This window comes from Pecten maximus, chromosome 10 (genome assembly GCF_902652985.1).
Source record: "Pecten maximus chromosome 10, xPecMax1.1, whole genome shotgun sequence".
Taxonomy (NCBI): Eukaryota; Metazoa; Mollusca; class Bivalvia; order Pectinida; family Pectinidae; genus Pecten; species Pecten maximus.
In genome coordinates, this window is record NC_047024.1 from 17,675,264 (window position 1) to 17,963,621 (window position 288,358).

At 35.4% G+C, this 288,358-nt stretch overlaps 18 protein-coding genes and 1 long non-coding RNA gene across 30 annotated transcripts; 9 read left to right on the forward strand and 10 right to left on the reverse strand.

Annotated features, from left to right (window-relative positions):
* Positions 1–18,605: 18,605 nt before the first annotated feature.
* On the reverse strand, positions 18,606–19,605 carry LOC117336551. The gene is made up of 3 exons (XM_033897163.1): positions 19,463–19,605; positions 19,055–19,298; positions 18,606–18,696 (listed from the first exon to the last, which is right to left on the reverse strand). The coding sequence occupies exons 1-3, from the start codon at positions 19,557–19,559 to the stop codon at positions 18,606–18,608; spliced, it is 432 nt and encodes a 143-aa protein (XP_033753054.1). The 5' UTR covers positions 19,560–19,605.
* Positions 19,606–24,189: 4,584 nt separating this feature from the next.
* LOC117335406 lies at positions 24,190–25,910 on the reverse strand. Its single transcript, XM_033895373.1, has 5 exons — positions 25,744–25,910; positions 25,518–25,614; positions 25,164–25,311; positions 24,710–24,999; positions 24,190–24,398 (listed from the first exon to the last, which is right to left on the reverse strand). The coding sequence occupies exons 1-4, from the start codon at positions 25,824–25,826 to the stop codon at positions 24,710–24,712; spliced, it is 618 nt and encodes a 205-aa protein (XP_033751264.1). The 5' UTR covers positions 25,827–25,910; the 3' UTR covers positions 24,190–24,398.
* Positions 25,911–29,793: 3,883 nt separating this feature from the next.
* LOC117335407 lies at positions 29,794–31,635 on the reverse strand. Its single transcript, XM_033895374.1, has 5 exons — positions 31,454–31,635; positions 31,228–31,324; positions 30,874–31,021; positions 30,421–30,710; positions 29,794–30,109 (listed from the first exon to the last, which is right to left on the reverse strand). Exons 1-4 carry the CDS (start codon positions 31,534–31,536, stop codon positions 30,421–30,423), a joined length of 618 nt encoding a protein of 205 aa, XP_033751265.1. The 5' UTR covers positions 31,537–31,635; the 3' UTR covers positions 29,794–30,109.
* Positions 31,636–35,728: 4,093 nt separating this feature from the next.
* Positions 35,729–37,562, reverse strand: LOC117335408. The gene is made up of 5 exons (XM_033895376.1): positions 37,408–37,562; positions 37,182–37,278; positions 36,828–36,975; positions 36,377–36,666; positions 35,729–36,065 (listed from the first exon to the last, which is right to left on the reverse strand). Exons 1-4 carry the CDS (start codon positions 37,488–37,490, stop codon positions 36,377–36,379), a joined length of 618 nt encoding a protein of 205 aa, XP_033751267.1. The 5' UTR covers positions 37,491–37,562; the 3' UTR covers positions 35,729–36,065.
* An 8,333-nt stretch (positions 37,563–45,895) lies between these two features.
* On the forward strand, positions 45,896–65,224 carry LOC117335409 (protein saal1-like). Its single transcript, XM_033895377.1, has 12 exons — positions 45,896–46,053; positions 47,290–47,442; positions 48,807–48,917; positions 49,288–49,371; positions 51,403–51,482; positions 51,892–51,951; positions 52,610–52,725; positions 53,610–53,733; positions 55,072–55,154; positions 56,265–56,432; positions 62,334–62,683; positions 63,322–65,224. Exons 1-12 carry the CDS (start codon positions 45,994–45,996, stop codon positions 63,592–63,594), a joined length of 1,662 nt encoding a protein of 553 aa, XP_033751268.1. The 5' UTR covers positions 45,896–45,993; the 3' UTR covers positions 63,595–65,224.
* A 2,493-nt stretch (positions 65,225–67,717) lies between these two features.
* Positions 67,718–103,007, reverse strand: LOC117335410 (transgelin-2-like). 3 transcript variants are annotated; one of them, XM_033895380.1, is made up of 6 exons: positions 102,763–102,989; positions 85,231–85,339; positions 81,426–81,521; positions 75,045–75,109; positions 71,960–72,182; positions 67,718–68,599 (listed from the first exon to the last, which is right to left on the reverse strand). In XM_033895380.1, the coding sequence occupies exons 2-6, from the start codon at positions 85,288–85,290 to the stop codon at positions 68,534–68,536; spliced, it is 510 nt and encodes a 169-aa protein (XP_033751271.1). In that variant the 5' UTR covers positions 85,291–85,339; positions 102,763–102,989; the 3' UTR covers positions 67,718–68,533. The 3 variants fall into 3 exon arrangements, with proteins under 3 accessions (XP_033751271.1, XP_033751270.1, XP_033751269.1); XM_033895379.1 differs by lacking the exon at positions 85,231–85,339 and adding an exon at positions 85,863–85,947 and having other exon boundaries at positions 67,720–68,599; positions 102,763–103,007; XM_033895378.1 differs by lacking the exon at positions 85,231–85,339 and adding an exon at positions 85,994–86,118 and having other exon boundaries at positions 67,720–68,599; positions 102,763–102,979.
* A 9,553-nt stretch (positions 103,008–112,560) lies between these two features.
* Positions 112,561–129,498, reverse strand: LOC117335411 (transcription factor TFIIIB component B'' homolog). Of its 2 annotated transcripts, none has more exons than XM_033895382.1 (12): positions 129,420–129,498; positions 126,676–127,219; positions 126,293–126,373; positions 125,641–125,917; positions 123,087–123,208; positions 121,828–122,025; positions 120,521–120,645; positions 119,927–120,021; positions 119,558–119,612; positions 118,798–118,947; positions 118,424–118,538; positions 112,561–116,087 (listed from the first exon to the last, which is right to left on the reverse strand). In XM_033895382.1, the coding sequence occupies exons 2-12, from the start codon at positions 127,200–127,202 to the stop codon at positions 115,184–115,186; spliced, it is 2,649 nt and encodes an 882-aa protein (XP_033751273.1). In that variant the 5' UTR covers positions 127,203–127,219; positions 129,420–129,498; the 3' UTR covers positions 112,561–115,183. The 2 variants fall into 2 exon arrangements, with proteins under 2 accessions (XP_033751273.1, XP_033751272.1); XM_033895381.1 differs by having other exon boundaries at positions 129,323–129,494.
* On the forward strand, positions 124,079–125,021 carry LOC117335412. Its single transcript, XM_033895383.1, has 2 exons — positions 124,079–124,298; positions 124,452–125,021. The coding sequence occupies exons 1-2, from the start codon at positions 124,118–124,120 to the stop codon at positions 124,694–124,696; spliced, it is 426 nt and encodes a 141-aa protein (XP_033751274.1). The 5' UTR covers positions 124,079–124,117; the 3' UTR covers positions 124,697–125,021.
* A 297-nt stretch (positions 129,499–129,795) lies between the features above and the next one.
* LOC117335413 lies at positions 129,796–132,907 on the forward strand. Its single transcript, XR_004534400.1, has 2 exons — positions 129,796–129,910; positions 131,523–132,907. It is a non-coding gene; the product is annotated as an uncharacterized LOC117335413 (long non-coding RNA).
* A 6,841-nt stretch (positions 132,908–139,748) lies between these two features.
* Positions 139,749–147,797, forward strand: LOC117335414. The gene is made up of 4 exons (XM_033895385.1): positions 139,749–139,904; positions 142,710–142,866; positions 144,110–144,274; positions 145,145–147,797. The coding sequence occupies exons 1-4, from the start codon at positions 139,844–139,846 to the stop codon at positions 145,290–145,292; spliced, it is 531 nt and encodes a 176-aa protein (XP_033751276.1). The 5' UTR covers positions 139,749–139,843; the 3' UTR covers positions 145,293–147,797.
* A 102-nt stretch (positions 147,798–147,899) lies between these two features.
* Positions 147,900–157,989, reverse strand: LOC117336553 (major facilitator superfamily domain-containing protein 1-like). Its single transcript, XM_033897164.1, has 13 exons — positions 157,968–157,989; positions 157,157–157,263; positions 156,183–156,286; positions 155,807–155,862; positions 155,051–155,200; positions 154,292–154,447; positions 153,535–153,656; positions 152,343–152,455; positions 151,480–151,588; positions 150,644–150,784; positions 149,856–149,995; positions 149,175–149,289; positions 147,900–148,675 (listed from the first exon to the last, which is right to left on the reverse strand). The coding sequence occupies exons 1-13, from the start codon at positions 157,987–157,989 to the stop codon at positions 148,562–148,564; spliced, it is 1,449 nt and encodes a 482-aa protein (XP_033753055.1). The 3' UTR covers positions 147,900–148,561.
* Positions 157,990–161,396: 3,407 nt separating this feature from the next.
* Positions 161,397–164,066, forward strand: LOC117335415. The gene is made up of 5 exons (XM_033895386.1): positions 161,397–161,518; positions 161,951–162,420; positions 162,553–162,723; positions 162,876–163,115; positions 163,314–164,066. Exons 2-5 carry the CDS (start codon positions 161,962–161,964, stop codon positions 163,857–163,859), a joined length of 1,416 nt encoding a protein of 471 aa, XP_033751277.1. The 5' UTR covers positions 161,397–161,518; positions 161,951–161,961; the 3' UTR covers positions 163,860–164,066.
* A 2,338-nt stretch (positions 164,067–166,404) lies between these two features.
* LOC117335416 lies at positions 166,405–168,943 on the forward strand. The gene is made up of 5 exons (XM_033895387.1): positions 166,405–166,545; positions 166,836–167,305; positions 167,438–167,608; positions 167,758–167,997; positions 168,196–168,943. Exons 2-5 carry the CDS (start codon positions 166,847–166,849, stop codon positions 168,739–168,741), a joined length of 1,416 nt encoding a protein of 471 aa, XP_033751278.1. The 5' UTR covers positions 166,405–166,545; positions 166,836–166,846; the 3' UTR covers positions 168,742–168,943.
* Positions 168,944–174,689: 5,746 nt separating this feature from the next.
* LOC117335417 lies at positions 174,690–177,449 on the reverse strand. Of its 2 annotated transcripts, none has more exons than XM_033895389.1 (5): positions 177,122–177,449; positions 176,271–176,740; positions 175,964–176,134; positions 175,574–175,813; positions 174,690–175,375 (listed from the first exon to the last, which is right to left on the reverse strand). In XM_033895389.1, exons 2-5 carry the CDS (start codon positions 176,727–176,729, stop codon positions 174,830–174,832), a joined length of 1,416 nt encoding a protein of 471 aa, XP_033751280.1. In that variant the 5' UTR covers positions 176,730–176,740; positions 177,122–177,449; the 3' UTR covers positions 174,690–174,829. The 2 variants fall into 2 exon arrangements, with proteins under 2 accessions (XP_033751280.1, XP_033751279.1); XM_033895388.1 differs by having other exon boundaries at positions 177,073–177,449.
* Positions 177,450–179,717: 2,268 nt separating this feature from the next.
* On the reverse strand, positions 179,718–182,452 carry LOC117335418. Of its 2 annotated transcripts, XM_033895390.1 has the most exons (5): positions 182,279–182,452; positions 181,375–181,844; positions 181,068–181,238; positions 180,678–180,917; positions 179,718–180,473 (listed from the first exon to the last, which is right to left on the reverse strand). In XM_033895390.1, exons 2-5 carry the CDS (start codon positions 181,831–181,833, stop codon positions 179,928–179,930), a joined length of 1,416 nt encoding a protein of 471 aa, XP_033751281.1. In that variant the 5' UTR covers positions 181,834–181,844; positions 182,279–182,452; the 3' UTR covers positions 179,718–179,927. The 2 variants fall into 2 exon arrangements, with proteins under 2 accessions (XP_033751281.1, XP_033751282.1); XM_033895391.1 differs by lacking the exon at positions 182,279–182,452 and having other exon boundaries at positions 181,375–182,256.
* A 6,914-nt stretch (positions 182,453–189,366) lies between these two features.
* On the reverse strand, positions 189,367–219,583 carry LOC117335420 (TBC1 domain family member 9-like). Its single transcript, XM_033895392.1, has 30 exons — positions 219,429–219,583; positions 218,801–218,912; positions 217,608–217,659; positions 216,939–217,016; positions 216,306–216,392; positions 214,801–214,884; positions 213,069–213,202; positions 212,040–212,105; positions 211,730–211,806; positions 211,375–211,428; positions 210,892–210,963; positions 209,833–209,965; positions 209,203–209,322; positions 208,602–208,693; positions 208,053–208,241; positions 207,307–207,415; positions 206,826–206,920; positions 205,846–205,940; positions 205,194–205,340; positions 204,528–204,639; positions 204,030–204,090; positions 202,714–202,896; positions 200,229–200,339; positions 199,810–199,908; positions 199,338–199,529; positions 198,610–198,790; positions 198,184–198,246; positions 196,115–196,468; positions 195,605–195,708; positions 189,367–194,395 (listed from the first exon to the last, which is right to left on the reverse strand). The coding sequence occupies exons 1-30, from the start codon at positions 219,470–219,472 to the stop codon at positions 193,811–193,813; spliced, it is 3,885 nt and encodes a 1,294-aa protein (XP_033751283.1). The 5' UTR covers positions 219,473–219,583; the 3' UTR covers positions 189,367–193,810.
* A 12,419-nt stretch (positions 219,584–232,002) lies between these two features.
* Positions 232,003–242,322, forward strand: LOC117336079 (protein FAM221A-like). The gene is made up of 8 exons (XM_033896448.1): positions 232,003–232,156; positions 235,156–235,234; positions 235,725–235,819; positions 236,613–236,809; positions 238,933–239,145; positions 239,623–239,733; positions 239,996–240,108; positions 240,503–242,322. Exons 1-8 carry the CDS (start codon positions 232,077–232,079, stop codon positions 240,617–240,619), a joined length of 1,005 nt encoding a protein of 334 aa, XP_033752339.1. The 5' UTR covers positions 232,003–232,076; the 3' UTR covers positions 240,620–242,322.
* A 10,279-nt stretch (positions 242,323–252,601) lies between these two features.
* Positions 252,602–286,985, forward strand: LOC117335476 (serine-rich adhesin for platelets-like). 7 transcript variants are annotated; one of them, XM_033895494.1, is made up of 21 exons: positions 252,602–253,058; positions 268,804–269,837; positions 270,129–270,313; positions 270,833–271,004; positions 271,565–271,794; positions 272,666–272,874; positions 273,380–273,489; positions 273,853–273,965; positions 274,522–274,612; positions 274,869–274,992; positions 275,657–275,684; positions 276,073–276,206; positions 276,457–276,513; positions 277,388–277,435; positions 277,832–277,861; positions 278,862–278,909; positions 279,868–279,909; positions 280,760–280,801; positions 282,430–282,452; positions 282,833–282,951; positions 283,637–286,985. In XM_033895494.1, exons 2-21 carry the CDS (start codon positions 269,129–269,131, stop codon positions 284,273–284,275), a joined length of 3,153 nt encoding a protein of 1,050 aa, XP_033751385.1. In that variant the 5' UTR covers positions 252,602–253,058; positions 268,804–269,128; the 3' UTR covers positions 284,276–286,985. The 7 variants fall into 7 exon arrangements, with proteins under 7 accessions (XP_033751385.1, XP_033751386.1, XP_033751387.1 ...); XM_033895495.1 differs by lacking the exon at positions 280,760–280,801; XM_033895496.1 differs by lacking the exon at positions 276,457–276,513.
* On the forward strand, positions 252,974–268,912 carry LOC117336554 (serine-rich adhesin for platelets-like). Its single transcript, XM_033897165.1, has 4 exons — positions 252,974–253,058; positions 255,838–256,230; positions 266,316–268,656; positions 268,804–268,912. The coding sequence occupies exons 1-4, from the start codon at positions 252,974–252,976 to the stop codon at positions 268,910–268,912; spliced, it is 2,928 nt and encodes a 975-aa protein (XP_033753056.1).
* Positions 286,986–288,358: the final 1,373 nt, after the last annotated feature.

Genomic DNA, 288,358 nt, shown 5'->3' on the forward strand with positions numbered 1-288,358 from the left:
CGGAGATTAGTTACCGAAAATTCGTTAAAATAGGTATGTTCATCAATGAATTAACCATACCCACACGCCCAATAATGATGGACGAAGGGAACAACAGAAATTACGTCACGCCATTCGTCAATTTATTTGAAGTTGCAGAAAAATGGACAGACGATGCAGTTCTCACTATCATCCTGTTAAGACAGGACAGCGTCAGACTGGCGTAAGATATGTGACCAACACCACGGATACCGTCAATTGTGTAGCAAATGCGGAATATCCGGCTTTCATCGAGAACGAGAATACCAATAACATAGATTAAACACAAGTATGAACACTTAAGGCTGCCCTCGGGGAAATAAAACTCGCAATAAACACAAAGTATTTGACACCTTGTAAAGTCACTTTCCCAAGCATTATCGTGTGCAATGCTTTCTCTTATCTATTCACATACAACTGGGTACTGTTTAGGCTTCGGATTGACATACATGCGGAATTTTATGAATGTCTAGGACAATTTCATAGGTACAGTGGACCCGCGATAATCCGGACGCCGATAGTCCGGAAAACTCGCAGTCCGGACGGAATAGCACGGGAACGGATTTCCGTAACGTTATTTGTACTCACCAGTCCGGAAATTCGGTTTCCGATTCCGGAAGCCCAGTTCTACGTCTTGTTGTACAATGACGTACGAGTTCAAATAAAAGGATCATTCAATTGTGGATATCACGCTTTGTATCTATTCCTGATGAAATGCTAATTTTGTTTGATATTGTATTTGTGTAGAAATATTGCAGTTCATCAGATAAATATGTAAAGAAATATATTTTATTCTGCGTGTGACTTATCTGTATGTGGTTAGTAAACCAAGTAGTATTATATGATACGGTATACTACAGTTTTATGATTATTCGGTCAGTGTAAGAATAGGAACAATATGAGTAGGAGGTCGAAAGGCGTCCCGGGTGGCTGATGGTCCCTTTCGGTTTCAATATAAGGACAATTTTTCAGCCTGTAGTTATATAGGCCGGCAAGATTTGGATCTAATTATAACCAATGTGTTAAAAAGAGTGAAGTCAATTTGTATATTGTCAATATGAGGTGGCAATGTAAAGTATATAATCCCAGTTTGAGTCTGACGTCAGAAACACATTCCCGGTTTACTACTTCTTCTAATATTTGTTTAGCAGTGTTTGCGTACGGAGAGCATTAGCCCATTCAGATGTAACAGGATACACCTGGACATATTAGCCAAAAGCTGTAACACACGCTTATTTTTTCGACTACTATGCCAGGCAGACGTTGAATGGGAAAGGCCTTGATACAGACGATAACGAATGAGCATTGACATGCAATGTTTGAAATTTAATCACTGTACATCCGTCATTCGATCAATGATAAGCTATCGTCCAGGACAAAGGTAGTACAAAAGCAATAATTTTAAGACGTGAAGGTTTGTTACATCATTTATAGACATGTTGATTCTCCTTATCACTAAGGAATTTAAGAATTTATTAGGCCTGATTGATTTCCTGACAAGACATCAAAACCATTTTAAAGAGCAACACTTGATATATAACTTTGGGAGATAACCTTTTAAACTTTGTACACGTGTAGTATGCTCTATATGCCAATCACAGTGCTTGTTAAAGTTAATTTTTATCTTTTTTTTTTTTTTGAATGTTATTTTATTCTTTTCCGCTACCTACCCGGCAGTGTTCTATACAACACAAAGTAGTTCACTGAATACATTATTCAACACTTTCATTATGTGGGTTATTATGCCTTATATGAATCATGTGTCTTATTTTGACACAGACGTCATCATTTTTTCTGACGGTGCTACGACCTTTCTTGATGTCTCCTTTGATCTGGAGGGTTGCTTTTCTTCGAGTTGCGAGTTGCGAGTTACAAAGTGCGAGTTACAAAGTGCGAGTTGCAAAATGCGAGTTGTGAGTTACAAAATGCGAGTTGCGAGTTGCAAATGCGAGTTGCGAGTTGCAAAATGCGAGTTGCGTGTTAGAAAATGCGAGTTGCGAGTTGCAAAATGCCAATATTTATGTCTTTTCTTTAAAAAAATGTCGGTCTTTAAAACATACAGCCCCTAAAAGCCTGTGATTTTCATGGTATGCTTCATTTTATCGCTAAAACCTTGGAAATAGATATCAAAACAAATGGGAGGATCCAGGCGGGGGATCAGATTAAAAAAAATTGAATTAAAAAAAACCACACACACACTGATAATGTAGATCACATATACTATAGATCACTTTCTCATGATTTTGCACCATTTCTTGGATAGCTAAACTATTTTTGTATATATATCGTCTCAAGAATAATTGTTTTTTTTCTTTCGGTCCTTTGCTGCTTGGCGCGAAATTGTTTGCTGCTGTCCGTGAAACATATACAGTTTTCGATTTGATTTTGGTAAATCATAATCAGTTCGCCAAGTTCAATAAATCTGGTAAAGTAATATTTTCTCAAAACAAAATGACAGTTAATTTATTATTTGTTGTTATATGTCGGTCCAGATTTGTCTTGACACTGAGAAAATACGCGAAAGCATTCTAAATAGGTTATATATTCTGTAGCGGCTGTGAATATAATTTACATGGCAGTGTTAAACATTTTATTTGCTTTACAGCATGTTACAGATGTATATACATTTTAAATTTCTACAGTTCTATTGAAATAGTCTCTGTGCGTCGTATTATTCTATGTCTATGAGGCTTACACCTAAACCTGTAATCAGACAATCATATTGTATTATTTCTGCAAACAAATGGGATTTATATTGTGATAGATGGGTGACTAACCGCCCAGCGCGTCCTTAAATGACCATGGCAATAGGACGTGAAACAAAAGCAAACAAAACAAACAAAGTATGATGGTTAAGCACCATATCACTAAACAATCCCTCAGAAAAGTTGCGTCTTTCTGACGTGTTTATGTTCTTGGGTGACGTGTTTATGTTCTTGGGTCAGACACTTAACCCGTATTTCTTTGCATAACACAGTGAAAAAAACGATCTTGCAGTCCCCCATTATTTCACGGAAATAAAACAAAAAACAGTGGTTTAAGCATGTAAAAAACATCTCACTGTTATTTATTTGTACAGTCAGAAAATGTGTAACAACACTTATACGTACGCTGTAGTATACATGTACGTTATAGATGACCGAGTTTAATTGAGACAATATTCATTTTACAAATGTATAGTTTCCTTTTGTTGCATAGATTTGAGATATGAATAACTGCTGGGGATGTTTATTTACACCTGATGATAATTTCAAATGGCATTATAGGGACCACAGAACCAAATCAAAAATAGAATGTGGGTTTTCCCCGTTTGGGCAGAAGATTTAATAGGAAGGTGAATACATCGGGGCCTACTGATTGGATATTAAGGTGAGAGAAGTTTCCAAAGTTTTAATATGTGGGTCGGGCAATACATATAGATGTAAAATATATAGAAAAACAGTTATTTTTTTGCTAGCCTGTTTTGTCAGGGGGAGGTAAGTAAGTGTGTATTTTGTAGTTAATTTAGATGAATTTTTGGTGCTGATTTCAATACAAGATGGCGGCCCCCATATAAAAAAAGTTCAAATTGGTAGAATTTTTTATAATTCCATTTAGATGTTTCCGAGATGACATACTTCAAAATTATTGCTACTGGACCAGTGTTGAAAACTCCATTTAAGCAGTACAGTGATAAACGTTAACATTACCGTCTATGGGAAATCATTTGGTTCCGTGGTCCCTATACTGTATTCATATCATTTTTCAGTCCCGTATCAGGTCTTTGAGCTAAGCAATCATGTGACGGGGTTCAAAACACCCAAAAGTGTCTACAATATTTACAGTCCCCATCAAACTGGCTAATCTAGATTAACTATTGAAATCAACTGACAGATTGGGGGGGGGGGGGGGGGGGGGGGGGGGGGGGGAATGAATGGTAGAGTTGTGAATGGTAGAGTAGTGAATGGTAGAGTAGTGAATGGTAGAGTAGTGAATGGTAGAGTTGTGAATGGTAGAGTAGTGAATGGTAGAGTTGTGAATGGTAGAGTAGTGAATGGTAAGAGTAGTGAATGGTAGAGTTGTGAATGGTAGAGTAGTGAATGGTAAGAGTAGTGAATGGTAGAGTTGTGAATGGTAGAGTAGTGAATGGTAAGAGTAGTGAATGGTAGAGTAGTGAATGGTAGGCTAGTGAATGGTAGAGTAGTGAATGGTAGAGTAGCGAATGGTAGGCTAGTGAATGGTAGAATAGCGAATGGTAGAGTAGCGAACGGTAGAGTAGCGAATGGTTCAGAAGCGAATGGTTCAGTAGCGAATGGTAGAGTCGAACGGGAAAGTCAAATGTAAAAACCTACGTAGAATGACGCTAGTTTGATCGATTACCTGTTATTGTCATCTTATTTTTTTTTTTTTTTTTTACAAATTATTACTTATTGTGATATCAATCTATTATTTTCTGATGTATACTATAGACCTGCTTTTTCAAAGCTGTAACAATAATGTTCATATCTAAAAAGAAGATGGTAATTTTAACAAACCTAACAGTAAAACTCCCGTTAAATGGAGACGTAAATTCTAACAAGTCTAGTGGTAATGCTCACGTTAAATGTAGCCCTAAATTCCAACAAGTCTCGTGGTAATGCTCACGTTAAGTGGAGAGGTTAATTCCAACAACCCTAGCTGTAGTGCTTACGGTAATTGGAGAGGATAATTCTAACAAGTCTTAAAGTGATTCGCTTGTTAAATGGAGAGAGGTTAATTCGAACAGGTTTAGCGTTAATGCTCACTAAATGGAGACGTTAATTCCTACAGTCTAGTGGTACTGCTCATGTTAAATCGAGGTTTATTCAAACACCCTAGCGGTAATGCTCACGTTAAATGGAGAACGTAACTTTAATAAGTCTGTCGGTAGTGCTCACTTCGAATGGAGACGTTAATTATAACAGCGTAACAGTTATGATCACATTAATTGGAGAGGTAAATTTTAACAGCCTAACGGTAATGCCCACGTTAAATTGTGAGGTTGGTTCTAAAAAAAACCTAATGGTAATGCCCATGTTAAATGGAGAGGTTGATTCTAGAAAAGCCTAGTGATAATGCCCATGTTAAATTGTGAGGTTGATTCTAAAAATCCTAGTGGTAATGCCCACGTTAAATTGTGAGGTTGATTCTAGAAAAGCCTAGTGGTAATGCCCATGTTAAATGGAGAGGTTGATTCTAGAAAAGCCTAGTGATAATGCCCACGTTAAATTGTGAGGTTGATTCTAGAAAAGCCTAGTGATAATGCCCACGTTAAATTGTGAGGTTGATTCTAGAAAAGCCTAGTGATAATGCCCATGTTAAATTGTGAGGTTGATTCTAAAAAACCTAGCGGTAATGCTCACGTGAAACGGAGAAGATAATTCTTACTGCTTAGCGGTTATTCTCACGTTAAATAGAGAGGACGATTTTAACAAGCCTAGCGGCAATTCTCAAATCAAATGGAGTGGTTGATTCTAACAAGTCTAGCGGCAAGTTAAATGTTAATTGGGGAAGTTTATTATAAAAAGCCTATTGGTAATGCTCATGTTAAATGAGTAGTGATCACGAGCAATATTTTCATCATTATATGCAAGAAGTTATAAGTGGACAATTAAAACGATAATGCATTGTTAGAATAGTGTAATGAATAGCAATAACATGGATAAAGACGTTGTAAATAAGGGAAGGTGATCTTTTTCAAACGCATTTAATCAAAGTAATAATAAACATTGGTTTGAGAAAGGTCATTAGAAGAGAAAGATTGCCATGATGTAAAATTCAAAGATGACAATTTTTATCATTTAGAAAATAAATAAATCCCCAAACATGCAAGCAAAATACATAGACACACGTTAAAAACGTTCAACAGTTTATTATTTACAAAGAAAAGAAGAGTGAAATAAGACGAACTTCGAAGGCTAATCTGAAAACATTCTGAAACAAAAAAGTCCCATTTTGTAATATGTTTTGTTTATATTCTCTTATATCTATGTATAATTTGCTTGGGGAACAACTGCATTGTACTTTCGTATCGAGAAAATTTTAAAGTTAAAATTAATTTGTATACTGACACAAAAGACTGCGTACAAAAGAAAATCAACAAGCAAGGCAGTTCAATTGTAATGTTGGGCTACTCTATTAGAAAATTCATCCCCATTTTTATTTACAATTTATCTCATTGATTTAGATGTTTTCAAACGATTCAAAGTTTGGTTTTGTTTGTTTTTGTTTAACGTCCTATTAACAGCCAGGGTCATTTAAGGACGTGCCAGGTTTTGATTCAAAGTCTGTGTGATAATATTGTTATATATACAGTTATTTCTTACATTGTATTTATTATGTCAAAATCAGGGACTACGTGTACATATTGCAATGAATGGAACTTGTAGACTTGAGTATCATTGTAGTGTCAGAAACAGAATAATAATAAAGATTTGTTATTTAGAGGCAAAGCATACTCAATGTTTAGTCTAATTTTCAAAGTACACTTGTAGATTATCTATTCATATTAAGCGAAAGAAAGAAAAAATGTAAAATTTGAAATATGCATATGCTCATATAAACTCGACGATAGGCTAATATATTACATCATGAAATGATGTGTCCGCTGTAATTGAACTCCGTGCACCTGAAATCTTGATGTATATATGAGAAGCTATATACACATCGCAATACAAATATGCATATGCACAAAGACATGGACAATAAACAGGACAAATGCAGACCGGTCGGTTACCTATCAGTCTATTGTTCTCTACTGTTCCTACCTATAGTTTTTCAATAGAATATGTTGGCTGAGTGGTACGACACCATTCAGAGATACGCCGAGCGCAGGGCCTTACCGTGGGAAAAACTGAAATGACCGGACAATCGACTGATTGTGTTAGGACTCTGAATATAATGTATTTGACATCCTATGAAAACCATTATTGAAATTCATTCAAGTTATTCACTTCCCCGTGCAGATTTAAACATTTCTTTAGAACGTTACTAGTTTCCTTATGATTATCAACACTGTCGAACTCTATAGCATTACTGAGGAATCATATGAGGATGAAACAGAAGTTTGATGCAGGTTAATTCTTTTTTTTTCTCAATCTCTTAATTTCTTATGTGATGTGCTAATATTTCGTGTGTCTTCTGTACAACAGTTGAAATAATGACTTACCTTCGATGAATGGTGACATAGAGGTCCGATGTGGCTGGATGTCGGGCCTTCGTGAAGATAAAGTTAACCAGACAAGATACGATAAATATACAAATGTCACGCCAGTTGCTAGTCGAAATAAAAAACGTTTGATCATTTTGAAAAGTATCGACCTTTCATATACTGGAACGTAACGGTTGTTTTCTTTTTTAGAAATTCTCTGATTTCTTCCTCCACTTTGCTCAATCCTCACTCAAAGACAACCACCTATTTCGCTGTTTCACGGCTCAGAGAATTCATTTTGTATGGAAGTAAACACACAATGAAAACCTGAACCCACAATGCAAATTTACGATCCGACCAATCATATGAATAAAGTTGAGGCACGTGACATTTTTTTACTGCACAGAAATACGTGTTTTGTACCATTTCGGTGAAGTCCTCCACGGGACGTTGTTTTACTACAAATATCGGAAAACAGGTTAAAATTTGTTAATAGAGGTATGCAACTGTCTTCATCGAGATCTTTTGTTTCAAGGAGAAATGGCTTTCTTTATTTATATGTAACACTACGTGTGTTGAACAAGTTAAGAGGCATGTAATGAAATAATCAGACCCCGAGTTTCAGTATATGCAGTATACATGACTGAATGAGAAAAACAGGGTACAAATTAAATTATTAAAATTGAAATAATTCAAATTGTTTTAAATGTCATCTCTTAGTAAAAATATAAAAATTAAATTCAATCACAGTGATAATGTTACATATTTAAAATTCTTTAAAAATTTCGATTGCATTGACTCAGCAGTACCGTAATGGTTATATTCATCATATCTTAACTGGTACATTTCTAAACGTCATCCATTAACATATTCATAATCACTAAACATAAAAATCTACACCATCCCTAAGCTTATACATCGTCTTTAAACATATACATCATCCTCTAACATTCACATCACCTATAAACATATACATCATCTCTAAACATATACATCACCTATAAACATATACATCATCTCTAAACATATTCATCACCTATAAACATATACATCATCTCTAAACATATACATCATCTCTAAACATATACATCATCTCTAAACATATTCATCACATATAAACATATACATCATCTCTAAACAAATTCATCACCTATAAACATATACATCATCTCTAAACATATACATCACCTATAAACATATTCATCACCTATAAACATATACATCATCTCTAAACATATAAATCATTGTTAAACATATACATCATCTCTAAACATATACACCATACCTAAACATATACATCATCTCTAAACATATAAATAGAGGTTACACAACGAGTGGTTGTTGGATATGGAATTTATTTCACACGAGTAAGTTATTTTTTAAAAGTTACAAAAGACACGAGCTTTAGCGAGTGTTTTTTGCAACTTTTAAAAAATAACTTACGAGTGTGAAATAAATTCCATATCCAACAATCACGAGTCGTGTAACCTGTTTCTACCACAATAATATCGGCTTGAATCAAAGGGAAACGTGGCCAAGTATAATATTCGCGTATGCTAATAAAGTGTACCGGTGACGTCCGGGACCCGGTGATGTGACGTCATTAGATTATTGATGACGTCAATAACAATTGCAGCTTGGGTCAAAGTTCACCGTGTTAGCCAATCAAAATGCGTACAGAGTTTATACCACGTGTGGTATAAACAGATTGTTAATCAACAGCTGTAATGATTAACTGATGGTCTGAGAGTTGAATAACACGGGGTATTGTGGTAGAAATCATTGTTAAACATATAAATCATTGTTAAACATATACATCATCTCTAAACATATACATCATCTCTAAACATATAAATCATTGTTAAACATATACATCGTCTTTAAACATATACATCATCCTCTAACATTCACATCATCTCTAAACATATACATCATCTCTAAACATATACATCATCTCTAAACATATACATAATCACTTATTATATACACCATACCTAAGTTTATACATCATCTCTAAATATTTACATCAACTCAAAACATCAACATCCTCCCATTACTTATACATCTTTTAACACATACATCATCTCTAAACATATACATAAGCCCTGACATACACATAATCCCTGAATATACCATCCTCCGTAAACATAAGAAACATCCCTTAACATACGCATCATCCCTTAATATATACATCATTTCCAAGCATATAGATCTCTCAGGATATACATTAGATCTAAGTATATACAGGTTAGACATCATTTTAAAACAAATACATCTCCAAGTAGACGCATTAGCTCTTAGTAAATACATCATATCTAAACAAACACACCATGCCTTAATATACAGAGGTACACCTCTTCCATATACATATATACACCATTCCTAAACATCATCCATAAACAACTACGTCATCTTGAGGCAAATACATCATTCCTAAATCATATATCACCTCCCTTAAGATATACATATTATCCCTAAACACATGCATGACCCTTAAACATATGCATAAATATATCCATTATCTCTAAACATGTACATCATCTTCAAGCATATATTTCATACCTAAACATATATACCATCCTTAAACATATACATAATCATTAAACATATACATCATCCTTAAACATATACATCATTGTTAAACATATACATAATAATTAAACATATACATTATTGTTAAACATATACATAATAATTAAACATATACAATTGTACATCATTATTAAACATATACATCATTGTTAAACATATACATCATTATTAAACATATACATCATTGTTAAACATATACATCATTGTTAAACATATACATCATTGTTAAACATATACATTATTGTTAAACATATACATCATTGTTAAACATATACATAATCATTAAACATATACATAATCATTAAACATATACATAATCATTAAACATATACATCATTGTTAAACATATACATCATTGTTAAACATATACATTATTGTTAAACATATACATCATTGTTAAACATATACATAATCATTAAACATATACATAATCATTAAACATATACATCATTGTTAAACATATACATCATCTTTAAACATATACATCATTGGTAAACATATACATAATCATTAAACATATACATCATTATTAAACATATACATCATTGTTAAACATATACATTATCCTTAAACATATACATCATTATTAAACATATACATCATTATTAAACATATACATCATCCTTAAACATATACATCATCCTTAAACATATACATCATTATTAAACATATACATCATCCTTAAACATATACATCATCCTTAAACATATACATCATTGTTAAACATATACATCATTGTTAAACATATACATCATTATTAAACATATACATCATTGTTAAACATATACATCATTGTTAAACATATACATCATCTTTAAACATATACATCATTATTAAACATATACATCATTGTTAAACATATACATCATCTCTAAACATATTCATCATCTCTAAACATATACATCATTGTTAAACATATACATCATTATTAAACATATACATCATCCTTAAACATATACATCATTGTTAACATATACATCATCTTTAAACATATACATCATCCTTAAACATATACATCATTGTTAACATATACATCATTGTTAACATATATATAATCATTAAACATATACATCATTGTTAACATATACATCATTGTTAACATATATATAATCATTAAACATATACATCATCCTTAAACATATACATCATTGTTAACATATACATCATTGTTAACATATACATCATTGTTAACATATATATAATCATTAAACATATACATCATTGTTAACATATACATCATTGTTAACATATATATAATCATTAAACATATACATCATCCTTAAACATATACATCATTGTTAACATATACATCATTGTTAACATATACATCATTATTAAACATATACATCATTGTTAACATATACATCATTGTTAAACATATACATCATTGTTAACATATACATCATCTTTAAACATATACATCATTATTAAACATATACATCATTATTAAACATATACATCATTATTAAACATATACATCATTGTTAAACATATACATCATTGTTAAACATAAACATCATCTTTAAACATATACATCATTATTAAACATATACATCATTGTTTACATATCCATCATTGTTAAACATATACATCATTGTTAAACATATACATCATTATTAAACATATACATCATTATTAACATATACATCATTATTAAACATATACATCATTGTTAACATATACATCATTGTTAACATATACATCATTATTAAACATATACATCATTATTAAACATATACATCATTGTTAAACATATACATCATCCTCAAACATATACATCATCTTTAAACATATACATAATAATTAAACATATACATCATCCTTAAACATATACATCATCTTTAAACATATACATAATAATTAAACATATACATCATCTTTAAACATATACATAATAATTAAACATAAACATCATCTTTAAACATATACATCATTATTAAACATATACATCATTATTAAACATATACATCATTATTAAACATATACATCATTGTTAAACATAAACATCATCTTTAAACATATACATCATCCTTAAACATATACATCATTTTTAAACATATACATAATAATTAAACATGAACATCATCTTTAAACATATACATCATTATTAAACATATACATCATTATTAAACATATTCATCATTATTAAACATATACATCATTATTAAACATAAACATCATCTTTAAACATATACATAATAATTAAACATAAACATCATCTTTAAACATATACATAATAATTAAACATAAACATCATCTTTAAACATATACATTATTATTAAACATATACATCATTGTTAAACATATACATCATCTTTAAGAGTATACATCATTCCTCACTATAATATACATTATCTCAAAGCATCTTTGTTGTCCGTGATCTTTTGAACTAGCGTTTTACGTACATTGATAAACATCTCCCAACACATATCTCTGTGTTACATAGCCCACCCATCATACCGAAGTGTAGTGTCTTGTTGTACCTGAGAGTATTAATGACAAATGTTCGATTAACTTTTCCAAGTTGTCCTGACATCCAATTCGTCGAACCTGTTATTTGCCATTTTGAAATTCTCAGTCTTCATTTAGTAAACAAGGCAGACGATAATGAGATCCCCTCTTACATCAAATATAAACTGAGCACATGTGGATGTATTGTATGTGTAGATGTGTAATACAAAGATAGCGATTATGGAATACTGGATAAGCCAGTATAGCATATACATCACCCCTAAAATTATGCATAATCTCTAAACATTTATCCCCAAGCACATCTAAACGTATACATCATCTCTAAACACATGCATAAGCTCTAACCTTGTACACCATCCCTAAACATACACATCATCCCTTAACATGTACAATGTATATCATCTTCAAACATATAGTGCATCTCTTAGCATACGGGTACTGTGATTTGTTTGTTAAGGTATCTTAAAATGTCCATCCAGCTTTTGTACTTATACAAAAATAATTCGGATTTGTATAAGGTGAAACATTTTTTATCACCCTGCTTTCTGAGTTCTGTCATATGATAACAGCTAGGCTGTAGTCACCACTTTTATTAATGGTCAGTTGATGGACCCAAGCGGTGGCCGAGTGGTTAAGGTGTTCCGACACTTTATCACTAGGTCTCTACATCTGGGTTACGAGTTCGAAACCTACGCGGGGCAGTTGCCAGGTACTGACCGCAGACCGGTGTTTTTTTTCTACGGGTACTACGGCTTTCCTCCACCTCCTAAACCTGGCACGTCCTTAAATGACCATGGCTGTTAATAGGACATTAAACAAAAAGCCATCAGATGATAATTACTTATGCTAATAAATATCAAAAGAAATACCAGCGATACCAAGCCATGTTGATAGGGTTACATGATAAAACACGTGACATTAATCAATCAAATTAAATTAAAGATATACGTAGAACAATATTGATAATTCAGTAGTTATGATTTGATCATATCTTAATAAAATAGTTCTTCCAAATTGCCTTATGTTATTTTGTTTCACAGTAATGAATCTATTATCACCGTGAAAATACTTAGAAATATACTTTTTTGTACCATTACTGTTTACAGCAGATCTAGGTGTGAAAATGGTATATGGTATGTACAAATTGGTTTAATATTGATGAAATGAGATGAATTCAAAAATTATGTAAAATATGGGTAAAAACCAGGTAATATTGGAGAACACAATTAATATCCAGGTTATGTGGGAGAATACAGGTACAATCCAGGTAACATATACAAATTTATTACATTTTTACCAGTGAAATATCAAAAATTATTCATTCTATAAAAGTGATATTTTTCACTAGTGAAAAATATCATATTTATCACTAGTGAGAAATATCACTTTTGCTGATTTGACCAATCAAATTAATGATTAGAAAATACCAAAATAATTGACCAATCAGAAAGCCCGACATATATCTCAGCACCTGGACAGGGGGAACTACATTTTTTGTTTACAAATGATCGCTGTAGGCCTAATTAGCATACGGGGTAGGTTTTTCGTTGATAAAAAATGTAATAAACAGAATATCTAACAGTGTCTTCAGTAATACCAAATATATTTCACTCGTGGGGCTAATATTTAGATATTTTTCACTCGTGCTGCGCACTCGTGAAAAATATCAAAATATTAGCCCCACGAGTGAAATATATTTGGTATTACTGAAAACACTGTTAGATATCCTCTATGTATATGAAGCAGACTATTATGACTGTAACAATATATCTACCCCTTTGTTATTTTAAAAATGTGGGAGGAAGGAGAACTAACCATTTATATAGCTATGTATGTGTTTAACTCATTTCAGCGCTTTCCTTGTGAAAAAAAAAAGTTCCAAAGTATGTGAAGAATGAAAAACATAATCAGGACAATACGTGAAGAATGTATAAAATAAAGAGGAAGATATGTGAAGAATACATAACGTAATGGGGACAAAATGTGAGAAATATGTATCGGCAAGTCCTGTAATATTCAAATTATCGTGTATGTGTAGATATTACTCATTGATTTCGTTAAAGTGCAAATATCCGTATATATACATCAATGTGATGCACCACTTTGATCATGTCAGGATATCTGGCCGACCATCATTGCGCCATTGAAACATGATATACTTGTTTCATTACATTATCACTAAAACACAGCTAAAAGGCCTAGAAGTCACAGTGACCGTCGGCAGTGATGACATCTGAGTTACTTCGACACTTGAAAAGGTGGGACAAAATTTCGAAACGTCACAGGTCTTCAATAGTTCGCACGTGACCAAATTCCAAAGCGTCACAGGTGTTCGATGGTTCGCACGTGACCGTGCAATAGTCATTTTAGCCGTGCACTAGTTCAACATAATAGCTTATGTGTATAGTTAAGGAAAATCAAACGTATTATATAATGTATATTACTATATTATCAGTAAAGAGACAATCAAGGGATGGGTGCGCGCCAGGCACTTCAGGCTCTGAGACATAACACCGAGAGCGTCATCAAACCAGCTGATATAGGCTCTACAGTAGTTGTCATGAACAGAGAGGACGACATCCAGGAGGTCAATCGCCAATTGTCGAATGAGACGTTCTATCACAAAGTTGTTAAGGATTTAACGGCGGAGCATGCTCAAAAGGTCAATACCGCCATCAGAAGGATACAACTCAAAGGAGATATTGACAAGAATACAGCTGAATTCTTGCGCTACAATTCCTCACGAGCAGGGAATTTCTATCTTCTTCCAAAATCCACAAGGCTTGTAACTCCGGTCGACCCATCATCAATTCGATTGGCCACCCTAAAGAAAAAATCTTCAAGTTCATCGACTTCCACTTGAGACCTCATGTCGAGAGCTTAACATCTTACTTGAAAGACACCACGGACTATCTTAAAAAGACACCATGTAGTCATCTACCTGATTATAACTCCTGGTCACCATGGATGTGATTTTCCTCTACACCAACATCCCACATGAGGACGGAATCATAGCCTGCCGTTCGACATGGGAACACTCGGGGGAATAAGCATCCTTCAAAATGATAGCTTAGTGCAACTTCTTAAGCTAGTACTCACGCTGAACAACTTCACATTCAACGGAGAGCACTATCTTCAAGTTAGTGGTACGGCAATGGACACCAAAATGGAACCATCTTACGCGAATGTGTTTATGGGCCATCTCGAGTCAAGGCTACTTATAGCAGCCCCATCGAAACAACTCAGCTGGTTCATGTTCATTGACGACATCGTGTTGTGTACAAATAAAGACTGAAGAGAATTTCGATTTAAAGCAATTTAAAATTCCCTGGTAAATGATTTAAAGCAATTAGAAACTGTTGGTGTCACAGTTCTTGGTTTAGAAAGTCCTTTATTTGGTAGTTTAGCTTACAACAGTGTTGACAATTTAGGAAGTCACCAAATTGGAGGTTTGGTAGATTGTTTCAACTTCAATGTGAAAAAACATGTGGAGATTTTGCTTACCAGACACAGAGGAAACCCAATCAGAATTTGATAGAAATAAATTTGAGAGAAGGAATGTTAAAAATTACAGTTATCATGTTCACCAAATGGACATAAACTCTGGTAAGAGTAGTTCTGTGTGTGGTGTCAAAAGAGAGTCTCCTTTCAATATATTGCAATATTTCCACATATCACACATGGGCTTCCACCTGATTTCATGCATGCCATCCTGGAAGGCTGTGCAAGGTATGAAGTCCATCAGGTCTTACAATTCTTGAAAAAAGATGGTACAATAAAAAGTAGATATTTTGAGCTCTTTACAAACATGGAAATATGGTATGCATGATTTAACAAATAAGCCAACAGGTCCAACTAGTATATCATCTTTTACACAGAGCGCCTCGCAAATGTGGACCCTACTACGTTTGATGCCATTAATCATTGGCAAGTACATACGGAAGGAAAACAAAGCTTGGAAAGTACTTCTGTTGCTCAAAGATATACCAGAACTAACCACTTCGCCAATAAGTATCCTTACATGTATGCATATCTGAAGGTTTTGATCGTCATTAACTTTTCAAGCAGATGTTTCTGTCGGACTTTGTTACGGTTGACTGACTCTTGTAATTGACCATAGCTAACATACACATTGGTGAGTCTGTATATTGGACAACACACAAGACTTACATGCAGCAGCTAGTGTTAGTCAAAATTTGTAGCGTCAAATTGACGAGCGGCATGCAAAAATCATGCGTGAATTTTGTTTTCTGCGTCAATGCACTGGATTTAAGATATTGAAATAATTATAAGCTCATATTTGCAAATGAGTCACGAAAAGATAATACTAAATGTCGTTAGCCTACTGTAGCCTTACTGATGCTTGTGTTTAAAGACCATTTACATTCCGAGCAAATATGAATTATAACTATAAACGCATATGTGAATATATATACCCATTCTAAAAATATAGATAGTAGATAACGGAGGAAGGCTTTTGCTTAACCTACTGCGCTAACTGGGACATTATCAAATAGGGATATTTAAAAATAAGACGCTATTTCGTACACCTATCACAATATTTGCATGCTAATAAAAGTCCGCTGTCCAGCTGTTTAGACAACAAGTGTTACGTCCCTTTGATTGTACGATCAGTATCCGAGACTATATACAATGTGTTCAATTACTTTGGTTCGACAATAATGCCGTATATTGAAAACGGGCAAGTTATAAGTGTATAACGATACATGTATGTGAAGGATACGTCCAATAAAAGTATCACCGTTGATTTAATTGATCGATTATTGATTTTACACATATTTCAAACGCCCGATTCGTACACGTCTTACTGATCTATGACGTCATAATTGCATTACCATAACTACGTAAGCTACAGGATATTTCAATTGTCCACGCATTCTGGTAACATAAATAGTGTACACTGTGTGATGTGCACGGACCGAGTCCAAGTAACGGTAATCGGATGTCTATACAAGGACCGGGTAGGTCGCCTTTCACTTAATAAACATAATGCCACAACACAATACAAAAAAAAAAAAAAAAAAAAAATAGACCTTAACTCATTTGATTATTGCATTTGCTGAAAGTAGTCAGGACATGTTTCCAAACGAGGCCAAGTGTGACGTTCCTGGCTATTCTGGGTTGTCACATGACTCACAAAAGCTCCCTAATAACTCTGACCCCTCTCTGAATAATGTGATAATTATTAGGCCAAGACGGGAAAACTCGACTTTTTGCCTAAGCTCAACAACGCATGTAAAGTTGAGATCATCATTCTATTCAACATTAGGAGCACTTTTATGGTAACAAAAGTAATTTGATTTCTAACGATACATGTATAAATAAATTATCTCACCATGCCACTAGCGGGTCCAGGAGGGGAGGATGGGGTTTCAGGGGGTCAGGACCCCCCCCCCCCCCCCCCCCTTTTTCGGACGAGGACATTTTTTTTATAGACTTAAAAAAACGCCGATGCCTATTCCTTTTTATACATGTATTTTCATACTGGTTAGGAACTATAAACATGATTTTTGAGATGGTAATTTTGAACTGTAAACCACTCAAGATATTTATTTGAAGTTATTGTCTATTGTCACAACGTTACCAAGTGTCATTAGAATGTTTCCACCAGTAGACTTCAGTCGAGTTTTCCTTAATATTTCTAACAAGTTTCTAAATACCCGCTCTAGTGATGTTTTGTTTAAGATTGTGTATGATATTCTACTCGTTAATTACTTGATGCATAAATTTAAAGTTGATTCATCTAAAAAATGTACGTTTTGTGATGGTATTGAAGCCATTCCACACCTGTTTTATGAATGTTCTTTCATTCAACCTTTAGTATCTTTAGTGAACACTTGTATACACAATATCTCGGATCAAAAAGTCCCTACTGATTCGGAACTTTGGCGTTTCCGTGCTCCTGTTAGTCTTACTCTAAAAGTAAAGTCCCTTGTCTTGTATTTGGTGGCAGAATCCCTTATAACCTAGTATAGGTGTACTGCAGGTATTTTATGCTCTACCCTTGGAAAATATACTGGTATCTAAACTTCCCTTTTGTATTGTCTTGTGTAATCTTGCAATATTGTACTTCCTCAAAAAATATAACTGAAACAGTCGAGTGAAGTTAGGACATTTTATTATACCACGTGTGAATGGTTACCATAGAAACGTTACAGAACATATATACATAGTAGCTGACCAATACAGAACAGTTTTAATCGGCTGGTCATCAGCGTACAATGTTCCTCTGTACAAAGTACCAATTTTACAAAGTAAAACTGACCAAAATTACGAAAACAACATAAATATCACACGGTCAAGAAAAGTATCAGCTGCTCTCATTGATAAAAAATAAAGCACGGTTGCGACCATATTAGGGCGTTATCACACAAATCGATGAAGTCACCACGACCACCTCTGTTCCAACATCGACATTCTTCTCATCGTCAAATACTGCAAGGAATCTGCAAGAAAATGGTTTACAAATTGAAATAACAGATTGAACGTAATACTGACGTACATGTACAGTAGTTCTGCCCTCTTGAACAGACTAAGTTTGTCACGTGATATAGTTTTCATATTGTTGAAAGTTAATTTTAGATCGGTTTTTCAATTACTAATTGAAATTGAACGTACTTTTAAATCACCTATCTAGTACTGGGCACGTTATAATTTTGCGAGTAACATATTACTTAGTCGGGTGACGGGGTACGTAAGGGGACTCCCTATCGGACGAGGGACAAAGCAGTGTACTTGTTAGCGACAGGGTACATACCTAGTGAGGCAATGGGTACCAGTCATTGATTTGACGCTGGACTGCACAGCGGGAATAGAACCATATGGTCCTCCTCGAACTGATCGCAGTATTTCCTAGCCCAGTACAGCTCATCCCGGGGAAGTTCTTTTGTCAGGTCGACGGACAGCTCCAGTCCGAGGCTGAACAACTTCATAGCATTGGATCGCTCCTCGAAATCGGTCACATTCTTGATACGGGGTCTGAAGCGCTTCCATGATGTTCGCTTGGCCTGACATGGAGAAGTTCCGCAGAAACGGCAGAGGGAACGGCCTGTAGAAACAGATAATGTGTGTTATAACACATCTTTAAATGTACAAAGGTGACAACAAGTAATCTATCGTAAAGTATTACACGCCGAATGAATCTTACCGTTATTGTATTATGAACGAAAGGAACCACCGGGGAAAGTGGTGAGGAATATCAATATTACTTACGAGTTCTCCATGCTTGGAACATGGAAACCATGGCTGCCCATCTCCCCTTGGCGCGGTTTCCAATCGACGGTGCATACACATACGTGTAAGCCAACATCAGCGATACAATCCCACACAGAAGGGTACAGAATACCTCATTTCCGATTCCCTGAAACAAGTAAAGTTACAATAAACCTCGAGGATTTTACTAAGCTAGCCGATGTTCCTGGCATTAGGAATTCTTAAAACTTCGATAAGGAAATACGTCTTTAAGTTTAACACGAATCGCATATACGTAATTACAAGCCATATATTTTATTCAAGTTGCAATGCGCTTTAGCATCAATCTTTACCTTAACTGAATGCAATACTTACCCACATCAAGTCGACTTGCGTTGGGCATGTTTTCTCAATTTCTCTTGCGGTGAAATAATACAACAATCTTTTGGTATATCCTGGCTCGGGCTCCACGCTACACAAATAAAGTGACAAAGGTGAAATGTTGCGACACAACTAAGGGTGCCATAGATGTATCTAGGTACCGTGATGTACATGTATAATCAAGGTAGAAACAAAAATCACAGAAAATGTCCAAACTTACCACGTAAGGTCCCGATAAGCAGCAGGGCCTTGCTGCATGGCGTTCAGAATCACCACAAATATCAAGAAAATCTTGATATCCATTTGTGATAATCCAAAACTTAAGAAAAGAAGTAGAGGAGAGGAGTTGGGGAGAGACTAATCATCTCCGCCTTTGCCTATATTGCTAAGCAGCTAAGCAACAAGAACGTGACGTCACAACTGACCTTTCGTCATCACTATCATGACGTCATACAATTGTCTCCGTCGAGAGTCGAGACTAGCCTACGGACGCATGCATATTTTTGATGATTTCTTTGTTATCTTTAATTGGCTTTCTTTTTAATGTAAAAGGTCGCTTCATTACATGTTGATAGTGTAAAAGTAGAGAGTAAACGACCACCTAACTAGCTGAGGCTAGCCGGAATTTCCCTTTAGCCTAATGACTCCTAGACACTGAGAGGTCGCTAGTTCGAGCACCAGCGCCGGCAGGATACTAAATCAAAGTTTTTATTCGATATTTTACTTCAGTTACAGCATCCATCCATACGACATGTAACGATGGATATAATGGGTTTGATTTGCATATCAAACTAAATATGTTTACGACAGAAACCACGTTACTATCATCGTACACATTCAGTGGGCGTTTGCCTAGCGGTCCGCTGAAAATGATGACGTAATGCACAAAGTTAAAACGGCATTCGCCTTTAACAGGCACATTAAACAAACACCATAATGAAGTATTATACAAATTATAATGTCGGCGGCACAGGGGCTTGACATACGAATCTATCCTCTCCTACATGCATATATATCTTTTTATGAAGTCTGATTCAAATTATAATGACGGCGGCGCAGGGGCTGGGCACTGGAATCGATTTCTTCCAAGTATTTGATTACACTTTTTGAATGAAGTCTGATACCAATTATAATGTTGCCGGCACAGGGGCTTGGCACTAGAATAGATTCCTCCCATGTATTTGATTACACTTCTTTAACGAAGTATGATAAAAATTATAGTGTCTGCGCACAGGCGCTGGACACGCGAATCGGTCATCTGCCGTATGTATATATACATGTACTTGCTTTACGTCATCTGATACAAACTTTAATGTTGGCGGCACAGGGGCTTGACACACGAATCGATGCTCTCCTTCACATATTTACACTTGTTTTACGAAGTCTAAGATAAATTATATTGTCGACGGCACAGGGGCTTGGCACACGAATAGATGCTCTCCTTCATATTTATATACTTGTTTTACGAAGTCTAATATAAATTATATTGTCGACGGCACAGGGGCTTGGCACACGAATCGATGCTCTCCTTCACGCATATATAATACTTGTTTTATGAAGTCTGATGAAATTATAGAATCGGCGCACAGGGGATTGACACACGCACCTTTACACTCCCACATTTATATATACATGTTAAACGAAGTCTGATACCAATTAGAATGTCGGCGAACAGGCGATGGATACACGCATCGATTTTCCCCGCATATATATAATTGTTTTACGAAGTATATACAGATTATAATGTCGGCGGCACAGGGGCTTGGCACACGATTCAATCCTCCCCCTCATATATATTTACTTGTTTTACGAAGTCTGAAACAAATTATAATATCGGAGGCACAGGCGCTGGACACACGAATCGATCCTCTGCTACATGTATATATAATTGTTCTATTATGTCTAATACAAATTATAGTGTCGGCGCACAGGCGCTGGACACCCGCATCTTTACTCTTCCACAAGTATATTTACTTGATTCACGAAGTCCGATACCAATTTTAATGTCGGCGATACAGGGTATGAACACACGCATCCATTCCCTCCCTCATGTATATATATATTTGTTTTACGAATTACGATACAAAATATGATGTTGTCGGCGACACAGGGGCTGGACACATGCATCGATCCCCTCCCACATACATGTATATATGTATAATGAAATCTGATTCAAAATATCATGCCACGTAGCACAGGGGCTGGACTCACACACCGATTCTCTTAATTATGTATACATATATTATATGTGGGATAGAATCGATGCGTGTTTCCAGACCCTGTGCTGCCGACATAAGGCAATCTATCAGACATCATTAAGCAAATATATATGTGTGGTGGAGGATCGATTCGCGTGTCCAGCCCCTGTGCTGCCGACATCATAATTTGTATCAGACTTCAGGAAACAAGTATATATGTGTGGGGGAGGTCAATGCGCGTGTCCAGCCACTGTGTCGCCGACATCATAATTTGTATCAGACTTCCGGAAACAAGTATAGATGCGGGGGTGGGGGGTGGGGGATGATATATATACGCGTGTCCAGCCTCTGTGCCATCATGATTTTGATCTATTTTTATTAAACAAGTGTACATGTATGAAATAAGATACATGCTGGTGACCAGCCCCTGTGTTACCGACATCATAATTTGTATCAGGCTTCATTTGTACATGTATTGAAAGAGATCCATGCGCGTGTCCAACCCCTGTGCCACCGGCATTTTAGTTTGTAACAGACTCCATTAAACAAGAATTTACTTTTGGGGAGTGTTCCATGCGCCTGTCAACCCCCATGTGTCGCCGAAATCATAATTTATATCGGGCTTCATTACGCAAGTGCATATGTATGGAAAAAGATCCATGCGCCTGTCAGGCCCCTGTGTCGCCGACATCATGATGACATGTGTATCAAGCTTCATTAAACAAGTGTATATGTATGTGAGAAAATCCATACACGTGTCCAGCCCCTGTGTCGCCGACGTCATAATTTGTATCAATCTTCATTAAACAATAGTATTTGTGTGGGAGGAGATCGATGCATGTGTAAAGCGCATTTTTACCGACATAATATCGTGTACCCGATTTCATTTAACAAGTAAAAACATACATATACACATGCATGTATTATGTTAAACTTAAAATTTCTGTTTGTATCGGTAAAATATTTTAATAAAAAGAATCAACACGGGAAAATGAGGCCTAAAAACGTTAGCGAAATACTTGTATATGTATATATTTATATTTATGGGAAGGGATCAATGCGTGTATCCAGTCCCTGTGCCGCCGACATCATATATTGTATCGGATGCCTGATGTTTCTTAAGGGACTTAAATTGTTTCAAACTTGAAACAGCAACTCATTGGCTGAAAATGGCGTCATAAGGATATTCATACACCATATCAGACAAGTATATAGACTTGGAAGCGTCATTTCCGGTGAAGCAGCCACTCCTTCCGTTCAATACCGCGTGTTCAGGTCTCACACAACTAATTATTTCACTATATGTTATTACAAATGACTCCGTCCCCTCAATCGCTCATTTGAAGTTCAAATGTTGTGAAACTTATATCAAATTGAAGTTTGAAGATCTGCCTATCAGAGAAATGATGTTATTGGATAGGTTTAATAGCATATTTGAGCAGACCAGTACTTGGAAGACAGTGACCCTGACATTAACAGTGGACAGGGGAACCCCACCTGGGGAATTCCCGCCTGTTTACACCTGAATTACTACACCTTTCTATTTATACCAGGAGTGTGAATTTTTAATTATTAAAATCTCAAGACCCTACTCTTTGTTCTCGTATATAAAAAGTACCCATTGCATGTGTTAGTTACTCAGGAAATAGCTACAAACCCAAGAAACACATTTTCTTCGGGGACTTGGTTCAGGTGAAACACCAGCTGATTGGCTGAATTAGTTCCGTGAGACCTTCACACAGTAACTGATCCATCAATTTACCTGACGAGATTGTAGTACCCGTGTTATCAGTCGTCCCTGGGGTTCTGGGTAGATCCACATGTATGACATTGAAGGGTCCGGGTTATTACTAATACTCTCGTGCCCGGGGATACAGGGAGGACCCAAAGACATTCCATGAATGTTATAAGGCTGTAGGACGGGACGGAATCTCAGTAATTTTCGTTTGATGACCGAAGGGTAAAGTAGACATCAAAGCATCTGTCCTGGTGTTTCAGACGAGGTAATATCAATTAAAAACGACATAGACGTTTACGAAAATATAACTGAAACAGTCGAGTCAGGTTAGGACATTTTATTATACCACGTGTGAATGGTCACCATAGAAACGTTACAGAACATATATACATAGTAGCCGACCAATACAGAACAGTTTTGTTCCTCTCTGTAAAGTACCAATTTTACAGAGTAAAACTGACCAAAATTACGAAAACAACATAAACATCACACGGTCAAGAAAAGCATCAGCTGCTCTCATTGATCAGAAATAAAGCACGGTTGCGACCATTAGGGCGTTATCACACAAATCGATGACGTCACCACGACCACCTCTGTTCCATCATCGACATTCTTCTCATCGTCAAATACTGCAAGGAATCTGCAAGAAAATGGTTTACAAATTGAAATAACAGATTGAACGTAATACTGACGTACATGTACAGTAGTTCTGCCCTCTTGAACAGACTAAGTTTGTCACGTGATATAGTTTTCATATTGTTGAAAGTTAATTTTAGATCGGTTTTTCAATTACTAATTGAAATTGAACGTACTTTTAAATCACCTATCTAGTACTGGGCACGTTATAATTTTGCGAGTAACATATTACTTAGTCGGGTGACGGGGTACGTAAGGGGACTCCCTATCGGACGAGGGACAAAGCAGTGTACTTGTTAGCGACAGGGTACATACCTAGTGAGGCAATGGGTACCAGTCATTGATTTGACGCTGGACGCACAGCGGGAATAGAACCATATGGTCCTCCTCGAACTGATCGCAGTATTTCCTAGCCCAGTACAGCTCATCCCGGGGAAGTTCTTTTGTCAGGTCGACGGACAGCTCCAGTCCGAGGCTGAACAACTTCATAGCATTGGATCGCTCCTCGAAATCGGTCACATTCTTGATACGGGGTCTGAAGCGCTTCCATGATGTTCGCTTGGCCTGACATGGAGAAGTTCCGCAGAAACGGCAGAGGGAACGGCCTGTAGAAACAGATAATGTGTGTTATAACACATCTTTAAATGTACAAAGGTGACAACAAGTAATCTATCGTAAAGTATTACACGCCGAATGAATCTTACCGTTATTGTATTATGAACGAAAGGAACCACCGGGGAAAGTGGTGAGGAATATCAATATTACTTACGAGTTCTCCATGCTTGGAACATGGAAACCATGGCTGGCCATCTCCCCTTGGCGCGGTTTCCAATCGACGGTGCATACACATACGTGTAAGCCAACATCAGCGATACAATCCCACACAGAAGGGTACAGAATACCTCATTTCCGATTCTCTGAAACAAGTAAAGTTACAATAAACCTCGAGGATTCTACTAAGCTAGCCGATGTTCCTGGCATTAGGAATTCTTAAAACTTCGATAAGGAAATACGTCTTTAAGTTTAACACGAATCGCATATACGTAATTACAAGCCATATATTTTATTCAAGTTGCAATGCGCTTTAACATCAATCTTTACCTTAACTGAATGCAATACTTACCCACATCAAGTCGACTTGCGTTGGGCATGTTTTCTCAATTTCTCTTGCGGTGAAATAATACAACAATCTTTTGGTATATCCTGGCTCGGGCTCCACGCTACACAAATAAAGTGACAAATGTGAAATGTTGCGACACAACTAAGGGTGCCATAGATGTATCTAGGTACCGTGATGTACATGTATAATCAAGGTAGAAACAAAAATCACAGAAAATGTCCAAACTTACCACGTAAGGTCCCGATAAGCAGCAGGGCCTTGCTGCATGGCGTTCAGAATCACCACAAATATCAAGAAAATCTTGATATCCATTTGTGATAATCCAAAACTTAAGAAAAGAAGTAGAGGAGAGGAGTTGGGGAGAGACTAATCATCTCCGCCTTTGCCTATATTGCTAAGCAGCTAAGCAACAAGAACGTGACGTCACAACTGACCTTTCGTCATCACTATCATGACGTCATACAATTGTCTCCGTCGAGAGTCGAGACTAGCCTACGGACGCATGCATATTTTTGATGATTTCTTTGTTATCTTTAATTGGCTTTCTTTTTAATGTAAAAGGTCGCTTCATTACATGTTGATAGTGTAAAAGTAGAGAGTAAACGACCACCTAACTAGCTGAGGCTAGCCGGAATTTCCCTTTAGCCTAATGACTCCTAGACACTGAGAGGTCGCTAGTTCGAGCACCAGCGCCGGCAGGATACTAAATCAAAGTTTTTATTCGATATTTTACTTCAGTTACAGCATCCATCCATACGACATGTAACGATGGATATAATGGGTTTGATTTGCATATCAAACTAAATATGTTTACGACAGAAACCACGTTACTATCATCGTACACATTCAGTGGGCGTTTGCCTAGAGGTCCGCTGAAAATGATGACGTAATGCACAAAGTTAAAACGGCATTCGCCTTTAACAGGCACATTAAACAAACACCATAATGAAGTATTATACAAATTATAATGTCGGCGGTACAGGGGCTTGACATACGAATCTATCCTCTCCTACATGCATATATATCTTTTTATGAAGTCTGATTCAAATTATAATGACGGCGGCGCAGGGGCTGGGCACTGGAATCGATTTCTTCCAAGTATTTGATTACACTTTTTGAATGAAGTCTGATACCAATTATAATGTTGCCGGCACAGGGGCTTGGCACTAGAATAGATTCCTCCCATGTATTTGATTACACTTCTTTAACGAAGTATGATAAAAATTATAGTGTCTGCGCACAGGCGCTGGACACGCGAATCGGTCATCTGCCGTATGTATATATACATGTACTTGCTTTACGTCATCTGATACAAACTTTAATGTTGGCGGCACAGGGGCTTGACACACGAATCGATGCTCTCCTTCACATATTTACACTTGTTTTACGAAGTCTAAGATAAATTATATTGTCGACGGCACAGGGGCTTGGCACACGAATAGATGCTCTCCTTCATATTTATATACTTGTTTTACGAAGTCTAATATAAATTATATTGTCGACGGCACAGGGGCTTGGCACACGAATCGATGCTCTCCTTCACGCATATATAATACTTGTTTTATGAAGTCTGATGAAATTATAGAATCGGCGCACAGGGGATTGACACACGCACCTTTACACTCCCACATTTATATATACATGTTAAACGAAGTCTGATACCAATTAGAATGTCGGCGAACAGGCGATGGATACACGCATCGATTTTCCCCGCATATATATAATTGTTTTACGAAGTATATACAGATTATAATGTCGGCGGCACAGGGGCTTGGCACACGATTCAATCCTCCCCCTCATATATATTTACTTGTTTTACGAAGTCTGAAACAAATTATAATATCGGAGGCACAGGCGCTGGACACACGAATCGATCCTCTGCTACATGTATATATAATTGTTCTATTATGTCTAATACAAATTATAGTGTCGGCGCACAGGCGCTGGACACCCGCATCTTTACTCTTCCACAAGTATATTTACTTGATTCACGAAGTCCGATACCAATTTTAATGTCGGCGATACAGGGTATGAACACACGCATCCATTCCCTCCCTCATGTATATATATATTTGTTTTACGAATTACGATACAAAATATGATGTTGTCGGCGACACAGGGGCTGGACACATGCATCGATCCCCTCCCACATACATGTATATATGTATAATGAAATCTGATTCAAAATATCATGCCACGTAGCACAGGGGCTGGACTCACACACCGATTCTCTTAATTATGTATACATATATTATATGTGGGATAGAATCGATGCGTGTTTCCAGACCCTGTGCTGCCGACATAAGGCAATCTATCAGACATCATTAAGCAAATATATATGTGTGGTGGAGGATCGATTCGCGTGTCCAGCCCCTGTGCTGCCGACATCATAATTTGTATCAGACTTCAGGAAACAAGTATATATGTGTGGGGGAGGTCAATGCGCGTGTCCAGCCACTGTGTCGCCGACATCATAATTTGTATCAGACTTCCGGAAACAAGTATAGATGCGGGGGTGGGGGGTGGGGGATGATATATATACGCGTGTCCAGCCTCTGTGCCATCATGATTTTGATCTATTTTTATTAAACAAGTGTACATGTATGAAATAAGATACATGCTGGTGACCAGCCCCTGTGTTACCGACATCATAATTTGTATCAGGCTTCATTTGTACATGTATTGAAAGAGATCCATGCGCGTGTCCAACCCCTGTGCCACCGGCATTTTAGTTTGTAACAGACTCCATTAAACAAGAATTTACTTTTGGGGAGTGTTCCATGCGCCTGTCAACCCCCATGTGTCGCCGAAATCATAATTTATATCGGGCTTCATTACGCAAGTGCATATGTATGGAAAAAGATCCATGCGCCTGTCAGGCCCCTGTGTCGCCGACATCATGATGACATGTGTATCAAGCTTCATTAAACAAGTGTATATGTATGTGAGAAAATCCATACACGTGTCCAGCCCCTGTGTCGCCGACGTCATAATTTGTATCAATCTTCATTAAACAATAGTATTTGTGTGGGAGGAGATCGATGCATGTGTAAAGCGCATTTTTACCGACATAATATCGTGTACCCGATTTCATTTAACAAGTAAAAACATACATATACACATGCATGTATTATGTTAAACTTAAAATTTCTGTTTGTATCGGTAAAATATTTTAATAAAAAGAATCAACACGGGAAAATGAGGCCTAAAAACGTTAGCGAAATACTTGTATATGTATATATTTATATTTATGGGAAGGGATCAATGCGTGTATCCAGTCCCTGTGCCGCCGACATCATATATTGTATCGGATGCCTGATGTTTCTTAAGGGACTTAAATTGTTTCAAACTTGAAACAGCAACTCATTGGCTGAAAATGGCGTCATAAGGATATTCATACACCATATCAGACAAGTATATAGACTTGGAAGCGTCATTTCCGGTGAAGCAGCCACTCCTTCCGTTCAATACCGCGTGTTCAGGTCTCACACAACTAATTATTTCACTATATGTTATTACAAATGACTCCGTCCCCTCAATCGCTCATTTGAAGTTCAAATGTTGTGAAACTTATATCAAATTGAAGTTTGAAGATCTGCCTATCAGAGAAATGATGTTATTGGATAGGTTTAAAAGCATATACAGTGTAGGAGCACACCAGTTCTTGAAAGACAGTAACCCTGACATTAACAGTGGACAGGGGAACCCCACCTGGGGAATTCCCGCCTGTTTACACCTGAATTACTACACCTTTCTATTTATACCAGGAGTGTGTAATTTTTAATTATTAAAATCTCAAGACCCTACTCTTTATTCTCGGTATATAGAAAGTACCCATTGCATGTGTTATTTACTCAGGAAATAGCTACAAACCCAAGAAACACATTTTCTTCGGGGACTTGGTTCAGGTGAAACACCAGCTGATTGGCTGAATTAGTTCCGTGAGACCTTCACACAGTAACTGATCCATCAATTTACCTGACGAGATTGTAGTACCCGTGTTATCAGTCGTCCCTGGGGTTCTGGGTAGATCTACATGTATGACATTGAAGGGTCCGGGTTATTACTAATACTCTCGTGCCCGGGGATACAGGGAGGACCCAAAGACAGATCCTTGTATGTTATAAGGCTGTAGGACGGGACGGAATCTCAGTAATTTCCGTTTGATGACCGAAGGGTAAAGAAGACATCAAATCATCTGTCCTGGTGTTTCAGACGAGGTAATATCAATTAAAAACGACATAGACGTTTACGAAAATATAACTGAAACAGTCGAGTCAGGTTAGGACATTTTATTATACCACGTGTGAATGGTTACCATAGAAACGTTACAGCACATATATACATAGTAGCTGACCAATACAGAACAGTTTTGTTCCTCTCTGTAAAGTACCAATTTTACAAAGTAAAACTGACCAAAACTACGAAAACAACATAAATATCACACGGTCAAGAAAAGCATCAGCTGCTCTCATTGATCAGAAATAAAGCACGGTTGCGACCATTAGGGCGTTATCACACAAATCGATGACGTCACCACGACCACCTCTGTTCCATCATCGACATTCTTCTCATCGTCAAATACTGCAAGGAATCTGCAAGAAAATGGTTTACAAATTGAAATAACAGATTGAACGTAATACTGACGTACATGTACAGTAGTTCTGCCCTCTTGAACAGACTAAGTTTGTCACGTGATATAGTTTTCATATTGTTGAAAGTTAATTTTAGATCGGTTTTTCAATTACTAATTGAAATTGAACGTACTTTTAAATCACCTATCTAGTACTGGGCACGTTATAATTTTGCGAGTAACATATTACTTAGTCGGGTGACGGGGTACGTAAGGGGACTCCCTATCGGACGAGGGACAAAGCAGTGTACTTGTTAGCGACAGGGTACATACCTAGTGAGGCAATGGGTACCAGTCATTGATTTGACGCTGGACGCACAGCGGGAATAGAACCATATGGTCCTCCTCGAACTGATCGCAGTATTTCCTAGCCCAGTACAGCTCATCCCGGGGAAGTTCTTTTGTCAGGTCGACGGACAGCTCCAGTCCGAGGCTGAACAACTTCATAGCATTGGATCGCTCCTCGAAATCGGTCACATTCTTGATACGGGGTCTGAAGCGCTTCCATGATGTTCGCTTGGCCTGACATGGAGAAGTTCCGCAGAAACGGCAGAGGGAACGGCCTGTAGAAACAGATAATGTGTGTTATAACACATCTTTAAATGTACAAAGGTGACAACAAGTAATCTATCGTAAAGTATTACACGCCGAATGAATCTTACCGTTATTGTATTATGAACGAAAGGAACCACCTGGGAAGTGGTGAGGAATATCAATATTACTTACGAGTTCTCCATGCTTGGAACATGGAAACCATGGCTGCCCATCTCCCCTTGGCGCGGTTTCCAATCGACGGTGCATACACATACGTGTAAGCCAACATCAGCGATACAATCCCACACAGAAGGGTACAGAATACCTCATTTCCGATTCTCTGAAACAAGTAAAGTTACAATAAACCTCGAGGATTCTACTAAGCTAGCCGATGTTCCTGGCATTAGGAATTCTTAAAACTTCGATAAGGAAATACGTCTTTAAGTTTCACACGAATCGCATATACGTAATTATAATCCATATATCTTATTCACGTTGCAATGCGCTTTAACATCAATCTTTACCTTAACTGAATGCAATACTTACCCACATCAAGTCGACTTGCGTTGGGCATGTTTTCTCAATTTCTCTTGCGGTGAAATAATACAACAATCTTTTGGTATATCCTGGCTCGGGCTCCACGCTACACAAATAAAGTGACAAAGGTGAAATGTTGCGACACAACTAAGGGTGCCATAGATGTATCTAGGTACCGTGATGTACATGTATAATCAAGGTAGAAACAAAAATCACAGAAAATGTCCAAACTTACCACGTAAGGTCCCGATAAGCAGCAGGGCCTTGCTGCATGGCGTTCAGAATCACCACAAATATCAAGAAAATCTTGATATCCATTTGTGATAATCCAAAACTTAAGAAAAGAAGTAGAGGAGAGGAGTTGGGGAGAGACTAATCATCTCCGCCTTTGCCTATATTGCTAAGCAGCTAAGCAACAAGAACGTGACGTCACAACTGACCTTTCGTCATCACTATCATGACGTCATACAATTGTCTCCGTCGAGAGTCGAGACTAGCCTACGGACGCGTGCATATTTTTGATGATTTCTTTGTTATCTTTAATTGGCTTTCTTTTTAATGTAAAAGGTCGCCGCTTCATTACATGTTGATAGTGTAAAAGTAGAGAGTAAACGACCACCTAACTAGCTGAGGCTAGCCGGAATTTCCCTTTAGCCTAATGACTCCTAGACACTGAGAGGTCGCTAGTTCGAGCACCAGCGCCGGCAGGATACTAAATCAAAGTTTTTATTCGATATTTTACTTCAGTTACAGCATCCATGGATACGGCATGTAACGATGGATATAATGGGTTTGATTTGCATATCAAACTAATTATGTTTACGACAGAAACCACGTTACTATCGTCGTACACATTCAGTGGGCGTTTGCCTAGAGGTCCGCTGAAAATGATGACGTAATGCACAAAGTTAAAACGGCATTCGCCTTTAACAGGCACATTAAACAAACACCATAATGAAGTATTATACAAATTATAATGTCGGCGGCACAGGGGCTTGACACACGAATCTATCCTCTCCTACATGCATATATATCTTTTTATGAAGTCTGATTCAAATTATAATGACGGCGGCGCAGGGGCTGGGCACTGGAATCGATTTCTTCCAAGTATTTGATTACACTTTTTGAATGAAGTCTGATACCAATTATAGTGTCGGCGCACAGGCGCCGGACACACGAATCGATCGTTTCGTACATGTATCTATACTTGTTTAATGAAGTCCGATTCAAATCATTATAATGTTGCCGGCACAGGGGCTTGGCACTAGAATAGATTCCTCCCATGTATTTGATTACACTTCTTTAACGAAGTATGATAACAATTATAGTGTCTGCGCACAGGCGCTGGACACGCGAATCGGTCATCTGCCGTATGTATATATACTTGCTTTACGTCATCTGATACAAACTTTAATGTTGGCGGCACAGGGGCTTGACACACGAATCGATGCTCTCCTTCACATATTTACACTTGTTTTACGAAGTCTAAGATAAATTATATTGTCGACGGCACAGGGGCTTGGCACACGAATAGATGCTCTCCTTCATATTTATATACTTGTTTTACGAAGTCTAATATAAATTATATTGTCGACGGCACAGGGGCTTGGCACACGAATCGATGCTCTCCTTCACGCATATATAATACTTGTTTTACGAAGCCTTATGAAATTATAGACTCGGCGCACAGGGGCTTGACACACGCACCTTTACACTCCCACATTTATATATACATGTTAAACGAAGTCTGATACCAATTAGAATGTCGGCGAACAGGCGATGGATACACGCATCGATTTTCCCCGCATATATATAATTGTTTTACGAAGTATATACAGATTATAATGTCGGCGGCCCAGGGGCTTGGCACACGATTCAATCCTCCCCCGCATATATATTTACTTGTTTTACGAAGTCTGAAACAAATTATAATATCGGAGGCACAGGCGCTGGACACACGAATCGATCCTCTGCTACATGTATATATAATTGTTCTATTATGTCCAATACAAATTATAGTGTCGGCGCACAGGCGCTGGACACCCGCATCTTTACTCTTCCACAAGTATATTTACTTGATTCACGAAGTCCGATACCAATTTTAATGTCGGCGATACAGGGTATGAACACACGCATCCATTCCCTCCCTCATGTATATATATATTTGTTTTACGAATTACGATACAAAATATGATGTTGTCGGCGACACAGGGGCTGGACACATGCATCGATCCCCTCCCACATACATGTATATATGTATAATGAAATCTGATTCAAAATATCATGCCACGTGGCACAGGGGCTGGACTCACACACCGATTCTCTTAATTATGTATACATATAGTATATGTGGGATAGAATCGATGCGTGTTCCCAGACCCTGTGCTGCCGACATAAGGCAATCTATCAGACATCATTAAGCAAATATATATGTGTGGTGGAGGATCGATTCGCGTGTCCAGCCCCTGTGCTGCCGACATCATAATTTGTATCAGACTTCAGGAAACAAGTATATATGTGTGGGGGAGATCAATGCACGTGTCAAGCCCCTGTGTCGCCGACATCATAATTTGTATCAGACTTCAGGAAACAAGTATATATGTGTGGGGGAGGTCAATGCGCGTGTCCAGCCCCTGTGTCGCCGACATCATAATTTGTATCAGACTTCAGGAAACAAGTATATATGTGTGGGGGAGGTCAATGCGCGTGTCCAGCCACTGTGTCGCCGACATCATAGTCTGTATCAGACTTCAGGAAACAAGTATAGATGCGGGGGTGGGGGTAGGGGATGATATATATACGCGTGTCCAGCCCCTGTGCCATCATGATTTTGATCTATTTTTATTAAACAAGTGTACATGTATGAAATAAGATACATGCTGGTGACCAGCCCCTGTGTTGCCGACATCATAATTTGTATCAGGCTTCATTTGTACATGTATTGAAGGAGATCCATGCGCGTGTCCAACCCCTGTGCCACCGGCATTTCAGTTTGTAACAGACTCCATTAAACAAGAATTTACTTTTGGGGAGTGTTCCATGCGCCTGTCAAGCCCCTGTGTCGCCGAAATCATAATTCATATCGGGCTTCATTACGCAAGTGCATATGTATGGAAAAAGATCCATGCGCCTGTCAGGCCCCTGTGTCGCCGACATCATGATGACATGTGTATCAAGCTTCATTAAACAAGTGTATATGTATGTGAGAAAAACCATACACGTGTCCAGCCCCTGTGTCGCCGACGTCATAATTTGTATCAATCTTCATTAAACAATAGTATTTGTGTGGGAGGAGATCGATGCATGTGTAAAGCGCCTTTTTACCGACATAATATCGTGTACCCGATTTCATTTAACAAGTAAAAACATACATATACACATGCATGTATTATGTTAAACTTAAAATTTCTGTTTGTATCGGTAAAATATTTTAATAAAAAGAATCAACACGGGAAAATGAGGCCTAAAAACGTTAGCGAAATACTTGTATATGTATATATTTATATTTATGGGAAGGGATCAATGCGTGTATCCAGTCCCTGTGCCGCCGACATCATTTATTGTATCGGATGCCTGATGTTTCTTAAGGGACTTAAATTGTTTCAAACTTGAAACAGCAACTCATTGGCTGAAAATGGCGTCATAAGGATATTCATACACCATATCAGACAAGTATACAGACTTGGAAACGTCATTTCCGGTGAAGCAGCCACTCCTTCCGTTCAATACCGCGTGTTTCAGGTCTCACACAACTAATTAGTTCACTATATGTTATTACCAATGACTCCGTCCCCTCAATCGCTCATTTGAAGTTCAAATGTTGTGAAACTTGTATCAAATTGAAGTTTGAAGATTTGCCTATAAGAGAAATGATGTTATTGGATAGGTTTAATTGCATATATGAGCACACCAGTACTTGTAAGACAGTGACCCTGATATTAACAGTGGACAGGGGAACCCCCAACTGGGGAATTCCCGCCTGTTTACACCTGAAATACTACACCTTTCTATTTATACCAGGAGTGTGTATTTTTAATTATTAAAATCTCAAGACCCTACTCTTTATTCTGGTATATAGAAAGTAACCATTGCATGTGTTATTTACTCAGGAAATAGCTACAAACCCAAGAAACACATTTTCTTCGGGGACTTGGTTCAGGTGAAACACCAGCTGATTGGCTGAATTAGTTCCGTGAGACCTTCACACAGTAACTGATCCATCAATTTACCTGACGAGATTGTAGTACCCGTGTTATCAGTCGTCCCTGGGGTTCTGGGTAGATCTACATGTATGACATTGCAGGGTCCGGGTTATTATTAATACTCTCGTGCCCGGGGATACAGGGAGGACCCAAAGACAGATCCTTGTATGTTATAAGGCTGTAAGGACGGGACGGAATCTCAGTAATTTCCGTTTGATGACCGAGTGATAATGTAGACATCAAATCATCTGTCCTGGTGTTTCAGACGAGGTAATATCAATTAAAAACGTCATAGACGTTTACGAAAATACAACTGAAACAGTCGAGTCAGGTTAGGACATTTTATTATACCACGTGTGAATGGTTACCATAGAAACGTTACAGCACATATATACATAGTAGCCGACCAATACAGAACAGTTTTGTTCCTCTCTGTAAAGTACCAATTTTACAAAGTAAAACTGACCAAAATTACCAAAACAACATAAATATCACACGGTCAAGAAAAGCATCAGCTGCTCTCATTGATCAGAAATAAAGCACGGTTGCGACCATTAGGGCGTTATCACACAAATCGATGACGTCACCACGACCACCTCTGTTCCATCATCGACATTCTTATCATCGTCAAATACTGCAAGGAATCTGCAAGAAAATGGTTTACAAATTGAAATAACAGATTGAACGTAATACTGACGTACATGTACAGTAGTTCTGCCCTCTTGAACAGACTAAGTTTGTCACGTGATATAGTTTTCATATTGTTGAAAGTTAATTTTAGATCGGTTTTTCAATTACTAATTGAAATTGAACGTACTTTTAAATCACCTATCTAGTACTGGGCACGTTATGATTTTGCGAGTAACATATTACTTAGTCGGGTGACGGGGTACGTAAGGGGACTCCCTATCGGACGAGGGACAAAGCAGTGTATTTGTTAGCGACAGGGTACATACCTAGTGAGGCAATGGGTACCAGTCATTGATTTGACGCTGGACGCACAGCGGGAATAGAACCATATGGTCCTCCTCGAACTGATCGCAGTATTTCCTAGCCCAGTATAGCTCATCACGGGGAAGTTCTTTTGTCAGGTCGACGGACAGCTCCAGTCCGAGGCTGAACAACTTCATAGCATTGGATCGCTCCTCGAAATCGGTCACATTCTTGATACGGGGTCTGAAGCGCTTCCATGATGTTCGCTTGGCCTGACATGGAGAAGCTCCGCAGAAACGGCAGAGGGAACGGCCTGTAGAAACAGATAATGTGTGTTATAACACATCTTTAAATGTACAAAGGTGACAACAAGTAACCTATCGTAAAGTATTACACGCCGAATGAATCTTACCGTTATTGTATTATGAACGAAAATAACCGGGTAAAGCGGTGAGGAATATCAATATTACTTACGAGTTCTCCATGCTTGGAACATGAAAACCATGGCTGACCATCTCCCCTTGGCGCGGTTTCCAATCGACGGTGCATACACATACGTGTAAGCCAACATCAGCGATACAATCCCACACAGAAGGGTACAGAATACCTCATTTCCGATTCTCTGAAACAAGTAAAGTTACAATAAACCTCGAGGATTCTACTAAGCTAGCCGATGTTCCTGGCATTAGGAATTCTTAAAACTTCGATAAGGAAATACGTCTTTAAGTTTAACACGAATCGTATATACGTAATTACAAGCCATATATTTTATTCAAGTTGCAATGCGCTTTAGCATCAATCTTTACCTTAACTGAATGCAATACTTACCCACATCAAGTCGACTTGCGTTGGGCATGTTTTCTCAATTTCTCTTGCGGTGAAATAATACAACAATCTTTTGGTATATCCTGGCTCGGGCTCCACGCTACACAAATAAAGTGACAAAGGTGAAATGTTATGACACAACTAAGGGTGTCATAGATGTATCTAGGTACCGTGATGTACATGTATAATCAAGGTAGAAACAAAAATCACAGAAAATGTCCAAACTTACCACGTAAGGTCCCGATAAGCAGCAGGGCCTTGCTGCATGGCGTTCAGAATCACCACAAATATCAAGAAAATCTTGATATCCATTTGTGATAATCCAAAACTTAAGATAAGAAGTAAATACTTGGGGAGAGACTAATCATCTCCGCCTTTGCCTATATTGCTAAGCAGCTAAGCAACAAGAACGTGACGTCACAACTGACCTTTCGTCATCACTATCATGACGTCATACTATTGTCTCCGTCCAGAGTGGAGAAGAACGTCTACGCTAGCGTACGGATGCATATTTTTGATGATTTCTTTGTTATCTTTAATCGGCTTTATTTTTAACTTAAATGGTCCCTATGCTAAGTTCATTAAATATTGATTGTGTAAAAGTAGAGAGTAAAAGGCCAATCTGATTAAAATACAGATCATCACCCTATACTATCGTGTTGATGTGTGTTGATATTGTTCCTGATATTTGCCTCTCTTTGCAGATATATACCTATATGTATATGTTGTAAAAACTGGCATTTTTATGGTTAACAAAAAAAGAAAAAAAAAACCCACACAATTTCATTCGAATTTCGCATATTGTACTTTAGAATATATTTGTGTGCGTCTGTATGTCTGCGTGCCACCTATCAAACATTTCATGTCAAAATTTTGTCAAAAATATATATGCTTTTTGTAAAATATCTACACTGAATAGTGATAAAACAAGTCCTCCAATCGGGAACCGATTGCAAGTCCTCGTCACCCCACACCTTTGAACACTTCGAGCCAAAATAGATAATCCATATTATACGGGGTAAGTGCGGAACTTGGAATGTATTTTTTTTTTACTTTCTTTTTACTTTCACTCTATATACAAAAATCTCGCAAGAGAACATCAATAGACAAATGAAATGTACAGATTTAAAACTTTTCATGCAAACAGAAGTCCGTATCGTAATAGAATACTGAACTACATGTATGTGTAATGTCCGGTACGAGTTGTTGTTGAGAAAAAGTGTCAAAAACAAAGCCAGCATTTAATATTAAGAAATAGATATTACCTAGAGAATAGAGAAATATATTTTAACCTGAAATGATTAACTTTTGAAATATAAAATGCATGCATGTTTGTTCCGTAAGAGAACACAGGGGCTTTACACGATTTTCCGAATGATGATCCATATATATATGTATTATAGTGACATTTGGAAAATCGTGCCAAGCCCCTGTGTCAGAGAATACACGTCTCCACGTGTCGTCATCACAGTAAGGTAATGATTGGCGTGACGAGTCGTGCACACGCACGATTTTTTATTTTTCACGTGTAATCACAGTCATAGTTGGGAAAGATGATATATATCTTCGGGTTGTTAAACCTTCATAGATTATCTCCCCTCAACATAAATGCCTTACACTATGCACGGTACAAGAACTTTTAAGAAATATCCGTTTTGTCAGAAAACAGCTCTGGATGCAAATGTTGTCTGTTTTAACATAACTTCAACAGGAACCACATAAAAGCGATTACTGTGTTAAAAAGTGAAATAATAAATACAGGATTGCATGGATAATGAATCCATCATGACGGTCTTGGAAGGATGCATGAGGAGAATCCTGGCGGTGATTCTTCTTCAATTCAAGGAGATATTTCTGCATCTACTGATTGCTATTCAATATTGAGACCTGAATGATTTGATTCAAAGTTAAACAGCTAATTTTATTCAACTTAAAGCCTCACAGCTCATACGTATGTACATAGAAACATCTATTTCAACAAAATATACAAAATGTATGTTAGAAGACGGACAAAACTATTGACGTGACTGGTGATAGGAATATAGAAATATTAATTCAACAGCATATATACAATTTATAAGAGTAGTCATTTGATGAACCAAACAAAAGGTTTGTAAGAATAGTGAGGGGAAGGGCCTAACAATAGTTATAACTGGAGATAAACAAATATAAATATGAAATTGATTTATACAAAAGGTTGGAATCTCGGCTGTGCTAACCAGCTTGATGCAAATACTTTTCAAGCTTACATATAGCTCTATTTTCTTACGTACAGATAGCAGTTGGATAAGTTTGATTGAAAAATGTCGATCCAGTAATATTTTTAAATGTGCCTTTTACGAATGTCAATATATAGTGGACAAATAAAAACAAAATGGATCTCGCCTTCTACTTGGCTTTGGTTACAATAACGTCATAACCTACTCGCCCTTGTGATATTACGATACCGGTCTTCTTCTACATGCGATGAAAGTCGTAATTTCGAAATAAGTTTGCGATACACATCAGGAATAGACTTTGATAGGTAAAATAGCAATGTAAAGCTGTCGACAATGAATTTATATCAATAAAATTTGGAAGACCTTTCGATAAATTAATATACTATCCATCCACATTTATCTGTTGTCAACTCTGCAGTCCATTAACATTTTACTTTTGAATGATATGGCATAATTCGGTTATTTTAATATTTGTTTTTATCCAAATGAAAATTTTTTATCCCAACATTTCTTTCTTTATACAAAATGCTTGATATAAAATATGAATTAATGTTGAAAATATCTTACAAATACGACCAAGAGAAATTAAATGGTGAAAAATAGCACAATATGAAAAGAAACATCATGGTGATTCGAACTCAGAACCTTCGGGTTTATGTTATCAGTTATTGTTATAAAAGTTCCAGTAAAGTCGAATTGAATTTAACATAGATGAATGTTTCAACTGTACAGGTGGTCATAGCATAGCACGACATGTGTTCTAGAGTTAGTTAAAAGTTGGAATTATAACGATTATCATTATACTCAGATAGGGGTTGATTGACAAGGATTAATGTCCTTGTTTGGTTATAGCCGATCCCAGGACACTCTCTCAGATACAGGTCAGAGTTCAGAAGCTTAACTAGAACGGAACTGTGTTCATGTGACAACCCAGGAAAACCAGGAAAACCACACTTGGTCTCGTTTGGAGACGTTAATCCCACTATTTAGCAGGCTAGATATATACGGCAAAACATTTGTGACAGCGTTGGTGTGCAGACCTAATGATTTAAAATACATTAATTTACTTATTTCGTTGAAGATCAGACAAAGGGTACATATATAATATCAAAATCTGTACATTTGAAAATTAGATTTCTGTGTCTATCTGCGTTCAGAAAGTTGTGTTTCATTATATTCAATAACATTCCTAAGCATACGTATAGTAACGTTCACCTAACGTTTGAAAGCAAACGATTTCCTTAAAAGTATTGATTCATTTCTGCATCTTACCAACTGTCATGTAGTGAGGAAAGTTCCAATAGTGAATTTTGTACTCTATGCGCATATATAACTCCGGACCTGTTCTTTTGGTTAATGTTTTATAATTCATTTAAGATTAACAGTAACAAATATGTAAATCAGACTTCACCCTGGTTTCCGGTTGTAAGTAGTCCTTTATAGGAATGGCACCAAAGGGAGGATGGTGGGCTAGATCAAATCCCAGAAAAAAAATTAATGTTACTATGCCAAAATTTTAAATCATATTTAAATGAGCAATTTAAATATGTAAATGAGATATTATCTCCAATATTCACTATATGTACGTTTAACAATAGATTATATAGGCGCTTATTTTACTCTTCTTGATTGAGAAATTATCAGATTATTTTTTCTACAAGTTTCATGCAATTTGTGCCGAAATACACAGACACATATTTGAGAAAAAAAAAAGTAAAAAAAAATCTCGTTGTGTATAATTGTTATAATGGAATGAGTTAAATTATAATTTTATGTTGTATTGTGTTTCGGCATATTATCGTGATAACATATCTTATATAAGATAATACATTTTAAGGGATAGGAGATCTAACAATGCTATATACTTTACATTCAGCACGTATCTGAATATAGCTGTTAGATTGTCTGACATTTGTAAAAGAGCTTTCAGATACCCCTTTTCCTCGTGGAATCAATTGAAATCTACTTTTACCCGAAGTGGTTTTATATGTACGTCTAACTGCAAAAAAGCAAATACGTGTAATTGAGACATATTAAAAAAGATAAGTTGTTTCGTATAAAAAAAATAATCTGAATTGCATAAAAAAAATCTGTATTGTAAAAGGGAAATGGTAGTAGAGATAAACAGAAGAAAATTAGGAGAATTTAGAAAATAATTTGCTCTATTTTGAAGATACAATACCAAATAGACTGATTGATCAAGACAAGAGAGGTGGAGGACGCCGAACCGGAACCAAGTTAATACTCATTTAGTAGATTAAAGTTACAAAAAAATAATATTGAATTATTCTATTTTTTCTTTTAATTTAAGTTTCCTATGTTTAGGTCTTAACGTTTTTGTATCAAAGCTCATTTTAAACTTATTGAAACACTTTCAAGTCTATATTAAGTTTTTAAATCTATATTAGTATATATATCTGGCATCTTTTTTATTTGACAACTAATTTTGAAATTATTTGGATTTATTTTCATTTTTCCCATATTTTGTGTAAACCGTTAAACATCAAAACTAAGTTTTGTGTGCTATTTAGTATTTGCTTCAACCTCTCATACAGTATATACATATATCTTGCAAATTTTGTATATAAAATGCATAAATTTGGCATTGATCTTTTATATCCTGAATGCTCTGAAATGTTAGCGTAAGCATTTTGCAATTCTGACAACCACCAGGGAGCTTTGTTACATCAGGTGTACCATTTTGACTTGTTTTTGAAGCTGATGGTTCCTGCTGGGCGAGCTGAAATTTTCAAAGAAACAGGTCTTCGGAGTTTTCTTTGTCCCACTTTAACCGACCGATTGCGTTCCCTGCCACGTAATGACTAGTTATATCAATTAGTGGTTTTGACTAGAACCATCACCTAGGGACAGCATTCATAGTTTGTGTATAGCTAAGCTCATATAGATAACAAGGTTTTTTCTTACTTTGTTTTGTTTGATTTTTGTTTTGTTTTTGTTTTTGTTTTTTTGTTTGTTTTGTTTTGTTTTTGTTTTTTGTTGAAAACTGATGTGTACGCAATTGCGTATTTGCGTATAGGCAGCTAAGCGCCTGAATACCACTGCATTTCAATCAGGAATATAATTTCATTAATGTGTCATTTGAAAAGATGCATCCACTTATTCAGCTTGCATACCGCTATATTGACCAATCACATGCTTCATCTTGACCAGTAACGCCACCTGTCGCGTCATTTCCGGGGACAAAAGAATATTATACAGCTATGCCGAAAAAATTGTTTCAGCGTTGGAACACAACTGTATTTGATACATATATCAATAGCATTCTAAGTACATTTTTTTTTTTTTTGTAAAAAACTACTTGGTGTACGTAAGTGTAGAAGTAACGACGTAGTTTATCTTGAAGTAGGTAGGTATCCATTAAGAGTGCTACGAAAAATTAGAATTATGAAATATTGGATGAAACTGAGAAACTCCCGAAATTATATTTCACAGTCTTGCTATGACGACATGTTAGAAAATAATGATAGATGGATGTTGAATATCAAGGAAGAATTATATAGAATAGGTTTCGGATATAAATGGGAATCACAAAAGGTTGACATTAATGATTTCCAAATGATAAAGGAAAGAAGTTTTGATTTATATGAAAGAGTGTGTAGAAAAAAAATATTGTCCTCTAAAGGAATTTTATATCAACATATGTACAACAGTTATAGTTTACAGAATTATCTGAAAAACCCCATATCAGATGAATACTTGAGAGAAATAACTAAAATTCGACTATCGTCACACACTCTAAATATTGAAAAGAGTAGATATCATATCATTGAGCGACACCAAAGAGTTTGTCATATATATGTGACATGAATGATATTGAAGACGAGTTCCATTTTGTATTAGTGTGGCTTTGTTTTGCAAATTTAAGAAATACATTCTCCACAAGTTATTTTGTAACAAATCCAAGTGTGTGTACAAATTAGTGGAATTACTTTATACAAATAGCCCTAAAGAATTGACAAGTTTTGGTAAATATATAAAGCTTAAATATATAAACCTTTGACCTTCCAGTTACGCTGATACTGATTACATACCATATAGATAATCACTTAATTAACCTGGCAGTTTTAAGTTTTATACAAAACATTTAAACGAATGCGGTTTAATGTATATGTATATATGGAATTCACAGTTTCAAGGCAATTTGAATCCTAAATGGGTAAAAGTTCAAGTAAAGCAAACGGAGGTTGGAGATGTCGTCCATTTTCCGCACCAGGATCTTGCTGGACTGGATATGCAGTATTTTTATAGAAAATCCTTCCGTTATTTGTAGGTATGATTATGCCTTGTTTAATATGGTGATAATTATGTCATGCTGCTTCTGTATGCTATGACTATATTGTCTGAGATATCAAATTATTTAGAAGGTTTTGGCGTCATTTATATTGTATATAGTACCTCTTGTTACACGAGTTGAAAATGATAAATCTTACAAAACGAACAGCGACTGTTTCACACTCTTATCCTTTCAGGACATCTCCAATGAATGAAAACACCTACTTAATAGGAATTCCAATGGCTGCCTTCATTCAATGGAGGATATGCAAATGTAGATTGCAGATGATACGGTGTACTAACACTGTGATAAAGTGTACTAATACTGCATCACAGTGTTAGTACACTGTATCACCTTTCATTTCCATCATGTCAAGCATAGGAAAGGCCAATTGGGGCTTAGGGGACCTTTGATTACACAGTGGTACATATTCGCACCTGTGCTTGAAAATAAAAGTGCAGTTGTTCTTGCAAAAACCTACACATTTATACCAAAGGAAATCGATTTTCCTATATGTACAAATATTTTCGGTATATTTCTATATCGCTGCAGCCGTTTCATGTTCAATAAATTTGTTTAAATACGTTTCAGAGTATTCTAAACATTCACATATTAATTTTGTCTCAAAAAATTAAAGTGAAGTACTGGGATAATTGAATTTTACTTCATTTCCTGACAAAAATGTAGGAGGTAACTCTTGTTTTGTCCCCTCAGGTAGACTAAGTACAGTTCACCCCTCCCCAGTACTGATACTAATCCCTACCCAAGTCAGTACCTCTATATACTAATCCCGACAATTATCTCCGCCGGACACTCCAACCGCCCCGGTAAACGGTGACGAACTACAGTCAGCACTCAATGTACTATTGATTATTTCTATTATTTTTACATTTCATTTGAATTTTCACGTTAACTGCAACTAGTCAAAAAAGAAAAACAGGGCATCATCTTAAAATCACCGAAACCATATTCAAAACAATACCTTGATGTACATCGTACAAACCCTTCACCGACACAATATCTCTCATTTTGCAGAATTATTCTTTGACAATTCCTATTGATATAAGTATCAGGCAGGTTTCCGATCAGGGAATATTATTGTTAATCTGTAACAGAATGTGGAAAACCGCTACTGTCTAAATTTTCTGTGACATTTGCAAGACATTCAACAGAGTGTCAACTCTGGCATAGGGCATTGGAAGTGAAAATGTCTATATTTGTATCCCATTGTCTTTGCTACCTCCCGTAGCTACGACTTTTTCAGAGCAAGTAAATTTATTCTCCCTAGTATAAAGTCTCTTGCCTTTCACCTAGGCGGCCGGGGTTCGATTCCCCGATCGGACGTGAAAAGGTATGGGGTCACCTGCCCGACCACGTGGGTTTTCCCCGGGTACTCCGGTTTCCTTCCACAGTAAGACCCCTTGTGCGCTTCCATCCGGGCCAACAAGCGTGATTAATATAAGGTAGTATAACTTGTTTCGCAATTGTTGTAAAATAAATAAAGTTTACAAAGTCTCTTAAAATTTTCTCTGTGTATGTCCCTTATAAGATAGTTACATCATTTTCTCTATACATGTATGTTCCTGTTATAAGATAGTTACATCATTGTATCTGTGTATGTACCTTATAAGATAGTTACATCATTGTATCTATGTACATTTGTATGTCCCTTATAAGATAGTTACATCATTGTATCTATGTACATTTGTATGTCCCTTATAAGATAGTTACATCATTTTCTCTGTGTATGTCCCTTATAAGATAGTTACATCATTGTATCTATGTATGTCCCTTATAAGATAGTTACATCATTTTCTCTGTGTATATCCCTGTTATAAGATAGTTACATCGTTGTATCTGTGTATGTCCCTTATAAGATAGTTACATCATTTCCCCCATAGATCTATGTCCCGTTATAAGATAGTTACATCATTTTCCCGTTATAAGATAGTTACATCATTTATATACTTTTACATCATACATACTTATGTTCAAAAATATGAGAAATGGAACGAAATATTTCAATCGTTATATATTTTACATTCCCTTTGTTTTCACAAAAAACTACTGCGCGCCACCGTCTTTTTATCCCTACCTCCCGAGTACAAAATGATGCCCCTCCGCGCAGAATCCATGAACCCAGAGACCTCTGCTAAATTGAGACGTCATTATCAACATCCGGAATCCCCGTTTTTAAAGGGATATCCCACAGGTATTGACTAGCGGGAAGTGTCGATCCTAGCACAGTGGAAAGCTTCTGTTATTCGAGGCTCGTCAATATCCTTCAGAATGTAATGTCTGCATGCGTAAATCAGTGCACAGCTTATATGGAATATTAACGTTAACGCAAAAATGGCTGACGGTAGGTTGCAATTATACGGTAGCAATGTTTTATCGCCTCGTGCTTGTTATTGAGACAACTCGGTACAGCATTACTTGTATTGAATCCGAGTCCGAGTTGTCTTTATTTTGATGAAGAAATAATAAGTTATATTTAGCCTACATAACGTTGCGATTTCTGATGTTATGCCACTGAATGGTCGACATCTACACTGGGATGTTGTAAAGATTTTACCCATATGGTATCTTAACATGTTATAGTTATAGACATTTATTAGTTAGTAATTTAGTTCATTTTGTACTGTCATTTCGTACCATAAGCAATATGGTCCATATTTGCAAGTTTGTACCAAAATAAATTTATCCGATTCCACGTTTTCACCATTTGGTACCGTAGCTAGAAACAAAACAATGTACCATATGTAACCATTTCGTATCATATACAGATACACATTATTAGATCCTTCCAATTGTGTACCATAAAAAGAAAAACAAATGTTGTTTTTTCAGTCTTCTGTTCAAACTTGAAAAGTTTACATTCCGAAACTATATAAAATACAGAAATGTTGATGTATATGACGTGTCAAACGTTGCAATATTCAATAATTGTAAATATATGTGCAACAATATTTATATATATGCAATAAAAAATATTTATGTGCAATAATTGTAAATATATGTGCAACAATATATATATGTATATGCAATAAAATCATCCTGGCGCTTTAACATGCAGTCAATTTTATTAGCTGGGAAGTTGCGGCGATGAAACGTTTGTAATGAATATTTGTGAAGGTGGAAGAGTGTATGAAGGTTAGAAATGACAAGTTGTATGTAGTGTCTTATAAATGCTGCAACTTCCCTCACTGCAGGGAAATGTGAAAGCGCCAGGATGATTTCCTCAATCAAAAAAGCTGTTACATCAACCTCACATGAGGTCACAGACGCTATATCCTACAATGCAAATATGGTAGGAAATGGTATTTGTAATGGTACAGACTAGATAGTAGAAAAAGGTTATATATGCACAAAATGACTGGTTATCCAGGCCATGTAAGTAAAATTGATAAATTCAATAAGTCCATGACAAATGTGTCACATTGTGTGTCATTAATGTGACTGAAAAATAACAGTTGTTTCTATTATAGATTTATATAAAATTTATAAATGAGAACTGACATGATATCCGACATATTGCCCCATGCGCAGTAAATGATCCCTTATGATGAATATAGGATGATGTCATTTGATCTTTCAGATGTCGGCCATGTTGATTCTCCGGAGCGTACCCGTAATCCGTCTCCGCCTCCAGAACTGCGCAGCAACACTGATCTGTTGGAGGCGGACTCCATCAGTAACACAACCTTTCAGTAAACACTGGCTTTTCTCTACACTCATGAAGCTTATAGAGGTAGGCAGTAGTGGTCAAGGCAGCTGAGGAATTATGGGATATACCCTATAGGGGAAAAGGCCAGAATTCCAAGGCCACAAGCCTCCTGGTAGGTCTAGGGTGACACCATAGTTGCGAACCAGGCGGGTGTTATTCCCCGCCAGCAGACAATTATTTACGGTTTTTCAAGCTAGGGTTCACCCTGGACCCAAAAATCATGGGCCATTTTGACAAGATTTCAGAAATCGTATGGGCCAAAACATAGAAAATTGAAGAAATTTGTAAGTTTTGGCGGGCCATTTTAGAATATATGGAGCAAATGGCCCCATGGCCCCCTCCAGAGTTATCCTTGCAAGCTAATTTTTTTGTCATATACCAGTCACAGCTAATTATAAGATGTACATATTAAATTTGAGGGTTTGGCATTGTTGTGACACCTAGTAAGTATTTCAGATTATAAGTAACATATATAGTTGATAAACAAGAGCTGTCAGAATACGACATAGCTGACCAAGTGGGTTGAAATGTAGAGATTTTTGGAAAGTAGGTCAAAGGTCACAGTCAGGGTCAGCAGGTCTGCTCATGTAGTTCCAATAAAAAAGTCTTGTCACAAGTTCAGTGCATACCTAACTTTCCAATCTTTTACAGGCCATTTGGTCTGGTGAAATAGAAATGTTTACCAGACCGGACAAAATTTTACAAGACCAAAAAATATCCAGAGATGAAAATTCAAATTTCACTTCTATAAGGTTTTGATTGAATGATGTTATATTCAGCAATGAACAATGCAATGAAATTTCCAAGTTTTAAATGGTATCCAAAGTTTTGTATAGGAAACATCAGAACTAAACACAGAAATTGAGATTGGCATTCTTTATTTCCAGGGCTTTTTTGTGCCCCGCTTTTTTCTCACGGTCCTGAATTGCCGAATTCTTCAAATTGGTAAACCCAGTCCAGAATGTATTTTGTCCTTTTAAGTGATTATGAATTGAGTTTGATTATATACCTTTAGTGATAGCAGTCTGATCGATGCATAGGACACATGTCATCACGGCACCCTCGAACCACAGCCATTCCTCACGCCCATCACACCCCTTACTTAGAAACTTTTGCTTTTCCTCGTACGGTTGTTTTGAGCGTGAATTGGAACTATCAGAACTTTTACCCTTTAAAACCTTGCCCGGCACTGCACGGGGAACGTATTTCAATGGCGGAAACATCGCCCGGAAGTTATGATAGAAACTATAATAAACGGCCCATATGAATTCCAGACCGAACATTCGGTGTGGCGAAAAAAAGAAATTTGGCTAGATTCAACTTGCGTGAGAAATCATGTTAAATGAAGAACATTTTTGCGATCAATAAACATTCTATATTGTTGACAGGAGGTAGAGAAAGATCCTGAGCAGGGAGATGAGGATGCAGAGTTTGGACTTGATGTGGATGAAGAACTACAGAATGAACTTTGCAAGCTTTGGGACATCTCCATGAATATGGTATTGAATAGCGATATTATATAGGGAAATAGCGATATTATATAGGGAAATAGCGATATTATATAGGGAAATCCAATTTTTGACTATCATTTGTTTGATTTCTATTGGAATTCATTCTAATTTTGTTTCATTATCAGCATTGGATGACAGCTTGATGTTATGCACATGTTAGACTGACCCTGGGGTTGATGGGCGGGGTCAGAAAGAGTCAAATTGGCTGAAATGTTTCAAAACCCATGTGACTGTTAATGCCCACAGCCTCTTGTGTTGTGGGCCTCTTGTTCATTTTCAGACTACAGTGCAGTGTTAAGAAGAACGATGCTCATACGTATATGTAATTCATATGTTTTTTTTTCTTTGTGTTTTGTAGGATGTTGCAAGGTTCTTGCAAGAATTCAAAGCCATAGATATACTGATCAGTGTCATTGGGAAGTCGAAGGCACCAAGAGTCACGGTAATGCATATACAAATGTATATTTATGACATTGAACTCAGAAATCTTTACCAATTTCAACAAAATTGTACCATTTGACATGCTGTTTTACTGTGAAGTACAATCTGTAAAGAAATTTGATTATATGATAAATGTACTTTGATTTTACAAGAAACAATGTACTAAGTCAATAAAAACAATGTAATTGTCCTTGATTACCTTATATTGTTGACAGTGATTTTCTTACCCTAATTATACAGGGGCCTGTACCTTTTCCCATTGGGAAAATATAGCCATATCTTTTTAATTTCGGCAAAAATGTACTTTCTTCCAAGCTCAAAAATAATCATCAAGTCAATGGTTTAATATTATTTTGAGTAAGCATAATATAGCTATGATCAATCAATTATAGCATTGGCTTGTGAAAACATTATGTGAAATGTTATATGATCAACATTTCTTCATATTTATTAACAAACGAGGGAAAATATGAACAAAAAATTGGGAAAATACAGCAAATATTCTTTAGGGGAAGGGGCCTGTATTCGGCCCCAAATCCATGCCAAAAAAATCACTGAGTTGATACTAGATATCATACTCACTTTTCACTTAGGACCAGGATTCAATTCCCAACTTAGACGTGAAAGTATATGAGGTCAGTTGGGTGTTCAGGTTACCTCCCCTGATCAATTCCCAACTTAGACGTGAAAGGGTACGAGGTCAATTCAGTGCTCGGGTTACCTCCCCTGTTCAGACTTTACCTGATGTATTGTTCTGGACCAGCATGAGTGATTATGTTTCCCTTTATTTTGGGACTGACTGGTTTAACTCGGTTTCTTATTATCATTATTCCTACTACTTATTCATTTTCTTATTTAGCCGCTACAGTTTTTGGAGTTTTTCTTAGAAACTACTTGAGGAGGATTCTAGTTGTTCATATGTAGTTTGTTGGTTTCCCATGATATCAAATGATTAAGAGGAAGAGGGGGGAAAGAAGAGAAAAATAGAGAAAAGATCGTTTGTCATTTGGCCAATAAAAATCCTTCAATGGGAGGGGGGAGGGGGGATGTAGGTGTCTATATGTAGTATGTAGGTTTCCCATGATATCAAATGATTAAGAGGAAGAGGGGGGAAAGAAGAGAAAAATAGAGAAAAGATTGTTTGTCATTTGGCCAATAAAAATCCTTCAATGGGAGATGTAGGTGTCCATATGTAGTATGTAGGTTTCCCATGATATCAAATGATTTAGAGGAAGAGAAAAGTAGAGAAAAGATTGTATGTCATAGGGCCAATAAAGATCTTTCAATGGTGGGTGCCAGAGGCTCTTCTTTATATATAGGATCTTGTGTGGATATATCTCCTCCCACATTTCTCAACTAGCTGATTCCTTTGAAACCTAATTGGTAGGCTTTATAATCCTGATATAAAGTTGTGTTTCCCTTAAAGGCATTTTGAATTGACTATTTTTCAGATGTTGTTGTGGGAATGTTGCCCTTTGTTTATTTCTAGGACTTGAATCTGGTCCGGAGGTCTCATACAGGGGGGGGGGGGGGGGGGGGGCGCGGTGGCCGAGTGGTTAAGGTGTCCCGACACTTTATATCACTAGCCCTCCACCTCTGGGTTGCGAGTTAGAAACCTACGTGGGGCAGTTGCCAGGTATTGACCGTAGGCCGGTGGTTTTTCTCCGAGTACTCCGGCTTTCCTCCACCTCCAAAACCTGACACGTCCTTAAATGACCCTAGCTGTTAATAGGACGTTAAACAAACCAAACCAAACCAAACTCCTAATACAACTGTTACTTTCATTGATTTGTGGCAGAATCACTTCCTTGCTTTTACATGCTGTCCTAAAATGACCGTAACTGTTGATAGGACGTTACACAAATACGAAAACTATAACTTTCTTTAACTTACAAATTCTGAGGCTGGGTTAATACGAAAACTAAAACTTTCTTTAACTTACAAATTCTGAGGCTGGGTCAATACGAAAACTATAACTTTCTTTAACTTACAAATTATGAGGCTGGGTTAAGGCTGCGGTTTGATGTTACAGGAAATATGTGTTGGTATCCTTGGCAACATGGCATGTGATGAAGAAATCAGCCAAGTGATGTCTGAAAATACACAGCTCATGTAAGTCCTACTTACGATATACATTGTAGTTGATGATGTAAATTTTGTCATCTTTATGAAAACTTTCATATTTTTATATCGTATTTAGCTTTTGTTTTTTCTAGTGACGAAAACTTGCAAATATGAGACTATAGTGGAACTTTTATGGACAGTGGTGTCAATGTTTCAATTTAAAGTTTTGTTTATTCATAAGCAAAACATGTCATTTCTGCTAAGGTTATTAGGTACAGTATTTATAACACAAGAAATCTGTTTCAATCTCATTTGTATAAGGTAAAATTGTTGTATCATGGGGGATTTTAAACCAAACAAAAATTAGTCTTATTTTAAAGACTTGGTTTTTCACAGCATACCATGTTCAGCATTCAAACTTAAATGATAATAATTCTTTTTTTTTTACCTTTCTCAGAAATTTGATACTCATGTTGTTTGAAAACAGAGATCCACCAACTTTAGTTGAGACAACTAGGTAAGTGGCATGATTAAACATTTTTCTGATGGTGAATGTGTTTGTCTTTATGTACACATTTCCTTCTATGTACACGATAATTTTGATCTTGAAGAAATAGGGTATGCATACCGTATTTGACCTAATAAGGGCGCCCCTGCCTTTTTTCCCCTAAGAGAAAAATCTTTGACTGAGTGTCAAAATGGTGTTCAAAAGTAATAACCCATGTGAAATGTTTTGCGACTTTATAGCTCTTCGTAGCACATTGTACAAAATACAACCGAAGGGCAAGATCGATCTGGTTTGATCCCCTCCTAAGACAGTTTGTATTATTATATTTCTTAGGAAGCTGTGATAATCAGATAGTTCTGTGTTGTCATGGTTATGTCAATATAAACAGGACAGTTTTCCTCAATTGCCCTAGATACTATAACATGTAACAGGCCTCCTTATGTTCAGTGATGTATCCACCAGCTACTACATGTACTACATGTAGACCTCTTCTAGAAATGACCCTCGATGTTTATAGGGAGATAAACCCAGCTAACAAAAAAAATTATACAGTAACATTAAGTGGAATTCTAGCATATATATCTGTATTTACATTGTACATATTTACTTATTATATATATATCTATGTATTTACATTATACTTATTTACTGGTTGTGATTTTTACAGACTGCTGTACACAAGTCTATCCAAGTCCTCCACAAGTGGTCCCTGGATTACAGCTGTTTCAGAGTCAGAGGAAATCCTCAACAATCTCATTTTTATCCTCAACAGCTCAACAAATTGTAAGTTTTAAGGTCTGGCACCAGTTGTTCAAGTTTCTTTACTCTTTTAGGCCATGGAGAATGTATTAGCATGAAAAATTGATCATTATTTGTTGGAGAATAGGGAAATTATCTGAAAGCATTTCATGATTTTTCATTTCAAGATACAAGTAATTGAAATAATTTTTCATATCTGATTAGTGCCAACATTAGTTAGGACTTCATATCAGAGATATGGTGCCCTATATTAGTCTGCCTGTCTACTGGTATATGTGTGTTTCAGATCAAGGTTAAATGTCAAATTCACTGGGTCAAAGGTCAACATAAAATTTTCAACATTCTTACTTATGAACACTTTATGACATTATGAAGCAGTGTTGGTTGAAATTAAAAAGAGACTCAACTGGCAAAAGGCCAAGGTCACTTGGTCAAAGGTCCAGGTCATTTTGGTCCGAATGTCAAGGTCATTTCAGTTCAATGGTCAAGGACAAAGTGAATCCCTAACTATGACCTTTGGTCTTAGTTTGGGAGATATTCAAGGTTTAAATCAGATAAATCAAAGTTAACAAATGAATGTTATAGTATTTTTATTTCCATAATACAAACAAGTATGGAGGTGGAAATTAACAAGAGTTACATCATGGTAAATGTATACAAATGTCTGACAGCTATTCTTTTGCTTGTGTAAATATTTCATCATTTATTTTTGTTGCGAAGAGAAGTTCTTTCGTGTTGTGCTTAGCCTTGACTTACAAGGATGATCTGTTGTTAATTTGTGCTATATTAAATAAATTTAGAATGACCTTTAGTGACCTTGACTTGTACAGGTGATCTGTTGTTGACTTATGCTATATAAACTATTAAATAAGCTTAGAACGACCTTTTGTGACCTTGACTTGTAACAGGTGACCTTCTGAAGAATGCCGGAGAGGTGATCGACATCCTGTTGGACCAAAGAGAAGACTTGTGTGATGCCTGGGCCACCTCTCAGTTTGTCACGGCGCTGATGGAGGCTATCAAACAGATAGGGTAAGGCATGAGGTCTCCCATGGGTTGTTACCTCCCTTGGATTAGTCTGACTGTAGGGGAAGACATGAGGTCTCCCATGGGTTATTACCTCCCTTGGATTAGTCTGGCTGTAGGGTAAGACATGAGGTCCCCCATGGGTTATTACCTCCCTTGGATTAGTCTGACTGTAGGGTAAGACATGAGGTCTCCCATGGGTTATTACCTCCCCTGGATTAGTCTGACTGTAGGGTAAGACATGAGGTCCCCCATGGGTTATTACCTCCCTTGGATTAGTCTGACTGTAGGATAAGACATGAGGTCTCCCATGGGTTATTACCTCCCTTGGATTAGTCTGGCTGTAGGGTAAGACATGAGGTCCCCCATGGGTTATTACCTCCCTTAGATTAGTCTGGCTGTAGGGTAAGACATGAGGTCGCCCATGGGTTATTACCTCCCTTGGATTAGTCTGACTGTAGTATACTAGGGTAAGACATGAGGTCGCCCATAGGTTCCTTGGATTAGTCTGACTGTAGTATACTAGGGTAAGACATGAGGTCGCCCATAGGTTATTACCTCCCTTGGATTAGTCTGGCTATAGGGGAAGACATGGAAACAAATGGCTAAAAACCTAAATATTACTCATTCTGAAGCATAACTCCAAAATTGTGTTAACCCTTTCACCCTTATACTTACTGACCATACTGGACTTCAAATGATGAATGCATGGCAGAATCCATTTAAGGTTCTTAGGGTTGAAAGGGTTGAGATAATTTCATGAAGCCTGGTATATACATTGTTCTAGGTGTTCCTTTTTTGGATTGAGTGGTTTGTACTTTTAATAATTGTCCTGTAACCATGGAAACATATTGTTAAATACACCTAAATATTACCGTTTCTGAAGCAGAAATGCAAAGCTGTTTATTATCACTTAATGTAACATGGATTGGTATAGTGGTCAAGCGATGACTTTTGCTATCAAGAGGTTTTCATTTCAGATAATATTTCTGTAACCACTGAAACAAATAGTCAATATATATTTTCTTGTATTACTTTATTTCTACATTTATGCTTTAAATACAAACAACCAAATTCATACATGTATGGGTAGTTTCAAAATCTATAGGAAGGCACCGGGGATATTGATAACTATATCTTATTTTTATGTTTTAACAAAGTGAAATTAAATGAATTTTTTTTTTTTTTGTCTTGATATTGTCAACTACTTTGATGTTCTCATGTTTGCTCCTGTATGCAGTATTTATTTGTTTAGAAGCCTGTGACCTCTGCACTGAGCCTTTCAATTCAGAATTCAAAAACTTATTCCCCAAACTCTAGATAATATCTGTGAAATGTTGACAGGTGTCACCACAGTGAAGCCCTGGAGATCTACTTCCACATATTCCAGATGTTTTCCACGATGGAGAAAGGAGTGGAGACTTTGGGTATGTAATAGCATCACACCTTTACGAACAGGAAGTAGATAAAACATCGGTGATCACGTGCTACAGTGGTAACACACATGTCTTTCATCCAGGCACTCCGGGATCAATTCCCCGATCGGATGTTAAAAGATATGGGGTCACCCAGCAGACCACATGGGTTCCACTGCATCCCCCTTGTTTTGAAATTTTTGAATAATAAATAAAATTTGCATTTTTTTTTTTGAGAAAGATCATTGATAGTATATCTATGTATCACATGTCCAGCCTCTAAATGATTCACTAGACTTTTTATTAGATAAATTTAGAAATAGCCTGCATACAATTTTTCATAATTCAGAATACATTACAGATAATAAAGCATAATAAAACAATGTACGGTATCTGTATTTGATACAGTTTTGATGTCCTATCTGGTCTAGTAACTTTGGGTGACTAACATTTTCCTTCAAAGTAAGTTAGATATTGTATGGCTGGACAACTTTGCCTTGTCCTGAGTCCAATTGTCTCCCTTTGTTACCAAAAGGTCAAACAACAAAGAGTTCTAACATTTATCTGGCAGGAGCTGTGGGCCTTTTTTGTTTGCTAGTACAGTCAAACCTGCCATAGCGACCACGTGAATTAATTAAGGAACTCCCTCTCATATGTGACCCTATCCCCCAAAGGTTATCTATGAACTAGTTACTTGAACCTGGATTAAGAGACCACCTGTCATATTTGACAATTTTATGACGTCCCTTGAAAGGTCAGGTATGACAGGTTTGACTATATTTGGCTAAAGAATCTTTTTTAAATTTAGCATTAGAAACAGGTCTAAACCATGCAACACTGAACTATAATAGATCACATGCATTGTAAAATTATACAAACCATCAGGATTTCTTTACTTTACAATATTTACCAAAAATTTAGATATAATTTGCATCGCAGTTCTTTAGAAGAATTGACAGAGATGTGTTATCATAGCTAAGAGTAAACAATAGTTACAGTCATTATTGATTAACCCGTTCAACCCTATGGAATTTTAGTGGACTCTGCCATTCATTAATCATTTGAAGTCCAATATGGTCAGTAGGGATGAAAGGGTTATAAGAATGAATAATTTTATTTCAGTGGCATGTAGCTCCGACCTTGAGGTGCCGCTGATGAAATACCTAGGTGTGCTTTGTGAGGACGAAATCGTCGGCCTAGATGGACGAGAAGCTTGCCTTGCCTCCACCCTCTCCGTACTCAACATTCTTTTCCTATCAGACAATTCTGTCCATGACAAGCTCACCTCAAGTAAGGCTGCTGACCTTCTCAAATTATTTCTTTTGTTGATAGCCAAAGGGTAAAGATGACCATCACAACGTCATACTGGGTGGATCAGATTTAATCATGTAGTTGACTAGTTTCGACACTTAGGCGTATCATCATCAGAACAAATTTAAAATGAAATACCAACACACTACATTTTGTATTCTTCAAATTTAATTATGCATGTATCTACAGTGGAACTTCGTTAACTCGAACTCGGATAACTCGAATACCCCGCTTAACTCGAAGTACCTCGCCGGTCCCGGCCGAATTCTCTCTTTATCTTAGTAAAAAAAACTCGGAAAATTCGAATTCGGATAACTCGAAAAACTCGGATAATACGAAGTAAAAATTTGGTCCTAACAATAAAAATCCTACTTGACATGTTCGAATAACTCGAAGTATAATTTTCGTCGATCGGTGGCAAACGCCGACATTTTTAGCTCACCTGGACCGAATGTTCCGGTGAGCTTATGTCATGGCGCAGCGTCCGTCGTCCGTCCGTCCGTCGTCCGTCAACATTTGCTTCAAATCGCTACTAGTCAAAAAGTTCTAATTGGATTTTGACCAAATTTGGCCAGAAACATCCTTGGCAGAAGGGGAACAGAATTTGCATAAATGGTGACTCTGACCCCCAAGGGGCCAAAGGGGCAGGGCCCAATAGGGGAAATAGAGGTAATTCCTTTAAATCGCTACTTGTCATAAAGTTATGAATGGATTTGAACCCAATTTGGTCAGAAACATCCTTGGGGGAAGGGGAACAGATTTTGCATAAATGGTGACTCTGACCCCTGAGGGGCCAAAGGGGCGAGGCCCAATAGGGGAAATAGAGGTAATTCCTTTAAATCGCTACTAGTCATAAAGTTATGAATGGATTTGAACCCAATTTAGTCAGAAACATCCTTGGGGGAAGGGGAACAGATTTTGCATAAATGGTGACTCTGACCCCGGAGGGGCCAAAGGGGCGGGCCCAATAGGGGAAATAGAGGTAATTCCTTTAAATCGCTACTAGTCATAAAGTTATGAATGGATTTGAACCCAATTTAGTCAGAAACATCCTTGGGGGAAGGGGAACAGATTTTGCATAAATGGTGGCTCTGACCCCGGAGGGGCCAAAGGGGCGGGGCCCAATAGGGGAAATAGAGGTAATTCCTTTAAATCGCTACTTGTCATAAATTTATGAATGGATTTGAACCCAATTTAGTCAGAAACATCCTTGGGGGAAGGGGAACAGAATTTGCATAAATGGTGGCTCTGACCCCAAAGGGGCCAAAGGGACGGGGCCCAATAGGGGAAATAGAGTTAATTCCTTTAAATCGCTACTTGTCATAAAGTTATGAATGGATTTGAACCCAATTTGGTCAGACACATCCTTGGGGGAAGGGGAACAGATTTTGCATAAATGGTGACTCTGACCCTCGAGGGGCCAAAGGGGCGGGGCCCAATAGGGGAAATAGAGGTAATTCCTTTAAATCACTACCAGTCATAAAGTTATGAATGGATTTGAACCCAATTTGGTCAGAAACATCCTTGGGGGAAGGGGAACAGATTTTGCATAAATGGTGGCTCTGACCCCGGAGGGGCCAAAGGGCGGGGCCCAATAGGGGAAATAGATGTAATTCCTTTAAATCGCTACTAGTCATAAAGTTATGAATGGATTTGAACCCAATTTGGTCAGAAACATCCTTGGGGGAAGGGGAACAGAATTTGCATAAATGGTGGCTCTGACCCCAAAGGGGCCAAAGGGACGGGGCCCAATAGGGGAAATAGAGTTAATTCCTTTAAATCGCTACTTGTCATAAAGTTATGAATGGATTTGAACCCAATTTGGTCAGACACATCCTTGGGGGAAGGGGAACAGATTTTGCATAAATGGTGACTCTGACCCTCGAGGGGCCAAAGGGGCGGGGCCCAATAGGGGAAATAGAGGTAATTCCTTTAAATCACTACCAGTCATAAAGTTATGAATGGATTTGAACCCAATTTGGTCAGAAACATCCTTGGGGGAAGGGGAACAGATTTTGCATAAATGGTGGCTCTGACCCCGGAGGGGCCAAAGGGCGGGGCCCAATAGGGGAAATAGATGTAATTCCTTTAAATCGCTACTAGTCATAAAGTTATGAATGGATTTGAACCCAATTTGGTCAGAAACATCCTTGGGGGAAGGGGAACAGATTTTGCATAAATGGTGACTCTGACACCTGAGGGGCCAAAGGGGCGGGGCCCAATAGGGGAAATAGAGGTAATTCCTTTAAATCGCTACTAGTTATTAAGTTATGAATGGATTTGAACCTAATTTGGTCAGAAACATCCTTGGGGGAAGGGGAACAGATTTTGTATAAATGGTGGCTCTGACCCCGGAGGGGCCAAAGGGGCGGGGCCCAATAGGGGAAATAGAGGTAATTCCTTTAAATCGCTACTTGTCATCAAGTTATGAATGGATTTGAACCCAATTTGGTCAGAAACATCCTTGGGGGAAGGGGAACAGATTTTGCATAAATGGTGGCTCTGACCCCGGAGGGGCCAAAGGGGCGGGCCCAATAGGGGAAATAGTGGTAATTCCTTTAAATCACTACTTGTCATCAAGTTATGAATGGATTTGAACCCAATTTAGTCAGAAACATCCTTGGGGGAAGGGGAACAGATTTTGCATAAATGGTGGCTCTGACCCCAAAGGGGCCAAAGGGACGGGGCCCAATAGGGGAAATAGAGGTAATTCCTTTAAATCACTACCAGTCATAAAGTTATGAATGGATTTTAACCCAATTTGGTCAGAAACATCCTTGGGGGAAGGGGAACAGATTTTGTATAAATGGTGGCTCTGACCCCGGAGGGGCCAAAGGGCGGGCCCAATAGGGGAAATAGAGGTAATTCCTTTAAATCGCTACTTAGTACTAGTCATATAGTTATGAATGGATTTGAACCCAATTTGGTCAGAAACATCCTTAGGGAAAGGGGAACAGATTTTGCATGAATGGTGACTCTGACCCCTGAGGGGCCAAAGGGGCGGGGCCCAATAGGGGAAATAGAGGTAATTCCTTTAAATCGCTACTAGTCATAAAGTTATGAATGGATTTGAACCCAATTTAGTCAGAAACATCCTTGGGTTAGTGGAACAGATTTTGCATAAATGGTGACTCTGACCCCAAAGGGGCCAAAGGGGCGGGGCCCAATAGGGGAAATAGAGGTAATTCCTTTAAATCGCTACTTGTCATAAAGTTATGAATGGATTTGAACCCAATTTAGTCAGAAACATCCTTGGGGGAAGGGGAACATATTTTGTATAAATGGTGGCTCTGACCCCAAAGGGGCCAAAGGGACGGGGCCCAATAGGGGAAATAGAGTTAATTCCTTTAAATCACTACTAGTCATAAAGTTATGAATGGATTTGAACCCAATTTGGTCAGACACATCCTTGGGGGAAGGGGAACAGATTTTGCATAAATGGTAGCTCTGACCCCGGAGGGGCCAAAGGGGCGGGGCCCAATAGGGGAAATAGAGGTAATTCCTTTAAATCGTTACTAGTTATTAAGTTATGAATGGATTTGAACCCAATTTGGTCAGAAACATCCTTGGGGGAAGGGGAGCAGATTTTACATAAATGGTGACTCTGACCCCAAAGGGGCCAAAGGGGCGGGGCCCAATAGGGGAAAAAGAGGTAATTCCTTTAAATCGCTACTAGTCATAAAGTGATGAATGCATGTTCTAAAAACAATTCTTGAGGTCTTTCAGACCTTAGAGAGTCTGGACTTCATTAATCTTTAAAGCAGTTCGGATTCCCACACTATAACCATATATAGCATTGTTTGAGATTTACAAATAAAACAAATTGAATATGAACAATATTTTGACATTTGGTCTAATCCAACCAGGTGAGCGATACAGGCCCCATGGGCCTCTTGTTTAAGAGCTAAATTCCGTTTGTAATACTGAACATATCGGCACTACTAACCTACATGCTATTATAAGTGTTTCATAAATTCATAAAAGAAATTGTCGGTTGAATCTTATAACAACAAGTCTTGGTGATAAAAAGTACTGCTTTACTTACATCAGGTAATTTCCCAAGGCTGTCGCCGATATCAGTACACACGATAGTCAACAACTCATCTACCCGTTCGCTCAAGCGGAACTAATCTCTGACACACCGGTAGATCTACCCAGCTGATGTTTTTACAGGTGTAGAAATGACACAGTCACCGGCGCCTATTAAATCTTTAAACTGCTGAAACAATAGCGTAATTACTGCCGAGGTGTTCAGAGTACAACTGTAACGGTCAGTGCTGTCTATTAAATCGGATAAAACGCCAACTCAGTTACAGTAACATTTTATACGCACATGCGCAGCCCAACTTCCGGTGCTAATACACATGGAAATGGCGTGGTTATCAAGAAAAAGTAAGTAGGCCGATCAAACAGTATTTTATATATGTCCAATAAAAGGTAATGGTTCTGTTACGTTTTGTATGCAATCTGTGTTAAACTTAAACGGTTATTTGTTTTGACATTAATAACTTGTTATTTTGTCGAATTTCGTTTTATCGTTTATCTTTTGCAAACATGACTTGCACATCAGATCGTTATTGAAGTGACTAAGTGAAAGAAACTTTATCGTGACTGTATATCGGCAAAACTACACCAAATTACAAGTGACATAACGAAACATTACATATATATTTACATGTATTGACCAGTCTTCACACTAAACTGATGAGCGACAGAGCGAAGTTATAATGATTATATAATGTTGACAAATATTGACCAAACTTTTCACCAAAAACGATAACTCGCTTAATTCGAACACTCGGATAACTCGAAGTTTTTTCGTGGTCCCGTCGACTTCGAGTTAACGAAGTTCCACTGTACTTTTATAAATACAAATGTAGGACGTTTAATTCTCTCGATAGACATTATATTCTATGGATTGTATGAAGCTATACAGTTTTATGTATTGGTAGTAATGCATGTGAGATCAGAATTTATTTTCCGTATTTTAAAGCGAGATACAGATCGTACAGACTATGTGTTACACATACGAAACATCTTGATATAATTTTCCAACTACCAGCTCTCACTGTTAGTTATTGCATGATGACGTCATTTTATTGTGTACTATGCATTAGTCTTTCATAAAACTTGTCACTAAGTAAGGCACCGCACTTTTAGAATAGGTCACCTGAGAGTCTCAAATGACCTATTCTAATCGCTTTTGTCTGACGTGGTGCATCTGTAAACAATTTACATTTTCACCTTCTCCAAAACCGCTGAACAAAATTAAATGAAATTTGGCAGGAAGCTTCTATGGCTAAAGGTCACCTACATTGTGAATTATATGGTCCCCACTCCCCAGAGGCCTGAGGGGCAGGGCCAAAAAGGTTCAAATTGACTAAAACTTCAAAAATCATTTTCTTTATTCTCAGATATGGTGGAATCAAACACTCAGATAGATTAAAGGGTCTTAAGGTGCTTTACCAAAATTACGAATTTTATGACCCCTGGGGAGGGGGTAAACTTTTTATATAGGGAAGTCACATTTTTGACTATTATTTGTTGAATTTCTATTGGAATTCACTCTCACTTAGTTAACATTATTAGCAAGGGATTATAGTTTGATGGTATTCACATGTTGGCCCTGACTGACCCCCAGGGGCTGATGGGCAGGGCAAAAAATGTCAAATTAGCTTAAATTTGAAAAACATCTTCTCAACCCCCAAATAAGGTAGAATCAAATACATATAATGTACTCTTTATAGATGAAAGCCTGGGTCTTATGTGTTTTACCAAAATTGAGAATTTCATGACCCTGGAGATCATTTAAATTCTTTTAATGAAAGCCAATTGTACATTTAAAAGATCAGTATTAATGTTTCTGTTTTTTCATTCCAGATGAAAATTTGATCAGAATATTCATAAAGATACTTGAACCATTGTCACCATTGGTACACATGTCAAGGTCATCTTCTTCCTCTGACGACTCTCAGGAAAGTTCTCAAGCAAGTTCATCCTCATCACAGACAGAAACAGGAGAAGATATCTCTCAAAGCGTACGCCAGAATGGTGAACACACCATGAGAGGTGGTGGGGATTCCAATAGTGACGTAGGGGGGTCCCAAGAAAGTGACCAGAATCCCCAATCTGCATCATACAGTGTCGAATCTGACACAAAGGACAGTGAGGCATTGACTACAAAACTTTCTGTGCTTTACAACATCATCAAGGGGTTCCTCTATGATCTGGTAGGTTTGAATTGATTCAGGTTAGGTTTTTTGCTCATTATAAGATACGTTCATTCATGTTGATATTAAAATCATTACGATCAGGTAGCTCATAATGTCCACGATTCAGTACTTTCAGAGTAAGATGTTGCGGAATTATTCATTTTATCCCCTAATTTCTGCCTTTGTTTTTAATATAAATAACATAAAAAAATAATGATATGAAGTTTCTTCTGTTACATAATAGTGAATCTATAGGATGGTCTTCATATCTGTCAAAATCTAAATTGCTTGCATTGTTTCAAAATTGACAAAGTATAATATTTTCTTGCAGTTAATTAATAAATGAAAATATTAAGGGCAGCTGATAATAGAAATTTGATGTGGCACATATGATATACAATCAAACCTGTCGTAGTGACCACCTGAATTAAACGACTCCCTTTTGTATGCGACCATATTTTTTCCTCCCAGCATTATTTACTATACTAATGACCTGAATTAAACGACCACCTGTCGGACACGACTAACGACCATCATTTCTGTGTCCTAAATACTGAATACTGTTTGAACTAACATGTCATTTAAGATGGACTGGTTTGGAAAGCTGTTGTAAGGTTGATTTTAAAAATGACAAATTTATCTCTTATTCTTTTCAGCTCTGCTCCCTGGCAGAACAAGAATATCATACAGTGGAGAAAACCTTGGTATATCTCAATTCCTCGTGTAGCAGAGTGCGACTTAAATATCTTATATTTATCGTGAAAGAGATGTCGGCCTCACCCGTGTGTGCTTTAGACTGGTTGACCGATGCGGCCAACATTCACAAGCAAGAGAGACTGACTCGTATTATTGACGATGTCTTATCTGGAAGAAACTTGAATAGAACTAGAAGTGATTCCTGTTCTGTTCAAGGATCATTGGGCCAGTAATAGTTCATAGTCATAATAAACAATGGGGGCCAAAATAAGGTAACAGTCATTACGGAAAAAACTTTGCTACACTTCGTTATGGATCAGGGATTTTCCTACAATAGAAACAGGGTCCGTTAAAAGGACTGATTCCCCTAAAAAAAAAAACTTGTGAAAATTCCCAGTTTGCAAATGAAAAATTCCCAATTTTGAAGTCGCTTTTGAATGATTATATAAGTAGGTTTTATCTACAAAGACCTATACTAATTTAAGGTACTTTTGAAAAATAAATAACAGCTGTTGATAACAAAATGAAATCAAAAATAATATAAAGCCAATATTCATCGAAGAAAAACTGAAATTTGTATGAATTTTTATGATGTTTTATTTTTCCCAATGTCACATTTTGTCGCTTAGAAATTCCAAATTCAATTGACCCTGGACCCAGTTGAAAAATTATAGGAAAATCCTTGTGGATGAAAGGCATTCAGGATGCATGAATGTTTTCAATTTCAGCAAATTTTTATTGACTTTCAATATGTCAAATGGATTGGACATCAGGTGAATCCTATCTAAGTCCTTTCCAAATGATTATACCATCAAAATATATATTTGCAAGTATTATTCCGCAGTGGCATCCACTGTTTCCAGTAAAGGGAGAAAACTCCGATTTTATTTTAGAATGTAAAAGAAATTCATAATATCAATTATCATCATACCATTGATGCAGACTTACTGATGAGCTGCCATGCGTGGATTCTGTGGAGAACAGATCATAAAGTCCCTGTGTGTAAACACATCGACCATGTACCCAACTGATATGCTTCTCCTTAAAACATTAGGTTTAAGAATATTTTTATAGAAAACTACCCTGTTCTTCTGTCTGTTGTGTCAATACTACTGAAGATATAGCTTAGGTGTTCGACATGTGTGACAAAACTTTTCTATTTGTACTACATTTGTGAACATTGACCTTGACCATGACCTTTGACCTACTTTTAAAACTAATTCTGGATTTCAACCCACTCAGCATGCCAGGTTGTTTTCAGACAACTCCTGTTAATTGTAAAATATTAATAAAAATTGGAGAGCACTCATTTTGATTGAAATTCCTGGCCCTATTTATATATCACAAACTGAAGGATTTGATTTTGTAATGCAGTTGGTCTAGTCAACTGAAATTGCTTGTGTTGAATTTCGCCCCATCATATCAACCAACACAATCATTCGTGTTGAATTTCACCCCATCTAATCGACCAACACTGTCAACACAATCATTCATATTAATATTGATTATGTTTTTCTTTTCTGTCACTATATGCACTAGATCATGGAACTTGTGCAAGTCTACTTGTAATATATGTCGTAAGATAGTTTGGTTGGATTTGAATGTATCATAAGTAAGAATTTGTCAATTATGTAAAAGATTCAACACACCAACCAACTAATTTTTACTATTGTATATATAATAGATATATTTGTATTTGGTGTGAAGTAAAAAAAAATCATACCACTAGCAGATTATCAATTGCAGCATGGAAAATGAAACAGGTGTTTCGACTGTTATAAATTGAATTATTTGTTGATGATGTATATGCTTTAATATGAAGACCTATATAGAGAAATTAAAAAAAAAGAAAGAAACAAAAAATATGTTTGTTTTATTTTTGTTAAAATTTATTGTAGCAATATGCAAGATAGTTTGGTCCAGAGTCTGGTTTCATCAACTTCAGTGCGCATTACAGAATTAAAGTGAAGTTCCTTAACTAGGAATTTCTGCAATATTGCTTTCATATGAACATTTTCAGTTAATTAATGAACATTGATGAAAATAGGGCCAGGCAGGTATGATGTTAGTTTGGTATCACAAATCATATGGTGGCCATTCAAATCAAATTTCACTGTGAGTGTAAACTTTATTTATTTTACAACAATTGCGAAACAAGTTATATCAACTTATATTAATCATACTAATTTTGGCCCGGATTGAAGCACACAAGGGGTCTTACTGTGGGAGGAAACTGGAGCACCAAGAGAAAACCCATGTGGTTTTGAAGGTGACCCCATACCTTTTCACGTACGATCGGGGAATCGAACCCCAGACGCCTGGGTGAAAGGCAAGACTAGTGTGTTACCACTGTGCCTCATGACCACCCAGATTTCACTGGTCAGTCTTTTTCATAGAAATACTAGCGACTATTTCTAAAGAAACTTTACAGACATGTTCAGTTTGGGGATAAGTCGGTTATGTTAAATATATAAGCCTGGTCAAGATAGAATATTCAAGATGGTCCCCTGTGTCCATTTTGAATTGCACACACAAGTATCTTAATGACACACATTACTATTTCTACGTGTTTCAAGTGTTTCAATTTCAATACAGACAAATAAGTTATAGAACACGTTTATATATACTTTCTTCATTAATGTAAACAATAATAAAAGATTTGAAAACTACGGAACAAATCAAACTAATAATTAATGTTATATAAAGGTGGGCTCCAAAATCTTGGCTGGGCCCGATTTGTTTATCCAACCGTGTTTGTAGCCTTTTTTAATCAAATATCAAGCTGATTATTTTGAAGATTATACCATTTTATTATTCCTTCAACTTTTAATTTTGTAAAAAAGGAACTATTTACAACTGCGTACTAATACAATGTATATGCCTAGGAGGAGGCTGAGATACATTGTAAGTTTCCTCACATGAGTACTCAGGCTTCCTCCGCCTCTGGGTTGCTAGTTCGAAAACTACGTGGGGCTGTTGCCAGGTACTGACAGTAGGCCGGTGGTTTTTCTCTGGGTACTCCGGCTTTCCTCCAAAACCAGGCACGTCCTTAAATGACCCTGCATGGTTGTTCATAGGACATTAAACAAAATAAACCAAACATCACATGAGTGAAGTCGACGTAGGCCAAGGAATCAATTATACGAAAAACCGTTTAAACTGAACACAAAAACACTAGCAGGTGGCCATATTGAATTTTGCTACTAGGTTTTCAATTACCGTTTCTTTTTAAAACTTCATTTGCAAATCGTAGGTTTTCCTTAATTGATGTCAAGTTATTTATGCTTGTATTTTTTGAAACTTGTCAAAACAATTAAATTGCTGGTCTGTGGTTGTGATCATCTTTAAACTTTAATCGCTGAAGTTAGTTTTTTGTGAAAGCAAAAGGTTGTTTCTGAGTTCTTTGATATGCATCAGGCTTCAACAACACATTCCAATAAAATATATAAGTAACATCACTGGTATGTTGTATACACTGCATGTACATATCTCGATTTTAGGTAGTATATGGTTGTATAGGGTATATGGTAGTAAAGGTAGTATATGGTTATATAGGGTATATGGTAGCAGAGACAGATACCTATATAGTATATAGGTCTCTGATGGTAGTAAAGGTAGTATATGGTTCATGTAATAAGTACGGATATATATTTTGAACGCGAGTGTATGTGGATTTAGTTAATTTTTTTATGTCCCTAATATATATAGCCTAAATTATGTAAGGCAACACTTTTCCTAATGCATTACAGAGTGGCATCAACTCGTTTGTATGACAATGATCATTAACGTTACCTTACAGAACTTTATAAAAGTTTGGATTGCGTCCCCTTGCAAGGTAAAACCACAATCTACTGATGTATAAAATTTGCTCTTTATGTTTGACCTCTTGTAACACATGTGTGTCTGAGCGATAAATAAATCCGAAATCTAAAATACTCGTTAGCATAAAGAATTATGTAAGGACTTTTAATAATGTCACCTTTCAAATATACATAATTTTATTGTAGTTTGGTCATCATACTCGCGACGCATTAGGCCTAGGCCTCTGTCTGTAGCCAATGTTAAATCGGAAGCTGTGATCTTGTTTGTATATTTATATATGTACATTAGATACGAATGAAATCTTTGTAATGTTACACCTTCTCCCATTGGTCAATTCTCCTTAATATAGAACACAAAATTTAATTGGTCAATGCACCGTAAAAGTGACAAAACCTAAAACTGCCTGATCTGTGCAGAGAATTAGATTTTTCACTGGTCAATTTTTACCATATTAAGGACCACCAAGACACAAAAGTATTATTTACTTAACAATAATGCCACCATGTTCTTAAAAATAAAATAAAAACGCTGACGAACAGTAATGATATATTTATTTTCATAAGCAAATTTCATTGTATAAATAATGATATAGACGATTTCTTTTGTATATTCTATTATGATGTATTTGATAATTGTACCGAGCTAATATCCTCTAGAACGATATTCTGGTGAAGAAGTCATTGGAATTACGAGTTACGAAATATCCTTAACATTAATTTCACTTATGTTCCAGATCAAAAGATCTTTTACTCTGCATCGGGATTCTAATCTGTTAATGTCGATAGTTGTCCGAATAAATATGAATAATCCCAAAAGTCAAACCGACTGAGATCCTGTAGAAACGAGTTTCCCTTCCAGGAAAATGTTCCATCTATCAAGACCAGTTTGTATAGAACACACGATCCTATTCTCTGGCATTCTTTCACAATTCCAAGCTGACCCTCGCGCAAATGTTCCTGGATTAAGACCAATTACTATAACGTTTTAACAGTGCTTTGTTTCCAATCGAAGAGACTTGTTTCCCCGACAATAATTTACAACAACAAACGTTTATATCCTTCTGCCCTACATCGACACAGACAAAAAGCCAAGTAAACAGAAAATAAACAAATAAACAGAAGTAAACATAGCATTAGATGGACATTGTTCCATGACGTTAACCTAGATGTGCCATCTCTGATCGTTTCTCATAGTTACCCGATGTAGTTTTCACAAAATGGTCTTGTTTATATCAAAAGTCAGAACTGGTACGTTTTGATTTGTTTTGTTTTTTAAACTTGTATGAGTGAAATTAAAGATTTTCTAAAGGTATGGCAGTAATTGGTGACGTCATGATGCCGATCCTTCCATTTAATCCCTGTCCATATACTTGGTGACTTCCCCTGCGTATGCTGGAATAAAGGCTTTGGAATTGGCCTGGAATATAAAAACAAGAAAGGTGAGGAATGTAAAACAGTATTATGAAAAAATTATATTTTTGTTGAAAAGCGCAAAATGTCGAAGTCTTTAAAAATTTTATTGAGTGTCATATGAAATTTTTCATGAACACGAACGGTAGATTCTACATGATTTCTACGTAATCATACGATTCGGAAGGGAGAGAGAGAGAGAAATAAAAGTATATTGTTTTCCCGTGACTCCTAACTTACTGTGAGTCCTAACTTACCACGAATCCTAACTTTCCGTGAACCTACCTTACTGTAAATCCTGACTTCCCGTGCCTCCTACCTTACTGAAAATCCTAACTTCCCGTGCCTCCTACCTTAGTGTAAATCCTAACTTCCCGTGCCTCCTACCTTAGTGTAAATCCTAACTTCCCGTGCCTCCTACCTTACTGTAAATCCTAACTTCCCGTGCCTCCTACCTTACTGTAAATCCTAACTTCCCGTGCCTCCTACCGTACTGTAAATCCTAACTTCCCGTGCCTCCTACCTTAGTGTAAATCCTAACTTCCCGTGCCTCCTACCTTAGTGTAGAAGCCTAACTTCCCGTGTCTCCTACCTTACGTAAATCCTAAACGTCCGGTGGCGCCTATCCTTACTGTAAATCCTAACTTCCCGTTGCCTCCTACCTTAGTGTAAATCCTAACTTCCCGGGCCTCCTATCGACCTTACTGTAAATCCTCCTAACTTCCCGGGCCTCCTACCTTAGTGTAAATCCGACTCCGTGCCTTCCCCTATCCTTAGTGTCAATCCTAACTTCCTGTGGCCTTCCTAACCTTAGTGTAAATCCTAACCTTCCCGTGCCTCCTACCTTAGTGTAAATCCTAACTTGCCGTGTCTCCTACCTTAGTGTAAATCCTAACTGTCCCGTGCCTCCTACCTTAGTGTAATCCTAACTTCCCGTGCATCCTACCTTAGTGTAAATCCTAACTTCCCGGGCATCCTACCTTAGTGTAAATCCTAACTTCCCGTGCCTCTACCTTAGTGTAAAATCCTAACTTCCCGTGCCTCCTACCTTAGTGGTAATCCTAAACTTCCCGTGCCTCCTACCCTAGTGTAAATCCTAACTTCCCGTGGCTCCTACCTTAGTGTAAATCCTAACTTCCCGTGTCTCCTACCTTACGTGTAAATCCTAACTTCCCGTGCCTCCTACCTTAGTGTAAATCCTAACTTCCCGTGCCTACCTACCTTAGTGTAATCCTAACTTCCCGTGCCTCCTACCTTAGCTGTAAATCCTAACTTCCCGTGCCTCCTACCTTACGTGTAAATCCTAACTTCCCGTGCCTCCTACCTTAGTGTAAATCCTAACTTCCCGTGCCTCCTTACCTTAAGTGTAAATTCCTAACTTCCCGTGCTCTCCTACCTTAGTGTAAATCCTAACTTCCCGTGCCTCCTACCTTAGTGTAAATCCTAACTTCCCGTGCCTCTACCTTAGTGTAAATTCCTAACTTCCCGTGCCTCCTACCTTAGTGTAAATCCTAACTTCCCGTGTCCTCCTACCTTAGTGTAAATCCTAACTTCCCGTGCCTCCTACCTTAGTGTAAATCCTAACTTCCCGTGCCTCCTACCTTAGTGTAAATCCTAACTTCCCGTGCCTCCTACCTTAGTGTAAATCCTAACTTCCCGTGCCTCCTACCTTAGTGTAAATCCTAACTTCCCGTGCCTCCTACCTTAGTGTAAATCCTAACTTCCCGTGCCTCCTACCTTAGTGTAAATCCTAACTTCCCGTGTCTCCTACCTTAGTGTAAATCCTAACTTCCCGTGCCTCCTACCTTAGTGTAAATCCTAACTTCCCGTGCCTCCTACCTTAGTGTAAATCCTAACTTCCCGTGCATCCTACCTTAGTGTAAATCCTAACTTCCCGTGCCTCTTACCTTAGTGTAAATCCTAACTTCCCGTGCCTCTTACCTTAGTGTAAATCCTAACTTCCCGTGCCTCCTACCTTAGTGTAAATCCTAACTTCCCGTGCCTCTTACCTTAGTGTAAATCCTAACTTCCCGTGCCTCCTACCTTAGTGTAAATCCTAACTTCCCGTGCCTCCTACCTTAGTGTAAATCCTAACTTCCCGTGCCTCCTACCTTAGTGTAAATCCTAACTTCCCGTGCCTCCTACCTTAGTGTAAATCCTAACTTCCCGTGCCTCTTACCTTAGTGTAAATTCTAACTTCCCGTGCCTCCTACCTTAGTGTAAATCCTAACTTCCCGTGTCTCCTACCTTAGTGTAAATCCTAACTTCCCGTGCCTCCTACCTTAGTGTAAATCCTAACTTCCCGTGCCTCCTACCTTAGTGTAAATCCTAACTTCCCGTGCCTCCTACCTTACTGTAAATCCTAACTTCCCGTGCCTCCTACCTTAGTGTAAATCCTAACTTCCCGTGCCTCCTACCTTAGTGTAAATCCTAACTTCCCGTGTCTCCTACCTTAGTGTAAATCCTAACTTCCTGTGCCTCCTACCTTAGTGTAAATCCTAACTTCCCGTGCATCCTACCTTAGTGTAAATCCTAACTTCCCGTGCCTCCTACCTTAGTGTAAATCCTAACTTCCCGTGCATCCTACCTTAGTGTAAATCCTAACTTCCCGTGCATCCTACCTTAGTGTAAATCCTAACTTCCCGTGCCTCCTACCTTAGTGTAAATCCTAACTTCCCGTGCCTCTTACCTTAGTGTAAATCCTAACTTCCCGTGCCTCTTACCTTAGTGTAAATCCTAACTTCCCGTGCCTCCTACCTTAGTGTAAATCCTAACTTCCCGTGCCTCCTACCTTAGTGTAAATCCTAACTTCCCGTGCCTCCTACCTTAGTGTAAATTCTAACTTCCCGTGCCTCTTACCTTAGTGTAAATCCTAACTTCCCGTGCCTCCTACCTTAGTGTAAATCCTAACTTCCCGTGCCTCCTACCTTAGTGTAAATCCTAACTTCCCGTGCCTCCTACCTTAGTGTAAATTCTAACTTCCCGTGCCTCTTACCTTAGTGTAAATCCTAACTTCCCGTGCCTCCTACCTTAGTGTAAATCCTAACTTCCCGTGCCTCCTACCTTAGTGTAAATTCTAACTTCCCGTGCCTCTTACCTTAGTGTAAATCCTAACTTCCCGTGCCTCCTACCTTAGTGTAAATCCTAACTTCCCGTGCCTCCTACCTTAGTGTAAATCCTAACTTCCCGTGCCTCCTACCTTAGTGTAAATTCTAACTTCCCATGTCTCCTACCTTAGTGTAAATCCTAACTTCCCGTGTCTCCTACCTTAGTGTAAATCCTAACTTCCTGTGCCTCCTACCTTAGTGTAACTTCCCTTGACTCCTTACTTACTATGTATCTTAACTGACTGTGAGTCTTAACTTACCACGAATCCTAAGCTGTGTAAGCAGTTTATGACGTTGTAGAATGGGCCTTTACGGACTTCCCATAAGTCTCCACTCTGGAAGGAGAACTCCCTGGCCAGACCGTATGCTTCGCATCCTTTGTTGAAGTTTTCGATGTTTGTCATGGCGGCGAAACTGTTGGAGACTTTCTTACTGAACGTTACTTTGCTCTTGTTGTCTTTTAACAATAAAATGTTGAGGAATCTAAAACCAGCATAAACTTTTCAACATTAGAATAAAGCCGTCAAGTTTGATAACGTATCCTTAATACTATTAAAATATGATATATATGAATTATGATATATATAAAATATATATATAATGTAATCTGTTTTATCTGTGTTTCACAATGATCAGTGACTTTACCAAGTATGGAATTTTTTTCCATATTTCTCAACTTTGAAAGGAGTGTTTGAACACCAGTTATAGTTAGTTTCGAGACATGAAAATAAGCATGGGTCGAAAACAGTTTGACAGAAGGTAAGTTGTAAATGCAGACATCTAGTATATAAGGCTCTTCTATAATTATAAGGAAAATCCATTACTTTATCATAGGACGATTGAAGCTCAAATACATAATGCAAATAGCATGTCAAGCAAACTCCTGATTTATTTTACACTGCGCAAGCAACATTTAACAAACAGACAATGCTAACGACATATGATGACTCGCGATAGTTATAACTCCATATCCGTTTAATATGTTGCCATTATTAAGAGTATAGAAATATCAAAAATATGTGACATCATTTCCAACATGTGCCTAAAGAAGCTAAGAAGCTTACGAGGACGTCAACATTTCAGATAAAAGCAATGATCTTCCTCAAAGTTGTGTACCAATTAAGCATTCATTTGGTTTTCAGACATTTCTACAATTTACCCCCTTGCTTTTTAAAATGCTGAAGAATCAAACTAATATGGTAAGTGGTAAACAAATGGTCCATTGTTTGCTTTTAAGCTAATATTTAAAGCTTTTGTGGTAGATAAAGCCTTTCGCATGAATCATTTCACATCAAGCATTAATCATTTCACATCAAGCATTAATCATTTCTCCTTTAGCCAAAGTGCTTTATACTTATTGCAAAGGCGTATCGAATTGCGAAGTCATTTCAATACGTCCGTTAAATTTGACGGAAGTATTCTGGTATATGGCGCCGTCTGTTTGTCCGCAGATATCCTTCTGCATTATTGACCGATCTCTTAGAAACTTGGTATGTATTAAATCATAATTTTCACAAAATGAATATTAGTGTTACAAGCATTGCATTTGTGTGCTTTATAAATAGAACTTTCAAAGATGACATCACGAGATCGAACGTCACAGCTGAATATTAGATTAACCGCTGTCTGTTCCGGATTCATTACATCGCTCCTTTCCTGGGCAAGGTAAGTATGCTATTAAAGGTTATGATGTGTGTGTTAAAGGTTCATCCTATGATTTCTTCATTCACGACATCACAAGACATGCGTTTCAACAAATATTCCGAAAACTGCATCTGAATGCTAATTGTCATTACATTGTTTTCACGTGCGGCGGTGTACCTCTTGTTTGCATAAAATCTAATTATCAGTGTTTAAAAAATGGGTTTTTGTATTGTTTTGTTTCGAATAAAAATTTACATGAAATATAAGTGGAATGACTAGAAAATATTTGTCTGTCTTTTGTTTGATCGATTTAAATTGTTTCCATTCCATACAACTCGAGCACCAGATTATCATATATTTCCTTGACGACATTCATCTCACCGAGTATCGCCAATGTCGACCCCTTCCAAATCCAGAAATCATGTTGATGATTTTGATTGACAGACAACACCACAAAGAGCACGCGATGATATGAGGATAGCCAATAAAAAGTTTAGGAGGTCAGAGGATAGCCAATAAAAAGTTTAGGAGGTCAGAGGATAGCCAATAAAAAGTTTAGGAGGTCAGAGGATAGCCAATAAAAGTTTAGGAGGTTAGAGGATAGCCAATAAGAGAAGTAAGAGGTCAGAGGATAGCCAATAAAAAGTTTAGGAGGTCAGAGGATAGCCAATGAAAAGTTTAGGAGGTCAGAGGATAGCCAATAAGAGAAGTAAGAGGTCAGCGGATAGCCAATAAAAAGTGTAGGAGGGCAACGGATAGCAAATAAGAAGTGTAGGAGGTCAGAGGATAGCCAATATGAAGTGTAAGAGGGCAAAGGATAGCCAATTGGAGGCTTTGAAAGTGTTACAAACTGCTACAAAGCTTATATTTCATGTCATATCATTTCTAGAACAGACGTTTTGTTTGTTTTGTCTGTTTTTAGGGACTTAACTTCCTCGCATCATCCAGGGTCATTTGAGAAGTGGTGCCAAGGAGACACACAGGAAAAAAAGATCAGTGGGGAAAGGAGGAAAGATTTCAAATAATATTGACATAGTAATGGGATAAAAATCATTTAGCATGTCGTACCAACTTTCTATACTTATCAGTTAACTTCTTGATTCTGCTCCTGTGTGGTTTTAAACACGAGTTATGGCTCGTTTTACTTGTCCAATGATTGTACTGAAGTGTAATAAAACTCGTGTGGAAGTGTGTGGTGATTTCGTGTTCTTGGTGAACAGCGATGTTAGTCATTAAGAAAACGACTCTAAAGATAAGCTAGACTTTTGAAAAAAATGCACCTGCACAATAACCAAGATTATGATCTTGCGCATACACATAATGGTAAGCAGTGTAAGTTTTAGTGTTTATATCTTCCACTCCACTATGCAATATGATTTGATGGAGTGCATAAGCAAATAAGCATTATCTTAACGACGAGAAATAAGCGGCGATATTTTAGATGAAAAAAAGCGGACATTTCAGCCCAGTAGAATTATCACTTGGATAACGAGATCAGATAGGCGTAATATACACGTAACACATGACATCCACGATAAGTAATGCGGGTATGGAATGACTCGCTTAAAAACACAGCTATACCTTATACCCAGCATTTGTATGAGTGATTAAGAATGGAGAAGCGTTAGTTGGGATTGCAATGTTGAAGAAGACATGACTAAAGACTCGGCACTATATACTTATAGATGATGGCAGACTTACTTGCATAGTACAACACCATCTCTTAAATAGGTACACAAGCTTTTCCAGTCTAATAGTTCCTCTGTCTAAAATAAAAAGATCAAAGGATATCAGGTTAGGAGGGATGGGATTCTCCAAGCTGTTAATAACTCCGGATGGTATGTACACGGATTTATACGGGGAGGAGGTTACACATTGTAAACAAATTTGAGGAAGACAAGATGAGCCCAAGGAGGAAGGAATGTGCCTGGTTTGATAGTTTCGTATTTTTGTCATGTAGAATGGGCCTTCAGGGAATTTCTGGTTAAGCATAAAAGGAAATTTAATGAATATGATATTGACGGTAATAAAAAACAAGAGGCCCATGGGGCCTGTATCGCTCACCTGGTTGAATTAGACCAAATGTAAAAATAATGTTCATATTCAATTTGTTTTATTTGTAAATCTCGAACAATGCTATATATGGTTATAGTGTGGGAATCCGAAATGCTTTAAAGATTAATGAAGTCCAGACAATCTAAGGTCTGAAAGTCCTCAAGAATTAATTTTAGAACATGCATTCATCACTTTATTACTAGTAGCAATTTAAAGGAATTACCTCTTTTTTCCCCTATTGTGCCCCATCCCTTTGGCCCCTTTGGGGTCAGAGTCACCATTTATGCAAAATCTGTCCCCCTTCCTCCAAGGATGTTTCTGACCAAATAGGGTTCAAATCCATTCATAACTTAATAACTAGTAGCGATTTAAAGGAATTACCTCTATTTCCCATATTGGGCCCCGCCCCTTTGGCCCTTTGGAGGTCAGAGTCACCATTTATGCAAAATCTGTTCCCCTTCCCCCAAGGATGTTTCTGACCAAATTGGGTTCAAATCCATTCATAACTTAATAACTAGTAGCGATTTAAAGGAATTACCTCTATTTCCCATATTGGGCCCTGCCCCTTTGGCCCCTTTGGAGGTCAGAGTCACCATTTATGCAAAATCTGTTCCCCTTCCCCCAAGGATGTTTCTGACCAAATTGGGTTCAAATCCATTCATAACTTAATAACTAGTAGTGATTTAAAGGAATTACCTCTGTTTCCCATATTGGGCCCCTCGGGGGTCAGAGTCACCATTGATGCAAAATCTGTTCCCCTTCCCCCAAGGATGTTTCTGACCAAATTGGGTTCAAATCCATTCATAACTTAATAACTAGTAGTGATTTAAAGGAATTACCTCTGTTTCCCATATTGGGCCCCTCGGGGGTCAGAGTCACCATTTATGCAAAATCTGTTCCCCTTCCCCCAAGGATGTTTCTGACCAAATTGGGTTCAAATCCATTCATAACTTAATAACTAGTAGTGATTTAAAGGAATTACCTCTATTTCCCATATTGGGCTCCTCGGGGGTCAGAGTCACCATTTATGCAAAATCTGTTCCCCTTCCCCCAAGGATGTTTCTGACCAAATTGGGTTCAAATCCATTCATAACTATATGACTAGTGGCGATTTAAAGGAATTACATCTATTTCCCCTACTGGGCCCCACCCTTTTGGCCCCTTTGGGGTCAGAGTCACCATTTATGCAAAATCTGTTCCCCTTCCTCCAAGGATGTTTCTGACGAAATTGGGTTCAAATCCATTCATAACTTAATAACTAGCAGCGATTTAAAGGAATTACCTCTATTTCCCATATTGGGCCCCGCCCCTTTGGCCCCTCGGGGGTCAGAGTCACCATTTATGCAAAATCTGTTCCCCTCCCCCCAAGGATGTTTCTGACCAAATTGGGTTCAAATCCATTCATAACTATATGACTAGTAGCGATTCAAAGGAATTACCTCTATTTCCTGTATTGGGCCCCGCCCCTTTGGCCCCTCGGGGGTCAGAGTCACCATTTATGCAAAATCTGTTCCCCTTCCCCCAAGGATATTTCTGACCAAATTGGGTTCAAATCCATTCATAACTTTATGACTAGTAGCGATTTAAAGGAATTACCTCTATTTCCTCATTGGGCCCAGCCCCTTTTGCCCCTCGGGGGTCAGAGTCACCATTTATGCAAAATCTGTTCCCCTTCCCCTAAGGATGTTTCAGACCAAATTGGGTTCAAATCCATTCATAACTTTATGACTAGTAGCGATTTAAAGGAATTACCTCTATTTCCCCTATTGGGCCCCGCCCCTTTGGCCCCTCGGAAGTCAGAGTCACCATTTATGCAAAATCTGTTCCCCTTCTGCCAAGGATGTTTCTGGCCAAATTTGGTCAAAAACCAATAAGAACTTTTTGACTAGTAGCGATTTGAAGCAAATGTTGACGGAGGACGGACGGACGACGGACGGACAGACGACGGACGCTGCGCCATGACATAAGCTCACCGGACCCTCGGTCCAGGTGAGCTAATAACACGTACAATGAAATGCATTTTGATTTTCCTCAGATTCTGATAAATACTTTCAAGAAGATAAACTGCGTTGGTACATTTTATCAAGTAAATATATCACAAAGAATTGTAACAGGCATTTTACTTCCAATTCTTGTAAGAGTGTAGAATTATCATATGCATAATCTGGATCACATCGGGTAATAGGGGTTCACTGAAAAAAAATTCACAATTCACTCAAAACGAAAAGTTCAAACGTATGTGAATGGTATGATGATCAATTGGGTAGGTGAGGCCAGTGATATATATATACACACACACACACACACATATTCGATATTAGGTTTCGTAAATTACCTTTTACATATCTCAAAGTTAAAGCTTTTTTCTTATTTTAACGTGAAATTTTTGAAGAATGAGGCAAACGTGATTTTTTTTAATTACTAAATAATTTACAATAATTCGTCATTCACATGTTAGGCAGAGGAAAAGTAGGTTTCTCTCCTACTGTCAACGTAAGGATTTGGATGCTGTTTCTGGAAGGAAAATGGAATGTAATGGTACGCCGTTGTGTTTTGGAACATTACTTAACCTTGAATAAAGACGAAATACAACACTGAACGTCATGACATTCAAATAAGCATCTATTCTTATACCGTAGTGGAAAGGGAACCGAATGTTATAAAAACGCTTACGTTTGAGTATAAAAATTTTTGTCAAGAACGATAGAGACTTCATTCATTAGATCATCAACGGCGTATCATTTGGTCCTGCAAGCATCTACGTTAGGTATTTGGACTGGACTGAGATTTCAGGGTATAAAATGGAGATAAGATACTGGATAATAATGGTGTTCGAAAATGCACTCTGGTGACGGTCGGATCAAATCAAGTATACCTGTATATCGGCACTACTGGCGCTCAAGTTGCCCCATAATAAAAAAGCGCCTGTGGAGAAATTGTCATACAGATAAGCAAAACGAATATAACATTAGCTTCTTAATGGAAATTCATTTCGGAATTTTCTCTTATGAATATTTTAAAGCCAACATGCACTTTCTATACAGCTCGATATGAAATTAAAGTTTGGAGAGTGTAATACCGTATAGCGGGAAATTTTAGCGGTCATAAAATTTGGCGATTTGGTCATGAAAACTGAAAGTTAAATTTTGGCGGGTTAAAATTTAGCGATTTCCTTAAATCTAGGGGTTTAATTTGGCGTTGAGCATATATATTACCTACCGATATATATAGATAATTATGTTATGTCCATACATCCAATCCATGTTGATTAAGTGTGTTGTGTATTATCGATCCTCTGCCTCGAAACAGGAATTTATTACCAAAAAAATTCAGACGAACACATACATGTAGATTTGTCAAATTAGTGTTTATATGAGTATGTGTACAGGCAACAGACAAAGAGAATTTAATCAACCGTAAGATATCGCCATGGTCATCTATTGTATGATGTGTATACGTACAGGTGAGTTAAACAATTAGTCTACAAGTAGTATTCACATCAGTTCATTGAATGGTATGGGTAGATGGCTTTGTTTTCACAAAAATTAATTATGATGCGATATATATCATACTTGTGCTGCTACAGACTACAGACAAGAAGAAATCATCACAAACTCATACTAATGTATAAAATTATAAATGACCATGTACCAAAATATCTTCACAATATCATCAATCCTTTCTTTAACACAAATAACAACTATACATTTAGAAATGAAAGAATATTTAATATACCACAAACTAGGACTAACAACTATACTAACAGTTTTTTCCCTTCTACGATGAGACAATGGAACAATATTGATAACTCATTAAGAAACTCTGTCTCTATTTCAAGTTTTAAATCAAAAATAAAAACATTATTTCCAACAATAATTTCTGAAATTTTTATTAACTGTAACCCTAGGAATCTTAATATATTACTATGCCAATTAAGAAATAATGCAAGTGACTTACAACATGATAAATTTATTGATCACTTGACTGATGCTTGTTCCTGTGAATGTGGTGCACCATTAGAAAATGTTGAACATTTTTTTCTAGAATGTCCTTTATATAATGAATTTAGGTTACATATATACACAGTATTTAATATTATTGGTTTGGTAAATGTGAATATTTTATTAAGTGGCTCTCTTGAGAAGTCAAATGAAATTAATGAAATTATTTTATTCCATACAAGTTCATATTTAAAAAAAAACAAAAAGATTTACAACTTATAAGTAATTTATAGTATATAAACACACCGTGTTATATAACACAATATAATTATATGTGGCAGTATGTATGTGAATGTATAAATATATGTATAAATTTAAATGTATGTGTGTGTGAACGAGTATAGGGATATCGATGACATTGGTATGCATGCATGCATGCATGTATGTATGTATGTAAGTATGTAAGTATGAATCTATGTATGTATGTATGTATGTATGTATGTATGTATGTAAAGTAAGTATGTATGTATGTATGTATGAAGATAGGTGATGGTTTTCTCTTCTTTTTTCTTTTTGTTTACTCATCATCTCCATTAACTACTGTTATATCTATTTTTCATTTTTCTACTTATTTATATATTTTATTTTATTTTTTTTTATTTGTTGATAATCATTTCTCTTCTCTGTTAGACATTCTCTTCAATAACTTATTATCTATTATAAAGCAAAATTCTCCTCTCAGTTATGATCTTTCCTTTCCATAAATTGATAATAAGCATTCCATTTTACTTTTTCTCAACATAATTATATTTACAACTATACCATTAAAATTATTAATAATATTTATGTTAACGGAAGTATGGAAAGTACCTGTATAGGCTAAGCCTGTTGTCCAATCCAATTTGTATATTTATCTCTATTATGTAATATTGTATTTAAATTAATTCAAATGATTTATTGAATAAAATATTTTGAAATAAAAAAAATACTTGTGCTGCTATACATATATCGTGAGTAGTTGTTCACTAGCTATTCGCATGTACCTATCGGCATTTTGGCCGACAATTGCCAGGCAACATCCAACGTTACTACCAGTCGTTACTCTCTTGAGTTATCAAAGGTAAATGGCGGCCGGAACGGAAACTATTGGGTACATTGAAATTCTCGCGTCTTTTTATTTGGCGGTGTTAAAATTTGACGGGTTAAATTTTGGCTATCTTTATACGGACCCGCCAAATCGCCAAATTAAAGCCCCGCTAAAATTTCCCGCTATACGGTATAAGGAATTGTACCCTATATTAATTAAACAAAAGCCTTGCAGCAAATTATCAAACATAGGGTCGTTTTTGAATGCTTTTGCGGAGATAAGTTTCTTGGGGATATTTTTTTCTGCTATTGACGATATTTATCATTGATCCAAAGCTTATTTTTGATATATTGTAAAGCTAGCAAATTTCAACACATAAGCAATGCAACAAATTTCATACAACTGACGACACATTTGTATGGATGAACAAACTCTTGCCTACGCAATCGATAAGTGGCCTCTGCGACTTAATTCAATAAATACAGACCATTTATTATAGATATTATTTTAAAAATAAATTTAATACTACATTTCAATTTTCTTTGAAAAAAACCCCCCAAAAAACAACAACAACAACTGCAATACAAGACGAAGTCAAGGATGAACAATGATGATAATTCACAATTGCTTCGAATGACGTCTAAATATTAAAGTTCAATTTGACATAAAATATTAAGGAAAAAAATCGCAAAACATTGATTTCAGTTTCTATATTACAAATACCAGTATATCATTTATGAGAAATGACTTTTGTAGTGCTGAACGGCCAGTCGATAATTGTAGTTATTCAGGACGAAGAGTATTGACATATACACTAACATAAGCATGAATACAAGTACTGTACATGAATTATTCCATGTCCAAGTTCAATACTTAAAGGCACATTGTGCTAGGCCAGAACATAGACATACAGTGTATATCGAAAAAGATTAGTGAGAAAATAGAAAAATCTATGCAGGAAATTCCTATCCCGCATAAATACGACGTCTGAATACTTACAGGTTTTTCAAACTTTCCATCATCGCTCGCCATAACCTCAATGATCCAGGTGATAATTTGTCTCGGGGTTCCTTGCGCCTCTTCTCTGTCATAGTTCTGTACAAGAAAATTACACATACATCCTGTTCTTCTCAACACAGAAGTACAATGTAAGTGCTGTATATATTCATCCAGAAATAGCAAAGGAATTATAAATATATATATATATATATTATCAGATCTATTAAGTAATAACGACGGTAGGTCCAATATTGGTATTGTATCCTAACAAACAGAAATTTCTGGATGCGTTTTCAAGAAATAGGATATAGGCCGTATAGTAATAACGACAGTACAGACAAGTAAATTGTCGAGTTTTCGAGGCAATCCGTCCCTTTATTATAACCAAATCGAGACAATCCGTCCCTTTATCGAGACCAATTCGGGGCAATTCGTCAATGTGCATAATGTCTTGATAAAGGGGCAGATTGTCTCGAACATTCGACATTTTACTTGTTTGTACTATCGTTATTACTACAAGATCAATTATATAAAAATCTCATATGTGTATATAATATATATTACCATATCATTCCAAATCATAGAAATCAATAGATGCTCATCTGATCCTTGATTCAATTGTACCGTCGTTCTATAATTAATACCCACCGGTCTATATTATATGACATTCTTGTATTTAATTGTGTATTCAAAAACAAATGATGATGAATGGTGATTTTTTCTTCACGTACTTGTACAAACCATAATGATCACAAAAATCCAATAAAATGTTTCGCATTTGTAAAATAAAGTAAATTGGTATAATTACACATTCAGGACATACGATTTAGTATGAAAGCCTGTTGGGCTCATTTTCGTAAGATATTTGTTTGTAAGAGAATACCGCACCGACGCGAAATTGTATGTACATTAACTGATGTTTTTTGCGCTAGTTGTTTAGTTTTAAAACGCGGTTGATTATCGTTATTTCAAAAAAAAAAAAAAAAAAAATGAATAGATAAAATAAATATTTTTTTCTTCTGCTAGGAAAATGAACCCAATAGACTATTAAGTACAACATATGAATGCCTTGCATTGAATATTACAACAATTCTAATAATTCTACTTTAATAGTACCTTAATATGTATGAAATGATAAAAATCAAAACGATGAATGATGCATATATAACATATACAACATACATAACATTTATATCATATAATGTATATAACATTTATAATATATAGTATTCATAATTCACTAGGTAATGAAAGTCATAAAAACATGAAGATGTAAAAAATGATATTATAATGAAATCTTGATATGAACTTAATTATGTTACACTACAAATCAAGTTGAAACTCACATTTAGAATTCTAGTTAGAGAGTTATGATATAAATGAAAATAATCCAAACCATGTTTACATAGTCAAACATTACAGCAATCTGAACACGAATAGTAAAACTAACTTGGGTATTTTTATATCAAAATCACTAACTGCAAATAATTATTTTCTCATCATGTAAACACTTTGAAAATCATACAAAGTAATGGCTCATTGAAATGACATTATATATAACGATGATATCCTATCAGATGTTCATTTCAAGTTAAGTTTCACTTCAATTGGCAGAATTCTATTGGCTTCGTTATATATCTATCAGAAAGTGATTTTAAACATGTCTGAAAATAAATTATTTGCAGTGTACTAAATACCCCGATTATACCAAACTATGATATATTTTTATGTAAATAAAGGAAAAGTGATATATTAGTAATGCTAGACTGTTATATATGATTACAGGACACACGGGTGATTATGAGGAACTACGTATGGTATACACGACAAGAATATGTCTCTGTTGTCAACTTTCACTGAGGACAGATGTTTTCTTTAACACATGAAGATGTCAAAGGAAAATATATACTGAACTAAATCTCTCTCTCTCTCTCTCTCTCTCTCTCTCTCTCTCTCTCTCTCTCTCTCACCTGTATCAAATTTCAAAACTCAAGCACTTCTTGAAAGACACATTTCACACTTTCATGCAGATGCGCCTCATCATCTGTTTCTACCACAAACATAATCAAGTGGGATAATCTAATACACGTTTATGATTAGTAGTTTTTGAATTGAAGTTTCAATTAACTATGGGAAAATTATATAATCACATCTAATCAAAATTAGTCGAAATTAGTTACTGATGGTTTTAGACAAGTTCGTTGTGATTGGACAATGCAGAGGTGAGTGACGTTGTGATACATGGACAGTGAACAGAGTGGTGCATACGTAGAAGGCGAAAGGTGAAAGGTGAAAGGTGAACGCGCTAGCATGGCTTTTGAAATGCGTCTCATAAAATGCAAGAAAAAGAGCATCTAGAAATGTGTATCATAAATGGCATAGAGGCATATATTTCGAATAGATCATAATAACAACTGAATATTTTTTATCACAATAGATGCTCGCACGCAAAAGGTCATGGTAATATTCGAGGTAAAAGCGATCGCTTTCTGCATGACATCCCGCAGATGCGCATGCAGCATGAACAAGAAAATGGAAAATGATAGGAACAGAAATGGCTGGCAAAAGATGTCTATTGATTTAGTGAATAATACCGGTAGAAAAAATGATCTATATCAAAAAAAAAAAAAAAAAAAAAATTGAGAAAAGAAGAATGCTTACTTTGTGTCATATCAGTTGAAACTACGGTTAAATCAAAGACTACAACAATGATATACAGTTTAGGATAACTAGAATGTTTATATTATAAACGGATCTAATAATAGCGTCTGGTATATTCTACAGTAACAGATACGCCAGAGTGCTGATTCTAGTATCTATCTATCTATCTATCTATCATGCATATCACTCTACTTATTTATTACAACTCTCGTAAGATAAAGTCTTGCGATACCATCTCTTCTTCTACTTATAGTCCGACCTAAACGACCTGTCGTGTCATCCATGCTAGCAACATGGATGACTCAACTCTTTACATATCCGAAAACGTTCACGATGCAAAATACCAAGATACCGAAAAATTCAGCATTTGGCTTTATAAATGTTTTAACCGATATATATATATGTGTATATGTAGATATGATGTTTATTTATCTATTATTTATTGTAGTCACATTGAGCGTATGACACATACTAGATCAAGCTAAGTAAGCTTAATATATATTTTATAAAATAACAAAATTATAACACTACATGGTATCTTATATCGGTCATCTAACACTACATGGTATATAATATCGGCTATATAACCCTATATTACATTTGTATATATAATATCGGTCATATAACACTACATAATTACTTATATCGGCCATATATCACCATATTATATATAATATCGGTCATATAACACTACATGGTATCGGTCATGTAACACTATATTACATTTGTATATATAATATCGGTCATATAACACTACATGATTACTTATATCGGCCATATAACACTATATTATATATAATATCAGTCATATAACACTACATGATTACTTATATCGGCCATATAACACTATATTACATTTGTATATATAATATCGGTCATATAACACTACATGGTATCTAATATCGGTCATATAACACTACATGGTATCGGTCATATAACACTACATGATTACTTATATCGGCCATATAACACTATATTATATTTAATATCGGTCATATAACACTACATGGTATCTTATATCTGGCATATAGCACTACATATAAAATGGTTATATTTTCATGCTAGTCTACTATAATTTACTCTAGTGGTTTTATTTGTTAAATGCATGTCTTAGAAACAACTTCATTGTACTTGTTTTCCTTACAGCCTCCATTTTTCTTTGAACTTCATAACCAAAGCCCGCCTTATTTGATCTTAAAGACATCTTGACGCTGATGACGATGAGTGGAAGATGAAACAGTAGGGGTAGGGTACTGTGAACAAAGACACGTGACACGTTACGCATGAGTGATTAAGGGAGACAAAACACGTGCATCTCTAGAGGGTGGCAGTCATCCGAGATCGAGGTCGAGCAGTCACTACAAAAGAATCGGGTTATACTGATAGTGAACGCTTAGTGATATTGAATATGACGATTTCCCCAAGATAGAAATTTACATTTTTCAAATTCGTGTTACAAAATTGATACCCATTTTAATAAAGAATAAACCTGTCATATACTGCAGCATTATATTACCTCTTTTAACACCATTTTTGACCAGATCCTAGAAAGCCTCCATCAAATATCAAAAAGCATTCATTATGTTATAACCGATGTCGTGACACAGTTTTAGTGTTCTTCTAGAAAAGTAGCGTTTGCTCCACATGATACAAACGATTAAACCAAAGTACTTATTTCATATGATAGAGAATTCTCGTTTTGATCCTTTTACTTTTGAAGAGAAGAACACTAAATTTGTGTTTTCAAGCGCTTCATAAATACAAGTCTTCTCTTACTTCCTCCATCTTCCGTTCGATGTCATACGCTACACCGGATTTTTTGGCTCGTGTGCTCATCTTGACGATTCACTTTGTTCTTATCCTGTGTAAAGAAAATAAAACACCACAATGATAACGATTAAGCTTACTTCCTCCATTTTCTTTTCAATGCCCCAAGCGGCTCCAGACTTTGACGCTCTTGTACTCATGTTGAAGGATTGAAGTAATCAGTTGCTGATGCAGAAAACCGAAAATTTGACAGAACGTCCAAGGCCTGTAAATATGTTGGTTGTATGTAAAAGATAATATATGTTTAAGTAATGCGTCGTATTGACTACTACATGGACCAACCAACCAATTGTTTTCCCATAGACTTTAGTGTTAACGTTTTAGAGTATTTCATTCAAATTCTTAAATTCAATATGACAATTATGGTTTATAACAAAAGTTTAGGTTCTGATATAACACATAATCAAAAAAAAAAGTTGGGTCCTTCAGCTCAAATTTTCCCCAGGGTAGCCATTTTGAAAATAGGTGAATTTCGCAGTAAAAATTCTCAAAAATCTTAAATGTTTAGCTGTTTATTATTATTACCTGAACTTTTGGAGAAAAAATCAATCGGACTTACGAAATTTATATCAACATTTCTTATTGATAGTTACCTATCAGGCTACATATCTATTTTCTCCCTTCATAACATACTGGCCAATCAGTGCCTGCCAGACATTTTATCCTTGGCTCAACTTTCTATACACAGGGGTTGTTTCAAAAATATATTTTTTCAATTGGTTGGTTGTTCCCTACAGTACAAACTATATTGTTACAATAGATCATACTTGTGTTTAATTGTCATTATCGTCTAGACCCTACATTCTACTATATATTTAAATGAATTTCCATGTAAGAAATGCATATTTTAATTTTTATTTCATGAGATATATTGTCATTTCTACATTTCACCGATCTTAAAATGTTCTTTATAAATTTATTACAACACATGCTTTGTTCATGCAGCTATGTTTTCGTATAGAACAGTTACTGACTTTAAAAGCCAATAGTTAGAAAATACTGAAGGTTTAAACTAATTAATTACAGAAAGAAATAATTGATAATTCGAGGATAAAAATAAGTCAGACGCATTACAAATAGTATCTTCATAAATAACATGAATATATAATACTAAGGTTTAAGGATAAGTAATAACAAAATCGTATTAGTACTTGAAGTACTGTAGTGTATTGCAATCATACATTTATGGCAGCCAGGTAAGATGTTCAGAGTCTGAAGCCTGTTTTGTCGTGCAGCATTGGAAAACAATAAGGGATTGTTAACGGATTTATGGCAAATGCATTTACAATCCTACATGTTATATCTGAATCGGTTGTGATTTGTTTGGTCTTAATCATGCAGCATCTATCTAAATAAATACGATGGGGATATCAACTCCAGTTTGCACCCTATATAAATAAGACTGCATTATATTAAACATTTATCAAGGTGAATTCCTCAAGGGTTATGGTTTAGAAATGATGAAACATTTAACCAGATATAGTCAGAAACTAATGTTCTAGAAACATACATTGTGCATATGTTTCATCTGAAGTGTACTCTAACATATATTTACGTGACTCAACGAGAAAATAAAAACAGTAAAAGCATGTACGTGCATATCTAAAAATAGATCAGACATGTTAACATGTTTACAAAACAGAGCTGAATTGTCCACGACCCTGTTTCTTAGTGTTATAGCCTCGAGTGTGAGTCATCATGTAGGTATACAGATTCTGCTGACGGGATCGACATAGAGAGTTCTAAAATAGATACATACTTACACAGAAACGTCTGTTCCCCATCTGAATCATATGATAGATGGTTGTGATGGAAGGTGTTAGAGGAAGGAAGTTGTCCGATAAACACAACAATATTTTGTGAGTTTGTTCGTGATGGACGTGTTTATAGTTTTGTTTTTAAGGTTTAATCTAAGATTATATTTTTATGTCTTGTTTAAAAAGATTTGTGAGTTGGAACATCAGCCATAACAACATTAACCTAGTCAAGCCACCACCAGCCCTTAAGTTGTTTTTTTTGGTAAGAATTTCTCAGCTAGATTCTAATACTAGGTTATCTCCCCGTAGTTTGAAACTTAGGATCAGACATATCCTAGAGATATAAATCATAAAGCTCAATTTTATTTATAATCTTAACATTCTTGAGACAGGGAGTCTGTCTAGCTGAAATCATTACCAGCGTTATAACCCAAGCATTGGTGAATACTTAATGAAATACTTATAATACACTTTTGTAGGTTAAGACCTACCTTATGAAAGCTTAAGAGAAACGTACTTATCATGTATCTATCAGTTTCAAATAATGCAATCGTCTAGTTTTGTGTAGTTGTGTGCTTTTATCTGTAGGCTGTGCCACTTAGTTGGCGAAAATACATCGATTTTGGTCGGAAGTTTAATTTTTATACTACCGAGATGTGAACAAAGAAAGTAAATTCCTGTTCAGCATAACTGGCATGTATTTTTTGTTTTACGTATATTTTAGATGTTGTCACTCACATCAGATGTGATCCTTTTTTATTTATTTGATATGATGATATTGCATTAATTACCGTCATAAAATTCAAAGATTATATTATATTTTTTGTTTTTGTTGTTGTTGTTGTTGTTGTTGTTGTTGTCGTTGTTGTTGTAGTGTTTTTAAACTGCTAATAAAGACCAGCACAATAAGTCTTTCATGGAAGGCGATTTTGACATCCAAAACGAGAAGTTAACACAATGTAAATCCCTCATTAGATTTGAGCTTTGCAGTAATTTCAATAGAGATATGACAGATGCCAGTTTAATTTGGTCTATTGCACAATAGGAAATTCAACGAGTTGTAATTGTACATTCCTCATTTCGAGGAAGTACTTTAAAGTATTCTCATATCGCAGGAAATATAGAAATAGCTGAAACAAGACTTTATCAAAATTAACATTGCCATATCAGAAAATACAGTTGCCAACGTTCAAGGTCGAGTAAGTAAAAGCCTCTGATCGCAATTAGCTCCTTGAGAAACTATCCCGACGGTCTTTCGCAAATTTGCTTCTGAGCATGACGTGCTCAGCAGTGAAGCTGTATAAGTATATATGTATTCATTTTGGCACAAAGGTAGTATGTAAAATATGTTAACAAGCACGAGAGCCTCCACATGACTAATAAATATACATAGTAGATATAGTGTGGTCGTGTGCTGTGAAGCTCCACAGGAAAATAGAATGTTTGATAAAACATGGTAGTGTATTTCTTATAAAATGAGAGCCTTCGCATCATTGCTATTATCAGTCATCGTATGCGAGAAGGATGAAACCGACTGCATAGAATAGCGATACTCGTCCTGGTGGTAAAGCTGCCAACAAGAAACACAAGCAGCTCAAAGAAATTATCTCTCAGTTTATGCACGCGTAAATGATACGTCCACGATAAGGAGCGTGTACGTGCAGATAAGGATATAAACTGTATCGTTTGTTGTGGATAAAGTGCGCACGGTTTTATTCGCGCGGATGAATGTCATACTATCTGTATACGCGTGCCATGCTTTTGAGTCACTTTCTTTTCTTCAATGCTCACAGAAATTCAGTAAATATAAATTGCTTTCAACTTTTGTTTCAAATGAAATGATTATTTAACACTATCCATATGTTTACACTACCCCGCTTACTTTGTATCAATGAGTTGAGCACGTGCGCCTCTAATCAAACAGGCCCCTGTCTTACTAAACAGTACGTACAGACATGAAAGTCTTAACTCAGTTGTGTTATGGCCTTCCTATATACAGTCAAACGCACGTCACTTCTAGAAGAGGTTATAGGACCTATCTACGCAGCAAACACATACGTCATAACTAGAACAGGTTTCGACCAATCTACAGAGTGAACACATACGTCATAACTAGAACAGGTTTCGACCAATCTACAGAGTGAACACATACGTCATAACTAGAACAGGTTTCGACCAATCTACAGAGTGAACACATACGTCATAACTAGAACAGGTTTCGACCAATCTACAGAGTGAACACATACGTCATAACTAGAACAGGTTTCGACCAATCTACAGAGTGAACACATACGTCATAACTAGAACAGGTTTCGACCAATCTACAGAGTGAACACATACGTCATTACTAGAACAGGTTTCGACCAATCTACAGAGTGAACACATACGTCATAACTAGAACAGGTTACGACCTATCTTCACAGTAAAGATAAACGTCTTGACTAGAACAGGTTTCGACACGCCTACACAGTAAACACACACGTCATTACTAGAGCAAGTTTCGACCTATCTACACATTAAACGCATACGTCATTACTAGAACAGGTTTCGGCACGCCTACACAATAAACACACACGTCATTACTAGAGCAAGTTTTGGCCTATATACACTGCAAAAATGAGTCATTACCAGAACAGATTTCGACCTCTTTACACATGAAAAACAAACGTCATTACCAGAACAGGTTTCGACCTATCTACACACCAAACATGTACGTCATTGCTAGAACTAGTTAAAAAAAAGTTTTTAAAAAATCCTTATGTATCGACCAGGTTGAATCCTACCTCCTTAAAACTTCGCTATGGATGAGTATTCCATTTGATAACATGTCAGGTGGGTTATAGAAACTCTCATGTTTAAATATTTATGCAAGACGTTTCCTCTGGTAGTTTGTCGTTTCGTGTTGAATGTGAAGAATTTACTGTTTCTCCATAATATCGTTTTGAAGTTTCCAGGGTAGGAGTGTCTGTTTCAGGACATCTTAAATATTAATCAATTAGTATTTCAATTTGAAAGAACGCAATACCCTGTTTCAACGAATTACTTCCAATTTAAAGCGATACAATCTTTGGGATTAATTTTTGTTATCCGTCTAGAAATTTCATCAGATCACAGACTGTGTTTTATAGTTCCCCACGAGAGCTTGAAGTAAAAACCTATTTGACGTTATTCTTATTTCGATGAGTTTAATTGACGTTCATAATGGGACATGGAGATGCATGGTTTTAAGGCAAAAGGGTTAATAAGTCAAGAATGAAAAAACAACATAAGATCTTGATTTTGATATACAATATTAATTCTCGATTTAAAACAACATTAAAACAAAATGATAAAAGGCTGCTTTTTAAGTTTTATCGTGGATTCTAAATTTAACGTAATAATAGTAAGTCGACGATTAAGGAATTATGATAAAAAAGTGATAAAACGATTTCCCCCTAAATGATGACGTCATACTTCTAATTACTTTTAAGCAAAGACATACTTCAGCAAATTAACCTAGTACCGTTCGTAAGAAGAACGAGGGACGGACTCGCACCCAGGTGACCATATTCGGCTTTTTCCGTGTATCATCAACCGAAGTAAACAATGTTTTAAAACCCGTTAGCATATATTTATAGAACAGTATTTTACGGTATAGGTACAAAATAATGTACGAGTATCGCTATATCTTGAATTTTTTCGACTATTTATAAGAAGAAATCACCGTTAGATGATAATGAAATAAACATTTTGAGTTAATATTTTCTTTGAGATATCAACCGAATCTTAATGAAAATGGCAACACTGTATCAGTCAAAATTTGAGAATGAAACTTTTATGACTTTAAAATTGTTTTCCCGAAATAAGTATCTTTTTCTTTCTTTTTTATTCAACTATGTACTTTTTGAATTTTTTGTTGTGTTGAAATTTTAACTTTGTGATATCTCAAGCTATGGTTTCGGTGGTACATTTTATAGAAAATCAAATATTCAGTGATATGTTACATATCTGAGGATAATAGTACATGCGGCCTTGGCGTAATGAACATGAAATTGATATTCCAAAGCGGTAACCCTTACAAACTTCCTAAAATACATTTTCTTCATGCAGTATTTATAAATATTCGTTTGTTTCCGATATTTTTTTTTTACATAAAATGTCAGTAATAGACAAAATGTCAAGATAGATAAAATTTAATTTACTATAAAAATGTCTAAGCATTACACTTTCGAATGTGATAATGTAACATGTGTTTTCTGATAACGGGAAGATAAAATGAATCCTACAGCGCCAGAGGAAACTCATATCTCTCTCCCACAAAGGCGCCTAATATTTCAGACTGAAGAACTTGTTGATTTAAGACATATTTCCTGGATGAATTCCAAAAGTTAGACTAGGGACAGTTATTTCTGTATCCGTCAATTACTGACCATAAAATGATGCTGGCATTGCCAAACACCACTCGCAACTTCTCATCAAGGTTCTTCCCTTTGAAGCTTGTTTTGTCCATATGAAAAAGTTACGTATACTTAATTATACTTATTTCAGATCAAATTCGCACGGACAAGAAACTAAATGAAAGATAAGTATTGAACATATGACCTATCTTAAAACATTTGCTGGAAGCTGAAAATCGGACCCCAACAGAAGAAGACATCATCGTGTACCAAAGACGTACACATACAATTGAAATGATTCCATATGAAATTAACGAAGAAAAACCAGTAATCCAGTAATTAATCAAAATCCATCCATATTCATTTCTAGCCAACTAATATCAGGTAGATAATGAATAAGATATAGCTCTGTAGATATGGGGAGAGTGTCATCTTTATTCTAGAAATATTTTGCTAGTCTTTCTCCGATCATTTATTTTCAGGGTTAAAAAGGGCAATAACTCTGTATATGTTACATTTTACATTTTATTATTCATCATGTACCTTATTTTGACCGGAAATTCGCCACAGTTGATTTTAATTCATCAGTTGGTTGATTAAATAGGGAAAGCGAATTTCTTACTGGATTACCTGTGGTTTTTTATCTTTTTTTTTATTCAGTGATATTGATTCTCAATTGATATAGTATCATTATGCATTCAAAATCAATATAACGACTTTATTGACAACTGCATATAAATGAACAAGTATTTACACTTATGAAAAATAGAGGTTTTCGTAAACATCGTTGAATATTCATAATTAGAGTTTGATTACTAGTCCGTCCTTGGGTAATCACTGATTGATCAGGTAAATACTACAGCTAACATTATCGACTAACGAATACTATCAACAGCCCGTTGATTTTGGTATTTTATCGGTATAATGCTGTATGTTTATCGCTCCATGCTGTTTATTATCCCCTTTAATATGTAAACCAAGGAACCAACATACATTCTACCGTATGTTGTTTTGTGTGAATCTTGTAAAAATGTTTTTACCCTAATTATTGACAACAGCTAATTTAGTTAATGGATTCCAAGATACCAACAGACAAACATTTCTTTGATTTCTTTCTTATCTGTAGGAATGTTCGCCCAGTGTTCCGTTGCATATTGCTGTTAGATCTCTTGCCAGATTTTACTATTGTTGGTAAAATAAGCATGCTAGTTATCTCAAGGCTTTATGCTTCATAGTAAGATACCAATCTCCATTCCAAAAGAATTCCAAACTAAAGTGCTGCGTTGTATATTAGTGTTATTTCGGACTTCGCTATTAAAATACAGATCATCACTAAAAACTTTGTATAATGGTGATCTCTTTTTTGACAAGATCGCCATTTATCTAACGTATTTGAAAGAAATGGATAAGTTTTATAGCATTTATAACCTATACTCATGTTATTATTGTCTGAACAGAGACAATAATCAATACAAAGTATTCGTACCATTTGTAAGGTGGAATAAAACCTTAATTAATGATTACATCATTCACATCAATATTTTATTATTTAAAAAAAAAAAGGAATTATTATTTAAACTCATGACTAGTCTCTTTATAATCAATTGGAAATTTTAACTTGTGCGTTTCAGTTAAAAAATAAAGTGAATGAGAGGTTGGCGACTATGTTTGCAAGGATGCAAGTATATCTTCTGTTGCTATCCTGGTGTCACGTGATATAGCTGGCAAGCAGACACCTACTTTACCATAACACCTAATGTATATTCTGTTTCATTGAGTTACGGTTTGAATGGTGGTTATGTTGCCCTCTCCCCCATCACCTTTGTTAAATGTTTGCATTGGTTATGTACTTTTGTTTGAAAATTTAATGCAAGTATGTACACCTCATGCAAATAAATTATTTACAATTCTGTATCCATGTGTTTCATCCTGCATTCTAATACAGGAAGGAGTGAGATTTTTTCTATAGAGTGATATTGGGAAGCGTGCATCCTGTCGATATTCCTCCCTAACATGTGTTTCCTATCGGTAAACATTACTGTTACCACTGCGCTTTATCACTCATTCTATACACTAAGGATGTGGCATCACCAACTCATCTACGATTTTAATGATTCAGCTGTGCAAATCATATCGAACGTGTGTGGTAACATGGAGAGAGAGAAACCGAATGGAGAATCTAATTTCAAATTTACAAAGTAATGTTAAGCTTCATAAAGTAAACACGGAATTTTAATGTTTTCGTTTTGTGTTTTGTTTTCTTGATCTACTCAATTATAAGTATCAAGTGAGAAAAATACATTAAACATGAACATGAAAACAACAACACGAATATAAAAAATATCGATAAATCAACAATAGTTTTAGATTAATCAAATTTATATTGAATTTTATTTTCTCTTATTTTCTGATCAAACCAATAACAGCTATAGCTAAAATACCCGTTATTTGTTGTTTTGAAGCAAAGTGTTATCTAAACAGGATGTAAGAATACTCTGCAAAATTCATAACACTTTCTTCTTGATCTAGATCAAGGATCCGACAAAATTGATTCGTAGCAAATATAAATGGTTTTGCCATTCACATTAATGCTCCTGAGCTAATTCGGAGTACAAAACATTCCGAACTACCTCAAGGTTCCTTTAATTAAGAACCAGACATAATTACAGCCCTAGTCTTAGTTTGGTCGTATGCCATTTTCTATCCAGCGAGTACCGAATAGCGAAACGAAAATATGCCTGGTATGTAGGTAAGCAACTGCAAGGATATTTCAAATTAGTTTTTTATAGTCTTAACATAGCAGCTTATCATTGGAAAAGAAATTGGCTACCGCTAAAACAATGAATGCTAAACGGGGAATGGATTAAGAGTTACAATTTATTGTTTAAAACAATCTAGTTATTTTAATGAGAACAAAACACAATTTCATAATCATGATAATGAAGGGAGAGGTGTCTGACTTGTATAGAAATACTTTTTTTTCAATGGAATGTGTGAAACACCATGAATGGAATCTTATTATGGAATCTTAGGTTGCTTCTTCTTATGCTAAAAATAAATGATATGTCTGAAAAAATTAATGAACCCAGGAATGAACATAAATATATAATATAAATTTATACCATACGTGTATAACTAAAAAAATAGTGAAAGCCAAATTCATAGTTAGAAATGATAAAAACGAAAATGATATCATCAACGTCCTAAAGACTGTTCTACTGATTTTTTTTCATCAAGGTCTTCAGATCGTTGTATATGTTATGTCTCAGATTTATTTTGTGCTAAGACAAGCTAAGTATGAGGGTTTCGGCCCAATGGAAAATATTAACCACACTTGTTAGTTTTGTAACCGTAGACGATTGGCCCACAGTTGTTTGTATTGACAGAAGGTATGTATAATTTCAAGCTCTCGAAGACGTTTTGCTCGCAGATATTTATGCTACCAGAAGTTCCATGGATGTTTCATGTCCTTTAGGATTTCGCTACCAGTTTATTCTGTGTGGGGTATTTGTTAGATCTACGTAGGTGCCTACTCAGCAGATATGAACACATAGCAGGTACAAAGTAAGGTAAAGTGATTACATAAAGATACTGACATCTGATCTGTGGTAGCAAGGGAGAAATTATCTGATATAAGATTAAAGAGATAGAGATCTGAAAATGACCAGTTGCATTAGGCGTACCAAGACTGATACAGCAAACCGTCCACATAAATCTCCTCAATCTTCCGGATCCTACCGCGCTAACTTGTTCTCACATAGGTAATGGACTCTCAGAAGCAATTACCTTCTCGAGCCAAACAGCAGTACCATCTTCGATATGCTAATAATAGATAGCGCGGAACATGACAGAACGGGGAAGGGAAGAGAGTGGAAGAGGCAATACATATACTCATTCTCTTCAGCACTTCTGCTTTGCCATATTTACATACGAACTTGGCATACATACGTGTTTTCGCTTGCATTGCGCGAGGTATGAGTCATACATACACCATACATCATAAAATGAAAAGATATACATGTATTCATGCTGGTAATTCGAATTCCAATCTTTAAAATTTTAAAGGTTTGCCAAAACTGAAAATTTAACACAACCTTATGATTCAATTCACTGTTTTTAAAATGTGCCATAGATTGTTTTCCTTTAAAATTTTAAAATGCATTTTGACATTCTTTACAATTCATATCATGTTACTGAACCACTTAAATTACCCTGTAGACTGTTATTAAATATCTTAATTACCCATCGTGTTGTTACTAAACTTTCTCAATTACTCGGTACACTGTTACATAACTATCTTACCGTTATCGAACTAGCACCCTATCATTGAACTATCTTAATCACTTAGTATACAGTTACCGAACTATCCTTATTACCTAGCACCCTATCATTGCACTATCTTAATCACTTAATATACCTGTAACCCTGGTAAATACTAACCGCAATATACCGCTCGGCTAGAGAGATCTACTCTTTAGCTCGATCGGTTGAGCGTAAGACTAGTAAGCCAGGTCCCGGGTTCGATCCCTAGCGGAGGCAGTGATTTAATTTACATTAATCATGCGCTCTGTTACATACCGTTACCGAACTATCTTAATGACCTAGTATATCGTTACCGACCTATCTTAATGACCTAGTATACCGTTACCGAACTATCTTAATTACCTAGTATACCGTTACCGAACTATCTTAATTACCTATCAACCTATTACTGAACTATCTGAATTACCTAGTATACCGTAACCGAACTATCTTAATGACCTAGTATACCGTAACCGACATATCTTAATGACCTAGTATACCGTTACCGACCTATCTTAATGACCTAGTATACCGTTACCGACCTATCTTAATGACCTAGTATACCGTAACCGACCTATCTTAATGACCTAGTATACCGTTACCGACCTATCTTAATGACATGGTATACCGTTATCGACCTATCTTAATGACCTAGTATACCGATCTATCTTAACATGACCTAGAATACCGACCTATCTTAATTACCTAGTATACCGTTACCGACCTATCTTAATGACCTAGTATACCGTAACCGAACTATCTTAATTATCTAGTATACCGTAACCGAACTATCTTAATTACCTAGTATACTGTTACCGAACTATCTTAATTACCTAGTATACCGTTACCGAACTATCTTAATTATCTAGTATACCGTAACCGAACTATCTTAATTACCTAGTATACCGTTACCGAACTATCTTAATTATCTAGTATACCGTAACCGAAATATCTTAATGACCTAGTATACCGTTACCGAACTATCTTAATGACCTAGTATACCGTAACCGACCTATCTTAATGACCTAGTATACCGTTACCGAACTATCTTAATTACCTAGTATACCGTTACCGAACTATCTTAATTACCTAGTATACCGTAACCGAACTATCTTAATGACCTAGTATACCGTTACCGAACTATCTTAATCACCTAGTATACCGTTACCGTACTATCTTAATGACCTATTATACCGTTACCGACCTATCTTAATGACCTAGTATACCGATCTATCTTAACATGACCTAGAATACCGACCTATCTTAATTACCCAGTATACCGTTACCGACCTATCTTAATGACATGGTATACCGTTATCGACCTATCTTAATGACATAGTATACCGTTACCGAACTATCTTAATTACCTAGTATACCGTTACCGAACTATCTTAATTACCTATCACCCTATTACTGAGCTATCTTAATGACCCGGAACACTATGACTGTATTATATCAATTATCTAAATTATCTTGTATTCTGTCATTTAGTTATCTTAACTTTACAATATAAATATATCTTATAATTGTCCTTCTTATTTCGTATTCATCTTAACTATCCAGTATACTGCTTCTGCCACGATTTTATTATCCAATGTATCAACCATCACGTCTTTATTACAAAATGTGTCTTTAACCTCTTAATCACCCATTTTGTTATATTTAACTTCTTAATTACACAGTGTATTATCTATAGCCTCTTAATTACCCAATGTGTTATCTCTAACCTCTTAAGTACCCTGTGTGTTATCTATAATCTCTTAATTACCGAAAGTGTTATCTATAACCTCTTAATTACCCAGTGTGTTATATATAACATATTAATTACCCAGTGTGTTATATATAACATATTAATTACCTAGTGTGTTATATATAACCTATTAATTACTCAGTGTGTTATCTATTACCTCATAATTACCCAGTGTGTTATCATATACAACCTATTAACTACCTATTATGTAATCTATAACGTCTTAATCGTCTAATGTGTTATCTATAACCTCTTAACTACCCAGTATATTATCTATAACCTCTTAACTACCCAGTATATTATCTATAGCCTCTTAACTACCCAGTATATTATCTATAACCTCTTAACTACCCAGTATATTATCTATAACATTTTAATTACCCATTATATTATATATAGTATCTATAGCCTCTTAATTATCCAGTGTGTTATATATAACGTATTAATTACCCATTGTTTTCCTGTCGAAACATTGTTATTTGTTTTAAATGTCTTCCATTGGTACATACACTAATTGACAAGGCATATCATATCATGCAATACTCCGTCATATGAAACGAGACATCGATGTTCGTCCGGAAACTTGTTTCGAAAAACACATCCTTGAACACTGCATAATAAGTTTTAGGTCTGCTTAATTAAATTTGCTGTTGTATAACACACTAAAGAGGTGTAGTCAATGAGTCATGCTTTATTTTTGAAATTATCCGTAATGTCAATTTTGCATTCCTATCTTCAAAGAATCAGGTCATTGGGTTCTTACATTAGACAACAGGTTTTCAATACAAACAATATATATTTGTGTATCATCTTGATATTGCTATCAGGTATGTGTGTAATATAACTTTATCATCACTTCATTATTTGAGGGGGTGTCTAAAACCAGATTTACTTTATCGTCAATGCTTGATTATGTTTAAGTAATAACATAAGTCGGGGATTTTTGTCCGCTGTATCTTCTTTACATCAAACAATTCCACAGACATGACATTCAGGGAGCTAGGCGTGTGATATCATTAGATACATATGCCAGAAACCCGAGATGATTTAAAATCGTTTGAAAAATCTACGAACAGATACTTTGGGTGCAAATGTTATGTTGTTGCGTAACATCATGAAAACACACTTAAAAATCTATTTTAAACGTATGAGTCATTAAAAAGGTTCGGGCACTAAGTATCGTTGTACCATAGGTATCGTCGTGTTTCGTGAGGTTTGGTTAATAATTCGGAAATTGAATGTATATTTGATATGTTAAATATTAAAATAGTGATGTATCAATGTATTACTATTAAAAAATACTTATATTAAAAATAAAATGCACAATATTAAAACAACAGTGAAGAATACCGAAATGATAATTAAACCATAATGCATCCCAAAGCGTTACAACAAGGGCAAAATTGAGACTTCTGAAAACAGCACAAGGAAATAATTTTGACCAAGTTCCTATGATTAAACGTTTTTGATGATAATGCTATAATGGTTTTGAAGAATATTATAGATCTTAAAACGATTGTCTAATGGTATTAATTAGCCAATAAAGTATCTCTAAAACACTTGTTTATGTAGACGTATGTAATACATATATATATATGAACCACCAAGATTTAGCTGGTGAAAACACTTCATACGTTTTATCTCGAAATAAAGGCTATCTTCACAAGGCATCTGCCGTATTGGATGAAGATGACTGTATGGTATGTGTTTTATGTTTATAGGGTTGGAAAGGTTAACATTACAATACCTTTATAGACTATTTATAGACTATAGTCAGCTCAATGTATCGCATGTTTATAAATGATATTTAGGAAATGTTCCACTTTAACTATAATGGTATTGATTTGTAATCAAGTTTACGAGATGTTCATATTAGTATTTTTTTAATCTTTTATTTATTCATTTATATTTTTTTTTTTTTTTTTTTTGAGAATCAGTGTAAAGAATGTTCAGTGTTGAGATTTGAGAGCTGGTAAATGAGTGCAATTTACAGAAGCGTTTCTATGGATTTTTTGTGTCATTTGGTAATTTTTAACTTAATTAACATATAATTCCAAAAAACTATACTTCAGATGTTCTCTTGTGCAACTCTTTTGTAATTGAAGTGCATGTAACTGCAAAACAATTCCTATACATCCTTAAGTTGTACGACACTTAAACATTAGTGTAAAGAAGATGTCAGGGAAAGTTATATCTCCAGAAATAACTTCCTAGTGTTGAAATAAGTGATAAGGAGGCATAATCACGATAAGCTGACAATGCTCGAGTGTGTCAAACCACTAGAACAGCATGTATACATAACGCTATTTGACAGCTATGGGGTACTTAGTAAATAACATGGATTCCGTCTGAACTGGAAGGGATGAACATCGCCAAGTGCACACTGCAGCATCAGCAGGTAGGTAAGCACACACACATCACCATACGTGGAACAGGTATATGTGTATACATTTATGACAGTATAACCTCGAAATACTGCCAACTAGTATAAGTAACCTCCTTATTCATCGTCAGCAATTTTTCTCATTTCATTCAATTGTTTTCTTAGGAACATTTCTAATTTCATTAATCTATTTTCGTCAGATTTTTTTCCCCATTTAATTGTAACAATAAAACCAAATTTTATATCTCGATATATCATTTAACTCTTTATAGTGACAAAATAAAGCTAGATATTGGCAATATATCGAAGTTTTACTGGTTTAGTTACATGTAGCTCATGGTCAAGCTAAAGCTCAGTAGATAGAAAGCTGAAATGACTTGTAATCTTTCACTGGGGAACCTGTCTATTACGGAAACAATCTTAGTGATATTTTTGTTTTTTAGAAAATACTCCAAAAAAAATCTGTTTAAGCTCTAGATTCACGTCTTGTGACTTCAACAGTTAAGTAAAACAGACAATCTAGATTATATCTCATTCTTGTGAAATATATGCGCTCTCATTACAAGATATATCATATTATCTTATTATATGCTTCCGTCGTAAACAGGTTCAATTCTAGGAAAGAATAGACTTTATGGAATTATTATACCTGAAATCAGATACCGAAAATGCCTTATGATAAGACCGATTGACTTAATCTTCACGATAGCTCCTTTCAAACAGAATTCAAGATTACTAAATTGATAATGTTAATTATCAAATAATTTCAAAACCATAACAGGCGTCATAAATTAACCCAACGATGTCTCGTTCGCTATTATGAAGATAGGTTCACCTTCTCACATAAGGTATTAACGGTATAAAAATGTTTGCTTTATATATGACAATTCTTATTTATGATGTTAGAATTATATAACACAAAATTTTAGCTGAAATTACAAAATTAATTCACATATTTACGACATGCAGTAAGCAGCTTGGCATGGCACAAACAGGATTGGTCAAATGGCGCTGCTTCACCAGCATTCCACAGTAATTCCACATTGTAACAATAGTTCTGTGTTAATGTATCATAAATAGACGTTTAGCGACTCCATAACTGACATGATAGTTATTAATAATAAATATATATGATCAATCTTAATTATAAACACTCCAACAGATTAGGAAAATCAGTCATAAGTTGATGCCGTTCCCAAGAACTAAGTATATTACAACTTCCGTATTATGTTCCAAAGTCATTTATAACATGGTCATATTACTATTATATCGTAAAGTTATGTTATATTTTTATTACATAGCCAAATTTTGTCTAGAATATTATCATATAAATTAAATAATTCCTATTATATTGTCTTATTTCTAAGGTACGATCTACAAGTTCCTGTATCAACTACGTATACATAACGACTAGCGGAGGAGGTAGGTTTGTGATGATTAAGCATAATAAATACTAAGTCGATATAAGTACTAGCAATATACAACTGAGGCACTATGACTAGACTCAAAGAGGCGATAATCACACAGCATGGTGATTTTCTGGCTTTGTTTGCTTATAGACAAGTGTCCATTAACCGCAACACGGATCACCTACATAGGCTAACCTTCACCTCAGACCGACTTCCGCATTCCAAAGTAACTTACCAATATACAGTAACTGTTTGTTCAGGGTTAAATCAACATAGACATTCTTACAATGATTTAATAGATCAGTAATCCGTACAATTGTATAATATCTCATTTAAAGTTAACTACTCTTGAAAATACCATATACGTTCATAAAACAATGTTATGTATTTCTGAAATGGTTTAAACAAACGATTTAGTTATAGCGAGTATTGTAAGGAATTGATGATTTAAGTATATATGTCAGTAAGTGGTACGTGAATTGACGTAATAGAAAAAAATAATAATCAACTTTGGCATTGTGTAACGTTTTCCCGCATATCGGAGCCATTACCATCAAATAAATGATATAAAACCAGTCAACTTTCCGTCGCTCATAAGCGAAACGTCAACATTAAATGCACATTATGCCTCTTTCATTAGACATTGAATGTTAAAATGCGGCTCCGGAACGAGAAATATGTTCCACTTATAAAAAATCTTATTACATTTATCATATACATATGAAAATAATATTTCATTAAAAATATGTTAAAATATAACTTTTGAATAAACATCAACGAAAACATGTATCACAATAAGCAAAGCGAAAAAAAGCAATTTAAAGAGGAAACATTAAAAGTAAACGCCAAAAAGCCGGCAGTACTATACATACCACTGCGAAGAGGAAATCCTTACTCTCTTGCTGCGCTAACCTCGGAGCCTAGTATTCACAGAAGCAGTGGACGAGACATACACAAATCCCGAAAGTTCTCGCTTTTCGTGAGCGACCTTAACATCGCTTACCTTTTATAGACAACCGCGGTAGGCTCAACCGTAGTGGCGAGAAAGCGGGAAGTGTACCGAAACCTGAGACTCAGCCAGTTAGGCTTTCGAAACTTTACAAACTGTTTCCCTCTCTTCTCCCCTATGTTTAGCGATGATGGAATGAACCGTTATATTGATGATAGGGCGAATGCCGAGCGGTGTGTACAATCTTAATATCTCACCGGAAACAACCGAGTTATTTTATTGGCCTGAGTTTCGATTCTTCGTTCTATTCTACATTATCATGTATGACTCGAGTTTCTGAAATATACTGCTATGGTTGATGCCGAATACCTGGTATAAGGAAACTGTTTTTGTGTGTGACTCCGTGATTACGAACTACTATTGGTATAGACACCAAGGTGCATGGGGTATGCAGTTTTAAGAAAGTGCTTGAAGAGGCAAAAAGTGGTGTTTATTTTTAAAGCTTAAAACATTACGGATTTGTACAAAGTATCTGTACAGGAAACAGAACATGAATATTCTTCAACAGGAATGTGATGTTCTGTGAATCAGAGGTCTCATCTATTTAGAAAACATTCCTGAATGGTTAAAACTTTCTATAAAATGCAACTGGCATAACATGCATATTTCAACTGCCTCCTTGTAATAGTAAAAGCACAAGAAAGTACAAAACAGGATTTCAACGACATAGTTTGGATTTGAAATATAATTACGGATTTATTATGAAATTTAAATAGCAATATCGTATTTGATGAAATGACCAGAACAAAAAACTCATAATAAGACTTTGAAAACAAAATTTATCTTAAAACAGCTTCAATACAAAATGATGTATTACACAATCAAATCGTAATTAGTTCATGGAATGAGTTGAATAATTTAATCAAATCTCACAAATCATATCGGCGTGAAACATTAAAAAATATTCACAAAATATGTCGAAAGAAAAGTCATGCTTAATTTGGCCAAGTATAGATACCAAAACTCCCTCGTAATGCCGCTGTGTCAAAATAGGTTTAAACCAGATCGATTTGATATATATAATTAGCGACTTTTGCGACATTTCGAATGCAAACGAAATCACGAAGTTTAGTTATCCCCATGTCTGGTCCTTCTAATCAGTGAATATGCTTTTGTACACAAACAACCTTGGGCTTATGGCTTTCATATTATTCCAAATGGAAACCAACAGGGTATGAAGACCCTCTCAAAATTTTTCTTCTGTTCCATTCCTTTAAATTAAACATGGAACCATCCGAATTACTAACTAAACCCTGTTTTATCAAAAACAAATCCAGTAAATTAGCGAAAGCTCAACACGACGACAATATGGAGGGGGGATTTTCAAAGAAAATTAACTGTTGGCAATGAAGGGAAGTAAATATTTCGAAAAAATTACTTTGGCCAGTTTTATCACAGTAAGATATTGATGAAAAATGGTTGCTGACAATAAAAAAAATGATATGTTGTCCTTGGTATTAAATGAAAATAAATTGAATGATTATTGCCGTTTTTGCGTTGACTCGAGCAAATAAACTCATGCAAAAGATTACGTTCTGACGTAATGCCAATTTATTGTAATATGTGGGTTAGTAAACGTCAGGGCAATTTACAGTTCGTAAAGTCCTCTGTTGTTTTACTACACAATCCTCCAGAGAAATATGTTAAGTAACAAACTCGCGAAACATCCTAAAATAAGGTCATGGCCATAAAATTGTTTATCACCAGCTGAAGATTGTCAATAAATTGTAATATTTTAGAGTCTTTATAAACAAATTCATTGTGCCCTGATTGTGTCTTAGTTTCAAACGCAGTCACAAGAAATACACATTTTAAAATACAAAATTTGGATTCCAACTTACCGTAGGCGTTGCTTGGCTAAATGATGTATCGAATCGTAATTTTGTTTTCGAGATAAACAACTTGAACAAATCTCAAATAACATTCATGACACCCATTCATCTGACCGTCAAAAAGGCTTGTAAGCAGTGATTTGTTCACTTGTCAATTGCTGAGAAAAATATGCGCGCTATACGCGTAAATTAACTATATAGATTTTCAATTACTGAATGACAAACAATAAAGACGGCAAGTTATATAGAGTTTCTGTGGATTCCGCGATATTCACGTACAATTATATTGGTTTCAAAGTATTTATATCATGCCATAGAAGGGTTTTATGGAAGTAAATTAGCGATAAACATGCGTCTTGAAGATATGAAATAAAATTAAATCGTGAATCAGTTCTAGATGGGGCTTACCAAATCCAGTATATGTAATTATCGATGTTTACTGGTGATAAGGCTTACGCAAGAATACTAGAGATAAATGTAAACAGAACAACTTGTCTAAAAATCACCAGCGGTTAAAAATTATTATAAGATACATCGTTTAAAAAATGTAAAGGGGTATCCATATTTAAGAAAATAGTAATAAACAGTTTTGGCAGTAATGAAAATAAACTTAACATTAAAATTGACCTTGTTCCAAGCAGATGCAAAATAGGAATTTTGTCGTCAGAAAACGATATTGGCATACTTATCCCAATGTAATCACACTTCGATGTCGGTACAGAAGATACAACGATACATAAATAAGTAAATAAATCAATAAATAAATAAATAAAAGAAAAACAAACAAAAACGTAAAATGCTTCAATGAAAACGAAACAAATTGTCACAATTTTATGAAGTTTATTACCTGTGTAGAGACATTTACGTTGTCCCTAGTTTTAACCGACAGGTAAGTCATCATTTCCTGAATATGAAACAAATATTTCAATCAATAAATATAGAAATTAATCAATATAAATCCATTTTGAGTCCCTGTTACAAGTTTTCATATTTTTTTTTGACAAGCTGTCGCTTCTCGTCTGCACGGTTACGTGTAAACTCGGCGCTTATATGCAGGAGCACTGATTGAGAGCTGTTCTATTTATAGATCAACATGGAACTGAAGTATCTGTCTGGAATTTTCGTCATTACGGAGACTAGTACCATACGTTTGTACGAACAGTGTTTTTATCGAGAAAGTTGCTGTGTGTGCTGAGCGTATTGTTAGATACAGACGGGGAGCGGGCCAGTAATTGTTTCTGCAGATTGATAGTGAAGCTCAATTATAAGGCAAGTTCGTCAGTTCAACGCCCAGCTACTACATTTCATATCGATACATGTTGATATTAGAAAATAATAATAAAAAAGTGTGTCAGATACTGAAAAGGTCTGATGACCCGGAATATATTACTGTGATGTCCAACATTCCCTAGTTAACAATGTTCAATGCAATAATCTCGATCATTCTCTCCCTTTCAAGGCACGGTGTTCAAGGACTTTTGCTATCAAAGTTGTTTGATCCATGGAATAAAGTCTACAAGTTTTGTTGAAATTTTTCACATATAACACTACTGTAAAACAGCACATTGGGTTAATAAATCGTAGTTTAGTCAGGAATACTTAAAAAAAAACTGCTATCGTAAACCCTATCGTAAACCACGTGTTGCGCTACTGGCATCGAAAAGGGGTTGTCTAGGCGATATTTCGTTCGGTAATGTTTTCTGTGATCGGAATATTACGAATACCAAACCAGATCCAACATATGGTCCGTTTTAAACCATCCGCTATAACAGTAGCATTAATTATTCCATTGAGTATTTATTAAAAAGAAGTAAAATGTATTGACAAGTGTCAGTTTTTGTCTTTTTTTAAAGTTATGTAAATTTCCATATTGTGGGAACTTAAACTATAAGTCTGAATTCGATCTTTGTTCAGCATAATTCAATTCCGATATATGAGGTCTAGCCGGAGGATAAACCACAGACGGTCCGGGTTAAACCGCAGACACCGACCACGCTCTATACAGACAAACAACGTGTTGTCCCGCAGATGAGACAGGTACATATAGGTCTTTCATTGTTCACCACGTGATGTGGGAATGGAGCGATAGAGAGGAGAAATTAAGTGACAAATAAATAAAACATCGGTGCCGGGTACTTTACACTAGGACAGTATGTGCAGACATCGCAAAATAGATAGTACGTCATCGGGTTAATCGCCCACGTGGTGCTCCATGACTGTACCACGATATAGGACGAAGTTGGCAAATGTATACATATTTTTGGATTAAGAGAAGTTCGTCATATTTAGTTATTCACCGTAGTGTCTTGCCTTTGGCTTTTTCATCTATTTTCCCTTTCTGTCCATTTTCGTCCGCATGTCTCCCCATGCATTAGTTGCCTGACCACAGAGGAACATTTAGCGATGCGCGTTTCGACATTTGGCATTAATAGCTAATATAAGTAATCCTTATTGACGTCACTGACTAAGTAATGCTCATCTCTCTTTACAAGTTCATTAAGAGAAGACACGATATATTATTGTATATAGGACATGATTTTAATGTTACAATGTGTATATGCGGTGCCCACTAAAACGTCAGGGCATTGCCAGCCCGAGTTTCCTCTGGCCCTGACACCATGTTTAACATGGTGTCAGGGCCAGAGGAAACTCGGGCTAGGATATTGCTAGCAATCAGACGCCCAGCGTCGTCCGTCCGTCTGTTGGTGGAATATTTATAGACAAACAGAGAAACGGCCGGCTGTTAGGTTTACTAATTTTCGGATGTATGTGTTACCTTTTACGCGAATTATTATAATGTGTATATGTAATTAACCTGCTAGGTCCGATCGGGTACATTTGATAGGTGAGAATTAACATTTTCCTTATTCGGAAACCAGCTCGAAAAAAAAATGTTTCTCGAGAAAAAAAAAGTAATTTAGACCTTTACGACCTACAACTTCAAAATCAATCAGATGAGAAACACCTGAAAAAAAAAACGAATTTAAGACAACACTTATTACAAAAGCGGTTAGGAATTCGGTGAGGGCTAAAAACAGAAGTGTGCGTTTTTCACTTATCATAGCTTTGGAATGAGTCTGAACAAAACCGGTGTAACTCTGAAGCTAAATCATCTTCCCAATTGACTGGTACAACAACAAACAGATACAGCGGCATTCGTCTCGGAGCCACAGAAACAGATGCTATCGCCTTGTTACAGCGGCTGGAAGCAGGAAGGGGAACAACAACACACGTTCATCAGTACAGGAGCTACCGTACTGCATACTGTGTTCGCAAACTTAGCCAGACCTAGCATTTATCTCTAAGTCCGTCTGGGAACACGGCATTACGTCATGCCTGGCTAAACTGGACAATGTTATGTATTAGTACATATAAATATAAAACCTTCCTTGGACGTGCATATTTATATATATATATATCTGTATTTGGTAGGCCCTGACTCAGTATTTGGTAGACACTACCTCGATCAGTATTGTTATAGGCCCTACAACAGTACATATACTTTTTGTACACTGTATATGGGCTCTATGTCAGCTATCTTCGCTAACCAAGGGTTACTCTACACTAAGCTCTCTGAAATGGAGCTTAGCGTAGAGTAACCCTTGGTTAGCGAAGATTATGTCAGCATGTCTGTTGGATAGACCGTTAATCCACACACACATAATATATAACACAATTAACATCCGTAATGAATATCATGTAACGGACAACCTTGGCTTTTTCAATGAAGTAGCCACCAACTACTACAAGGACAGCAAGCAAACCAGCCGATACCCAGAAAACCTAACAACAACAGTCCCTGACAGATTTGCGCTGGTGCAGTGCTACTTATGATTGTTCGCGACTAAAGCCTTCGTGATGATAATGGATGGGACACCAGTAGTTTTCTCCTCGATGCATACTTGACCCTCTGACCTCGCTGATTCCCTTTGGCGTACAGAGGATGGATTAGAAATGACAAATGGGAAGGGGTGGGCTGGAGAATCTGACGTATGTGTAACACAGCGTTGAGTGGGAGGTAGGCACTTGATAACTCGCTACTCCAAACAGGTTTGTAAAACGGCACATCGCTTAATTATAATATACAAACATGTCGGCATGGAGAAACAAATAAAATGATGCTTAAAATTGGAAAAAAAATATCCATCAAATATATTTCAAAAATGGATTCCTAGCTAAGATTACTACAGTAATCATCGCTTGCCCACCACAGGTTAACAGAACTGATTACCGGTATGGGAATATACAGGTTGTAGTCTCTATGCAATAGTATTTCTTTAAAATTTGAAAGAGGTGAGTACATTCCATTTTTTCGGCCTAGCAATTACTTATGGTTCATAAAGTGTTGCAGGAGTATTCCTCTCAGAACCATTATTACATTCTTCTGTGATATAACAGGTACTCTCTATAAATTCCGCAAATCGGAAACAACCTGTATCAATTTGTTCGTTGCGTCCTCCTGTTTTTGTTTTGTTTTTTGTTTGTTTTTGTTTGTTTTTGTTTTTGCCTTACATCGATCGCGATATTTTAATTGATGATTTAATAGAAATGGTGTTCTCTTGGTTACCATGCTGCAAATGTCATGTGGTGACGTGTGATGTAAATGTCATGTGGTGACGTGTGATGTAAATGTCATGTGGTGACGTGTGATGTAAATGTCATGTGGTGACGTGTGATGTAAATATCATGTGGTGACGTGTGATATAAATGTCATGTGGTGACGTGTGATGTAAATGTCATGTGGTGACGTGTGATGTAAATGTAATGTGGTGACGTGTGATGTAAATGTCATGTGGTGACGTGTGATGTAAATGTCATGTGGTGACGTGTGATGTAAATGTCATGTGGTGACGTGTGATGTAAATGTCATGTGGTTACGTGTGATGTAAATGTCATGTGGTGACGTGTGATGTAAATGTCATGTGGTGACGTGTGATGTAAATGTCATGTTATAACACATACTGTAAATGTGTCCTGAGGTGACACATACTGTAAATGTGTCCTGTGGTGACACATGCTGTAAATGTGTCCTGAGGTGACACATAATGTAAATGTGTCCTGAGGTGACACTTGCTGTAAATGTGTCCTGTGGTGACACATACTGTAAATGTGTCCTGTGGTGACACATACTGTAAATGTGTCCTGTGGTGACACATACTGTAAATGTGTCCTGAGGTGACACATGCTGTAAATGTCCCGTGGTGAAACATGCTGTAATTGTCATGTGACGACACGTGTTGTAAATATGTGCGGTGATAACACATGCTCTAAATGTCACGTGATTACGTGTGCTAACCGATGCACGATGCAATTTAATTTATCAAAGCTGCACAATTTATATAAATTTGTAATTAGGTCTTTACAGCATATTTTCTCAAAGGTAAACGAATAGCCAACATAAGATTTCAAAGTCTACAAATATTTTTTTCTGATTATATTTTAATTGAATAAAATGTGAGAAATTTGAAACCTTTCAAAATCTGGAAAAATAAAACGAACATGAAAATGTTTCAGCTATTACATCAATTACGTAATGTCTTTTTTGAGTTTGTCTTCTCGCAAAAACATTTCAAAGTGTTATGACATCATACCTTGGAGTGAAATGCACCGTGAACGAAGGAAACGTATCAAAAGTCCAACAGAAAAACCTGAGGGTTTCCGATTGTAACTGGGTATAGACTTAGCGGGACTGAGAGCAGAAAAGCTGTCAACTAGTTGAATGCACTTAAAATACTTAAGAGATGTCTCTGAATTTAATGTTGTATTTTGCAATACTTTTTGTTATTCTGCGAAAGAAACCCTTATCAATTTTCTTTTGGAATTTAAATTAGTGAAAATGTTTCACTCATTGAATCAGGTAATTTAAACGCACTGGTCATAACTCAAGTTTGAAGATATACAGGACGACACACATGTAACGATGACAGAGATAATTGAGTATTTTATAACAAGAGGCCCATGGGGCTTAACGGTCACCTGAGTTCTAATATATAAATAGAGATAACTGCTTTTTGTTTTGTTTTAAAACAAGGAAGTTGTAGAAATTTTAGCACATACATGTACTTTGAACCCTGAACCACAGTCAGCCAGGGCCAATATGATGTGCTGATAATTCCAATCAAGTTCAAATTAACTTCAATGGAAGTTAAACAGATAATGATAAAACATGTGATTTCCTTATATAAACTATAGTTAAGTTTACTCTTTCACCGAGGGCAAACGTGCGATCCCAGGTTCCGAGAAAATGAAATTCACAATTTTAGAAAAGCACCTTATTTCTACCTTATCTATCCCTTTCCTTTTAATTATCAAAAAACAATGGGAACTTCAGAGGAGTCCAATATAATTTCCTGTGAACAAGTAATAGCGATGACAAACTTCAACCGTCTAAATCAAAGATGGTCATCTAAGCTCAAAATTGATTGGGCACAAGTAGGGAAATCTACAGATGCAATTTTAGAACGATACATGACGTAATTTCTGAGAGATAGCGGCAACAAACTTCATCTTGTCAAATTCAAAATGGCGCCTGTCGGCCATTTTGTTTTCCCATCAGAGTCTCAAATTTCGATATCTACAACTGGGGACAAGGGGGAAGCATGCACATGAAATTTGAGAAATGTCCATGAAATAATGGCAACAACGATTGCTTACTACCGGACGTAGAACCTGCACGGCCGATTTGAAGAGACCACCATTTTGATTATGGTATGCTACTAGTCCGACGTGTTATATATCGACCTTTTCGTAGATTGGTATAAAATGTTGATAAAATGTCAGAGAAACTCGAACTAGTATGTTATATATACACTAAAAGGATTAATTCACAACATTTGTATCAAAATATATTAATCATGTTAATGATATTGAAATTAAACAAATAAATTTTATTCACGACTCTCAGAACATTAGAAATACGGGTGGACGTCCCAAAACTGGAAAAAGGAGCTACATGTCTCTAACAAAGGGGCCAAGAAATGTGTTATGAAGCAGAAAAACCTTTCATTCTATATTTTACTACTGCTTTCTCAAATTTCGTGTAGGTGTCCTCACCTAGGTGAACCCATGTCCTAGTATGAAGTGCCTGTGTCAAGTATCAGATAGATCACATAAACGTTATTTTTGATACAGAATGGCAGATGAAAAATTTAGTATTAGTGAGCAGGGCTCACATGAATATAATCCTCCCACCACCCCTCATCAATACAATATTTGTCAATACAGATGACCAAAAATGATGATTAAACAAAAACAAACCAAACCACCCACATCAAATCAGGTGTAGAATGTCATGCTGTGATGTTATGGTGTGAATATGAACTAAATCTGTACCGTGGTTCAAGAGATGTCTTTACACATAACTATGTGCTAATGGTCTAATGTGACAAGAATGTTGAAAAAAAAACAAAAAAACAACAACTTAAAGTCCTGTTCGAAGATCATTATTTTGAAAATGTCACAAAGCGAGGCACAAATAGCTCATCATCACAATATATTTGTTTCTGTCTTTCAGTACAATCTGTATGTCATCATGAAGGATTTTCCTCAATGTCAAACCATAACGACCAAATTACGTTTACCACAATCACAGTATAGGCATGCTATGTTAGGCAAATCTTGTATTTTGTATTTGAATGTTTGGGAGCCTCTTACATTGTTGTTTATAATTTTTACATATACACTGTATATGCTATTTGTCTGCCATTAATCAACTCGTTATGGTACGAGTCCGTGTGATTTACTGCCTTGTTTTAAATTGTTCATAATAAGGGACAAACAGAGAGTTAAAGGACATAAATGGAGTGAGAAAATATACAAGTAAAACAAAATTAATGCAATATTTAGTTTATTTTTTCAATACTTAATACTTTTCCAGACAATTATGCATCCAAATTGCTGTCATTACATTTCAAACTCATAGAAATCAAATAAAGTTGGTATTTCATTAAATCTTAAATATCTCAACAAATAAATTATTAATACCCATTTTTTTCCAAAACATATTTTTTTCTGAAAGTGTGAACCCACAATAAATCAAGTGGTACAGTTAACTAAGATTTGCTGTAGTGTATACATACATCGGCCACACTTGGGATTTTGATCATTCTTGGTCTGCAGTATAATCTGATATACAATATTGACTTTTAAATTGTAACTCATTTTCATGTACACTGTGCATGTGCTGTAAGATGAAACTTCATACAAAATGAGTTGGTCTGCAGTCGATCTTGAGCATCAAAGTTTACATGATTAATGCATTTTATAAGATGCATTTGATTGTTGCAATTTTGTTTTGTTTACATATTTAGATTTTCAATATCTTTAAACCAAACACTCTCCTTTACAATATCAACATTAATTTGTGTATCAATTAATTAGCAGATGTAATTAAATCTGCTCTTTCCAGTATCCCTATGGTGGCTTCAACACTACATTATACAATGAAACTAAGTTGGTTAAGATGTTCAATACTTATTTCCATGATAAATCCCGATATTGCAAGTTTAGAATTTGCTGTTTAATTAATTAATATCAAATAAACATTTCATAAAGGATAAAATTCCATATCTAGGAGTTGAATACATATACCTTTTCTATTTTGCAAAATTCCTAAAAAAAAAAAAAAAAATTGTGATTCATTACTGTTTAACTCTATGTCAAAATCCAAAGAAATACTTCTGTATAACTATCAGTAGCTATAGGTTATGTACATCAATCATTCTGCCCACAAACCAAATTACGACACAAGTACTGTATATACATTTGTACAACACAGGCCCTGACTAGACATGTACATATATATACACTGTATACATTACTTATAAAGACATGTATTTCAAATAGTCTTAAGTGCGTCACCCCATAAAAGTCCCACTTTTTCCATGCGATATGAATGTTTTTATAAATGAGACTAGCTTTTTGTGGACTGTTTCCGTCGATTCTTCTCTTGTTTTGAACAATTTTACCTATATTTCCATATATGTCAAACAAAATCATTGGATTAACAAAGAATTTGACAACTTTGTCAAATTATCATAGGGTCATTTGTACTACATGTTTTTTCATTTTGTTTTTATATATAAAAAACAACAATTTTTAACATGTAAATTCTATTCTTGAAACCAAAATCAGAATGGTTTTGAATTTAATCTTTGGCATGAAACAATAGCTATATACATGTAGGTGAGCATTGTTATAATTCTGATTGTTAAACCTAGGCCTCATCTCTTTCGATGATTGTTTTCTTGACTAGAGTTGCTTTCTATCAGAGATGATATTTTGAACATGATGAACATGCATATTTTATTCCATAGAACAAAAATCAACAGAAATATATTCTAAACCACAATAAATAAGGGGTATAACTTCAGCTAAAACATTATCATAAATCTGACATTGGAAACAGAAATATCTCAAGGTTGGAAACTCAGAAATAAATATCTTTAAGATGGGAAGTCGGAAACAATTATCTTTAGGATTGGAATTCCGAAACAGTTAAAACATCATTATAAATTTGACGTTGGAAACAGAAATATCTCGAGGGTGGGAACTCGAAAAAAACAATTATCTTGAGGGTGGGAACTCTGAAACACAAATATCTTGAGGATGGGAATTCAGAAACACAATATTATCTTTAGGATGGGAACTCGGAAACACAAATATCTTTAGGATTGGAACTCGGAACATAAATATCTTTAGAATGGAACTCAGAAACACAATTATCTTTAGGATGGAACTCAGAAACATAAATATCTTTAGGATGGAACTCGGAAACATAAATATCTTTAGGATGGGAACTCAGAAACACAATTGTCTTTAGGATGGAACTTGGAAACAATTATCTTCAGTATGGGAACTCAGAAATTAAGCAATTATTTCGAATATCAGTAGTTTACGTACAAAAGATTTTCTATACTAAACTCATTATCGATTTAAATTGTTCATATTTAATATTTCTTAAAAGATGACCATGACCATGAAGAGGAACACTTTCAAACATGGTAAAACCCTGAGTTACACTGGATGTTTACACAAGATGTCATAGTTGGATGCCCATGGTTGACTGCACTATAAATTATCCTACATTTATAATATCAGTGATACCTGTAGCATAGTGAAGTGTTATCAACCATGGGTATCCGACAATGAATAAATGCATATGAAGTTGGATCCGCAATATATACACACACCTATACACGAGGTACATTAAACACTCAAGTTTATATCTTCATACTTGACAGCAATTTGTTTGGACACTGGACCACGTACTGAATGGAAAATGTATAAATGGCCAAATTTATACATTTATTTTGATGAAACATTCACCCCTCTTATTTGGTAATAATTATCATTTGTGTAACTGATTACCCTATAAACCTATTGAAGTAATATGGAACTTTGGTCCAATATCCAATAAAGAAGTGAAGAAATCACCTGAGCTTCATGTATACGCTATAGGTTGGGGACAACACTAGTGACATCATCTATATACTGTTCACCAAGTTCTGAGATGGATTCAACACTACTGACACTTCCCTGCGATTCATTCTTTTCACCATCTTTCTGTTCAGCACTACAAAACAAAGAATTATCGCCACCATTCTGATCCTGCGCAGGTTCGCCAGGGTTTTGTATGGCACTTGTTTTGGGTACCTCAATCTGTGTCACTGACTGATCTCGACTCACTATGGATTCTCCGATGGGCACAGTTTCAGAATAATTATGTAAATTATAGTCAATATGTCCTGTTGACTCGCACTCACCAATTACCTCCCCTTGATTTTTAACACACAGAACAGGCGCCGGTTGTCCTTCTATATTTCGCGTTGTTTCTGTAGAACTTGTTGAATTAATGTCCACTTGATTCCGTACCTGTGTTGAGAGGTCTGATGTACTAATATTCGTGTTGTCAGTATTGCCAGGATTATCTGAGCGTGTTAAGCTAATATCTATATAATCAGTAGTATTATCATTCGTAACATTACTAGACCTTTCTGTCTGTTGAGGGGGAGTACTAGTGTTAACACCGGCCGAGCTATTGTTCTCAGGCTGAATCTTGTACACATGGATGACGGTCTCGCCACCCGGCGTGGTTGGTCGGTTGTAGACCAGGATAAGAGGTTCGTTAACATTATCCCCTATGAGTGCAGCCTGTCCTGATGTCTGTAGAAGCTGTACTAACTGTTCTGTATTTGTTCCGATATCAACAACGGGCATTCCTGACTGCATCACCATGACGTTTTCTACGTGTGGCGTGTCGGTGGCTGGAGGAGCGGGATTATTTCCTTTACTCATGTTCATCAGAATCTCTACAATTTCATTGGATTCCTCGACTCCTTGAGGATTGTTTTGGGAACTGAAAAAAAAAAAAAAAAATTTTTTTTGACAATTCAATATGAGTACAGCATTTAAGATCATGGAAATAAAGACAACTCCAGTTATTTAATTCAAAATTAAAGAAAAAATTCGATATAAGTAAAATTATGTTGTAAAACACTTACTGGTGCACTCTAGGTTACTACAGAAAGATAACGAGGGGCAACGACTACTGGTAGCTTGATATTAGACCTTGAAGCTTATTTACTGAATATATATACATGTAATGGCCTTAAAACTATCCCCCAGCTAATATTTGTACGGTTGTAAAACATGCCAAACATTTATTCACACAATCAATAATTGATCAACAATTTAATAATGGTGGAGTCATTTAATGACATTCTGGCCATGATAATTATTTCTCTGAAAAGAAAAATGATTAATGTTTTAATATTTGACAGGTGACAAAACAGTTCATTCTGTGCAATATGTGTAACTTTAAAGGTCGCTAAAATTGACATGTTTTCATATTAACTGCAGGTTAGCGTAAAACAGCATGCCAGATTTGTCAGAGTTTCCATGCATCACACTAGCTTAATGGACGGATATGAATCCGACCATTTCAAGAATTTTTATTAAATGTATGTAACTGCGGCAGTGTCAATGATAATTGACTTGTCTGTACAGAAAAGAAATTTTCCAAAGTATGCCCCAAACCGGTTTGTTTGAACAACATATTTACCTAAAGGCAGCATTCTTAATCATCCTGCCTATATTTCCATGAAAGTTATAAGAAGTGTTGTTTCAGTGTGAATATGAATTGTTATACATGTTTGTACTGATGAACTGTAAAGCTCAAGGTTAATAAACAAATTGAAATTAAAATAATCTTTATCAGATACAGACATATTTCTCCATTTTGACCGCTGAAGTAAAGGGTACCATCAAAATTAAGATAACCACCAGAACTATTATTATTGATCAATTATTGGGTTCAACTAGTTTCCTTTAATACATTTTACATAATTGCAGCAGGGTACATACAGATCTGGTCAAACCAAATTCACAGACATTTCAAATTTAACACCTTCAAGGCCTTAATTAAATTTTACAAAGAATATTTCACATAAAATAAAAAACATTAATTTTAACATCAACATTTTCTGCCTAATGCTTCACAAATCTCCTGTTTGATTGTAGCACTGATGATTGTAGCACTGATTAGCATACTTTCCTGTGGTCTATCATTTTGAGTCACAATGAAATTTGACCTTTGAATTTACAGACTAAGCAAAGATATTCAAAGATCACCCATCAGGATTCAAGACCTTGTATAGGTATTTGGAAGTTGGGTATATGGAAATGTAGATATACATCAAAGAAGAAAATTGATCGCTACAGTATAAAGATGGAACATAGAACCTACACAATGTCAGTTAAAAACTTCTCCATTGGTTTTGCTACCAAGGAATTTTGTCAGATTGAGGCTTGCTGCTTCAGCTTCTTAATGTAAGGGAGATAACCACAACACAAACACCAGATACTAGTAACCATATGTTATCACCATGGAATTCTATTGGAAAAATATATACCGTATTTGACCTAATAAGGGCGCCCCTACCTTTTTTCAAGGAAATAAATCTTTGACTGAGTGTCAAAATGGTGTCAAAATGGTGTTCAAAAGTAATAATTCATGTGAAATATTTTGCTACTTTGTGTTCAATTTTCTTCAACAAATTAAGTAACTGAAACACATGTTTTCGCCACATTTTGTGAATTCCTACAGGCTACAGATGACATGTCAGTGCAAAGAGCACCCAAAACTAAACACACATACAAATAATAACTTACCATCTTTATTTGAAGATAAAGTAAAGACTTCATTCTTGTTGTTAAATAACTTTTGTTCAGAACAGAAAGCTAGTAAAAGACATTGTAAATCAATTATTAGGTCAAAGAAAACGATGTCTGATATGATCTGGGAAATCACCTGTTTCTATAAATAGAACACAAAAGAGTTCCATTTGAACATAAATGGTGGAACACACGTTCTCTGGTCTAAAGATCAGCTGGCATGGTTAACAAGTTTACAGGAGTATTCAAGTGATGTTTAAGCTTAATATATGATAATGAATAGATATCTTCATCTGGAATATTTTTATGACTGAATATTTTACCGTTTCCACAACCTTGGGTATTCTGCTATAAGGTATAGTCTGTTTCATAAAACTTCAGAATAACTAATCTTAATAAGGGCGCCCCCACTGTCAATTACCCGCGCCCTGCGCCCTTATTAGGTCAAATACGGTATATGCCAATCCATAAACTTTGGTGTAAAAGTTTAAAAGTATCACTTATTAAGAGTTGGATTACCTGTTGCGTGTGGCTAACAAACGCCTTCGCGCTTCTTCCACTTGCTGTCGTTTCACAGCAGATTTCTTGGCTTCAACTTCTTCTGAATCTTCGTTTTCATTGTAGTAATATTTCCCTAAAAGTGCAGAATCAAGTAATAACTTAACATATCTACTTTAACTAAATTTTGATGAAATAAATGGTTTTCAGATCTACAAAGAAAATAACAAGCTCTGAAATCTTTTAAACTGAAGACAACAAGGTTGTCGGTAACAAATATATGACAATGTATACCATAACATCATGGTCACTAAGGAGCTTATAAAAAGTGATATAAATTACTTATAAAACACAGTATGTATTGCATAATGTGGAAAGGTTGTTTAAAAACTTACATTCTTTTCTTGGTTTTGGCCTTGTAGATTTTTCTGCAGTTTTATTTTCCTTTTTAGCCCTCTTTCCTGATTTGCGTGCTGGTTTAGTCACCTCAATATCCATTTCTTCGTCCTCTTCAAACACAGCCAAATTGAAGGGCTTTTTGTTGCCTGAACAGAAATTGACAGATTGTCACTATATTCCCAATATGTAAAAATCATTTAACTCTTTTTGTACCATTACCTAGACTTGTGTTATGTTTGTATAATTTAAACATCAGTTTCAATACTTCACTTCAGATTACTTATAAAACGAGACAGCAAGTCCAGTAAAAACCATTAATAACAAATTGTGGAGTTCTTTCAATAACCAGTATATTATGCTTTGATTACTTTCATGTGACCTAGAACATTCATGAACTCAAACATTTTCCTTTTTTATCTGTGATTTGCTCTCACAGCAATCTAATGTCAATTAAATTCATCAATTATAATGATTTTTTTATATACTGATTCAAAAATCTCTGTTAATTTACACACTGATATCAGAGCGAGGATTTAATTGTCAACATTACTATCAGGAAATAGTATTTATATCTTGTAAACATTTGAAACTCCTTTAAATCAATTCTACATGGTAATCTAACAATAAAATTAAAACTACAATAAATGCATTCTTCATATATACCTAATTTTAGCCTATTGTGTATCTTGAATTGTTATTTACGATAATTTCATATCTTTTCAAGTCTTGATAAACAATGTGATGTATCTGACTTACGCAAAGCCGCTTCCACTTTGTCTCTGTTTTTCTTATCTTCAATTGCAAACTTTTTCTGAATAATAAAAAATGTAAATCTGTTAAAAAAAGGAACGTATAATCATCAGTCATATCACCTGGTAATATATTAACATAGACAAATATTAAACGCATATCAGAACTTGAGTGCCGACTTGATTATCTACAAGACATAATGTTTAAGTATTGTTAATCTTCAAATAAATCATGAATACTTTTGGAGAAGACTTATATAGGCTTGCCTGTTGTCCAATCCATTTGTTTTAGTATAACAATAAAACTTGTTGAAATGAAATGAAATCAATATTGCAAAAATGATGAATATGTCTGTATACCAAAAAGACAACTTACTTTGATGTCATTGCGAGACCTCTTTGGAAACACACTATGAATCAGAGAGAAATCTGTGCCAATGTAACTCAATGCTTTGTAGAACTTTTCAGTCTCTGAAAACAATACAGAAAATATCTATATAGATCAAACCAGTCTTGGAGTTGGACGCTGAAACCAATTTAAGGGAACATCACTCTAAAACATGTTGATATATTATTTTCAGTAATAAGTTGTGTAAATAGGTTGCCTGGACTTAATAAATTTCTTTTACACAAAATTGCTTACAACAGAAAGCCGATGACAGGGTCCATTGAATTGGGAATTTCTACACGACAAAATGTGACAGTGGGAAAAACGAAAATAGTAAAATCCATACTTTCAGTTTTTCTTTGTTTTTTATTTCATTTTGTTATCTGTAGCTGTTTTTTATTTTTCACTATTGCCTTAAAGGTCTTTGTATATAAAACATACTTAATCATTCAAAAGTGATTTCAAAATTCGGAATCTTTTTATGACAAATTGGGAATTTTCACAAGATTTTTTTTAGGGGAATGGGTCCTTTTAACGGACCCTTTTTCTATTGTAGGAAAATCCCTGATGATGAACTTGTACCTTTCTCCGACCATGACAGCTTTTGTCTCTGCTTTCTGAAGCTGGTGTACGTAACGTTAATGTCAGTTTCATCGATCACATCTCCATCCTCCTCTATTACACTGTCGTTATTCTTTATCACAAGACTGGAAGATAAATTAAATCATTATAGACCTGATTAATTAGAAATCTATCAAAACGAGTAGATAATACGGAATATCATGAAACGCTCAAGAATTTCTTAAATAATGTCACACATTGGTTTGAAAACTCTACAAATAATATCAAGAAAATATTCTTCTAAAATAGCATGTTTGCTAAAATAGCACATTTGCTAAAATAGCACGTTTGCTAAAATAGCATGTTTGTTCAACATCTAAAGTGATGACATATAATAATGACTTGTATCTCAGATGTGTGGTATTCATCAGGATTTCAGTATTCTTCAAAAATCCATCAACCTAATGCTCAATCTATGATCAAAGAATCAGAACAGCAACATACAAACTGAGATGTCGAGCCAATATGAATGACATTCACATCCAAGTGTTACAGGGCGACAAAAACATTCAGTGGCAGGTTTTTATTATTTCAAAATATTTTAATTGTCAACACAACAGGTATAATCTCAAGGTATTTTTACATAGAATATCATCAAGATTTGGTGTTGGCAAAAGGGATTGGACAACAGGCTCAGCCTATATTAGTCCTTTCCTATAGATTTCCAGTTTAATGAACATATGAGTATTGCAAAATTAGTATGTAGTTAGAAAATATTAGAAGTTAATAATTGATATGTATAAACAAAGAAAACACATTCTCACTCACTCTCATACTACTATGTACTCATGATGTATTTTCAATTGATAGAACTTTTATATAAACAAATGAGTATATAAACATAATTATTACTTATAATTTTGAAAGCGTTTAATTTTTTTTAGATAAGAACTAGTGTTGGAGAGTATGATTATATTTAAATCAGTTGACAAGTCAATGACACCATATAATAGAACTTGAAGATTGACATATCAAGCAGGGCAGTGGCAGGGTTAGGTCATCACTACAATCTAACATCAACAGGATACATTCGGTTGGACACATGGCAGTTTGGTTTGGTTTATTTTGTTTAACGTCCTATTAACAGCTAAGGTCATTTAAGGACGGCCTCCCGTGCGTGCGACATGTATGCGTGTGGTAAGTGTGTATGTGTGTTTTGGGAGGCTGCGGTATGTTCGTGTTAAGTCTCCTTGTGATAGGCCGGAACTTTTGCCGATTTATAGTGCTACCTCACTGAAGCATACTGCCGAAGACACCCAGCATCATACCTTTCCTCGTTGATAATAATGTTGCCATCAGGTCCAATCTTGACCTGTGGTACCGGCATAACTTCATCCTCTGTGGCTTCTGGGTCATCCACCTTTTCTTCCTCCGCTGTTGGCGCAGTCAGACTGACCACACCTTCTTCCTCATCATCACTTGGAGAGACCGATTTCTTCTTCTTTTTATCTTGTCCAGGTTTCTTCCTGTTACAAAATGTCTTAGTTACATTAAGGTGATTACAAGATGAATAATTAACATTATTATACCTTATGTAAGATTCTCGCCTTATTATTGGTCAATTCCTAATCACATGACCTGAAACAATATGCAGTGTCAGAAACAGCGGTCAACATTGCCGTGGGATATTGCAATGTTCCCCGCTCCGCCCGAAAACGCACGATTGTTTCTTACGGAAAATCCCGAACATTGAAAAGGGAGACAATTCTTACAAACGCAACAGTGTAGTTTTACATGAAGAGAACTGTACCAGATAAAACAGATTTTTTCACTAGAAAATTTTTCTATTCGGTATAATAAAATAAATAGTGCCCTTGTCTGAGGGGAATATGGAGGATTGCTTCCCCTCGAGAACATTATCTTCCCTCGCCTATTGGCTCGGGAAGATAATGTTCCCTCGGGGAAACAATCCTCCATATTCCCCTCAGACAAGGGCACTATTTATATAGTGTCTTTCTCACTAACATAACTCCAAAGTTAAAGCTTGTTCAACTACTCTTTAAAGGACTTGCACAACTAAATAATTTACTATATGTTATTACTAGTGACCCCATCCCTTCATTTGCTGGTTTGAAGTTCAAATAATGTAAAATTTATATCAAATTAAAGTTTGAAGTTTTTTCTATTGGATAAAAGTTGTAATTATATAGGTTTAATGGCATATAAGAGCTCACGGATACTAGAAAGACAGTAACCCTGACATTTACAGTGAACTGGGGAACCCCCACCTGGAGAATTCCTGCCTTATCCTTCATTATTCTATTTTCAGTATCTCAAATCTCAAGACCCTACTCTTCATTCTCGTATATAGAAAGTAACCATTTATTTGCTCAAGAAAATCAGCTACAAACATAAGAAACACATTTTCTTCAGGGATTTGGTTCAGGTGAAACACCAGCTGATTGGCTGATTTAGTTGTGCGAGTCCTTTAAGCCAGAACAAACCAGAAAGATAACGTCAAATATATTTCTTCAAAAGTAATTCAGATTGCTACCACAACCAAATTTGACATAAACTTAAATATTACTTCATTGGGTTTGAAGATGGATTCCAGTAAATCAGGTCTCCCATCTTTATCTTGGTTCGGTCAACCGGAACATCAGTTGGTGCATCAACCTTGGTAGGCTTCTTTCGTTTGGGGGCAGAAGTCTGAAAAGAATCACAATATTTTTGGGTCAAGTACATTCTTGTTAGAATAATGCAATGTTACTTTACATAGAATCCAAACATCTATCTCACCAGGTCTATCATCAGAACTGATTACATAAAACTATGTCTGAAACTTTACCTACAAGACTGGAAAATGATGTCAAATGACGTAGTTTCACTTTGGATATGGCATATTAATCCCAATGTAATATTGATACTTCAAGTTGAAAACTGAGTATCGTATTGCCACCAATTTTTGTGGGCCGAAAATTCCATGATTTTCATGTTAAACAAAAGAATTTTAACGGATTAAATTTTGCAACCTTGCTTTAAAAGGATAGCTAATTTTCTTTATTGTTGGTCCTGATGTTGAATTACAAACTGTTCAGTGGTTCTTGGTCAAAAATTCTGTCACCTTTGTAGAAACATTCACCTATTCAGGTTGTCTGTATCCTTTTCAGTAGACATTTGTTTTAAATGTTTTATTGGTATATTTAGCAGTCAAACACTAGTATAGTTCAACAAAATTAAGCAACAATTAATGCTTATCAACATATTGTGTATTACTTTTGTTATAACATAAACAAAACATAATTATACAGCATATATTGTGTTCTGAACAATTATAATTATTGAAATAACCTTGGATGATTGGAGGCGGCTAAGGTGGTTAAACATGGTGCAATACAATGACAGTATTAATCGCAGTTTAACTATAAATTATTTTGCCGGTAGTGTTGGGACGATGATCGGTAAAGATCGATTAGCGATCGTTTATAGCATCTCGATGCCGATGATCGATGGCAAACATCAACAATCGATCATCGGCAAATATAAAAAGGTACCGAAACGAACGAACCTCATGATCAGTATATGTAATCGAACGCGCCCGTCAAACAATGTACAAAGATGGCGGCCGCTGAAGAAAATCTAAGGGAAATATACCCAAACCCAGGCTCCATAACGAAATCAGATGTTTGGAAATTCTTCGGATTTTATAAAATTAATGATAATGAACCACCATCAAAAAAGAATTTGGATACAACGCAAGCTGTTTGCCGTCTATGCCGCAAGATTTACAGAAATACAGGTAAGTTCTACCAAGCTAACAAACTCGTACGGCAGACGTAACGTGTTTCATTTGTAAACTCAAAATTGTATCAGCCGTTTAGAACGCTTGTCAGTTGTATATTTATTATCTTTGAACAAGTATCAACTTAATGTTTTCTTCCGTCGTTTTCAGGAAATACTACGAATTTCAGAGCCCATATTGACGGGGAACACAAATTACCGTCGGGAAATTCCACACAATCGCGATCAGACAAAGTTGAAACAAAATTAGTTCAACCAACAATATCGGCTGCATTTGTCAAAAGATGTGATGTTGTATCAGGATCAAATACTGTATTGAGTCAAGAACGGAGAGGACGGGTCGATGATGCAATATATCAACAGACATTAAAAACAATAATTTCCAGGGAGATCTGAGTGCATGTATTGTATTTGCATTTGTGAGTTTTTCACCCTTGTTCGTATACATGTTCAATAAATGTTTACTATTATTTTCTAGTCAAAAAAATGGTGTGTCAAAAATGTCAAAAACTGTCAATTGTCTAGTCAAGAATGTTTAGTTATTGTTTACTATTATTTTCTAGTCAAAAAAATGGTGTGTCAAAAATGTCAAAAACTGTCAATTGTCTAGTCAAGAATGTTTAGTTATTGCTCTGTTATAAATACTAAATTGTTATTGTTTATCAGTTTAATAGCTCAATTAAGCTGTTTTCATTGTTAATAAAAATATTGTTTTTCTTGATTGTAGCTTTTTGTGATTGATGTGTCCTCATGATCTAGTAATTAAAATTATTTTGAGAAATCCTCAAATCCCAAAAACATATCAAGTTGGAACACCCCTTTTCTATAGTGCTTAAAGGAACTGGTTAAGTGATTCATAAAGTGGCATTAACATATTAGAGACTTTATTATGTTTCACATACTACAGAGGGGGGTGAAGCATACAGTACACATACAACACAAAATAAAGTAAACAAAGGCAGATAACTGAAAACAGTTTATTTCCATGCTAAGTTACTAATATTCAATGGAATTTTAAAGATATTAAAGTTATAAATGCATTGGAAAAGTAAACCGATTATTTCACCGATTATCGGATCGAATAGGGTATCCGATTCCAACCGATGATCGATTATTATTTTCAACCGATTTCCCAACACTATTTGCCGGTAATATTTACCCAAGTATCATAATTTTACTGTCCTAATTTTCACCCCTAGGTCAATTGCCAGCGAAAAGGTGAAAATATCCCCATAAAAATAATCGGCTATACGGTATGTCCTTATTTTGAAATATACCGTAACTCTTTTAGAAAACTGTTAAAAGCATAACAATAATTGTTGATAAGAGTCGCACCCTACCTCTGCTACACTGGTATGCCGATGCCTTTTCTCTCCAGCCACCGTCTCACTTGTACTCATCTGTCTTTGCCTTCGTTCTATGACAGGCAGTACATCTACACCACTCAGATTGCGATGACGACGCTCTGCTACAGTTGTCTCCCCTGGTATTCTTGTATCTGACCTGGAAGCTTGACCGCTTGTGTCCATTGCCTCTGTGGTTGGATAGTGGACCTGGAGCTCTCTTGCCACAACCACAGACTTCTCAGGTGAGGAGAGTGCTTTATCGGGGGACTGACTACAAAACCAATATTTTAAGCATGTTCATCTACGGTCAGAGACAGTTAAGAATTGGGCGAAATAATCTTATGAAAGGTTTATTTTACCAGCTACTTTAGGAATCACACTGCAATATATTTGTAGCATAATCCAATCGTAATGATGATTTGATTTTACTTATTTTTTCAAGGTACTTTTTAAAAAAAAATTCTTGAATAAAGATGTTGAATTGAGAATGAACTCTGAAGCAGCACTTGTTTTCAAGTTTAATAAAATATGAGATAATGAATGGATCATAATTTGTGGTGGTTTTATATGTACATCATCATATCAATTCAAAAACTTTCACTACTACAAAATCTCCAGTAGAAAAAAATATGGTAGGGTGTCATACCTGATAATTGGTCTTGGTGATTTCATTGGAGATGAAGGGCCACTTTGGTTCGCACCTCCTTTAATAGTAAGCTCAGGGGCTCTGCAAGATACATTAAACACTCGTTCAAGAAAATAATGTAAATATAAACATAGACCTATATATTGGTGTAATACTTCATAATTAAAATCTCACTAGATATAAATTTTGTTTCTGTTGTCTTAAATTTTTTTTCCGTTGAACTAAATTAAATCAAATAGACTGATAAGATTTCATGCTAACGAGCTGCAACAAGTTTTAAAAACAATGAAAATATGATCATATATTATTGCACTTCCTTTACTGTTAAAAATCTACACGAGTGATTTGCTTATCAAAATTGTTTATAAGCCTAGGACTCTTACTTTTTGGGTCTTCCTGAATCAGAAAGGTTTGGCCTAGCCTTTGGCAGTCTGTTTCGTGTGATCATCTGTACTTTGTTTTTGGGTGGGACCAGTATTTTTGGTAACACTGGTATCACATCCCCGCCATCTTTCCCAGGAGCTACTGTCTTGCTCTTGTCTGGCACTCCAGATATGGCCATATCTTTAGTTTCTTCACTCGTTGTTTGGACAGGGGAGATAATTTCAGAATTATGTGCTTCACTTTTGCTGTCAGTACTACCAGCATTCTCGACATGATTATTTATTGGTTGCGTTTGTCTTTCTAGTTCATCCGTTGTGACCGACGCATCTTTCTCCAGTTCCTTGTCATTATCTTCGTCACTGACTTTTTTCCTCAACCTTTCCAATGTTTCTTTCTTTGGAACAGGAGAAGCAGGTGGTTGTTTACCCTTCTTGTCTGGAGCAAGTTTTGTTAACCCAGATTTGGTTCCCCCAACCTTTGGCCCAAGGTTGGGTTTTATACTTAATCTTGAGCGTCTTGTTGCCATCTCTGACTTTTCAAACTCTGAAATAATGAACAAATTATAAAGTATATATATTTTGTAAATTAAATGAACATGCATATTTTTAAAAATAATTTAGATTTATGATTTTCACAAAATCTTGTTAGAGAGGAAATGATTCCTTCAACAAAATGTGCTGGTTACCTTGTTGTTAGGAATGGAAATTGATCTAAACATACTTTCACCTACTTCTTGTAAGTTCTGAAAATATCAAAAGCATATTATCACTATTTTGTTGCTGGGACCTATACTACTCCAATAATATTAGAGGTTTACACGACAGGAAACTTTTGACAGGCTGTCATGTAACGATATCCACCAATGTAATCAGGTGGAATAAGACCTCATATACGTATAGGAGTAGGACCTATACCCTTTTTTCAGTATCTAATTCACAAGTATTTTCCTGTGGATAACATGGATTGCTAAATATTGTGTTAATTGAATTATTTTGCATATAGGCATAATCGGTGGCATGCATTTAAAGGGACATCACGGTAAAAACGTTGTAATTTTCAATGAATGTACGTGTTTTGTTCCTTTCCAGTTATGTTTCTGTGCTGTCCCAATGGTTACAGTCGATCCTCATGTCCAGCTTGACCACTTGATTTATTTGGGAATCCCCCTCTAAATTTAGCGCGGAAATTATTTTTAAATCATCACGTAACTGTTTTGAAATCGAGGCAACACAAACACACGATAGTTTACATGGCGAATTATTAGTTGGACAATGATATTATACAGTGGTTTAAATGTTAAATAACACGTTCTGTATATATTCCGGCACATATATTTATGTATAGTATAGTGACAGTAGCGATGTACTGGTACAGACTGTATAAATATTACCGAGTTTCTGTAAATATTACCGAGATTGTCATGACCTACTATCCAGCAATCAAGCAGAATACGAGCAGCGTCCGTATTACTGCTGTTTTCATGTTTGAACTGTATTGTACTGCTTCCCCAGTTTAATTCTAGGATTGTGTTTGACCCATTTTCCAATTATTTTCTTCATTGCGGAAGCTGTTATCGTTTTCAACCGCAGTCGATTCACATTGGAAGCCATTTTTGTTTTCAGGTGTTTTAGTGTGTTGTGCGCATACGTGTTATCGTATATGTCACAAAATTTGCATATTCAGACTATTGATCAACGAATTGTGATAACCTTTTTATAATTAATAATTGATGTTTTTTATATACATATATCATCAAATTCGAATGTTTATTGTTCATAAGGATATTTTTTTTAAAGATATACCCAATAATATGAAAAAATAAAAAATAAAAAATTGGTTTACCGTGATATCCCTTTAAATTGATCTGTAAAAGTTCAAGGAGAAGTAGTGTACAGCCAGCCGGGATCGAAACCGCGACCCCCGGCTTACTGGTCCGCTGCTCTACTGACCGAGCTTAAGGGAAATTCCCCCTAGCCGGAAGCTAGAAGGCGACCATACAACTATGTACAGCATTTACAATTAAAACCCGGCCTGCTACAGATCCAAACTCACTACACTTCATGATAATTCTCAGTACCGAAAGTCTCAGCAACTTCTGAAACGTATGTTTATTACTATAATCATACTGTACTCTGGTTGCATGCTGACTGTACCCAGGACATCTAATTGACCCTAGATTTTCAGCAATTTCGGAAGTCAAATTACCATTTCTCAGAAATCTGAAGGGTTAAAACATGTCAACTAGGCATGTTTCTTCAAACCAGAGTCTAATCTTATTTTGGGGAGTCAAAAATTAACCATACTCTCAAGGATCTACAGGACTCCCTGGCTGTTCCTGTATTTGTGTATAAGAGTTGGGGTTATCAAGGTCTGTTCCTTAATTTACGAAATGTCAACAAATGTTTAAATTCGGACAGAATTTCCAAATGATAACTCTGTGCACAGGGTTTTGCGTAATTAAATGATTATGATAATAATAACAGAGTCGAGATCAATATAAACATGATGCTATATTATCTTAATTGATCTCGACTGTAGTTTTAATTATCATCATTAGCATAATCCATCACCAGGTTATATTTCCTGTGGTCTGCTTGTACTCAATATGGTACGAAAACCAGTGTCGCTCGATCCCGTTTGACTCACACTTTTAGAAATCTGTGTGGTATATATGAGTATTTGGTTCCATTGCGTGGTGAGAAACACGTCTAAACCACAGAACAAAAATTAGTATATTGCTAACACTTCAAATTGTCTTCAACATCCATTCAATATCTCGTGTTCCTCATGTGTCTTCCATGGTGGTCGAATAGCTTAACTTCCGGTACGGAGTTCTTATATATTACGGAATGAAATACAAACGGGTCAGAGGTGATGCAATGTCGTGAAATAGTGCAGGATCATATAGTCGATAAGAAACAAAATGCAATATGTTCATTGATGTGTAAACTTTAACAGACAAAATAAAATGATACCATGCATATTATGTATTTATAGATGTTTTATGGAAAAAAATAATTTAGCTATTTTTTGTTTTCTGTATTTGATTCAATATAGTTGCAAATTAGTTATAGACTATATGTGCAAAACTTTGTCATTACGAAATTTTCTAAAAATAAATAACGATTACTATATAACCTTGTTGTTGGTGACCAAACTATCATTACTAAACTTACATCTCATCGTTCATCATGTGCTGAACACTGATTTCCCCAAGGTTTTTCTGAACAACAGGTATGTAAAATTTAATGGTTCTACAACCATCAGTACTAGATGCAATGTACGTACGTACATGTACCTTGTACAATGTAGTTGATTAAACGATTAATACGTTATTGTAGAGATTAAACAATCTAGTTCTGAATAAATCAATTCGTATTTTTAAATATTCATTTTATTTACAAAAGTTTTTTTTCCAATGCAGTCACATTAATATTGTTCATTCGTACTAAATACTAACCCATTTACACCAGATTTGTCTTTCATACAGTCATATTTCTCATACCATAAAAGCTATAAAAAAAATCGTAATGACTGCATACAGAAAGTTAATATTTCATTTTAAATAATACTGTATTGCTATAAGGAGGAAAATGGCCGAGAAAAAGAAAGAACGAGAAACAGGTGATAGGACAGAAATGAGAGAAAGAATGGAATGGAAGATATGGGAAGCTTATTCAGAACAGGCGTATCATGGAAGGAACTCTAAACCGAGTTAATTTAGGTTAAATCACTAGATAGTAACTGGGTAATTAAAATTTTATTCGTTGATGAAGATTTTGTAAACAGTTGCGTCAGGTTTTAGGCAATATCTATAAGTATGATCCATTTCTTCCATTCATATGGGTCTTATTTACCACATGGAATACATTTTCAACCACACAGTTTTCTTTTATTACATTTACTATAGAGACGTAACAAAGAGAGTAATGTGTACAGTTCTGGTTCTGTAGATATAAGGCTTAATTAGAAGAACAATTTCGTTATCGACACCATTATAAATGCCTGTATTATTTACCATTCCAAATAACAATATTCCTTTATTAATCTGTAATGAAATTGTTACTGCATCTAGCAATCTTTCAAGACTTGTCAGAAATATCTGGACGTCCTGACATTCCCATAACATATGAAGAATTGGCTCCCTTTCTCTATTACAAATATTACAATCGGGATTGTTAGATAATCCTATACTGTATACATAGGTTGTTAGAATGAAGTGGTTAACCTTGAATTGTAGCTAGCAGAGTTTAGAATTTTGAGTTGTTCGAAAAGGATTACTGTATTTTTTCCCCATTTCTCTTTATTAAAATCAAAGATATTCCCCCATTTTTGCTGACCAGTTATATCGGTATTTTTTCTCAACAGAAAAAGGTAGAAGTCCTACTACCCTTATTTATTCGATTTTTGATAAGCAGTGAAAGATAGAATAGTTCAATATGTACAAATCTAATCTATAATCAGACGGTACATTAGCGATCTGAAGTCTAAAAGGTCACTGTTGTAAATGTCTATAGATATATATACATACAAATGTATATGGTTTGTACTAAAATTAATGAATATAATTTTTACTATCTAGGCTGATCTTCGCCAATGGGCTGATACACGTAATTTATTTAGGCTTTGTTTGCCTAGCTCATACTGTTTACGCCCTGGGAATCTGAGTGTGTGAAAGCTGGTTTCCGCGAAAATTACTTGTTTTATTTGTTAAAACAATTTTCTAAACATTGTTATTATGAAGTTATTCAATATTTTACGCATTCTTGAACACATATATATCGTCTAGCAGGCTGGAACGTTTTTACTACAAGTGGAAAATAATGACTTATTTCATTTTTTTCAGGAATCACGATGTTCTAGAGATAATCAACATGGGGATATAAAGATAGAGCAATAAATCTCGCCATGTAATGTTGTGCTGAAGCAACAAATCAGTATGGTGATTTAAGGAGAAAGTAAAGGAATTCACGGGACGTTGGACCTGGAGGAATTGCCACTTGCTAATTAATATGGCGTATTAAGGCGGCGTGGACCTAATGGACGTCAAGACAGGGAAATGATTCGTTACAGTTGAATAGTGAATGCTGTGCATGCACTTCAACAAACATGGCTGAAAGTCACGTGTATGATATGCACGTGCGTTTCGGTCGCCGAGACGGAAAGGACCTAGATGTGGGCTAGGCAATATCTGCCCAATGCCCAAGGGCGATATGTCAACACCTGAAACGTATGATGGATGATCGCCCGAACAACATCGCACGGATGCACCTGGCCTTGATGGGATCTGTACTCTCCTAGAAACGCCAATGGCATTTTTAAAGGAGACGAACATCCATGGAATGATCGGTTACGGAATCGAGTGGGAGGATGTGTGAAGGTGGGGATTGTGTCATCACCGTCAAAATGGCGACTCACGAGAAAAGGGCCCGCGAAGGGGCCCGGGGGGTGGGGATCGGGGAACGGGAGGGCGGGATTTTCTTTCTTTCATATTTGTTTCCAAGCTCAGATTTTCAGATTTTCAAAACAATTCAAAATTCCAAAATCAATACTCTTCTAAAAGACGGAATAAAAACCGTTGCGGACGTTTCACCTATTCCAATTACCAAATCAAGCACATTGCCACCGGACCTGAACAAAAGGTCATTGAAACTTTTTGAAACTCTAGAAGAACTGGGTATTTCAACTGAAAGTGTTAATTATGAACCGAAAGAACACAGGGACGCGGCTGACGACACGATCTATTGCAAGAATCTATTTCTCAAAGACAGAAAGGGACGCTTTTATTTGGTAATATGTCACGAAGACGAAATCGTTGATTTGAAATATTTGAGACAAAAACTTAAAGCTTACAGAAACTTTTCTTTTGCTTCTGCTACTGAGGTGTCATGGATTCTAGGTGTGTGTCCAGGGGAGGTGACTCCGTTAGCCTTACACGAAGACAGAGAAGGGAAAGTCAGAGTTGCAGCTACGCCGTCGATTTGCGTTACAGAAGATCTCCTCAACTTCCATCCGTTGGATAAACGGTATGCTACTCGTATGACATTCCTTGACCTTCAGAGATTTCTCACCAACTGTGGACACACACTGGAAATTCTGACCACATAAAACCCTATGCACTCTACTACATTTCTCGGTTAAAATAAAAGAACAAAATTATTTCAAATGATATTTTTATCAAGTGTTTTTCAGATATGTATACATATGGGGATTAAAAGAACGTAAATTGAATCTGTGTTGTGTTATTTTGATGAATTACATTGTAGTTGAAGTACGTTTATTTCGCAATACATGCAGTATGGTTAATCGTTTTACATTTTTGTCTCGTGTACTACTTTTCAGCCTCAATATTAACTATTCAATCCCCCAAAAAGGTGAAAATGGATTTAAAAGATTCATCAATCTAAAATGTAACTCAATAATTTCCATGTTAAAAAGTAACATGGAAATGGCGTTGACGCAATGTATTTTAACGATGAAACTCTCCCCCTCCACCAATAACGAATACAGATTTGCATATAATTCGTGTAAACCTAGAGTTTTTTTTCGATTATGTGTTTTTCAAACAACTTAAAAAAAAAAAAAAAAACCAGATGAAGTGTAAATAATTTCTGCTTATCATTACAGATTCAAAAACATTTGTGAGATTCGATCGTGTAAATAAAATGGAAGGTCGAGTTTCAAAATGGCTTGTATGTGCGATTGGTAGCCTCTGTTGCCCTACGTTTACGAATATGTATTTAATTCTAAACAGGACACACGCAAGAATATAGCGCCCTTTGTATGTGAGGGAGGGTGTGTGGGTGTGTGTGTGTGAGAGAAGAGGGGTTTGGAGTGACATCTAACAAGGTCGATACATTATAGTCATTTCATTTTTTGTTGTTGTTGTTGTTGTTGTTGTTGAAAAACTAGACATGAGAATGCTGATACGTATTAATAACATGTTAGATATGAGATATGCAAAACAAGAAGAGTTACATTTTTAGCCCACCATCATCAGATGGTGGGCTATTCAAATCGCCCTGCGTCCGTGGTCCGTCGTCCGTCCCTCCGTCCGTCCGTCCGTCCGTCCGTCCCTCCGTCCGTAAACAATTCTTGTTATCGCTATTTCTCAGAAAGTACTGAAGGGATCTTTCTCAAATTTCATATTTAGGTTCCCCTTGGTGCCTAGTTATGCATATTGCATTTTGAGACCAATCTGAAAACAACATGGCCGACAGGCAGCCATCTTGGATTTTGACAATTGAAGTTTGTTATCGCTATTTCTAAGAAACTAATAAGGGGATCTTTCTGAAATTTCATATGTAGGTTCCTCTCAGTGACTAGTTATGCATATTGCATTTTGAGACCAATCTGAAAACAACATGGCCGACAGGCAGCCATCTTGGATTTTGACAATTGAAGTTTGTTATCGCTATTTCTCAGAAACTAATAAGGGGATCTTTCTGAAATTTCATATGTAGGTCCCCCTCAGTGCCTAGTTATGCATATTGTATTTTGAGACTAATCGGAAAACAACATGGCCGACAGGCAGCCATCTTGGATTTTGACAATTGAAGTTTGTTATCGCTATTTCTGAGAAAGCACTGAAGGGATCTTTCTCAAATTTCATATAAAGGTTCCTCTTGGTGCCTAGTTATGCATATTGCATTTTGAGACCAATTGGAAAACAACATGGCCGACAGGCAGCCATCTTGGATTTTGACAATTGAAGTTTGTTATCGCTATTTCTCAGAAACTAATGAAGGGATCTTTCTGAAATTTCATATGTAGGTTCCTCTCAGTGACTAGTTATGCACATTGAATTTTGAGACTAATCGGAAAACAACATGGCCGACAGGCAGCCATCTTGGATTTTGACAATTGAAGTTTGTTATCGCTATTTCTCAAAAACTTATGAAGGGATCTTTCTGAAATTTCATATGTAGGTTTCCCTCGGTACCTAGTTATGCATATTGCATTTTGAGACTATTCGGAAAACAACATGGCCGACAGGCAGTCATCTTGGATTTTGACAATTGAAGTTTGTTATCGCTATTTCTCAGAAAGTACTGAAGGGATCTTTCTCAAATTTCATATGTAGGTTTCCCTCAGTGCGTAGTTATGCATATTGCATTTTGAGACCAATCGAAAAACAACATGGCCGACAGGCAGCCATCTTGGATTTTGACAATTGAAGATTGTTATCGCTATTTATCAGAAATTGCTGAAAGGATCTTTCTGAATTTCATTTGTAGGTTGCCCTCTGTGTCTAGTTATGCATATTGGATTTTGAGACCAGTCAGAAAACAACCTGGCTGACAGGCAGCCATCTTGTATTTTGAAAATTGAAGTTTGTTATCGCTATTGTACAGAAGGTACTGAAGGGATTTTTCTGAAATTTCATATGTAGGTTCCCCTTGGTCCCTGGTATTGCATTTTGGGACCAATCGGAAAACAACATGGCCAACAGACAGCCATTATTGCTAAATCTTAAATTTTATATATAGGTTGCCCTTGTTTGAAAAGTACTAGAGGGCTGTTTCTGAATTTACACAGATTAGTAAGACTTAGAGGAAGGGAAAAGTAGAGAAAAGATCAATCTGACATGGAACCTATAAAGATCATTCAATGGTGGGCGCCAAGATCCCTCTGGGATCTCTTGTTGAATACATAAGGAACTAGAGATAAAAACGCGATGGATTTTGAGTAAAAACATGTTGTTTTTACATCAAACGAACTTGTCTGAAGGTCAGAAATACAACTTCCTATTGCATTCCATCCGTAATTATGTGCTAAAAAATCTAACAATATAGGATAACTTGTCCAATGATTAAAATTGATTGAAAATATTGCTATGTGATGTTGAAAAGAAAAACGAGCACAAGGGGAAATATGTTTTGCATTGAAATATTGTAAAGTGAACTGAAAAAAATGTTGATATTTTGGTTTTATTAGTACACAGACTGACACGTACACTAATAACCCACTAAAGTAAAATTTCCACTCTCAAAATGGCCGCCATGTTCCCCGATAACCACAAATATTAAATGCTGAATCAATATTCTGACAAGAACGCTATATGATATATTTATGTTGGTTAGAGGACAGTTGATAGCGAAATACATGTATATACAGTGTATATTACTTGAGGTTTGTCTTAAACCTTTTGCCTTTTGGATGCAAAGGCTTGCTCGTTTCCAGGTGCATGTAATATCCTAAATAGTATATGATACTGGCCACGTGGGCACATACCCCGATAGTTCTCTGTCCAGTAGGACACTGGCAATAATAATCCTGTGTGGGATTAATGGTTTGGTTTGGTTTATTTTGTTTAACGTCCTATTAACAGCCAAGGTCATTCAAGGACGGCCTCCCGTGCGTGCGGTATGCATGTTTGTGGTGAGTGCGTATGTGTGCCTTGAGAGGCTGCGGTATACTCGTGTTAAGTCTCCTTGTGATAGGCCGGAACTTTTGCCGATTTATAGTGCTACCTCACTGAAGCATACTGCCGAAGACATCAAGCAGCACACCCCACCCGGTCACATTGGGATTAATGGTGTCGGAGCTGTCATGATGGAGACCTAACATTGTACTTTACACTGCTCATATGTCTTGAGTGGATCTGATGTATCGTACAATGTCCCATGAGTGTCGATAGATCCAGGTCTCGAAGTCACCATCATCAATGAGTTGCTCACTGATGTAGCCAACTGCCAGTGATATTTGGAATGTGTCGGAGGATATTGTCCGAAGATATTCCATGTCTAAATTTGGAAAGTCACAATTATCCGCTGTTGCATCAAGGTTGATTTTAGATTCTTTATTTCTTTGTGTTTTTCAACACATCAGAGAGACATTACAAAACAATACAATGTAATATAGCATGACACAATACACAATTACAACATATGTATACGTACACTTTAGTATAACTATATATTATAAAAGAATAAACATAACGTCATTGTTGCAGTACACAATATTTCATGTACGTATAACTAACATATAGTACATTAAACAGTTATATGGCGTTATTAAGTTGTTTTGTCGCTGAATAAATGAAATTTCCTCGCTTACTCTATTCAGAAACAGTTTGAACACTTAATAATTGCATAAACTTAAAAACACTTTGTCTTCTATAATAATATGGCTTAATGTATGTATTTCGAATATTGTTATAGTCACTTGCTCTTCAGGCAAGACCGCATCTTTCACACACTGAGCTAAAAAGTTGTGAACACTAAGGCGCGCTTTCATTTTGTCAGACGGCGCCATGTATATTCTTCTCGCTCTGGTGTTCTAACATATACGAGTCCTCCGATCCATTGACACAGAATGTTACTATTCTAACCAACGAATGCATAGATGACATCAATGAAACCGTTTGAGGCAAAATGTGTTTCGGAAAACAGCAATTGCTTGCATCGTCCGCGATGTGATTGCACTACCCAAAGGATGTAGTTATGGATTATCAAGGTTAGCTTGTAAGCCGCCATGTTGAGTCTACTCAGGTTCTAGATAAGACAACACAAATGTTGTCAAATCACGTGATTACAAATCTGGCAAACAGTCCATAAACTCTCGGTCAACAACGATATTGCCATCTTCCTCCAGCCAGGGGAGACTATCTATGATGGCTTTTGTAATCTTCGCATCAATATCATTTCCAGGAAAAGGCCCTATTGTGTCCAGAATGTAACTTTCAGGCGGAGGCCTTCAAAAAGTTCCGCTTCCTTTGACCACAGTAGGAGATTCTCCGGAGCTTGTGATCAGAACTCTTTGAAATAAAGATATAATTATGTACCGTCAAGTATGACAGTCGCCCACTTAGAAAAATACTTCAGAGAACACTGTGTTGTGCTCAAGAATGTGTTCTCTGATAAGATGTCATCATCCGAGGAACAATAGAACAAAGGATATATTAGTTATGTCTAATACTTTTACAATTAATCTTTAAGTATATCAAAAGTGTATTAAGAGACTGACATGTTAAAAGAGTTGAAGACTATTTCCACGATATTTCCGTCTTCACTGTTACCAAGGACAACAGTAGTGCATCCTCGTGGTTTGGAGTGTAAATACCAGTGTCAATAGAGGAGGAACAATATGAAAGGATTTCTAGAAACTGTGTTCTTGTCCAACATGCCCAGGCTTAACAATCTGTATCACCCAGAGAGGAGAAACACAGAGTAAAGGAAGACTCTTGATTTGATAGCATTTGTGTTATCTCCAAAAGATCATTGATGATTTCCTTTGATCTGGAAGGTAGCTGGGAGGTCAACATTTCTCTTTCATCTTTGTGAATTTCAACGTTAGGACACAGGGGGGATGTCTGGTCTTATATTAAGAAATAGCCACAAATACCTATATAGTCAAAATATATAGGTGGCTATTTTTAATACAAGACTAGACACGCCCCTGTTGTTAGGGCTAAGATCTTTTCCTATGAGATGATCTTGATCAGGAGTTAAGTCATTGTCATCTGCTTTTGAAACATCAACCAAACTATTGTGCTGGGGGAGTCTAATGCTTTCTTGGCTTCAATGTCTCTCCTAAAGACAACTTTACAACCAGCACCTACGCACATATCTCTAATTGATAGAACGGTACTGTAGTTGGTGTTTAATATCCCATTTTATAGATATAATAGAAGCGTTTCGATATACATTGTAATTCAAATCATGGCATGGAAATATAAGGTATTGACTGGAAGTAGTTGTAAAAATAATGTCAAAAGAACAATGAGATTGTGTTATAAGGATTGGGGTATAGGGGATATATTGTTTCATGATTTGTTTAGTCACTATCGATCATGTAATGTATCGTATTTAAGATCCTAACTATAATCAACAATGATGGTCATTTCAGGACGTGACCTTTACATGTTGGCAATATACGTGTATTAGGAAAGGCACTTGTGTACATTTGGGCTTGGAGTGTAACAAGGCGGTCTCGTTCAACATTTCAATGGGTTGACACACATCAAATGTAAAAAAAATCAACACTTTGGTACAGATGTGATCTTTGGGCATTGTTAGGGTAGGTGATAAAGTTCTATATACGCTAAATAATTTATAATAATGGATGGACTGGATATGAAAGACATTCAGAATGTCATTTGCTCACAAAAAAAAAATCGTTTCTCATAAAATGCTTAGTAAAAATATCATCGGCGGTATACCTAGTGTTTTAGTATTTTGGTATTTAGTTTTTGGTTCAAACTTCTCTATTTCGTTAATGAAATGACAATTTATCTGTTTTATGGCAAGCTGCCTTCTTAGTTTAGTAATTTAGTTACGTAATTAGTTAATCAGGCAAGTGCATCATCGATTAATTTGGGTTAAATATATAGCAAAGGGAACTAACTTTGATGACACTAAGCAACGTATCAGTGAGTATTTTCTAAGTGTAAAAAAAATCTTTAGGCCGAGCATTTGGGAAATTAACATCGCTTGAAATCCCACCTTTGAGCTAAACTATAAAACGAAGGCACATTATATATATGTATAACGTAAGAAAAAGTTTGTATTCAAGTGGAGTTGGTACAGAAAAAATACAAAAATAAAAAAAAAAAAAAAATAATAATAATAACGTTCAGCGACCAACTTAAAGCAGCTTTCGCCCTTTTCCGGGCTCCGGGCTCATCAGTTATTTAAAAGAACTCCAAAAGTAACAATGAAAAGTAGACTAGGTACACGTTTTTGTTAAACTATTTGTACAAAATAACACAATAAAATACTTTATAAACTAATTACAGTCTTGTATTGTTCTTTTATTTAAATATTGTATTGACATAAGTTGCCTTTATTAAATAAAGCCAACTAAATAACGGAAAGCCACCTCATAGCAGCCACAAAATATAATCAATAAAGAATGCTCAAAATATCTATGATCAAAAGAGATCTAAAGCATCAAATAAACGTATTGGGCGAACTGTAGTCGAGTTTGATTCGTAGTAGTTGGAGGCAGAGTGTTTCGGATCGATACCGAAACAACACACTAGATATGGAGTGCGGCCCTCGATATCGATCAGTGTATTGACTATATGGAAGCAGCGCTCCTAAAGAGTACCTATCGATCAACGAGCAGTAAACCGGGCCCTATAAAGCAAGGCTTATGTAATACTTCTAGTGTGTTTTGTAGATAGTGTGTCGCCGTATCATGTCCGACGCCTCCTGACAAGAGATGGACAAACTTGTGAGCTTTTTGGTCACACTGACCATTTTGGGAGCAAGTCATGCTGCCAGTAAGTATTCATATAACTCCGGGGTACGGGCATTTAGATAGGGCAGTATTACATTAACCCCGGTGGAGGGGCGATGGGGTAGGGCGAGTCGTAGTTATTGCCGATGTGCCGTGCATACAACCCCGGGGAAAGGGTGATGGGGGTAGGTCGAGTCGTATTTATAGCCTGATATGCCACACATGTGCTGGTTAGCCATTTGTGAATCAGTGAAATTTATTCGACTTAGTACATAGTATTTGTTTATATATTTGGTTTATTTGGATATGATATGTTTTTGTTATCAAGTACAGGAATTTGTTTTTGCGTTTACAACGGTTTTTTGTTCATATTTATAATTATCATATTTTGTGTAATTTGTATTAATAGATTTTGGTAGATTCTGTGCATGCATATCTACATATGAATAATGTTTTGTAATTATGTTTTAGTTGAATTGGTGTAAAATATTTCGTAGTTATGTTTAAGTTCATTAAATGATTTGAAGTTATGTTATTTTATTTTTTGTAAATCTTTTGTAGCTTTGCTTTAATTACATTTTGTCTATAATGTTTTCATTAACCGATACTCGATTTCATAATAAACATCGGTTTGTTTAAACAAATATTTGCGAAAACAGTATCAGTACAGTGCCATACAATGTACGTTGAGTGAGTGGTGTCAAAGTTTGGTCAAGATTTGTATAGCTATACTCCATGGTAATCGTCCAACGAATCGAACACTATCGTCACCTCGGCATGGCGTTGGGGACTTCTGACACCCCGGGACAACCAATGGAAAAGTTCCACATGTCCGTTATAGGAATTGGAATAGATGACTAGTTATAATCCATCAGTTTTTTTGTGTAAATATTTTAGTAGACTGTATTTTATTTGATTATATATGTGCTATATTATCATTACTGCTATAGGAATGCATTCGTTCATGAAGAATATGGATTGCCATACGTGATTCATGTCCATTATCTGTTTGCTATGTTGATATTCATCCTACAGTTTGTAACAAATTATTGTCCCGGTCTATTTCTGTTGCCATGGTTATATTCCTTTTACAATTGGTAACGAGGTATTGTGTTTCTGTCCTGTTCTGGTGCTCAGTGTTGTATCTATGGCCATTTACCGTTGCTATGGTGACATATTTTATCCTCTGTAATAAATTGTTGGTTAGGCTAACTTCACATTACCATGGTGACAAAATATTTAAAACAATAAACCTTTGATGTTATACATAACAAGACCATATTTTTCTCTTGATTTTATGAAGCTGACCGTCTGCTTTTTTCATTTTAGTTATTACGATGGTGTGTTACTAGTAGTATGCGAACTTAAGGACGACGTGTTCCCCCCCACTATTTGGATACTTACTTTAACGTAGTGAAAGCAATGCTCATTATCCTACCTGATGGTTCCGTTTGCACTGATTTGGAAAACGTGATATACCTGGATATAATCAAATATGGCGGGTGTCGTCTATGGAGCAGAAGACGCCTACCTACCTAACTGGTAGTTGTCAAGGGGATTCCTGTAAATGTACAGTCCTATTTTGCCCTTATTATATGTAGTTTGAATTCGAATTATAATTTTATTCGTAAATGCACGTTGATTACTTTTATTTAACAGTTTTAGATATCTGTATGAAAATGTATTATATGCAAAGACGATAACCTTCATTTTTGGCTAAAACCAACGAAAGCGCAACGTAATCTATATTAGGAACCTCTCCTCCAAGTCCTCTACTGTAGTAACCTTCTGGTATAGCATGCTACTGCGTCATGCCATCTTCCATTGTGTGACTGCCAATATACGAACTTCTTTACCGTGTCACGCAATGTTGAGCCTGATGTATTGAACTATGGTGATGGTCCGACCCGAGCTGCTAGTAATACACAAAGATTGGCTGTATAAAAATGTAGTTCTATCAGATGTAATATCAGGTCATGATACAAGCATGGCTTTATTATTGATTTCTTTAACAATTCATACATATTATTTTCTTAATTAGAATATTTTTATACGGCAATCATAAGATTTTTTTCGCCAATTATCTAATTTTATAGCCACTTTTCAGCATTTGTGTGTGATACCAAATCACAGCACAGGTTTATGAAGGTTCATATAGACTATGATGAATACTTTATGTGATCTCTTTGTGAGATATTAAGATACACTTGTTCAATGTTCATTGACATGTTTGACAGAAGAGTTACTGTACATTACCAACACCCCTATTCTCATTTTAAGTACATGACATTTCATGGGTTGGACGTAAGGTATCATGGAAGGTTTCGTAAAAATGTTTTTTATCTGGTCTTAGTTTCAATGTACGTTTCCAAAAGATTCCAGGTCAATCTGTCCACATTCTGCCCCCGTATTATCGATTTTGAGTGAAAATTAAGTTAAAACTAATGTCAGCAATACATTTTTTTCTCTATTCTTCGGCTGACAATATCAAAGTCAAACACAACATGTGATAAATTACTGGTTCAATTCATTTCAAGAATTGAAAAACATATATGTACTTGTATAAATTATATCATATTCATATTACTCAATTAAGTAGAGCAAAGACAACTTGATTTTGACTTGTTAGTGTTAATATGCTGTGGTATTTGGAAAAAAAGTACCAAACACGATCTGGTCTGTATACCGCCGGTATCATTATGTGGTAATAAAAGAAGACTTTAACATAGGCATTAACATTCTCGGATGAATTAATACTCACATACCAATTTATGTTTTATTTGATTAGTCAATTTAATCAATTTTATCTAAATCTATAATTAAAATTATATTGTTACATGTTTTTTAGCGAAGACAGATGATCCCAATTGCATAATAGACTCGACTCTTGAAGCCACCGCTTCCGGCAATTATCTCGACTGCCTTTCTGATGAAATGGTCGCTGCTGGAACCACGTCATGTTGTACGATAGATAAAGCCAAAGGTTGTTGTAAGGAAGGAGGAAGGTAAGGTGTCCAACGCCAGATTGGCATACATTCAATGTGACGGGTTGTACGAAATGGGATATTTAATGTGTTCATCGCCATATACATAAGACAAAGTCACAGGGTATTATGCTGACAAGTCAATAGCTATGGCATACAATAGACAAGGTCAAACATCTTGTTTTTGGAGGAAATTATTGTGTCCAACGTCTTGTTGAAACGAATGTTAAGGTCAAGGACCGATGTAAGAGGGTGAATATATATCAGTGGTTATTATAGGAACATGAAAGTTGTCGTCGATAAAGCAAAAGACATTTACCGTTGCGGAATACCTGGTTACTCCTTGGAATGTTTCAAGGGTTTCGAGCAGATCTATAATTTGTTAATATTTTGCTGTCGTTACATTAATTTTGAGTTGCAATTATAGTGCGAAAGGGAAAAAAGTGACGTATTCTACCTTAGTTTGTTTTATAATGTATGATATAATGCATGGCTAGAAAGAGCAAAACAGTTTGGGGAAGTTTGGTAAGAAATTATTACCTGCTTGAGATTTGCTCTTATTCTTAATTTTGTTGTACAACATACGAAACAGAAATAAAAACAACATTCATATGTTTATATGACGTGATGTAAAGTGATTTGGAATTTGACTTTAATTAGGGGTTACATTTCCTGTTTGATTGTACAGATTCACGATAGAATGCTTCTTACTTTCTCTTAAACAGTTTGACGTCACATAAATGTTTTGTTTATAAATTAAAAGCTTGGATGCGTCTGGTAGATCATGACTTTTGCAATCTAATTAAAATCTAGATGGCCATTCTCACTACGTGACCATCTAAATTTTAATTAGATTGTGACTTTTGTAATCATAAAATTGCTTGAAATAAATTTAATTAGTTAACATTACATGAAATAACAACTTCTCATCTCTAGAGAGGCATACTATCTTATATAAAGTTTCAAAATCAGCGCTAATTTCAAAATTTCTCCATCCTATACTAATTTTTACTCAAATAGGTCACCTTTGAAACAATAACACAGAGCCTAACTAATTTTACCCGATGCCCAAATAGTCTACAGAATGCAATCTTGATCGGATGTGAAATGGAATCTGTTAACCCGTCCGTCCTTGTGCGGTTTTCTTGGATTCCGCCCAAACGAAGACATGATTATGTACGTGGCCATCCTGATCGTCAAGGTTAATCCATATAAGTTGATAAAACGTATTGCTGTAAAGGTTCTGTTTTACTTTATTTTACAGATGGGATAAGATGATCATTATAGGGTGTGCGATAGGAGGGACGACGATAGTGCTGGCCATCATCATCTTTTACGTGATGTGGTGTAAGCGAGATACTATCCCTTGTATTGGACGTTGTATGGACTGTACCCAGAGGAAGTATTATGAAGTGGAGGAGAGTTTCTGGTAAAGTCGATAATACTTTTCCTTTTACACTAAACTAATATTTCGAGTGCTATTTTTCTCACACGAGGCCGAGTATCGGATCGAATTTAAAAAATCACATGATCTGCTTAGTTTGCTTGTTAGAATGTAGTATATGAGGGCGGGTGTGTGGGGTGGGGGTTTGGGTGGGGGTTGGGGCATCACAAATAATCATGGTCATACGAGGCCGGTTTTTAGAGATTACACCAATAATCAAAGTCATATGAGGGCGGGTGTCTTGGGGACTCCAACAATCATTGTCATATGAGGGCGGGTGTCTAGAGATGACACCAACAGTCATGGTCATATGAGGGCAGGTGTCTTGGGGACTCCAACAATCATTGTCATATGAGGGCGGGTGTCTAGAGATGACACCAACAGTCATGGTCATATGAGGGCAGGTGTCTTGGGGACTCCAACAATCATTGTCATATGAGGGCGGGTGTCTAGAGATGACACCAACAGTCATGGTCATATAAGGGCAGGTGTCTTGGGGACTCCAACAATCATTGTCATATGAGGGCGGGTGTCTAGAGATGACACCAACAGTCATGGTCATAGGAGGACGGTGTTTAGGGGACACCAACAGTCGTGGTCATATGAGGACGGCGTTTAGGGGACAGTCATGTTTATATGAGGGCGAGCGTGTTGGGGGTTCTATGATGGCCAGTATAAAGATGCCACTTTCATACAGTTTTATATTGCGTCGCTTCAAACGTTGATAAGTATTTTCCTTTAGTACAGGTAGTTCAGGTGGCAACGTTATGTAATATACAGTTACTGATAACTTCTATCGATTTTCTCTCTACGTCTTGATACTGTTTGGTTGATCAACTTGTCTTTCTGTTACAGTTGCTGTGAAGGGCGAGTGATGAAAAGGCGACAGGAACAAGAAATTATGAAGAAATGCAAGGAACAACCAGCGTTTTCACTACCAGAGGAAGCCGTAGAGAATACGAAGAAGGAAGATTTCTGGCAAGGACAGCTCATCAAAAGTTAAAATATGCATCGAATAGTTCATGTGTGTGTGTGTAATCTCCATAGTCAAAGATAATCATATTTGTCTGACACCTTATGCATCCTGAAAGAATATTGTTTTCGGAATTCTTAATTCAAATCTGGAAGTAGAACTATCATACTGAAACATCATATATCTTGAACAGATTATTTATAGATTTCAGGTTTTATGAGGTAGTATCTTGGTGAAAATCTGTATGTGATATATTTAATGAGGATTAATGCATCAAAAGCTGTCTGAAGAATGAATTATGACTAAATAATTAAGGTAGTTTCTTTGAATACATTTATATGGTTGAGAATATTCACTTTACAAGTCATACTAATAAATGATGGACAATTCATGGCCTAAATGCAGTGCACTTTGATAAACATGACAGTGTATGTATATGTTTACATGATGTAACATCACCACAAAAATAGATAAGTAACCTTCCGCCTATAAAAACGTGGATCCGTCTAAGGAAGCAAACATTTACGAGACTTTAAGCTATTCCAGGAATATCATTAGTATTGAGTAGAGAGATTCGTCATGTCTAAACATTTATTGAAAGGATTTTTAAAGCATATAACTTATATTACATACATAAAATGTATGTTCATGCTATTTTTCATACCTAAATAAATGTTAAAAGTGAAAGTTTATCTATACAGGAATTTGAAATAATACGAAATGGAATACAACTGTGATAGGAACGAAACATCCAGCAAATCGTCAAATCAATCACTGTATTGTCTACTGATGTGCATGATGTAGGCTAGCGCGCCAGCGAAAATAATCGATACCGTTAAGTTGTAAGCGAACAATAAACCCTAATTCTAATTATCTCTACGGAACCATTATTCTCACCTTGATTGGGAATCTTATGCTGAAATATTAACCGTCTGTCAGTACGAATCGTACCGACACTGGTATGTCAACATCTATTATTAACAACAACCATATTGATCAAACGAATTATGGTATGGTGGTTTCCAGGATTTTTATAAAACGTAGTAAATAATTTATTTAATGTTTTAGCAATAAAGTGTGCATTGAAGATTTCTGGAATATCTAAAAGCAAAAAATTATTATGATTAGAATCGTTTTAAGCAATAAAATGTGTAATTAAGGTTTCCGGAATATTTACAAACATAGACAACTGTAATTAGTATTGTGTTTTAGAGATGAAGTGTGTAATTAAGACATTTCCAGAATAACTATAAACATAGACAATTTTTATTAGAATGGTGTTTTGAAGATGAAGTGTGTATTTAAGATGTATCTATGTATTGTAATATATGTGATATTTGCTAGGGCTTTTTAGATTAAATACAACAATTCCTTTTTAATCATTTTTATAGAAATATTTATCCATTGTGCCTGCTCGATGAGTTTTGTGTAATTGACTGAGTTCCTGTTGTTATTTAAAGAAAATACTGTTTTTAAATTTGTTGATTTGATAAGCCTATACCGTTACACCTTCCATATGCTATGCACAACGAATATTTCAATAAGATGTATACAGTTATATACCTACATATGTTACTATGTATTTCGTTATATATTGATAGAACTGTTTTGCCAAAACTATATAAATTATATGTACGTATACTGTAAACGAACATATTTTGGCGCCCTCAAATTTTGGCGCGTACCCGAATTTAAACATATAACCTCAATGATGAATTGACGCACATACAATATTTGCTGTAGAGAGCAATATACAGAAACTGTAATTAGCGAAATCATAATTTAATGGAATGCTTTCAGCGTCAAAATCGCCAAAATAAGATTACCGCTAAAATATGTACACTTACAGTACTTTCGACCCATTATATGTCTTTGTAATACCTTATTGAAATGATTATATTCTCTAACTGACATGCGTTTCGAAACAATTCCAACGCCAATTTATTGGTAACACATTTAAAACCAACTCAAAAACGTTTTTGACCAGGATGTTTTTTTATTCATCGATACGAACTTTTTTGTAAAGGGAGATAACTTACAAAATACAAGTATGACGTTTAAGATATGATGCATCTTTAACTGAAACAATGACGATATACGAAATTTTAATCTGCCATAGTGAAAGTAATAGCATGTGCGAGACTCTATCGACATGTAAAATAAAATGATAAATATGTTGTTGTTTTTTTCAGGAAATTTAGTTGAAATTATTTCGACTGTAATACATCTTAAACAATTAGCTCAACATCAACAGAGAAAATCGTTTATCAAGTACAGAGCTAGATCTTCATCGAAACAAAATTGATCGATACTCGACAGTGTTAATGTCACTCCTAAACACGTTTTTCGCTATGCATTATGTTATGAGTATGAGTTGACACTTAATCCGTATGGCAAAAAATATAAGGGTTGTATCTGATGAACATTTCCAAGTATATTGTATTAGTTGTTACAAAGACTTAGGGAGAACTGCTGTTGTCTGATTAATCACTGTGTCTTATATTTTCAAAACGAATAAACAAGATAATCATTTAATGTGTTTGTATATTTTTGTGTACTAGTAGCAAATTCAATATACACTGTAATTACTATTTTTGGCTGTGACTCAATGTAAACGTAATGTGTAGAAATGTATGTGAAATGACGGAGATCTAAGGAAAATAACCCACTAAAATAAGGTTGTTTACAATCACTAACACATTTGTTCAGTTATAAAAACATATCATTTACAGTTTGACGCCCGACTAGTAAACAAACTACTTTATTGCATATTGCCAATAGTTCAAACATAATAGCATTTCAAATAAGCGCTTTATAAATAAGATTCATGTTTCGTCTAAAAATGTTACGTATGGAAAATACAAGATGTAAATGATCCATAAATTAAGACTAAAAAAATCAGAACAATGTTTAGCTATTTTTTCATTGACCTATTGGTCAAATAATTTTATCAAAAATAGTTGTAAATGAAATTAATATGTGTACGAGTGATTTGATCAGTTGACCTGCAGACGTAATGGGCAACAAAGATTCAAATAGGATGGTATTATAGACATGAACAGGTATGGACACAGACTAATTCATTATCAAGATATAAAGGTCGTCTTTCATATCAATTTCCATGTAAAACAGATAAATAATGTTCTTGAAACTTTAGAAACATTTGCCGTTAAAATATTTAATCAAATTCCGAAATAGATAACTGCAGAATCAGTATATCAATGATGCATATCAAATCATATATATTTATATATGATATGTATATAGATTGTCTTATTGTTGTCTATATATAGATTGAGTCATGAGGGTTCATATTTAGGTTCAATTTTAGGGGGCTGCAAGAGTGGCGCATTCTCATTATTGATTGAAATTGTCACTGTGTCTTTCCTAAGGAAAGGGTTAAGTACATTGTCCTGAAAAAGAAGAAAATTATTTTCATATTATTTGATAGCAACAAGGTAAAATATTTTTCCGGATCAATATTAACGCCTTTGATACGGCAATATTAACTTTGTGTACCATTTTATGCTGAAGATTATCATTGAATTTATCCAATCATATATGCTGATAGCATAATAGAGAAGTACGAAAACGCGTTATAATGTCAACGGACGTGACGTCATTATAGGTGGCCATTTTTATCTCAAAAAACATTTGTCTACATTATGTAGCAGGTTTTTACATCTGATAAATATTACAAATATCATCGGCATTATATAACAGTGGTTTTCGAATTTCTCCTATAGAAATTGTAAGTAACGTTCATTACTACCGTATTGCTAGTGCAATTATGTCAACCAATCATATGATTACATAGGTACCCATTAGCTGATTTTAGATACGTCCTATATAGTTGATATATTTAAAGACGAATTATCGTGCAAATAAAATACATTAATTACTTATTCTCACCTGCTGATTGTCCGCCATATTGGTGGCGATGCTGAATACAGCGGAAGTAATAGAGAGTGCAAACAGTACCCAAAACACTGTCCTATAGTTCGATAAAAGTTCCACGGTGTCAACACTGAAACATGAAAAGTTATGACTGTTGATATTTTCAGATTGGTAATAAATATATTCTTAACTGGTGTTTGTATGCAAAATGAGGAGAAGTTTGCCTCAAATTTGACGCACTGAATTCTTTTTGTATCCAGATCTGCACATTACTTGTTTAAGCTTAATTGAATTTGCTTTAGTGTATCAACTCTCAATTTCCTATTGGAATGTGCTGAAGAACCCTGTGTCTTTGGTACAATCCTTTGATTTAAAGAAACCCTGTCTATTAAACATACATGTATTTTGTTAATATCTGCTAACATATTTTGGACATATCATTTATATACTACTGCTCAAAGTAGAAAATTGTTTCAACAATTTTTTTTTTACATTTATACTGCCATTTACGACACATCCAAACACGTATATTTCGTATCATCGTAGACAAAATTCTTTACAACAGCACTATAACCAAGTTAGGTAGTAAGTGTCTGAATCGTATTTGCATTAAAATTCTAAAAATAACACGAGAGTTATATACTGCTACACGGTATAGAGTCCTGTTATCGCTCCTAGTGACTCGACATGATATACCTTTCAGTTGCTCCCATTATTTTTCCTACAGCAAGATTCGTCATTCCCACCCCTCCGCTCTGTATAAAAATGGCGATTCCTACAGCAGTTCCGAATGTGTCAGGGCTGACCAACATAGCAAAACACGGCCAAACACACACCTGTATGGGAATTTTGTTTTTGATATAAGCGGTTATTAAAAGGATAATTTAAATGGCTTCGTTTGATTATAAAATACAAGAATAAATAATTCATTAGCATATATTTTATATTTAAAGGTCACTAATGCAAATGCTATCATCCTGAAAGAGAGAACTACAGAAAACATGGTTTCTTCCATTTTCACTATACGTATTTACGGCATGGATGGTAATAAACCAAAAAGTTATGCATTAGAATCTCGTCTCTTGTTTTGGTTTGGTTTGATTTGTTTAACGTCCTATCAACAGCTAAGGTCATTTAAGGACAGCCTCCCGTGCTTGCAACATGCATGCGTGTAGTGGTTGTGTATGTATGTTTTTTGAGGCTGGACACCCAGCAGGACACCCCACCCGGTCACATTATACTCTTGATGATTTTAACAAAGGTTAAGGGTTAGCAATACATATGCTGTATCTAAAATATATTCACAAGATTGTGAGATATTTATACATGTATTTCCATATTCCGCCTAATTTCGTATATTTATTGGATTTATTTGTTAACTCGATGATATTATTTTACTCAAGACTGCTATAGATTTCGAATAATGAAGATATTGACATTTTTTTTTATCAGATGTAGATTTTGGGAGTCGTGTTAATACTCACAGCATATGTAGTGTAGGTGACTCCTAGGTAAATTGTCAGCACTAACGGATGGATTCTGGGACAGAATGAGAGTAACATGTATACCGGTACAGTCAATATGGCGGAACAGCTCAACAGTATGCCAGTACAACGGAACCTTTTCTGAAATACCAAACACATGTATGGAACTTTATTTTTGTATTAGGAAAATGTTTTGTGAGTCAATTTCTTTTTAATTTGGTAATGTCTATGAGTCTTGATAGGGTGACACATATTTGTTAATTGTATATTGTTTGTATAAATACAGAGACTGTATTTTAATATGTGATCTTTATTGTCTTCATTTAAGGAATAATCATGAAAAAATGAAATAACTAAATTTCACTCATGCCACCATATACTGTAGCATTTTCTTGAAACGGTATCCATCGGACTTATTAAGTATATTCTAAGAAACAATACTCCGTCCGATTTATTTCACTTAATACTAAGTATGTTCTTGGAAACAATATTCCACCCGACTTATTCCACCAAATACTGTAGTATGTTCTTGGAAACAATATTCCATCCGACTTATTCCACCAAATATGTAGTATATTCTTGAAAACAATATTCCATCCGGCTTATTCCATAAATTGGCATTGACTCGATAGGTTCGACCTCTTGATGAATCTACTGTGAAGGAGAGCCTTTTCTTCTATGTTTGATCCTTACCGTATCCTTGGAATCGACCCGCTTGCCTATATTCGATAAGGAATTTGATGTCGTGTCCAAAATACCCGTGGCGAAAAATATTATTTTTATCTAATTTTGTTTAAGGACATTTAAAATATATCGGCTGAATTTCACATAGTTACCAACAATAGTCCAAGGAATGCTGGGATAATGATGGACACATCGTACACAGCTCCAACATAATACGCGGAGCTGGTTTTGGAGTATCCATACCTGTCCTGGATGTACTTGCTACAAAACATTATTTCAAATTTTATTACCCAGAATTTTTTGTGATTGCAAAAATGTCTCCTGAAGCGAATGTGTGTTTAACATGTTAAGACGGAAGAAAACTTATAGCAAGTCATCTTCTTCTATTTAAACGTGTAGTAATGTTCATATTTTGCCCTTATTTGATCCATTTTGAGTTTTTATTACGATTTCGTCTGGGTGACAGTTTACTGCGGAGACATGAATGGCCCAAAAACATTTCAACGTAACTAAAGAAACGAATTAGCAACTCATCTTAAATCCTGCATACTCAAAGCCATAAGAACCCCCGGCGAGTTTTAGAAGGACGAAACAGCTGTATGATGCAGTTCATTCATTTTGATTGCACGTCACTCAATCTAGCTGTAAATGTGTTTTGAAAAATGCATTTTATTTGTTTTTGTACTAAATATCTTTTGCACAATACTTTGATTTGTTAAAACAACCTAGTCCATTAAACCACAGTAATATAACGATTATACAAAGGGGAGTATGAAATATGAAATCTGAATAGATACAACATAGTCCGAATACTGTAAACGTGGATATTTTCGCGGGGGGTTAATTTCGCGATTTCGATATGTAAACCATACGCGCTGGGATACTTTTCGCGATCAAAAGGACTCCGTGTAATAAGTGTAAATTTCCCCCTCGCGTAAATTTCCACGTTTACAGTAACTAAGAAAGTTCTTAAATGGAAACTCACATATTTATTCATGATATTTTGTCAACCTACCTGCCATTACTGACGACGGGAAGATAAGCGGAGTAGTAACACACCACTGTTACACACAAGAGCCAATAGGATCTAGGTAGGAGACGGACATTTTTCATTTGTCTACAAAGGGTCTGGAAAAAAAATCAAAATTGTGAACTGCTAAGTTTCCATGCAAATTGTTTCCATTTGAATTTTTTTTGAGCAACTATGTCGTTTTGCCAAAGGATCAGGATTTCTTTTGTTGAAAAATACAGTCACAGGAGAGATAGCGTTAATATGGTTATTGTATTATAATGATCTATAATTAGCATGGGAATTTATAAATCTACACAAATGATATACCGTATATCGGGTTTTTTAGAGTGGCATTGCCAAGTGAAACATGGCCATGCTACGATTTGTAACCGTTACACGGAAGGACAAAGAAAATCCGGTCAGGGACAGACCTGAGTTTACTGAAGCAAACAAACTTGTAGATAAATTATTATTACTGTACTTCTTCGTTTTTGTTGTATATGAAATATATATACGCTAAAATTTGAATTACAGGTTGTGAAAACGCTAAAAATGAAATACGCTAAAAATAAAATGTGTCATTTTGTACAGAAAACGCGAAATTTGGCATACGCTAAAAAACCCGATATACGGTATTTATTTCGATAATTTAATTTCCATCCTCTAACTGACGAGTTTTACAGTTTACATATCCATAGTCGTTTGCTCTGCCAAATAAGGATGTTTTGTTATTTTCTGTACTTTCATTGAAGTATATTACATGTAACATTGCAATAACTTCATATTTCCTTGGTGCGCATTATCTATAGATTCATAGTTGGTAAGCACGGCATTTCATAAAACATTTAACAATATCTTATACACATCGTATAAACAGCGGTGATTTAAATAGAACAGCCATATTATACTGGAAATGCTATGTGGTACCAATGATGACAACACTAAACAAAATAGTTCGAAGAGAAAATTGACCAAGAAATGTTCTTAATCATATTTTCTTATAATGATTGCAGTGTTTGTTTTATTGGATAGTACATACATCAACGTTTATCATAACTGTATATTCTAAGTTATATTGCATAAACATCTCGCAACTACACTCTGTCTGAAACAACTAGTAACAAGTAGCAGGGAGACCGGACAATCTATCGAGAGATAATTTATATATATTAGGGTGTATCTTTGGTAGACTTACAACCGCTTCCTCTGCCTTTTCGGAAATAGAAGTCAGTTCTTTGTCAGAATTCTTCTTTCCATAGTAATCAAGCAACGATAAAAACACTGCACTCAAAGTCGTTGTACCGCAAAGTGCTGCCCCTAGATGTTTAAAATGATTATATTAAATGTAAGCATATTATATAATTAAGAATGTATATGCCGTTTGATTCCAAACAGATTAAGTTGATTCTTTTGAATGCATTTTTCTCTTCAAATAAACGGATAACACATATGAATAATCTCCCTTAGAAAATGTCACTAGTTCGACCCCTTTATCTTTTTTATGTTTTTATTTCTATTTCAATGCTAAAACTTTGTCATTTTGTAGCATATGTCACACATTTAGATGATTTCTGTATAAATATTGCATATATACTAGTAGTAGGAAAAACATTATTATGTATAGGAATCGATGACCCTTGACCATAACGTAAACATCCGGGCAAAATTTCAGAAATATCTACTTGATAACTTACTTAGTATTTTACCAATACGATAGCATAATTTTTGATCAATGAAGTCAAAAGTAATTTGTCTTTGTCGAAAAGCAGGAAAGAAATCTTTAGTAAATTTTCCCTCTGAGATCAGTAAGCAGTAAAGTTTTCTGGTTTTTTTTTCACAAGATTTTTTGTGTGAAATTTAATTACTACACTTTTATTACCAAGTGCAAATGGCACGTAGTAAAGTGGTACTAATCGATTCTAAGGATGCTTGTCATAATTATCACAACTAACCAACCCAGAGGGCGCCTGGCAGGCCAATCCAGTTCGCGATGTTAGCAGTGAGGAGAAAGTTAGAGACATTTCCGAGGCGTAGAGCTACTACATTGATGCTGAAGACAACAGCAAGGTTATTGGCAAACCACATACCCAGGACGCGGTCTTGAACAACTAAAACAGTAATAACAACATATGGTACGTATCTTGAATATTATCCTTATTTACTTTTAATTACTTGTTATAAAAAGTTTATTTCGAAATGTTTCACAACGGTATTGTTCAAGTATCAAGAGGCTATGCATTTAATCACAAAAACACAGCAAAAAATTGCGAAACACGACTTGACATTCATCCTGCTCACATGGCAATTGTATAAGTACAGTCGTAAAGCATACATTTAAGATTCAACTTATATGTCAAACTTTTAATCAATATGTATGCCATTTCATATATGCACCCGCGGATTAGAACTATAATGTTCTTCATTCAAGCACAGGACGCACTTGGTCGGTTCACTATTAGTCGCGAATGATTTTGTGGGATACCAAAATGAAATAATTATGTGAATGAATCAATTTAATTTGTAACAAGCTGTAATGCAATATTGATGATGTAAAAAATACTCAACATCAGCAAATGCTCGTTGTCAAAATAAAACATCTAATATGTAAATAGTGACTTGATTCACATGGTTAAGATGTCACAGTTAATGTGATTTCTTTTCAGTTATTGCAATTATCGATACTGATGTAGAAGTTAAAGTTTTGTACTTACTCAAAGCCGTCCCCGTCCCTGCTCCAAGAAGCAGACGACTACAGAACATCAACGGAAACATGGCAGAGGTTCCCCGTATGTGTCCTGTTACAGCCGAGGCAAACAATGCAGTCCCTAACCAGGCAACACTAGTCGACAAGATGGAGGACACTACAGTAATACAAGAGTATTAACTTTATTGAAATTCGTTGGATCTACGATAATCACGTGAAAAATGTTTGTCGGGTTTTCAGGAAGACGGCTCTTAAGTTGAATAAATTTCATAAAGTCACTTACATTATTTTTTTGTCGATGTAATAATCATTATGAAGATGATATTGACGATTGCTTCCACCAACTCATCATTATCGTAATAATTTCCTATCGATTTTCAACATATAAAAATCACATTTCTTAACATTCAAGGCAAAAGGAACTTATTAATTGAAACAGACGATGTTTTCATGTAGACATATCGAGGATCAAATGCGTTTAAATTCATTAATATCTCATTATTATCAATTCAATTTAATTTCCATACCACTAGAAAAATCATACTCTTTCCGTACAAGTAAGGAGGAATCCACTCATATCATCATTTACACATACGATTTAAGAAATTTACAACGTCAAAATACCACCAGCGTTGTATGCCTGTTGCATATTTCTATCAATGTAATAAAATGTCGTTAAAAAGCTTAATATAATATAAAATATATAATGTGACATTAATGTGCGGATCAAAAATGTGTTTGACTCGTAAACAAATTGAATTACCGCGAATTCCAGCTCTGTCAACAAAATAACCTCCTGGTATAACTGTGGCGGCAGTCCTGGTTAGAAAAAAAATAATATAATAACTGAAACAAATGTACCAAACATTCATACATATTTGCGGAATAGATTAATAATTGATTGACGGATTTGCTTAATGGAGAATGACGGAAACCAAATACATTTTTGTTATAGTTAATGCTATTAGTTTCGCCAGCCTTTATAAATGCTGATTACACAAATAACTAATGAAATAAAATGTAGTGACTTATCTATTGATAAATAAATCTGATAATCTTTCATACTATATATAAATAGACAAGCTAATTGCAATAATGATACAGTTCTCTTCCATTATGATTCCGCTATACTCAATTACATCCAGGCGTACGCTGCGTAGAGCTGGTTGTAACGGTCAGGCCCGAGCCCCACACAGTCCAAACAGCACGTGACATTGGAGGTAATATTCTCACAGCTTCCGGTCTGTCAAAAGTTAACAAAGCGATCTAAAATCTTTGATTAACAGCGAAGTTCGAGTTTTTTTTCATTAGTGGTATAACTATCAATGTTTACGTAGTTTCAGAAATAAGCAGACACAATTTTAAGTGCCCTAAATATTTTGAGTAATAAAATAGTCCGTCAATTATCAATGTTCGACAAGTAAAAATTAATTCTGTGTAATTTCTAGCAGAAGAAATAAATTGCTTGAAGACTGATACATGATTGGATCGTCCTTCAAATAGTATCGGAATTTATATTAATGTATATCTTCAATTAAACATACCGAAACTAAATATTTATGAATAATGATTTTCCTAATTTCCCTTCCAGATTTCCAAAGCGTTGACACCGATGCGTGCCTGGGAGGACTAAAATGCTTATCTTACAATTTTCACCACTTTTTGCAGACACTGTGCATGCTATCAAGTTCATATCTAGTTTGCAATTCATATGGATTTTTGTATTTTATGAACAGTTCTTACGATGACAGTTTTGCCAATTAATTTGCAACTTAACGTTTTGAATTGGTGACAGAATGCTAAGGTCAATGCAAAAAACGACTGAAATGAGCATAACATATGATGTAAAACATTAAAACTCTAATAATAGCCAGACGTATAGAACTGAGGTTTTTACGCGGAAAGCAAAGCTTTCCATAGGGTTGTTAAGAGGTCTAAACCTAATGGAGAGGCAAAAAACACATATATTCCGTCAATTATAAAAGGTTTGGCAAGGTAAACTGATGATTGTTCATATATTTATATCTAGCTCTACAATAACGATTCCCCTTACTGACCGAAGGACATGGAACATATGTATACAAAATATATTACAAAGAAATAATCAACTCACATCCGTACCCTGTAGATCCTTCTGTAGTGCACTCAAGATGTCAACGTTAAAATACAAACCATATCCAAGGGTGCAGTTGAAGAATAAAAGTACATTCCGCCAGTTTCCTATAACATATACGAATGATATCCTTATTATTGGAAATTCTAATATTTCACCTTCGTCCCTACATATACCTTTCGTTTTAGATGAGGTCCCTGGGCATAGATGTCAACTACTTGTCAAAATATTGCACTGTGATCAGTTGCTACCATGCGTAGTTAAGACATATTTGCGAAATAGCTCTTAAACGGATCTTAATCGAAATGATGATTTCCTTTTCATATGATCATAGGTGCTGTGTGAACAAACAAACATTTTTCATATGACCTTAGGCGCTGTGTGAACAAGAAAACAAACAAAACAATTCAGTTATCGGATATCTGCGATATCTTCAAGTAAACCACCTTAGACAATTTGTTCTATAAGATTCAATAGTTACAACAATAATCTAAAAACTATTGTTTGTATATTCCGTCATTAAAGGAAGGGGTATCTTAGGCAAACACTATAGCAGAGGTAGTGTACATAATTGAGGTCAAAAGAAGTGCGGCGTGCTGGTAACTGAACACGACCCTTAGTACACAGGCGCATGTTACTATGCATGGTTATCCTCTTCACAGTCAAGTTTTTACAGTGGTCAGTTTCGAACGAAATGACCAGTGGTCATAAAGAAGATAACGATACATACATATGGTAAATATATCGTCTCCTGAATGCAGAAATTACCCGATGGAGTGAGATGGTAGGTGTTCAAATTGTGCGTATTTACCCAATACGACCCTTCCATACATCGTAACGCACGCCTGTGTCTATGAACTGATATCATTTATCTACACTAACAAGATTGTAAATACAAAGTAAACAAAGGAAGGAGACCTTGAATCCTATATAAATAATATCGGTATGAATCTTCATAAGACAATTATGCCATTAACAATAATCCATTCAAATGGTAAATTAGGTATGTTTGTGCAAAAATCCTTCTATTCTATAATGATTCCATTTCTATCAAAAAAATATTCTATAAAAAATACTTCATAAGTCTGTAATGATTTGGTTCAATATCTTTTCATTCGTTGCATCTTTGCAGCCGGAACATACAAATTAATTTGTATTCTACCCGATGAATCAAAATTATTCACTTTGATTTTAAATATGTCTTACAATAAACACTTCTTTGTCCAAAAATTACGAAAGGTAACCGACTGTTAATTTATCAAATCTACATCTCTGTCATCGTGTCCAACTAAGTACAAGTTGTTTTATATTACAAAATATAACCAAATGTTGATAGTGCCTTTCTGATTTAATATAATGTGTGTACAAATCAAAATTCAAGCTAAAATCAGTTTTGAATGGTATTTGCATACGCATGCGACGTTCAAAACCGTGATTTTATTCACCGTGTGTCTATCCGGTTATCTATGTATATAAAAAAAGTTCTCAAAATATAATATATAATTATAATGCATTGTTGTATATGATAGGTAATCATATTTTGAAATATCTATTGGAATGAATATGCTGAGATAAAGTCACAATTCACATTACATGTATAAGTACAAGTTACTTACGTATCATTACTGGTTTGATTATCGACTGATATGTAGCAGACTGGGCTAAATGTCTATGTATATCAGCTATCATCAGGCTGATCTCCCCTTGGTTGATGTGAGGGGCCGCGGTGGCGGAGTGGTTAAGGTGCTCCGACACTTTATCACTAACCCTCCACCTCTGGGTTGCGAGTTCGAAACCTACGTTGGGCAGTTGCCAGGTACTGACCGTAGGCCGGTGGTTTTTCTCCGGGTACTCCGGCTTTCCCCCACCTCCAAAACCTGGCACGTCCTTAAATGACCATGGCTGTTAATAGGAAGTTAAACAAAAACAAACCAAACCACTTGGTTGAGTTTCTTGTAGTTGATAGTGATTACATAAATGACATGACAAGGTATAGCACTTTTAGCATTGACTTAGTAACAGATACATTATATATATTATACCCTCGATGCTGCAGTCTTCTAGAATTTCTTATTTATTACAGGTGACAAAAGTAATGGGAGTCCAGAGGACCCCGAAACACAAAATGGGTATAAGGAAATGTTCAATAAAAGCAGAAATTAATCTATTTGGTGCATTTTCGAAATTGCAATTTCCATATTTGGAATGCAATATAATTATCTATTATGTCATATGTGAACGATCAAAATAATCTACATGTATTACATCGTAGCTAGGGTTTACAAATGGCACGTGCTGTCCACATTGACTAAGGGTTGTCTGAATGTGCGATATGTAATTTGTTTCCTCTCAGAATAACTTTTTCTTTTAAATGTCTCCCATAATACTGCCTGATACTCGCATTTTAAGAACAGCGTTCTTTCTTTTCGAGGAAACAGCAGATTCTCTCCCCTAGGCCGGCAGATACTAATGTGGAGTTTTGTTTGTGGTCTCTGCTTTACTCAATCATTAAAACTCAAAACGTTAACTTTCTTTTTCTTTATCAAATTAACAATAATCTTATGTTTTATTTCATATATACCATGCATCAGCTATCTATCTGACACTGCAAGAAATTATAAATGAAACAATATATGAATAACTATAAAATGAAATTCAGCTTCTTTCACAATTCACAGGTACTCTGTGTATCGCCAAAATGTAATCCCTGATCAACACATTCTGAAAATAAGTGAGAACACTGTACTCTTTATAAATGTGAACCATAAGACATTGATTTTGAGTTGAAGTCTCGGGGTATATTCGTTTATCATGCATGTGAGTTAAATGAACACTGGCTGAACTATAAAATGACGAGTTAAAGCTCGTGTAATTTAAAAACGTGCCACTTTCCATCATAAGAATATGATGTAAATGCCCAGTACACGGAAAATACCATGAATCATGACTGTAAGGGCAAATTTCATTCCATAATACTGATGATTTATGCAGTATTATATGTTGGTAGTTTTCAGTTATAAAAGAAATATTATCTTGGTGTGTAATAGAGTAGCGTATATTGCAATTCAGAAAAGTTGAGTAATAAAAATAAATGGTTATATTTATTTTTACTAAAAGAACATCATCAGTTGTGCGTTTTCCCCATGTTTGTCAAAATCATGTTTGATAATAATTATAATAATAATTACAACAAAATTTACCATTTATTTCACTTCTACTGAAAGAGTCATATGTTTCGAATCAGCTATCGACATTATAACATTGCGATTATCTTAGTTTGAACTGCAATGTCGTGTAATGTACCATCAGTGAAAGTTACAACTCATATTTCAAACCTTATTTATACAGTTCCTAGGTCAATCAATGAAAAGACAATCGAAACATTAAAAAGGGGATATAAAGCCCGTCGTCCCACTAGATTATGAATAGTTTTTTTAAAAGGTAAAACCTGCAAAGAAATTGCGATTTGCTAATGGTTTTAGTCCTAGCGGCCATTTTTGGGCGATTGGTTTTAATACGGTGGTAATGACACACACCCCTACACACACACACACACACACACACACACACACACACACATATATATATGGCAAAATAAAAAAAACATTATATTAAATGTGTATTAAGTATTTGTGTATACTTGTGAATACGAAACTGTTGTGACATTGATGAGTGATGATGCGTTTTATTAAGTATATACTGGAAAGTAATACTGGAAAGTACTTAATAAAGGCAATTACCCTAGAGAGAATATATTACATTCAATATATAATATAACCTTTGGGAGCAGCATTGACAGCATTTTGATACCTGTGTTTCTGTCTCGGGTGAAAAGAACTGTCTTGTGCAAGTCTATGATATAATTTAAGCTACGTAACACCATGTTATTATTAACAACACCTTATACAATGACTTGATAACAATTACTGTAAAATTATTCGTGTGTATATAATGATTTTTTTATACTAATTACTTGAAATTGTGTTACAGTATATATGATGTCTTATTCTATACTAAACATGCTGACATATGTACAATTATAGACGTAGGGGTTTCTATGAAGAAGTCCGAAAAGCCTGTGACGTATTTTTCTAATTCGGTACATCTCTGGCGTTTTCCGCGCGCCAATACCAATCGATCAAACATGTAGAAGCGTATTTTAGCGAACAAGTTTCAGCCTGCCGCGGTAAACAGTATAAATAGGGGTGCGAACAGACGACAGGCAGCAGTGTGTATTGGATCGGCGAGGTGAACACATTCACTGTACTGTACCTACGACTACACACGTATACAGTGTAAAGCTATCGACTGGTTATAAACTACATATACCTAAGCTACCTTACTCTACGGTTATTAGAAAAGGTGATTTATGTAAACAAATCTTAAAGGTTTTGAATAAGAATGTCAAACTTAATCAATACTATTTTATAGGAAGCGTAATTGATGTTAAAATTTAGCTAGTAAACCTCACAGCCTTTACCTTCATTTGCCCTAATAGTAACAGATCGTATATAGGGTTTAAAAAGAAAGTTCGCCTGAAGAGACTGTTTCATTTCATATACTACGTATGTAAGTAAAGGTGGTTTCAACGAAATAATTATAGGTTTTCATCAAAACAAAATTAAGAAATATTTCTATCATCTTTGTTCAAGTTTAGAAGTTTTTGTTGTATAGATGTAAATATTACCAATCGTTAGACAATTATAACAATTCATGTATATTTATCTCTAGTATACCAATAAAGTAAAGTAATGGAGGAATAAGAATATAACGTTTTTATAAATATATTTTCAGATTTTATAATCATGGCGGCACCACCCATGCTTCCACCTGGAGGACTCCTTGAAATCGTCTTCTCCTTTGATACTACCGGATCCATGTCCTCCATACTTGAGGAGGTCCAGGGAAGGCTACAGGACATGATACAGCGCCTCCAGGCGGATATTCCCGGCATCAGAATTGGTGTCATAGCCCATGGCGATTACTGTGACGAAAAAGTCTTCTACTTGACCAAAGAACTTGACCTATGTACAAACGTTGTAGAACTTTGTAACTTCGTGAAGGGTGTGGAAGGAACTGGTGGTGGAGATGAAGATGAATGTTATGAATTAATTCTCCGAATGGTTCGACAAAATTTCACATGGACGCCAGCATCACAGAAAATCCTGGTCATGATTGGAGACGCCAAACCCCATGAACCTGAATATGAACTGAATGTTGATAACATTGACTGGAGAGCAGAAGTCACGGATCTTCACAATATGGTAAGTAATGGAACCATAACTGATCAATAACCTGTATGATTCAGAAATAATTATACATTTATCATATCAATATGAATCTCTAAAGGACTAAGTTCATTCCTGTAAAATCAATAATGACAATTCTTTTTTCAGGGTGTGAAAATATATGGTGTCCAGGTGTTTGATCACCAAGGCGTTGAGGACTTCTACAAGACGATTTCCACAAACACAGAAGGACATTACCTCAAGCTGAACGAATTTTCCAATATCTGTGACTTCCTCATGGCTATCTGTTATCGGGAGAGGGGCGAGGACCTTTTTTCTGTAAGTATCAAACACTGCCAAAAATCATGCAAATGTTTACCTGGAATATGAACTGAATTGATAAACATTATGCATTGTTCTTATCTTTCAGTTAGATAAAGCTTAAACATAGTAAAGACAAATATCAATAATTTCTAATTTGTCTATTACAGGGCTACGAAGCCGAAGTCCGAGGTCGATATGGGTCAGGTGGTATTAACAGAGACCTAGAGGGATTATTTGGAACTCTGAGGAAGACCGATTCAAGTACAAGTGGCATTCACCCAGCCCCGTCACTTATTTCACCAATGTCATCTACAACAACGACTGTTACAATGCCAACACCAAAGGTGACTCCTAATAGGCCAAGGGTGAATCCCAAGCGAAGGAACGTCACTGCCAGCAATATAAAGGTAACGACTGGTTTTTAGAGGCTTTATATTTTAAACAAAATTTTAAAATCCAAATATCGAACCAAAATTTGAATAATAATCACTGTAAATAAATTCCTTCGGCACTGCTCCAAGATTAAATTTCTTCTCTTGATATTAACTTGTTTTAGCTAGTGGGAATGCAACATCAACTAATAATTATATATTAAAATTTTCCAGAACAAATTCAAGAAAAGTGGTGATGATGCTGATATGATTCCAAGAGAGAAAACAACGAATAAAGCCTTCACGTGCAACTGTCTAGATTGGACGTCATGGAGACTGGCGTATATTCCAACAGACGTGAATGAAGAAAAGACAAAACGTGGATTCAGGCGGAACTTCAGGGGAGCATGTCATAGGCGTGTTCAACTTTTCAGAGACAATTGCAAATCAGCCCTCTATGAGGTAGCAGTACAAACAAAGGCACGTGGAAAACGCCACGTGATGTTCTCCAAGGTCATTTCCGGTACTATTGACAATCGTGAATGGGAATACAATCTTCTGTTTGGAGCGAAACAACGACTTCGCAGACAAATAAAAAGTGTTGTCGAACAGGGCTGCAAAGTGTTTGTAAGAAGGGCAGTCCTGAGTAAGAAATCTCTTGCTGAAGTGGACACTTTGAACAAATATAGTTACGCATGGAACCTCCAGAAATATACTCGTCAACACAGACGTGTCGTGAGAGACTATGTCGTCATTTCCGGTGAATGTATGGAGGAATAAATTGGAGATTTGTGACACTGATAACTTAAGTGATGAAATAGGAAATATATGAACAGTATGTGATATCCAAGTAAATTGCCATTTCATTCCCTTGCCATTTCATGTTAAATACATATTTGTTATATATGTGCCATATGTATATATTTATCGTATTACTTTTTACCTATCTTGTTATTGTTTTGGTTGAAATAAAAATTATTAATGATTTATCTTTGTCGTCGTATATCAATGATGTCAAATGGTAAACAGATGATTATCGTCTGACAATATCAAGTAATAAAATTCAAACTCCATTAAGAATATGTATTTCAATGTAGTAACATTATCCGTGTTGTAAAAAAACATATAAACTTGTGGTGGGAAGAAATATGAAAACAAGCGAAAATAATACCACCAACCAGCGTAATATGAATAATAGGGTAAGAAGTTCTTGGATGATAAATATCGCTTTAGATCTAACATTTTGGTGTTTTCCAGTTGTATATGGGTGTATATCTAAACGATCAGTATATACATATGTACATGTAATATCAAATATATACATGTGATTATTGACTGAACTCTCGTCACATGCACGTTAGTTTACAGGGGTCGATAAAGCATTATAAAAGAAAATTTGATCAGTTCAATTTCTCTGATTATATATGATATGTTTATGTCGAAAAATGAACAAAACTCATCTTACAAACCTTATTAAGATACGATGATAATGAACAGATAAATTGATAGCGATACATGTATCGGTGGTAATCGTCTTATAGCGCATTTGGACTGAAATATTTTTGCTAATTTATTTGAGTATGCTTATTCATCATTTCGTTGACCAGTTTAAATTCAGCTATACGTTTAACATCTAGTGGACCAAAATGTAAAACGCTGACAGTAGTTTAGAATATAATAATTGAGAATATAAAAACAAAATTAGAAAATAGTAAATAATATTCTTCATACTATACCACAATTTGAACTAGGAATCGATAACCAGTACAATGGGTATGAATGTGACTTTAAGGCAAAAGTTAAAATAGCATGAATGAGAAGAAATAAATAAACAAATAATGAAAAAACAACAGTTAAATATCAGAGGTGACACGAGGATATCTGCTAAGGTCAAACGAACTACACTGCGTGGATGTGATAAAAAGTATAAACCTAACATTGCAAGTAGGCATCGGGATGTTAACACAATAGGAATGATATTGTTGAAAAAAGAAATAATGAAACAAAGAGCCCGCTGTACAATACGCTATAACACATGGATTTGCTTGTGTTCCATTACCTTGTGGTTTAATGACCAACTAAGTTATTTATGAATAACCATCACATATTGATTTGATATTTTTGAAAATAAACTTTAAATTCTATTAACCACGATCACTATATACAATTATCATCTGATATGGTATATACAGAAACGGCTTCATCGTTTTTAAAAAGCTAATTATCATGTTCATTTAATACTTTTGTTATATTATAGAATTATAGAGTTTATCCATTGTCGTTCAGAAATAAGCTATTCAATGATTAGAAAGATTTGCTTATCAAAATATTGTCTCACAATCAAATAAAAACAAAAGCATATACATATTACGTGTAACTCGTTATCCAAATGATACTAGGACCCTTACATCAACAACAGCCACAAATGCATTATCTATTGATACGAGTACTTATAATATTTTCGCATTACTTAATCGGGAGATTCGGCAAACTAAGTACAATGCTTATAATAATACATATATTGATTAAATCATAACAAAAATGAATAATTTAAAGGAGGATGTGACATTGTGGAAATGTGTATATACTGAACTTATAATAGCAAATATTATATACAAACTCCCGGGAACGATGTTAATAGAAGCAAGAACTGAGGTAGCATATTTTACCATACTATTTATCACCAAAAGTCAGACACGTATTATTGTAAAAAAACCTTACTTGTGTTACATGAAAGATCGTGCGTATGTCAACAGAGATTACATGTATATGGAAAACACGTGCTGACATACAAAACAATGTGTAACATTCGATCGAAATTGTTTTAATAGAATCGAGAGGTCATATGTATACACGACTAAGAATTTGACCAGATTGATGATCTATATAATCCCTGTTGTGTATTTTGCTCTGTCTAACGATTTATAATGTAGAACAGCACACTTATACAATGAAGAAACACAATTCCAGTATCGCATCAACATTGTGATGAATGAATGCTATACTTTTGTTGAGAATTATCAAGGATATGACTTCTAATGAGCTTTTGTCTTCATTAATATATATATATATATATATATATACGGTCCGCCGAGGCCTTTCATATTTTAACTATGCTGGCCTATGCATATTTATAGACACGGGGCTTAATTCTACAAAAAAGTCCGAATACGCTGTGACGCGATTTCTAACTCGATACACCTCTGCTTTTTCCCAATGAAGTGGTATCGATCGGTACAAACATGTAGTGGCGTATTTTAGAGAACATGTCTCAGCCTGCCGCGGGAAACAGTATAAATAGGGCTGCGAGCAGACGACAGGCAGCAGTGTGTATTGGATCGGCGAGGTGAACACATACACTGTACTATACCTACGACTACACACTTACATGTGTATATAGGGTAAAGCTATCAACTGGTAAACTACATATACCTGATCTACCTTACACTGCGGATATTAGAAAGAGGTGATTAATGAAAGCAAATCTTAATCATTACTATTTCTAGTTGTTGTTGATATCAGATCTAAAACCTCACAGTCTTAAGGGTATCTTCATTTTGTCCAATTGCAACAAATCTTGTATAGGGTTTAAAAAGAGCAGATACGTTCACCTTAAGAGACTGCTCAATTCCATCAAAACCTCAGACAATACTGTCATAATGTATTGAATATAACAAATCTAGAAAATAATGTCATTATATATCAAAGTAGTATGTACGAATAAGTAAGTTAATTGATCTATAAATCTCCTTTCAGATTTAATAATCATGGCGGCACCACCCATGCTTCCACCTGGAGGACTCCTTGAAATCGTCTTCTCCTTTGATACTACCGGATCCATGTCTTCCATACTTGAGGAGGTCCAGGGAAGGCTACAGGACATGATACAGCGCCTCCAGGCGGACATTCCTGGCATAAGAATCGGTGTCATAGCCCATGGCGATTACTGTGACGAAAAAGTCTTCTACTTGACCAAGGAACTTGATCTCTGTACAGACGTTGTAGAACTTTGTAACTTCGTGAAGGGGGTGGAAGGAACTGGTGGCGGAGATGAAGATGAATGTTATGAATTAATTCTCCGAATGGTCCGACAAAACTTCACATGGACACCAGCATCACAGAAAATCCTGGTCATGATTGGAGACGCCAAACCCCATGAACCTGAATATGAACTGAATGTTGATAACATTGACTGGAGAGCAGAAGTCACGGATCTTCACAATATGGTAAGTAATGGAACCATAACTGATCAATAACCTGTATGATTCAGAAATAATTATACATTTATCATATCAATATGAATCTCTAAAGGACTAAGTTCATTCCTGTAAAATCAATAATGACAATTCTTTTTTCAGGGTGTGAAAATATATGGTGTCCAGGTGTTTGATCACCAAGGCGTTGAGGACTTCTACAAGACGATTTCCACAAACACAGAAGGACATTACCTCAAGCTGAACGAATTTTCCAATATCTGTGACTTCCTCATGGTTATCTGTTATCGGGAGAGGGGCGAGGATCTATTTTCTGTAAGTATCAAACACTGCCAAATCACTCAAATGTTTAACTGGAATATGAACTGAATAGATAAGCATTATGAATTTTTCTAATCTTTCAGTTAGATAAAGCTTAAACATACAAAAGACAATATCAATAATTTCTAATTTGTCTATTACAGGGCTACGAAGCCGAGGTCCGAGGTCGGTATGGGTCAGGTGGTATTAACAGAGACCTAGAGGGATTATTTGGAACTCTGAGGAAGACCGATTCAAGTACAAGTGGCATTCACCCAGCCCCGTCACTTATTTCACCAATGTCATCTACAACAACGACTGTTACAATGCCAACACCAAAGGTGACTCCTAATAGGCCAAGGGTGAATCCCAAGCGAAGGAACGTCACTGCCAGCAATATAAAGGTAACGACTGGTTTTTAGAGGCTTTATATTTTAAACAAAATTTTAAAATCCAAATATCGAACCAAAATTTGAATAATAATCACTGTAAATAAATTCCTTCGGCACTGCTCCAAGATTAAATTTCTTTTCTTGATATTAACTTGTTTTAGCTAGTGGGAATGCAACATCAACTAATAATTATATATTAAAATTTTCCAGAACAAATTCAAGAAAAGTGGTGATGATGCTGATATGATTCCAAGAGAGAAAACAACGAATAAAGCCTTCACGTGCAACTGTCTAGATTGGACGTCATGGAGACTGGCGTATATTCCAACAGACGTGAATGAAGAAAAGACAAAACGTGGATTCAGGCGGAACTTCAGGGGAGCATGCCATAGACGTGTTCAACTGTTTAGAGACAATTGCAAATCAGCCCTCTATGAGGTGGCAGTACAAACAAAGGCACGTGGAAAACGCCACGTGATGTTCTCCAAGGTCATTTCCGGTACTAATGACAATTGTGAATGGGAATACAATCTTCTGTTTGGAGCGAAACAACGACTTCGCAGACAAATAAAAAGTGTTGTCGAGCAGGGCTGCAAAGTGTTTGTAAGAAGGGCAGTCCTGAGTAAGAAATCCCTTGCTGAACTGGACACTTTGAACAAATATAGTTACGCATGGAATATTCAAAAAGACACTCGTCAACACAGACGTGTCGTGAGAGACTCTGTCGTCATTTCCGGTGAAAGTATGGAGGAATAAGTTAAAGATTTGTGACACTGATAACTTAAGTGATGAAATAGGAAATATATGAACAGTATGTGATATCGAATTAAATTGCCATTGCATTCCTTGCCATTCCATGTTAATTACATATTTGTTATATAAATGTGCCATATGTATATATTTTTCGTATTACTTTTTACCTATCTTGTTATTGTTTTGGTTGAAATAAAAATTAATATTGACTTATCCTTGTCGTTGTATATCAGTGGTGTCAAATGGTCAACAGATGATTATCGTCTTATAATATCATGGAATAAAATTCAAACTGTATTCAGAAGATTTATTTCAATGTTGTAACGTTATCCGTAATGTAAACAAACATTAAACTTGTGGTGTGAGACATATGAAAACAAACGAAAATGAAACCACCACTCAGCGTAATATGAATAATAGGGTGTGAAAATCTTGGATGACCAGCTGTAAATTCTGAAAGAGACATCTCTGTCATCGTGTTCAACTGAGAACGATGTTTTATATTGTAAAACAATCCAAGTTTGGTATTACCTTTCTGATTTATATAATGTGTGTACAAATAAAAAATCAAAGTAAAATAAGTTTTGAATGGTATTAACAGACGCATGTAACGATCAAAACCGTGTGACTGCACTTTTAGTATGGACTTAGTAATAGACACAATAGATACATTAAACCTCGATACTGCAGTCTTCTAGAATTTCTTATTTATTACAGGTGACAAAAATAATGGTAGTCCAGAAAACCCCGAAAAACAAAATAGGTATAATCAAATGCTCAATTATATCATAAGTAAATCTATTTGGTGCATTTTCTAAATTGCAGTTTCCATTTTTGGAATGCCATATAACTATCTACTATGTCATATGTAAACGATCCAAATAATCTACTTATATTACATCGCAGCTAGGGTTTACAAATGGCACGTGCTGTCCACATTGAATAAGGGTTGTCAGAAAGTGAATCAATATATAAATAACTTTATAAAATGAAATTCAGCTTCTGTAAATTCTTGGAAGACGAAATGCTTCACAATTTATAGGTACTCTGCTTATCGCTAAAAAGTATTCTCTAATGGACGTATTTAGAAAATCAATATGAGACATACCATATACCGATGTGTATTAAAACGTTTAACAATAAATATCCAAAAGGGAGGGAACTTAAATATGTAGCTAGGTTTTTAGCTAGGTTTTTACAAGATAAAAACCTATACTAAGTGATTTCACATGTTTCCTAAAATGATTTGATTTGTATATACATCGCGAGTGTAAATAAGATGACCTTGATGTACTGCATGAATTAGTACGCATTCTCGTAGATTTTTTAAGTATGTTTTTTCCTCTGCTGTAAATACAGCATGCTAAAACAATTGAGTAAATTTTGTTCTAGTATAGCCACTAATTTGTATAAGATATATATGGCAGAACAGTGTGCCTTATCTTCATCAGAGGGGCGTCACTTCAGGTTCTGTTTATTTTCTTTCATTTGTTTTCTGTCCGAAAGTGGTCTTAAAGTGCCAGGACGTTTTTTTTTACCCTTCTGCAAGGTTTGTATCCTATCCAGAAATATCAGTAACAGACTTCGGGTTTTTTGTAACTAGTTCGGAAGAGTTTGTAACAGAAGCACTTTAGCTTAATTGTCCGGAAAAAACAAGGCTTATCTACCTTGAAGCGATTTTGAAATCCTTACCTGAAGCTTAATTCACTTCTACTATACCATTACATTCCTTAATTTCCTATTCCATTCTGTGCAATTAAACAAATAAACAACACTGTACTCTTTCATAGATCCTATGACTTTAGGTAACCAGAGTGTAGGTGGATATCGTAGATCCCATGACTTTATAGGTACAAATGTAACCAGAGTGTAGGTGGATATCGTAGATCCCATGACTTTATAGGTACAAATGTAACCAGAGTGTAGGTAGATATCGTAGATCCTGTAACTTTATAGGTAACCGGAGTGTAGGTGGATATCGTGGATCCTATGACTTTATAGGTAACCAGAGTGTAGGTGGATATCGTAGATCATGTGACTTTATAGGTAACCAGAGTGTAGGTGGATATCGTAGATCATGTGACTTTATAGGTAACTAGAGTGTAGGTGGATATCGTAGATCCTATGTCGTTATAGGTAACCAGAGTGTAGGTGGATATCGTAGATCCTATGACTTTATAGGTAACCAGAGTGTATGTGGATATCGTAGATTATGTGACTTTATAGGTAACCAGAGTGTAGGTGGATATCGTAGATCCTATTACATTATAGGTAACCAGAGTGTAGGTGGATATCGTAGATCCTATAACTTTATAGGTAACCAGAGTTTAGACGGACATCGTAGATCCTATGACATTATAGGTAACCGGAGTGTAGGTGGATATCGTGGATCCTATGACTTTATAGGTAACCAGAGTGTAGGTGGATATCGTAGATCCTATGACATTATAGGTTACCAAAGTGTAGGTGGATATCGTAGATCCTATGACTTTATAGGTAACCAGAGTGTATGAGGATATCGTAGATCATGTGACTTTATAGATAACCAGAGTGTAGGTGGATATCGTAGATCCTATGACTTTATAGGTAGCCAGAGTGTAGGTGGATATCGTAGATCATGTGACTTTATAGGTAACCAGAGTGTAGGTGGATATCGTAGATCCTATGACGTTATAGGTAACCAGAGTGTAGGTGGATATCGTAGATCCTATGACTTTATAGGTAACCAGAGTGTAGGTGGATATCGTAGATCCTATGACTTTATAGGTAACCAGAGTGTAGGTGGATATTGTAGTTCCTATGTCATTATAGGTAACCAGAGTGTAGGTGGATATTGTAGTTCCTATGACTTTAGAGGTAACCAGAGTGTAGGTGGATATCATAGATCCTATGACTTTATAGATAACCAGAGTTTAGGTGGATATCGTAGATCCTATGCTTTTATGGAGGGTTAGTATAAGCAGTACACATTAAGTCATTGGCAGTAAGCAGTACGCAGTAAGCCCTTGACTATACGTAATACGCAATAACCCCTAAGCAGTAAACAGTAAGCAACGAGCCCTAGACTAAATGCAGTACACGATAAGTCTAGGAAATAAGCAGTACGCAGTAAGCCTTAAGCTATAAGCAGTACGCAGTATGCATTATGCTATGAGCAGTACGCATACAGCCCACAACTATTAGCATTACGCAATAACTCCTAGTACGTTTTTTCATAGATATTACTGTGTAAGCCTTAGACTATAAACAGTATGCAATCAGCCATACATATCACGCTGTAAGCTCTATAAGCAGTTCGCAGTTTTCCATAGATATCACGGTGTAAGACCTATAGCTATAAGCAGTATGCAGTCAGCCTTATACTATAAGCAGTAAATGTATACCTAGAAGTAAGTAGTAAGCAGTAAATCTATACTAAGAAGAACGCAGTAAGTAGTTGATTTATAGCTGCAAATTCGCAGTAAGCAGTAGATATATTGCTGTCACTTATGGAATTCCACTGCTGTAACATTTTCAGGCTATACATTTACCTCCCCATGGAAGAAAGAGAGACTTGAGAGATGTATTGTTATTGGGTACATCTGTTCTCCACACTTTAGAGATGCATTGTTATCGGGTACATCTGTTCTCCACACTTTGGAGATGTGTTGTTATTGGGTACATCTGTTCTCGGTACTTTAGAGATGTATTGTTATTGGGTACATCTGTTCTCCACACTTTATAGATGTGTTGTTATTGTGTACATCTGTTCTCCACACTTTAGAGATGTGTTGTTTTTGGGTATATCTGTTCCCCACACTTTAGAGATGTATTGTTATTGTGTATATCTGTTTCCCACACTTTAGAGTTGTATTGTTATTGGGTATATCTGTTCCCCACACTTAAGAGATGTCTCGTTATTGGGAACTTCTGTTCATATCTGTTCTCCACACTTTAGAGATGTCTCGTTATTGTGTATATCTGTCCTTCACACTTTAGAGATGTCTCGTTATTGGATATATCTGTTCCTCACACTTTAGAGATGTATTGTTATTGGGTACATCTGTTCTCCACACTTTAGAGATGTATTGTTATTGGGTATCTGTTCTCCACACTTTAGAGTTGTATTGTTATTGTGTATATCTGTTCCCCACACTTTAGAGATGTATTGTTATTGTGTACATCTGTTCTCCACACTTTAGAGATGTATTGTTATTGGGTACATCTGTTCTCCACACGTTAGAGATGTATTGTTATTGGGTACATCTGTTCTCCACACTTTAGAGATGTGTTGTTATTGGGTACATCTGTCCTCGGTACTTTAGAGATGTATTGTTATTGGGTACATCTGTTCTCTACACTTTAGAGATGTATTGTTATTGTGTACATCTGTTCTCCACACTTTATAGATGTATTGTTATTGTGTACATCTGTTCTCCACACTTTATAGATGTGTTGTTATTGTGTACATCTGTTCTCCACACTTGAGAGATGTGTTGTTATTGGGTACATCTGTTCTCCACACTTTATAGATGTATTGTTATTGGGTATATCTGTTCCCCACACTTTAGAGATGTATTGTTATTGGATAAATCTGTTCTCCACACTTGAGAGATGTATTGTTATTGGGTATATATGTTCCCCACACTTTAGAGATGTATTGTTATTGGGTATATATGTTCTCCACACTTTGGAGATGTCTTGTTATTGTGTATATCTGTTCTCCACACTTTAGAGATGTATTATTATTGGGTATATCTGTTCTTCACACTTTAGAGATGTATTGTTATTGGGTATATCTGTTCATATCTGTTCTCCACACTTTAGAGATGTATTGTTATTGGGTATATCTGTTCGTATCTGTTCTCCACACTTTAGAGATGTCTCGTTATTGTGTATATCTGTCCTTCACACTTTAGAGATGTCTTGTTATTGTGTATATCTGTCCTTAACACTTTAGAGATGTCTTGTTATTGGGTATATCTGTCCTTCACACTTTAGAGATGTCTCGTTATTGGGTATATCTGTTCTCCACACTTTAGAGATGTATTATTATTGGGTATATCTGTCCTTCACACTTTAGAGATGTCTCGTTATTGTGTATATCTGTCCTTCACACTTTAGAGATGTCTTGTTATTGTGTATATCTGTTCCTCACACTTTAGAGATGTATTGTTATTGGGTATATCTGTTCGTATCTGTTCTCCACACTTTAGAGATGTCTCGTTATTGTGTATATCTGTCCTTCACACTTTAGAGATGTCTTGTTATTGTGTATATCTGTCCTTCACACTTTACAAAGGTATTGTTATCGGGTATATCTGTTCTCCACACTTTAGAGTTGTATTGTAATTGGGTATATCTGTTCTCCACACTTTAGAGATGTATTGTTATTGGGTATATCTGTTCCCCACACTTTAGAAAGGTATTGTTATCGGGTAGATCTGTTCTCGACACTTTAGAGATGTCTTGTTATTGAACATATCTGTTCTCTACACTTTAGAGATGCGTTGATATTGGATATATCTGTTCTCAATACTTTAGAGATGGATAGATTTTGTTCCATACATTTTAGAGATGTAATGCTGTTGGTTAAGTCTATTCTCCATACTTTAGAGTTGCATTCGTTCATTGCTTATATCACATCACTTGGTATGATTTGAATAGTTCATTATTTTTATTTAATTTTTGTAGCGTTTGTTATTGATATTGAAATGAAGTTAACACTTTTAATTTACGTATTGATTTTCATTAGATATAACAGTGTATATGATGAAAAACAGGTTATAAAATTCGCATTTAATATCATACTTTTTTTTACATACGAAGGAGATACTGTTACTTTTAGTCACTCATTCCATACTGACTATGTTTTTCTTTTTATGACTCATTTGACAATATCAGTTAAATAACAACAATACTGCCAACGATATATCAAATGGCTTTATTTAAAACCAAACAATTAACATACAAAATAAAAAATAATATAATTTAAAACTAATGTGACTTGGCAAGATATGACAATTTAGTTCAATGTCATTTTAGCACCTCAATATTATGTTAATGAGTTCATAACACATTGAAATTATGTCTTTAATCGGATGATAAAAGTTTATTCCTCCATACATTCACCGGAAATGACGACATAGTCTCTCACGACACGTCTGTGTTGACGAGTGTCTTTTTGAAGGTTCCATGCGTAACTATATTTGTCCAAAGTGTCTACTTCAGCAAAAGATTTCTTATTCAAGATTGCCCTTCTCACAAACACTTTGCAGCCCTGTTCGATAATGCTTTTTATTTGTCTGCGAAGTCGTTGTTTCGCTCCAAACAGAAGATTGTATTCCCATTCACGATTGTCAATAGTACCGGAAATGACCTTGGAGAACATCACGTGGCGTTTTCCACGTGCCTTTGTTTGTACTACTACCTCATAGAGGGCTGATTTACAATTGTCTCTGAATAGTTGGACACGTCTATGACATGCTCCCCTGAAGTTCCGCGTGAATCCACGTTTTGTCTTTTCTTCATTCACGTCTGTTGGAATGTACGCCAGTCGCCATGACGACCAATTTAAACAGTTGCACGTGAAGGCTTTATTCGTTGTTTTCTCTCTTGGAATCATATCAGCATCATCACCATTGCTCTTGAGTTTATTCTGGAAAAATGAAATAGATAATTATTAGTTGATGTTGAATTCACAGCAGCTTAAACAAATTAATATCAAGAAAAGAAATTTAATCTTAGATCATTGCCGAAGGAATTTATTTACAGTGATTAGTATTCAAATCTTTTTTTAATATTTGGAATTTAAAATTTTGTTTAAAATGTAAAGCCTCTAAAAACCAGTCGTTACCTTTATATTGCTGACAGTGACGTTCCTTCGCTTGGGATTCACCCTTGGCCTAATAGGAGTCACCTTTGGTATTGGCATTGTAACAGTCGTTGTTGTAGATGACATTGGTGAAATAAGTGGCGGGGCTGGGTGAATGTCACTTGTACCAGAATCGGCCTTCCTCAGAGTTCCAAATAATCCCTCTAGGTCTCTGTTAATACCACCTGACCCATATCGACCTCGGACCTCGGCTTCGTAGCCCTGTAATAGACAAATTGGAAATTATTGATATTTGTCTGAACGAAGCTTTAATTTTATCTAAATGATAGATAACAAATAATTTATTGTATACTAATCCATTTTATATGCCAGTTAAACTTTTATGTGTTTTTGGCAGTGTTTGATACTTACAGAAAATAGATCCTCGCCCCTCTCCCGATAACAAATAGCCATGAGGAAGTCACAGATGTTGGAAAATTCGCTCAGCTTGAGGTAATGTCCTTCTGTGTTTGTGGAAATCGTCTTGTAGAAGTCCTCAACATCTTGGTGATCAAACACCTGGACACCATATATTTTCACACCCTGAAAAATAAAGATTGATATTGTTGATTATACAGGAATTAACTCAGTGCTCTTTAGAGATAAATATTGATATTATAATGGTATAATTATTTCTGAATAATACAGGTTATTGATAAGTTATGGTTCCATTACTTACCATATTGTGAAGATCATTGACTTCTGCTCTCCAGTCAATGTTATCAACATTCAGTTCATATTCAGGTTCATGGGGTTTGGCGTCTCCAATCATGACCAGGATTTTCTGTGATGCTGGTGTCCATGTGAAATTTTGTCGGACCATTCGGAGAATTAATTCATAACATTCATCTTCATCTCCGCCACCAGTTCCTTCCACACCCTTCACGAAGTTACAAAGTTCTACAACGTTTGTACAGAGGTCAAGTTCCTTGGTCAAGTAGAAGACTTTGTCGTCACAGTAATCGCCATGGGCTATGACACCAATTCTGATGCCGGGAATATCAGCCTGGAGGCGCTGTATCATGTCCTGTAGCCTTCCCTGGACCTCCTCAAGTATGGAGGACATGGATCCGGTAGTATCAAAGGAGAAGACGATTTCAAGGAGTCCTCCAGGTGGAAGCATGGGTGGTGCCGCCATGATTATTAAATCTGAAAGGAGATTTATAGTTCAATTAAATTACTTATTCGTACATACTACTTTGATATAAAATGACATTATTTTTTAGATTTGTTATATTCAATACTTTATGACAGTATTGTCTGAGCTCCTGATGGAAAGGAGCAGTATCTTAAGGTGAACATATTTGTTCTTTTTAAACACTGTATAAGATTTGTTGTAATTGGGCAAAATAAAGATACCTTAGAAGTTATGGTAAAGACTGTGGGGTTTACAGCTAATATTAACAACGCTACCTAGAAATAGTAATGATTAAGTTACGTTCTCTAATTGAAAGCCTATAAGATTTGTTTATATTAATCACCTTTTTCTAATAACCTAAGAGTAAGGTAGCTTAGGTATATGTAGTTTACCAGTTGATAGCTTTACACTGTATAAGTGTGTAGTCGTAGGTATCGTACAGTGTATGTGTTCACCTCGCCGATCCAATACACACTGCTGCCTGTCGTCTGCTCGCAGCCCTATTTATACTGTTTACTGCGGCAGGCTGAAACTTGTTCGCTAAAAATACGCTACTACATGTTTGATAACGAACACCACTTCATTGGAAATTATCAGAGGAGTATCGAGTTAGAAATCGCGTCAGAGTGTATTCGGACTTTTTCGTAGAATTAAGCCTTGCGTCTACAACTATGCATGAGTCAGCACAGTTAGAATATGAAAGGCCTCAGTGGACCGCCGTATATATATTTATGAAGACCATGCCTCTTTAAAAGTATTATCCTTGATAATTTTCAATAAACGTATAATATTCATTTCATCATAATGTTCATGCGACACTGGAATTGTATTAACTCATTATATAAATGTGATACGCTACAGTATATATATCGATAGACAGAACGAAAACACAACAAGGATTATATAAATTATCAATTTAGTCAAATTCTCAGTCATGTATATATATGATATCTCGATTCTATTAAAAAAATGATCGAATGTTACACATTGTTCTGTATGTAAGCACGTGTGTGTTCATTTCCATATACATGTAGTCTTTATTGACTTACGCACGATCTGCTATGTAACATAAATACGTTATATTACAATAATATATGTCAGACTTTCGGTGATACATAGTATGGTAAAATATGTTACCTCAGTTCTTGCTTCTATTAACATTGATTCCTAGAGTTGATATATAATATTTGGTATTATAAGTTCAGTATATATACATTTCTACAATGTCACATCCTCCTTTAAATTACCCGTTTTCGTAATGATTTAATCAATATATGTATTATCATAAGCATTGTATTTAGTGTGCCGAATCTCCGGATTAAGTAATGCGAAAATATTATAAGTACTCGTATCAATAGATAATGTATTTGTGGCTGCTGTTGATGTAAGGGTCCTATTATCAGTTGGATAACGAGTTACACGCAATATACATGCACCCAGATGTAATATTGTTCATGATTAACCAAGATTTTTTCGAAAAAAAAAATTCATTTGTTTGACTTTTGTTTTTATTTGATTGTGAGAGAATATTTTAATTAGATATTTCCGATCCTTGAATAGCTTATTTCTGAACACCATTGGATAAAACACTTTCATTATTTGAATCTACAAAATATTGTACTTTGAGTTACGTTATGATGTGCTGTGTTTTATCAACAGTATTAATGAACTTGACAATAAGGTTTTGAAACGACGAAGCCGTTTCTATATATACCATATCAGATGGTAATTGTATATAGTGATCGTAATATAGAATTATAAGTTTATTCTTATGTTCTTCCTGGTCATTTCATTTCAATTTATTTATTTATTTTTTTCAAAAATATTAAATCACTATGTGTTGGTTCCTCATATAAAGGTAGTTTGTCGTTAAACCACAAAGTACATGGAACCCAAGCAAGTCAACGTAGTATACCGTATTATGCAGTGGGTTATTTTTCCATTTTATTTATTTATATTGTGTTAACACCCAGTTGCCTATTTTCAATGTTAGGTTTATATTTGTATTACTTCCACTCTTTGTGATTCGTTTGACCTTAGCAGATATCCTCGTTTCGCCTCTGATGTTTAACTGTTGTTTTTTCATTATTTGTTTATTTCCCGTTCATGCTATTTTACCTTCTGTCTTGAAGTCACATGCATACCCATTGTACTGGTTATCGATTCCTAGTTCAAATTGTGACATTGTATGAGGAATGATACATACTATTTCTAATATTTGTTTTTATATTCTCAATGATTTCATTCCAAACTACTGTCAGTGGTTTATATTTTGGTCCACTGGACTTTTAGCGTATAGCTGAATTTAAACTGGTCAACGAAATGATGAATTAGCATATCCACAATATTTTCGTAGATAATATTGTAATATTTCTTCTGCAATTTGCGATTAGCACTAGTATAAATTAGCAAAAATATTTCAGTCCAAATGCGCTAAAAAAACTATTACGACTGCTATATGTATCGCTATCAATTAATCCGCTCATTATCAACATATCTTAATAACGTTTGTAAGATGAGTTTTGTTCATTTTTCGACATAAACATGTCTATATAATCAGAGAAATTGAATTGATCAAATTTTCTTCAATAATGCGTTATCGACTCCTGTAAACTAAAGTGCATGTCAGGAGAGTTCAGTCAATAATTACATGTATGTGTTTGATATTACATGTACATATGTATATATACTGATCGTTTATATATACATCCATATACAACTGCAAAACATCAAAATGTTAGATCTAAAGCGATATTTATCATCCAGGAACTTCTTACCCTATTATTCATATTACGTTGAGTGTTGGTTTTATTTTCGTTTGTTTTCATATTTCTTCACACCACAAGTTTAATGTTTTCTTGCATTACGGATAATGTTACTATATTGAAATACATTTTCTGAATACAGTTTGAATTTTATTCCTTGATATTATAAGACGATGGTCATCTGTTAACCATTTGACCATTGATATACCACGACAAAGATAAATCAATATTAATGTTTATTTCAAACACAACAATAACAAGATAGGTAAAGAGTAATACGAACAATACATACATATGACACATTTATATAACAAATACAAAATACAAATGAAAGGGCAATCAAATTAATGAAATGGCAATTTACTTCGATATCACATGCTGTTCATATATTTCTTATTTCATCACTTAAGTATGAGTGTCACAAATCTTAAATTCATTCCTCCATACATTCACCGGAAATAACTAAAAAGTCTCTCACGACACGTCTGTGTTGACGAGTGTCTTTTTGAAGGTTCCATGCGTAACTATATTTGTCCAAAGTGTCCACTTCAGCAAGGGATTTCTTACTCAGGACTGCCCTTCTTACAAATACTTTGCAGCCTTGTTCGACAACACTTTTTATTTGTCTGCGAAGTCGTTGTTTCGCTCCAAACAGAAGATTGTATTCCCATTCACGATTGTCAATAGTACTGGAAATGACCTTGGAGAACATCACGTGGCGTTTTCCACGTGCCTTTGTTTGTACTGCTACCTCATAGAGGGCTGATTTGTAATTGTCTCTGAATAATTGGACACGCCTATGGCATGCTCCCTTGAAGTTCCGCCTGAATCCACGTTTTGTCTTTTCTTCATTCACGTCTGTTGGAATGTACGCCAGTCGCCATGACGACCAATTTAAACAGTTGCACGTGAAGGCTTTATTCGTTGTTTTCTCTCTCGGAATCATATCAGCATCATCACCATTGTTCTTGAGTTTGTTCTGGAAAAAAATAAATAGATAGTTATTAGTTGATATTGCATTCACAGCAGCTTAAACAAGTTAATATCAAGAGAAGAAATTTAATCTTTAAGCATTGGCGAAGGAATTTATTTACAGTGATTAGTATTCAAATTTTGGTTTGATATTTGGAATTTTAGATTTTGTTTAAAATGTAAAGCCTCTAAAAACCAGTCGAGTCGTTACCTTAATATTGCTGACAGTGGCGTTCCTTCGCTTAGGATTCATCCTTGGCCTCATAGGAGTCACCTTTGGTGTTGGCATTATAACAGTCGTTGTTGTAGATGACATTGGTGAAATAAGTGGCGGGGCTGGGTGAATGTCACTTGTACCAGAATCGGCCTTCCTCAGAGTTCCAAATAATCCCTCTAGGTCTCTGTTAATACCACCTGACCCATATCGACCTCGGACCTCGGCTTCGTAGCCCTGTAATAGACAAATTAGAAATTATTGATATTTGTCTTAACGATGCTTTAATTTTATCTAAATGATAGATAACAAATCATTTATTGTATACTAATCCATTTTATATGCCAGTTAAACTTTTATGTGTTTTTGGCAGTGTTTGATACTTACAGAAAATAGATCTTCGCCCCTCTCCCGATAACAGATAGCCATGAGGAAGTCACAGATGTTGGAAAATTCGCTCAGTTTGAGAAAATGTCCTTCTGTGTTTGTGGAAATCGTCTTGTAGAAGTCCTCAACATCTTGGTGTTCAAACACCTGGACACCATATATTTTCACACCCTGAAAAATAAAGATTGACATTGTTGATTATACAGGAACTAACTCAGTCCTCTTAAGAGATTCATATTGATATTATAAAAGTATAGTTATGTCTGATTAATACGGCTTATCGATCATTTATGGTTCCATTACTTACCATATTGTGAAGATCATTGACTTCTGCTCTCCAGTCAATGTTATCAACATTCAGTTCATATTCAGGTTCATGGGGTTTGGCGTCTCCAATCATGACCAGGATTTTCTGTGATGTTGGTGTCCATGAGAAATTTTGTCGGACCATTCGGAGAATTAATTCATAACATTCGTCTTCATCTCCGCCACCAGTTCCTTCCACACCCTTCACGAAGTTACAAAGTTCTACAACGTTTGTACAGAGGTCAAGTTCCTTGGTCAAGTAGAAGACTTTGTCGTCACAGTAATCGCCATGGGCTATGACACCAATTCTGATGCCGGGAATATCCGCCTGGAGGTGCTGAATCATGTCCTGTAGCCTTCCCTGTACCTCCTCAAGTATGGAGGACATGGATCCAGTAGTATCAAAGGAGAAGACGATTTCAAGGAGTCCTCCAGGGGGAAGGATGGGTGGTGCCGCCATGATTATTAAATCTGAAAGGAGATTTATAGAACAGTTATAGTATGTGCTCCTCCATTACTTTATTTAAATGGTATACTGTAGATAAATATAAGTGAAGTGTGCTAACGATTGGTAATATTTACGTCTATACAATGAAAACTTCTAAACTTGCATGAAGATAATAGAAATATTACTGAATTTTGTTTTGTTGAAAACCTATAATTATTTCGTTGAAATCACCTTAACCTTAACTTTACGTAGTAGGCCTATATGAAATGAAACAGTCTCTTAAGGCGAACTTTCTTTATAATCCTTACATACGATTTGTTACTATCAGGGCAAATGAAGGTAAATGCTGTGAGGTTTACTAGCTAAATTTTAACACCAATTACGCTTCCCATAAAATAGTAATGATTAAGTTTGACATTCTTATTCAAAACCTTTAAGATTTGTTTACATTAATCACCTTTTCTAATAACCGTAGAGTAGCTAGGTATATGTAGTTTATAACCAGTCGATACACTGTATACGTGTGTAGTCGTAGGTATAGTACAGTGAATGTGTTCACCTTGCTGATCCAATACACACTGCTGCCTGTCGTCTGCTCGCAGCCCTATTTATACTGTTTCACGCGGCAGGATGAGACTTGTTCGCTAAAATACGCTTCTACATGTTTGATCGATTGGTATTGGCGCGCGGAAAAAGGCAAAGATGTACCGAATTAGAAAAATACGTCACAGGCTTTTCGGACTTCTTTATAGAAACCCTCACATCTATAATTATACATATGTCAGCATGTTTAGTATAGAATAAGACAGTATATAGACTGTAGCACTATTTCAAGTAATTCGTTTAAAAAATCATTACATACACACGTATAATTTAACAGTAATTATTATTGTATATAGTCATTGTGTAAGGTGTTGTCAATAATAACACGTTGTTACGTAGCTTATATGTATCATAGACTTGTACTTGTTTTTTTCACCAAGACAGAAACACGGGTATCGAAGTGCTGTCAATGCTGCTCCCAAAGGTAATATTATATAAAAAATGTAATATCTTCACTCTAGGGTAATTGCATTTATTAAGTACTTTCCAGTATATACTTACTAAAACCCATCAATGTCACGATATCCACCTAACTCTGGTTACCTATAAAGTCAAAGGATCTACGATATCGACCTACACTCTGGTTACCTATGAAGTTATAGGATCTACGATATCCACCTACACTCTGGTTACCTATAAAGTCATAGGATCTACGATATCCACCTACACTCTGGTTACCTAGAAAGTCATAGGATCTACGATATCCACCTACACTCTGGTTACCTATAAAGTCATAGGATCTACGATATCCACCTACACTCTGGTTACATATAAAGTCATAGGATCTACGATATCCACCTACACTCTGGTTACCTATAAAGTCACAGGATCTACGATATCCACCTACACTCTGGTTACCTATAAAGTCATAGGATCTACGATATCCACCTACACTCTGGTTACCTATAAAGTCATAGGATCTACGATATCCACCTACACTCTGGTTACATATAAAGTCATAGGATCTACGATATCCACCTACACTCTGGTTACATATAAAGTCATAGGATCTACGATATCCACCTACACTCTGGTTACCTATAAAGTCATAAGATCTAAGATATCCACCTACACTCTGGTTACCTATAAAGTCATACGATCTACGACATCCACCTACACTCTGGTTACCTATAAAGTCACAGGATCTGCGATATCCACCTACACTCTGGTTACCTATAAAGTCACAGGATCTACGATATCCACCTACACTCTGGTTACCTACAAAGTCATAGGATCTACGATATCCACCTACACTCTGGTTACCTAAAGTCATAGAATCTACGATATCCACCTACACTCTGGTTACCTAAAGTCATAGGATCTACGATATCCACCTACACTTTGGTTACCTATAAAGTCATAGGATCTACGATATCCACCTACACTCTGGTTACCTACAAAGTCATAGGATCTACGATATCCACCTACACTCTGGTTACCTAAAGTCATAGGATCTACGATATCCACCTACACTCTGGTTACCTATAACGTCATAGGATCTACGATATCCACCTACACTCTGGTTACCTATAAAGTCAAAGGATCTACGATATCGACCTACACTCTGGTTACCTATGAAGTTATAGGATCTACGATATCCACCTACACTCTGGTTACCTATAAAGTCATAGGATCTACGATATCCACCTACACTCTGGTTACCTAGAAAGTCATAGGATCTACGATATCCACCTACACTCTGGTTACCTATAAAGTCATAGGATCTACGATATCCACCTACACTCTGGTTACATATAAAGTCATAGGATCTACGATATCCACCTACACTCTGGTTACCTATAAAGTCACAGGATCTACGATATCCACCTACACTCTGGTTACCTATAAAGTCATAGGATCTACGATATCCACCTACACTCTGGTTACCTATAAAGTCATAGGATCTACGATATCCACCTACACTCTGGTTACATATAAAGTCATAGGATCTACGATATCCACCTACACTCTGGTTACCTATAAAGTCATAGGATCTACGATATCCACCTACACTCTGGTTACCTATAAAGTCATAGGATCTACGATATCCACCTACACTCTGGTTACATATAAAGTCATAGGATCTACGATATCCACCTACACTCTGGTTACCTATAAAGTCATAGGATCTACGATATCCACCTACACTCTAGTTACCTATAATGTCATATAGAATCTACGATATCCACCTACACTCTGGTTACCTATAAAGTCATAGGATCTACGATATCCACCTACACTCTGGTTACCTATAAAGTCACATGATCTACGATATCCACCTACACTCTGGTTACCTATAATGTCATAGGATCTACGATATCCACCTACACTCTGGCTACCTATAATGTCATAGGATCTACGATATCCACCTACACTCTGGTTACATATAAAGTCATACGATCTACGATATCCACCTACACTCTGGTTACCTATAATGTCATAGGATCTACGATATCCACCTACACTCTGGTTACCTATAAAGTCATAGGATCTACGATATCCACCTACACTCTGGTTACCTATAAAGTCATACGATCTACGACATCCACCTACATTCTGGTTACCTTTAAAGTCATACGATCTACGACATCCACCTACACTCTGGTTACCTATAAAGTCACATGATCTGCGATATCCACCTACACTCTGGTTACCTATAAAGTCACAGGATCTACGATATCCACCTACACTCTAGTTACCTATAATGTCATATAGAATCTACGATATCCACCTACACTCTGGTTACCTATAAAGTCATAGGATCTACGATATCCACCTACACTCTGGTTACGTATAAAGTCATAGGATCTACGATATCCACCTACACTCTGGTTACCTATAAAGTCATAGGATCTACGATATCCACCTACACTCTAGTTACCTATAATGTCATATAGAATCTACGATATCCACCTACACTCTGGTTACCTATAAAGTCATAGGATCTACGATATCCACCTACACTCTGGTTACGTATAAAGTCATAGGATCTACGATATCCACCTACACTCCGGTTACCTATAAAGTCATAGGATCTACGATATCCACCTACACTCTGGTTACCTATAAAGTCACAGGATCTACGATATCCACCTACACTCTGGTTACCTATAATGTCATAGGATCTACGATATCCACCTACACTCTGGTTACCTATAAAGTCATAAGATCTAAGATATCCACCTACACTCTGGTTACCTATAAAGTCATACGATCTACGACATCCACCTACACTCTGGTTACCTATAAAGTCACAGGATCTGCGATATCCACCTACACTCTGGTTACCTATAAAGTCACAGGATCTACGATATCCACCTACACTCTGGTTACCTACAAAGTCATAGGATCTACGATATCCACCTACACTCTGGTTACCTAAAGTCATAGAATCTACGATATCCACCTACACTCTGGTTACCTAAAGTCATAGGATCTACGATATCCACCTACACTTTGGTTACCTATAAAGTCATAGGATCTACGATATCCACCTACACTCTGGTTACCTATAACGTAATAGGATCTACGATATCCACCTACACTCTGGTTACCTAAAGTCATAGGATCTACGATATCCACCTACACTCTGGTTACCTATGAAGTTATAGGATCTACGATATCCACCTACACTCTGGTTACCTATAAAGTCATAGGATCTACGATATCCACCTACACTCTGGTTACCTAGAAAGTCATAGGATCTACGATATCCACCTACACTCTGGTTACCTATAAAGTCATAGGATCTACGATATCCACCTACACTCTGGTTACATATAAAGTCATAGGATCTACGATATCCACCTACACTCTGGTTACCTATAAAGTCACAGGATCTACGATATCCACCTACACTCTGGTTACCTATAAAGTCATAGGATCTACGATATCCACCTACACTCTGGTTACCTATAAAGTCATAGGATCTACGATATCCACCTACACTCTGGTTACATATAAAGTCATAGGATCTACGATATCCACCTACACTCTGGTTACATATAAAGTCATAGGATCTACGATATCCACCTACACTCTGGTTACCTATAAAGTCATAAGATCTAAGATATCCACCTACACTCTGGTTACCTATAAAGTCATACGATCTACGACATCCACCTACACTCTGGTTACCTATAAAGTCACAGGATCTGCGATATCCACCTACACTCTGGTTACCTATAAAGTCACAGGATCTACGATATCCACCTACACTCTGGTTACCTACAAAGTCATAGGATCTACGATATCCACCTACACTCTGGTTACCTAAAGTCATAGAATCTACGATATCCACCTACACTCTGGTTACCTAAAGTCATAGGATCTACGATATCCACCTACACTTTGGTTACCTATAAAGTCATAGGATCTACGATATCCACCTACACTCTGGTTACCTACAAAGTCATAGGATCTACGATATCCACCTACACTCTGGTTACCTAAAGTCATAGGATCTACGATATCCACCTACACTCTGGTTACCTATAACGTCATAGGATCTACGATATCCACCTACACTCTGGTTACCTATAAAGTCAAAGGATCTACGATATCGACCTACACTCTGGTTACCTATGAAGTTATAGGATCTACGATATCCACCTACACTCTGGTTACCTATAAAGTCATAGGATCTACGATATCCACCTACACTCTGGTTACCTAGAAAGTCATAGGATCTACGATATCCACCTACACTCTGGTTACCTATAAAGTCATAGGATCTACGATATCCACCTACACTCTGGTTACATATAAAGTCATAGGATCTACGATATCCACCTACACTCTGGTTACCTATAAAGTCACAGGATCTACGATATCCACCTACACTCTGGTTACCTATAAAGTCATAGGATCTACGATATCCACCTACACTCTGGTTACCTATAAAGTCATAGGATCTACGATATCCACCTACACTCTGGTTACATATAAAGTCATAGGATCTACGATATCCACCTACACTCTGGTTACCTATAAAGTCATAGGATCTACGATATCCACCTACACTCTGGTTACCTATAAAGTCATAGGATCTACGATATCCACCTACACTCTGGTTACATATAAAGTCATAGGATCTACGATATCCACCTACACTCTGGTTACCTATAAAGTCATAGGATCTACGATATCCACCTACACTCTAGTTACCTATAATGTCATATAGAATCTACGATATCCACCTACACTCTGGTTACCTATAAAGTCATAGGATCTACGATATCCACCTACACTCTGGTTACCTATAAAGTCACATGATCTACGATATCCACCTACACTCTGGTTACCTATAATGTCATAGGATCTACGATATCCACCTACACTCTGGCTACCTATAATGTCATAGGATCTACGATATCCACCTACACTCTGGTTACATATAAAGTCATACGATCTACGATATCCACCTACACTCTGGTTACCTATAATGTCATAGGATCTACGATATCCACCTACACTCTGGTTACCTATAAAGTCATAGGATCTACGATATCCACCTACACTCTGGTTACCTATAAAGTCATACGATCTACGACATCCACCTACATTCTGGTTACCTTTAAAGTCATACGATCTACGACATCCACCTACACTCTGGTTACCTATAAAGTCACATGATCTGCGATATCCACCTACACTCTGGTTACCTATAAAGTCACAGGATCTACGATATCCACCTACACTCTAGTTACCTATAATGTCATATAGAATCTACGATATCCACCTACACTCTGGTTACCTATAAAGTCATAGGATCTACGATATCCACCTACACTCTGGTTACGTATAAAGTCATAGGATCTACGATATCCACCTACACTCTGGTTACCTATAAAGTCATAGGATCTACGATATCCACCTACACTCTAGTTACCTATAATGTCATATAGAATCTACGATATCCACCTACACTCTGGTTACCTATAAAGTCATAGGATCTACGATATCCACCTACACTCTGGTTACGTATAAAGTCATAGGATCTACGATATCCACCTACACTCCGGTTACCTATAAAGTCATAGGATCTACGATATCCACCTACACTCTGGTTACCTATAAAGTCACAGGATCTACGATATCCACCTACACTCTGGTTACCTATAATGTCATAGGATCTACGATATCCACCTACACTCTGGTTACCTATAAAGTCATAAGATCTAAGATATCCACCTACACTCTGGTTACCTATAAAGTCATACGATCTACGACATCCACCTACACTCTGGTTACCTATAAAGTCACAGGATCTGCGATATCCACCTACACTCTGGTTACCTATAAAGTCACAGGATCTACGATATCCACCTACACTCTGGTTACCTACAAAGTCATAGGATCTACGATATCCACCTACACTCTGGTTACCTAAAGTCATAGAATCTACGATATCCACCTACACTCTGGTTACCTAAAGACATAGGATCTACGATATCCACCTACACTTTGGTTACCTATAAAGTCATAGGATCTACGATATCCACCTACACTCTGGTTACCTATAACGTAATAGGATCTACGATATCCACCTACACTCTGGTTACCTAAAGTCATAGGATCTACGATATCCACCTACACTCTGGTTACCTATAACGTCATAGGATCTACGATATCCACCTACACTCTGGTTACCTATAAAGTCATAGGATCTACGATATCCACCTACACTCTGGTTACCTATGAAGTTATAGGATCTACGATATCCACCTACAGTTAAGGTCATATTAAACTGGCATCGAAGTAATCCAGAATTTACTCTAACAGAAAGAACCTTCGTCTCACTTCCACTTTTCCTTTCAGTGAGACAAGAAAAACAGTAATTGTTTGATATTGGTGTTGATGAATTGTTGCTAAACAACTGAAATATTGAAATATGGCATATTCACAGAAGACTAAGCGATGAAAGAGAAAACAGAAAACGTCTGAATACCTCGTAGAATTTATTGTGAATATATGAATATTTTTTTCATCATACACTATTGCACAGTATCTTCATTCATGAAACATAAAGGCGTGAATTGTGTTTACCAACATATCGCTCTGGATACAGCTTCCAAACAGTACAAAGTGGTGTGACATCTTTATATAACTTTCCTCAGCTAAGAGGAATCCAACATCTAATAACTTGTATCATGAATAATTCAGTATGATAAAGTATTATCACATTTGAAACAAATGTAGCTAGCACTTGTTTGATGTTTATTAGTATTACGTACAACATCTAGGGAAATGGATTGTGTCCCCTTACACGACTACTAGAGTATCAGTATCAAATCACCCTCAGTTCAATGTATAACATGTTTTCAAGCAAAATGAGGTATTATGAAGAAAATTACCGGGACAATGTTTACATGAATTGTTTAAATTACAGCAATAAACAAAAAATTCATTAAAACACAGTAAACACCCAGTAAATAACTGACTTAGTCTAAGTATAAACCTGAAATTTAAAGTAAAAACAGCTGCATTAAAGAAATAATATCAATACTTTATCCTAAGATATCAGCCCCAGTTCATGTGAAGTTGTAATATCACTTTCAACAATATAAGCATTGCGCTCATTGCAAGTCAGCCTTTGATGAAATTATAAAATCATTTTTGGTCGACTGATGTCGAGTAGGTAATGGTCGTATAGAAATTAAAGGGTAAAACATGTTTTGAAGAAATAGAGATAGTTTTACATCTTAATGCACAATGGAATTGATATCTTAACTGAATTTCTATCAATAGAAATACTGAAGGGTGATTGAAGTGAAAATATACATCTGAATAATTCAAACACCTTAATTTCTCTCAACATTTTACATTTTTTTTAATCTCAATGTGATAAGACACATCTTTGTCAGTAACAAACTCTTAATACAGAATGTTATGACATTCATTATAAAATATTACTGATTTTTTCTTCAGAAAAACTAAAATCATGAATTTTTTTATCCGTGCTTTAATCATTGGTCCTTTAACAATATTTGAAAGACTGATATTGGTCAATTATCAAACTATACTACTAGTATTTAGGTAGCAGCCAACATTGTACAACCTAAACTTACATTAATAGTTCTGATGTGATGTACCAACACTACATTTACCTATGATAATACATACATGGAAATACAAAACAACTGCCCAATTTATTTCCCTTCTGATATTAGGTATAGCGTGCCTTCTTCAAACTGGGTATACTCAGCTTCAAAAAATAATAACCCATCTGAAAATAGGCTTCAATATAACAGTATGTGATGATGCCCATCAAAAGACCAGCTAATTTAAGTAGCATATTGTAAGTGGAAAAAACGTTTACAGCTTTTCGTCTTCAGAACTCAATTAGCACTTTAACATCCAATACTAACACATAACCTCAGGTACGATGTACTGAAAATTTTGAAAAATTAAACTGAAACTGAACATAACTTTTGAACTGGAAATTGATTTGTGGTTTGTTCAAATGTTTACAAATCTAAGACTGTTTCAGGAAATTTTTTTATTACCAACGTAAGAAAATTTTGAGTTATTATAATCATAGAGAATTTTAATTAATGCTTAAAAGAATTCTGAGTCATTATAATTATATAATAACATTATAATCAATAATTCAAAGAAGTAACCTAATACACAGAATACAAAATTTCAGTTGAGCCTCTGTCACCAACAATCATACATGCTGTGTGCACTGTCAACCGAAGTATTTTGTGTGTTCTTTGAGTCCGCAAAGTTGTGTCCCTTGTATTTCTTGGGAAATCGTAGAGTTTGTTTGGTATACTCAACACCCATCACATGTAATTATGGTTGGTGTGTCTGCTCAATAGTTTCTGAGAAGATCGTGTGATGCTCATGAGTTCCTTGGTGATTTTGTCGTACATACACTGAAGTATGGCTGGTTGTGACGGAGGTTTTACATTTACAACAACATGCAGCACATTTCAAGCAGTACATACATACAGACATGGCTAAATTTATACAGACATGGATGAATGATTACATACATGGATGAATTCACATTTACGTGATGCTTCATACAACTTGTATTTAATACAGTTATAGACATTGAGTAATAATCCATTTTTAGGAAAATCAATATCACATTCCGCAGCAGGACAAATATACGTAGTGTACACTGTATACACCTCAATCTTACCTGATCATTATAAACTGTTAACCTCCTGATGAGAACATTGGTCCAGTTATCATTACAATGGTACGGGTGAAGATGTACGATAAGACATTGTATGGTAAAATTCACAATTATGGCAGATTTCTGATACATGCATTTTGAAAGACATTTGTAGCAGTGACAGAATTGTGAGTCACTTTACATGGAATACCAAGCAGTACAATTCCTACTACAACTAACTACTATACCCTACAAATGTACTGAAACATCCCTCAAACATTATAATAAACACTGCTCATATGATATCTTCAGTCAACATACAAAATTACTGGATATTTATGAAAATGAAACCCCATATAAATTTCTCATGCACACTTTAAATTTTTTTTTTTAACACTTTCAACCCTAAGAAACTTTAGTGGACTCTGCCATTCATTTATCATGTGAACTCCCAACATGGTCAGTAGGGGTGAAAGGGTTAATTCAGGTTGTCATATACATGTATGTATGCTGATGACTTTTGAAAATGAAACCCACAACAATTATGATTTCTTATCTGAACAATCCGTTCAATCACATACAGAAGTTATTAAGTACGTGTGTAGCTGTGTCACAAGAAATAGCGATCATCTAAACAGTCTGTTCAATCACATACAGAAGTTATTAAGTACGTGTGTAACTGTGTCACAAGAAATAGCGATCATCTAAACAGTCTGTTCATTCACATACAGAAGTTATTAAGTACGTGTGTAACTGTGTCACAAGAAATAGCGATCATCTAAACAGTCTGTTCATTCACATACAGAAGTTATTAAGTACGTGTGTAACTGTGTCACAAGAAATAGCGATCATCTAAACAGTCTGTTCATTCACATACAGAAGTTATTAAGTACGTGTGTAACTGTGTCACAAGAAATAGCGATCATCTAAACAGTCTGTTCATTCACATACAGAAGTTATTAAGTACGTGTGTAACTGTGTCACAAGAAATAGCGATCATCTAAAAGCTTGGTACCGCCAATGTACAACAAAAGGTTGACAGCAAATATATATACAGAGGCTAACTGTTAAATATTTCGAAGGAACACTTAGTAATAGAGACCAAGTTGAGCAACTAGTCTACATGTACTTTCAGTTTCAACATGAACCATGTTTAGTTTGAACAATTGGTCTAACATACGAATCTGCTTAACACCAATATTACCCCTTATGAAATATCTGTTTATAAGAATGAATCATTTGTTTTTTTGAACATTTTTGGAATAACATAAAAGTTATAGAAAAACCATTGATGAACTGAATATTTAATGTAACAAGCAGTCTAAAATGAATTATAAATTTAATGACCATGTTTTCTGTTGAATTATCTTTATGATGTGAATATCATTTCAAATTAAATACCCATAAACATATGTAGAAATCTATATATAGCATGCATGCCTGTTATAATCATAAAGCCATATACCAGCATTTGGGGTCGACAGCCAAATTGTCTGTAGCAAGTTTATTGTAGATGAAGATTACTCAAAATAAAGCACTTAGTTCATTTGTTGTGTCATGACAAGTTCTTATGGACAACAAAATACTAATTCATTAACAACATCAAATAAATATCAGGAGGCAAAACCAATCACAGAAAATCAGCTGATTTAACTTAGACTTACCTTCATTCAAAACTAAAACAATCTAGAACATATTAGTAATACTAAAGTAATGATCAGTATGCAGTCTTTTTCATGCATGAATTTATTCAATGAAAAAGTTTCTGATGAATTAAAATCAAACAGGTTTTTATCAATGTCACCAGCACATGTAATGGGAAAAAGGCTGTTTAACATGTTTTCAATAAGTGTAAAATACAGGTAATTCTCAGTGACAACGAGAGAAAAAGGAAAGTAACAATATATATATATGTAATTGTATTTAGTAGTGTAAAACAGATGTAATTCTCTGAGAAAGAGAGCAAAATAATGGAAACCATAAATAAGTATTTTTAACACATGCAATTCTCCGAGAAAGAGAGCAAAATAATAGAAACCATATATAAGTATGTTTAACATACAAAGAAAAATACTACAAGATTACTTGATACGTCGAGTAAAATGAATATTCTCAGCTGTCAGTAATGAATCTTTACAAAGTTAAGTGTTTTTAACAAAAGACCTCGAGAAAGCTCAATACATATAATGTTTCTAACACATGGTAGGCTACACTCACCAAATAGCCGCCATTTTGTGTCGTGTTATCCTGAAATGATCATTTCTTTTTATCATCTGGAAAATCACTAATTTGTCTCTTCATCAGCCTTCGATTCCTCACTTTAGCAACAGACTCTGTTACATCTGTGTGCTTCTCAAAGAATTCAACCAATGGGGGCTCAGTTAACATAGAAGCTATGAACTGTTCAAATGATATTGACCAATCAGAGTCTGGCTTAGAAAATGACTGATTAGAATCTGAAGAGGAATCTGCTGTTGTCTTGGAGGATTCACCTGTTGAAGTCTCTGCATTGTTCTCTGACACTGATTCGATCCCCGAGGTCAGATCACTTCCGTCCTCCTCCAGATTTTCGTCCCCCGATTTGTCCGTGTCCAGGCGAGTACGCTGAATATTCTGCGCAAGACGATCCACATCCATGCCGCTATCTGCACTACAGGACAGAGGCGTGTCCGTTACAGAGCTTTCCGATGGCGAGGATTTCTTGAGGTAGAATTTCTTTCCCACCTCTCCCAGTTCTAGAAGTAGTGTTCCGACTGTAGCTATGGAGTGATAAAGTTCCTGTTCCTCGCTATGATCACTGAACATGTCATACAGCGTCTTCCAGAGCTGAATAAACTGTATCTACAAGACAAAAATATCCACATTTATTACATATGTGTCCCCTATCCCGCTCTGTCAGTAAAGTAAGTTTTAGGCACATTGTGAAATTAATTAAGTTTTGAAAAAATTGAAGCACCCTGTAATATTCTAGTAATACAAATATTGATGCAGTGCAAATCAAACTTCAAAAAAAAATCCCCAATTCTAGTAAATATGGCATATTTACCCCAAAAATTACTTTTCCTGACAAGCGACAAGAAAACACATCTGACTAATTATAGAATTTATAATTCCACTTTGCCAATAAACTAATTCATTTGTTATATAATAAGTCAATTGGGGAAGAAAAAAGCTGATATACTAACATTTCTCGAAATCTATAGTTTTCAACCCAAAATACTAACAGCAAAATATTAAAATTTGCTTAATCTGTAGACACCCTACAGATTAAATGTTGAGATGTTCATCCTACAATTCAGCCACAATCTACGTTTGGTTGGAATTATACACCGAAACTGTTTGAGAAACTCCGCAAAACACAAAACTTAAAATGTTCAGATTCCCAACATCCATAGCTTCTGAAGTCAGTGGACCATAAAATTCTGGATGATAATCTGTAAATGACGGCTGTGTTGAAATGTCCACTTTGTGATCTAATCACATACAAAGTTGGGTTCGACTTGTGAGCAACGGATCTAAACCTTTAAAGCTAAATGTTGAAACCGATGCCGTCACCATCACCGCAGAAAAAAGAAGCACCATAGTCTTGCTTTGCGACTTCATCACAAGAACTGAGGCAAAAATCACCAATTCAACTGTCTTCCACTCATTTATTGACAGGGGAGGCATCAGTGAGAGAACCTCTTAGGTCCAACCAAATCTAGGATTACTTTTTTCACAAACTGATCTACTCATCCTTTAGTACCAACTAACATGACATATTCTGTGCGCTGTAAGTTCCAGAGTTTTATTATAGAAACATATCTACAGTTAAATACATCATAATTGATACCTTTGTTGGCCTGGGTTGGCTCCAAGATGGAAAACTTACTTAGACCCGCAAATCAACCGTTGGTCATCTATAAATTCCAGTTGTTGGTTTATTAACGAAACAATTAATTAGAAATGTAATCCTTGGAGTATAACAACCACTTTGGAAAAAATACCTGTCACTCCTACTTGATTAAATTAAAAGCAGTTTTGCTGCACTGTCTCTGTTCCCAAGCATACCTGTGTCAATCGGGGAACATCCTTGAAGTCAGCTTTGCTGTCCTTTTTCTTCAACTCTTGTCGTTTCTGGTACATTTTTCTCAGACTGTCACCTATATCAGACACTGTTAAAGAAATTGTCACATTTTATACAATTTTACTTTTAATATTAATCTATGTAAAGTTTAGCAGAAAAGTAATTAGCATGCATATCAGATATAATAGATGCACAATGGTGATAGTACTACAATATCCATTAACTTAAACTGATCACTTATTCCAAATTTACATAACAATCATTGACTTCCTGATGAAAACCTGAAGCAACCAGCTGATTATAGCTTTTCTCTTTGTCTAAATCCGTTATGTTAGAGGTTATAAATAAAAAAGAAAAGATTTTTTCTACAATTTTATTTGTATAAATAATGTCAACTACAATTTTGAGAACCCAGAATATATCATTTGGTATAAGTGATGTTTGAAATTTGTAAAACATAAACCACTCAAAGTCAAGAAATCCCAAAATGTAACCTTTTGCTGAGCTGCTATCGGAAGCCTCACTGGGTTCATCCGGAGAGGAAGCATCAACAGATTCCACCTGTGAAACGGCCTCTCCATCGACAGATTCTGTTCCGGGGCCATCTTCAGACTCTGCCTTTTCATTGGCTGTATCGGCCTGTCTGTCACTAGACTCCGCCTCCTCCTTGTTAGAGGTAGTCACCTCCTCATCTGAATCGCCAGCCTCCGTAGTCTGGTTTGAGATACTTGTAGAATCATTTTGGTCCCCGGATGCAACGTCTCCCCCTCCTAGGTCCTCGTTTGAGGGCTGATCCTCCGTGACCACTTCCAATGGCGGTGGTGATGGGTCTCCTGGAAGTTCAATCTCTACAAAAAGAAATTTATAAAAGTATTGAATAGAAATCATACAAATGCAGTATAAACTCACATAAAATACCAGTGTTAGTATAGTATTGTTTTTTATAGTATGACCAGTTGGAAACAAATAATAATATCAAATCACTATCAACCAAACATCCTGCAGGGTGTCAGGTAAAATCTGGACAACACAGCTATTATGCTACAAGTTTACTTCGAGTTCGAATGGAATGGGCATGGATCTACTGAGTGCCCTTAATACAACCTTCAGTCTACATACAAAATTGTGTGATCACTTCTGGGGTTAATTATAAATCAATCAACGCTTTACTTACATTGACTTGATCATTGCTTGCTCTTTCTGCATGAATTTTAAACTAGATGGCAAGAAAATGTAACCATTGTAAATATTAGCCGCAATATACCGCTCGGCTAGAGAGATCTTCTCTTTAGCTTGATCGGTTGAGCATTATTCTGGTAAGCCAGGGGTTCTGGGTTTTATCCCTAGCGGAGGCAGTGATTTAAATATAATTAATCATGCTCTCTGTTTCATTGGCGCCCCATGTAGGGACCCAGGAAAAATACTCATTCTTGCCCCATAAGCATCTCTGTTACCTCTGGATAACTTGAGGATGAGTTTTCTCCTGGATTGGGAGCATGTAACCCTGGTAAATACTAGCCAGAATTATACCGCTCAGCTATTCAGATTTTCTCTTTTGCTTAATCGGTTTGATCCCTAGTGGAGGCAGCGATTTAATCTTAACTAATCATGCACTCTGTCACAGAGATGGAAACCATCTCTAAATACCCCACTGTTACACATCTCCACGCCCTGATTAAAAAATCCTGAAGTTTGTTGAATTTTGTCAATGAGTTTTGAAGGAGTTGCAAATCAAAAAGGGACCATATTGACAATGGAGGATGACAGATAGTGATCTTGACATTAACAAATTTATCAGACAGGAATGTCTGGTTATGACAAGACATAACTGATTACAAAGTTATGGAGCAGACACAACTTTGTGTAGTTCATCAAAAGGACACAATGAGAAGCCCTTTGTTTGAAACCTTGACCTTTGAGGGACAAAGCAAATTAATCATGTGTCTCACTTTCTTATAATGATTGACATTCATCATGAAAAGTTCTGTACCTCTACTATGACTGTTTACAAAGTTATGAAGCTGACATGAATGTGTTTCGGACAGATGCACACATGGACAAATACAGGGGTCCCATGAAAAACACTAAATTTGAGAATCTGATCTTTGAAGAACAACTATACTATATATGCCCATGATTACATATTTTTTCAATGCCATGAATATTTCATAGCCATGATTCTTTTTCAGATCATGGCCTTCAAATAAACTCATACAAAAAATCATGACCATAAATAAAGTCATGGCCATGGAAATTGATGGTTATGAAACATGTTTTTCATTGAATTATGATGAGAACCAAAACGCAATTCATGGAATTTTCATGGCACCATGAAAAAAAAAATTTTAATGGCACATTTTCATGGGTTCATGGTAATTTTATGGATATTTCATTGATATTTCACAGCTTTTTCATAAAACTACATTAGGTAGTGTACTATGACTGGTAACAAAGTTATGAAGTGGACACGAAAGTGTTTCGGATGGCTGGACAGACAGGGCGATCACTATTGGGTGTCGGCCAATATGTGGCAAAGCTCTAATAATCTTACAAAACTACCAACCATCTTGTAAAGTGTCACCACTGTCAAAAAAGTCTGTGGCTTCCACTGCACTCTCTGTTGACTCTAAAACATAAAAGTAATATCTGAAATGTTTAAAACTATTTTCAAATAATTCTACTTCAGAAACGTTTAATTACATTCAAAAATAATATCATACAAGTTTAATTATTAAAAGTAACATATAATTTGAACTGATATCAAACATTTTTTAGGGCTGTTCCAAAACTACCGGTGTGCACGTGAGAGGGGACTGATATCAAACATTTTTTAGGGCTGTTCCAAAACTACCAGTGTGGGAGGGGACTGATATCAAACATTTTTAGGGCTGTTCCAAAACTACCAGTGTGGGAGGGGAGACAGCATCTTTTTAGAGACCCCACCGCCAACAAATATGAAAACATACACTGATACGGATGTTTTAGTTACCTGATTTAGGAGAGGTAGGTATCTCTGAACTGTCGAGGTCGTCGTTAGGCAGTAGAGCTGGGGGCTGATGACACTGGTACAGAAGTTTAAGTTTGTGTGTGAGATCTCCGTGACAGATCACACCCAACAGGTATACAAACTCCTTAAAGTTGATCATGTTGTCACCATTCTCATCCAGGTACTGAATACAAGAAAGTATATAATATTTTAATATTTATCATGCTATAAAAAATAAATCCGGAAAATGTTTATGCAACATGTATGTTCTCATTCCTGTTTTGATGAAAATGGAGTTAAAACCAAAACTTAGCCAAAACTTAAATAATAACAAAAATTAAAGATTTGGAAAAAAAAAAGATTTCAAATTGGACTACACAGTAATGATTTGAACTTAAAAAGAACTTTCCTGCAATATATCATCATCCAAATTTGTGATAGACTGACATTTCACATTTGGTTACAGACAGCTTGATTTGGTTTACTTTGTTTAACGTCCTATTAACAGCCAGGGTCATTTAAGGACGTGCCAGGTTTTGGAGGTGGAGGAAAGCCAAAGTACCCGGAGAAAAACCACCTGTATACAGTCAGTACCTGGCAACTGCCCCAAACTCGAAACCCAGAGGTTGAGGGCTAGAGATAAAGTGTCGGGACACCTTAACCACTCGGCACCGTGGCCCCATTACAGAGAGCAAGCAGTGATTACATTTAACATACTCCTTTCAACTCACCCTAAAGGCCCTGAGAGCTAGCACATGACCTTGTGACCCGGTTGACCAGGGAACTAGAGATAGGAACATGGTCTTGAACTGGTCAAAGTCGACCTTGTAGATCTCGTAGTAAGGTCGTGAGGGGTCAAATTTGTCTGCAGAATCCACAGGCTGCTGACTGGTCCGCCAGTAACAGGATGTTAGGTACTCCTCCTGTAGGTCAAGAGTTCAAAGGTCAGAGGTCAAATTATGAGACGAAGAATGGAAATATACATTGGAAATTAACAAGTTATGAATCGGAGGTATGAAAATATTACATTAAGTTGTTAAAAGTTGAGGAGGTCGACCAATTCTGAATTACCATTAACATTCAGTCATTAACATATACATGTATATACTTTATGTAAATCAGGTACAGAAAGGTAAAAAAGGACAAATTTTAATTGTGTTCATTTCAAATGATTTTCAATATGATGACAACGCAGGCCTTTACCTTGAATAGGATGAACAGGTTCTCCAGTTCCTTGCCTTTAAATAACGTATGAGAGGCAACACTTCGGAGCACATTTTTCTTGGTGCTGTCCTCAATATTCTTGAACAAACAACATACATTGTAAATCATATATTCTGAATACACAAATATGGAATACTTTGTCAACTAAACCATATACATTGTAGCTACTGAATAAGTAATGAGTACTTTTAAAACTGATTAATTTTTTGAAAATTATTCCAGAATAAATCACAATCAAATTATCAGTTTGACATAACACAAACATTTGGTTGAAAAAAAAACAGATATTTTCTCTTATCTTTGAAAAATACTTCTGAATCAAAAAACTTATGGAGTAATTCAATATTCTGGCCTTGTAACAAAACTTTCATTGTCTTGTGGTTTACATGTCCACTCACCTGTACGACCTGCAGGCGGTACTTAAGTCGCAGTTTGTCAATATCCTGGTTGTTCATGTGACCAAAGTTACGATAACTTTCATCAATGAGCTCACTGACGTCCACAGAGGGCTGTCCAAAAGGAAACCCAGCATTTTAAGTTTTCTTAAAATTCACCAGTCAAAACTTAGTACAAGTTACTAAATGGTAATTTAAATACAGTCTGTATATAAAGTGTATGCATTGATTGAACTTCTGAAAATGTTAAAACTGACTGGTCTACTGAAAGCCCTGTTCAATGACAGACTATTTATGGCAGTTTCATGTAAACTAGTTGGTGCAATAATTTTGACCTGTCTATAAAGGCAACCTGTCTATAGTGACCGTTTTTTTTTTTGCCTCCCCTTGAGCGGTCTTTATAGACAGGTTTAACTGTACACCTTCTTTGAAATCCCAGTTCATTTTTCTACCATGTCTCTTAATATTTCTTCTAAATTCTGCACAATTAAAGGAATTTTTTTAATACAAATCTTATTTATTTTACTTAACTATTGCAAAACAAGCTATAGCAAATCAGATGGAGCGTGCAAGGGGTCTTACTGTGGGAAGAAACCGGAAAACCAGGAGAAAACCCACGTGGTTGGGCAGGTGACCACATACCTTTTGATGTCCGATCGAGGAATCAAACCCCGGTCACACAAGTGAAAGGTAAGTGTGTTACCACTGTGCCACCCAACCACCCATCAAAACAATTTATAGTAAAGACATCACAAGATGAGATGACAATTGTGACACTTGGACTTCGTAACTGACAGTAATTTGCATAACACAGATTAGTGTAAATACAGTAAAACCTGCTCTAACGGCCACCTTGAATAAGCGGCAAGTCTGTGGTCCACCCGATGGAAAACACTATATAATGAACCTTAAATAAGCGGCCATCTGTCTAACACGGCCAACAGCCACAAAAATCTGCCCCGAGTCGTTGTATTGTTCTGTATTAAGCGGTCATTTTGTCCAGAAGTAGACATCCGTGATGATCACATGACCAGGTATTTTTTATCAAATTCATCAAAACTTTGATCTTTGTTGGTTTTCATTTAAAAATACACTATAAATGGTATATTGTTATCAATATCAATAAGTGCATCATACAGTGGAACCTCTATAAACCGAACATGCACGGGACATGGATATTTGTTCGGTTTACAGAGGGTTCGGTTTTGAGAAGTTGATCGAAATGACCCGGTCGAATTCCGGATATAATTGACCCGACGATGTTTTGTTACTAGATGGTAAAACCGGCACTAAGCTTACTGTACGTACGTTGACATTTTTTTTTTTTTGAAGAATATGAATATCATGGAAGTAAATCAATGCATATATTGCAGATTATTAATAAATGAAAATGACTATAACCGTAGTTATATACAGCATTTGTACATGTAACTGCATTTCACGATCGACCCACATTCTGTTACGTACGACTGAAGCTTCGCAATGTGGTGGGGCCCGATAAGGGGTACATGTATTTGACACATTATAATAAAGAACAAACACGTAAAACATATGTATTTTCAATCTCAAATAAACACATACAACAAACGTGTGCATTTGCTATCATTATGAAACGCATTGGAAAGAAAAGTCAAGTTCTTTGAAATAAAATATTTTGCGTCTTACGATACTGTACACACTTATATTCTACATAATGTAGTTAATCCAAGAATGAATGTAGTGTGTGAAGATGTGTTGTTTCAATATCAATTACAATCGATCAGTCGATACCGGTCGTATCCCGACATCGGTATAAAAACAAATAGGACACTGGCTTCCTTTCAGTGTGTATATTTCTGACCCTGTAAAAACACCCACTTTGGGCCTCATTTATATTAAATGCGAAACTCCGGCTTTCTATAGCTCTACTTGAACAATCCGCCATGCTTCAATGAAGTGTGGTATTGTTTCATAATTATCGTGTTGATTATACCATGTACACTATCATCATAATACCCCTCGGGGTATGTATTGGATACCTTACAAATCACCTATATAAGTAGGCTTAACACAATACCCGTCACAGGTGTTGTTTCACGGTTGACCGACCGGACCCTGTGGCATGATCGCTCAGGTAAGGCCGGTTTTCAGAAGTAATTTTTCGTATATTTTAACAGGGACCGGACACAAAATTGGTCCGGTGTTCGGAATTCAGAGGGTTCGGTATTTGGAAGTTTTTTAATACTATAATAAAGAAGGAACCATTCTGTACATTGCCAATTCGTTCGGTATTCAGAGGTGTTCGGTTTTTAGAAGGTTCGGTTTTCGGAAGTTGCACTGTAATATGATAAATTCAATAAACTGAATAAACTGTTGAAAAAAGAATTGGGCAACAGACCGTTTCTGGCCAACCTGGTTTAAACAGCCACCTGCCTTAAGCAGCCAATATCTGTCTGTCCCTTGGGTGGCCGCTTTATACAGGTTTGACTGTATAGGAAGAACCACTCACTTCTTTCTTGACACCATTAGTACACAGCATGTTGGTGTGGATGATGTTCGGCATGGTCGAGTCACGGTTGGATACATTCTCCAGGTACCCTCCAAGGATGGTCATTGCCTCTCCATCATCTCTGGCCGCTAGTAATTCATCCTTCTTGGCATCAAGTATAGTCAACGCCACTTGGAAGATCACCTGTAAAGGTACAGATATACTTGTATACTAATGTAGGTCAGAGATAGTTGTGGTGAATGGTGATAATCAACATCAATTTCATTGATTTGATTGATTTTGTTTGTTCTTGTTTAACGTCCTACTAACAGCCAGGGTCATTTAAGTATGTACAAGGTTTTGGAGATGGAGGAAAGCTGGAGTACCCAGAGAAAAACCACCGGCCTACGGTCAGTACCAGACAACTTCCCCACGTGGGTTTCGAACTAGCGACCCAGAGGTGGAGGGCTAGTGATAAAGTGTCAGGACGCCTTAACCATTCGGCCACCGCGGCCCCACGTGGGTTTCAAACTCAAAGGTGGAGGGCTAATGATAAAGTGTTGGGACACCTTAACCACTCGGCCACCGCGGCCCCTTTGATTGATTTGAAATATTGGTTAGCTAATTAACTATATGTATTTAACCCATTGTTCAGTTCTGTAATGTGAACTTGGTAGGTATCTGCGTCACCAGCTTGATGTGATCAATTATTAAAAGGATTTTGTTGAAAGCCTCAAGGAAGTAGATTTAAAGGTAAGATGTTCCTGGACAACACTTCATGAGTTGATGCCAGTCATATGACAATGTTTCAAATATCATCTAATAGCTACAGCAGATATTACCCAAGACTAAAAGGAATAAATAATGTAGTTGGCTGGGTATGGAACAGAGGTTCATATGGAGTGTTGGAGTAACAGGATATTATGCGAGAGATGACCCAAAAAGTATTAACTTATAATTATCGGGATTTGAATTTGTGAACAAAAACATGTGTCCCTTTCTCCTACACATAGTAAGCATTAAAAATTTTGCACTCAATTGACCTTTGACTTCAAAATGGTTTGCAGTGACACGATTATAGTACAATGCACAATACCTGTGGGTGATACATACTTATTCTAGAATAAGTTTTAAAGTTTTGTCAAGATATCTTTAAACTGTTCAAAGACAAGATTGTAATAGAAAAACAATGACAACAAGAAGAACCAATACTACAACAGCATGTCTTCCTTCTAATGATAAGGAGATACAATTAGAGATAAGAAAATCTATATTTGACAGATAGTTGAAACATAAGCTCAGCTTCAGCAGCTGAGAGAGATGAGAAATTAACTTACTCGAGCACCGTCGTAAAAGAAACAATCCAGTATATTTACTGCACAGCTGAAAGGCATTACACTGAAACAAAGATGGACATCAAAGTTTTCAGTATCAGACGTCAAATTCTTACAGTTCGTTAATCAAGGATATCGTTGTTCGATTAAATCTTATTGAATTTTCTGGACTCGCAAGATAATTCAATAATCGTTTTTAATTATAAATTATATGACTGTAAATTATGGGTTATAAGACGAAAGGAGTAATACATTAATTTACATAATAATTATTAATTAATAATTCCCATATTTCTGAAGCTCAACTTTAAAATCGTCGTAATTCAAACAATTTCCAATATAATCTCAAGATTCTTTCAATTATGCGTTCTATACTGTGTACACTACATGTTCTGCCAGGGGGACGGGGCATATAATTCACATTAAAGCCTGGGCAGTAAGGGTGGGGCCCGGGCGGAACTATTACAGCTCTGACCTATAACATTACCAGACATAAAATACCTGAGAAATATGGTGAGAAACCAGGACAGGGAGATCATGCTGAGTAATCCAAGGGTCTCTAACTTCTGGTACAGGCTAGGTAGGTTGTCCTTGATCAGCTCCTCAAACACACCTGTTTAATATAAGTTATCCAATAGCAAATATCTAGATAAATCTGTTGTTCCAACCAGCACTAGTTGTATACTATATCACACGACTTTTTAATTTGATCGGATGTTCAGCTTAATTAGCATCTTGATATTTAGGTAACTCTGTTATTCCCACTAGTAGTACTAGTAGTTGTACACTATCACAGGGCTTTTTAATTTGATTCTGATGTTCAGCCTAATCTGTCCGGTTCTCTAAATTTTGACCCTTACAAATTAGTTTTAATAATAAAAAAAAAAAATCATTGATGTTAGAAAAACCAATTAATCAGAAATTTCTGAAAGTGTACTGTGTTCATAAATCTTTGGCTTCATGTATTTTTGGGATGTTACGAAACCAATAAGTAGTTGATAATTTGGCATTAAGACAAGATACAAAATACCTGAATCATTAAGAAACAAAAACATATATATACTATATACATTTTTGACTAGTAAAAAACAAGGTTAAACAACTTCTAACTTGAATCATGTCCCTTTTGTCATGCCTATCTTATAGTGACCTATCTCCATGACTTACTTTGGTCTATAAGAGCCCCGACTACCTTGGTGTTATAGTAGTCGGGTAGTAGTCTCTCACACACAGCCGTCAGTAGCCAGAACGCCTCCTCCTCATCAGTATAGAGGAGCAACACACTCGTTACAATGTTCATTGCCTGGCAGTAGCCTACAACAGATGGAGATATATATGTTCTAATCACCGACTAGTATTTGAATAATTATATTTCATTCAATGATGATATTTCTAAAATTCTTTTATATAGAATGATTCATTCAATAATAATATTTTTAAAATTCTTTTATAAATATACAAAGGTTAAAAAAAAAATTGTATTATCTAATTTTAAAATTATTTATTGTTAAATTAGTACTTGTTCAATAATGCATATTAGTGTCATAAAAATGCTGCACTGGTTTTTTTTTAATATTAAGCCTGAAAATTATCTCAATTAGTACATTAATTAATTAGTAATTAACACAATACTGTATCTACCAATTCAATAAACTCATTCATTTCTATTGTTGCTCAGTAGAATTTCAAACAAACAGTACTATATAATAATAACATAAGATTACCCCTGGTTTTGAGTCAGTGGTCATGTTTTGGCCTCTACCATGATAAACGTGTTTTAATAAATATGTATAAAATTAATAATAACAGCTACTCTTACCTATTGTAGGGTTTCTCCAAGCATAGGCTGTTAGAACCCTTCTCAGGGCCCCAATCCCGAGGTCGGACTGGAAGGCTGGGTGTTCCGGTAAAGACCTGTTGATCAAATAAAGGAAAACTGTAAAATTCATAGGAATATGACATGTCATCAAACCAATACACTTACTTCAATGACTCTTCACTGCTAGTTAAATATATATGTAGTCATTTCATTAGTCCCATACTGGTGAAACCATGGAGACTAAAGGTTTCCTCCCAGTCCATCTGTCTCTGTCTGCTTGTCAGTCCGTTTAACAATACCCAGCTTGCTTGTTATCATTGACAAGAACACTGTCAGAGTGCTGCCTGATTACCTAACACAAGACATGGAGATTTCAAATTTAATACATTATATAGGACAGGCAAAACATATCCACAGAGGTTGTATCATTATGACTTCCCAATTCATAGCCAAGACGTTTTCGATTTCGAAGCCATTAACGGATAAGATATCTTTTGATGGTTTCTATTTCTATCATATACATGTACATCAATATTAAAATGGACAAAGCCAATCTTTTTTAATAAATTAATATTTAGGTGTTTTATTTTTTCTCACAGGAATATGAACTCACAAAGCTGTTAAATATGTGAAATATTGATTGGAAATTTTACAAAACCAACGGAAACCTCACGTCATAAAGAGTTTTTAGGTTATCATGCAAGCAAATTGCTTCCTCAATTTTTACCTGTACCACTTCAGGTATAAATCTTAATGAATCTGTAGCTGTTGATATAGACATTAAAAGTTTTTGTTAAAAGTTTTCTGAAACACACGGTCACTTGAAAAGGTCCATCCTTATTCATTAATGAACAACTCTGGTTTAATCATGTAAACTGTTTGGCCATGATAAATTGAATGGCCTGCAGCTGTCTGTAGAAAATATGAGTAGGTGAATTGTCTATATGTATAATTAAAACTTATCTGCTATCAACTTTTACCTGTGAAGATCCCTCTCTATTTCATCTGTTGCCAGTGAGTATTTGCCAGAGCTTTCCTCCACAAGTCTGCTGTAGTACCCGGGATTACAAGATTTCTACAACACATCCAGTAATTATATGAGCAATAAATGTTTTTGTCGTGGGGAAGTCAACATATATCATAACAATATTTTACTAATTAACATACAGTTTTAATACAGAGGGGAATGACAGTTTTTTTTACTGTAACTACCAATCTATGACACACAGAAAATCGATTTATGTATTCATTAATTGCAAGCATATTTGTTATTAACATGAATCACTAGTATATAATATGCTACTGATTAAGTCAGAAGACAGACTTTGATTATTACACAGGTGAATGATTTTAATGTTTAGATTTCTTTGCTATGTTTTGATAATATAAGTCGAGTTACCTGATAATAATCAGGTAAATTCAATATCAAAGTACATACAGGTAAACTTAATACAACTGTACCTCATTGATGGCTCCTGAGAACAACATCCACACCTCACCACGGTATTTCTCTGGGAGACCTTTCAGTATCAGCTGTAATGTAGCCACTGTCCGGTACATACACACACCCCTGTAAATAGTTAATATTGGAAAGTCTCTTTCAGGAACACCAAATGTTAACCAATTATTATCAAATATCATCCTTTCTATGATTTAACTCAATGACCTCTAATTAACTAGTAACTAGTTAATTTCTGTGAGACATAAATGCCCCCGCTGCCACTTGTCACCCAAGAACCTTAGCAGTTCCTGAGATTAGCTAGTTACATTGCCATCAGGATGCGACAGGACAGGAAGGGTGGGGATGGGACGGGATGGGACGGGATTGGACGGACATGGGTAACACTATATGCCCCCCCCCCCCCCCTTCCCCCATTTCATGGCGGGGGCATAAATAGAGTTCCATGAGCATATCTGATCACATATCCTTATAAGGTTATGTTTCAAGGTAGAAATTCTGTATTACTGGCAATACAGAAGTTAATTATTTCAAAAGAAATAATAATTATTAGCAATAGACAAGTTGGTCATGGCAATAGAGGAGTAAAGTATTGCAATATATAAAATACACAGTATATAATTATTGGCAATTGACAAGTTAATTACTGTAATAGACAAGTTAATTATGGCAATCGACAAGTTAATTATGGCAATCGACAAGTTAATTATGGCAATCGACAAGTTAATATTCATAGGACACAACTTACCTGCCATACTCAGCAAAGTGGATGTTCCAGAGATGTTCCTTGACCGTTTCTCTGGATGACAACTCGTCAGAGTCACGTCGACAAAAGAGACTGACCAAAGCTGGCTGTAAATCAAAACTGGCACCAGACTTGTCTGTCGACTCGTTCACTGAGCTAGCATCATCCGACTTCTCCGACTTCGTTCTCGGCCTGTGACATAACCAAACCAAAACATAATTTATAAACACTGTCGACTCGTTAACAGAGCTAGAATCATCCGACTTCGATCTCGGCCTGGGACATAGCCAAATCAAAACATAATTTATAAACACTGTCGACTCGTTAACAGAGCTAGAATCATCTGACTTCTTTGACTTCGTTCTCAGCCCTGGGACATAACCAAAACATAAATTTATAAACAGACAACACAAAGAAAACATTAAATGTGACATCATGATCATTACAAAACTACTATGAATGTTTTTAAACATCATAAATTATCAAAAAATATAAAATTTCTGCTTGTTTTAGTTACTGTAATCAGAGATTTAATAAGATTTCAAGTCTTACCTTGCACTCGGCTGTTGTTGTTTTGCGAGGAAATCAGATATCTTCTCCAATATGAAATCTCGATCTCCAAGTTGTGAAAACATCAAATTCAACTGTGGATTGATATGAAAATGAGAGATATATATTATATGGTTTGCAACCAACCTTGGTCATAAAATGAAACAAATAATTGTTACCTAATAACTGAATTATCAGATATTCACAGATTCTGATTCAGAACATGTAGATAAAAAAATTACCTATATATGGATTTTGAGGAAATTCAAACATAACTTTTTGTTTTCTAAGAAAAACTTTGAAATAAACTTATGTTGGTTTGATAAACTTAAAATCATGCAAACCTTTGCAATGGGGGCATCTACAGATTATATTGATGTGATGACAAATATAATATTAAAGTTTCACTAAAAATCGTTCATAATTAAGATAAATGATTATACACAGCACATTCAATGAAATATGGGTACTAATTTCTGTCGTAAGAACAACTTTCATAGCATTAACTATACAACGGTGTTGGAGCTCCCTGTATGATGACATTATGATGGATATGTGGTTACCATGGTTACAGTGTACAGTACCATGGTTACAGGGTACAGACCTTGCCCTTGGTCGTGATGACCAGGCCTTTCTGGTTGCCGTCCGATGATGCAGAGTTGTCTACCTTTTCCACCAGCTGAATCTCGCGTGTTGGCATGACAATACTGACTAGTTCGCGTACCTGAAGATAAACAGAATATCAAACCGTTGCCTGTTAAAAACCGTTATGCACACATGTAGCAAAATTTACACAAGTATTGGTAAGACTTACATCACATCACATGATTGCTGGGACAATTGAATGTTCTTCACCTGTAAAATCCATACCAGCTGCCTAGTACTACAGTGTAAGTTTTCTTTTAACATGAAATAACTATATATAATTATAGCAGTATGCTTTGCAGTTCTGAGACAAGTCATGCGAGTATACCAACCCTATTGGCAAAGCAAATGTAGTTCTGAGACAAGTCATGCGAGTATACCTACTCGATCTACTGGCAGAGCAGATGTAGTTCTGAGAAAAGTTTTTTTTTTTTTTTCATTTCAATAAATTTTATTGTACAGAAATATACAATAAGATCAGATAACAGACTAAGCCTATGTAAATCCTCTCCAGGACAAGTCATGCGAGTATACCTACCCTACTGGCAAAGCAGATGTAGTTCTGTGAAAATCATGCGAGTATACCTACCCTACTGGCAAAGCAGATGTAGTTCTGAGAAAGGTAGAGTCTGCCCCAGACATTCTGTTTGTTATATGGTGTCCACAATGTACAGTCGGTGTCGCCATCCAATTTCTCCATCAATGGCAAACGAAACGCTAACCTAAACCACAAAATGTTAACAAGTGAAAAAATGTTAAAATTATTGGCAAGACAAAAGGAAAATCGTGCGAGATGTTCTGTAAATGAGGTTATTTTTGCAAGGGATGAACTTCACAATGTAAACTATACATGTAGGGGTAGGGGGTATTTTCACAATCGATCCATCATTATTTGTAGTTTGAGATTACGTTTGTCAAATTGATATCAAAATAATATGCATGGAGGAAATTTTCGCGATCAAAAGGACTGCATATTAAGCGTAAATTTCCTCCTCACATAAATTTATCACCATTTTGTCTTAACTTATTATCTTTATTTATCAAGTAACTTTTCAACATAAATATTGTAGAACGTCATGTGCAGTAACACTATTATACTGTAATCAATGACTTATTATCATAATGGCGCAATAAATATATGATGTCATATGATTTTCTCTGTACCAAAAGCATACTGTTCAATTTGAATGCCAGTCTCATTATAATAAAAAAAAAAATATTAATAAATAGAGTTATTATATTCTCATAACTAAGAGTTATGTGATACACAGAATCACACGTTTTAAAAGCACTTGCCATATAAAAATTCTTTAACTTGTTTAGGAAATTCCATATGGCATAGCCACAAGTGTTAAATCCTTTGTTTCTGCTCTGTGTGAGGTTGTAAGATACATTAATATCCAAACGGAGACTCTAAAGTTAGACATTTATTAATACTCATGGCTGAATTTTCGCTTCAGAAACCAAAAAAGTTGATATACTGCCAAAATTTAATTCTATACTGTTAAACTGTAACGAGTTATACATTTAATTTTTTTTTTTACTTAAATCATGTTTGAAAAACATTGTACAAGATAGGCATGTTTCTATTTGTTTCAGCTCTGAATATTTTTGACACTTTTTGGTATATGGCATCAAGTTGACAAACCTAAATGCATCACTTCTAGCTCTGGCATCCAAATCTCTTTTTATCGACGATGTCTTCTTTGGCGTCTTTTTTCCTGAAAAAAATGATATATGTTTTCATTTCCCTAATTAATATCATCCATAAACCATATACAGAGTAGTTGAAGAGAGACTGTCATAGTTATACCATATTTTCAAATCTTTAAGATTTAGTGCCTTTACGCTCTTATTCTGTTATTTTCAACACTGTCCATTTATTATTGATACAGAATACATGTTCTGAATATCTTTTCATACACAAGTTCTGAAAAGCACTTTAACCAAATTATAGCAAACTTTGCAAAACATCCTGAATTAATTTAAATTTGCTACTTCAAATGGACATGCCTTAAAATACAAGATATTTCTTGATATTTCTTAAAGTATTACTGACTTTAGTTTTCATACATCTGTTTTTTAATTTATAATTCAAATTTTCTTTAATTCCATACAATATTTCCCTTACTTTGTCCTATCTGCAATAGTCTTGTCTTCCTCAAATCCACCTTCCTGCATCAACCTTAAATGGAAACAATTTAAAATTATCTTAACTTTATCACATCAGTCAATGGTGGAAGCTTTCTGATTTTGATCATTCCAATACATTATATTTATTTTTATTTCACAGATATTTTAAATGGCAAGAGAGTATGTTTAACAAAATAATTTTACATTAATTCTTCAAATTAACACAGATATTTGAGCTTGATGTTCATACAGATTTGATATCTGTCGCTTGCTGATAACTATAGATGAATGATCAAAGATACCAGTTTAAATTTCTAATTTTATAAAATATGTGAAAAAATACTATAACTCACTGTTTCATAGCCATATTAGCCAGCTGTTCCATTAGTCGAAAGGTCTCCCCACTTTGCAGAAGCATGGAAAAATAATACTGAAACAAGATATTTGAGAAAAAAAATCTCAATTTAGATTTGTTCCTGTTTAGACGAAGACTTTAAACTATAGAACATATTGTTATCAGGTTCTGGTGTGAAATAAATTTTCAACTTGGAAAATAAAAACGGGCTGATATTTTTTGTCAGTATTATGGTTTTACAAGCTGATTTTAACATTACATATATATATATATATATCATGTTTTTCTCTAATATAAGAGGAAATTACCTCTCCTTCTCTTGTCTTCACCACCAGACTATCGGGAAACAGCACATTGTTACCAATATCTAATTTCTGAAAAAGAGTAATTTGTAATGACATGCAATGTGCTAGTACTGATTTTATTGTTGTAACAATTGTCTTCAGAAATAACAAGATAACAAAAGCAATATTTAAAAAAAATCTCTTTCTTGATGTGTTAACATTTAATTCCTTCATTTGAATAAAGTTTAGGTTGTCAAAATCAAGCTGACTGGAAAATATGTATTTTTTTCCAAGAAGTAAAAGTTATAATCTTTACACTAATAAGTCAGTTTCACTCTCAAGATAAACCAAAGTTCTTCGAGCACTAAGTCCTGAAAATTCTTAATTCGACTCGAAGTATCACTAATTACCGCAAAGACATACAGTATTTGTATACGATACGCCTTTTTCTTGTACATTAATCCGGCTTTAATTTCATTACATATAGGCACAAACACTCATATAATCATCGTTCGGACATAGATTTCATCCATAGAAATTGTGCATGTTTCTGATTTCCGAACGAAGGAATGCCCTGCCCCTTTAATCAGAATATCAATTCTTTCATGGCAGAAAATGTTTTCACCGCCTACAAAAGAGGCACATATAAATGAAAGGGCATCTGTATGCATAGAATTTTTTACAATCAATCATAATCTCCAACTGGAAAAACTGATGAGTTTCAAATTTGAATATGTTAAATGTGTACAAGATATGGTGTCTATTTGTTGGTTTGGCGAACTTGTTCACCTCTTTTGTTCGTTGGTGTGCAAAACATATTCATTTATTTTGTTCATTGATTTGGCGAACCTGCTCATCTAGTTCGTTTGAGTGGCAAACTTGTTCAACTATTTTGCTATAAATTTCAGACAAAATCCTAATGAACAGCTGGATTTAAATTCTGGCCTTGGCTGTCTTTGTGAAGACTTGCCAGAAAGCCAAAAAAAGTCAAACCATTGGCACTGTGATAAATCTAGATGGTTCAGATGTCAATATCTCACGCCCCATACTGACCAGTATGTCTGTCCAGCGGATGATGACCTTGTCCTCACGCCCCAACAGAAATGAGTAGAAACACAAATGGTTAACACTCAGATACATCCATCCCTGACGAGGCATGCGACTCTTCCAGTAGCTGCATGAGTAGTCTACAACACAAACGGTGTCCAGGTCATTTACAGGGCTCAAGTAGCGCCTATTTTAGTGGCCATGGCGCCTTAAAATCACCATTGGCGACCAGTTATTGACCTATAAGGCGCCTGCATGACCACTTAAAAATTGTGTAAATTTGCAATTTGGTTAATCTTTCAAAGGTTGCAATTAAGATTTCTTTTTTTTTAAAAGATAAGACAACTTGAGTACTTTGGCAACTAACTTTTCAAATTTTGTCTAGACTTTATAATTTGGTAGCCAAATAGACCACCTGGTAAAAATATCCTCTTTGAGCCCTGTCATTATCAATAGTGGTGTTCTGTTGAACATTGTGTAAATAAAACACAGTAGCAACATAATCACAAACTGTCAGATATTGTTATCCTCGATCGGTGTTTAAACTGCGTGATCACAAAATGACTTTCTACAATACATCCCAATATAATTGTTGCTAATACGTATTGTATTGATATATAGAGGATATTGTATGGTTTTCCATTTAATATAACATATATTTCTGAGTATAACAGAATATCGAAATTTTCTGTCATATGAGTGAAATATATATAATATATGTTATATTAAACTTTAATATTTCAGAAATACAGCAAAATAACCAATTAATCTATATTCGCTTCGATTGGAAAAATCAGCAAGTTTCAATGAGTTGAATACAAAGGTTCGCTCTGATTGGTCAAAAACGAAAAACTTATATTTTCCCTGCAAAAGTTTTATTTTCACTGCAAAATTTTATATTTTCACTGCAAAATTTCATATTTTCACTGTTCATCGCTGCATTGAAAATATAAATTTTATTAGTTTGATTTTCTATATTTCACTAGCAAAAATGCAATACATTGTATATAATTATACACTTTAGTGGATTACTCTTGGCTCTGAATGACATACATGATAGACAGTTGAACAACACAAACCCTTAAATGGGTATGGGGAAAGTTTTGATTTGAATCAAACATTATTTATCAATATGTTAATAACCCATGATATATAACTTACATTATTTACCAATATGTAAATAACCCATGATATATAACTTACATTATTTACCAATATGTAAATAACCCATGATATATAACTTTCATTATTTACCAATATGTAAATAACCCATGATATATAACTTATTTAACTGCTTTTCAGATAGCCTAGGTGACTGTTTTTGTTTATCAATTTGGTGATCAGTCGGTTTTTGTTTATCAATTAGGTTTGGTTAAGTATTGTTAAACATCCTAGTATCAACAGCTAAGATCATTTACAGACTGTCTACCCTGTGTACGTGTGAGATGCATGCATTTGTGTTTTGGGAGACTGCAGTATAAATATGTTTGTATTATTTCTCCTCTTGATAGCACAGAATCGATTCAGAGATTGGTCAGTTTTATTTATATTTTGCTGGTAAGTGATTGGTCAATTTGTTTAATTGATGGACCAAACCCTGCCATGAGAAATCAAAATATGCAGAGAAAATAACTTAAATTGCACCAATTTTAAGACGGGTGTTGGAATACCATGTTGGATACTAATTTCTTTTGGATATATATATACCAACAGATATTTTTTGTATCATGTCACTTACAATTGACTAGCTTCTCTTCCTTGGGCATGTTAAACAGCTTCATGAACTTCCTGGTCGCTGTTTTATATCTTTTAGTTTCATCATCTACAAAAAAAGACATTTTTTTCATAAAAATCATACTCAAACATTCTCTTCAATCTCCAATCAATACAAGATACAAAGAATCTTGTAATCTAATACGAAAAGGAAATTCCTAAATTCAATCCCACTTTGATAAACTACCAAGTTATCAATAATGTAGCATTTTGAGCATGCATAACCATTTAGTAAGAGATAAATTCACTTCTCCACACATCTATCAGACAGGATGGAATGTATCAATAAACAAGTACACTGATCCCACAATTTACATCAATCATGTCAACAATCTCATTAAAACCTAATTAATTGTAAAAGGAGTGGGTCGGTGTGGCTTGTACATAGTGTTAAATACAGTTTCTGTCGGTCAGCTGACGGAGCATGCTTCTTTGGCTGAGGAGGTAGAGCCGTGGCTTATAATTATCATACCTGAGACCTGGGTTGGATTCCTGTTAGGGCACTCGACAAGAAGGTGTTTTTCCCTGTGCTTTCACATACTATTTAATATAAACCCTTACATTTACGTGTAACTGTAATTTTGGAAATCTAAGAAAACTCCATGACAACTCTCTTTACAATCTTTTCCCATGACTTGATTGGCTAGCAGACTTACCATCTTCTCTCTTTACTTGATTGGCTAGCAGACTTACCATCTTTTCCCTTCACTTGATTGGCTAGCAGACTTACCATCTTCTCTCTTTACTTGATTGGCTAGCAGACTTACCACCTTCTCTCTTCACTTGATTGGCTAGCAGACTTACCATCTTCTCTCTTCACTTGATTGGCTAGCAGACTTACCATCTTCTCTCTTCACTTGATTGGCTAGCAGACTTACCATCTTCTCTCTTCACTTGATTGGCTAGCAGACTTACCATCTTTTCCCTTCACTTGATTGGCTAGCAGACTTACCATCTTCTCCCATGACTTAATTGGCTAGCAGACTTACCATCTTTTCCCTTGACTTGATTGGCTAGCAGACTTACCATCTTCTCTCTTTACTTGATTGGCTAGCAGACTTACCATCTTCTCTCTTCACTTGATTGGCTAGCAGACTTACCATCTTCTCTCTTCACTTGATTGGCTAGCAGACTTACCATCTTCTCTCTTCACTTTATTGGCTAGCAGACTTACCATCTTTTCCCTTCACTTGATTGGCTAGCAGACTTACCATCTTCTCCCATGACTTAATTGGCTAGCAGACTTACCATCTTTTCCCTTGACTTGATTGGCTAGCAGACCTACCATCTTCTCCCATGACTTAATTGGCTAGCAGACTTACCATCTTTTCCCTTCACTTGATTGGCTAGCAGACTTTCCATCTTTTCCCTTGACTTGATTGGCTAGCAGACTTACCATCTTCTCCCATGACTTAATTGGCTAGCAGACTTACCATCTTTTCCCTTCACTTGATTGGCTAGCAGACTTACCATCTTCTCCCTTGACTTGATTGGCTAGTAGACTTTCAATTTTACATCTGATGAATTCTGTTGCATCCTCATTCGCCTCAAATGCACCTAGAGAAAATGTAGAAGTTTTATCAAGTGTTTTTCATCATTTGCTCTTCATCACTTGAAGTGCGTTTGCTTTTTTTTTTTCGTTTTCATAGTCACAAATATTGATGACATCATCATGATATATTATGACATCACATCTTCAATCAATATTTCTTTGAAGTATAAAAATTCAAAATGTTATTTTGTAGATTCTTCGGGTAATGACTGTTTTTTTTTACACTAATAAAATAATAAACTAATTTAAAACCACTTTCCTTTATTAAATTATCAAAGGTCATTGATCTCAAAAGATTTTCTTTTTAAGAATAAGTAGTAACATGTACCTGGTAATATGTTAAAAGACTTTGTTTTTAATAATTTACCAAACATAATCTTGTAACAAATTTTTTTGAAAACTGCCACAAATCATTTTCAAGAAATTATTAATTATTGCTTACTTATCTACAGAGTATTTTGTGCAAATGATTACCTAGCTAGCTGTCATATAGTCATCAAATGCTTTCACAGGAAAAAGATTACAAATTATACTAATTTGTTTATAATTACCCAGAGTTTCCATCAAATGTTGTTCTAGCCATTCCCAATCTTTATGAATTTCTTTTTTGTTATTGGCCACAGCCACAGCTGAAAGGTAACAAAAATAAGGTAGACAATGAAAGAGATTTCAAAACAATTATATATGCAAATGAATTTCAACTTTTCAGGATGACTTCTTGTGGTTATCAATTAATTTAAAGTGCTTTTATCAGATAATGAGCATAAAAACAAAGCAATTAGAATCTTAAGTTTTTTTCAAATAATGACAATACATATATATTAAGTAAACCAGTCATGATAACTAGTGTTGTTCCAATAATCAATTTAATTGATGATTAGTCGTTTTACCTCTGACTATGACTAATCGATCATAATTTTTTATGATCAATGATGTTTTGACTTTAATATAGAAATGTTCAAGATTTACAGCAGGCTTCAACAATCAATAAAAGAACAATATCACCGGTAAATTGAATTAAATATGCCTTAATTCAACATTTAAAAAAATAGCTAAATGTCTAAAACATAGCCACATTTCTGCCTATTTTAGCTACTGTTTTTTGCAGATTTTTTCCCTTTCTGTTCATGATCGATCAATAATCGATCATTGATCGATTAAGAAATGGTGATGATCGATCATGAAATTCATATTTATTCCCAACACTTATGATAACATACTGTAGCTGACGTCTGATCCATGGGGCTGGTGAAGTATTCTATATGGAGGTGTCTGAAAATATGTCAATTATCATCATTAGAAAGCAAGGAAATGTGAATTAAAGCGGATACAAAATGTATACAATTATATTAGTATCTTAAATGAGTTTTTATTTCATTTAAGGTTTAAGTTAACAAGACATAGATTTTTTTTTTGTTTTTGTTTTTTTGCAAGCTTTGGAAAAGCTTTAATTTGGTACCACCTTTTAATCTGAGAAAACTTATATTTTGACAGGTCTGATGTAAAAAAAGACGGCCATTTTGTAATGTCATTCACAATTGATGACATCATGTCATTGTCCACATTATAACGTCAAAAATCAGTCTCAGACTTGTACAAGTGTACAGCAAATGAAAAACGCTCAGGATATAATTACACTAGCACTTGTGACAAAAAGTATTACACGGGATAATTCATTTGATAGCAGGCCAATTATGTGATAAATGTACAATATGTACATTATATTCATAAGAATGTCATAGAAGATATGATAATACACCTTCATACATACAATATGTAATGCTTAAACTAGCTATCTTTAAATTTCCCAGCTTAAATATTTCCTGTAATCTGCCATTTTTGATGTGACAGTCAGTTTACCTTGCCAATCAGCAAACCTGTGTCAATCAAGACTTATACTGCTGTGTACGTGTATTTACATGGTGAATTAACTCTTTTGTTTAGTGGTATATTATCCAGACTAGTGATAAAATTTGTCAATAATTTTCAATAGTCCTTTTAAAAGCCTCAGCCTATAGGACACCATGCTGGTTTTAAATACTAGCTAGACTATAGCTAACTTTGTATTGAAGAACTAATAAAGAGAAATTATCTCTAACCAAGTCAGTTAAAGAAGCAGTTAGCAACTTAGCATTTCTTATACCAGGGTTACATATATAAATTAGAGAAAAAATATGTAACTGGTTGGATAGAACCTCAGGCTCAACAACAGTGCAAGTGGCTGTCCACAGCGATGAAAACTTGAATCTTCCAAAATATCTTAGCTTGTACGTAGCATATATTCACTCAGAAAATCAATACCAACAATCTCAATATGATAAAAACCAGCAGCCAGCTTGTAGCTGCAGGCACCAAGAAAAATGTTTGCAGTTTTATTATTTTATCCATGTTCATTTAATTATACACAATATACCTTGCTATCTAGGACAGTGTCCAGAGTACCAACAAGGAGACCGGTCAACCCTCCTCCTCCGTACCCCTTCCTTCGCTGGAGGATGAAGAAAGGGTTGGCTCTTTCAGTCACCCTGAAATGTAAATATCAAAATGAAAACAAGTCTGATTCTATTTTTAGCATTTTTTACCCGGACCTTAAGCTTGAGGCCAGAATACTTTGAAGTATGAACTTGTAAGATTGTATCGAATTTCAATTGGAGAGGCTAAGATGGTAGATATCTACAAGTAGTGTATATCTGTCTTATGTATATACACGTCAGGCCAAGCCTTACAGATCTCGATAACTGATAGGGTCACTGGCCTTGTAAACTGTTTATCTTTCGATTTATCAGTTTGGCCAGACCATAACTTTTTAGTTTTACCAACTGAATACAATATAGATCAAATTGGTTATGTAATTTAAATAAAAGCAGTTTCATTTATATGAGAATATACATAAATGTTTTATTATTAAAATACGTATCGCGAATACACAGTAATATTGAGGAAATGTAAGAGGTTCTTCCGAGAGCAAAAGGGACAAGGCTGGGACGACAGGGGGTGTGATACTTTGGAAATGTATGTCATTCGTTTTCAAAAATACAAACCAGAGAGCATTTGCCAGCAGGATTTCTTCTGGCTTAAGCCACATAATGGCAGATTAGAGATAACCAAACATTCTTGACAGTAAGCAACGTGTCGGTTTTGTATTAATAGACATGAACATGCACTCGTCAGCTGACTGCCATTACTGGCGTTAGGATTGTCTCGGTAGCGTTTATCGTTTTTAATAGATAGCTTCAGAGGTATTCCGAAATATAATGTTTACGTTTTCTCGTGATCTCGTCCGACTGTGATCATTGTAACATTTTAGGTTATATGACACGTGGGAAATGATACTTTAATGACGCAGCGGTATTAGTCATAAAATAAAACGATACTTGTCAACAGATCACATGTTTTATTCAAATATTTAAATTGCAAGAAAAAACAAATAATGCGCGGGAAAATTTGATTTCATATGACTAGGTAGACTAAAATAGTCTTGTCTGCGTTGTAAAGGTCGCATCTTCCAATGAACTAATTTAGTAATTATATGCCCCGGTACAGTTTTAATTGTTGCATTGCAAGGAAAAAAAAGAAAGAAAGAAAAAACGCTCTAAAATACCAATCGGAAAACAATCTAGATTTCTATTCCTCTCAACATCAAGTGAAATATTGTGCATGTACACAAGTTTCTCAGAAAGCATTTGACTTTTCATGAGACAACATGCATGGTGGACGAAATTAGCAATCGGAGTAGATAATGTCGTTTTGGAAGAATTTATTTAGAACCTAGTTTAAAATTTCTTTTATTTCACTTTAAAGTTGTTACAACAATGAACAGTTAAGAGAAATGGAAACAGGAACACGTGTCACAGCAGCTTATCTAACTTGACCTATCACCGGTAAAAATGGAATGTCTGACGGAAACTTGATTAATTAGGCCTTGGACACTCAACATTTAAAAGGGCCCGGGAAACATATCCCTGGCGTACTCCATGGAACAGTCTATTCACAAATCGCTAAAAGGGTAAAAAACATATAATGATAATGATGATAATAAAACAAGGAAACCTGGTACATCTTAATGGACATATTAAATTATTGACATTCTTAATTCATTTGTCACTTTTTCATGGGTATTCAAAAACATTTTCTAGCAGAGCTTTTCTGGATCGTTGAGCAAAAAAACCTTCACTTTTTCGCCACAATATTCGTTTGGTGTCTTGGTGATAAAATGAAATGCATTATTTGGTACTTGTAGTAATCATTTTATCCAAGGACAACCACTAAAACATGATCCTAAGCGATGCTGTTGTCACAGAATATAATTTATTGCGACCTTGCATTTTGACCAAATCATGAAATCCTCCTCGGTTACTAGAACGTAATTAATGATTATATATATAATACACGTTTTAAAAGCTAATTATTACAAAACTTGCATTTAAACGTAAATGTGGCCGGTTCCTTTCTAGAAGGGAGCTTGGGGTTTAAAATATTTGAGGAGCCTCGATGCAGGGATATTTTTGAATGTGTGTATTGCAATTTCATTCTCATCAAGTGAACAATTCAATTTTGTTTTACTGCCTGAAATACTTTGGGATATTATCTCCCTTAGCACAATTCAGTTCGAAATCGCAGAAAAAAATGCAATTTTCAAGCTTTGATATGTTTAACACAATATATTAATTCTTTAAGGTAAATAAGAATCCTAAAAGAAGTTGTTCATGTTTTTATTTTCCCTCGATAATACAGACAATGCATGCATTGTTGTTACCCACGATAATAACTACAAAAAAATCATGTGAAAATCTGGACATTGATTTGATGTCAGCTAATTGTATTTTATACGTGGAGTCAATTAATCTCAGCTGATTCCTACTTTAGAAGAGATGCTCGCTTTTATATTTAAATATCCATCAATATCGCGCGTGCTTGCCATTAGTCTGGTGAGCGCTGACTGGCAGCGATATCGACCTTGGTCTTCATACCCGAGTACGGGAGTGTCAGTCTGGAAGATTTTTGTTCATAAGTATTGAGACTGATCCGAGGACCAGTTCATGCCGGTAAGTTAAACACATATAAAAGTCTTATAACTAAGTATTTTAATTTCTAACCTATAATCTCATACCTATTAATGTTAAGTTTTGTTTTGGTTTGTTTGTTGTTGTTTTTTTTCTCTCTCTCAAATTTGTACTTGTAGTCTATTTGATAGACATTGAATTTAAGATGTATAATCGGAAAGGCAGCGCCTTGAACATTTGTGATCTGGAAAGCAAAAGATATCTTTTAAACCAGTTATTGTCAAATATTGGATAAGTTTAACATAACAAATCGGCAACATTTCATGTTCTGAATGAAAAGTGACATTGTTGAATATTTTAGAACGAATTCTGAATGAAATGAAAAAATAACATATTTCTCCATAGTTTATATATGACAATGTCTCCCATTATCATTATGCCTGTCAAATACCGACAGAATTCCTTCAAGCATTCTTAAAACTTGTTTCTTGTGTTGTAACTGCTATTTTATTGCATTTCACATTAACTGTGGAATTTAGTTTTGTATAGTTGAATATTACCAATATGTTGTTTCATTTTTTTAATATTTTATCATTTTCTGATTTTTTTTCTTTGAAAAAAAATTACAACAACCTAATATCTCATTCCTGCGAAATGGTGGTTGAAATTCCACATGTTTCTTTTACCGTTTAATTTGGTGTAGTATAGTGCGATGTAGCGTAGGAACGTCATTCAGAACGGGATATTTCTTCTTTATCGTCCTTTTCATTCCTATGTCCATGGATTGTTTTCTTAAACGTCTGTTTCTGTACCCTGACGGGCACAATGTAATGCTTTTGAAATCTAATATGTATCATGCTGTTAAGTTTTGAAGGTTAATACCAGTGATGAGTGAATTGTCAACACGATTTTTCAGGATGAGTGACATAGTGTGTCACTATTTGAAATATATTCTCTTGCTTAACAAATGTATCCATGTATTATATCATATGTCCTGTACAATTCTGTATGTATGCCGTTCTCTAAACTTTATATGTTTATGAGAATAAAATATTGTCATTGTCATTGTCATGAGATGACGTTTCAAAGTTAGACATCATCCATAGACACGGTCTTTATGTCACATTTGCTACAGACTGGATAATGAATGAAAACATACCGAACAAGCCATAAGCTCTTCATTTTTAGATTTCTTGTGTATATTATTACATTAAAATGTCATATTTTCCAATATGGTTTAATTATACCCTAGTGTAGTAATTAATCCCTCTGGCTTTGGATCAGAAGGTCGTGAGTTCAATACTACTGACGACAGTGACAGTTGATTTTTTACAGAGAGGTAACCATTTATCCTTCAAGAATGACGAAAAAGTGCCATCAATAAGCTTTAACAAAGCTTTCAAAGACACCAAGACTGTGATTGTATGATTCTGTACAACAAAGACTGTGCCGAATGCCTTGATGGCTTCACATTTCATTTGCCAACATTGACGTTTTTCTTTTTCAGGTTGAAATTTGTGACGATGCCGACCATTGTTCAGATGTTTGCGCATGAAGATGGGAATTTGGCGGGCGGGTACAGTACTCAAAATTTCATGGAGGTGAGGAATAACATCCGCCTTGTTATGCTATGTGTGGATATCTGTCTAAGGAACGTTGCCTGTATGAGTATTTTCTACAATACCTTGTCGAAGGCCTGTAGACTTCATGACAATGTCTTCTACAACCCCGACTCGTTTGTCTTGGAACCAGGATGGCACTATTACAGAACCGTAGGAGGTAAGAACTGTACCGATGGTGAGGACCAAACGTTTAGAAATTCAAAGATGTTCTGATCAATTCGGTAATTCGGGACATTGGATAAATAACAATAAAGAGAATACTAGTAATGTATAGTACTATATAGTAATATATTGTATTGTAATGTATTGTAATATATAATAGTTTACAGTAGTGTACAGCAATGTATAGTAATATAAAGTACTTTATAGTAATGTATTAAAGTAATGTAAACTAGTGTATAAAAATGTATAGTAATTTAGCATTATAGATAATAATGTTAAGTAATTCATAGTAGTGTATAGTAATGCATATTAATGCAGAGTAGTGTATATAATATGTTGTAATATATAATAGTGTATAGCAATGTATAGCAGATATATAGTATACATTAATATACAATATATAAAATCGCTTTATGATATTCTTGCCACTTTCCTGCACTTCAACATGTTTCTTCTTTCACGTTCCTGATTTCCATATGCGTTTTATTGCATTCTATTTACATCTGTGTCTTTAATTGTTGACACGTTAAGTTGTGGAGTAGAGGGCTTCTATAATTTGTAATCTCTTGTGCCCAATGCTTTTACTAGATTTTAAGAAGCATTAAAATATGCTCAAATTAAATTAGTAAAAGTAAACTCAATACTATTAAAGTAACATCAGTGAAATAATCTCTGACAAGGTTTTTTGTTATCTCGTCAGGTCTTTAACAATTAAATCTTAATTTAAAAAACAAACAAACAAACAAACAACAAACAAGCAAACAAGCAAACAAACAAAAAACAAAAAACAATAGTGGTCTAAAAAAAATAGGTGATTGTCCATTGTTGATTTCCAGCAGTGGCTAAACTACATTCACCTTCTCGTTGTGACAGAGACAAATATATATCCACGTGACGTCATCCTGTCAGAATCAATCGATAGTAATATACAGGATATGATGGGAATAGATATGTTGTGATGATGCTGTTCACTCTTTGGTGTATCTCCAAATATAATTACACGCATGACTGAACACAGGGAGAAAATTTAATTACAACGCTTTCAACCAAAACATATCAATATGTTTTACACCTTTGATATATTGAATAACTTGTTCTACCTCGATTTAACGGTTCCTGATAATGGTTGGCCTTGATGTTTTGCAGTCAAATCATACCATACACATGTACATGACACATTTAATCAACAAAGACGAACCAGTTGACACGTGAGATAAGTATCTGCTTATGGTATGTTCTATAGAGAAGAGAGAACATAGACGTGGTAGTCAATAATTTTAAAATAAATAGGTCTAGTTTTATCTACAATCAAAAACATTCTCCTATTTTGAAATGAGTTGCATATGACAATCTAAAATAAACTTCTCTTAGGAAAAAATTAAATAGCAAACCAATATCATTTCAGGAACAATAAAAGGACTCTATAAACATTATTGCCTACATCAGCGAAAACATTGTAAATGGGAAGTCGACGTCATATCTGGCTACTAACATTCAACGATGACTCGTTGTCGCTGATTTTTTATGACAATCTCTTTTTGATACTGATAGAGAAATTATAGCACAGAAGGTAATATTATATACATATATGCGTTTTATGGATATATATTTCTTACTTTATCACAGTGATACACCAAAGCATCAAAATAATGCCAACGTTTTAAAAATCTGAATTATTGCTAAAAGACACTGGCTGTTAATAGGACGTTAAAAAAAAAACCTAACCCCCCCCCCCCCCCCCAAAAAAAACCACAAAAAAAACCACAAAACTTATTCTGTTCAGAAATGAGACAAACAATGATACCTGGTAACCTGGAATTGTATTTTGTAAATAGATAAGATATAGATAAGTAGATGAAGTCCACAAAAATTCTCGCTCTTAAACTAAGAACCGTGTTAGTGATAGCGAAATTTCCGCAATGAGATCCTGATGAAAATGCCTTTGTGTTTATACTTATCTTGAGACCATGTGCTATCTATTTGAGAAGCAAATATTGGAAAGAAACCTTTGGATATCGATCGAAATTTGTTACACTGAATATCATATGTTTCGGAAACATGTCACGCTTTATTTGTGACAAGAAGACGGTGTCCCTGTTAGCTGGATTCGAACTAATGATCACTGTCGTAACGAATAACATGATGAGCCACGTTATCATACATCTATACTACATGCTGAATTGAAGGCATCTTATATTTCTATGTCGTAAACGAACAATAATTTGTCTTTCCTACGTTTACTAATACCTACGATTGAGGAAAATGCTTTTGGCGTCACTGACAGCGTTTACACACGTTGATCAGAATGTTTCTTTTTTTGTTTTTTTTTGGGGTTCTTTTTTGTGTGTTTTCGATTAAAATACATGTATGATGGAAACTATTTCGATTTTAAGTTTATGAAGTATATTTCTTTTCAGTAACCATTTTACATACGTACACTAAAAACCTCGATTTTTAGTTCCGAAAACTACCCAGAGTTAACATTTGCTAGTGAAGGACTCGGGAAGATGAAACCCAGTAACTTTGATCAGTCTCTTTTGTTTCCCAATTCACATGCAGATCCTAAATGTGATGTCTACCATGGATTCGTTCATCAACGAGACGCAGGATTTTGTTATCGGGCAGAATCTGACCTCCTCACCTCCTCACATGCAGAAAACGCATGCGCAGCGAAAAGTTCCGCTTTAGCCATTCTGGACAATGCACAGAAACAAAATGTGGTGGTCGGAACCCTTAACTTTCTATCAAGTAAGCAAATACTGTTGATTCGATAATGACAATCCACGCTAAGAAATATCAGCGATTCTCATGAAAATATACCTTCGGTTTTCGTTAGGGTCAATGGCGTCTGTTGCTGCATGGCTTTAGATTGTGATGTTTGCATCTGTCCCATATCCTTAGAAACCTTAGACAAATGATTAATCTCTAAAACGGGATATATTTCATATCAAATACAAATCAAGCCATTAAGAATGGTAAGTTGGCCTGGTATCGGTAATGTGTACCTAGTGGGAAATCGAATACTAATACTATTAGTACTTTGGAAACCTTTACCAACTGAAATATGAGAGGACCAATATACTGCTACAGACTGATCGTAATAATAACCGCTCAAATACTTTGTTTATAAGTAGTAATCAAATATGCCAAGATAAAATGCTCAGAAAAGATGTTAGCGATATGACTTTCGACAAAATGTATGAATGTTTAAAAAAAAAAGGATAAATAAATAAATGAATAAATATATAAATAGAACTATTTTAAGAGCAGTTTAAATGATGAAAAAAAATTAAATCGGAATTCCCACCAAAGAAACAATATAAAGGAATTATATTTACATATGGACCATGCATTTTTACTATCATTAATATTATATTGTTTTTCTCTACGTTAACTCGATTTTATTGTGTTTTCCTAGCCAAAGATCCTGCCCCGGCCCAGATATCAACTGTGGAACCAGTTTTACAAGGATGCTACATGATTTCTGAGGTTGACAACCTTAGCACACAGTTTACCGGTGATCTGGCGCTGACAGTGCAGAAGTGTTTCGATGTATGTCAACCATTGGGTAGAACGCATACCATGCTTGAGGTACGTTTGATAATAATGCAAATGAAGTACTGTACATATATATATCAATATAAAATGACGTATCTATTTCGGGATATTGAAATCTTGTCCCATTACTGAATTCAAATAGATTAGCAATTATTGGCACAGCCACAGAACTTGCCACAGAAAACAATTAACAGAAACTGCAATTAGCGAAAAAAATATAGTGGTAGTGGAATGTTTTTAGCGCGAAAAACGCTAGGATAAGACAACCACTAAAATGCGTACGTTTACAGTAAAACATAGAAATTTGCACTGCAGTGTCGTTATATATAAATCTATTATAGTTGTAAGTTCCGTTTCGGGTTATAGGAATTCGAACTGAAATGAGTACAGTAAGAATACGGACGCGATAAGAATGTAAACAATTAATGCTAGTCACACTTGACTCTCGTTTGGACGAAAGTTATAGAAAACATCATTGCTTTATTTTTTCGTGTGGATTACCATATTGTATCACTTCCGATTAGAAGAATCGATTTGGTAGTAAGAACGTACACGTTTTCAAGGGTTTCCTTTGATCATTAATTTTGAGTATATGCTAAAAACAGTGAAAATGATAGAGAAGTTACCAATAAAAATAGAAACTTTACATAATGCAATTTTTGTTTGTAAATTGTTTCCACAGAATGATTTGTATCTTTTTCTCTCTTTTTTTTACGTTGCTTAGATACAGACAAAATGTCACTGTGGTGATCTCAAGGCTAATGCAGCAAAAATTGCCGACGCAGGTTGTAATAAGATATGTTCTGACGGAAAGTTTTGCGGGAACTTATCCGGGATGTATGCAACATACGAGCATGTTACCACCTCTACAGCCGGTAAGATCCACAAAGATACACCACACATAAATGTACACAGTTCTTAAAATGTTAAACTACTGAAGTGAACGATAGATTTTGTATATAATTGCATTACTCCAATTGAAATAAAAACCGAAACGAAGTCATTGTATATCCTATTTAACCAAATAAACATTAACGAAGGCATACTTAATATGTTATGTTAAATTTATCTACGTTCCAATATATATATATCAAGGAAAAGTATAGAGTCTTTCTTTAAAAGAACAAATTGCCGGCTAAGTATATTCTCTATATTCTCATATAAGCAAGTACGGTGAAAAAAGACGCGCGTGATATATATTTTGAGTAGTTGTTCTCTCAAAATAAATATTGAATACATTTAAAGTTTAATCTATGACATTGGGAATTGAATCCTAGTCTACTGATAAACAATATGTAGACAAATCCAAACGTTTCAGACGAGTCCCATATTTTACCACTGTATCTCTCAATTTTTATTCAAATGTGCTTATATCTTCTGTGACATTTGTAAAATCCTTTGGATGGTTTCAGTTGACACCAGTTTGAATATTGTTGTCTGTTTGTTATAGGTCCTAGTTTCGTTGGGTTTTACATAGGAGCAACATTAAACGCAACTGCTGTCCAATGGATCTGGAGGGATACAACACTAGTTGTGTACAATGCGTTCGATACATCAGACGACTCCCCGCTATCAGAAACCTGTGCTGTGATGTCATCAGATGTTGCGTACAAGTGGTATTCAGAAGCGTGTACCTACACTGCTGGATATGTCTGTGAAGTTGATCTCTAAGATGTTATGACGAATATAGCATCAAATGTCATGTTTTGTGCCGGCGATATGATACTTTGTTTCTTATCCTGGACAGGGTAATCCCCAATTTTACCAGTGTGAGATTTTCTTTTCTTTTACCATGGACAGGGTTATCCGCAGTTTTACCAGGGTGAGATTTTCTTATCTCACCCCAGGGAAAAGATAAGCTACACGTGCTCTTATCACGTTCTCAACAATTGTATTTCGTCATGTCAACAATACCATGACGTCACGTCGATAATTCAATCACGTCACGTCAACATTTCCTTGCATTGCTTTAACGTCAATATTAGGTACATAAGAGGGTAAACAGGGTAAGAAAAAATCATTCACCCCCGTGGAAGTGAGACAGGGGGATCTCAACCTTCGGGATAAGATAATTAAGCTGCCAAACACTCGGCAAGCCTCGTGTTTGACAACTTTAGAATCTTCCCCTCGGGTTGAGATTCCGCTGTCTCACCCCAAGGGGGTGAAAGATTCTATTAATCTCACCCTATCACCCTAGGGTTTAGACAAGCTACATGTGCTTTTGCCCGTTCTCAATAGTAGTATGACGTCGCGGCAACAATACAATGACGTCACATCAACAATTCAATCACGTTACGTCAACACTGTCTTGCATTGATATAACGGCAATATTAGATACATACAAGGGTAACATTGTAACAGAAAAAATAATCCTTCATGCCTATGGGGATGAGACAGGTGGATCACAAACCTGAGGGTAAGATTCTTAAGCTGCCGAACACTCGGAAAGCCTCGTGCTTTGACAACTTAAGAATTTCTCCCCCACCTCCCCCTCGGGTTGAGATTTCCTGTCTCACACCAAAGAGGGATACATGATTCTATTGATAGTGTACATATTTGATGTCATAACTGGTAATAGTATAAAAGTGTCTAATCATTAATGTTCGATACTTAAAAGCTCACAGCTGAATTACAGTACAGTGCAACTTCCGAAAACCGAACCTTCTAAAAACCGAACGAATGGTGTGATGTATTGAGACCTAGCCGTGTGCTTGTTGTATTTGGACGCATGCACACGTTTCTGGAGGTATAGCGTCGATCTTTGGAACAGCTAACAGATTAAAAAAAATCATAATACACTTAGCAGTTTTATTTCCCATGTCCAGATAATATAACTTTATAATCTAAGGTTCTCTCTGTGTTTTCCGATAATTACAGCATGAACACAAAAAAGAATCGTCTATGAAACCACAGCACTCTGATATGGCATGGATTGTATGGCAAAATAAAGTACATGTACAATTGATGTTTCACAGGACTATTATGACATGTAAAATTGTCATCTCTGAATGAAATTATGTACACGATAGATAAAGAGCTATGTTGAAAGGTAAGAGGTAATCAACAATACAGACAAGGAAATGCCAAAGAAATCCTATAATTCCACACTTGTTCATCATGTCATTGAGTTTGTTTCAAGGTATACATCAGAAACAGGTAAAGTTGTTTCTATACCTGAATTATTGGCAAGCAATATACGTCCATTAAGTTGGGTGCGTGTAAAGACTTATGCACTCATTTGGAATTATGACAGTCATACGCGTAATTCAAAGCTGTGCTATATAAGAATGTATTTACATTACGCATGGATAGTTATTTTGAAGTGTCAAGACGACATCTTAATGGGAAAATGATCAATGTCATTGGCTGTCTAAATGTCCTTAGGGATGGATTGTCTCTAGATGGAATAAATTCCTTCCATACTTTGTGGTGTTTATGTTTTTTTTTTATCAAGGTGACTGAGCTGAGTCAATTATCACAAGATAGAAATGAACAAGTTGTTACTTAGGCTGACTACCTCGAAAACAGCAAATTTAATGTAGCATTGATTTGCATTTTTTCCTTTTTAACACGTTTTTGTTTTTTGTTTTGTTTGCTTTTTTAAAAAAAAAATTTCTAAAAAATCTTTACCAATACATTTGTTTTTGTGGAATATAAACCCGAAATGTAACACTAACACAACTAATAATATAAACAGTTTCTTGGCAGTGGAAATGTAGTTATGCTAAGATTACTATGTAAGTAACAAGATAACCGGTCATGTAAAAGTCTTCCGTTTAATACATGACGTTTATCAAACTACAGTTTGCACTTTAGAATACACTGTAACGCTATGGAGTACATATTATATCTACATAACAAAATGTAATATATTGAAGCGCCAAAACGTCAAAAATAAAAATCTTAGACTAACATAACACGGAGATGAAGTACATCTGTAAACAATGGTTTATTGCTCGTGTCAAATGGCACAGTATGATTAATCAGCCAATCAAATGTTTTTATATAGCAAAAGTTAAGCTAAGTTAAAATTAAGATACCCGTTCAAAATTGATGTACACTCCTTCGAAATTAATGTGACACCAAAAGGAAAGAAAATGCCACCAATACCTTACTTTAAACCGAAATAAGACAATAAATGGATTTAAGCGGTCACCAAAATCAAGGCGAAATGACTCCTCAGAAACAGTTCATTTGTCCTAACTGATTAACAGGAAAATCGTAAAACACTAAATGATATACATGCATGTATTTCATCATCGAAGACACTTTAAAATTTTATCTATATAGAGTGAATCCCTTTAAATATATAAAACCCAGTCTATTGTTTAACTAGATTGGAAGAATTTACTCATAGCTCCTGGTCACTTAAAACAATCTCGATTATTGGGTGAATTCTTACACCTTAAGGTTGTTCCACACAGTTTGACCAAACATTTTCCTATCGTTTAATTTGGTCAACTAAAATCAGTGTATACACACTGTTAACAAGATATTTTGTTTTAAGTTTCAACCACCAGTTATGGAGATACGGTGTCTCAAATCAACCCTCCTTGACATAAAATAGGATCAAAGTGATAAGTTATACATTGATAGAAATTGCCGTTGAATCAGAATGTGTTATCGTATATCACTATATTTGTTTCTTTTAAATGAGAGATGGAATTGCTCTAAACATAGTTAGGACTTATTTAAGTTCATCAAAGCTCTTTTCTCCATTATTTTTACGATAATGATGTTATAAATGGTCAAAAATGGGCTTCAATTTCGATTTGGATTTTAATTTGGAAAATTAATTGTGAATAAAACTATCGTTTGATTTTTTTGAAACAGGAGAGACATGTTCAGATTCAGAAATCAAACTAATAGCTTTGGTTATCAATCTGATTGAAATCAGATGTTCATAATCCACTTATTATATATTATTTGGTTACCAAAGATTCTTTAAGCGTACATTGAAATACATAAATGAGATGGAAGGTGTCGAAATTATTCTAAACAGAAAAAAAAAACGAATTGTAGAAACGTGTAGTTTTTGACAATACTTTTCTACGGTTATAAAATAATACCATATGTTTTTCATTCATTTTCTATCAAGTACTTACCGCAGCCGATCACATTTCTACCTTTAAAAAACCAAAAATGAATTACTTCACGACATATCTGTATATGTGATGATTAAATGCTACCTTGAATGTGGTAGCTACATACGGACTACCGTAGAAAACTACTGAAGCAAACTACTTAATGTATATGTCCATTGTATATATATAAACACTGCGTGGGCTTGGATCCCATACTTTCTACCCGGAGGTTCGTCTCGTCCTACACAACAAGATTAGCCATGGCCAACGACAGACAGTACCACCTTAAATTTGACAGCACTAACGCGAAATCTGTTGACCAATATCTGGAATATAAAAGGTAAGTAATATAGATAAATGGTATCCACTATGAGGTTGGTATATATACAGGTAAATCAATAGCTCATATGAGTCATTGTTAAGGCAGCCATGCATGATTGCACATAACGGATTTACTTTCACGATAGTCCGTTTTATTAATTCCGGTTCTGTATGGTATTCCAACAAAATCTTTCATTATCAAAAGTAATATGCTATATTGTTCACAATTTAATTAGAATAAGCAAAATAACATAGGAAGTATTGTATATATACGTCAATATTTATATTGTTTACGATAGTGTCGATCTATGACGTCACATAAATAATACACGTCTGTACAAATCCAATATGTAAATATCTATCAATGCATTTAAATGTACACACACCGGAAGGTCAGAGCATATAGAAGACCTAGCTTATATATGGTTACGAATGAACGTCATTTAATACACTTTTTTATCACCACGTTCGGCAAAGTGTCAAACCTCTCCCTACTACTAGGTACACGTTTGTATCAATATACCTACAGTTATATATCTACCTGTATATATAACAGACGTATTTTAAAATCTCAGGTATACTTATCAACATACATCGATCCGAACAGATAAGAAATTAAACCGACGCCCTTCATTCGTTGCTAATGTCAACACTGGAAAACAGGATGATCATTTGATGGGAAAATATTTAGTGTTATAAAGACAGTTTCAAATTTACCCTTTTTGTTATTAAGTTCAAAGACATCTAAATAATGGTGTTTCAAAATTTACAAGATAAACTGACATATACTTTTTTTTAAATCAAAGAAAATTGTAAGATTAAACATGGCATAAAACCGTATCACAGAAATAAAATTCTTATACAATTTTATTGATAACATTCGCTTTATAAAACACTGCAGAGAATATTTACAAAGTTTTCTTTTTATTATGTGTATGTAGCACAAGTAATATTAAATGCAAATACTAAAAACACAATGCGATTTGTATATCTATAGCAGTTCATTAGCTAAAACTGATTGACACCTGTCAGGTGTTCTATTTCCTTACAATCTTCGCGTCCGGACCTGTCCTTCGCGACGGCTAACTGTATCCGGGTAATTGAATCTGAAATCACACGTAAACATCTCAACAGGCATTACACATATATTGTTATGCTCAAAATCACTCAACCGACACAAAATCTCTCAACCGACACAGAGAAAAAAACCCTACAATTCCACAAGTAAAACTTATTCAGACAAATAAATGAATGTCTTCATTAATTGAAATGAATTGCAACATCAGACATTCATTAAAATTCAAAATTGTCTGACAATACTTTCGGCTTTAGCCAATACAAGGTTTTATTTACCTAAGGTATTAACTTTTGAATTCGTTCTCGATCAATATTTTGTCTGCTATGAATAAAACCACTCCTCGACCTTTACAGAATCCCGTTATTATATAACGAGTATAGCGGGTTTATATACGTGTTATAAATCATTATAAAAATAAGTGTTGTGTGCCCTCACGTCAACATCACCATAAATGTCAATTCCATTATGGACATATGTAGATAAACAAACAATAGAAAAACTTAAAGACCTGGTGATTTTTCATTCATTGACACGCTACATACAGTATATTACTGCAGTTGTAATCATTAAATACAGCTTATATATTCTGCTTTACCGTATCATAAATACAACTTGGAACTTTACATATTTTGCTTTACAGCATCATAAATATAACTTGAATCGTTACATATTCTACTTTACCGCATCACAAATATAACGTGAATCGTTACATATTCTACTTTACCGCATCATAAATACAATTGGGATTGTAACATATTCTGATTTACAACATTATCAATACAATTCGGATCGTTACATATTCTGCTTTGCCGCATCATTTATATATAACTTGGATCGTTACATATTCTGCTTTACCGCACCATAAATATAATTTGGATCGTTTGATTTTTTTTACATATTAAGGAGCACGATTCGAACCGTAAACAGAGTGACACAATCGATGTCCTAATGTTATTAATTAATATTGATTATTAATAACTTAACAGCTTCACGTTTATTGTTATCTGGGACGTTGACATGTCAAATCAATGTCATTAAATCTTGTCGGTTTTACTATGTTTTTAGTACGTATACTACCTGTGTAATATCGCTAATTACCTTTTGGATTCACAGATTTTTTCAAACGTTAAAGAAAAAATCTCGCCCAAACAACGAGAACACGACCGAGAACAACAAGATGGAGGTCAATACATGAAAACTGATATTTTGTGCGGACGAACCGGCTCGTCTGCTTTTAAACATACTATCTCAGGTTCGTCTGGTTTTAAATGTAATGTTCAGGATAAGATCTTGACGGACCTGCAGATGTTAATGCAGGCATTGCAAGTCTTTTTCAAAGTTCGTCTGAAAATAACATAAAATCGCCAGGCCCGTCCTTATTTCATAAACGAACACCCATGATAATGACCATGCTTCGGCGGTCATCTTTGTTCTTCTTACTCCGCCAAATGTGAGGTGTGGAAATTTGTTCTGGGAACAGTTTTTTAGGGTTGATGTTCTTCGTGTTTCAGCAAATTTTTTTCACCAAAAGAACGATTTTCCCTTGTCAAACATATCTCGCCCAAGAATGTCCACAGATTCCAGGGATCTTTCATTCTGGTGGTAGAGGTATATGTAACAGGAGAAGGAAGCATTTGTTTACAAAGTGCAATACATGTACAAGCTGTTGTATTTCATGACCTGATAAAAATGATATTTGTGTATTTTACCCCTGGTCGTGTCTCGTGTGAAGTACATTTCTGCTCAGTGAGGTTATGATACATTGTATATGCTTAGACCAGAACTGAGTGTCATTGTGAACGTGTAAATATTCAACAACAACAACAACAACAACAACAGCAATGGCATATAATTGAAATACATGTAATCGTAGAGGTATACTGGACATTATGTCCTGTGTAATATTGACGATTGACGTTTTACATGTATGTCCTTGACAGGATTGTCGGCGATGATGACGGAGGGACAATGTTTACGCCGGAGGAGTTTGAGGATTATAAAAAGAACGTTCTACCAAAGGTAAACATCTTTTACCAAATATCATTGACAACAAAACTGAAATTCGCGGGTAAACATCTTTTACCAAATAGCATTTAAAACAAAACTGAATTTCGGAAAATACTTATTCTTAGATTCAATTTAACAAACGATTTGTTACTGACAATTCTTATTCCCGAAAGGAAAGCAAAATATAGATATCTGTATAAATATACCTTAACCATTGTGTTGATGTCTGCACACTTTCAACAAGTTGCCATGTTGTAGTTGTAGATTATGTGACGGATATTTATTACAAAGTTAAAACAAGTACAGTATAATGAAACAAAAATGCATATTTATTCATGTTCATATTTGCCCAATATTATCAATTTTGAGTCTGAAGTATACCTTCGTTATTATGTCAGTTTTCTTTGCTGTTTAAGTGTTAAGTGTTCTGTAGATATATATATCACTTGCTGTGATATTTTTTTTAGTTTTTATATAACAAGTTTCTATAACATGTCCACAGCGGATGAAGAACCGTCTGTACACAAGCTGGTCGTCCCCAACAGGAATGGACTGTAAACTTATTGGACCGGAGACGCCATGTTTCTGCAAACACAGGTAAGTCAACCCCAACATAGATTGACGTATTCTTCGCAAAGGATATGCAGTGTAGTGGGCGTTAGATAATGCTATCAATAGTTCTGTGTATTTTGCATATTAAATCTGCTTAGATAGTGGAGATGTTTTCTGTTCAATAAGATTAATTAAAAATGAGATAATTATGGCTGGTATGATGCGTGGATACGTGTAATGTAATATGTATTGATTATCAAGACATAAAATCTTCGTTATTAATCATAAAACTGTTGGATTACAGGAAACACACTTATTAAGAACCACTCAAATTTTAAAGCAAACCAAATTAAAACGGAATGACGAAATCGTGCACCATCAAAAGGGCTATACAAACTGTATTTAGTAAAATGGGATTTCTTAGTCCAGTTTTGGCCAAATTCCAAATTAAGTGCAGATCAATTTCTACTAGCATGTACCTTTTATAGGTTATTTATACAATCATTGATAAATTCATACGCAATCGGTTATTTTGCCGGTGATAACAAAATCCCTATTGAGCATATTCTGAAAGTAATTCTACAGATTTATTCCATAAACTAAACTCGTAATTGTGTAGATATTGCATGTTGATGATGTAACGACAGACCCATCATTAATATTGGATTATTTCTATTCATTCCCTTGTGTCAGAAACGTCGATCATTCCTAGCGATGAATACTAATAATCTCTGACGCCAGGGGATGACACCAAACTAATAACTGATACAAATGTCCGACATTTGTTTACAAATGTAAACAGCATTGATTACATAAACGATTTCGTGTCATTTTACAGGTATAAGCAACACAAGACGGATTTCGATGCAATTCCCACAGACCGGCCTATTTTGTTGCCATGCCGACAGAAGGGATGCAAGTGCGCCACCTACCATTACATACCTATGAACGGAAGTCAGCCAATCAGGTGCAGCACGTGCAAACACACTGCAGATGAACACTCGGAGGAACAGCCACGGCTCGTGTGCAAACGCAGTAAGATACACTGTCATAGTTAGACAAGTAATGCTTTAAATAGTCTCTTGTATTCAAGTAACTTAGTTGATAGTCCTATGTGTTCTTGTAATCAGTGTGCTGAAACTACCGAGCATTTTCCTCCTCAATTGTCTCAATTACTAGCAGCTAAGAATTCAATGTTTTGGGAGCCTTCCTCCTAATTTTAATATTAATACTTTACTATATGGTAGTCTAGACATGCCAGTACAGTACAATGAAATTATTTTAGATTGTGTCCAAAACTTTATAAGCCTATATGCTTTTAACAGTTAAGTATCCTTCATCTATGATCTATGATGTCAATTTAGAATTGTATCTGTAGTATATTTTGTATAAGTGCTACTTCCCACAACAGGTGTAGCCCTGTGGCTCTATTGTCGTACATTGTATCATGCAAACAGCTAGCTGTTTTTACACTAGGGAACGATAGGGGAAACCCAAACCGAGTCTAGGAATATCAGAAAAAAGGCCCCGTGTTAAACTTTTATCAGAAAAGGCCTTATGATAAACCTTTGATAAGAAAAAGGCCTTATATTCAAGTTTTAATCAAAAAAAGGAATTATGCTAAACTTTTAATCAGAAAAAAACCCTTTTACTAGACTATTAATCACAAGAGTCACAAACATTAGGATATTTAGAGATTTTAATGCAACATCATCAGTTTATTAAAATCCAGTACCATTTCCAATAGAACTGAGAACTGAGGCACATGCAATTTATACTAAATTAACGCAGTTAAAGAGGCTTACCCGTAGACGGACCGGTAAACGGCACATCTCCGATCACTAAATAAACTTCAGTACACGTTTCTATGTGACAAAATTAGAGGCTTTCCGACTTTATTTCTTGAAAACAATTACAGAATATGTATTTAAAAGACGTTTTAAAACTCAACCTGAGAGGGAAATGTATGGAATATAACGGCAAATCTTCTTTGTAAATCGCCGCTGCCTTTGAAGTTATCACTGTGCGGCACTGTGCACGTGCTTGTTTCTTTGATGTGTCAATCAAATTAGACTCCACTTGATAGCGGGGACTTATTGCGGGTTGCGATTAAATAAATAATATTTAAAAAATGAGGTTTTAATATCACTTTTCAGCGTTTTATAAGGAAAATAAAATGAAAAACTCAACAATTCCAACAATCTGTCATGTGTAAAAAATCTTTTTCTATTAGCCAATTTTTCTGATCTCTCTGCGGGCAAGCCTCTTTAAGCATAAATTTGATACAACAAAGATATCGAATGGATTTACAGACCATATCCCCCCAAAAAATATTCATGTAAATTTTAATATTCGTGTAAAGGTAAACATTTGTATAAAGGTTAATATTCGTGTAAAGGTTGATATTCGTGTAAAGGTTGATATTCGTGTAAAGGTTGATATTCGTGTAAAGGTTGATATTCGTGTAAAGGTTGATATTCGTGTAAAGGTTGATATTCGTGTAAAGGTTGATATTCGTGTAAAGGTTGATATTCGTGTAAAGGTAAACATTTGTATAAAGGTTAATATTCGTGGAAAGGTAAACATTTGTATAAAGGTTAATATTCGTGTAAAGGTAAACATTTGTATAAAGGTTAATATTCGTGGAAAGGTAAACATTTGTATAAAGGTTAATATTCGTGGAAAGGTAAACATTTGTATAAAGGTTAATATTCGTGTAAAGGTAAACATTTGTATAAAGGTTGATATTCGTGTAAAGGTAAACATTTGTATAAAGGTTAATATTCGTGTAAAGGTTGATATTCGTGTAAAGGTTAATATTCGTGTAAAGGTAAACATTTGTATAAAGGTTAATATTCGTGTAAAGGTAAACATTTGTATAAAGGTTAATATTCGTGGAAAGGTAAACATTTGTATAAAGGTTAATATTCGTGGAAAGGCTGATATTTGTGTGAAGCAATGGCATGGAATATGCACCAACTTACAAATTGGTGTTTACTTAAAATTTGGGGAATTATTACGATCTGTTTGATTAACACTTTATCGGTTACATTGTGAGATATTTCAAAAGGTAGCTTTACGATTGATATTTGTTATCATGAAGATATGTTTAATCAAATGAATGCAACCAGTCTGATGTCGTTGCTGAATTAATTTAGGAGGGTGCAGCAAATGCACAGGATTCACCAGCTCCTTCTCGTGCGCATGCGGAGCCGTCCTGAAACAGCACAACATGATTGTAGAGACAGCAGATGAGAGGGAGGCGAGGGGACATCCCCTGGGGGAGGCCACACCCTATGCGGCCATGGGAGGGATCACTGGGTTTTCCTCACTGGCTGAAGGCTACATGCGTCTGGACCCCAGTGGTAAAGGTATGACATACCATGATACGGGGAAAGGTTCTGGTTTAAACAAAACAAAAAACACGAAAAAAACAAAAACACAAAAAAAAACAACAAAAAAAAAACAACAAAAAAACAAGAAAAACAAATAAAAAAATTGAACGACATTGTGAAAAATAGAATCAATAACAAAAAAATATGATGGAAACTTATCTACTATTTCCGCAGATAATTTTTACTTTAAACGTTTTCTGGGAAAATTTTGTATAATCGAATCAATTTGTCAAATAACAGAAAATAAGTTGTCATACGACTTTGAAACATACATGTAGTTCACATTTGACATGTAAAAATAAAAAAAAAAAATAAAAAAAACCCCACTTTGCTAAACTCTAATAACCTATAATTTTATTAAGAATGGGTCGTTGTATTACTTAAATATTTTCTGTGATTTAAACGTCCTTTTGTTGTTATTGAGTTATTGATCATCCTATTATTGGTGTACAGGGGCGCCATCTAAAGGCTATCTGGAACAGTCCATCACCTCAGCCGATAATCCGTACCTTCGCTCCAACGTACAGGCCATCAAGTCTCACCAGATGAGGAAGAAACAGTCGGGTAAACTAGAAATTCTACGTCAGATATCTAACAAATAATGTTGTTTGTTCCATTGTGAATTGAGTGTCACGTACATGGCATATTGGTCGATCGTCTCGCTTCAAGAGGAACGAATGCGTAGGCTATGTGTGCCCAGTACGGAGCCGAGATACGGACAGTTTCTTCTTTATAAACGAAACATATTCTAAAAGTACAGATTAACTATATATAATACATCTAGAAAGAAAATATATTGATATACTGTATGTCGTCTGTTTTGTAGGTCTGACGGGTCCAGAAGACGAGATCTTTGATGACATCACAGAGCGGGTGTCGCAGATGAGGCGACCCGGAGAAGATGATTTAGAATATTACGAGAGGCGACACCAAGAACGGGTAAACTTATAAACAAATACATATTTATATATATTTACATGGTGGTTCCCAGATATAAATCTATTAGACGTAATCGGGAAAATGAAAGTTTTGATACCGTCTACACAATCATCTGAAACAATGACAGGGATGGTTTTTTTGTACAATAACTTATGATAAAAAAAACCCAAAAAACAAACAAACAAACAAACAAACAAATAAATAAAGAAAAACAAATTTATGATGTAAAACCTAGATAACTAATCACTGTTACATATTACTCCTAGATCGTGCAAGTGTACCGATATTGATAGATAAGTGATCAAATCTCGTCGCAATGCGCACTTTTTAAACACTACTATTCAGAGTGATCCAATTTTGCAAACTAACCGGATGTCCATTATTTTTGTTGCAGCAAAGACACTTGCAGTCGGGTCCAGCCCATACTTTAGATCCTAACCAGCTCCATGCAGGGTCACGGAAGGCCATACAGGACAAGCCGTCATCCGGCCGTCCAAAGTCCAAGAAATAAACTCCACCTCCAGTAAAAAGCAAAGGGAGATAACCCATGTAGCTTTAGGACCTAATGAACGAACACACGAGTGTTATAATGGTGCTTTGATTATACCGATAATCCGTCCTATTAACAATACCCGTTTCAATTACATCCGTCCTGTTAGTTTGTAATAGCTTATTCCGAAGTGTCTGCAGTTCTCGTATTATGATAATAAAATGTTACTTTTACTACAGTATGTCTAAATCAAGAAGTAGTTAATTGAAGATACATTATTTGTGTACCTACATTTGAAAAAAGCTTAGATATTTACAAAGATATCTTAAAATATGTTGTACATTATATTGTTATTATCACGAAGGGCTTTATATTTTATTATGTCTATTTATAGATTATTTCTACATAATGTAAAATACAAATGTACATTGTATTTGTATTACATTATTTTGTTGTATATGTCAAATATTGCTATTATATTTGTTTTATCTTGTGCCGATGATTTCTTATACCCGATTGCAATTATCAACATGCTGTGATGTTTAAATTTCTGGATTTATATAATTAGTCTTCTATGGGGTAAGAATATACTTGCCCTCAGACGAGCCCCCAATAATTCGACTGGATATTGGGTTAATACGAAATTCGCTACGAGTTGATGGACTCAATATTCATCAATAATATAGAACCAACCATTTGATTGTAAGACAAATTGATAACCAAGAGAACTCACTCATGAACAACACCAATCTGTCCTTACAAACACTGGCCCTTGGAAGGTGTCAACCGAATTAGAATAGGCTTGATCATTGGTAAGTCGGTCTATGTTGTATGGTAAGTGAGACATCTGGATGACAATTGGCACTATAATGGCGGTGGTAATTATATAAATATGACGGTCAATTGTGGTTAGAGGGTGGCACAACCGAATTAATCAGGGTGCTGAGAAGATGGCACAGCCTAATTAATCACGGTGCTGAGAAGTTTGCACAGCCTAATTAATCACTGCGCTGAGAAGTTTGCACAGCCTAATTAATCAGGGTGCTGAAAAATTGGCAAAGCCAAATCAATAAATGTGCTAAGATGTTGGCACAACCTAATTAGTCAGTGTGCTAAGAAGTTGGCACAACCTAATTAGTCAGTGTGCTAAGAAGTTGGCACAACCTAATTAGTCAGTGTGCTAAGAAGTTGGCACAACCTAATTAGTCAGTGTGCTAAGAAGTTGGCACAACCTAATTAAACAGTGTGCAAAGAAGGTGACACAGCCTGATTAATCACGGTGTTGAGAAGTTTGCACAACCCTAATTAATCAGGGTGCTGAGAGGTTGGCACAACTGAATTGCCAGTTGTAAAAAAATTCAGAACAGAATCAATACTTGTTAAAAGGTGGCCCGACTTTCTACACGGGTAATGACATGGCGATGGGACAACCTAGTTAGTGATGAATGGATAGTACAACAAAATGATAAAAATAATGGCGGCTGAAATAGCGAGGCTCGACTGTGATGTTCTCATCCATGTTAATAATTTAATTCTGATGATTTTTTGTGTGATATATACCGGTACAGGTGTTTGTGATACATCTATTTTGGATACAGCTGCTCACAGATATACATGTATACATTATTTTGTTTACAATTATTATTTACCGGACAAACATTCCCTTCCATGGAAAAAGTCCTCCCAGCATCAATAAAACTTCAATAAAGTAATTGATATTTCAATTTCTCTTTGTCATTTTCATGAATGGACGTAACACTTCAGACATACTAGATCAGCTTAGGTAAGGCAACAGTTACACGTCACGTGGGCGGAATGGCTATACATGTGTTACTCTTGTGTGACAAGGGTTACACGCACTCTATGACGTCAGGAGGTCCTGAATAATAGTTGGTGTTAACGTTGTAGGAATTGATGAAGTTTGAACCTTGAGTTATACATTAATCCGACAGCTTTTGTTACAGCTACATGTATATGCAGATTAGATAGGATCTCCTAAACGTTTGCTATTAGTTAATATCCGGCGATAGAAAAATTGGAACTATTCGGACAATATAGTCTGGACAGAATCTTTTATAGATGAGCATATGTCGTCATATAAACTCGTCATATTTAGTTAGGGTCCTGTCTAATACTGGTCAGGTCAGGTGAAATAAAAGCCGGATACTATAATTACATACACTAGCGTACCAGTCTAAAATTTGAATATAAAGAAGATTCTAAGGAGTAACAAGAGCCCTACAACCAATGTAGTGGTTTTATAAAGTCCCTCCACTGGGTCAGTAAGTTACATCGAGGCCATACAAATATTCCAAGAATTAATAATTAGGTCATTCTCTCGTTCCAATAAGTTACAATGTCATACACGTGTTACAATATTATACAATGACGTCATATTCCAATAAGTTAATCTCCAGTGACGTTAAAATCACAGTTACACGATCTTGTGATAGACAATATTTCAATGATGACCAAAAATTTGATTTGATATAGACAATATTTCAATGATGACCAAAAATTGATTTGATTTAGACACCATTTTAAATATGACCAATAATCGTATTAACAAAGACGTCAGCTTCGCCAGCAATGGGTGTTAAATTGTGAAAAGGAGAGTATCGTATTGAACACTCATGTCTGGCGAAGTTGCAAAGACGTAAGCAAGTGAGAAACGGACAGTGTTATACAGAGCGAGAAATTGGAGTTGTGTTAGTGGCTTAGCAGTAGTCACTGTAAAGGACATGGGTCAATCGGAACACCTCGCCTGCGTCTGATATTTAATTAAAGATATGAATGATTTCTGCATCTTACCAAATGTCAGATAATGAGCAAAAATTCCAGTAGTGGACTTCGTACTCGATGCACATAAATAACTCCGGATCTGTTCTTTTTATTAATGTTTTAAAACTATTTTCAAATAACAGTTACGTAACAAATATGCAAATGAGCCTTCACCTAGGTTTTCGGTTTTAGAAGTTCTTTATGAGAAATGCACTGAAGGGAGAATGGTGGGCTAGAACAGACATCAAAAAAATTAAAATGTTACTATGCCAAAATTTTACTTGAATGAGCTATTTAAATATTTAAATCAAATATCACCTCCAATTTTCACCATTCGATCATACACTACATATACGTCCAACATTGCCCCCTCTCATCTCTCTTTAACAAATAGGCAGCTAAAAATCGGTGATGTGATTAAAATAAGTTAATCTTCTTCAGTTTTCATTGGAAAACAATCTGTTTGAGGAATGCTAAAAACAATTTTTGTTTATGTTTTTGATATGATGTGGCACGTTGCGTCTTATTTGAAACAATTTGCAACAAGGTGTATTATTATTGCCTTTATTTCCTCCAAAATGAAGAGCATGGCATAATAACAATGTTCAAAACACATATATGTATATGTTAAAGAAAATGCATGACAATATGATAAGGATCAATGTACATAGAATATATATATATATACTTGGTAAACATAAATGGTATGATTATTAGTTTAAGTTTGAAAATGAGCAAAATTATAGATTATTTTGAAGAAACTAGTTTTGAATATGATGATCATCGTACAGGTCAAGCATACACTGTATATGATACATTGTATCCAGCCTGAACTGTTCTAGTATATCTGTTTCCAATGGATAAGCCATAGGGCCTTACAGTAAAATGTGAACTAATATATTTTTACAATGAATGCAAATATGAAATAATTTCAATATCTGAAATAAATACGAGTGCACACCACAATTTGTCACAAATAGATTCTGTTAGTGAACATTTTATCCAGAATAATGACATAGGGATTTTGAATTTAAGTTTCTAATGGAAACGATGATTTTGATAATATAACTTATATTGTCAAGACACTTTTGGTAATGCAGTGCTATTCCATAGATAATGTGGATTTAGTGAGTCGTGCAGTAATGAAAATCTTGAAAAATCTTCATCCTCAGACAATCTCTGAGACGTTTTTTTTTTTTTTTTTTTTTACGTAATCATGTTAGCCTGCGTCAATGAGAATAATTCTGACTTTTTTCTCTTTGCTATTTCATTACTTATCTCTAAACAGTACTAGCACACACATACGTGGTATACAACGTTGTATAATACATATTTTAAATTGTATTACATACAGTACCACATTAATTCTATCAGTTGTATTTATACAGTCCTAGCGTTTAGGTAAATTTAGTATTTTTTGCGTCGTGTTAACAGCTCGGGTCATTTCAATACGCCAGAAAATCTATCCTACTCAATCCTATCGTTTCTCATCTTAGATGCTACATGTATTATTATGAATTACCCATTGTTGTTTATCCCCCCCCCTATTTTTTGAGTTTCGAATGTGCAAAAAATGTATAAATTCAAACATATTCGACCGATTGATGTAAAATCACTTCATAAATATTTAACGAATATCTGCATAAACTAGTCACATAATTACAATGTTCGTATTCTATATCACTATTTTGACACAAATGCACACAGTCTATAGTTTCTAGCAAGATTTCTGTATCTTCCCCTTCTGATCTCCAAATCACGTGCTGAGATTTTAAGTTTTGCAACGGGGATTGAAATAATTACTGTGTACGAATTTGTTTTAGATATTTTTGCAAATACACGGTGTCTACAAGATGTTGATATAGGTAACCTAAAGAAGATAATTTTATACGTTCCAAACATTCGTACTGAAGTAAGACGCAAGCAAGATCTCGGAGTTGTGCTAGTGGCTTAGCAGAGAAGTATTAACTGTAAGGGACATGGGTCAATCGGAACACCTCACCTCCGTCTGCGAACGTAGTTTCGGAGAAAATGACGAGGGGTTCCGATTGGGACATGGGTAAGGGTTGAGCAGCTCTTCCATTTGGGGGCTTTGCTTGTGTGACAACCCAGGCTAGCTAGGAAAACCACACTTGGCCTCGTTTGGAGACATAACCTGACCATGGTTTATCAGTCTATATATACAGCGGAAAGTTGCCGTGACGCCGGTGTTGCAAAGCTATCGATTTAAAAGCACAGTTGTTTACGAGTTCCATCTAAAATCAGAAGCTGGGTTAATATATAATATCATAATTTGTACATTTAGAAATTAAATTTCTGTGTCTTTCTGCGTTTAGAAAGTCATGTTTCATTTTGTTCAATACTAACCTAAGCATACGTATGGTAACGTTCACCTTACGTTTTTAAGAAAACCCGTTTCCTTAAAATGAAAATGATTTCTGCATCTTACCAAATATCAGATAATGAGCAGACCCCAGTAGACTACTACGATCCATATAAATAACCCTGGACCTGCAATGCATATGTAAATACATTTTTTATCAATCTTACAAAAAAAAAAAAAAAAAAAAAAAATACAACTTCATATTTAAATGAGCTATTTAGATATGTAAATCGATATCACCTGCACCCCACCCCCACCCCAACCCCCCGAAAAAAAATGAAATATATAAAGCTCTGTGGTGCATTCTATTGCATCATACCCCTTCCCACAAATTAGAGAATTACAAATCAAAACCTTTTGAATTTGTTTCCTTAAACCTTTTTTAAAAAACAAAATCGTTGTGATCACCATCAGCTGAGTCTTGGAGGAGGGGAGGAAGGGGGGGGGGGGGGGGGGGGGGGGGGGGGATAGAGAGGACACATTTTATTAAGTCTAAACACACTCACCGATTGATATAAAATATAAAATCACTTCATAGAAATCTAGCGAATATCTGTATAAACTAGTCACATAATTACAATGTTCGTCGTTCATATCACTAGTATGACACAAATGGACAAAGTCTATTGTTTTTAGCAAGATTTCTGTATTTTCCCTTTCGATCTCCAAATCACGTGCTGACATTCTAAGTTTTACAACGGGGATTGGAATAATTAGTGTGTACGGACCCCCTCCCCCCCTCCCCTCAACATTTTTGCAAATACAAGATTTTGACGCAGGTAAACTACAGAAGATAATTTTATACGTTCCAAAAATTCGTGCTTAACATAAATGTAAGTTTATACAATTAAACACGTGTGTTATCTACTGTTTAATTAAAACATTTTAAACAAACCGTATTTAATTTTTGTAGCAGTTTTGTTACCCATGTTTCATCAATTTCCAAAATATCATCATAGATATGTTGTCACTTCTACAATACATCGTTAATGTCATCTCGTGTGCCTACAATACCTAACCAGCTGACGACTGTCAGATAGGGATGGGTTGGTCCTGTGCTTCTCATACTAATTCTCAAGTAATTAATGAGTAATGAAACATCATAAATTGCTACCTCCCGAAAAAAGGACTTATCATTGAACGTCAGACGTACGCTTGAATGCAAGTCCTAAGAGTCATGCTGGTCAAAACGACAGAACGACGTAATGAATTATTAAGGGGAGATAACTCTCTTTGTGTGATAAAAAGAAAAGGCATCAAAATTGTTTTATTTTCATTTTCAATGGTAAGGTAATATTTCTATTCCTCTAAAGAAATATTTATCGTAAAATATGTGGCACTACAAGAAAGGTTACATGATTTCATTTATGTTAGATGGAACTCTATATTTCAGCTGCAGTGACAATACATATGTATATAGACATAGACGTTGCTTTTTTTTGGGTTGTAGTATTATGAACCGAAATATACGGAAAAGCATTAGGGCCATGAAGCAAAAAAATAAATTCATTTTTTCGTGTTAATAACTCGAAATTTCGACTTAGTAACTCGAAATTTCGAGATAATAACTCGAAATTTCGACTTACTAACTCGAAATTTCGAGATAATAACTCGAAATTTCGACTTAATAACTAGAAATTTCGGCTTAATAACTCGAAATTTCGACTTAGTAACTCGAAATTTCGACTTAATAACTCGAAATTTCGAGATAATAACTCGAAATTTCGACTTAATAACTCGAAATTTTGAGATAATTACTCGAAATTTCGAGATAATAACTCGAAATTTCGACTTAATAACTCGAAATTTCGAGATAATAATTTTAGTTAATTATTTAGAGATTGGTAATGCACTAGATTTAGTGTCTTTATTCATCATTTGTGTTTCTATGTTAATCATAAGTATATTCAACACAATCTATCATATTCACTTAAAGGGGCATCCCACGAAAGCAAATTATTTTACTTTTGGTTATTAAGACGAATTGGCTATAAATCATCCTGACCTAAACTGATAGAGAAGATGAAGTTGATTTCCCATTCTTGTGTGTATATATGTATGTGGGAGGCCACTTAAAGGGGGCCAAGAACTAAGAAGGCTTATAGTAAATTGATAGTGGAGGTAATAATGACTATACGGAGGGGCCTTTCATCTATGTTTTCAGTCTTAGACAAATCACGGAATTACAAGTACAGATGCTATCGAAGACTTTGATTAATGAATTTAGCAATTCTGCTTAAAACTTCATACAAGTTGAAAGATGGTCACACAAGTACCTGCATATACACGTCATAATGTGGTAGCCTAGACGTTGAATAAATGAATCGCCTGAAGATGGCCGTTAGGCCTGAAAACTTTAACAAAACACAACAGTTGTCATGTTGAATTTATATTTTTCAACTATATATATATATAAACATACAGTGCATTCCTCTTAATATCATGTCCTATTTGTCAGACAAAAACATGATATTTACAGTAGTGTGACATTAAGAGAAACATGTTTTTTCACTAAATCTAGTGCATTACCAATCTCCATAACTAAAATTATTATCTCGAAATTTCGAGTTATTATCTCGAAATTTCGAGTTATTAAGTCGAAATTTCGAGTTATTATCTCGAAATTTCGAGTTATTAAGTGGAAATTTCGAGTTATTATCTCGAAATTTCGAGTTATTATCTCGAAATTTCGAGTTAGTAAGTCGAAATTTCGAGTTATTATCTCGAAATTTCGAGTTATTAACACGAAAAAATGAATTTATTTTTTTGCTATTTTAAATATATTAACAAAGACGTCAACTTCGCCAACAATGGGTGTTAAATTGTGAAAAGGAGAGTATCGTATTGAACACTCATGTCTGGCTAAGTTGCAAAGACGTAAGCAAGTGAGAAACGGACAGTGTTATACAGAGCGAGAAATTGGAGTTGTGTTAAGTGGCTTAGCAGTAGTCACTGTAAAGGACATGGGTCAATCGGAACACCTCGCCTGCGTCTGCGAACGTAGTTTGGCTATCGGAACACCTCGCCTCCGTCTGCGAACGTGCGAGGGGTTCCGATTGCGTAGTTTGGGAGAAAATGACGAGGGGTTCCGATTGGGACACGGGTAATGTTTGAGAAGCACTTACATTTGGAGGCTTTGTTAAACCACACTTGGCCACACAACCATGGTTGATCAGTCTATATATACAACGGAAAGGTGCCGTGACGCCGGTGTTGCAAAGCTATCGATTTAAAAATACATTTGTTTACGAGTTCCATCTAAAATCAGAAGGAGGATTAATAAATAATATCATAATTTGTACATTTAGAAATTAAATTTCTGTGTCTTTCTGCGTTTAGAAAGTCATGTTTCATTTTGTTCAATACTAACCCTAAGCATACGTATGGTAACGCTCATCTTACGTTTTTAAGAAAACCCGTTTCCTTAAAATGAAAATAATTTCTGCATCTTACCAAATATCAGATAATGAGCAGACCCCAGTAGACTACTACGATCCACATAAATAACTCCGGACCTGCAATGCATATGTAAATAATTTTTTTATCAAACTTAAAAAAAAAAACAAAAAAAAACACCTTCATATTTAAATGAGCTATTTAAATATGTAAATCGATATCACCTGCCCCCCACCCCCACCTCCACCCCCCGAAAAAATTGAAATATATAAAGCTCTGTGGTGCATTCTAGTGCATCATACCCCTTCCCACAAATTAGAGATTTACAAATCAAAACCTTTTGAAGTTTTTTCCTTTAAACCTTTTTTTTAAAAACAAAATCGTTGTGATCACCATCAGCTGAGTCTTGGAGGAGGGGTAGGGGGGATAGAGAGGACACATTTTATTAAGTCTAAACACACTCACCGATTGATATAAAATCACTCCATAGAAATCTAGCGAATATCTGCATAAACTAGTCACATAATTACAATGTTCGTCGTTCATATCACTAGTATGACACAAATGGACAAAGTCTATTGTTTTTAGCAAGATTTCTGTATTTTCCCTTTCGATCTCCAAATCACGTGCTGACATTCTAAGTTTTGCAACGGGGATTGGAATAATTAGTGTGTACGGACCCCCCTCCCCCCTACCCTCATCTCGTGTGCCTACAATACCTAACCATGCTGACGACTGTCAGATAGGGATGGGTTGGTCCTGTGCTTCTCATACTAATTCTCAAGTAATTAATGAGCAATGAAACATCATAAATTGCTACCTCCCGAAAAAAGGACTTCTCATCGAACGTCAGACGTACGCTTGAATGCAAGTCCTAAGAGTTATCCCCCCTGCGAGCGCTGGAGTCATGCTGGTCAAAACGACAGAACAACGTAATGAATTATTGAGGGGAGATAACTCTCTTTGTGTGATAAAAAGAAAAGACATCAAAATTGTTTTATTTTCATTTTCAATGGTAAGGTAATATTTCTATTCCTCTAAAGAAATATTTATCATAAAATACCCGGCACTACAAGAAAGGTTACATGATTTCATTTATGTTAGATGTTAGCTGCAGTGACAATACATATGTATATAAACATAGATGTTGCTTTTTTCGGGTTGTAGTATTATGAACCAAAATAGGTACATGTATACAAACCTTACATTAATGTTAAAAAACAACATAATGTAAACAACTCGAATAGGAATGCAGTTGACTGCTTAGATGATTTTAGAATTTGAAAAGAAACAACAGCAACACAAATAAATAAATGAATAGATAAATAAAAGGCAAGATGAGCACATCATATACAACTACTGTGTGCAGAAAATGAAAGGAATTATCTAAAGTGTATGACATCATCATCATCGTCGTCGTCGTCGTCATCATCGTCATCATCATCATCATCATCATCATCATCATCATCATCATCATCATCATCACCACCACCACCACCATCATCATCAACAGCAACCTGTAGGTATTACGTTTACATAAACTTTATCGATAAATAAATGTTCATGTTTTACGTCACTCGAGCTTTATTAGCCTCAAATATATATCTAGCAAGTTTACGAAGAAAATCACTAATGTCATGAACACTTAGTAACTGTATACGTTGATACATGGAAGGATTTCGCCAGCAATATGGTTTTATGCATTTTACTCTCAGAATATGGTAATTCCTGTATTACAAAATAAAATGGTACTCGTCATATATAACTAAATTGCAGCACATACAGGGTCTTTGTTCTCTCGTTGTATTATTTTATCTACCAGTCTCAATAGCTATAAATTATTTGCAGAAACGCGAAGATTCGATAAACAGATTCAGTATTTTTCAGGAAAAAAACTTTGTCAAATAGTATTGAAGGGTATGTTGGTTTACTTCGCCCTACACATTTACATTGTAGGTGAGGCCACTAATAACTCTAATAAATTTATAATATAGCTATAGTGATCAGGGCCCTGTTGTTCAAAAGGTTATTAGGCTAATCACATTTCAACAACATTTTTCAAATCCTGATATAAAAAATTCTGGTAGAACTAGCTTGTCAAAACTTTTTTTGAAATTCTGTAATTCTTAATTCTCTTCCAAATGGCATAATTTAAAGATGATATACTCACAGGTTTTGCAACAAATGAGAAATGAAATTTTCACTAATCAAGTGATTATGCTAATCACCTTTTGAACAACTGGGCCCAGGAAGCAATATCGATACGATTGAAGGGACGGAATAGGCTTTGGAAAAAATGCTATACGGTCCTTTTCCTTTGCTCGAATTAAAATAATCTTCTGTTTTTGATTTTCTTTATCTTTGGCGTACATGTAGTTGAAATACATGTACTTGCATTTAGTGAAAATATGTGCGTGGGCGAACTCTGATATAACGTATATACAAGAATTCAACTTTTAGATAAGATATTTTAAAAACTTGAATTCTTCTTTAACGAATAGATACTCATATTTATCAATGTTTTCCCCTAAAACATTAGCATTAGTCTGAGTTTACTCCTATCGCCAACTTAACATGGTTGTATACCACGGTAAGGATTTATAAAGGGTTAATGTTTATATAATTAAATGTAAACAGTGATTATACTCTAGTATTTAAGATATCTTATGCTTCTGCGAGTTTCAATAACGGACCACTAAACTCTCCACCAGGGCGACTTACTGACTGTCCCGAAAACACGCGTTCGTCCTCTCAAGAGAAATGATATCTACAGCTGAATCGATGATCACTATCTAGACTATACTCCAAAAACTTAGTATGTGGGGTACTTTGGAAAATCAATCCCGTTTGATCATTTTCTAAGAAGATTCTCCAAAATACACATTTTTAGCTGCTGTTTCGCTATAATGTGAACATTATAAAAAGTATTTTAATCGTAGCAAATGCTACTGTAGTCTTATTTTATAAATCGATTAGTCGTCAATTTGTACATATAGATATTAAATATATTTGTATCTATGAAATATTAAATTCACTAAAATTTCAAAATTTTACCAGGATTAACTTTTGCCATACAGAATTTAGTGGTTCTATATCTTTGTATATATAGCGTTTTTATTTATTTATTTTTATTGGGTATAAAAATGTATATTTGTTTTGTTTTTAAAATAAAAATGAAAACAATTCTGAAAAATAGAAATAATTATATCTAGGTGGTTGATAAATATCGGAATCAATTAACATGTCTGAGCCGGTAGATCATTGAACCGATGTATTCTCGTTTCTTTATCACGCCTGTGTCTTAGTAACACAAGAATCCTTCACCTTATACCGCTTTTACCTGTGCCATCGATCACTGTAAGCGCATTACCACTCGCAGGTGAGAATTTTACCATACAGAGTTACCTCCCTCGAGAGCGGTTTTACACATAAAGGTTCATTCTTACCTTACCTCCGTGTAAACAAAGCGATCGTCGCGAGCTCGTCCGTAGCTGTCAGTTACGAATATGGAGGCTAGCACGTGCCTGTGTTATCTTAATGGTCCATCCTCCGTGACCAGATTAGCATAGGGAATCTACCCGAAATTACTCAGCTTTAAAACCACTGAAAGAATCCCGGATGAAAACATGTGCTATATTATAACCGACGTACACACTATTACAACAGGTCTACACTTGTGGAAATGGAGGGATTATCGAAACTTCGACAGTGCAGGTCGATGATGTTTTCGATTTTAGCGAGAAATGTTTAGTTTAATTAATGTGTAAAATATGACGTTTTCATTTGTGACCGGTCGGAGGTATTTGAGACGAAACATGGATTCCTGGCTCGCTGTATTTGTCCTTATGCAGCTGTTACCTGCTGGGATTAATGCCCAGTCAAGCGGCACGAACTTCACAGGTGAGTGTACAGTCCTGAAGTGTCCTTGTGTATTTCTTACTACTGTATGTAAATAAGTATTCTAACTTAGGATAGTAAATGATCCAATCTTGATATTTCAAAATTCTTTACATTAGAAAAGAGGCCGCTACGTGTTGTCCTCCCAGTTCTAAATCTAACCCGACCAGCTTATCTATCTAACGGTAGATATTGACCGGCATTGCATGGCACATTTAAATCGCAACGATCTGCAATATTTCGTTTAGAATATCCTTATAATGATAATTTTTGAACGAACATTTATGAATAAGAACAAACATCCAAGACTTGGCCTACAATTACTAATATATATATCTAGTGTCGTATAATTTTGAGGATGGCTGGTATGCGTAACGGTTTAAAATAGTTCACGACAGTTATTATGTTTGTAAAGAAATACACTTGTTTACAAAAGAAGTTTTGGTTATAAGATGATACCTGAGGGGATGTTGGGGTGGAGGGGGGGTTAATAAGGCCTTGAGTTGTCTCTGTAATAAATAGAAAAAAAATACTGAAATTGCAAGGTCAATTCAATTATCTTAAGTTAATTGAGTTTCCGAGACCCGTTTTATATACTAAATGTTAGCTCTTCGATCAAAGAGAAAAAATACAATAATTCGTATCATAGAATGTCTTTATACATGTACGTGTGTAAATGTTTGCCTGAATTTAATTGTTTTATTTTCAAATTTGATAAGGGCGTACGTGATCCTAACTAAGATAGGTGACGACCTTATTAACAATATTTTTAGTGTTACAAATATTGTCCATTTGTACCCGACTACAGTACATTGACCAGAAAACTATTTGATATACATACATCTACAAGTTTTCTTTGATCAAACACACTTCCAGCTCTGAATTAGTTTAAACTGTGTTTTATTTGTCAATTTCCAATTAACAATATATATACAACATATAAATGATACAAAAAGGAATCAGAAACAAGTGTCAAGACACCTGATCTGACACCTATATATGTATAGGTTGACGTAAAAATACATTGTCAATAAAACAAACTATTCAAAAACTTAAACATTATTTCTAAATCTAATGATACATAAATAAAGGGTAGCAATAAAACAATCGAAATAGAAAACGTAAAACAACACAATGCAAAACAAATTTTATTTAGAAAGTGTCAAGAAAGAAAACATAAACGTACAAATTTCTGTCATAACAATATTTGTTATCTGAGTCAATTACTGGAGGGCGTGTTCGATAACACTGTTTGGCCAACATGTGATGCACCCATACATATTGTAACACATATCGACGTAATATCACAGATGGTCTTCCCACACAAACACAACTTTCTGTGACAGTCATACCGTACGTACTAGCTCAGGCCCATTGACGTCTTAACCCAGGATCAGTTATTCAAAAATTCTTGTCAGATTTACAAAATTTGAAATAATTTTTCCGCCTTTTTCTTATGTCCCCGTTTTCTTCAAATATAAGCAAAATAATAGAGTACTGTCTATTTGTTAATGATACATAAAAAGTAATTAAATTCAAATTTTATTTAAAATTTGAAAATTGTTACAAAATAGTGATTTAAAAAAAAAGGAATGAGGAAAAAAATTGAAAACTAACCAGGCATGAAAAAACAAACCCCAGAAAATCTACCCTTGTGTGTCGTAAACACAGAAACTTCCCCAGAAAATAAGGTGTAAATTATTCATATCCAATCAGCTTCGGACATAGTAATGTTGAGGCTACATGGCGTAGTCTACCCGACATTTACAAGAAATGTTTCTCTGCCGGTCTGATTTCATTACTGTGGATTCTTTTGGGACTTCATGTACCTCGGTCTGAATTTTCAGACATACGCGCTTCATCGTACAGCTCATTATTACTGTACGTAATTAGAATTTCACTATCCATATAAAGAGTTCCAGGGTCATGTAACCTTGGTAACCCAACTGTACTTGGTTTGCCTTAAAGTCGAAATAGACCTTTATGTAATGTTAAGCTGATGGAATTCCAGAAGGGACTATTGGTTTGCATTCCGTCTGCGTGCAAGTCTGTCAGTCATATTTTTCGAGTAAAACACGTGCTTTATCCGACAAGCTCAATTCTAGGAGTACCTCGTGATAGCACGGTATATTCAGAGTTACCGCCCTTTGTTAAAGCCACCGGCCTTATATAGAGCGTGTGTATCTCGTGGGAGCACGGTATATTAAGAGTTTTCGCCCTTTTAAAGTCACCGGCCTAATATAGAACGTGTGTACCTCGTACTATTTCATTGATATGACACTTTAAAGTAGGTCATGGGTGACCGGACATCAACTGGCCCAGTTATTAAAATTTCCAATATAAATTGTTGTGTTCAAGTGGATACTAATGCCAAATAATACGGACTAAAGAAGGTCGATATGTAGACATATGCATTTGGTAAATAAGGATATAACATTATATGGCTTTACGGTGACAAAATATTTAAACTGGACTGAAATGCTGAGTTTTTATATTTGTAAACGACCGTGGTATGTTGGGTGACGTTTTAACACGACGCTGAAGATCTGTAAACAGAAATGAAGTGTACGTACCTCAGAGATATGTCCGTCTGATTTATGTTTCAGATATATAACATGGAAAGCATGATAAGGAGAATCTCAGTGCAATTGAACCATTTCTAGTCTTGGTATTTACAACATAATATTTGGCCCGCGTTGTGTTACTAATATCTGAAACTCTTCCTTCATTGTCAGATGAAGATTCCTCAAATAAGTGATGACTAGTTGACTCACGTCTCTAGCTCGAGTTGGTAAGCCCACGTCTCTAGCTCGAGTTGGTAAGCCCACGTCTCTAGCTCTAGCTCGAGTTGGTAAGCCCACGTCTCTAGCTCGAGTTGGTAAGCCCACGTCTCTAGCTCGAGTTGGTAAGCCCACGCCTCTAGCTCGAGTTGGTAAGCCCACGCCTCTAGCTCGAGTTGGTAAGCCCACGCCTCTAGCTCGAGTTGGTAAGCCCACGTCTCTAGCTCGAGTTGGTAAGCCCACGTCTCTAGCTCGAGTTGGTAAGCCCACGTCTCTAGCTCGAGTTGGTAAGCCCACGTCTCTAGCTCGAGTTGGTAAGCCCACGTCTCTAGCTCGAGTTGGTAAGCCCACGTCTCTAGCTCGAGTTGGTAAGCCCACGTCTCTAGCTCGAGTTGGTAAGCCCGATATGAAACGCGTCAGGAACCCTCTACCGATATCACCGTGTTACGTTCTCAATATGAGAACCGGGGCAGTGATAATGCAAATCGAACACAACTTCGTTTATGATACAATGAAGATAGCCTAACACGTCATATCTAGATGGAGTACTAGTAAGTGTCAGGAACCCATTTGTCCCACCTTCTCTGATACGTCAGAAGGGGAAAATGACGTCACAATTAAAACATCGTATAGCCTTGAAGTTTGATTAACATTATGTTAGTTGGTCACTTCCAGTGTCTATAAGTGGTCCCGTTTCTCTTTCACATACGTGTACTGCTTGAGTCCGGTGGCGCTGGAGCCTTAACATTGAATCCCATGGGACCGAGTGAATAATGCATGTCCCAGGTAGAATATAGAACGACCAGAGGGGCAGCCATGTTAGAGTTGAGAGAATAAATAATTGATTTTTTGGCGTGAGGAGATGTGATTTCACACCGTAGGGCCAGATCCATGTTGAGTGATACGCAGACATCTGTTGCAGAAAGAACACAATCTGTTACGTCTTCCGGCATGTAAAAATCGAATAACAACAGTTAATAGCGATACAATCATTTTAGGTATTTTACCTGTTAATTCAGTACTCCGATGTGAAAGTAAACCCGCCAGAGTCTTTAAATAAAATCTAGGATGACCGGCCAGTTGTAACTGGAGGTGATATTTGGTTATAAGATCAGTCTATATTGCTAATGTCTGATCAACCCAATGAAATATCCACCCACTCAACTAGATTGTTATTGAACTCAGTCTGGTTAAAAACGGAAGTGAAAAAAAAAAAAAAATACTACACAAAAACCGCGGAAATATTCACCCGCACAAATAACAAAAAACGTAATATCATACAACCGCGGACAGAATCATCCGCACAAAATAAAATAAAAAAATAAACAGCAACAAACAGAGCACCGACATCAACAACCGCGGAAATATTTACCAACACAACCGCGGAAATAGACAAAAAGATCACAATCAACTTCACACGATTTTCCGGAAATGTAAATAAAGAATAAGGATGCATGTCACTCATTTTCATCGAGAAATAAGAGTGATTTCGAATTAAATATATATATATATATGCTATTAAAACTTAATCTTCATAAAAAAAGAAAAGAAAAGAAGAAGTAAAAAACAAAACAAAACAAACAAACAAAAACAACGAACAGACAAAAAAAAAAAAAACACAGCAAAAAAAAAAAAAAAAAAACCCCAACAAAATAACAAACAAACAAACATGCGGGCCAATGTTATGGTCCTACTTCAGCAAATACATGTACACGTATATTCTATCGAGAAAAAAAATAGTCCTATGAAATGGAGATCGCACAAGCGATTTACAGTGATGGTCGTAAGATATTCATTAGCAAAAAACGATGTAGCACCCGGATGTGGAAGAGGTTGCTTTAACCTGGACATCAAAGTGAGAAGAGTGAAAACTAGAGATCCAGGTGTCAGATAAGATAAATAAATAAATACATTCAATGTTCGTCTTCAGCAATCAATGGAGTCTTTCAAGAATAGTAGTCAGAGGATTAAATTGATACACATGTTTAAAACACAGGTGAAAACAAATTTCGGGTGCAAAATAGACCTAAATATTTTTATTTTGTTCGTGTCTATATATACGCAATCGCTCGAATGGAAGATCTATTCGCTGTTAGACACTTGTACATCCGACTCCTTTGGAAATTACTTAACACGAGCTAGTTCAACGAACAGATCCATCACACTGGAAGAACTTCTCTACTGTAAAGGTGGTAATAGTTCGAGTGTGGAATCAAATAACAGACACATTTCACCATCAGGGAAATCCATGGCATATATATAATGTCCCCGAAAACATGCCATTGGCTTTTAACATTTTGTTAAGAACCATGAAAATTTTAACCATAGGGAAACAACTGTACTAGTACATTGAACGTATCGACAACATCCGGGTACTTTGGTGGACTTTTATGGTTTATAATTAGTTCGTAATTTTATTTCCTGGGGAATGATTCGTCGAAACAAATTATGATAAAAATAGTTTCTTCATCCTGAGCTATAAATGTCAATGGTGTACAGTTTATATCGGTGATGGCAAACTAGCTAGCTTACAGACGTTTATACTAGTGTAAACTTTTTTTTCAATCCAGAAGACCAAGTTTCACTTACAATATTTTATGCTAAACTCGTGAATTATGAATTTAGTGATAACAATCAATGAAAAGCTTTGTGCATCAAGATGATCATATAATTTTACTTTAGATGTCTGACTTTGAAATCACGGAGATAAGCTGGTATAGAGGCATTAATGATTTTCCATGTACATAGCTATCACATACTGCTGTACTGTAGTAGTTTATAGCTATCACACACTGCTGTACGTTGTAGTTTATAGCTATCACACACTGCTGTACGTTGTAGTTTATAGCTACATTTATGTCCACAATTTTCTATTTTTGGAGTCCGGCCTATTCGTGATGTTCAGAGCAACACGTATTAAAAATTATGCAGAATATCTTCGATTTTGTTCCATTTGAATAATAGTTTGAGCTAATTTGCAATTTCGTTAAATGTATACAACTGATATATTTTCTCAAAAGTTTAAAACCGAAATTTTAAGCATATAACATTCGTTTTTTAAATAACTTTGATTCTACATAGACGCGAGCTACATAGGTACCCAAGGTAAATTTGCACATAACCCCATTATAGTCACGTGCACGTGACTGCGTTACTATCGCAACCATCACTTCATCAAAGGGAAACTTTCAACATGGCTACCAGATAAATTTCCGGTCATCTTTTACGGTAGGATATGACTTCGTGTTAAATGGACGCCGTGGAAGATAAGAGGTCCAAACAAGCCTATCATTTATCACTTGTGTGATTGGATATCTCAGAGTTGTCTCCCCTTTGTTTATCAGCTTAAGTCAATTCTTACCAATTACGTTTCTTCCTCAGTAAAACGACTATATATCAGCTGGCGCTGAAAATCTTTTTTTTTCATCAACAAAATCTGTTCTGAAATTCTATTGCTTTCAGTTTAGTGTATCTTTACCAACAATTAACCGTGTTACTTAGTCCCAGAATGCCGAGTTACGACCGATAGATCTAAAGAGCAGACAGAGGATATTCTCGTAACTATTTGCATGTGTTACGTAATGGGGTAGAGTTTCCTGTGAAGACGAGATGGCGGGAACGCTAGAGGAATGTGGTCGTTTTTCTGAGATGGGGTGATGGCTCAATTTTGTAAATCCAAACACCGCTTCATTCGCGACCCGTGCTGTTCCAGACGAGACTTGTGACGTATATAAGGTCGTGATTTTAGTGTTTAAACAAGTAACAGCAGTTTATCAATGAGTCACTGACAAATAAACAAAAGATTAATATACGCCTAGAATGGACTCACGTGTGTCTGTCTGCTATTTTACAATTTGTTTAGTAAAGTCGGCCCACTCGTCCATCGACCCATACTTTACGAGCCAACATCAGGTCAAAGCAATATTTTATCGAACACATAATAATATTGCCAGTTTGACAGATAACACGTTTTATTATATTTGTTTAATCTTCTACATTGATATTGCATCGTATCCATTACAACCTGCGCTATCCGACACCCTGTCTAACACGACAAGCCTGTTTTCGCGAGACAATTAACAGAAGGTAATGCTTTTAATTGTTTTTTTTTGGAATTAAAATACTATGAATTGATACCTCCCTGTTTTAACGCCATCCAACACGACGCTAAGATGACGTCATCTGATCGTGTTCGATACGAATTACATGTACCTCCAACCAAGTAACCGTTAATCTGTGTTAATGGTTTCCCAATGGATATATGAACCAGGGCAAAATATCTAAAGATGATATATATATATCATGACCTATATGGGGCCTTGTGGCACCGCGCTAAACTATTGTATTGGTTATAACACGCCACCAAGAAGCAGGTTAGATGAAAAAAAGCTATGTTGCAGTGGGACTGCATGTCGATTTAAAGAAACCCCTTATGTACAAGTGGACCGATGTTTCTTACATTACGGCCATGTTATGGGCTAAGTACAGGAAAACCTCTTTATACTGTCACCATTGTCAGGTAAAACCTTGTTATACTGCCATCATTGTCAAGTAAAACATCGTTATATTGTCACCATCGTCAGATAAAATATCGTTATACTGTTATCATTGTCAAGTAAAACCTCGTTGTACTGCCACCATTGTCGAGAAAATTCTGGTTATACTGTCACCATTGTCAAGTAAAAAAAGTCATAATACTACCTTGTCAAATAAATTCTTCCCACCAGTTATCACGTGAAACCTCGTTATACTGCCACAATTGTCGAGTGAAGTCTTTTGATACTGTTATCAAGTATAGTTTTCATTATACTGCCAACATGATGTTACCTTCAAGATACTGTTGGCGCTACACTAAAAAAGAGGTCTGTACAAAACGTGACGAAAAATTAATAATAAATAAAACACATTGGAATGTCCTGACGATGAATCTATAACGTAATTCTAGTGTGTGTTCTGATGGTTCTCCTATCTGTACTGAGCTGTAGGGAATTATCGTGTTTACCGTTTTTATAACATAGAAAAGGTACATTTATTGATATTTCTTCTCTTTTAAAACTCTTAATCAATCGATTGGCCGAGTGTCTAATTGATAAAAGAGAGTTTTGTGTATGATGACCTGGATTTAGAATAGTAAGCACGTGCCGTTAAGTCTCCCTGACAGTAAGATAGCATACGCCTTTAAGTCTTTTAATACGTTTTATTATTAAAGACCGATTTAAACATGGAAAAAAGATATTAAAACTGGTACGGGCCAACCCTGATAAGATGTCTCATTTTTGTTGAGTGTTTTGACAATCTTAATAACGTAATTTTCGACCAACTTCGGGTGTCATCAATATTACAAAATTAATTCATTTAAAGTGATTGAAAATGACACGGTGATCTTCGGTAAAAACGTATGTGTCCATTCAAGTGGTAAATTCTCTCTCAATATCATAAGCAATCCGAGAACAGACCTGAGCAATGCTAATGTGGATGCTTTATTCCTCATTAAATATAACAAAAGTTCATAATCTACGGATGTCAAAAAACACCAAATAAAATAGTTTACCGCACTGTCACTGGAATTAGAGTTAAATAACATAATATTTCTGTATATAAACACAACGATGATCCCGATGACGTTTAATTAATTAACTATACATCTCACAAGCGAATACATGTGTCACATTGAACCCCCCCCCCCCCCCAAAAAAAAAAAAAAAAAAAACATTCCTGTTAACAAAAAATAAAAATATATATACTTAGATTATCTTATAAAATTATGTAAGCTGATTGTAACAGCATTTTGTATTTCAGCATTTCTATCATATTTCGAATTATGAAAATAGTCTTGTCTTCATTGACATTGTTTAGCTAACTAAAAGCCAAAAATGTGAAAAAAATGGAAGTACATCATGTGCATGCATGTAAAAGTAATTACAACCTAATTGTGAGTGATATATATTCATGTTATATATAGTATACTTGTATATATTTTGAGATCGGACATGTTTATCTGCATCAAAACCCTATGTACTTCGATCGGTACTACATCTATATACAGAGTAGACCTCAGTATTATTAGCTGAGCAAACTCGTTTACGTATGTACCTATAATTAGATATACAGCCGATTTAAATTATGCACGGGTATACCTAATTAGGTAGCCCGATTCCTCAAAACTTTGTAAAGCAGATTTAAATTATGCACGTGTATATCTAAACACAGGGACATGGGGGTAAGTTAAAGTTTGCACTTCTTATCATGTACGTTAATCCACTTAGATATTAGCCCCCCCCCCCCCCCCCCCCAAAAAAAAACCGTCTCAAAATGTGCCATACACACAGGGGAAGGTCCAAATAATGTAGACTGTAACAAATTCTCAAGTCCCTGTGGATACAACTGTACAAGGTAATCTGATCAATGTCTAGTGTGTGTAGACTAATTTTAGGTGGACCCGTATACACAGGGACCTGACAATTTATTACAGTCTGTGTGTATTTGGATCTATCACAGCGTGTGTATCACATTAAATTAACATGCCGTAAACATGACACCAAACTTTGTCATAGACTTAGGTTGTGGATTTACAGCTGTTGTACATGTGATAAAGGAAAGCTAAGATATGTATTTGGAGGAGAGAGTGTGTAAGCTTAAAAATATAGGGAAGAACTTGGCCTACATTTAGAGAAGTAACACTATTTTCATATCTGACAAAACATCCAATATTCCCATTACTCCTGAATTGATACATGCACTTCCAATGTGGTCAAACAATCTACCAGCATACATCCTAACTCAGATATTTCAAAATATTTCTAAAACTTACAATATACAAAAGTCGCGAATGCTAGACAATGCTGTTCTCTTTCCTATGGCAACGACGTGTTCAACATTTCACTTTGAAGTCTTGCTTTGAGATCCAATGCTTGAAAGTTAAAACTATACGTCTAAATCTAGCAAAACTGTGTTTATTTATATAGTTAGACCGCATTGTGAACATCTCATCCCTCCCATTAAACAAAATATTCCCCTCCTTCCCCACTTTAATTGATAAACAATAATAAATCCAAATACTACTAAACATGTTTAAAAGTAAAATATCAAATCGAATAGTACTTGAAAGTTCTCCTGAGTTGCGAGATATTTTATTCTCATCAATACACGAATAAACTATTAGCCATTGTAACAATAGAATCAAGTTTCTTCTTAATTTTTTGCGTAAACATTTTCACAAGAATATTCATATATAAGATATATACGAATTCTGTAACTTGTTAATCAAAGGTACCATTGCATTCTAATATATTAGGAGTTTATGTGTGTGTACACCTATATCTATATCTATGTCAGTGACCTCTGGACGACCAGTCTATTATATCTAATTATAACTCATTTCATTGTAGTGGCGGTTTTCCTTTCAGCTTTGGAGCATTTGTATATAATCTTATTAGCCTACAACAGTATATTGTATGTTTACAACAAGTGTATATTCATTATTTATGTCGCACGAGCTCTACATGTATATACTGTATATCGAAATGACATGGTATCCTGTACTAACAAGTATACAATGTATATAATTACGAATGATATACTGTACATACAAAATACCACAGGGTATTGGAAACTGCACGCGGGTTTGGCTATAACGAGTCAATGCGACTTTGTTTCTGTAAATCATAACGGACTCTTTACAACTGAGTTTGTTTTTCCTAGCTTAAAAAAAGTCAAATTCTTGTTAAGATTAGCATACTTCTGTAAAACAATTTAATAGTTATGAATATGTATGGGTAAATCATTTCCCCCGCGATAAGGGTTTAGAGTCAATATTAACTAAACCCTCGCTTTACTGCCACCGTTCGTCTGGTCAATTATCATCGTTACATGGAGGGAGCATAATAAGGAAATGTTAATAGAAAATACGGAATACCGATACATATAAACATAATTATTGATGTACCTCGGTTTAGGTGTTGGTAGATGAAGGGCTGATGATATGTCAGATAGATAAACAAATAAATAAGATAGATAGATAAATAAATAAATAATAATAATAATTAAATAAATAAATAATTAAATAAATAAATAAACAGGCTTAATCCAAGATTGGTAAAAAATAATTTTTGCACGATACGGTAAAGTTTTATAAATAGAAAGTTGTCTATTGACTCGACCGGCATTTTAAAGTGATGTCGGTTCTCAAATAACAAATCTGCAAGATAATACACTGAAATTACATACTGTGTCTCCTGCAGACATTCGTTTCACATTATAAACATTTAAATGTACGACGCTATCTGATTTCTTAATTAGATTGAAACCGGCAATGAATAGGTAAGATATCACAGGGACTTGGAAAAACCACCCAATACACGGATTATATGTATTATAATATGTTGTACATTTGGACCGTTGGTGAATAATTTTTTTTCCAGTTCCCTATGGTAAAGCCAGTGTTAAAACCTTTCAATACTAACACAGATATATTAGTCTTTAGCCAACGTATTGAATATATGCACGGTGATGGCAGAGAAACTATTAACTTTCTGTATGTCAGCAAAACCTGTCTACACTGGACACCACATGTACAGCGACCTAATATTTATCCATAATAGAAAGGTTTTAAAATAACAATAAACCAGAACTGTATCGAGGTCAAACTGCACACATTATGATGTGGAACCTCGCTGTCTGTATGATTGTTTGGATTACTGAATATTCGGTTTAGGCAGGTAGTTTGGATCACTGAGTATTCGGTTTAGTCAGGTCGTTCGAATTACTGAATATTCGGTTTAGACAGGTAGTTTGGATTACTGAATATTCGGTTTAGACAAGTCGTTTGAATGACTAAATATTCGGTTTAGACAGGTTGTTTGGATTACTGAATATTCGGTTAAGACAGGTCGTTCGAATTACTGAATATTCGGTTTAGACAGGTAGTTTGGATTACTGAATATTCGGTTTAGACAAGTCGTTTGAATGACTAAATATTCGGTTTAGACAGGTAGTTTGAATGACTAAATATTCGGTTTAGACAGATCGTTTGAATGACTAAATATTCGGTTTAGACAGATCGTTCGAATTACTGAATATTCGGTTTAGACAGGTAGTTTGGATTACTGAATATAAAATATTCGGTTTAGACATGTAGTTTGGATTACTGAGTATTCGGTTTAGACAGGTAGTTTGGATTACTGAATATTCGGTTTAGACAGGTCGTTCGAATTACTGAATATTCGGTTTAGACAGGTCGTTTAGATTACTTCAATATTCGATTTTGACAAGTAATACTAGAAAGTACTTTGCCAGCTGAAGATCTACACATATTGTTTAACTACAATTGATTTAGGAACACAATCAGATTAAAGCGTCTGTTTGTCTGTGGCCCTTTGAACGAAATTGTCTTGTATGACAATTTTCACTTTATTTTGTTGTTGTTGGAGTTATTACCCTTCTTTTCAATTTTATGCCATGTTCATCCCGGAACTGAGAAATCAGCGTTCTCATAAAATACCCAAGATTATTTTGGTTTTATATTGGCAGAAATATTTTAGAATAAAAGTATCTGTTTTATCATAGACATAATAAATATTAAAATCAAATGTCCAATAGCTATAGTACTGTCTATTCCATCTACATGCGAATCTGATCACCCCATCTGGTCCACGATACACCCAACCTTTGAATAATTCCATTGTGTTCATATGTAAGACAAATCCCCGATACATGGACAGGTTATGTTTAGCCCGGGTTGACAAATTGATAATTTGAGACATGTCAGAAGAGGTATGGTTGTGTTATACGATTGTCTTTATTTGTAACAGCTGTTATCGGTCAGTTGTAATTTGTTACACGCGTGGGGATAAACAATGTGTCGCTCGATTTTGCTAATTAGAAAGTGTGACGTAGGTACATGCATATTCATAAGATTTGTCGCTTTACCAGAGAACAGACGAGTCCAGAGAGATCAAACAACCGCTACTTTTATCATTTAAAAATGTAACTCAACTGCGTTTCGTTTCTTAATATTTAAAAAATAAAAACAAAAACAAAAAATAAAAAACAAAAAACGTTAATTATATATGGGTATATTATGTTGCTACAAGTTGACCAAGTGAAATAATTTACATTGATGTTAAATAAGATGGCTTCGGTCAACATGATCTCTTTTGACTTCATCTGTCATTCTGTACGTCACTAATTTTTTGCGAGTTTTTATTTTCGCTAATCTGCTGATGAAAACGTATCAGCAAAGTTGTTTATTTTTATATTTAACAATATCAGTATGCGACCGATAGCATAAATGTAGTTATCAATACCATTATATCATATCTCTGAAAACATATATATAGATTTTTCGATATTAACAATTTTTCTAAATTGGATAACGGGAAAAAATAAAGCTAGAAAAATTGAAGTGACTTACAGTATGCTATTTGAATTATTCATGCGTGTGCTGACTATATTGTGTGTTTCCACATCTTTCTCTTCTCAGCCTCCGCAACATCCGACCACTCAACACTAACATTTGGTGAACAGACTTTAACCCCGTCTCCTCTCCTTACGAGTGGTATGGCTATAGCGAGTGTGCCAGCTTCCTCCCCCGTAGTTAGTGTAGACAGTGGAGTGAATAGTCAAACTATAACCGGAACTCTATCATCCACTGTAAACATTGTTAATCAAGAAGTTTCGTCAACTGTATCCAACGAAGGAAGTCAGAATTCTACCAGTGGCCAAAAGCTTTCTTCGACCGTAAACAGTGTAGGAGCAAGCAGTACTCAAGCTAATAATCAATTTGTGTCATCCACATCAAGTCATCACACCGGAAGTAGTAATACGGGCGATACAAATATCATATCTGCAGCTCTGGGAGATTCCATGGCCATGATGTCAGCGAGTTCAGGAAGTGACGTCATCGTATCGGCAGCATCCTCTGTGTTTGTGGCTACCGCTCCAACGACGACCATCTTTGTTTCATCCAGTGTTTATGAAACACCAAACCCTGTGGCGCCGTCACCGTCCAGTGTCAATGACGGACCTAGTTTTACCGAGTCTACCGCTTTCACCAGTCCGTCACTTTCTAGCAGCCAGATGGCTGAATCATCTATGATAACGTTTAAGTCAAGCTTTAGTGAAGTTAAATCCAATGCTATTCTCACCAGTAGTACACAAGTTATGATGAATTCAGTCACACCAACGGTTAGTACAGTTTATCCAGTATCATCGGCATCTCATACTCCGGCTTTAAGCTCTTCCATCCAAGAATCACATCTACCGACAAAAGTGTCGTCAGAGCACTTCACCAGCTCCTTCATTCAAAGCTCTGCTACTGTTCCATTGCATACGAGTAAAGCCGATACTGTCCTGACGTCAGTTCCGATCATGTCGGATGTTACTTCTAGTTTATTTGTAGCAAACAGTTTGACTTATATGCCATCACCCTCATTTATCGTACAGAGTTCATCCCCAATCGTCAGTCAAGCGGTAGCTTCATCTGATGCTTTAAAATCATATTCCTCAATGTTAGATATGACGTCAAATTCTGTTGTTGCTTCTCAGACTCCGTCGATGACGATAAGTCCAACAAAAGCATCTTCTATTGTTCAGTCTAACTTCCCAACCACAATACCAATTGTCATAGATATAAGTTCACAAATGTCTGCTCTATCAAGTAACTTGTTCTCGCTGAATATGTCAAGTTACGTTGGCTCAAGTCAGTCAATTACATCTCCCGTTTTGCCCCCATCAGTTCTAACATCAGAGTCGACAATGGTTAGTCTACCTGTTACATCGACTGTAGCATTAGATATGGCGTCCACCACGACCGCAACATCGGTAACAGTACCATTGTCGGCTCTCCCATCAACGCCGGATATGTCTGTTGACTTATCCAGTTTCATGTCCAGTTTGAATGTTAGTGCACAATTGCCACCAGGTACCGCCGTATCAGCTTCATACAGTCTGCCGTCGCCATTTTCTCCATCTGTTATAAGAACTTCTTCATATTTGAACTCGTCGGTGTTTGTACCTCCCACCAACGTCACTGCTTCACAATCGGCGTCTTTGCTTAGTACAGTTACACCTCTCATGACGTCAGTGATGACGGGTCTTATCTCAGCGTCAGGTAGTGTAGGAAGTAGCGGTTCCATGATGACGTCAACGGGACCTTTGAATGCTACTGGAGAATCTTCCTACATGTCTTCAATGTTGTCGTCATCATACGTGTCATCTGTTAACCTAGACATGAGTACAATGTCGCCAACTCTAACTAGTCAGGTGTTTACTCCGAGTTTGTATCCAACATCAACACCTGTAATGTCGCAACCATCTCCGAGCATCTCTCTGCCTATTATGCCGACAGAAAGCAGTATGAACATGAGCTCCGTATATCCTTCTATTCGGTCGTCTTCAAATGTCAGCTTCCATTCTTCAAGACCAATATCCCCTAGTTCTGCAGGCATGCCACTGACGTTCCTACCTAGCTCTGTAATATCTACCGGAAGTGTGTCATCAATGGTCTCTAGTGCCTTTATGAGGACTGTTTCCCCTGCATCTGACTATAACATTGCATCAACATTGACTATTTCACCTTATAGCTTTTCTAGTGTGTCACCAAGTACTAACATAACGCCTATGCCTCTGCCTTCTACTAATGAAACTGGGTCGACGTCGACCACTGCAAGCAGTGTGATTACCCCGAGCTTTGCATATAGTACTGACATAACCCCTTCCACAACATCAACACCCTTGCTAGTGTCACCAACACCTCACAGTGCAATGATTAATCTCACACAAAGCGTGTCTATATTAACCGGAACTGTAATAACATCTGCACCGTATTACACGACTTCTGTTGAATGCAAGCCTCAGTACTAACTCCATGAGTGCTACGACGGCAATAACAAGTCGTTACAGTGTGATCATGACTTTAATAACTGTCGAAACATCGTCAGCTTTGAATAGTAGTGTGTTATTGCCTACAGCGGTACCGACGTCATCAGTGATACACCCGACGCTATCATCGACACATCCGACGCTATCAACGATATACTTAACGCCTTCAGCGACACATTCCGACGCCTTCGGCGATAAATCCGTCGCCTACATCGATACATTCGTCGCCTACAGGGGTACAGCCTTCGACTTCCACACAAGCACTGCCAAGCATAAATTCGTCAACCTCAGTGACGTCTTCTTCGGCAATGACGAATGCCACCAGTGCCCTTGCTCCAGGCAGCACTAGTGAAGTGACGCCATCGATGACGTCGAGGATGATTCCAGAGAGTACACTCGTCCTCAGTGTCTTCAATGACTCCGACTATGTCTAATCAGACTCCTTCACCTTCCTCATCATTGCCACTAGTTACTGAACCAACGATAAGCACCACCTTTACATCATCACCGCCTGTTGGTATATCAACACGTATGACCTCAGCTTCTATTAATGTGACTTCGACATCAAAGCATTTAAGTCCATCCGAAACTTTACCATCAGTCTTGCCAACCTCAAGTGATCTTTCCTCATCAAATACTACCGCAATGTTATCCCAAACAAGTGCGCTTCTGATGTCATCATCTGTGACCTCATTGTTAATTAATGCAACATCAACTACGTCACCGACAACTATGACGTCATTATCCAATCAGACTGTGTCTTCTGCTGTTACTATACCGACCACTTCTGACGTCACAACTCCGACAACAGTTAGTGTCACGCCGACACCAGCGTTAAATGTCACTTTGCAGCCTTCAATATCAACGACGCCATCTACAGTGGAGAATATTACATCATCCAGTATGACGTTAGACAACGTGACTTCAGTGAACGCGACCACAACTGTGTCTATGAATGTTAGCAGTATAATGCCGACCAATGCCACAGATACGATGTCTACGTCAGTGGCTCCAGTGACGACAACCACTGCTCCTACCACCACAAAAACGACGACCACCGCCGCCACCACGGAACCTCCCTCAACCACCAATTCATTCATGGTCACCTTCTGGACGGTTACGGGTAAGTCAGTCCAAATACACATTCACTTAGTAGGAGTTTGACTAAGAATGTCATTTCCCGGATGAATTGTTCGATTTAATATTGTTGTATTGGGGAGAGAAATCTTTGTTGTAATGCATTGTTCGTTTCTTTTTACGTTCAAGGGGAAGGAACCTGAAGTCTATTTTTTTGCTTTAAAACCATAACGCTTGTTGAGGTATCAAAACTTGACATTTTTTGGAAAACATATACCAATAGACCTAAAACCTATGGAAATATCTCACATCTGTATGTAATTCTCTCCAACCTCAGACATTAAAGTCCCTGTAGCGACAAATGTGAGTGGGGACGACTTTGTGAACAGAATGGAAACGGGACTGGCGAAGCTATACGTCACAGCCTACTCAAGGAAACGTGACATCGACGCTGGTTCCTTCGACAGTCGCAAGAGAAAGAGGAGAAGACGGGCGGTTACCGAGGGCGATATAACGATAACGGTATGTGTTACTGGTATACTGTACTTTTTGTTATTAGCAAACAGAAGTGCTATCTTAGGATTGTTATGACAAGGTCAAGTCGCACGCAGTTATGGTAACGTTATCATTTGTTATGGTTGATTTTATATTTATCTACAAAATCCAGAACATTAAAAGTTCAGTTTTCAACACTATTCGAGGTCTTTTGTATGAACGCATGAACCCTTGTAAACTGAAGAAACTGATGTCTGTTAGTTTTGTGTAGACAGGTGGCCATTACATGTCAAACTTCGAGACAAGTCGGCTACATCGCATTAAGAGATTATATTCATATGCTGGTGTTTCGAGCACTATTTAGAGATTATATTCATATGCTGGTGTTCCGAGCACCATTTAGAGATTAGATTTGAATGCTTGTATTTCGAAAACCATTTCCCGTCAATTTTGAAAATAACACGTGTATGCCTGTGATAATCCCGAGAAATATGACATATCATGAGATTTTTGTTTTTATCCCGACTGTTACCCCGTTTCGAACAGATGCAAGACGTGAAACGTGACCAGACTGACCCAGAGTCGGTATCCATGATCTACACTGTAGAGAAAGCAGAACAGCCTGTTCCATCGGCAGCAAACGCCGAAACAATAAACTTGGTCAGCGACCAGGAAATGGCAATCCAACTACAATATATAGTGACAAAGAAGGCAAAGCGTAAGTTGCAATAACATAGTATTATTATTCTTGACAAGAAGTCTAGAAAACTTGAAGTCTAGAATTGTCGACTGTATGATGTTCGATGAATTTTAGTTCAGATTAGTGCGTTTGTAATGAATGAGATGAACCTGAAACATGTAAACGTGTATATTGATTTTTAGAAAAGAGCAAAGATTATAGGCAAAGTTATGACTATTAGTAAACAGACATATCCTATGATCGATCGAAGCAATATCAAACATACCTGGTTTCCCTACCTCCGCGTTGAGATATGAAATACATGCGTTTGAAGAAAAAACGCCTGCGGTTTTATCGTTTGATGAACAAAAATGCAAATTGATATGCAAATTTATTTTTTTCGAAAATCTTTTGAAGAACAAGCATAAAACACATTGAGCAAGCCACATGATTATTCCAAAGTAATTTAGAACTCCAAGGTTTACATCAGCTGGTGTCATCAAACCGGGTATCATTTTAATGCAATGTCTCTCATGGTATACATTTAAATGTTTTTGAGAATATTAACAACAAATGGTATTTAATATGCCTTCTTACAGCGTTGAACTGGGTCGAACCGGTAACGACGACGACGACAGTGGCAACGACTCCTGCTGCTACGGAAAACAATACCCAGGTATGGATCATCGCTGTCGTCGCTGGTGGAGTGGCTATTCTCATCGTCATCGCAATCGTTGGACTGTGTATTGCTACGAAGAAGAAGAAATCTGGTGTAGACGAGGAGGCTGAACCAAAATTGATGAACCTCAAGAACGCGCCATTGGATGACGTAAGTGATATTGAAAGACAGTGGACCATCAAATGACATGATAGATATTTGAAAAATAGAAAAAAATTCCTATTTTATTTTCTTTCGTAAATCAGTAGTACACTTTTGTATCACATGGCGTTTTATTTTGTAATATTTCATAAACAGAGAGGAAACGATTGGTTTAATATAACCGTATGATCATCGAAAGAGTAATTTTGCAGAAATTAGATGTGAAGGACAATTCAGTTATATTTAAGCAATTTGGGTATTAAGGATTAAAATGTAGGATCGGAAATCAGTTCGGAAGTAATAGAAAGTGTTGTGTTATTTTAAACCACTGAAAATAACGCTACATTCATTGTACTTGTGATTTATTTGATAAAAATATATCAAAATCATGATTTTTGTCTATTATCTGTCGGCCTCCAATCAAGGATGCATAAGCCATTCAGCTAATGACCGCCTATGACGTACTATTAAGTCTAACAATGTCTTGTTGAGTTATCGCTCTTTGAGCGAGAGTAAGAACAAGGAGAGATAACTCTTCCTATCATAGAATTTCTTAATGTAAGATACTCTGATTTGATACCTGAATTGCCGTCATTGCCTTTTTTCTTTATCCGTTTTGAATGCGCCATTCCTCATGACGATCTTTCTTGGTATGGTACAATTGTAAGGAATAATTGTCATTTAGAACTACATACATATTGTATAACAATGTACATTAATGCGTTCTTGTTGGTATGCATGACACACAAATGGTTCAGTAGACAGATCGATTATAACAATGTTACAGATGAGAAGGTGTTCTCTGCATGTGATGGTCTGAACTTAGTGCCGACTACTGATCAATAAGTTTTGTGTTATATCTATTCGTTTTCCCCAACAGGACGAAGAGGATATAAGACGTAGTAATTCAAAATACTCCAGCATGGCGGACAATGGAAGTTCGTCCAATTTGAAAGTTCAATCGCCAAAGAAACAGTCGTACGACTTTAATTCTGATTCACGAAGTAAGGAGGAAGATGAACATATCTATGCTGAGGTCAAAAAACAAAAAAAGCCGGATCTAGCCTCAAGGATTGGTAAATCTAAAGGGTAAGGATTGTGTTGTTGTTGTTGTTTTCATCCTGTTGCTGTTTAGAGTATTGTTTTATCCTTGTTCTACTTAACCTCGGTTTATTATCAATTTTTAAGTTCATGATAATTTCCTCAACATCAGCGTTATTAAATATGATAACTGTTTATCAGGAAGAAAGTATGGTGTCATATTATATCATCTCATGATTATATAGTAAAATGCTAGTAACAGTTTGTACGAGTTCTGATTTATCAAAACAATATACAATTGTGATTTGCTGGTGTATGGTATAATATTGATGATGTTCGCGTTCTGTCACTCTGAATATCAAAGTAATGACCAACGATGATCTTTGAAAGAAGGTCAACATCAGTAATACGAACACATTTGTTTGACGCTTTTCTATTACAGCAAATCTACCCTATAAGTAAATATGAACTTTTATACATTTTATATACACTGAAATGTAATAAAAACTACCAACAGTATTCTTCATCTCAATAATGCACAATTTGATATCAGATCTTCTCAAGATGGCTTAGAGTCCGAAAATATGGCAGAAGATGTCGAGCTGATTGATTCTCCCAAAAAGAAGAAGGGCGAGAAAGGGAGGCGGAAGCATAAACGGAGAGGTACACTTGCCATGAACATAACAATAGGTTGTGTATTTCAATAAGAACTATTGTTATACACCTGTCATAGTAAAACATATCGCTTATTAACACGGGATTTTGCGAGATAAGAGGTGTTCTGTAAATATCAGAAATAACTTTACTTTTGTGTAAAAAATGATTAAAACATCCCTGAATTTGTTTACATGTATTTATTTAACGGGTTTTACGTCCGTTATAACGGCCTGACGGCCTTCAGTTAACGTTGACAGATAGGACATTGAGTAGAATGGGTAAAGTATTAAGTAAAAGGAGAGAATCACACATCCATGAAGTATACTGTCACCTAACCATAAGCTAACCATAGCGATGTTACTTTGGCAGATGGAGATCTGGAGGATGAAGACAGAGAAGTGGTTACAAAAACGATACATCCTGCCAGCCTGTTAGTTCCCCAATCACAAACGCTCACAGAAAATGCATATTACTCTGCCGAGGTAAGATATGATACTTTTACCCGGAATCTCTGATTGTGTAACTTCTTTCGGACCCATAGTAATTTTTTGAAATGTGTTCAACCATTTTCATTAAGATATCAAATACTATGATATTGTTCTCTAATATGTGATTGTGTTGTTTGTTTGTATTTCTTAACGATTATTTACGATTTTCGTCGTAGAAAGATACTCATATTCAGCAGGGAAAGAAAATATTTTATTTGTAACAAATTAAAACAAAATTATGTCATATAATAAAAATCTTAAAACAGCACAGAAGGAACATGTTTTTATTTCTTGAAAAAGTGACAATAATTTACCTTAGAACAAAAAAGAGCGGTCTATAAATATCACTTACCAGTCACAGTTAGCAAGCATTACTTAGTTTCATTCTCTCTTCGCCTTACTTACAATATCTGTTGGCTATTATGGATCATTTCTCGTGAATTATACACGTACTTAAACATATACAAACTGGGATGTGAAGTAAAAAGATGGAGTATATCTTTAATGACTTGTTAATGTGGAAGTAATTTATTTTCCTGTGTGATTGTAGGAGGAAGACGAACTGAAAAAACGGAAAGCTGCAGAAAGAAAGAAAAATAAACAACGAATTCGAGAAAAGAAAAAGAAAGAAAAACATCACGGTGAGATACCAAATTTTACATTTTGAATTTGTTGATGCCAATCCTAGCCAAATACAAAATATGTAGCACGAATTTAAAATGATGTTTCTCGAAGAGGCGTCGTTATATTTTAAGGTATTTTTATTTCTCTCGATTCCCCACATATGTCTACCGCTTTGTGTGTTGGGTATTAAAACTATAAAACTATTATGTAAACAATTTCCTGGATTTTATTGAGGTATCCTCACAAACATGAATAATGTTTTAATGTCTATAGACAAAAGTGCCGACCAGTTAATGGTGGAGTATCTGGCTGCCCAGGAGGAGATTGACTCCGTACTGGAGGCCCCACCCAACAATAAGGACCTACCAGAGGTGTTCGTCCACAAGAAAAAGAGAGGGTGAGTAAGAGTAGAAGTAACACTTGTGGAATAGTAATAGTTTGTAATGTAGTATATATTTAATATATAAATAATTTGTTTATAACTACTAGAAAATTTATTTTGATAGTTAACTTATGTACGAGTACAGGCTTTTACTGGATGGATGAGGAGATGAAATATTCAATTTATTTAGATTGATAGGAATTTATTTTGTTTATTGCAACTGATTTTTGTGAACTTACGATACATATTTGATGAAAACTAAGAAATTAGTTGATGTGTTTCAAAGGTGTCTTTAAAAGACAATGACCATAAACTGGCTTTAAAAAAGTTGTAATTCTGTGTACGCTGTCGGCTATGCAGCATATTTAATTACTGTGCGTAATTGGTTACAATACTGTGTCGTTTTGCTATAGTTTCTGTTAATATGCAGCAGCATTTCTCGTTAAAATATGTCCTTATTAGTTGTTTGTTTAGCGTAATTACGAAAGATCAAAGTAGAATTGGTCGTGATTGGTTGAAAGTGGTTTGTAGCAGTATTGATTTGTTCTCTGAGGGAATACGTGACAGATAAGTAGCAATTTGATACTTTTCATCCTTAATTGCGTTTAATTATTCAACGTTACAGCTATCTGTGATTTTATACGGAGCGAAATCAATTGTTTTATATTATTTGTTTCAGATCCAAGAGTACTCTTGAAGGGCATGATGTGAGTAGTGTCTAAATCTCGTGCACGATATTGCACAGATACAGATATTTCGTTGTCACACTTTAATTAAAAAAAACTTATATCAATACATACATTCAAATGGAGATCTCAAGAGCGGTCAGCAAATGCAAACTTCCTTTATTGTATTGATCGAATTCTCAAGAAAAAGCTGAAACCCACTAATTCGCTACTCTATAAGGAAAATGTTTAATAGTTATAAATAGTATGGATATCATTTATATTTATATTTCTTTTCGAAACAGAGCTTTTATGGGGTAACATTTTGAGCGAATTCACAATTCGACAAAATGTGTACAATTTATATGATGGTGATGTTTTTACGTACTGTTAAAACCAGTATTTTTCTTCTTTGCTGACATCCCTACAGAATATGGCGTTAACAGCTGAGGAATCCTTGCACGTGGCTCGAAGTAGAATGCATGAACTCCTAGATGACGCATTTTCGTTAATATCTCCTTCCTCCACCAGTATTGCCCAAAATCAACCACCAGAAGATGAGGGGTAAGATTCCTTGATCTTCTCGTCAATGTTTTTAAAATCATATATCCTCCATACTAACCGAAAAGTGGAAAATAAAGTTGTAAATGAAAATCAACAGCGAAGTAAATATCTGCTTAAACAGTGCATTATATGGAATCAATTTATTGGTTTTCAAAATAGGAATGATTGTCATTAGCAAACATGAATCCAAAAGTAAGAATGTATGTCGGTGAATGACCAGACTTGTATATAATGTATTATCTTCACGCAGTTTTCATTCCCCAAGAACTCAGAGTCCAAGATCAAGAATGATGTTATTGAACCAAAGGTATATTTACCATTGTGATGGTTCTAAGCCACATTGGTTGCATGGTAGCTTAGTGGTATGGTCCCAACATATGTTTCGTATTGTTAAAGAATCTACGTCGCCTTAATTGTAGGTTTTAGATATCCAGTGAGTTTTGAGCACACTTCAGGGATATGAAGATCGAACACACAGCAAGATACTCACTGTTTTGTTTTTATCCATAAACAATGCATACAGTTTTTCAAACTCCATACTTTCTTTCTTATTTATATCACAGTTTTAGCAACCTCATTTTTACCTCTATGCTTACCTTTAGAATCTACCGTTCATTTACAGCTGTTTGGTGTTGTGAATGTTGTATTTTCTCAGTATTTATGTAGTTCAGAAAGAACTAGTTTTAGACTATAGCTGGATGCATATTTTTCCACGGTTTAAAGCATGCTGATGTTGCAGCAACACAAAAATATATTCATCAACTGCTGCACGTTTAAGGCATGAAGATTCTTTATTTGAAAATCTTTTCAGACTTTCCCTCTGTTTGTTGTAATGAGAAAACGTTCTATAGAAAATATTCTAAGACGGGGTATTTCAGATATAATATTTACTCCAAGCTGACTTCAGATGTGGCTTCTGATCATGACTATCGAATAATGTTTGTATCTCCAGAAAAAAAGTTATGATTTTCTTTATAACATGGTGACGAATGTAAAACTGTTTTCTTTACTATGAAGTATTCAGTATTTTTTTGTAATTTTTAAAGAAAAAGCTTTTCTCTATTTTTGCTTTCATTCATCATTTGCATCAATGGCTATGTGTTGACCTTCTGATTTGAACTCTATTCCAACACAGCATTTAATGTTGTATCACACTAAGAGATAACTTTGTCTTGCTGCAGGAACGTGAACAAAGTATACCCAGCTGATATCGACGCTTTAACCATAGGGTAATAATTTTCTCCCATATTGTCATGGAAACGTTTTATTTAGTGTATCGTTAACGACACTTGATCTTCCAATAATAATTTGCATAACTCTATTAAGAAAAATGACAAAAGACCTTTCCTAATTAGTCAATTTGCTTCACTGATATCCATCTCCGTAATTCATTGAGTCTGAAATGGAAGTGACTATGTCTTGCTTACAAGTCAACGAAAGAAAATTTTCAGTTTACTTTATGAACACAAATCTTAGACAATGCCTTCTACAGTTAGGTTGTATCTTTTACATGCTGTCTGCTGTTATTTCAACTTTTGAATGGTCTATTTTGGTACATTCCATACTTCAGTCGTTCCGTTTGTTGTTCCTATTCTTATGTGCCTTTTCACTGTCTACTTTCTCAGGGAAAAACAAGAGGATTTTGATTTATACGGGTAATACTTGCATGGATCTATAACATGTTGTATATGAGTTTGTATGGCATGCCTTCTGATTGTCGACATCTGTAAGAATCGCCATTGTTATGACAGAAAGCATGCTCGTCCTCGCTCCGTTGACCTGATTGTATTACCTGGTATATTCCGTCTTTATTAAAGGACATTTTTAATACTTATTGATGTCAACTGATTGATCGAATAATTGGACTGTTTAATTATTTCTGAATACAAATTACACGACTCCAATCCCTTATTAATAAGAAATGCACGATTTCATTCCTCTTCTGAATACAAATGCACGGATACAGTCCCCTTTTGAATACGAAATACACGCTTGCATTCCTGTTTTCGAAAATGAATCATTTAACTCCTGTCAATTGAAACAAAAATTATTTTCTTTAATTAATGTTCATAAACTTTAACATTTGGTAAATTGCTGTGCTTTTAGTTTATCTAGTTATATAATTCATAGACGTTAAATATTTGTTGTTGTCATTGTTGATTATCAAACTGCATATGGCTCAATTTTGTATCATATACATGTAAGCACAGATCATCATACAAACATTGCTTTTTCATTATCGTAGTGTAACGTGTCTAAAGCAAACACTATGTGCATGACTATAATCCGGATAGACAGTTGATATTTCATTATATTCAAAACCTGTCAATGAGACCGAAAACCTTCAATGATTATTCCTTCTGTACTATATATTCAGAGATAGTCTTCTCTATTAACTTTAACTGGACGTCATCGTGTTTGAAGAATGTAATTTCGGATACAATATATGTTTTTCACAACATCAAAATTTGAGACCGTGCTACCTAGTAGCTGATTGTTGTGTTTACTGTACGATGAACTTGATATGTTGTTGGGAATATTATGTTGAATAACGTGTGTCATAAAGAACAATTACACTCCTTTGAGGCACCGAACTTTGAGGCGTTTATATCTGAAGCGTATTTCTTTACCCTATATAATCAACTGTGGTTACAGGTCAGAGGTCATACTTGTTGACTCCAGAGCTCCAACACCTTACTCGGGGTAATATATATATACTCCCGTCTCTTTTCACTGAAAAAAAAATCATGTCACAAAATGTGTTTTATTTCATTATGTTTTTCCATATACAATCAGTCTGAAGAACGTTTGCATTGGGACCGTTTGATGTTATTATAATAAAATCGCATTTCATTTATGAATTTTAGAAAGCTATTTATCTGTTCAAGTTTGCAATTTAATCCAGACATTGTAAATATGACATATATGATTTAGTTAAATCTGTGTTTAAGAAATTTGCTGTTTGAACTCCTTAATAATGGGGCTCTTGAAAAATTCCCTAATACAACATGGCTATTGATATACACGATACCATGCATGTGTTTCTTTACCTACATTATCTAGATGTTCACATATATATTTAAAATTGTAGTAGATCCGCATTATTTATTCAATTTGTGTCTTATAGATGTATCAATAATGTATTTTATATACAATTGATGAATTAGAAATAAGTTGTCTTGCCAACCATGAATTGTTTCCTTAGAGAAGCGTTCTCTCTATGATATGCTTCGTACAGTGACAAGTCAATACAGACGAACGTTTGAGTTAACATGACTAGGGAATGCTATTTCTAAATACGAAACTTCTTTACTTTTCTTTATGTTTATTATGTATCTTGTATGGAAGTACTTGTCAGTCAAACTGAATAGTTTCTTTCTTGTCATTTATTTCAAAAGCATGAAGATGAGACATTTACTTATATAAATATATATCTAGATACTCTAGTTTCTTCTTTGCTATATTATGTTTCGTACATTTATTTGCTTGAGTTTGTGTTGCATTGTATCCTCTGTAACACTCTTACTTCCAATGATTTTTCTTTCTTTTCATAAAGAGTTATCGGCTCTGTCTTCTGTCTTATGAAAGCACCACTGAAACAATTTCTCATTTAGAAAGCTATTGAATTAATCTTATCTGGTATTTGATTTTCGCGAAACAGGCATGACATATTTCTGGCCCGGTCCTCGTCTCCAGTTTCTAGGTAACAAATATTGATGTTGTAGAGTTATCACAAGTGAAAATCCCATTCACTCACCCACCAGGAGGCCTCTTGTTGTGATTCATTATAAGTAAATATGTCGCACGATTAAAGGATACTTTTTTTTTTTTATAAATTTCACTGTATTTTAGAATGGATTTTTTTTTTATATTTCATACCAAATATAATTATATATTAAGTAAGAGGAAATCGAAATGACTTTGTAACTAATGGTGAGCAGCATGTTTTTTTCTTTCTGTTAATTCTCTGGCTGTTTCAAAATACTTTCAAATATTGGCGAGCAGTAAATTTTGCTTTTCATTGTCTTGCTATTTCGAATCACTTTTTAGCTACAGAGAACCGAAACTAGGAAGAAATGTAAATAAAGACATGTTTATTATGTTTCTTTTTAAACAAAATAATCTAGAAACACGCTTTTGAATATAAAATATAACCATCTATTAACATTTGTGATAAACTTCAATATCATTAAGCATTTCTCATCCTTAACAATATGAAAAAAAGAAGTTAATGTAATACAATTGATGTTATTACTTTCACCTTTCTATATACCTCCTCAATTCACTCTATTTATGCTGTTCTTGTGATGAATATGTCAAAAAAGCAGGTAAAGAAGTGCAAATAGCATGTATTTGTTGAATATTATTGGTTATTCACTGATGAAATTCGTAACTATTGAGCTATATAATGCTGTATACTACAGTCTGCCCGCAATCACGACGTCACGAAATCGTATTCATGTGATATATTTTACTACCTATTACTGTCATGATATATACCTTCTGCTTTAGCTGTTGTGTACCACCCATCTACCTTTCCTTCCTATTCACAGTTCAGAGTCCATCTCCGTACCGGAAGACACTACTTCTATTGGGTAACACTTTGATCTGCTTCAGGAACGTGTCGTTCACATTGTCAATCTAGTGAAGCACTTCTAGGATACACGATTCTGTACTGATCGAGATTTATAATTCACTTCTTGATTTTTCTATCACATCAGGCGAATACCTTCTTAGATATCATTATTTTCATTTTATTTCGATAGAGCTTAAACGATACCAATCAATGAGTGAGTTGAAGTAGTAAAATGCGTATGCATTGATTGACTGGTATCCTGGTTCAGCGTATTGACGCCCTGTCTGGTGTTAAGACATCATTTGTTTACACAAAGGGTTTATTGATCATCAAAAATGGATGAATAATGTATTTCGTTCATGGTAACTAACTTACACCACAGAGTCTTATGTGTTGTCGGTCTCACGGCATGCCCTATAGATAAGGAGAATGGATTCCACTCAGTGTTGAAATGTTGTAACTAGGGGCTAGTTGTGGTTTAGCTTGAACGTGCGTTGTAAATGACAAGCATGGTCTGTGAAGGACATAGTCTAGAGGTTATTTGCAGAACAAATCATTATCGTTTGTTGTGTTCAGTATGTAATTTGTTATGATGATTGAAAATTCCCGAATATTGAAACAGAGCGATTTGTTTTCACAAAAAAGATATGAAACTGGAAATAATGATATATATCAGTTTTATTTTCAGGTTTTCTGTCTTTTGTTTTATTCTCAAACGTTGAAAAGAATACGATATCCATAAAACGTTTTCATGACCAAGTGATCTTTTGACCCAATTGAGTATGTGTTTTAAATAATAAATGGGAAATAAACCTAATCTCATGGTATACTTTCATGGTTCATTTCCTTATATGATGGCAAATTTTTTATGACCTCAGAAATATAATTGAAATATCATTCACGTGTTTAGACTCAACAAATCAGTTAATTCAAAATAACGACATAAGTTGAAGAAATGGATTAAAGCCAATCCCAAATCTAATGAAACACTTGTGAAGAGACGGATCTGTTATGTTGTCGAGTTAATAACATGTCATATCGATATACTGATGTTTTGTCTTTGAGCGCTGGATCTAGTTTTTACGTTATTTTTTTTACAGCCTGCATGTTTTTCAAATAAAACTGCTACATGTCTCTTGCATTTCAGAAAAAAAGCCAACAATTTAACGAAATATTTCTTTTGTGTAATATTGAAGAGTTACTCTACCTATGTTAACTGTGAACAATAATACTTGGATTATTTGAACAGAAAAGAATGAAATTTCAATCATAACATATTTTTGCTCTACCTGATTAGACTGGTAGTGAAAGGACACATATTAGCCTTATTACAAAATAAAGGCGATTGTAAAAGTACGTCATTACCAGTTGCAACATCATCCTGTGTGATATACAATTCAATAGTTGCTAAATTCGTCTTTTTTATTTAGAGCTGCGACACAACTCGTCCACCCCTGTCTTTTTTTAGATAGCTGTTGGTTGTTGTCACACAGTAAATTCAGCCTCGAGTGTTCGCAGATTTGTTGAAATTTGTCATTTCTTTTTCGTCAGATGGTTGACCAGTACGTGACGTTACTATATGATTAATTTGTTTTATATTATGTTTTTATTTGTGAGTCTTATGTGTTCATTTTTATTTTATTTCAGATCATATGATGTTCGAGGTTCAAGTAAGTTCAGTCTGTTTTTATCTATACCGTAAAGAAATTAAGAAGGAATAAAGAGTTGATTAAAACAATATCCAACACAGAAGAAATTACATTAAGTGAAATGTGTGTTTCTGACGTAAAAACTCACCTTATAAGTATTAGAAGTGAGTGACACGTGATTCAATTATCAAAATATGACGCTATATAATCAACCAATCAATGACAACAATGATGGTTGACGTCAAACTTAGAACTTTGTTGTACATATCAATATTAGCTAGATTCTGAGGCAATTGATTTTTTATTTGTATCAATGCAGTGAAATTTCGGGTAACGTTGATTTTCTGTTTTCACATAACGAATGCCACAACAATACATACTCATTATTTATCACCATTCAGGTACCATGAAACATAGTCCATTGAAGATGGAGTCCTATAAAGGGGATCCCATACTACAGACATGGAGTCCATATCGCGCGGCCGACCAGGTAGCTCTGATATCTATGCCAAATAAGATGGTAAGTAAAAAATATAACGAAATATAAATTAATTATTATTTACGTTTTATTGTTTCAATTGCGGCCAGACTTTGTAGAATTTTTCCCAATTTAAATGATTTTTTACTGATATAATGCCTGATAACATATATATGTGCACTATCAATATATTTTTTGTCACCCCCTTGGGGGTGAGACAGGGGAATCTCAACTCGAGGGGATATTTTTAAGTTGTAAAATGCGAGGCTTGACAAGTGTTTGGCAGCTTAAATATCTTACGCCGAGGGATGAGATTCTCCTGTCTCACTTCCATGGGGTGCATGATTATTTTTCTCTTACCCTAGTTATCCTATTATGTATCCAATATTGCCGTTCAAAAATTGCAAGGGAATGGTGATATTGCGTGATTGAATTGTCGATGTGACGTCATGGTATTGTTAACGTGACGAAATGTAATTGTTGAGAACGTGCAAAGAACGCGTGTATAGTATGTCTCAACCTAGGGTGAGATAGGAAAATCCAAACATGTAAAATAAAATTGTGAATATCCCTGTCCAGGGTAAGAGAAAAACCTTATTCCTAACGGATATTTGAATACAAATATTGAAATGCAAAAATATCAACAACAACAAAAAAAAATCGAGTCTTTATCAACATATATATGATTTGAAACATAAAATATAATGTTTGTTTTAATTTGATTTAGCAAACAAACATAGGAAGAACCCCAAGTGGTAGAACTAAGCGACCTGCTGCTGATTTAATGGGCAAAAAATCCAAAGACAGCATCCCCAAGCCTGCATTCCTTAAATCTAGAGATTTAATATCTAATAAAGGAAGTATGGCAGAACTCTCGTCAACAAAATCCCAAAACGGTAACCTGGCCAGTAAGGCGAGTAAGGGCAAATCTCTATCGTCAGAGGATTCTGGTGAGCAGGGAGACGATACATCTGATATTCTTCAATCGAACGGTCAACTTGAGGATACAGAAATCAGTAAAGAAAATTCCATGTTGCCTTCCATACGAGACAGAAAATTGGCGAAAGCGGCAAAGAAACGTTCCAAAAACGGCGGCGGTGGTGGTGGTGGTGGTGGAATTGAAATGAAAACATTGAACGGAAAAGTAGGACAAAAACACAAAGAGCCGTTCAAAGCAGTGCCAAATGGTGAGGATGAAATGGACATCATCACTCGGAGTGTTCAAAGTGCCGTGACGCCGGCCTCCACAGTGAACTCTATAAGAAACGAAATCAAGTCGGGACTACCCGATAAAAATGTAGTGACTAGTTTTAGTGGACCAGGCCGAAATAGTCGAGCTTCGGGATCACTAGTGGATATAGCATAACACAATTTAAATAATAATTTATGATACTGTATGAAACGTTTCAGAAAACCTGAAATGATATAGGTATTAGTTTGAGACATGGAAACTTGATATTGATTGTTAAAAATGTTACATATATCAATGTTCCAATAGGCTATGACTCGGATAATAATGTTTATGTGCGACAACTCCAATTATTTTGAGTTCATGTCAAGAACTTATTTCAATAGGCATAGCCATCTTTGATTGAGTTGTTTATGTCGTTGAGGATAAAGGTTATAGCCAAAAGGGTAAGTTTATTTCGGTCAGCCAGGTTAATATATAAACTTGGTGATCGAAAATTTTTGTTGTTATCAATTACTACATATCGTTAATCAATTTGCTATAATTAACCTGAGGCTGAAATGCAACCATTTGGTACGTCATCGTTAATAAGTACATAGTGTATAAAGCTCATACAATGTTACATATCATATCATGTAATGGTCTAGATGGCTAGATTTACGTATAATAATTCTGTGATAATTTTCTATTTTGCCAATGGAGTAATCATCGAAAATATTCTTTCATGCACATTATTTATAAGAACGGGTTTGATTGCCTGTTCTATTGTCAGCGAATTTATGTCCTTTCAAAGGGGATCATTTATCATATATATGTCGGATAATATTGTCATCATCAAGTTCTGTTATAAGTTTTCAAGTCATTTAAAAATATATATCCATACAAGGTAACACCTACCTATTACTATATGGCTACCATATTTATTGTTGATAAAGGTATTTAAATGAATTCGACTGATATAATTTTACAAGGGTCTGTTCCGAAGACAGGTTATCTCAACGCTAGAGTAAGAGTTTGGCTGGCCAGCGTGAGGCTTGGCGAGTGCTTGCAAGCCGAACACTTTCACGCGGGTTTAGATATTCCGTACCACGGTACAGACCCCCCATGTGTGATATTATTTTCTGATATAACGTTACTTTGAGAAAAAACTAACCGATTGAAAGGTGTTGCGAAATCTTTTCATCGGGCCACCATCAACGTCTCATTAATTCGGGAGACGGTTACATTAAATAAAACGATGACGTAACGTTATTGTGATAAGTGTCATAATGCGTGCCAGTTGTCTTTCCGTATCCCGTGTAAGATAGAGTTATATCATCCCACGCAACCACGGGATCACCCTCTGAAGTATGTAAAAAGAAAACTGCATACTGATATTTTCACGTAACAGTGTTGACAATCATTGGTGCTTGTCGGCATATGTTTTTGAAATAATCAATATGACTGTTCCTTTAAAATGGGATGCCCTAATTTTATTCGTATTATATTTGTATTTCTAGAAAGCCCGCACTGGAAGATTACTCGCGGGTAATAGTTGATTTCTGGCGAACAATTTGGTATCCAAAGTTGCTGACATTGTTTGCTATAGTGTTAACTGTGGTAAATATTGGATGTCGATAATCTTAATATGAATTAGGTGTAAATGTAAAAATAAAGATATATTTATGACATTCATCTAGCATTTGTGTTCACACCAGAAAAACTAAAACAAAACAAAACAAAACATAGCCTGCATGTGTATACAACTAAGTAACAAAAATCTTATTATCCGTATGGTGAATCGTACGAAACCGAAGATATCTTATTATTCAAAGGTCGCAGGAAAAGGTATAATGAGTTGAACCCTTGAATTTCGAATGTGTATGTCCACATCGATATCATATGTAGTACATATATATGACCATTAGAAATTGGTGTATTTATTGTTTTAGTCATAATTAATCACGAAGGACAATACAAATTTATTGCTCATGTATTATCGTATTATTTACAATTGTTTTGTTTTCATTATCCATGACATTGTTGTGTTTGTGAACTTGCCATTTTGTTATTTAAGATGACATCCGTCTCATGAGATACATATAACTAAATAACATTTGTACTTATGGATACTAGGTCAAACAACCGATGTATAGTTTATATATATAATGCTACTGACATTCCGGGCAATTGGTGTTTTCAGTACAGAAGCATCCGGGGTCTTAATGATTTCCCCAGAATATCACAGTACCATAAATACCTGTAATTAAAATGTGTAATTTATTTTGATTTTACTTACATACATATCTAGACATATTTATATTTATATGAAGTTTTTATTGTTTCATTGACACAAATGAAATCCATAGCTTTTGTAAATAAGTTCAACAACAACGTGTTAAGTGCTGTTCTGTATCAGTTTTCTTAGAAGGTGAAGTCAGTACTATACATTATCAAAGTATACTCGACAACTTTCGTGTAAAATGTCGATTATAATAGCTCTGAACAAAAGTCACGAACAACAATAAATCGTGATTTCAATTATATTGAAACTTATAATCTAATTTGATTTCAAAGATTTCATGTAAATGTCTTAAATCAATTTGGCGTTCAATACTTGAACTCCCTATAGAATTTGTAGATGTATTTCACAATCATTTGATTAATCTTATATATTGAGAAGCATTACTTTTTATATACATATGTAAGAATACAATTCCGGTTTACAGTATTGAAATGATTCATTGTATTTTATGTTAAATATTGTTGGAAAAATATGTTTGCACGACGTATCGTTGATTGACGCAGTCACTAAATGTTTTTTTCTACACAATGTTGATAAATAGTTGACAATACGGTAATTTTCCGATATACTAAAAACAATTCAAATAAATCACAATTCAAATTTTGTCTGTGTTTGGATTTTTATGTCCTCGAAATATTCGCTGGCACCTTGGTAGATTAACTGATTGCACTACATGCTATGGAAGTACATCACAGTGACTGACAAAAGTGTTGCTCTGCGAGTTGAGAAACATCGAATGAATACACGTTTTAACACATTTTTCATAAAAGGGATTTCAGGTAGTCAGATCCTTCACAACTGAAAACTGAAATGTATGCCTACATTAGGCTATATGTGCATGCATACATATATAAGTATCAAACAATTTGGGTAAGAATTGCATTGTACATCTTTCTTTGTCACATAATGTAAACATCCTACAGAGGGATTATTCTCAGAAAGCCAAGACAGAACATAAATAAAAGCATTTTGTTCTTTAAAAAGATGAGCTTCAAGAACTGATTAAAGAGAGCAAAGTCGATCAAGATTTGATTTTAATAGACAAACACAGGTATGTTTTAATATAATTCTATAAATGTGGACAAATATCTATTTATCCACAGCAACAACTGATATCTGTTTAAAATTAAATTCTTTAATTTTCATATCGATAAATAAGATGTTAGTTCATATGGAGAATCTGTTGACTCTGTTTCTGAATTGTTTGACTCGTAAGGAGAGAACAAAAACTAAACAAAACAAAAACAAAAAACAAAAAACAACAAAAAAACAAACAAAACAACAACAACACAAATGAATAAATAATAATAAAAACAAACTTAAAAGGTACGAACCCTTGTGGACAAAAGTAGGATTTTTTCATTAAACAAATTAGCCTAAAATGCCTAATGTTATGTATAACAATATGTATTTAAGGCTATTTCGTTTCAATGAAATACACAATACTTTATGATATAAAATAAATTCCGTATTTGTTCAGTCTCTTTGTCTAATGTTGAATTGTAGGTACGTGGATAACATGATGCTCTTAAGTACATCAACCTCCCTCTCTTGCACAGGGAGAGATTCCGGACCCACTTTCCATATGTATTATATATGTTGTACATGTATCACACACGAACGAATACACATCCTCTTATACTGATTGTGACTTTGTGCCTTTATCATTGTAAGGCAAAATGGAAAATATCTATTACGCCAGCAATTCAGATATATCATCCACAGGATGTTCGTTTCTCGTGTTTATATTTTATGACAAAACAAGTTTATTGCACGTGATATTTTACATAAAAACCTATATAATACTGGCCAATTACATCAATATAATCAATTCAAATAACAAACTTTACACTTGTAATACATTACATCTTAGAGGCACTTGTCATGCCTTATCTTTGTAGGGTATTAATCATTGTCCACATAACGTTTGTAATGTCAGAAACAGTTCGGTAAGATAACGACAAAACGATTATCTT

Excerpts from the sequence above, each read along its gene's own strand:
- LOC117336551 (XM_033897163.1), bottom strand. The coding sequence starts at position 19,559 with ATGTTGGCTTACACGTATGTGTATGCACCGTCGATTGGAAACCGCGCC. Across the intron at positions 19,299-19,462 it reads GTTCCAAGCATGGAGAACTC|GCCGTTCCCTCTGCCGTTTC; the intron begins GTAAGTAATATT and ends CTGTTTCTACAG. Across the intron at positions 18,697-19,054 it reads CATATGGTTCTATTCCCGCT|ATTCCTTGCAGTATTTGACG; the intron begins GTGCAGTCCAGC and ends ATTTTCTTGCAG.
- LOC117335406 (XM_033895373.1), bottom strand. The coding sequence starts at position 25,826 with ATGGATATCAAGATTTTCTTGATATTTGTGGTGATTCTGAACGCCATG. Across the intron at positions 25,312-25,517 it reads CGCAAGTCGACTTGATGTGG|AGAATCGGAAATGAGGTATT; the intron begins GTAAGTATTGCA and ends TACTTGTTTCAG. Across the intron at positions 25,000-25,163 it reads GTTCCAAGCATGGAGAACTC|GCCGTTCCCTCTGCCGTTTC; the intron begins GTAAGTAATATT and ends CTGTTTCTACAG.
- LOC117335407 (XM_033895374.1), bottom strand. The coding sequence starts at position 31,536 with ATGGATATCAAGATTTTCTTGATATTTGTGGTGATTCTGAACGCCATG. Across the intron at positions 31,022-31,227 it reads CGCAAGTCGACTTGATGTGG|AGAATCGGAAATGAGGTATT; the intron begins GTAAGTATTGCA and ends TACTTGTTTCAG. Across the intron at positions 30,711-30,873 it reads GTTCCAAGCATGGAGAACTC|GCCGTTCCCTCTGCCGTTTC; the intron begins GTAAGTAATATT and ends CTGTTTCTACAG.
- LOC117335408 (XM_033895376.1), bottom strand. The coding sequence starts at position 37,490 with ATGGATATCAAGATTTTCTTGATATTTGTGGTGATTCTGAACGCCATG. Across the intron at positions 37,279-37,407 it reads GCTTATCGGGACCTTACGTG|CGTGGAGCCCGAGCCAGGAT; the intron begins GTAAGTTTGGAC and ends TTATTTGTGTAG. Across the intron at positions 36,976-37,181 it reads CGCAAGTCGACTTGATGTGG|AGAATCGGAAATGAGGTATT; the intron begins GTAAGTATTGCA and ends TACTTGTTTCAG.
- LOC117335409 (XM_033895377.1), top strand. The coding sequence starts at position 45,994 with ATGCGTAAATCAGTGCACAGCTTATATGGAATATTAACGTTAACGCAA. Across the intron at positions 47,443-48,806 it reads CACTCATGAAGCTTATAGAG|GAGGTAGAGAAAGATCCTGA; the intron begins GTAGGCAGTAGT and ends TATTGTTGACAG. Across the intron at positions 51,952-52,609 it reads ACTTTAGTTGAGACAACTAG|ACTGCTGTACACAAGTCTAT; the intron begins GTAAGTGGCATG and ends TGATTTTTACAG.
- LOC117335410 (XM_033895380.1), bottom strand. The coding sequence starts at position 85,290 with ATGTCTTTAAGATCAAATAAGGCGGGCTTTGGTTATGAAGTTCAAAGA. Across the intron at positions 72,183-75,044 it reads GATGGTGTTGTACTATGCAA|ATTCCTCAACATTTTATTGT; the intron begins GTAAGTCTGCCA and ends TGCTGGTTTTAG. Across the intron at positions 68,600-71,959 it reads TACACAGCTTAGGATTCGTG|GCCAATTCCAAAGCCTTTAT; the intron begins GTAAGTTAAGAC and ends TTTATATTCCAG.
- LOC117335412 (XM_033895383.1), top strand. The coding sequence starts at position 124,118 with ATGGCGGCCGCTGAAGAAAATCTAAGGGAAATATACCCAAACCCAGGC. Across the intron at positions 124,299-124,451 it reads CAAGATTTACAGAAATACAG|GAAATACTACGAATTTCAGA; the intron begins GTAAGTTCTACC and ends CGTCGTTTTCAG.
- LOC117335411 (XM_033895382.1), bottom strand. The coding sequence starts at position 127,202 with ATGGCAACAAGACGCTCAAGATTAAGTATAAAACCCAACCTTGGGCCA. Across the intron at positions 125,918-126,292 it reads TCACCAAGACCAATTATCAG|TCAGTCCCCCGATAAAGCAC; the intron begins GTATGACACCCT and ends TTGGTTTTGTAG. Across the intron at positions 122,026-123,086 it reads CCATCTTCAAACCCAATGAA|GAAGAAACCTGGACAAGATA; the intron begins GTAATATTTAAG and ends ATTTTGTAACAG.
- LOC117335414 (XM_033895385.1), top strand. The coding sequence starts at position 139,844 with ATGGACAAACTTGTGAGCTTTTTGGTCACACTGACCATTTTGGGAGCA. Across the intron at positions 139,905-142,709 it reads GGGAGCAAGTCATGCTGCCA|CGAAGACAGATGATCCCAAT; the intron begins GTAAGTATTCAT and ends CATGTTTTTTAG. Across the intron at positions 142,867-144,109 it reads TGTTGTAAGGAAGGAGGAAG|ATGGGATAAGATGATCATTA; the intron begins GTAAGGTGTCCA and ends TTTATTTTACAG.
- LOC117336553 (XM_033897164.1), bottom strand. The coding sequence starts at position 157,989 with ATGTATGGAAGGGTCGTATTGG. Across the intron at positions 150,785-151,479 it reads CATTCCTTGGACTATTGTTG|AAAAGGTTCCGTTGTACTGG; the intron begins GTAACTATGTGA and ends TTGGTATTTCAG. Across the intron at positions 149,290-149,855 it reads ATAATGGGAGCAACTGAAAG|TGTTGACACCGTGGAACTTT; the intron begins GTATATCATGTC and ends TTCATGTTTCAG.
- LOC117335415 (XM_033895386.1), top strand. The coding sequence starts at position 161,962 with ATGGCGGCACCACCCATGCTTCCACCTGGAGGACTCCTTGAAATCGTC. Across the intron at positions 162,421-162,552 it reads TCACGGATCTTCACAATATG|GGTGTGAAAATATATGGTGT; the intron begins GTAAGTAATGGA and ends TTCTTTTTTCAG. Across the intron at positions 162,724-162,875 it reads GGGGCGAGGACCTTTTTTCT|GGCTACGAAGCCGAAGTCCG; the intron begins GTAAGTATCAAA and ends TGTCTATTACAG.
- LOC117335416 (XM_033895387.1), top strand. The coding sequence starts at position 166,847 with ATGGCGGCACCACCCATGCTTCCACCTGGAGGACTCCTTGAAATCGTC. Across the intron at positions 167,306-167,437 it reads TCACGGATCTTCACAATATG|GGTGTGAAAATATATGGTGT; the intron begins GTAAGTAATGGA and ends TTCTTTTTTCAG. Across the intron at positions 167,998-168,195 it reads TCACTGCCAGCAATATAAAG|AACAAATTCAAGAAAAGTGG; the intron begins GTAACGACTGGT and ends AAAATTTTCCAG.
- LOC117335417 (XM_033895389.1), bottom strand. The coding sequence starts at position 176,729 with ATGGCGGCACCACCCATGCTTCCACCTGGAGGACTCCTTGAAATCGTC. Across the intron at positions 175,814-175,963 it reads GGGGCGAGGATCTATTTTCT|GGCTACGAAGCCGAGGTCCG; the intron begins GTAAGTATCAAA and ends TGTCTATTACAG. Across the intron at positions 175,376-175,573 it reads TCACTGTCAGCAATATAAAG|AATAAACTCAAGAGCAATGG; the intron begins GTAACGACTGGT and ends TCATTTTTCCAG.
- LOC117335418 (XM_033895390.1), bottom strand. The coding sequence starts at position 181,833 with ATGGCGGCACCACCCATCCTTCCCCCTGGAGGACTCCTTGAAATCGTC. Across the intron at positions 181,239-181,374 it reads TCAATGATCTTCACAATATG|GGTGTGAAAATATATGGTGT; the intron begins GTAAGTAATGGA and ends TTTATTTTTCAG. Across the intron at positions 180,474-180,677 it reads CCACTGTCAGCAATATTAAG|AACAAACTCAAGAACAATGG; the intron begins GTAACGACTCGA and ends ATTTTTTTCCAG.
- LOC117335420 (XM_033895392.1), bottom strand. The coding sequence starts at position 219,472 with ATGTGGCTTAAGCCAGAAGAAATCCTGCTGGCAAATGCTCTCTG. Across the intron at positions 211,429-211,729 it reads GCTAATATGGCTATGAAACA|GTTGATGCAGGAAGGTGGAT; the intron begins GTGAGTTATAGT and ends TTTCCATTTAAG. Across the intron at positions 196,469-198,183 it reads TGGTGACACTTTACAAGATG|AGATTGAACTTCCAGGAGAC; the intron begins GTTGGTAGTTTT and ends TTCTTTTTGTAG.
- LOC117336079 (XM_033896448.1), top strand. The coding sequence starts at position 232,077 with ATGGCCAACGACAGACAGTACCACCTTAAATTTGACAGCACTAACGCG. Across the intron at positions 232,157-235,155 it reads CAATATCTGGAATATAAAAG|GATTGTCGGCGATGATGACG; the intron begins GTAAGTAATATA and ends TGTCCTTGACAG. Across the intron at positions 239,146-239,622 it reads TCTGGACCCCAGTGGTAAAG|GGGCGCCATCTAAAGGCTAT; the intron begins GTATGACATACC and ends ATTGGTGTACAG.
- LOC117336554 (XM_033897165.1), top strand. The coding sequence starts at position 252,974 with ATGGATTCCTGGCTCGCTGTATTTGTCCTTATGCAGCTGTTACCTGCT. Across the intron at positions 256,231-266,315 it reads CACGTCTCTAGCTCGAGTTG|CCTCCGCAACATCCGACCAC; the intron begins GTAAGCCCGATA and ends TTCTCTTCTCAG. Across the intron at positions 268,657-268,803 it reads ACTGTAATAACATCTGCACC|CGGTACCGACGTCATCAGTG; the intron begins GTATTACACGAC and ends TATTGCCTACAG.
- LOC117335476 (XM_033895494.1), top strand. The coding sequence starts at position 269,129 with ATGACTCCGACTATGTCTAATCAGACTCCTTCACCTTCCTCATCATTG. Across the intron at positions 271,795-272,665 it reads AGAACGCGCCATTGGATGAC|GACGAAGAGGATATAAGACG; the intron begins GTAAGTGATATT and ends TTTCCCCAACAG. Across the intron at positions 273,966-274,521 it reads ATGCATATTACTCTGCCGAG|GAGGAAGACGAACTGAAAAA; the intron begins GTAAGATATGAT and ends GTGTGATTGTAG.